At 42.8% G+C, this 243,232-nt stretch overlaps 1 protein-coding gene across 2 annotated transcripts; it reads left to right on the top strand.

Annotated features, from left to right (window-relative positions):
• Nucleotides 1-10,617: 10,617 nt before the first annotated feature.
• Nucleotides 10,618-210,898, top strand: LOC145353057 (amyloid-beta precursor protein-like). Of its 2 annotated transcripts, XM_080203395.1 has the most exons (17): nt 10,619-10,868; nt 63,615-63,785; nt 109,445-109,574; nt 128,401-128,513; nt 135,224-135,414; nt 142,941-143,098; nt 163,700-163,867; nt 186,819-186,952; nt 187,213-187,287; nt 187,605-187,763; nt 190,247-190,375; nt 191,535-191,634; nt 196,624-196,845; nt 202,539-202,592; nt 203,184-203,284; nt 205,937-206,083; nt 209,789-210,898. In XM_080203395.1, the coding sequence occupies exons 1-17, from the start codon at nt 10,785-10,787 to the stop codon at nt 209,888-209,890; spliced, it is 2,238 nt and encodes a 745-aa protein (XP_080059521.1). In that variant the 5' UTR covers nt 10,619-10,784; the 3' UTR covers nt 209,891-210,898. The 2 variants fall into 2 exon arrangements, with proteins under 2 accessions (XP_080059522.1, XP_080059521.1); XM_080203396.1 differs by lacking the exon at nt 163,700-163,867 and having other exon boundaries at nt 10,618-10,868.
• The last annotated feature ends 32,334 nt before the right edge of the window (nt 210,899-243,232 follow it).

Below are 243,232 nucleotides of genomic sequence, written 5' to 3'. Positions count from 1 at the left end.
TATCCTCCACTTCCCACAATAAAAGCCATCATTCCACCTGCCTTTTTAATTACTAGATGTACCCACATGCTTTTTATGTTTCATATGAACATATGGGTTCGGAGCAGGAGTGGACCACTCAGTCCCTCAAGTCTACTCAGCAATTCAATAAGATCATAACTGATCTGATTGTAATCTCAACACCACATTCCCATCTACACTCAACAACCTTTTACCTACTTGCAAAAATCTATCTAGCACTGCCTTAAAAATGTTTAACATCTCTGCTGAGAATCATAGAACCATAAAATCTGCTTCCTTTTGAGAAAATGAGTCCAAAGATACACGACCCTCAGAGAAACAAATTCTCATCTCTGACTGAAGTAAGCAACCCTTTATTTAAAACAGTGACCTCTAGTGTAGTAATTCAGCCAAATGCCAGTTTCCCATCACCAATACTCTTTATTAATCAATAAAGGAAAGAGCTGTTCCTTTGGCTTACAGTCAGGTAGCCTTCACCTCAAGACCTACAACCCTAGTCCAGGTAATGTAACAAACTTAAAAAACCCCTGCTACCTCCCATTGGGCAAGCCTTCATTTGCCCAGTAAGGTAGCTCATACTCCACAAAGCCGACAGGGAGATCTACTGATGATCCCTTGTAGTCTTGTGGCTGTCATAACATCCCTCCTACCACAGGTCTATGTCCCTCCCCACATCACACTGTGAGGAGGTCCTTTCCATCGCTTGCACTTGGACAGAGGTCATTGAAGCCAGGGCTAGATCAGGCAGTGTGAACCGAACAGTGGACCTTCTCTTTCAGAGGGAGCATTGCAGAGTTACTGAAGCAGGTTCCTTCTCAGGTTCCACTTCAGCCTGGAGGCCCATTTCTTCAGTCTCCAGATCCAAGTTCATATCTTCACTATCCAGAAGAGCCAATGGGAAGTCAGTTTTGAGCTAAAGGTGGCACTAACGATGGCTATCTGCATGGCTTCCGGGCAGGCACTCCCTGGTTCTGAGATAGTCTAAATGCTTTTTTAGGGTTTTACCCACAACATTGACCTTGTAAGATATAGGTTGTATTTTCTCCATATCAATCACAGGAACCCATCTGGGACCATCACCAAAGTTTTTTGATTTGATTTGATTTATTATTGTCACATGTATTAGTATACAGTCAAAAGTATTGTTCCTTGCAAAGCATACTGTTCATAGAGAAGGAAACAAGAGAGTGCTGAACGTAGTGTTACATGATGTGGAGATGTCAGCGTTGGACTGGAACAGGCACAGTAAGAAGTCTCACAACAGCAGGTTAAAGTCCAACAGGTTTATTTGGCAGCAGCCAACGTTGTCTACCTGATTTGCTGCAGGAAAGACTGTCCTGAGGCATGGTGCATTGGTGAGACCATGCATACGCTACGACAACAGATGATTGGACACCACTTGACAATCACCAGGCATGAGTGTTCCCTTCCTGTTGGGGAACACTTCAGCAGTCAAGGGCATTCAGCCTCTGATCTTCAGGTAAGCGTTCTCCAAGGTAGCCTTCAAGACACAAGACAACGCAGAATTGCCGAGCAGAAACTGATAGCTAAGTTCCGCACACATGAGGATGGCCTCAACTGGAATCTTGGGTTATCACACTGCCTGTAACCCCAACAACTTGCCTGGGCTGCAAAATCTCACTAACTGCTCTGGCTTGAGACAATTCACACCTCTTTAACCTGTGATTAACCCTCTCTCCACTCACATTGTATGCATCTATAACAACTTGATTACCTGTTTAGACTCACATTCCAACCATTATCTTGTAGTTGAGTCTGTATTTATTTTGCCCTGTTCTCCACTCACCTGATGAAGGGGCAGTGCTCTGAAAGCTCGTACTTACCAAATAAACCTTTTGGACTTTAACCTGGTGTTGTGAGACCTCTTACTGCAATGTTGGTCCTAACTAGGGTGCAGAGAAAGATCAATTTCATGCACTCTGTACAATGATGGATTCCAAGGATGACCCTCCGAAGAAATGAAACCCTACCTCATTAAGAAAGTTGACTTTGTGTTGAGGACGGGATAATTCTTTGGAGACCCAAGTAATTGTTCTGCCCCCAATATTAATGTAACTACATAAAGATCATCCAGGAGTGTCAAAAATGAAGATGCTGGCTAGGATTCTGTCAGTGGAGGTGGTGGAAGCAGATACTATAACAATGTTCAAGAGGCATCTGGATAGATACATGAATAGGCAGGGAATAGAGGAGTATGGATCACATAGAGCCAAGATAATATTAGATTAGAGAGGCATCTATGTCGGCACAGGGCCTGTTCTTGTGCTGTACTCGCCTTTGTTCTTTGGGTTATGTCTTGTGGTCTGCTCTTGACATCATAGATTTGGTGAAGTGATATGACCAATGCCAGGAAAATCAAAAACTCCCCTTCTTAGCCTCCCTACACCCATGGGAGTGGTCTGGCAGGCTAATGGTTTGTGTACATGTGGACTTTGTGTGCCTCTTTATAGATTCTATGTTTTTAATCATGGTGGATGCATACTCCAAGTGGTTGGGGATGCACCACATGGGTTCCATGACTTATTGGGCTATGATCGAGAAATTACAACAAAGGTTCAACATTAATGGAGTACTGGAAGTCCTGATTTCTGATAATGGCACAGCATTCACTAGCAGTTATTTCCAGATTTTCATGCCCTCCAATGGTATCCAACATTTCCAAACTACACCACATCACCCACTGCCAAATAGACAAGGAGAATGGGTGGTTGAAACCTTCAGAAATGATATGAAGAAACATCCATTGAGGCATCTATTGAGACTAAACTGGCATGATTTTTATTGGATTACAAGACCACACTGCACACCACAACAAATGTTGCTCCAGTGAAGCTATTGATTGGAAGACAGATTCATTTAAAATTGACCCTGCTATTCCCAAACCTGGCAGGGAGGGTGGAGTCCCAAGATGAAAACCAAAAAAGAAACTTCCATTCTACAAGGGCAGAAAGAATCTTTGAAGCAGGTGATCTGGTACATGTAAGGCACTCAACCCTGGAACACCTAGATAACAGAGATACCAATGTCAGCCACTTATTTATTGACCACAGCTCAGCCTTCAACACCATTATTCTTATGAATCTCATCTCCAAGTTTCATGGCCTGGGCCTCCACTCCTCCCTCTGTGACTGAATCCTGAACTTCCTAACCCACAGACTACAATCAGTAAGGAAAGGCAACAACACCTTCTCCACGGTCATCCTCAACACTGGTGCCCCACAAGGCTGTGTTCTCAGCCTCCTACTATACTCCATATACACCTATGATTGTGTAGCCAAATTCCCCTCCTCAATTTTCAAGTTTGCTGATACACCACAGTGGTGGGTCAAATCTCAAACAATGATGAGACACAGTACAGCAATGGGATAGAGAATCTGGTGAATTGGTGCGATGACGATAGCCTCTCCCTCAAAGTTAACAAAACGATGGAGATTATCATTGACTTCAGGAAATATCTGCTGCAGCCCAAACTTGACACTGTCATGAATGATGCTCTCATGCAATGAGAAGCAAAATGCACCATGATTGACTCAGTCCTCTAATACTTTGTCAGGCAGGACTCAGACCTCATGTGGCTGTGATCAGTTGGTAATGGTACCCAGCCATGGCTTGCAACTGAACAGTCATGTGATAGCCTCAGATGGTGCCCACTACATTTGCAATCACCATCATCTCCTACAAGTTCCAGAACCAGCACTAACAAATAACAGCACTTCAGTCACCCGGCCCAGGCACAGGCCCCCCGCACCAGTAGATATGCAGACTCCTCCAGAGATCAATGTAGCAAGCCCTGTTTTCTTTAGGCTGGTCAAAACTTGTTGGTAACTTTGTTTCCAGTGCCATTCCTCATCATTTTGTAGAAGTTCTCTGAGAGGCAATGTCTGACCTGACATGTAGGGAATTAATATACCAAGACAGGTCCCTGTTACAATCGCAGTGAATGTTATACTGGATGGTAAGGTCCCAGAAGGGTGGTGAATGTTTGGAATTCACTACCACTGAATGTACTTGAGACCAAAATGTTGTCTGATTGCAAGAAGAAATTAGATATAGCTCTTGGGGTTAAAGGGATCAAAAGATATGGGAGGAAGAGGGTATCAGGATATTGAATTCAATGATCAGCCATCATCAAGGTGAATAGTGGAGCAGGCTTGAAGGACCGAATGGCCTACTCCTACATCTAGTTTCTATGTTTCTACATAACATTTTATGTTATTCAGAGGAATAGAATCACAGGACTGCCAATTATTTTCTAACAACAAGAAAAACGTTTATTAAGCATGAAAATTTAAGGACAGTAGGACTAGGGGGCACAGCCTCAAGATAAAGGGGGGGAGCGGTTTAGAACGGAGTTGAGGAGGAATTTCTTCACTCAAAGGGTGGTGAATCTCTGGAATTCTCTGCCCATTGAAGTGGTGGAGGCTGCCTCGCTAAATATTTTTAAGACGCGGTTTGATGGGTTTTTGATAAGCGAGGGGATTAAGGGTTATGGGGAGAGGGCGGGAATGTGGAACTGAGCCACGACAGATCAGCCATGATCTTATTGAATGGCGGGGCATGCTCGAAGGGCTAAATGGCCTACTCCTGCTCCTGTTTCTTATGTTCTTATGTTCCTTCACTCTTGCGTAGCTTCACAAGGTACATAGATTTCAAGGATAACACCCCATTCTGAAATCCAGTGACACATGCCACTCAATTGATCTCTTGTGGCTTTCTCCTTGAATCCATCTTCCAAAGAATTTGTCCAATGAATGTTTCTAAACTCCACACTCAGAAAGATATTATTTAAAATCTTTGCCAGAATTCTCTGGCCTCCTATCTGCGTCTAGACTGCTGCAGGAGGTGGTGCTTATTTGCTAGTGGTGGGATTCTCTGGTCACGCTGCTGTCAATAGGAATATCCATTGACATCACCCCATGTCAGTGGGAAACCTATGGGCAGGGGAGGCTGCCAGTGGGACTGGTGAATCCCGCCAGTGTGAACAGCCAGAGAATTCCAGTCCTTATTTCAAACAATACCCTGTCTCAGCTATTTTCATCAAGGATCCACCCCAGGTTTTCTAAATATCCTTTCAAACCAGGCTTCCTCTCCACTGTTTTAGCAAGGATCCACCTCCAGACTTTCCAATTCTCCTTTCAAGATTTCATTTGTCTTGAGTTGCTCAAGCATCCAAACTTTTACATAAAACTCAGGCTGCAACAGAACACTAGTTTCCAAATGCTGGAAATAAGGACACCAAACTTCTGAATGCTTCTGATCTCTGTCTTTTCTCTAGCCAATTTCATGATGTTAAGCAGTTCCAACTCTCTACTTAGCTTCAGTGGCCATAGTAGTACCCTGTTGCAATAGCAGTTTCTCTGTTCCTTTAACTTCAGACTTCCTGGAAACTTTTCTTCATTTCTCTAGTTTCCTTAAATAGTTGTTCTTTAGATTTCTGGCGCTTGTTTCTTTGCCCTTTAATCCTTTCTTCTAAAAAAGCTGCAGAAGATATTCTTTCTCTCCCTGCAAAGTTCCTTCTACTCTGCTTCCAATTAAAACTAAACTCAAAAAGGTCTTTTTCCACATAAGTGGCTCCAGATTGCTGAACAATGTTTCCTTCTTTCCCCAATCTCTTATTTGCTTCACACATCTTAAATTCTCTCAGCATAATAAAAACACAGTTTGAGCTGCAACCAAAAACCCACATTCATGCAAACACTTTTGTTTAACTTGAATCTAATTAGAATTATACCCTTTCTCACACAAGGCACCAAATTAAACCCACTTAAATCTATACCTTATTTCTTATATGTAACAATACAAATAATGATTGCTTAACCTGTTTCCTGACAGTCACCACGCCCAAAAACCTGTTCGCGTCTTTCTTCCATTCTGAGGCTGACATGTTCACAACTGCTTCAGTTTTACTCTGATCTGGCTCAGTCCCTCAATTGTGAGCACATGTCCCAAGTACTTGGTATTAGCATGGCTCTTTCAGGAAGGGGAGGAGATAGCATTTCCCAAGGGTCGAATGATTGGCAATGACCCTATGGACCATCCTGGTGGGGAACTGAACTAATTGGCAGGACAGCGCATACCACTGTTGAGAATGAAATTGCAGCTGGGGCTATGATGGGGGTGAGGCCTAAAGTGAGGCAGGAAGCTGCGAATTCTGGAAACAGGGATCAAATGAAGTAGGGATCAAGTGGGCCAAGGGCAGAGGGGATTGTCAGGTGTGGGGAAGGCAATATTTGGTGGGGGCGGGGTGGGGAGGTGAGAGGATTGACAGATCTCTCTGTTCTATTGCACAGAACACTGAGGCTCTGCACATGCATGTTAGCACCCTGTAATGTCAGCAGCCAGCTTTCCAGCAAGAATAGACTTCATCCACACACCCCCCGCTACTGTAAATCACACTTTCCCTCATTTTTGCAATGAGTTGCATAATTTCATGTTTGAAAGCATGCTGAAAAAATGGCCACGATTCTCTCCCACTTTCATACTTGTTCAGCACTTAGAATTTTCTTGGTAAGATCGCACCCCCTTCCATGTCTTGCTTTTAATGTTGCAGGATGACCAACATCATTATGGTATCTCAACTGATATCATTATGTCCTGATTAAGAACAAAATATGTACACAACTGCAGGCTTGCAGCCTGGTTCCAACTTACATTCACATGTGCCACCTGGCCTTTGACACCAGGTCAGGTGACCCAATGAACTACAGAATCTACCATATTATATCTAATATCATAACAACTCTCACAACCAATGATGTTCAATCTAGAAGTGACATACCCCTAGAACAAATATGTGCAGTAATGTATTAGTATTAATGCTTATTGGCTTACTAAGCTCCACTGCATTAATGTACTCAATGGAGGTGATGACAGAAGTTTCTAGCACAGGAAATAGGTGAAGAAGAAGCAGCCATGCAAAAGAAAACACTCCTGTTGGTAGGGTTCAGACCAGAAATCCCAAGGTATATTGTGGAATTAGACGAGACTTCGACTATTTTCTACCTTGGTATTCGTGTAAGGATAAAGTGTTTCATTCCTGTGATCCTACTGATGCATCAGAAAGTTTTTTTTTAAAATAAACTTCAGTTAACAATACAATTTAATTATAACAAATGAATTAGCTTACCTGTTAATAACGGAAATACTTAAATATGCCAGAATACAATTCTTAACTGTGAACCTAACTCTATCAGCTCTAATTTAACCAACATTCCTCATCAACTTAAACTTGTCTTCAAAATCAGTTAGCAAACAACACAGGCTTGCATGCTACTAGGCTTTTTCCCTGTAGGCTTAGCTCTGCCCATTCACTCTGTCTCTTGTCAATCAACATAATTAAACTCTAGGGTGAAAACTATAAATAAATAAAAACACATTAGCTCAGATTATAACAAAAACTCAATTATCTAGGATCAATTATTCGTCAGCATTCTCAGCATTGGGCTGCCTAGTTTTCAGACAGATCAGCAGCAGGTAAACCAGAGCTGAATTTTAAACATGTCCCTTTCACAAGAAACATGATAGAAACACATTTCTTAAAGGCACAGTAGCATCACATTGTTTTAAACATTCCATGCTCCCTCATGTCATTTTCCATTGAACAGCAGGTGTCTACAGTTATATTAGGATATAGTGAAAAGTATTGTTTCTTGCGTGCTATACAGACAAACCATACTGTTTATAGATACATAGGAGAGACGGAAAGGATAGGTTGCAGAATGTAGTGTTACAGTCATAGCTAGGGTGTAGCCAAAGATCAGCTTAATATACGATAGGTCCTTCAAAAGTCTGATGGCAGCAGGGATGAAGCTGTCCTTCAGTCGGCTGGTACATGATCTCAGACTTTTGTACCTTTTTCTTGATGAAAGAAGGTGGAAGAAAGTGTGTCCAGAGTGCATGGGGTCCTTGATTATACTGGCTGCTTTTTTGAGGCAACGGGAAGTGTAGACAGAATCAATGGATAGGAGGCTGGTTTGCTTGATGGTTTAGGCTATGTTCACAGCCCTTCGTAGTTTTTTGTAGTCTTGGTCAGAACAGGAGCCATACCAAGCTGTGATACATCCAGAAAGAATGTTTTCTATCTGTAAAAATTGGTGAGAGTCGCAATGGATATGCCGAATTTCCTTAACCTCCTGAGACTGCAGAGATGTTGGTGGGCTTTCTTAACTATAGCATCAGCATGGAGGGAATAGGACAGGTTGTTGGTGAACTGGACACCTAGAAACTTGAAACTCTTGACCAGTTCTGCTTCATCACTTTGATATAGACAGGGACATGTCCTTCTCTACGCTTCCTGATGTCGATGACTTTCTCCTTCATTTCACTGACCTTGAGGGAGAGATTATTGCTTTAGCACTAATTCACCAGGTTCTCTATCTCTTTCTTGTACTCCGTCTTGTCATTGTTTAAGATCTGACTCACTATGTACCTCTGTAGCCACTCACGATGACATTCAGACCCAAGACATTCAGTCCTGGAGACTTGTCAGCTTTCAATGCTATTGCTTTCTTTTCTGTCTAGTGGTTGGTTTAATTTCCTCCCTTGCTTATGTTCCTGCTTCTCTACTATACTTGAGATGCTTTTTGTATCTTTAAAATCTCTGCCATTTTTTGTTTACTAATTTGACACTCGAGGGGACCAAGACTCAATTTTTGCTACTTCTGTTAGAGAATAGTCACTGCATGGAAGAGGTCATTCAGGCCATCGTGTCTATGCTTGGGTCTCCGAAGGAGTAATTCACCTAGTGCCACTCTCTACCTTTTCTATACATTTTTCCTTTTAAGATATTGATCCAATTTCTTTCTGAATGTCTTGATTGACTCTACCTCCATCACACTCTCAGGCAGTGCATTCCATACCCTCACAACTCACTTCATGAAAATACTTTATTTAAGCAATGTTGCCATTGCATCTTTGCCAATTACCTTAAATTTGTGCCCTCTGGTTACTCTACTAGTGGGAACAGTTTCTCTCTAGCTACTGTGTCCAGACTATCCTCGATTGTGACTGCATCAATTAAATCTTCTCTCAACCTTCTCTTCTCCAATATTCTCATTAATATGCATAACTAAAGTTCCTCATCTCTGGTACCATTCTCATGAAGCTTTTCTGCACCCACATAAATGCATTCACATCCTTCCTAAAGATATTTGGGTGACCCACTCTTCTGAATAAGGAGCACTTCAACTGTGGGGATGATTGGTGGTGGTGGAGGGGCTTTTTGTGCTCTTAACCATAAGAGCAGGGGCAGATGCTGGTGAGGGTGAGAAGAGGAATGGGGGGATTTCTAGTAGGTTTACTAGGCTGATGCCGGAGTTGAGGGGGTTGAGCTATGAGGAGAGGCTGAATAAACTAGGCTTGTACTCGTTAGAGTTTAGAAGAATGAGGGGAGATCTCATTGAGACGTATAAGATGATGAATGGGATGGATAGGATAGAGGTGGAGAGACTCTTCCCGCTCAGAAAGGATAGTAGGACTAGGGGGCACAGCCTCAAGATAAAGGGGGGGGTGGTTTAGAATGGAGTTGAGGAGGAACTTCTTCACTCAAAGGGTGGTGAATCTCTGGAATTCTCTGCCCGTTGAAGTGGTGGAGGCTACCTCGCTAAATATTTTTAAGACGCGGGTTGATGGGTTTTTGATAAGAGAGGGGATTAAGGGTTATGGGGAGAGGGCGGGAATGTGGAACTGTGCCACAACAGATCAGTCATGATCTTATTGAATGGCAGGGCAGGCTCGAAGGGCTAGATGGCCTACTCCTGCTCCTATTTCTTATGTTCTTATGTTCAGTCTCTCCTCCTCCTGGATGATGGGCACTGCAAGTAATGTCATTTCTCCGTATCCTGGCTGAGTGGTGCTGCAGATCCCAGACACCTACACCAGGTTGGGTGGTGTTGTCGGCAATCACAGTCATACTTCCTCCTGGTTGCATGGGGTGGCGCTGCAGATCCCAGATACGCCTCCTCCTGGCTGGGTGGCGCTGCAGATCCCAGATACGCCTCCTCCTGGCTGGGTGGCGCTGCAGATCCCAGATACGCCTCCTCCTGGCTGGGTGGCGCTGCAGATCCCAGATACGCCTCCTCCTGGCTGGGTGGCGCTGCAGATCCCAGATACGCCTCCTCCTGGCTGGGTGGCGCTGCAGATCCCAGATACGCCTCCTCCTGGCTGGGTGGCGCTGCAGATCCCAGATACGCCTCCTCCTGGCTGGGTGGCGCTGCAGATCCCAGATACGCCTCCTCCTGGCTGGGTGGCGCTGCAGATCCCAGATACGCCTCCGCCTGGCTGGGTGGCGCTGCAGATCCCAGATACGCCTCCTCCTGGCTGGGGGCTGGCGCTGCAGATCCCACATACGCTCCTCCTGGTTGGGGGTTGGCGCTGCAAATCCCAGGTCCTCCTCTTGCTGGGTGGCGCTGTTGTCGCGGTTTACTGCGGAATACGGCCAGCTGGCAGGACGGAGACTGCGGGGATGATGCCGGCACTTTTGTAGCGGCTGATCGGGCGGCTTTCTCGCTAGATGGCGGTGCCGAGTCGGCCTGGAGTGGAATGGACTGGGCGGGACCGACTAGGGAGGACGGGACGGGAGGGGGGCGGTGCAGGTGCCGCACAAACAGCAAACCTCACTCACACTTCACTCTCGCCATCAAGTGAGTTTGGTGCTAACAGGAGGGCGTGAGTTTAAATAAAAGAGGCAGCGAGGCAGACTTAACGTCGTGGAATTATAGTCGGGAGACCTAAGCAGAGTGGCCATGATCCCCCACTTACCGGGTCGGCTAAGGATGCTGTGGGTGGTGGCGGTGGTCGTCTTCCCCTCGCTGTGCCAGGCGCTGGAGGTAAAAGCGCTCGCGCATCACTTTACCAACGGACGGCTTTTCAAACCCGGGGAGCTCGAGCGGCTCTAACCGTCACTGCGGGGCTCACCGTCCCCGAGAGCAGGGGGAGGGGGCGCGGGGCTCACCGTCCCCGAGAGCAGGGGGAGGGGGCGCGGGGTTCGCCGTCCCCGAGAGCAGGGGGAGGGGGTGTGGGGGTTCGCCGTCCCCGAGAGCAGGGGGAGGGGGCGCGGGGCTCGCCGTCCCCGAGAGCAGGGGGAGGGGGCGCGGGGTTCGCCGTCCCCGAGAGCAGGGGGAGGGGGTGTGGGGGCTCGCCGTCCCCGAGAGCAGGGGGAGGGGGTGTGGGGGCTCGCCGTCCCCGAGAGCAGGGGGTGTGGGGGCTCACCGTCCCCGAACACAAGGGGGACAGGGGGTGCGGGGCTCGCCGTCCCCGAGCGCAGAGGGGGACAGGGGGCGCGGGGCTCGCCGTCCCCGAGCGCAGAGGGGGACAGGGGGCGCGGGGCTCGCCGTCCCCGAGCGCAGAGGGGGACAGGGGGCGCGGGGCTCGCCGTCCCCGAGCGCAGAGGGGGACAGGGGGCGCGGGGCTCGCCGTCCCCGAGCGCAGAGGGGGACAGGGGGCGCGGGGCTCGCCGTCCCCGAGCGCAGAGGGGGACAGGGGGCGCGGGGCTCGCCGTCCCCGAGCGCAGAGGGGGACAGGGGGCGCGGGGCTCGCCGTCCCCGAGCGCAGAGGGGGACAGGGGGCGCGGGGCTCGCCGTCCCCGAGCGCAGAGGGGGACAGGGGGCGCGGGGCTCGCCGTCCCCGAGCGCAGAGGGGGACAGGGGGCGCGGGGCACGCCGTCCCCGAGCGCAGAGGGGGACAGGGGGCGCGGGGCACGCCGTCCCCGAGCGCAGAGGGGGGAGGGGGCGCGGGGCTCGCCGTCCCCGAGCGCAGAGGGGGAGGGGGGCTCGCCGTCCCCGAGCGCAGAGGGGGGAGGGGGGCTCACCGTCCCCGAGAGGAGGGGGCGCGGGGCTCGCCGTGCCCGAGAGGAGGGGGAGAGGGCGAGGGGTTCATTGTTAGTGGGTGGGGTGAGGGATAGAGGGGAATCACTGAGTGGTGGGGGCGAGGTTCACCGTTCCTGGTTGGGGGGGATGGTGGAATTCGCCGTCCCTGAGTTGGGGCGTGAGGGAGAAATCACTGCCTCCTAAGGGTGGGAGTTGGTGTGGAGGGGGAAATCATTCCCTGAGGGCGTTGGACACGTTTAGCGCTGGGTTCGCTGTTTCTGATGGGGGCAAATGGGGTGGCTGATGTAGGGCGCGGGGTTCACTGTCCCGCTGTGATGTGGGATCAAGATAAACTCTTAACTCTCTCGCTTTTACCCATGATTAATTGCCCATTATTACTGCATGTAAACTCTCGATCATTCTTTCCCCATTCCCGTTTCATTGATGATCCGGTTTGGTTCCTGCATTCTCTTTGTTTAGATTTTGCCGGCTTCCTCACTAAAGTGAGGATGCTGTGCAGCAGGTAACAGAGGCAATTCTTTTTAACCCATTCACACTATTTCTTGATGTTGCCTCCCGCTCCATCCCAGGTTTATATTTTCTCCTTTTTTGAGTTGATGTTTTAAATCTCACATCAGATCGGAACGCCGCTGGCTGGCTGCCCCCAAAAAGATGGCGCCTCTGCAGTGCGCAAACATCCCCTGCCTGGGTTGTGCTCCAGTCTTTAATAACGTTTTTTATTTATATAAATTAATGTAAAATCGTTTTCCAAACTGATTCCTTTGTTTTTCAGTTTGCAGTATGAACGATTTTGTTGCATTAAAGAATGCATGTACTAGACACATTTCTGTGTTCAAGATGTATATTTAAAGACTATATAAATAAAGAAATAGGCTGGGAATAAAGATTGAGCAAGAAAAAACTGCCAGCAAAATGGAATGAGATTCAACCCACCTAAATCCTGACTTGGCTTCAATAGGAATGTCCACATTATAAGTCTTCCATATATGTCTCCTAGTATTTCTGTCTCTGCCCCATGTCGATTTTAAATTTCTATATTTTTAATTTTATGTGGCATTTTTTCAATCTGCCTTTAAATTTATCCGATATTATTTATGTCTGCCTGTTCTGTCCTGCAATTCTGGCTGTTTGCCAGTGTTTTTTAATTTGTCTGATTGGATTTTTGTTCTTGGTCCTTAACCTTCTCAATTTTTCGCCCTTTATTTTCATTTCCCAAATTGCTTTCTGTGTTGCTGTAATCCAAGAAGCTTTCATTTGACAGCCCAGCTAAAAATAGAAGCATGCCATTATAATTGGAGACAAAATTTTGTAAACATTTTGGATTTTGTCTTTGTAGTAGATTGATTCTTCAAATGATGGCTTTTTTTGTGGTATATTTCAATTTGTAGCTCTCATTTCATTATGAAATTTGGCATTGTTATAAATTCAACACCTAGTATTTGTCAAGGTGTCAAGTTCTTCCACGTTATGGCAAATCTTGACACAACACTGAAATAATTCTATTTTGAGTGACTAAAAGGCTTAACCTGCTGTGATGGCATTTTTGATCAGATTTTGCCTTATATGGTCTTGATTAGGGGGAAATAACTTTAGTCATGAAAATTAAAGCTTATGTGAGAATTATCTAAATTAATATGCACTGCAACAGAAAAATCAAACTCAAACTGGCAACGCAAACAAGGTCAGTCGTATGTCTGATTCAAACATCAGAACTGCTTCCAGCATTTTGTATTTTTGAGCTGCTGTAGCATTTACCATCGTAATTTCATAAACATTTCAAAGTGGATTGCATTTTGAAGTGTCCTGAATATTATGTAGGAGTTTGGATATGTAAGCATTGAGTTCAGTATTGGTTATTGGTGTTTTTCTTATGCAATGGATGTGACTTCCGGGCTAATAAAGCCATATAAAATATACTTTCCTTTTGTTGCAGTTTTGTAAGGGTCTTTTTCTTAGATATTCATTATAAAGAGAATGCATGCTGCATCAAAGCTGAGCTATTCTGCATATTTGTACGTACAAATCAAACCAAGTGGATTATCATGGCTCCCATTTTTCAAATGGACTGAGTTATTGTCATAAACCTTGGAAGTGAACTGATTCTAATGAATTTTCTGCATTATATGAATAGGAACAAGTGGAATGTAGGAAACAAAGAGCTGTTGTCACACCCATCTGTTCACAGGCAACAAAGTTGTCAACTTTTAATGAAGCATTCTTGCTGGTGGGTGAGGTGGATGAGGCTACTTGCCAAGATATCCTACCATTTACAAAAAGATGAAAACTCACTGCTCCCCACAAACCACCTGTGTGCAATTTGTAATGTTCTCATCTAGCTCCACGGACCATTACATTAAATCCAAAGCATGGTGCATTCAATCAGGAGGAATTTTCAAGAGTCATTTTTGCTGTTCATAATTTAGAAACTTCAGTAAGTTATTTTCTGACTCTGCCTCATTCAGTTAAAGAATCAGGCCAAAGACAGTTCATAGGTTTGAATTTCTAGTCTATGCTGAGATATATTATCTCAATTAGAATGACCATGGCAAGTTCTGCAATCAACTATCCAACCATGCCTACTGTGCTTGCCAATATTAATTAATATGTGGGTATTTTCCAGTAACTATTAATTATTTTATAGCCTGAATCCTAGCTTGTACTTTTTCCCCTCTGTCCCCACCCAAACTCAGCTGCTGTGACATTTGGTGCACACATCAAATTTCTTGGCCTTCATCTCAGTTTCACACAAGCTGACGGTTAGATGACCCACTTTATGAATATCCAAAGCTATTCATTGAGTCCTTTTTGTCTTTTATTTCTATTGCACAGAAATTGGAATGCACTTGGAGCTTGTGCGGCAAAAATGCTTTGAACGTATTACTAATTGTTTTTTCCTTTCGTGAATTGAAAAAAAAATGAAGTGGCTAGATTGTGGGCCATGTTAAGATTGGAATCAATTGGCCTCTGATTCCATCTTCATAATGCTGTTGCAAAGCACTGATGTCAGCTGATGTAGCTCAGGGCAAAAGGGTTCCCCTCCACGCCACTCACCATCCTAACTTGAAAATAGTTGCTGGGTCAAAATCCTGAATTTCCTCCCTAACTGCATTGTGGGTCAACCCATTGCACGGACTGCAGCGATTCAAGAAGGCAGCTCTCAACACCATCTCGAGCGCAACTAGGAATGGGCAGTAAATGCTAGCCAGCCAGGGATGCCCATGTCCCACAATTGAATAAAAAAAGGTTTTGTTGTTACCATCTTTCACACGCTGCAGAAAATGATTTATATGCTTGTGTTCCTCTTAGCCAATCAGAACAGCAGCAGCAGCACCTTGACTTAACTGTTTATGCTGGGAAATGGTGGGATGGGGAGCATGAAAGATGGGAGAAACTGTTAGAATATTATCCCTTAACATTAAAAACAATGGATTTAACTTGAGAAATTATTACAAATGGCATAATCCAAGTGTCAATTAAACTCCACTATAAACATTAATTTTTTGGTTATTTTGAATATATTTCCGGCAAGACCCAAGCCTGAGTACACAAAGACAGCAAAAAAACTTTTTTTAAAAGGCTAGTTTGATTGAAAAATAAAAAAAACTTCAGAATAATGGTGTGCTCATGCTGCCAGCACGTTTCCTTTCATTATTGAATTATAGGTCATGAGAAGTAATTTATTGTACCTAAATTAACCTTCTATTGCACATGTTGCAAAGGGCTACCATCTATTCTGGTCATAATTCAGAGGAAGTCACCTTGCTGCCACCTTGTGTGGCATAAACCCACCAAAGTAACGTTTATTTATCAGTCACAAATAAGGTTTACATTAACACTGCAATGGCGTTACTGTAAAATTCCTTTAGTCGCCACAATCTGGCATCTGTTCGGGTCAGTGCACCTAACCAGCATGTTTTTCAGAACATGGGAGGAAACCGGAGCACCCGGAGGAAACCCACGAAGACACGGAAAACGTGCAACCTCCACACAGACCCAAGCCAGGAATCAAACCCTGGTCCCTAGCGCTGTAAAGCAGCAGTGCTAACCACTGTACTACCATGCCACCCAAGTGCATTTTTTGAAAGCTATTTAATGCTATACCCACCATGGGTAATAAAAGTTGTGCATCCGGGTTAGTTAAATTCTGTCTTTTACAGGGACTTAAAGCCAGAACTCCATCAAAACAATTGTCTTTTTAACGTAATTAATAATTTCAGTGTCAACAATAGATTTTTTTCCCCTTGCATTTTTTTGAAGATATTTGTTGTCCATTGTTCATTATTTTACAAGCTTTTGCCAACATAATAGTCACCATTCTAGTGGGAATTAAAAAAACAAGTGATAGAGATGGGTGAAATTACTCCCATTCTCTTTTCAAAGCTATGTGGCACACAATGAAAACTTGATGTGTTGTGGTCAAATCTGTTTGAAAGTTATTTGAAAGATTACTTGTGCGGAGATAATTTGTGCAACAACTGTGTTGAGACCACATTTAGATGGAGACAACTTCAAAAAAGGTTGTGTTAAATAAGTGCAGTAGTTTTGATGTATATTTGAAGCATCGTAGAATAATGTCTAATATATCTATATTGGACGGTCATGCGCACCTTAAGTTATTGAACATAAGAAATAGGAGCAGGAGTAGGCCATCTAGCCCTTCGAGCCTGCCCCGCCATTCAATAAGATCATGGCTGATCTGAAGTGGCTCAGTCCCACTTTCCCGCTTTCTCCCCATAACCCTTAATCCCCTTGCCTACAAAAACCTATCTACCCGCGTCTTAAATATATTTAGCAAGGTAGCCTCCACCACTCCAACGGGCAGAGAATTCCAGAGATTCACCACCCTTTGAGTGAAGGAGTTCCTCCTCTTCTCTGTTCTAAACTCCCCCCTCCCCCCCATCTTGAGGCTGTGCCCTCTAGTCCTGCTGTCCTTTCTGAGCGGGAAGAACCTCACCACCTCTACCCTATCCATCCCTTTAGAACATAGAACATTACAGCGCAGAACAGGCCCTTCGGCCCACGATGTTGTGCCGACCAGTTAAAAAACAATGACCCACTAACCTAAACCAATCCCTTTTCGTCCATAAACCTATCCACAGATCTCTTAAACGCCCCCAAACTAGGCGCATTTACAACCTCAGCAGGCAGGGCATTCCAATCCCTCACCACCCTCTGGGTAAAGAACCTACCCCTGACATCCGTCCTATAACTACCCCCCCTTAATTTAAAGCCATGCCCCCTCGTGCTAGCTTTCTCCATCTGAGGAAAAAGGCTATCACTGTCCACCCTATCTAAACCTCTAATCATCTTATATGTTTCAATAAGATCCCCTCTTAGCTGCCTTCTTTCCAGTGAAAACAACCCCAAATCCCTCAGTCTCTCCTCATAGGACCTCCCCTCCATACCAGGCAACATCCTGGTAAACCTCCTCTGCACCCTCTCCAAAGCCTCCACATCCTTCCTGTAATGTGGGGACCAGAACTGCACACAGTACTCCAAGTGCGGCCGCACCAGAGTTGTGTACAGTTTCATCATCTTATACGTCTCAATAAGATCCCCCCTCATCCTTCTAAACTCTAACGATTACAAGCCCAGTCTATTCAGCCTCTCGTCATAGCTCAACCCCCTCAACTCCGGTATCAGCCGAGTGAACCTCCTCTGCACTCCCTCCAAGGCCAAAATATCCTTGCGTAAGTGCGGCGACCAAAACTGCACAAAGTACTCCAGCTGTGGCCTCACCTGTGCCCTGTACAGTTGCAGCAAGACCTCCCTACTTTTATATTCAATCCCCCTCGCTATGAAGGCCAGTATCCCATTTGCCTTCCTGACCACCTGCTACACCTGTAGGCTGGGTTTTTACGACTCATGCACAAGGACCCCCAGGTCCCTCTGCACCATCGCATGCTGCAGCTTTTCGCCCTGTAAGTAGTAGTCCTTCCTACTATTATTCCTGCCAAAGTGGATAACCTCACACTTGCCAACATTGTATTCCATCTGCCAGGTCCTCGCCCACTCGCTGAGCCTATCTAGATCCCTCTGCAGACTTTCCACACGCTCCGCACAATTTGCTGTTCATCTTTGTGTCATCAGCAAATTTTGACACCTTACACTCGGCTCCCTCCTCCAGATCATCTATATAAATGGTAAATAGCTGAGGCCCCAGCACCAATCCCTGGGACACTCCACTAGTCGCCAACCACCAATCCGAATAGCGCCCATTGACACCCACTCTCTGCCTCCTATTTGACAGCCAATCCCCTATCCACGCTAACACCTTACCCCCAACTCCATGCCCCCTAAGTTTCTGTAACAACCTTTTGTGCGGCACCTTATCAAATGCCTTCTGAAAATCGAGAAACACCACATCCACCGGTTCCCCTCTATCCACTGCACTAGACACATCCTCATAGAATTCCAATAAATTCGTCAGACACGACTTTCCCTTAACGACTCCGTGTTGCGTCTGCTCTATCAAACAATTCTTCTCAAGATGCCTCGCTATTTCCTCTTTGATTACGGATTCAAGCATTTTTCCTACAACAGACGTTAAACTAACTGGCCTATAATTCCCTGCCTTTTGCCTGCTACCCTTTTTAAACAGCGGCGTAACATTAGCCGTTTTCCAATCTTCTGGCACTTCCCCGGAATCCAGCGAGGTTTGGAAAATAATCACCAAGGCATCCACTATCACCTCTACCATTTCCTTCAGATCCCTTGGATGCATTCCATCTGGTCCTGGGGACTTGTCCACCATCAGTCCCTCTAGTCTGTCGAGCACTGCCTCTCTAGTAACAATGATCTCATTCAGGCCCTCCACTCCTACCATCTTTCCATCGTTAACACAATGAACATGGGTGAATACTCAAATATCTTTTTTCTCTAACAGTTCACACAATAAAATGGCCTAGGTTTGTCTGGTTACTTGGAATTATATACATTCCGAGACTAGAAAAGGCAGGTAACCATGGTTTGCAATAGGCAGTATTTGTGCGTTCAATGCTGTATAGACTGGTGTATATTTTAGGCTATTGGCTAAAGTCAAGAGTCTTGCCATTTTTGTTTTCATGAGTTTAGCCTAGTGCTGTTAATCAGCCAGGAGTGTTTCCACGTAGTGGACATAAAACACGGGAAGATTACATACATGACAGGCAAGACTGTCCTTTAATCATAGTGTTCATAGCAGTATCCCTATTTAGTCATGTTACGTTTTCTGGCAATATAACATGACTCTTTCTGCATCCCTGTTATAAGATATAGGTAAACCTGGCCAGGTAGCTCTTAATCCCCATCTTAGCTAAGCATCACTTTTGCAGAGGAGAGTCGCGTATTGTGGTGATAGCTGACTGAATTTTGAGCTGTTGCATCAAATTGTTGATATTTTTTACCGAACAGTAATTTGTCCCATCAGGATGAAATTTTGTTTTGGTGTGTTAGAAGGGTCCATGTCTCCAAATAAATTGACTTGAGGAGGAGGAGGAATTTCTTCAGTCACGGTAGTGAATTTTTGGAATACTGCACCCCAGGGTATGTCACTGAAAGTATTCAAGAGTGATTTTGGTAGAATTCTAGATGTGAATAACATCAAGGGACAGCATGGGAAAATGGTATTGGTGCAGGATCAGCCAGAATCAAGTTTGAATGGCTGAGCAGTTTCAAGAGGCCAGATGGCCTACTCCTATTTCCTTTATGTTCAGCTGTCATGTATCTCTTTCACCCTCTTTGGGATTTATGATGAATGCATTAGGACAGTAGCACTTCTGAGTTGGAAATATGATCCTGGGTTAAGGAAGCAAGGCTGGAATTCAGGAATATTATGTGAGGCCTTACTTTCTATATATTATATTAACACAGACCTGTTGCTGTTTGGGGTCAACCTTTTAATCCATGCACGTGAATTAGTGCTGCATTGCTTTGCAGAATGTTTGAATCTTTCAATGAAATGTAGATTTGGAATGCGTCACTTGCTTTATTTGAAGTGCCAATTAATTCTGGTACTATTCAGGCTCCAATCACCACTGTAAATTTAGTGTTGCTTGGGAACTATCGCCATATTGCATTCTGATTTGCAATTTGTGACTTGGAAGCTGCACAAGATGTTTTGTAAATGCTAGCCTAACAAGCAATGTGTAATGTAATTCGCTAGCCACTTACATTGCTGAAAATATCAACTTGTGAGCTTTAATTTTGAGTAACTTTTGTAGTTTGTTTTTTTTTGTTGTGTCCTTAATGTAATTCTGAAATGTACATTAAGAAACTGTCCACATTTGTGGAATAGTGCAATTCTAAAATTTACACTGAGAAACTGTCCACGCTTTGGAAGTTTGTGTGCTGTTGACAATACCACTAGTTCAAAATGGCATCCAGGTAACATGGAAACGCAAAGATGTTAATTTCTTTTCTCAACTTTCTATTTCTCCTTCTCCCATTCCTATCCTCCTCAGAGTAGAGCAGAGGGATGTACTCATTGTGTTATGAACAGTGCCTTAATCTTGATGGCAAGTTATGAAAAATGAGATCACTTGTTGCTAAATAGTCTTGTAGTGACTTTGTTCAAGGTAAATGTCAATTCAAAAGGTTACAGCTCTACAAAATTTATATTTTCATTGATCTCGATCTTTCTTTGGCATGTTTAATTTACTTGTGTTCTGGCACACATCAAATGGGTAAGAGCGCAGTAAGTCTTTTGTATTTGATAAAAAAGATAAGCAGCAGGATTGTTTGAGGCTTGGAAATGGCTCCTTTTAAAGGGGAGCATTTTTTGGTGAATCTTGTGAACAAGGTAAAGTCGTCAAGATTGTATGAAAGAAAACATCTCTCAGAAAATGTTGTAGCCTGATATTTAAAACCAACCTGAGATTAATATCCTGAGACAAATGTAGCATTTTCTTTCAACCAATCTGGTGTTTAATCAGCCTGCAGGCAATATCTTTTACTTTCAAGCATGGCAGGTTTTCAGTGCTGAATCTTGTCATGTACAAAAACGCTCTTGGAGGCAAGATTTTGCACCTGCTGAAAGAATTTTCCATTTTCTTGCCCTTTTCGTGCACCAGTGGTGTTCATATTTCTGATTTGACTTTAGTTGGCATTTAGCTTCAGAATAAATTTAACTTACCAAGATAAGTTGCAGCTTGTTCTGAAGCATGTTGCAGATAAATCATTGGACTGGATAACATAGCACCTATATAGAATGGCAAACTGTTTCCAAATGTACTTTTCTGTAGGAGAAGTAGATGCAGGGTCAAGGATACCACAGAAGGGCACCATCAAGGTTGAGAAGCAGCAGGCAGTCAGAGTGGTGGGTGCCTGGAACACACTGCCAGAGGATGTGGTGGAAGTGGGCAACATTTTAAGTGGCATTTAAATGGGTACATGAATAGGGAAGGAATAGAAGGATATGGATCAAATAAGAGCAAAAGGTTTTTTTTAAAGTTACGGCATCATGATTAGCATAGGCTTGGAGGGCCCAAGGGCTTGTTCCTGTGTTGTACTTTTCTTTGTTCCTTGTTTTAAATCAAGTAGTATTGATAGATAAAGCTAAATTTTATCCACATATTGGTTTAGTGTTGACTGGTTTACACTCCTCAATTACGTTCGGTAAACACTTTTTTTTCCTTCTGTCCATGTGAGCAAACAATTCTTTCAAACTACTAACCGTCAAACATATTCCTTTCCAGTAGAAATTCTTGCTCAGTACCTTCTGCTGCTCATGTCAAGCTAATTTGCAAACAATCAGTTTTGAAAACATGACTTGTTCCTCCAGCATGCAGATTGCACAAAAGAGCTGACAACAAAAACTGGTCACCCTCTGGATGTGCCACAGGATGGTGAATTGGTATTTTTAAAAATCAAATGTATTCTAGCTTGTTCTGATGAGATTTCCCTTGCCAAGCCCTACTCCTCCCACTATTATAAAGACTGTAGAATATTTAGAAGTTTTCTCACATTGTTAGGCCAGTTGCGGCTCTTTCCTACAGCAGTGATATTACTTAGTGTTATAGTCCAGTTTTACTGGGTTGTGAAATTGGACATGTTCTAGTTTTCTTTGTGCCTAATACGTAGTTTGTTTTTTGTTTTACCCAGTAGGAAAACTGGGGTTCTGCGGGTTCTTTTGTTTATTTTCGGACCGAGTATCACTGTGTTTCTAAATACAGGTTGATCTCTGAAATTTTGTTGCTTGAATTTCAAATACAAACACGTCAACTGAGTACATCTTTCAGTATTTTTAGCTCTTTCTGCATCAGAGTTTCAGACCAAATTTAGGTTATGAACGTCTGGATCATATTCTCAACTTTGAGCTAATTTTAAATCCTGTTAAATATAAAAGTGCTGCAGACTGAGCATAGAAAGAAAATGGAGTACTTTTGAATTCTTATACATTGACAAGGATGAAGGAATTCAATTGCAGTTATAAATTATATAATCCCTAAAATGTTATCCTTGATACAGTACCAGTATTGTAACATAATGGGTTGGGATAGCTGCATCCATAAGAGCAATTAGATTGTTGTAAAGCATTTTGCCAGATAGTACATATTAATGTTCTGGGCTGTGTTAGAAGGTGTCGCATGACTGAGCATAGATAAGTGATTCTGAAATGTGAGTTGAGATATTTGCTGGGCTTGCATGCTTTAGAGTTATTGGATTGTCATAAAGCATTCTGTCAAGCCTAGTGTTACTCCAAGTCCTCATTTAAGATTCATTAATTGTGGGGGAGAAAAGCTTTTTAGTGTTATAGTCAGCAGTAGAGAAAATGGAGGAGACAGATCCTTTCGTACTTGGAAGCTGATGGATAGATAATTTGTTGGATTGATACAGGTTTTATCTGAGCTGCCATTTCATGCATTAGTTAATTAAACTTGTCCAAGATTCTGTTCTTGAGTTGACCGCAAGGGAGTAGACAGTAGAGAAGAGAATATTAGTTTTCTTCCCAATCTCAAACTGGGCGATCTAGTTAAGGTTTAGAATCTTGCTTTATGGGAAAGATATGTCCTATTGTTCTACAATGCTGGCTGTTAGATCAATCATGCGTTGTGCTGTCAAGTTATTTGAGGTTTTTTGCAATCACCTGGTGTTTCCATAAACCAAGAATGCATGAACATGGCAGGAATGGAAGCAATGTACCTACAACCACCATTATACCATTGCAAGACTGAAGGATGACAAAGCTGTTTTTCCCCCCAAACAATTTCCCTATATCAGCAATCTGGAAAGCGTGGTGTATGCACAATTTTAGCTAGTATGTACATTATTCCATATTAACTCCTGGCAGAGGTTGCTGTAACCAGGTTTGATTTCTTGGTTCTACTAGTTTCTCAAATTAATTAGGAATAGGAATCACTGCTTGTCTTAGATTACTAAAATTGAATATCTCACTATTTACTACATCTCCTGAATAAACGTTTTCTGTTACAGTTTGGCTCGGGCTTTCACATCACTGTGATTGCTTAAGATTGTTCCTCTTTCCTCCCTGTTATTGTCTGACAATGAGAATGAGTGTATTAGTTTTCACATTTGATTTGCAAGTCTTTGCTTAACTTCCCCCTTGCTCAAAACTGAGATTTTCCCTCATGATGAGCCAGGGAAATGCTTGTGATAATTGTCTTGTGCTAACTAATTTTACATCTAACTGTAACAACACTGAAGCTTTTGTTTGAAGTAGAACTGAAGAAAATACACTTCATTGGGTGACCTCTTCTGTCTTGACCTGCAACTAACAATTGGATGCTTGACAAAGGAGGTACACAAGTATCTCATTACTGTCAGTTTGTTTGCCCAGATCTAAATGACTCTGGGAGTAGTTAGATATATCCATTACAGTACGAAACAAGATTAAAGAAATATACAGTACAGGTTTGGGAAAATTTAATAATTCCTTTATCCATTTTCTGATCCAGCTACAGGACTTCCTTTGAGGGAAGTATTTTGAGGTGCATTAACTTAATTCCAACAGAAAGCTCAATACCTCTCAAACTTCTGGGTACATTATTCAAAAAATTCTTATGTTTCAGACTATATATTAGCTTTTTCAAAAGAAACTCAACCTGAAATTGTCAAGGGTTATGGTTATGAGCAGGAAAGTGGAGTTAAGGCCACGATCAGATAATCCATGATATTATTGAGTAGGGAAGCAGGCTTGAGGGCCAAAAAGCCTGCCTGTGTTCCTATTTCTTCAGATAAGCTGCATCAGCCCACCTACTCTGCAGTAGAAAAATTACAAGGGTGTATAGATTGAAGTAAAAATTATATGGCTTTAACAATGCAAAGTTGTTGATAGAAACCACCAAATAGCCAGGATTGTTTGGGGGGTGGGGGGAAATGCCATGTAGCCTATACACTTTGCACGCCAAATGACATGTATATTTTTATTTGTTCACAGAATGTGAGTGTTGCTGTCTATGCCAGTATTTATTATCATTCCTAATTGCCCTTGAGAAAGTCCATCTGGTGTAGGTAAATCCACTCTGCTGTAGGGCAGAGGTTTGGCAAGGCAGAATTTTGACCTAGCAACCATGAAGGAATGGTGATAGCTTAAGGCTTGGAGGGAAATTTGAAGCTCGCCATATTCTCATATATCTGGTGACTTTGTCCTTCTAGGTAGTAATGGTCATGAGTTTGGAATGTGCAGTTGAAGGAGAGTTAGTGAGTTGCTGCAGTGCACCTTGTAGATGGTCCATAGTGCTGCCACTGTGCATCAGTAATGGAGGAAGTGTTTATTATGGTTGATGCGGAGTGAATTAATTGGGCTACTTTGTCGTGATGGTGCTGAATTTCTTGAAGTTGCACTCATCAAGGCAAGTGGAGATTATTCCATCACATCCCTGATTTGAGCCCTATACAGCAAATATCTGCAGTTTTGATCATGTGATGGAGGGAAAAATCAGTAAACAAGATGTTTAGAACTAGGACACAACACTGAGGAGCTTCTGCAGTGATATGCTGGGACAGAATGATCTCCAACAACCAAAATCATCATCCTTTTGTGCTGGTTATGACTTTAACCAGAGAAGTTTCCTCCAATTCCCATTGGCAAATAAATGAGGCATGCAGAAATGGAACGGCGATAATTATGGGGGATTTCAATCTACATATTGATTGGTTGACCCATGTCGGACGCGGGGGGCTTGGAAGAGTTCTTGGAATGCTGCCGGGATAGTTTCCTTGAACAGTGTGTAATGGAACCGTCGAGGGAGCGAGCTATCTTACATCTGGTGTTGTGTAACAAGGCAGGTAGAATTAGAGACCTTGTTGTGAGGGATCCTCTTGGGAAGAACGATCATTGTATGGTTGAGTTTTTGATGCAGATGGAGGATGAGAAAGTAGGGTCCCGGACCTGTGTCCTCTGTTTGAACAGAGGGGAGTACGATAGGATGAGAGAGGAATTGGCAAATGTAGATTGGGGGTGCAGATTGATCAGTAGGACTGCTGAGGAACAGTGGAGGATCTTTAAGGAGATCTTTTTCGGTGCTCAGAAGAAATTTATTCCGATGGTAAAGAAGAATCGTGGGAGAAGGGATAATCAGCCATGGTTAACGAAGGAGATAAAGGAGAGTATTAAATTAAAAGCTGATGCATTTAGAGTGGCTAAAAGTAGTGGGCGAGTAGAAGATTGGGAGAGGTTTAAAAATCAACAAAGATTGATGAAGACGATAAAGAAAGGAAGGCTAGATTATGAAGCTAAACTAGCACTAAATATAAAAAAGGATAGTAAGAGTTTTTATAAATATATAAAGAGGAGGAGGCTGGCTAGGGATGTTGGACCCTTAGAGGATGAGAGGGGGGATTTAGTGGTGGGGGATGAGAAAATGGCTGAGGCCTTAAATAAGTTTTTTGCCTTGGTCTTCATGGAGGAGGACGTGAATAGTTTGCCGGGTATTAAAGATAGGAGGATGGTGGGAGTTGAGGGCCTGAATGCGATCACAGTCACTAGAGAGGTAGTGCTTGATCGGCTAGCGGGACTGATGGTGGACAAGTCCCCAGGACCGGATGGAATGCATCCCAGGGCTCTGAAGGAAATGGCAGAGGTGATAGTAGATGCCTTAGTGATTATTTTCCAAACCTCGCTGGATTCTGGGGAAGTGCGGGAAGATTGGAAAATGGCTAATGTTACGCCACTGTTTAAAAAGGGTAGCAGGCAAAAGGCAGGGAATTATAGGCTGGTTAGTTTAACGTCTGTTGTGGGAAAAATGCTTGAATCAGTCATCAAAGAAGAAATAGCGAGGCACCTTGAAAAATTGTTTGATAGAGCAGACGCAACACGGATTCGTTAAGGGAAAGTCGTGTCTGATGAATTTTTTGGAATTCTGAGGATGTGACTAGTGCGGTAGACGGAGGGGATCCAGTGGATGTGGTGTTTCTCGATTTTCAGAAGGTGTTTGATAAGGTGCCACACAAAAGGTTGCTTTAGAAGGTTAGGGGGCATGGAGTTGGGGGTAAGGTGTTAGCGTGGATAGAGGATTGGCTGTCTAATAGGCAGAGAGTTGGTATCAATGGGTGCTATTCGGATTGGCGGTTGGTGACTAGTGGAGTGCCCCAGGGATCGGTGCTGGGGCCTCAGCTATTTACCATTTATATAGATGATTTGGAGGAGGGGGCTGAGTGTAGGGTGTCGAAATTTGCTGATGACACAGATAAGTGGAAAAGCAAATTGTGCGGAGGGTGTGGAAAGTCTGCAGAGGGATCTAGATAGGCTAAGCGAGTGGGCGAGGACCTGGCAGATGGAGTACAATGTTAGCAAGTGTGAGGTTATCCACTTTGGCAGGAATAATAGTAGGAAGGACTACTATTTAAAGGGCGAAAAGCTGCAGCATGCTACGGTGCAGAGGGACCTGAGGGTCCTTGTGTATGAGTCGCAAAAACCCAGCCTACAGGTGCAGCAGGTGATCAGGAAGGCAAATGGGATGCTGGCCTTTATAGCGAGGGGGATTGAATATAAAAGCAAGGAGGTCTTGCTGCAACTGTACAGGGCACTGGTGAGGCCGCAGCTGGAGTACTGTGTGCAGTTTTGGTCGCCGTGCTTGCGCAAGGATATTTTGGCCTTGGAGGGAGTGCAGAGGAGGTTCACTAGGCTGATACGGAGATGAGGGGGTTGAACTATGAAGAGAGGCTGAATAGACTGGGTTTGTACTCGTTGGAATTTAGAAGGATGGGGGGGGGGTCTTATAGAGACTTATAATGAAGGGGATTGACAGGGTAGAGGTAGAGAGATTCTTCCCGCCTAGAAAGGACAGCAGGACTAGAGGGCACAGCCTCAAGATAAGTGGGGGGGGGGGGGGGGGGGGGGGGCAGTTTAGAACAGAGATGAGGAGGAACTTCTTCACTCAAAGGGTGGTGAATCTCTGGAATTCTCTGCCCATTGATGTGGTAGAGGCTACCTCGCTAAATATATTTAAGACACGGGTGGATAGGTTTTTGGTAGGCAAGGGAATTAAGGGTTATGGGGAGAAAGCAGGAAAGTGGAACTGAGCCACTTCAGATCAGCCATGATCTTAATGGCGGGGCAGGCACGAAGGGCTAGATGGCCTACTCCTTCTATTTCTTATGTTCCTATGTTATGTTATTATGCTTTAATCTTGTTAGGGCACCTTGATGCCACAGTCTGTCAAATGCCGCTTTGATGTCAAGGACAGTCACTCTAAGCTCATCTTAGTTCAAACTTGGATTCATACTTGGATCAATGCTGTGATTTTTCACATAGTTGGGTGAATGAAGTCCATGGACACCGAGAAGACACTACACCAGAGTAAGCTTAGACATTGTACAGTTGGGAATTTGGTTCAGGTGGAAATAAGTACTGAAGGGGTGCTCCTTTTTCTTATTTTCGTCTTCAGTTAAGTGAGTTTTTTTTTTCCATTGCCTGTAAGCTAGAAGAGTGCAACTTTCTATCAATTTATGTGTAAATTATTAACCAATTGACTCATTAAGTTAGGTTAGACCGAAATTGTAGGGCTGGTGGTGTGCTGCAACTGCAGCATGTGGAAATATTTTTTGTTTGATTTACTGTCATATGTATTAGTATACAGTGAAAAGTATTGTTTCTTGCAAAGCGTGCCATTCATAGAGTACATAGGGGAGAAAGAGAGGATGCAGTGTTACAGTCATAGCTAGGGTGTAGAGAAAGATCAGCTCAATATAAGATTGGTTTGTTCATTGGAAAGAGGTTGTTCCTGAGTGGAAGCAATGTACTACAACCATATCTGTAGTACAAGTCGGGAAGATAATAGAGTAGTGGTACTGTCACTGGACTAATAATCCAGAGGGCCAGCCTAATGCTCTGGAGACATGGTTCAAAATTCCACCAAGGCAGCTGGTGGAATCTGAATTCAACTAATGAAAAAATCTGCAATATAAAGCTCTTTTCATTAAGAAACAATTTTTTAAAAATCTAGTTCACTAATGTCGTTTAGGAAAGGAAACTTGCCATCCTTATCTAATCTGACCTACGTGCAAGAAAAAGGACTGCAGGTTGAATGACCGGGCTGGTCATTGCATCATGGTGGAGAGAGCGAGGAGGAATTATGATAAAGATAGGCAACGATATAGTCAGGGCCATAGATGATATTCTCTGTAGCCATGTTCAGGAGCTCCAAAGCTTGTGTTGCCTGCCTGATACCAGAGTTGAGGATAAAGTGGCACAGTGGTTGGCACTGCTTCCCCTAAGCACCAGAGACCTGGGTTCAGTTCCAGCTTCGTTTTCAATTCTCCCCATGTCTGCATGGGTTTTCTCCCACACTCCAAAGATGTGCAGGTTAGGTTAATTGGCCATGTTAAATTGTCCCTTTTTGTCAGGGGAACTAACAGGGTAGATGTACAGGGTTACAGGGACAGGGCCTGGGTGGGATTGTTGTCAGTGCAGGCTCAAAGGGCGGATTGGCCACCATCTGCACTGTACGGATTCAAGGAGTACTTGATTTGGGAAAGGAGGGATCCAGTTGTTGTGGTCCTCATGGGAACTAATGTCACAGATGCAACCAGAAATGTGTTCCACTAGAGTCCAGACTTAAAAAGCAGAACAGCAAAATATTCACCTCTTGATTGTTAACTGAGCCATATGCCAATTGGCATAGAGTCAAGCAGATTAGGTAATTAAACACGTGGTTTAGAGTGGTGTGCGAAGTAGGGGTTTCATGAGGTACTGACGTCAGTATTCAAGGAAGGGTGAGCCATTCCATTGGGCTTGGCTCCACTTGAACTGGATCGGGACCAGTTTCCTGGCTTATTGTATAATTAAGGCTGTGGAAGGGCTTTAAACTAATGGGAGATGGTTCATGTGACAGGATATTTAGAAATCCAGAGACAGAACAAAGCATCAGAGCTGTATGAACAAAGACCAGCAGAGTGGGACATGAAGGGAGTTTAACAAGAATTGTAATCAGTGAAACAGGCCATGGTTGGGATGAGAAGTAAAATAAAATAAAGATACATTGTCTAAATGCAGAAAGCATCTGCAATAAGATAGATGAACTAGTGGCACAAATAGAGGTAGATGATTTGGATCTAATCACCATTGCAAAGACATGGTTTTATATCCCAGGGTACCAAAATATTTTGGTAAAGCAGACAATGGCAAATGAGGAACATGGCCCTGACAGTAAAGGATGATGTGGCAGATGGAATACAGTGTGGAAAAGTGTGAGGTCATGCATTTTGGAAAAGGAATGGAGGCATAGACCATTTTCTAAATGGGAAAATGCTTAGGAAGTCAGAAACATAAAGGGACTTGAGAGTCATCTTTCAAGATTCTCTTGAGGTTAATGTGCAGGTTCAGTTGGCAATTAGGAAGGCAAATGCAATGTTAGCATTCATGTGAAGAGGGCTAGAATACAAGAGCAGGAATGTACTTCTGAAGCTGTATAACATTCTGGCCAGGCCCCATTTGGAGTATTATGAGCAGTTTTGGGCCCCAGACTTAAGAAAGGATGTGCTGGCCATGGAAAGGGTCTGGAGGAGGTTCACAAGAATCTTCTCTGGAAAGAAGAGCTTGTCATATGAGGAACGGTGGAGGACTCTGGGTCTGTACACATTGGAGTTTAGAAGGATGAGGAGCGATCTTATTGAAACTTACAGGATGCTACAAGGCCTGAGTAGACTGAACGTGGAAAGGATGTTTCCACTAGTAGGAAAACCTAGAGCCAGAGGGCACAACCTCAGGCTAAAGAGACGATCCTTTAAAACAGAGCTGAGGAGGAATTTCTTCAGTCAGAGTGGTGAATCTGTGGAACTCTTGCGTGAGAAGACTGTGGATGCCAGGTCATTGAGTGTCTTTAAGACATAGAGAGGTTCTTGATTAATAAGGAGATCAGGGATTATGGGGAAAAGGCAGGAGAATGGGGATGAGAAAAAAGTCAGCTATGATTGAATAGCAGAGGGGCCGAGTGAGCTAATTCTGCTCTTATGTCTTATGGCCTTATGACAAGGATATTAATAAGAAAGGATCTGGCCTTTGGAGATCATGAAATTGAATCAATGTGAGTGGAAAATAGGAATAGCAAGAATCAGAAGAAACTACTGGGAGTAGTTTATAGGCTTCTAGTGATAGTTGGGCAAAACATTAAACAAGGGAGTTATTGGAGATTCCAACAAAGAAACGTAACAGTTATGGGGGGACTTTAATCTTCTTATAAACTGGGACAATCAAATTAGCAAGAGTGACTCAAGATGAGTTAATGTTTTGTGACATTTTCTTGGAGTAACACATGGAACCAACTAGGGATAAAGCTATTTTAGATTTAGTATTGTATAATTAGGCAGCATTATTTAGTAATGTAGCAAAAGATCCACTGAAAAATTGTGATCATAATACCTTTGAATTCAGTGTTAAGTTTGAAAGTGACAAAGTCCAATTACAAACAAGAATCTTAAACTTAAACAAAGCCATCCACTTGGGTATGAGGGGAGAACTAGCTAAGGTTAATTGGGTAGACTAAAAGATATGAAGATAAATAAACAGTAGGAAACTTATGAAGAAACAATTCAAGACGTGACAAAAATTTTTTCCATTGAAAAACAAAAATTCAGCAAAAAGGTCCATCTGTTGTTCACTCAGTAAGTTAAGGATGGTGTTAAATTATGTAAAAGGGCTGTCTACGAAGTAACAAGTCTGAGGATTGAGTATTTTAGAAACCAGCAGAGACCCAACAAAAAGTTGATGAAAAGGGAAAACAAAGAAAAGACCTTTTATAGAAATATGAAAAGGAAGAGAGTAGCTAAAGTAAAAGTCCCTTAGAAGCAGAGACATAGAACATTACAGCGCAGAACAGGCCCTTCGGCCCACGATGTTGCGCCGACCAGTAAAAAAGCAATGACCCTCTAACCTAAACCAAACCCTTTCCATCCATAAACCTATCCACGGATCTCTTAAACGCCCCCAAACTAGGCGCATTTACAACTGCAGCAGGCAGGGCATTCCAATCCCTCACCACCCTCTGGGTAAAGAACCTACCCCTGACATCCGTCCTATAACTACCACCCCTTAATTTAAAGCTATGCCCCCTCGTGCTAGCTTTCTCCATCCAAGGAAAAAGGCTATCACTGTCCACCCTATCTAAACCTCTAATCATCTTATATGTTTCAATAAGGTCCCCTCTTAGCCGCCTTCTTTCTAACGAAAACAACCCCAAATCCCCAAGTCTCTCCTCATAGGACCTCCCCTCCATACCAGGCAACATCCTGGTAAACCTCCTCTGCACCCTCTCCAAAGCCTCCACATCCTTCCTATAATGTGGGGACCAGAACTGCACACAATACACCAAGTGCAGCCGCACCAGAGTCTTGTACAGTTGCAACATGACGCTGCGGCTCCTAAATTCAATCCCCCTACCAATAAACGCCAAGACACCATATGCCTTCCTAACAACCCTATCTACTTGATTCCTGACTTTCAGGGATCTATGTACACATACACCTAGATCCCTCTGTTCATCCACACTATTCAGAGTCCTACCGTTAGCCCTATACTCTACACATCTGTTATTCCTGCCAAAGTGAATTACCTCACACTTTTCCGCATTAAACTCCATCCGCCACCTCTCGGCCCAGCTCTGCAACTTGTCCAAGTCCCCCTGTAAACTAAAACACCCTTCCTCACTATCTACCACACCTCTGACTTTGGTGTCATCAGCAAATTTACTAATCCACCCAACTATACCCTCATCCAGATCATTTATAAAAATTACAAACAGCAGTGGCCCCAAAACAGATCCCTGAGGCACACCACTCGTAACTGAACTCCATGACGAATACTTACCATCAACCACCACCCTCTGTCTCCTATCCGCCAGCCAATTCCTGATCCAATTACCTAAGTCACCCCCAATCCCATACATCTGCATTTTCTGCAGAAGCCTTCCATGGTGAACCTTATCAAACGCCTTACTAAAGTCCATATATACCATGTCAACTGCCTTACCCCCATCCACCTCTTTGGTCACTTTCTCAAAAAACTCAACATGGTAAATTATAATGGAGTATGAGGAAATGGCAGAGGCATTAAGTCTGCAGAAGGATCTAGATAGGCTGGGCGAATGGGCCAGGAACTGGCAAATGGAATTTAATGTTGGCAAGTGCGAGGTGGTCCACTTTGGTAGGAATAATGGTAGGAAGGACTATTACTTACGTGGCGAAAAACTGCAGCAGGCGACGGTGCAGAGGGACCTCGGGGTCCTTGTGCATGAGTCGCAAAAACCCAGCCTGCAGGAGCAGCAGGTGGTCAGGAAGGCTGATGGGATGCTGGCTTTCATAGCGAGGGGGATTGAATATAAAAGTAGGGAGGTCTTGCTGCAGCTGTATAGGGCATTGGTGAGGCCGCAGCTGGAGTACTGTGTGCAGTTTTGGTCGCCGCACTTACACAAGGATATTTTGGCCTTGGAGGGAGTGCAGAGGAGGTTTACTAGGCTGATACTGGAGTTGAGGAGGTTGAACTATGAGGAGAGGCTGAATAAACTGGGCTTGTACTCGTTAGAGTTTAGAAGAATGAGGGGAGATCTCATTGAGACATATAAGATGATGAATGGGATGGATAGGATAGAGGTGGAGAGTCTCTTCCCGCTCAGAAAGGACAGTAGGACTAGGGGGCACAGCCTCAAGATAAAGGGGGGGGGGGAGCAGTTTAGAACGGAGTTGAGGAACTTCTTCACTCAAAGTGTGGTGAATCTCTGGAATTCTCTGCCTGTTGAAGTGGTGAAGGCTGCCTCGCTAAATATTTTTAAGACGCGGGTTGATGGGTTTTTGATAAGCGAGGGGATTAAGGGTTATGGGGAGAGGGCGGGAATGTGGAACTGAGCCACGACAGATCAGCCATGATCTTATTGAATGGCGGGGCAGGCTCGAAGGGCTAGATGGCCCACTCCTCCTATTTCTTATGTTCTTATTAAACAGATATTTTCTGTCTTCGCTGTAAAAGACACTAGTTTCGTACCAGAAATAAATGGTAACGGGGGGGTAATAAAAAAAGGAATAAATGTCAGCAGAGAAAAGGTGTTGTAGAAACATAAGGAACTAAAGTCCAATAAATCCTCTTGACCCGGAGGCCTACATTGCATAGAGTTCTATAGTACAAAGATGGAGAACTGACTATGATTTTCCAAAATTTCTTATTTGGGAGTCAGCAAATGTTGCACTGCTTTTCGAGAAAACCAGGAAAAAGAGCCAACAGTGAACTGTTGTTAACCTGACACACTGGAAAAATGCTGGAATCGATTATTAAGGAAGTTTTAACAGTGCACTTGGAAAAGCAAAGTAAGATTCGTACAAATTAACACGGCTTTAAAAAAAGGAAAACCTTGTTTGGCAAATTTATTATTGAGGGTGTAACTAGTAGGGTTGTTTTTTGACCCTGCATGTTCTTCCCTACTAACATCTGGGGATGTTTGCCAAATTGGGGAGGGTAACCGTTTAACATAGCATGCAACATATGATTCCCAGGTGCCACCATTACATATATGGGTGTGTTGTATATCACCTGCAAATGTGGTATGATATAATGCATTTCGTACTGTCAAACAAAAGATTCATAAGCAAAATAAGAGTTAAGAGTTCAGGGCAATATTTTGGCATGGATAGAAGATTGCTTGACAGAGAACAGATTGGGCATGAATGAGGCTTCTTCGAGTTGAGAGGCAATGAATAGTGATGTGCTGCAAGGATCAGTGCTGAGGCCTCAGTCTATGTTGAGTTCATCTGCCTCTTCAAGTGTCTTACAGGTGATATACAACACACCCATATATGTAATGGTGGTGCTTGGGAATCATATGTTGCATGCTATGTTAAACAGTTGCTCTCCCAATTTGGCAAATGTCCCCAGATGTTAGTAAGGAAGACCTTGCAGTGTCAAAAAACCAGTTTGTTGTTGCCTTTTTTTTGGTGCTTAGGTCAATGCTAGGTCATCTGTCTGGTTTCTTTTTTAGACTTGAGCAGTTTGAGGCAACTGGGTGGCTTGCTAGGCTGTTTTTAGAGAGCATTCTTTGCATGTATTAAACCATAGGATGGGATTTTTTGGTTTTGGGGTGAGTACGGCTGGAAATGGACCTTTGTACGTTCTGCCCCCCCGTCCCACCTGCTTCAATTCCTGTGGTGGGTGGGGTGGGAAGATTCCCCCCAAAGAATCCCTATAGTGCAGAAGGAAGCTCTTTGGTCCATTGAGTCTGCACTGATTCTCTGAAATGGTATTTTACCCAGGCCTATCTCCTCGCCATAGCCCCGTAACCTGCGCGTTTACCATGACTAATCCAACTAACCTACACATCTTTGGATACTAAAGGGCAATTTAGCATGTCCAATCCACTTAACTCGCGTGGGTATTTTAGCAGTATACTTCAACCACTTGGCATGAAATCAGTTCATAGAGCAAGTCAGGTCTTGAAACTTGATTTCTCTGTTTTGGATATACCACTGAAGGATGGAGTACACCTGTATTCTTACCATTGTTTATCTACTGTTGCCTTTTTCGTTTCCAATCTACCTTCGCTGATTCATCACTGTTATTTATGTAATGACTTTTGTTATGATTTAAGGCTCTAGTTTTGGTCTTGAGTAAGTCACTTTCAAACATGAAATAAAATTTATATTGTGATCGCTCTTTTCCAGAGGCTCTTTTACAACAAGGTTATTAATTAATTTTGAGCACACAAGAATAACATTCACTTGTGTCTGCAGTATTGTGACCTGAATGATGTATAAATGCTGTTGTAATGTAGCAGTAAAATGTGCTTACTGGTGTGTAATTGATTAGATCCTTCATTTGGCTGTATTAATTTGATGTTTTTAGATCTTCCAGCCCTGTCTGTCAAATGGCTAGTATCAGGAAATGTTGCTCCATGTTTACCAAAGTTATTGGTGTTCTTGTATGGTTTCCTGTTTGGAGGAGTTGGATGCGGTAATTAAACCCAAGCCACATTCTCTGCGTGCCTGACACAATACTCCCAAAACGAGCTTTCTACTCCAAGCTTCATCACAGCAAGCGGTTACCAGAAAGACAGGGGAAATGTTTCAGGGATGTCCTCAAAACTTCCCTATGAAATACAACATCCCCCACCAAAATAGAGGCAGTCTTGAGCAAGACACGTCTATATCTCCAAGGTGCCAACCATTTTAAACATCCCAACAGGCCCAAGTAGCAGCCAAGCATAAACAAAATCCGAACTACCCTCTCACCCATCTCATTAAACAATACCTACCTCATCCATGACAGTGTGCGTGGAACTGGCATTGGACTTCTTAGTCACTTCAGGACTTTTAACCCAGTGTAGAAGAAAGTCATCCTCGGTCCCAAGAGACTGTCTAAGATGATTTCGTCAGCCTTTGTCGGAATATGATTAGAAGAAAAGTTCATTTGCAGGAAGAAAGCCTTGTACAGCAGAAGCCCAGTTATCCTCAAATTAAAATGATTGACTTCAGTTAAACTTTATGGCAATGCAGAAGCAGATTTTACACCACATTTAAACTGAGATTTTTGCACGTGCAGTTAACATTGAAATTACTTTAAGGAAACTGCTCTAAAGTCCTTCAGTAACTTTTATTCACCTTTTTATCCCCTCAACTTTAGTGGAATCAACATCCAATTTCAAATTCTGACTCTAGGCAGCAAGGCATCTATGCTGAGTGTTAATCAACAGTATATAATATATATATATATTACAAGATGCACAACATTAGCTCACCAAAACTATTTCAATAGCAACTTTCAAATCACCATTCTCTAAGTCCTCAAAGGACAAGGGCAGAGATACATAGGAACACCGCCCTCTGCAAGTTCCCTCCAAGTCACGCACCCTCTTCACTTGGAACTATATCACCCTTCCTCCACTGATGCTGAATCAAAGTCATGGAGCTCATTCCCGAACACAACTGTGGATGTACCTACACCATCTCATGGACTGCAAAGAACAATACAGAACAGGAACTGGCCCTTTGGCCCTCCCCAGCCTGGACCTATCATGTGTACCTAACTAAACCATCCATTTGTATCCCTCTATTCCTGGTCTGTTCATGTGGCTATCAAGATAAGTCTTAAATGATCCTAGCGTGTCTGCCTCAACCACCTTGCTTGGTAGTGCATTCCAGGCCCCCACCACCCTCTAAAATCCCCCCACATATCTGTATTGAATTCCCCTGCCCCCCCGCCTCCCTTTCCTTGGATTTGTGACCCCTTGTGTTTGTCATTTCCAACCTGGGACAAAGCTTCCAACTGCTCACCCTATCTATGCCCTTCATAATTTTATAAACTTCTATTAAGTCACCCCTCAACCTCCATCTTTCCAGGAAGAACAACCCTAGTTTACACAATCTCACCTAATAGCTAAGACTCCCCATATCAGGCAACATCCTGGTAAACGTTTTCTGCACTCTCTCCAAAGCCTCCATGCCCTTCTGGTAGTGTGGCGACCAAAACTGGATGCATGTTCCAAATGTGGCCTAACCAACGTTCTATATAACTGCAACATCATATGCCAACTTTTATATTCTATGCCCCAACCACTAAAGGCAAGCATGCCATATGCCGCCTTCACCTTTTCCACCTGTGTTGCCACATTGAAGGATCTGTGGACCTGCACACCCAGATCTCTGTGTGTCTATACTCCTGATGGTTCTGCCATTTATTGTATAACTACCCCCTGCATTAGATCTACTAGATGTGGTTCAAGAATTCGGCTTATGATCACCAACATTTTAAAGGGCAAATAAGGATGTGCAATAAATCCTGGGAGGCATTACTATTATTACTAGACTATTAATCCAGAAATTCAGCTAATGTTCCAGGGGACCTGGGTTCAAATCCCACCATGGTAGATGATGGAATTTGAATTCAGTGAAAAATAATCTATAATTAAGAGTCTACTGGCAACCATGAAACTATTGTCGATTGTCAAAAAAACTCATCTGGTTCACTAATGTCCTTTTAGGGAACAAATCTGCCATCCTTATCCAGTCTGTCTTGCATGTGACCCCAGAGCCACAGCAATGTAGTTGACTTTTAACTGCCCTGGGGCAACTAGGAATGGGCAATAAGTGCTTGCCAGGCAGCGATGCCCATGTCCCACAAGCGAAAAAAAACTCTGACCTCCATGGGTGTTTCCACTCTAGTCTTGAAAAAACACACTTGGGAGTTTTCTCCCAAACAACACTTGCTCTTGGATTCCTTCAATAAGGAGCTACTTCCAGAATTTGAATCTCTTCTTTCGCTATGCATCTGCCTTTAAATTGTCACATGCGTTAAAAGCTTTCACAATCTCTCAGGTACCCAGCTATACCAATAAAACATTACTGCTTAACTGGAAGTCATCATGAAACTGTTGATTTACGTCAGGACACCTGGCTTCTCACCTAGCTGACTTTAAATCTATTTCTTGCAGCTGTCTCTAATTCAAAGGGTTTTTTTTTGTTTTCTTACTTATATTCTGAAACAGGACCTTGTTCAACTTGTCTCTTTGACTTAACAGTCTTCCTGAGACATTCCTTTTGTGTCAACTCCCTGGTCTCTGGACTTTCCTTTCCTCTTCTGGGAAGTCTGCTTTCATGATGTGGGTATGCCGGCGTTGGACTGGATTCACCTGACGAAGGGGCTAACCCCAAAAGCTTGTGAGTCTATTATCAAATAAATCGGTTGGACTAAAACCTGGTATTGTCAGACTTTTTACTAAATCTGCTTTCTGCAGCTCCCTGGCCGCCTTCAGCTTTTCCTGGGTGCAGCTTAAACCTAACTCAAATTCTTCCTGTCCTTGCCCATGAGCTGACATATTTGCATCCTAAATACGGAGAAAAGCAGTGCATGCAGTACTCCAGATGTAGGCTCACCAGAGTTTGCTTGGTGAAAATTACCTGTCACTTATCCTACACTGCAGCAGTGATTGCATTTCAAAAGTACTTATTGGCTTTAAAACACTTTGACACGTCTGGTAGCCATGAAAAGTGTTAAATGAGTTTTTTACCATGTAATTTTCAAAATTTTCACAGGTTTACAGCATGTAATGTGGATGGTTTACAAAATGGCTAACTGCTGAGAACACAGCAGTTCAGACAAACAGCAGGCAAGCAATAGAGCTTCACCTAGAAGTTCAGTTATTCCCCTCTTTAGTATGTATATAACTGATCCTCACTGAGCACGTACAAAGTATTAGTTGTTTTTCCGCCTGCTCTTTAGACTTTCAAATGTTTGTTTATCATCGCTGGATGTGATCTATCAATATTATCTGTGGGCAGTTTGGTAGGACAAACTTGAACGTGGATTATAGGGTCAACGGCAGCGTTCTGAAGAATGTGGAGGAACAGAGAGATTTTGGGGTTCGTACCCACAGATCTCCTGAAGGTTGCCACTCAAGTGGATAGAGCTGTGAAGAAGGCTTATAGTGTGTTAGTGTTTATTAACAGGGGGTTTGAGTTTAAGAGCCATGGGGTTGTGCTGCAACTATACAGGACCTTGGTGAGACCACATTTGGAATATTGTGTGCAGTTCTGGCCACTTCACTATAAGAAGAATGCGGAAGAACATAAGAAATAGGAGCAGGAGTAGGCCATCTAGCCCTTCGAGCCTGCCCTGCCATTCAATAAGATCATGGCTGATCTGAAGTGGATCAGTTCCACTTTCCCACTTTCTCCCAATAGCCCTTAATTCCCTTGTCTATCAGAAATCTATCTACCCGTGACTTAAATACATTCAACGAGGTAGCCTCCACCACTTCAATGGGCAGAGAATTCCAGACGTTCACCACCCTTTGAGTGAAGAAGTTCGCCCTCAACTCCATTCTAAACTGTCCCCCCCTTATGTTGAGGCTATGCCCTCTAGTTCTGCTATCCTTTCTAAGTGGGAAGAATCTCTCTACCTCTACCCTATCTAGCCCCTTCATTATTTTGTATGTCTCAATAAGATCCCCCCTCAGCTTTCTAAACTCTAACGAGTACAGACCCACTATCTGTACATTGGAGAGAATGCAGAGGAGATTTACCAGGATGCTGCCTGGTTTGGAGGGTAGGTCTTTGAGAAAAGGTTGAGGGAGCTGGGGCTTTTCTTTTTTGAGTGGAGGAGGATGAGAGGCAACTTAATAGAGATTTGTATGATGATGAGGGGGATTGATAGAGTGGACATACAGAGACTATTTCCTCGGGTGGATGTAGCTGTTACTAGGGGGCATAACTAAGGTTCATGGTGGGAGATAAGGGAGGATGTCAGGTAGATTCTTTACTCAGAGTGGTTGGGGTGTGGAATGCACTGCCTGTTGTGATAGTGGAGTCAGACACTTTAGGAACTTTCAAGTAGTTATTGGATAGGCATATGGAGCACACCAGAATGATAGAGACATGGATAGCTTGATCTTGGGTTTGGACACAGCTTGGCACAACTTCGAGGCCCAAAGGGCCTGTACTGTGCTGTACTGTTCTATGTTCTAATTGAGACTAGCATAATGGTAAAGACTAGGCAGCGTGGACAAGTTGGACCAAAGGGCCTGCTTCCATGCGATAAACCCCAATGACTCTAATACCATGTTTTTTCCAGCTGTTGACACACTAGCAATGACATATCTATGGAGAATCAGAGGACACAACTGCGTATGCTGCAAAGTTAAGTTCCAAAGTGTTTGTCAGTTGGATATATAGTGAAGCTGAATCGTTGCTGTTATTCTATTGGTTGTTGACTTTGATCTAAAATGGGGGAAAACTGATGGTTTACTGGACAGTAACAAGGCCTGCATGACTCCTCTTTAGTCTTGACCCAGGGTGGTGGTTAATCAAGTGAAAGTGGCATTTCTTCCATGTCAACATGAGCCTGCCTTTCTTCCACAATGTCTCCTCCAGTAACCACAGTGATTACAGTCTTCATTTCAGGTGCAAAGGCTTAGTTTACTCCAGTTGTTAAAGTGTTGCCTTTCACTTATCAACTTTTTCCGGTTGCAATTAGCTAGCAATAAATATAGCAAATGTACTTTGAGCTATGCTATAATTTTATAATATAAAAGAATTTATAGCTGGTGTTTCCAGTGAGTGAAGGGAAATGATTTTAGGCCTGCAGGGTTATGAGTCAATGTGTATGTAGAAACAGTGCTTACTGCTATGTGGAGCCAGGTTTGGGATTGTTGTCTGCAGCTGTGGTGGGCTGGGTGGCCACCTCCTGCACTGTAGATTTTATGATATGTTTAATTCTATATGTCTGGTGTCATCGTTATCAATTCAATGAATCAGGATTTCTCCCTTCCTCCTCACATCATCTCTCCTTCAGTTCCTTGTCTGTATTGTCACGTTCATACGTTGCTCCCATGTAAGCAAATGTAAACTTTATCAGTCCAGTTCTTATTGTAAATGTTAATTTGCCCCTCAAATTGCAATCTCTGGGACTATATTGCTTGCTGTTATGAAGAGGAACTTAACAAGCAATTACAATGTCCTTTGATATTCATTTGACAAATGGGCTGCCTTCATCAGCATCCTGCAGATTTTCTGGGACTGTTGGTGCTTATTGGTCACAAATTTATTTTTAACAGGTCCTTCAGGCTCCTTCTTTCCCTCACCCTACAGTATAAGTATTTCTCACTTTCTATGCCTCTTAGCTTTGACAAAGAGTCATCTGGTCTCAAAACATCAGCTCTTTCCTCTCCTTACAGATGCTGCCAGACCTGCTGAGATTTTCCAGCATTTTCTGTCTTGGCTGCAGGTTGTTGAGCTTCTGATGGCTCCCACATGAGTAGTACTTCAGAGATATTCTTCACCTGTCAGTACAGTTCTAGTTTCTGCTGCCTTCTGAACTTCAGAGTAAATCATTGCTGTCATAATTCGACTCAAGTTGATGCAGTTGGAGCCAAATCATTCCTTCCAGGCTTTACCTGGTCTGTCCTCCAATACATTGATCTCCAACTTCTATTTTTAAAGGGCCTTATGATATCATTCAGTGGGAGTGAAGAATTAGGTTGCGAGCTACTTATTGATACATTCCTAATCACACTTGAGTGGTTTAGAAAGTTCGAACTGTACAGCCTGAAGAACTTATGGACAAAAATATGTTTAAAATAGTACTTTCCTCTAATTTTTAGTTTCTTCAGGACACACAACTCCTGTGGTCAAGCAAGTTGTATGCTTCCAAGTCTCTGTTCATTCTTTCTGTCTGCAACGAGGAAGTAAATGACAACAGTCCAACAGCTACATAATGTATTCTTGCTCTGTCTCCTCCTTCATGTCTCTCTCAGTTTGGCTTGCGCTCTGCTTCTCCACAAAGTTGACACTGACTTTGAAAGAACGTAAGGAGTGAATCCTCCATCCTTTCATTTTGTGACTTTGTGCTTGGTATTCCAGTGCATTGTACCATGAAAAAATGTTTACTCACGTTCAGGGCACATTACATATGAGGCTGTCCCAGAAACAAATAAGAACATAAGAAATAGGAGCAGGAGTAGGCCATCTAGCCCTTCGAGCCTGCCCCGCCATTCAATAAGATCATGGCTGATCTGTCGCTGCTCAGTTCCACTTTCCCGCCCTCTCCCCATAACCCTTAATCCCCTCTCTTATCAAAAACCCATCAACCCGCGTCTTAAAAATATTTAGTGAGGCAGCCTCCACCACTTCAACAGGCAGAGAATTCCAGAGATTCACCACCCTTTGAGTGAAGAAGTTCCTCCTCAACTCCGTTCTAAACCGCCCCCCTTTTATCTTGAGGCTGTGCCCCCTAGTCCTACTGTCTTTTTTGAGCGGGAAGAGTCGCTCCACCTCTATCCTATCCATCCCATTCATCTTATACGTCTCAATGAGATCTCCCCTCATTCTTCTAAACTCTAACGAGTACAAGCCCAGTTTATTCAGCCTCTCCTCATAGCTCAACCCCCTCAACTCCAGTATCAGCCTAGTAAACCTCCTCTGCACTCCCTCCAAGGCCAAAATATCTTTGCGCAGGTGCGGCGCCCAAAACTGCACACAGTACTCCAGCTGCGGCCTCACCAATGCCCTATACAGCTGCAGCAAGACCTCCCTACTTTTATATTCAATCCCCCTCGCTATGAAGGCCAGCATCCCATTCGCCTTCCTGACCACCTGCTGCACCTGCAAGCTGGGTTTTTGCGACTCATGCACAAGGACCCCGAGGTCCCTCTGTACCGTCGCCTGCTGCAGTTTTTCGCCCCGTAAGTAATAGTCCTTCCTACCATTCTTCCTACCAAAGTGGACCACCTCACACTTGCCAACATTAAATTCCATTTGCCAAATGAGTTTCTTGAACTTTCACTGCTGTTAATGGGAAGGGTCAATTGGTCATAATTTGCACCATCTTGAACAGTTCATTGATCTGCTTAGGACTCCCACTCACCTGACGAAGGAGCAGCGCTCCGAAAGCTAGTGGCATTTGCTACCAAATAAACCTGTTGGACTTTAATCTGGTGTTGTAAGACTTGTTATTCTGCTTAGAGTTGCCAGTAGGCTATTCACAGTTTATAATGTTATATCACTATGGCCCTTACTATGTTGTAGCATTGGTCTCTAATGCTGTTTATACAACAAATCATACTATTTCAATTTAGCCGAATCTTTCAGTGCTTTGGAAGCTACACCATTTCAGTCCTTTTCAGATTCTGGCATAAATTTTGTATCTAGGAGTAAGTGACTGAGGTCCAGCTAGCATCTGTTCCAAGTTGCTGCAGTTTCTTATGAAGATTGTTTCTAAATGAGGATCTGAAACCAAAGGCTAAAATGCATGGATGATTACCTTAAACCCTATAGACATATAGTAAGCAATTTAGAATTATGTAGAAAATGTTGATGAAAACCCATTCCTGATCTTAAAAAGCAGGGTCACTTTGAAGAAGTTGAATCTGTTGGTCTGTGCTAATCAAAAATTAGATCCACACAATCTTTCTAATGGCATTAATTGTGGGAAGACCAGTAATTTGGATCTCCTTAGCAGGAATGTGGTTCCTACCTAAGTGTATCTTCCAGTCAGGCGATGATGAAGAATTTTCTTGATTATAGTTTGCTCTAATAGAGACTTTATTTGGTTTTCTGCTGCCTGCAGCTAGGCAGGTACGTATTTTACCCATAATAATTTCACTTGTGCAAAGGTAAGGTGGAGGGAAGAAGGGGAGAAGAGAGAGCTTAAAAATGATTGGCACCTTCTCTGAGAACAGAGTTCACTTAAGGAATCAGAGCAAAGGGTTTGTAGAAAATGAGTTTGGATTTCAGGTGAAAATTGAGCTTCACCAGCTGTTTCACTTGAATGTTCTCTAGACACTGGATTCATAATTGACGAATGAATTAGGGATGGAGAAATAAAACGTAGATATCATGCTGTGTGGAAATTCAATTTCTTGTATTGCAAACTATCCACACTGGGACCTGTGTTGCCCTTTAAACCAATGCACTGATGTTACTTTGGATTTGCGAAGTCTGAAGCCAATTCCTGAAAAATCTAATTCCTCCATGTTCTGCAATAAATAGGTGTTATTGGCAGTACAGTATTTGTGTAACTTTGGGCTGTGAAGCAGTTGAACTATTTACAGATTATTTTAATTGTGATTGTTCCCAGTAAAATGGCCAAAACAGCTCACCGTTATCCATTTTATCAGAATGGGCTTAGCAATTTTTAAATTTGTCTTTGTATGTGTTAACATGTTCCTAATAATGGAGTTTTTATAAGTAGATGTTTTAATAAATCATTGACAAGTTACTTCTGCATTTAATTACAAGGCCCATCCTTTTCCTGAAAGGAGTAATGATTTTCAAGGATGAAATAAAGCCATTTCATTTCTAGATGAATTAGTCAGTCTTGATTTTAAACAAAATATTTTTGAAGACATATCTGTAACAGGCAAGGGATTTGGAACAGCACTGAACTTCAGACTTCTTTGACACAAAAACAATCTTTCTTGGTGCAATGGCGGATTGAGTAAATTACTTGGATTAACTTGTAATTTGAAGATAGAGCTACAATTGTCAACCATATTTTTACAGGCTGGTTTAAAGGAATTTTTTATATGCTATGAATCTAATGCAGTGTATCACTGCTAAATGCAACATGGATGAAGAAGTGCAGTAATCAGCAATATATGACAGACACGTGCTAAGAAGGCAACTGTAGAAATGAGCAGGTATGTGGCAGATTAAACTTGATATTGGAAAAGTATGAGGTTTTGAAAGGAAAAGTTAGTCAAGATTATATAAATTTTTTGAGACATTTTAAAAGGGATGGTGCTGAAACAGTGACTTGGAAGTTCCTATACAAATCAGAATAAATTGAGAAAGTTGTATGCAAAATATACAGGATATTTTCTTTATAAAAAGGTTAACTGTAGTCAGACACACCACTCTGCAAAGAAGTGATAGATGTCACGCAGACAAATGTCTGGATTTCTCCAGAAATTCCCCTCAGATGATTATCATTTAAAAACTCCATTCTTAAAAAGAAATGCTTTAAAGTCGTCTTACAAACAATGTTTTCAGCAAGAATCCACCTCCAGATTTTACAACTATTCTTTCTGTATTACTTTGACTTGAATAGGCATGAGCTTTCAAGCTTTCACAACCTCAGCAACTCAGTCCCCAACAGAAAACTGTTCTTTCAAAAACTGGGTATTAAGGACACCAAACCTTATGATTGCTACTGTTTCAAAAATTGGAAATAAGGTCACCAAACCTTACAACTGCTTCAGAGATCTGACATTTTTCTAGGCAATTTCATCAGCTGTGCTCTCTTCAACTTCAGTGAACAATAACCTTTCAAATTCCAGTTCCTATTTTCTTTTTTATTTCAATCTTCATGGAACCCCTTCTTTTCATTACCTAGTTTCTTGAACTAAGTTTCTAGCCCATTGCTCCATCATATGCCTTGTCTGGTTCTAACAGAGATGAGAACTACCTGTTTTCTCATTGTGAAGCTCTAACTGCCAAGAATGCAGCTAAAACTAACTTCAAAATGCCTTCCTACCCTAAAGGTGCCCCTAGTTGCTAAAGAAAAGCCCATTGTTTTTACTTTTCATATCGTAAACTCCCTAAGCACAATACAAAAGTTTGATCGGAAACCAAAAATTCCCATACATATTAACACCTTTGTTTGCCTGTATCTAGTTAGAGTTTTATTCTTCTCGCACATGTACACTAAATTAAATTCACTGAATTCTACACCTTATTCCTACTATCCAACAGCATTGATCACTTAAAACTATCTCTACTTCCTGACAGTATCCATATACATCAATTCAACTTCCAGAAGGTGGACTGATGAGCATTCTAGTGAGGCAAGGCCACTTATAAACCATCAAACTGATTTATTTTATGTGAAATGTGCAACTACCGAACAAGATTTATCTATATCATTGTTCAGAGTCAAAACTAAATGATGCAGCATTTTGCCTTGGCAAGAAATGCCTTTTTTGTCAACAACAGTCACTGACTTTAGAAGAGAGTCTTCACCCACGTTACAGCCGCAGATTCAAAATTAGTTCATCAGGTGCCCCAGCAGATCTAGTCGCCATCGTTAAAATTCACAGTATAGAAAGGGAGCAAGTGAAATTTCACTACCCCCTTCCCCACCTGGCACAGGTGGCTTAACTGACCAGCTGGGACTCCTGCTGCTCTCAATGAATGAAACCCATCCAACATTTGTGTTCAAATGTCTCTGAAATGTGCTAATGAACACCTTCTGTTGTCTGGAATTTTGTACTGAGAACGTACACATTCTGTTAATTAGTTCATCAGGTGCCCCAGCAGATCTAATCACCATTATCATTTAACTTGGTACTTAACCCCTTCATAAGCTGAATGCACCTTTTATAGCAATATCATAAAGTCAGTGAACCTGTGTTCTTTGAGGTCAGATGGGCAGGAATCTTAAAATAGCAATAAATGTGTTTGTGTATCGTACTCAATAGAAATTAGGTGCATTTATTTTAATGGCTAATGTCTGCATTGACTGAGTCACATTCATCAGGTGGATGATGGCTGTATATCCAAGATCTTCTGTATGATGAACTAGCTGCTAAGTCCCAACCTCCTGGATGTGCCTTTGCTGCAAGGCTATCTGCAAATGAGATATGAAAATGGCTGACAATGACAGCTGGAAGACCATCACTGACAGCCATGGTCTCTAGAGGCAGACTGTTTGGAGGGGCATTGGAAGAGGCGAGCAGAAACTAAAAGCTCAGTAGCAGAGAAGAGAGCACAGAGTAAACTCAGGCCAGTGAATTGTGCACCTTCTCAGCCTGTTGATTTACTCTGCAGTGAATATGGCAAAGGCTGCCACGCCCGAGTGGGGTTCCTGAGCCTCACTAGGCAATGCTTAACACCAGAAGATCGGGAGAACAACTGCCTTGTACACAAGGATTTTGATATCAGCACAAATGTCGTAATTGTCAGAATCTCTTTCCTTTGGTGTCCGAAGCTGATGCTCACGGATTGGATACAACATTGAATTTCCACATTGATTTCAGCCTTCGATGAGAGGTGGCTGACCAGTTGTGGAAATGGTCCACGTTTGGGAGGGTTTCTCCAATATTCTTGAGGCAGGAGAAACTGAATTTTAGCTTGGGGTTTGTTGGAAATTCTTGAGGTTGAAGCTGATTCCTTTGATATGCTTTTGTAAAGGGTTGAGCATGGCTTAGAGATTCTCTTCTGAGAGCGGAGATGGCAATATCATCCACATACTGAAGTTCCACAAGCGATGTCAGTATCGCTTAGCGATTGAGGTTGAAAAATTTTCCATCCATTCTGTAGGTGGTGTCCACACCACTGAGAAGCTCGTACTTGATGAGGTGAAGAATGATGGTGATGAAGACGGAGAAAAGGGTGGGGCGATGACACATCCCTGCTTGAGTCCAGCCTTGACCACAAAGGTCTCTGTCGTCTTTCCATTGGTGGGGACTGTTCCTGACATCTTGTGGAGGAGGTTGATGAATTTCTCTGGACAGCTAGCCTTGACAGGCATGATAATGGAGTCAAAAGCCTTGGTCAGATCAATGAAGGCAATGTAGGGTGGTTAATGTTGCTCCTGGCATTTCTCTTCAAATCATTCGGCAGTGAAAATTGTCTACTGTTCCACGGTTTGGTCGGAAGCCACACTAGCTTTCCAGAAGGATTAATTCGGAGACTAGGAGAAGGCAGATGGCGGGCAATGATCTTCCCAGTGACGGAAATAGGGAGATTCCCCAGTAATTTGCACAGTCCACTTTGTCTCCTTTCTTGAAGATGATGGTGATGATGGCATGTGAATTGGCAGGAATTTCTTCTGTCGCAAAATTTTGAAAATCTCCCCTGTGATCTTAATTTAATTTCTTAGTGTCACAAGTAGGCTTACATTAACACTGCAAAATGTTACCGTGAAAATCCCTGAATCACCATACTCCGGCACCTGTTCGGGTACCCTGAGGGAGAATTTAGCATAGCCAATGCACCTAACCAGCACACCTTTCAGACTGTGGGCAGAAACTGAGACATCTGGAGGAAACCCATGCAGACACGGGGAGAACATGCAATCTCATCATAGACTGACCCAAGCCTGGAATCAAACCCAGATCCTGGCATTGAGGCAGTAGTGCTAACCACAGTGCCACCCTGTTCACTCTTATCCTGTCCACTCCTTCCACTTTTCCATTCCTCACATGTTTAATGGTGGCTTCAACTTCATCCTTACTTGATGGGAGTCGAAGATCATCATTTTTGGGAAGTTGGAATTGCCTAAACCATGTCCTCATCTGATTGTATCATGGTTTAGGAGTTCTTCGAAATGTTCACTCCATCAAAGGCTAATATTTTCTCTGTCCTTACTCCACACTGGTTTGAGGTCTATGGTGTTGGATCCATGAATTGTCTTGTGACACTGGAGGCATGAGTATCATGTTTGTTGGCAAGGTGTAGCAGCTCCTTAGCTTTCTCAGTCCACCACTAGTTCTTGATTTTCCCTAGTTCTTTACCTCCGCCTTTACTGACTGGTGAGTTTTCCTCTTTGCCTTGCTGGTTATGTTGTTTTGCCAGGCATAGAAAGCTTTCCTCCTCTTGCTGATTAACTCTTGGATGGTATGGCCATTCTTACTCATTCAGTCTTGGTATTGATTTTGTGGATGATGGTTTCTTCACAGCTTGAGATGATGACTATCTTCAGCTCTTTCCAGTTTTCCTCTACTCAGTGAATACTTCAGAGATTTTGGGGAAGACATTGTTTCAAGTTCACTAATATGAAGCTCTTGGAGCTACTCAGTGTTGATATTTCTTGGCTGTTCCTTCATCTTCTGCTGCTTCTGGTGATGTTTGATAGACATGGAGGAGGGAGTGAGCCAGTAGCCTGTCCAGCAGTCATCTGCACTAATTGTAGTTTTGGTCATGAAGGTATACTTTTGGTCCCTGGATCAGATAATGACAGTCAATCATGTGGCAGTGCTTTAATCCTGGATGTCTCCAGGAAGTCTTGAATTTGTCTTTTTGGCAGAACAGTGTGTTAATGATGCTGGTGTTCCTCACATTTTGACCAGGAGAGCGCTGATGGAGTTGCAATTCCCAAGTCCTATCTTTCCCATGGTTTCTTTCCAGAGTTGGAAGTCCTTTCTGACCCTGGCATTGAAATCCCCAAGGAGGATGATCTTATCTTTCTTGGAAAGTATGGTGTCTAGGGTGGAGTATCAAGAGTTGTGGCATAGGCACTCGCAACTGTTGCCTGCTGGTTCGTGGCAAGTTGTAGACGGAGTGTCATGAGGCACTCATTGTGCTGACAGAGTACTCAAGACTCGGTTGACAAGTTTGTTCACAATGGTGAGCACAGTGCTATGCACCCTGGGCTGATTCTCTGGTTTTCCTCCCCAAAAGAAGGTGCAACCAAGCATCATCCCTCAGCAGCCCTTTGCCTGCTCTTCAGGTCAATGTCAAAGTGCCTGAGTTCACGGGCAACAAGAGCGGTTCTCCGTTTCTGGTAGATTGTTTTGCTCACTATCCATGAGGGTTTGAATACTTTAGTTTACGAGATGGAGTTTAACCTTGATTTTCTCACCCCAGATAGATAAGCCTGCTTGGTGCAGTTTTCCAGCCAGATTGCAGATGGAACAGATTATTTTTAGAGGACTTTTTTGTGCCCTTTCCCTATGCGAGATGAGCAGAGTGGATTCTGAAGAGGGCTACTCAGTTGTGAAGAAAGCTTCCGGAAAAGTGAAACAATTGGATCAAATTCTCTGCCTACAGCCAGTCCAAAGCTGTGAACTTCCAGATTTCTTTGGCGAGGTGACAGGAACTGGACAATTACCACTGGGCTTGTCTGTCGGGGGGGTGGTGTTGATTTCCTCTAGGTACATGCCTGGCACAGGGCATCTTTTAATGTAGGTATGCTGCTGCACATCAGCAGACACGGTCCATGACAGAGGATAGGTTCAGTTCCAGTGGCAAGGGAACCTCGACAACTGGGGATCTCCCCACTGTTGCAGCCTTCATCTGCCATTGCAAATGTTGATAACATTTGAGTGTCCTCCACTTGATCTGCCTGTTTAGGATAGTGTTTTGTCTAGTTCTTCTGACCTTACTATCATAGGTGATCCTGCCAGAATTTTAAGACTCCCGACGACATTACTGTTGGGATCAACAGAACTTTCTAGCCTCTCCAACACAGCAAGGTGGCAATCCAAGGGAAGGATTCCTACCTACTAAGACTTAACTGACCACCAGGGACTATTCCTTTAGGTTCCTAGTTGCAGCCTGTGCTACCAGCATGCTGATGCTATAGTTGCTGGTTTTAAAACAACTGACTAAGGATGTGCCAAGAGCTCAAGATTTAAAATTGCCTGTGCTTCATATTGCAGAGATTCCTTATTTGATCACTACCCAATGTAAAATTGGGCTATCATATTGACATTAAATGTATTACTAAGGAAGACACTTATAAATTATTTTACCCTTTCAGTTGAAAAAACATTGCTTTTCTGTTTTTATCTGGTCTTTTGCATCTAACTGGATTATATTTTACTCCTGAATCCTATGGTTATTTTACTGAAAATTTTCAAATGTATCATACTATGTTTTTCAAGTCATTATTCCATGTTGTTTCATTGTTCAGTCCGTTTGTACGCACAATTCCTTAAACCTCATCCTTATTCACAAGATTATGTTGATAAGTTATAAAATATACAATACAAAATCGAAAGAATTTCACAATTTTCCTCCACTGCTAAGAGTTTTGAAAGAATGAACAGCTTTCATCAATTCAGAGCTAGTTGCCTTATTAAATCCAATGCTGGCCCCTCAGATCTGTTCATTCTCATGAGATTAGTTTAATGCAAACGTTGCAAGACCATTGTGCACAAACAGCAAGGATTGAGTGGATACAGGTTGCTGCTAGTAATGTGCAATCTTTCTAAAAAAAAATTGGGCATGATTACATAATGAGGAAATGGGTACCCGTTGGCAATTACTTGCAGCTGCTGTGACACACTTAATTGCAAATGCTTGAGTGCTCTGCTCATTGGCATTCTATTTTATATCTATGCCATGGTTAGTCAGGATGTGAGCTGCTGCATATGTGATGCAATATTATGACAGCTTTGAAGAAATGCATCCTCCAGTTACTTTTAAAAGGGGTTTTGCTCGTGCACTCTCCCTTATTGGAAGCATTACCTTTTTATTAACCATGTCTGTGGACTGAAATAGTTAACATTTCAGGATGATACCTTTGGCCAGAACTGAAGGAGGTTTGTGTTGAACAGCTTTAAAATCAGTGCAGTCAGTGAAAAGGTGAAAGTATTTTAACAGCTTGTTGCTGTAACCGTTTGGCCTCAATGTAATATTCTGAAATGTAAGTGATAAAGGAGTACATGTGGTTCTTTATGTTGAGATGCAGAGGTTTCACACCACTATTGCCCACTGATGTTTCATATATTAGTTAGCAACTTCTTTTCAATTGTGGTGTTTTTCACATTGCAGTGACAACCATTAGTTTCCAGTCTGTTACTTCCCCCCTAACACTGTCACCCCCATTGTGTTATTCTGGACAAAGCAGAGGCAGACAGTGTTTGTCAGTATGAAGAGAGAATTCATGCTCTTCTGTCAAAGGGGCTCATGAACTTGTGGTTCATGGGTTCACACCTATTTTTGCATATTTAATTCCAAAAATGTACTGGATATTTCTATCTGTCTGGGCAGCATTTGTGATATTATGATCTTAGCTTCACTCTACTTGGGAAGGGACAATATTAGCTAGGATTCCTACTTCTGATTACTTTCTAGTGGTCCCTGCTGGGAAGTGTATTTTTGTATAGGTGCATTGACGTGTGTTGATGGAATTAGACTTGAATTTAATGCCCTCCTAAGTCATCAAATGTAAATCTAATGTTCGTCAATCGGTCATGTGGTTGTGGAACAATATTTGATCGAGGCATTGTGATGGTTATGTATGTCGAAAAGACAACAGAAAATGTGCGATGGAGGTTGAAGACTAGCTCACTCATGGGTCACATTGGAATGTACAAATTAATAGCTTGCACATCTTCGATAACTATTGAGAAAGTGGGAGGAGTGGGATTGCCTCCCAGCCCTCAAGTGAAGAATAGATGTTTACATGTATGCCTCATGTACACGCAAACCGTCATCTACTTTTCAATCATAAGATTTAAATCACAAGCTTAGTAAAGCACTGATTTATTTGCTGAAAATAGCAGTTCACTTGGCTGCGGTTGTGCTATTCTGGATATTGCATTAAAGCTGCAGTGCCCCATAATCCCTTGTAAGTTGCTGACCTACTGGAAAGAACCAATGTGTTTATTTCCATCCTCTTTGAAAAGTTACTTTTTAAAACTCAACTCCCACCAAATGCCCTCTCTCTTGTTTCCACCAACACCAGCTGTCATCTAAATCCTCAACCAAATTATTATTATTTTAATCTAGATTCTCTCTGAGCTCGTCTGTCTATCTACAACTGAACTAAATCCTGCTGTCTATATAAGTACTTCACAGAAGGGTTCTCTGAATAGTTAGATGAAGAGGAAAAAAAATCTCTTGATACTTTTCTCTGGTGTAAGCCATTGCACGTGGCAGTTTTCTCGCTTCTAAATCGCAAGGTTCTCGGTCCAAGTCCCACTCTAGTGCTTGAGTGCACAAATCAAGACTGACACTTCAGTGCAGTACTAATGGAACACTCTCTTGTCAGGGGTGCCGCCTTTCAGATAAGACACACTACGGCCCCATCAGCCACCTCAGGTAGATGTAAAAGATTGCATCACACTATTTGAAAGGGCAGGGGAGCTCTGTGTCCTGACCAATATTTAGCCCTAAATCAACATCACAGGAAACATTATTTGGTCTTTATCACATTGCCGTTGATGGGAGTTTGCTGACACAAATTGGGTGCTGTGTTTCATTACAACAGTGACTACGTTTCAGAAAAAACATCATTCGCTACAAGAGATGTTCAGTCATCATTGCGTTATATAAATGCAAGCTTGTCTTTTATTGTAGTCCAGTAATTGTAGCAACACTACAGGGATTAGACTGGTTTTCTTGGCACAGATTAGGGATCATCTTTTGGCAGTAATATAATTTGTTGCTGGGATAAACCCATAATTAGCAGTTTTGCCTTTTTATCGATTCCTCTGGTTTCTTCCCTGGGTGATAAGAACTATAATTATGCAAAGTTTCCATTTCTCAATTATTTTATTTCTTGCTGCATTAAGAGAAATGAATTTGAAATGTTGGCATGAGAGGCACGCTTGGTATGATGTAGCTGCTTTAACTTCTGTCAGTGGGGAAGACATGAGTCACTGAAGATTTTACCCAAAGCCCCATTGTATTAAGTTGCAGGAACATGTTATTGCTGGTGATTAGAATGTTCCATTGTTTTGATGGTTGAAACAAGACAGCTGACCTACTACCTTATTCGCATAGGTAAATTGGTGCATCTAATTTAGCTAGACCATTCTTCAGCTTGAGCCCAATTTTATTCCTTGTACAGTGTTTTCATATAATTAGGAATCTGCATTATTTCCAGCACTCACCAATGTTATATTTACGCTCTGCTGTTCAGGGATGGCTAGCCTGTAACGTCTGTTCTATATGGCTGTATGGGTGACGAAACATTGCAAACTTGAGCCTACCTCAAGCCTGTGCTTTTACAGAGACTGCAGTTGACCTGGACTCTTGTCACCTCCAGATTCAAGCTATGACTTGTCGCTGGGTATAATTACAAAAACCTGGAACACCCGTAGGGAATATGCCAATAATTGATCGAGAGTGATAATGTGCATTAAAGAAGGAAGGATATGAGACATTTGTTTATTACAGATTTTCCAGATAGGATGAAATTAAAACTTGGACCAAGTCAGGAATAAAAGAATGACTAAGAACATAAGAACATAAGAAATAGGAGCAGGAGTAGGCCATCTGGCCCTTCGAGCCTGCCCCGCCATTCAATAAGATCATGGCTGATCTGTCGTGGCTCAGTTCCACTTTCCCGCCCTCTCCCCATAACCCTTAATCCCCTCTCTTATCAAAAACCCATCAACCCGCTTCTTAAAAATATTTAGCGAGGCAGCCTCCACCACTTCAACGGGCAGAGAATTCCAGAGATTCACCACCCTTTGAGTGAAGAAGTTCCTCCTCAACTCCGTTCTGAACCGCCCCCCCTTTATCTTGAGGCTGTGCCCCCTAGTCCTACTGTCTTTTTTGAGCGGGAAGAGTCTTTCCACCTCTATCCTATCCATCCCATTCATCATCTTATACGTCTCAATGAGATCTCCCCTCATTCTTCTAAACTCTAACGAGTACAAGCCTAGTTTATTCAGCCTCTCCTCATAGCTCAACCCCCTCAACTCCGGTATCAGCCTAGTAAACCTCCTCTGCACTCCCTCCAAGGCCAAAATATCCTTGCGCAGGTGCGGCGCCCAAAACTGCACACAGTACTCCAGCTGCGGCCTCACCAATGCCCTATACAGCTGCAGCAAGACCTCCCTACTTTTATATTCAATCCCCCTCGCTATGAAGGCCAGCATCCCATTCGCCTTCCTGACCACCTGCTGCACCTGCAGGCTGGGTTTTTGCGACTCATGCACAAGGACCCCGAGGTCCCTCTGCACCGTCGCCTGCTGCAGTTTTTCGCCACGTAAGTAATAGTCCTTCCTACCATTCTTCCTACCAAAGTGGACCACCTCACACTTGCCAACATTAAATTCCATTTGCCATTTCCTGGCCCATTCGCCAGGGTAAGATTAGGGCCAGTCAAGGGCAGTAGTGGGAAGTTGTGTGTAGAGTCCAAAGGGGTAGGAGAGCGTTAAATGAATAGTTTTCGTCACATAAGAAAAAGACAATGTTGTCGAGGAGAATACTGAGATTCAGGTTATTAGACTAGACGGGATTGAGGTTCATAAAGAGGAGGTGTTAGCAATTTTGGAAAGTATGAAAATAGATAAGTCCCCTGGGCTGGATGGGATTTATCCTAGGATTGTCTGGAAGGCTAGGGAGGAGATTGCAGAGCCTTTGGTTTTTGATCTTTAGGTCGTCATTGTCTACAGGAATAGTGCCAGAAGACTGGAAGATTGCAAATGATGTCCCCTTATTCAAGAAGGGGAGTAGAGACAACCCTGGTAATTCTAGAGCAATGAGCCTGCCTTCTGTTGTGGGCAAAGTTTTGGAAAGAATTATAAGAGACAGTGTTTATAAACGTCTAGAAAGGAATAATTTGATTACGGATAGTCAATACGGTTTTGTGAAGGGTAGGTAGTGCCTCACAAACCTTAAGTTTTTTTTGAAAAGGTGACCAAAGAGGTCGATGTGGTGTACATGGATTTCAGTAAAGCATTTGACAAGGTTTCCCACGATAAGCTATTACAGAAGATAAAGGCATGGTATTGAAGGTAATTTAGTGGTTTGGATCAGAAATTGGCTAGAAGACAGGGTGGTGGTTGATAGGAAATGTTCATCCTGGAGTTCAGTTACTAGTGGTGTACTGTAAGGATCTGTTTTGGGGCCACTGCTGTTTATCATTTATTATAAATGACCTGGATGAGGGTTTTGAAGGATGGGTTAGTAAATTTGCGAATGACACTGCAGTTGATGGAGTTGTGGACAATGCGGAAGGATGTTGCAGATTACAGAGGGACATAGATAAGCTGCAGAGCTGGGCTGAGAGGTGGCAAATGGAGTTTAATGCAGAAAAGTGTGAAGTGATTTGCTTTGGAAGGAGTAACAGGAATACAGAGCACTGGGTTAATGGTAAGTTGCTTGGTAGTGTGGATGAGCAGAGAGATCTCGGTGTCCATGTGCATAGATCCCTGAAAGTTGGCACCCAGGTTGGTAAGGTTGTTAAGAAAGCGTATGTTGTGTTAGCTTTTATTGGTAGAGGGATTGAGTTTTGGAGCCACGAGGTCATGTTGCATCTGTACAATACTCTGGTGCGGCTGCACTTGCAGTATTGTGTACAGTTCTGGTCGCCACATTATAGGAAGGATGTGGAAGCATTGGAAAGGGTGCAGAAGAGATTTACCTGGATGTTGCCTAGTATGATGGAAAGGCCTTATGTGGAAAGGCTGAGGGATTTGAGGCTGTTTTTGTTAGAAGAAGGATAAGAGGTGACTTAATAGAAGAGTATAAGATGATTCGAGGATAAGAGAGTGGACAGTGAGAGCCTTTTTCCTCAGATGGAGATGGCTAGCACGAAGGGATATAGCTTTAAATTGAGAGGTGATAGATGTAGGACAGATGTCAGAGGGTAGGATCTTTACTCAGAAGTAAGGGGGTGGAATGCCCTGCCTGCAACAGTAATATACTTGCCAACATTAAGGGCATTTAAATGGTCATTGGATAAACATATGATATTGGAATATTGCAGGTTAGATGGGCTTTAGATTGGTTTCACAGGTCGGCGCAATATTGAGGGCCAAGGGGCCTGTACTGCACTGTAATGTTCTATATTCTAAGTTTCAAAATTTACTGTTTTTTAGAGACTTAGAAGTTAAGTGTTATAACTAGATGCATTAAAAATGTATCTGGCCTGAAGATATTTAGCACAATGATGAATTCTTTACATTTTCATGTCTATCAGTGGATAACTACATGTACGTTTTTCTTAAAACTTCAATGGAATCTGTCTTTCCAGAGCAAGAGTTCATCAAAGCACCATAAAACTGTTTAGTTTGCATTTTAACATCCTTTTGAATTGAACTATTAGCTGAGTTTAGTTAACAGTGAAGAGCTTGGATTAAAATAGCCTTTTTATGTTCTCCAGACACTGCAAAGATTTTCACACCAATGAATTACTTCATTGTAATAAAACATAGAACCTACTAGAACAACTTCGAGGTAGCATCTGTGGAGAGCGAAATTAGAATTAACATTTGAGGTTGATGACCTTCCATCAGAATGTTGCTATGATGGTGCTAAATTCAGCTTCCTTTTTGAGTAATTGAATTGTATACCCATGGACAAATGATGATGACACCACTTAATTTAGCAATACAAGAGTGGCGCAATGGTTAGCACTGCTGTTTCACAGCACCAAAGACCCAGGTTTGATTCCTGGCTTGGGTCACTGTCTGCGTGGAGTTTGCATGTTCTCCCATGTCTGTGTCGGTTTCTTCTGGTACCCCGGTTTCCTCCCACATTCTGAAAGACGTGCTGGTTAGGTGCATTGACCCAAACAGGTGCCAGACTGTGGGGACGAGGGAAATTTCACAGTAACTTGGTTGCAGTGTTAATGTAAGCCTTACTTGTGACTAATAAACTATAAACAGTAATCTCCTGAAATAGCAGTATAAAAGATGGCTTATTTCTCATTTTAAGGCTTGGATTGCAGATAACTTCTAGGAAGAAGCTGGATCTTTAACTCTTCATAGACAGATTCTTGTTACTTTTAAGGCAAAGGGCAAAGTGAGTTTTTAATGCACTGTCTGGAAGAGTGGTAGCAGTAGATTCAATACTAACTCCCAAAAGGGAATTGGATCAATATTTATAAAGGAAAAATTTGTGGAGCAGTGAAGACAAGAGTGAATGAGTGAGACTAATTGATAGCTCTTCCAAATAGTAGGCACAGGAATGATGGGGCAAATGACTGCCTTCTGTACCGTATCATTTATCTTCAGTGCTACTATCACCAAGGCTATGAAAAATTTAATTTGACAACACAACCGGACTCACTTGTTGGAATCCAAATTAAATCCAGCTTAAGTTATCAAAATTGTAACATTCAGGTGTCCTTTGAAATTTTTGTGGACCAGCTGTGTCATGGAAACTAGAGGGAGGAGCAATCTTTTAGCCTGAAGTTATTTTCCGAACCAGATTGACAGTCCTGCTGTAGTCATGTTACGTTTGTTCAGAGTGGAAATTAAGTCACATTTCTAATTTCTAATGACCACACTTTAAAAGGACATCATAGAATCCCTGGAGCACCGAAGGAAGCCATTTGGCCCATTAAATCTGCACGACTGTTTGACAGAACATCTTACCCAGACTCTATCCCTGTATTTATTTACCCTGCTAATCACTCTAACCTACACATCTTCAGACGCTAAGGACACCTAACCTGTACATATTTGGACTGTGGAGGAAACCCATGCAGGCGGAGGGAAAAGGTACAAACTTCACATGTTCACACAAGGCAGGAATCAAACTGATGCCTGGTGCTGTGAGGTAGCAGTGCTAACCACTGTGCCATTGGCTGTAAAACATATTGAGCCACGTTAAGATCATGAAGGCTGCTATAAAATGCAAAATCATAGGCAGTATAAGAGCAGATTTGGATGCCCTTGTTCGTAAGACACAAAGTGAACACGCAGGTGCTGCAAGCAATTAGAAAGGAAGATGGTATGTTGGCCTTTATTGCAAGAGGATTTTGGTAAAGGAGTAAAGATACCTTGCAGCAATTGATTAGAGCCTTGGCGAGACTGCACCTGGATTATTGTGTACAGATTTGGCAGCATGGTAGCACGTTGATTAGCACTGCTGCTTCACAGCTCCAGGGACCTGGATTCGATTCCCAGTTTGGGTCACTGTGTGGGGTTTGCACATTCTCCTCATGTCTGTGTGGGTTTCCTCTGGGTGCTCTGGTTTCCTCCCACAGTCCAAAGATGTGCAGGTTAGGTTAATTGGCCATGCTTTAAAAAAAAATTGCCCTTAGAGTTCTGAGTTGCGTAGGTTAGAGGGATTAGTGGGATGAATATGTAGTGATATAGAGGTAGGGCCTGGGTGTGCTTGTGGTTGGTGCAGACTCGATGGGCCAAATGGCCTCTTTCTGCACTGTAGGGGTTCTATGATTCCCTATCTAAGGTAGGTATGCTCCAACAGAGGGAGTGCAACAGTAGTTCACCAGGCTGATTACTGGTATAGCGGGACTGTCCAATGAGAAGAGATTTGAAGAGTTTGGGCTGGTATTTTCTCGAGTTTTAAAGAATGAGAGGGGATCTCATTGAACCTTAAGTCTTAGAGTTCAATAGGATTGGTGCAGGAGGGATATTTCTTCTTCTGAGGGGGAAGGGGTGGTCTAGTACCAAGGGACACAGTCACAGAATGAGAGAGAGGCATTATAAGATTGAGATGAGAAATTTCTTCACTCAAAACATGTATAAATGGAATTCTCTGCCCTGAGGGCTGTGGAAGCTCAGTCTTTGAACATGTTCAAAACAAACTGATAGATTTCTAGGTATTAAAAACAAAAAGGGATATGGCAGTAATACAGAAAAATGGGTTGAGGTAGAAGATCAGCTGTGATGTAGCTGAATGGCAGAGCAGGTTCGAGAAGCAAAATTCCTGCTCCTATATCCCAATAAATGCTGGGCTAGCCAGTAACTCCCCTATACCGTAAATGAATTTTTAAAAACTTCCCGTTGTCTGCTATCCGTTTCCCTAATCAAGACAATATGCTGCCTCCAAATCCTCACATTTTTATTAATAATCTCACATGTTAACCTTGTCGAATACCTTCTGCAAGCTCATTGAAATAATATCCAGAGATGTTCTCTTGCCTCCTTGAGACGACTGGGATAGTTACCTTCGCAAAAAGGACGCATTTGTCTATTAACAAAGTTTAATTAACTAAAGTAGGTATGTAACTCAAGATTGAAAAGGAACTGCTTTAATTCTGATGAGCCTGGCGTTTCTGGCTGTTTCTGTGCAGGACAGATGGTTGCCTAATCACCTATGGTTATAATACAAATGTGCTTCAGTTTCTTACAAAGCTGTTAGCGGGGTTTACAACAAGGTGGCAGTTAAATTCAGGAAACCAATGTCACAGTACAAAAGGTAAAACTTTCATTAAAAACCAAGAATCAGTGGGAGAAATTTATCACGATGGTGATGGATACAGAATAACCTGACCACCTCGACAAATTCTAAAGTTATCGTAAAAACAGAACAGTTATACGTTTTCTTTATCAGATTTCCCGCCCTTCATTAGTTTAAAATTAATTTCATTTAGTATACACACATCAATACAAATCTGTCAAATAGCTCATCCAACTGCATTGTACCTGCCAACATGGTGGTATTTCATTCACCCATGAAACCCGGACGTCAGCTGTCCTCTTGGCTAAAGCTACTTCCCTATTGCCTGGTTATGGTAGATGGTACCGTAAGGGTCAAAATGGATGGGCTCACTGCCAAGCTGAATAGACGTGTTCCTGTGTTCAGGATCATATCCTGTGTCTGGGCAGAGACTGAACCTTTTCATTACTGTTGCAAAATGTTACCTCATAAGAATTTCCTGAAGTGAGTTCTGTTAGCTAAAGGTTTCCAGACCTTTGACTCTATTTTCCCATCACACCTTTCATAACTTGCATTGGACAAAGTGTACAATCACAGTAAAATACTTGAAATACATTTAGAATATTAGCTTATATGTTTTACAATCATAGTTCCTCATTTAATTCTCATTTAACACTAGAGTAGCAAGAATGTGGAATGCCCTGTCTGCAATAGTGATGGATTCGTCAACATTAAGGGCATTTAAATGGTTATTGGATAAACATATGGATGATATTGGAATAGTGTAGGTCTGATGGGCTTTTGATTGGTTTCACAGGTCAGCACAACATTGAGGGCCAAAGAGCCTGTACTGTGCTGTAATGTTCTATATTCTCTAATCTACATGTGAGGAAATTATCATTTAACACTTTACTGTTAGCTCTGCCAGAGCATATATGTTGTCTAAAACCCAAGAGGAATAATTGCTTTCAATACCCTAAGGAACCTTGGGCTAGAGTAAGGTTCTGCCTTCAATCTTATCAAAGAACAACACAGCACGGGAAACCAGGCCCTTCGGCCCAATGAGCCCGCGCCGCTATTTTAACATTTTTGTGCCCTCCTCTACCTATGACTTTTGTCTACGCCTATTGGGGAAGATTGAGGGAAGACTAATTTAGGGATAATTTGTTACACCAGTCAGCCTAAGAGCACGTTTTTGGGGTGTGGGAGGAAACCGGAGCACCCGGAGAAAACCCACGCAATCACGGGGAGAGCATGCAAACTCCTGCAGACACTGGCCCAAATCCACGTATCTGCACAGCAAACAGTGATAGTCACTGAGCTGTCGTGTTACCTGTTAGATGGTCCAGTTTTTAAGCGTACCCTAACAACGTGAAGCACTAGGCAACTCTCGAAGCAACATCCAAGAGCAACAAGGCGGACTGAATCACCTGTGAAGTAAAAGAAAAGACATCAATAAATGTGCAAAACTTTGACAGACATTTATGGAATCCCCAGAAGCTCAGAAGTAAGACAAGTGAGCCATACAATATGTTGGAAGCTCCGTAGGAATCGATTTGATTCCCAGGGATGTCCCAAGGCTCTTGATCTTTATTTAGAACAGTCTCCTGTATCCCTCCATCTCTAGTCCACTCATGTGCCTATCTAAGTAAGCCTTAAACAACTCTAGCGTGCCTGCCTCCACCACCCTACTTGGCGGTGCATTCCAGGCCCCCACCACCCTCTGCGTGAAAAACCTCCCTCTAACATCCGAATTATATCTCTCTCCTCCTCCTCCCCCCCCACGCCCACCCTAAGCCTGTGGCCCCTCGTAATTTATGTTTCCAACCTAGGAAAAAGCTTACGTCTGTTCACTCTATCTATACCCTTCATAATTTTATACACCTCTATTACATCTCCCCTCATTCTCTGCCTTTCTAAGGAGATCAGCCCCAGTTTGCCCAATCTCTCCTCATAGCTCAGTCCTTCCATACCAGGCAGCATCCTGGTAAACCTCCTGTGCACTCTCTCCAGGGTCTCCACGTCCTTCCGGTAGTAAGGCGACCAGAACTGGACACAGTACTCCAAATGCGGGCAAACCAACGTTCTATACAACTGCAACGTGAGATGCCAGCTTTTATACTTTATACCCCTCCCTATAATGGCAAGCATACCATAGGCCGCCTTCGCCGCCTTCTCCACCTGTACTGCCACCTTCAAGGACTTGTGTACTCGCACCCCCAGGTCCCTCTGCGATTCTATACTCTTAATAGGCCTACATTTATCGTGTAACTCTTCCCTACGTTATTTCTTCCAAAATGCCTCACCTCGCATTTATCTGGATTAAATTCCATCTGCCATTTCGCTGCCCAATATACCAGCCTATCTATATCCTGCTGTATTGCCTGACACTGTTCCTCACTATTAGCAAGTCCAGCCATCTTTGTGTCATCTGCAAACTCGCTGATCACATCACGTACCCCCTCTTCCAAGTCATTTATGTATATTACAAATAGCAAAGGTCCCAGTACTGAGCCCTGCGGCACACCACTACTTACAGACCTCCAGCTAGAGAAGGACCCTTCCACTACTACTCTGTCTCCTGTTACCAAGCCAGTTCTCAACCCATCTAGACACCTGTCCTTGCATCCCATGAGCCTTAACCTTTTCCACCAACCTACCATGAGGGACTTTGTCAAACGGCTTACTGAAATCCATGTAGACGACATCCACGGCTCGTCCTTCGACCGTTTTTGTCACCACCTCAAAAAATTTTATCATCCCATTAATTCCTAAGATGAGTTACAAGTTATTTTGAGGATAAAAATCTATGGGTAAACTTGAGTGGCTTTTGCCTTTCATCAAAAGATAACACTGCATGCCAACACAAAATGAGTCATTGGCCAAAAGTGCTTTCATCTTCATGCTTGACGACGTGCCCTGTTTTAGGAAGTACCAGTGCCTATGGGTTTATGCTTCACCGGACAGCCAGTCTTCACCATTTGCTGTTCTCTTATAGAGAACACAGAGCGGCTCTGTTCTAAACCCACTCCATATAGACCCATGTTTTCACAGGTTTACCAAGTAACTGGAATAAGTCATGTTGACATGAGGATGCGCAACTGACAGAGTCCCTTGTATCCATAGTCTTGTAAAACAACAAATTGCCTCCAAGATAGATGAAGGGGATCCAGATTGAATGTAGTTATATAAACCTTTGTGTACCACATCACATTGAGTTTGCAGCTTTGCACTTACATGATTGACTACTTTTTCTGTCTTCAGTTTTGAGCCAGAAGAAATCGGCTTGTAGTAACTCTTTGAAATTAATTTCTAGTTCTTATGCTTCTGTACCAATCAGACCACAACTGTCACTGATATCCTAACACCCCAGCTTGGATAGCTTCCTGGAATATGGTGGCCCTGAGTTATTCAGGTAGTAAAAGTGAGAGGCTGGACTGAAGTGATCAAAGAAGGTGACTTACCACCAACACCTTCTGGAGGGCAGTGAGGAATGTGCGACAAATGTTGGCCCAACCAGAGATGCTCACACCTCATAAACTGTTAATTTAAAAAAGGTTTCAGGTTTTGATTTCAGGTGTTGATTGAATATTTTGTCAGGAAACATTGCCCACTATTTGTAGCTGACTGTCACACTACCTATTCCCACAAAGGTGATCCAAAGTGGAGGAAGAAACGTGTTCTGATTTTATTCAACATGCAGTTCAAATTGGAGAGGCGCAATTTATCAGATTGTTTTCCTCACTTGAAATTAAAACCTCTTGAAGTAAGATTTGACCTTTGGGAACTTGAAAAAGATGCTTTGTGTAGTTTTAGGAACCTGTTCAATAGAATCTGGTGCCACCTTGCACGAGACCTACAGTAAATCTTCTTTAATGTTTGTTTTCAAGTTTTTTTTAACACCATCTTGGATTCAGTCAGCATTCCTCAATGCAAAGATTTAACTGAAGCACTCACCATTTTCCAGCAACTGTTTAAATTCCTTTTGTTGCATCAAAATTTCCCTGAATGTTAAAATGTCAATACTGTTGGCTCTGTTACAAGCTGAGCTTGACTTTTCAATAGTCCTTTTATAAATGTTTGTTTTTATACCACTAGACTGTTTGATGCTTTGATTGTAATTAAGATCATTCTGTTTGCCAGGTGCCCACTGATGGAGGTACTGGACAGTTGGCAGCAGAACCCCAAATTGCCATGTTCTGCGGCAAATTAAACATGCACATGAATGTACAGAGTGGCAAGTGGGTGTCTGATCCTTCTGGAACAAACAGCTGCTTTGGAACTAAAGAAGGAATCCTGCAGTACTGTCAAGAGGTATGTGCATAATTGAAAAATGTTTTTTTTCTGTCTTAATTGCATATCCTAAGATCTATATGTGGCTTGAGGGCTTTCCTGACTTTTGATATATATGACCTGGTTAATCAGATGCTTAGATTTATTGTGGAGATAGGATGTGCCAAGGAAGTTGTGAAATGATACATTCAGAGTATAATTTTGTTTTGGTAAATATTTGATATTTGGACCAAATTAATGCTTTTATAGACTTTGAACAGAAATGAAGTAAAGGAATTGGATGCTGTTTTGCATCTTTTCTTTCAATCTGGGAATATACTAGCAAGGGCACCATTTTATTAACCACCCTAAATGCCCTTCAGGAGGTGATATCGGATCTCCTCTGGAATGATGCAGTGAGGATATTCCCAAAATATTTTTTGTGATCTTGACCTAGCAACGGTGAAAGAATAGCAATGTGTTTCCAATTTGGGATAATGTGTGACTTGGTGTCCCCATGCTCTCATTGACCTTGTCCTTGGTACAGGTCCTGATGCTGTCAAAGGAACCTTGTGATTTGCTGCAGTTCATCTTGTAGATAATACACCTTGTAGTCACTATGAATCTTTAAGCTGACAATGGGGTGCTAATGAAGCAGACTCCTTCGGTCTGGATGGTGCTATTGCCTCCATCTCCTGTTGCGTGCGGAAACAATCCCTGACTGCCTCAACGTATTTGTTTTTGCTTTCCCATTTCTCCCTTAAGGTTTGTACTCATCTGCCTGTTGTACCTGTGGGATGTTCAAATCTCTCATCATTAGTATATTATGATTTTCTACAGCCTTAGCTGACTGAGTAGCTCCTTGTCTGTCTACTCATTTTGTGCTGGTGACTTTATTGCAGTTACTGATTGACCTTTATTGTCTTGATTGCAATCCATATTGCTTCAGTCACGTAATATTCTGAAATATCTACCTTTTATAAGGCACTATTATCATTTTTTAATAATTGTGCCACTTCTTTGTAGGCCTGTTGTGAACATTAATTAGCCTCAACTTTGGTTCCTGGCCATCCTCCGCTGTCCGCCATGTCTTAGAGTTACTAATTATATCAGTATTTCTTGAATACACTTTCAATCATCATCCATTGTTCCTGATGCTGTTTGTATTTGTATAAGAACTGTTCAATGTTTTCTTCAAATATTTATTTCTTTACCTGACTGTTAGGTTAATTTCCTTCTTCATAGTCAGTTTCATTTAATGCTCCCCCCGGCCCCGTCTTAGTAATTTTGAAGTAAGTACTTCGTTGCCATTTTGTCCTCTCAAAGAACAGTGTAAGCTGTGTGGTTTAATTGAAAACCAATGTGCTCAGATCAATTTATACTTGTTACTTGTTGAGGGGACTGCATTGACCAATGGAAGGATTCTGTAGCTATTGGATATTACTACTGAGCATCCAGATTTAGAACTGATACTTAGACCCACAAATCCTTTAATGTTGATCCATGATAAGCTCCATTTGACTTAGAATTTAAGTGCTGTCTCCACCTGTTCCTAGACTCTACACAGGTCTTTGGAGTGGAAACATTTGAACTCTCAAGGCACTGTTAAGATATTTTCTCAGCCCTGTGCTGGGAGCTAGCTAAAAACATCTTAATACTGGCAGATTACTGAGACTTGTTCAATGCATTTTTCCACCTTACTGGGAATGGAATGGTCATTCAAAATAAAATTACTAACACTGAATTTTTATGAACCTTAAACCGGCATTCTGCCCTGACGTCATTTCTTTTTGGAGAAGCTTGAGGCTCAGGACATGGAAGCTACAACTAACTGCAAAGGAGCAGAGAGATTTAGGGGTTTGAGTACAGAAATCAGTAACAGCTTAATAAATAGTTATTTGGTAGTACAGTGTTTCAGCATTGCTTTAAAAATTGGCCATGTCTTTGGAGTGTATTGTGTCGCACTCCTCAGGACAAGCGCAAAATACCAATGTCAGGGGTGACAACTTTATACTATGTGAGAAGAGAGTGCTGATTGACAAATTTTTCAGCAATACTTGGCTTAATATTTATGTGGTGTATTTAATACAATAAAAAAATTAAGGGGCTACATAAGGCAGTGCTACGGCAAATGATCAAAAGCTGGGTCAAAGTGACAGGTTTTAAGAAGCATCTGAAAGGGAGATAGGCAATGAGGTTTAGGGAGAAAATTCCAGACTTTAGGAAACAGGCAGCTAAAGGCACTGCCATTAATGATGGCAACATTTGGATGACTGCAAATATCTGAGGACGGCGGAACTGGAAGAAATTGGAGCGAGGCGGGTGAGACCATGGAGAGATTTGAAATCAAGGACTAAAATTTAAAAAATCAAGTTTTCGCTTAACCAAGACTCCACGTAGGTCAGCAAGCATGTTGACTTGCCAAATAAGCAGGACTTTGGTGCAAGTAAGGATCAGGACAGCAGAAATTTGGATGACCTCAAGTTCACAGAGGAAAGAGCGTGGACACCAGCCAGAAGTGCATTGCAATAGTGAAGGATTTCAAAAGCAGATGAGCTGAAGCAGGGCAAAATCACAATGTCAAAGCTTGAAATAGATGATCATCATGGTGGCATGAGTATGTGGTCAGAAGCTCATCTTGGGCTCATCAAGGTTAAGGACAGTCTGGTTTAGTATCAGACATTTGCCAACACCGTAAGCTAGGAGACAAATGGGGGGTGGAAGTAAAAAGGCTAATGGACTATTGACCTTTATTCTGGGGGAGCTGGGATATAAAGGGGTGGAAGTTACGTAGAGAGCTCTGGTTAGATTCTGATTTACTGTTGTTATGGTTCAGGTCAGAAACTCAAGTGTTTTACAGAGCCTACCTGCATCGTGAATTTTGCATCTTGAATTTGGCTCGGATAAGCATGAAATGTTTCACTTCAGGAATGATTCAAATGACCAACTAGGGAGCTTTTATCAAACAAAATTTAATTAAGAATATAGTTAACATGTATGGAAAGAAAATTAATAACTTTCACCAATGACAAACAAAAATAAAACAACCACAATAATGTATAACCCTTAATAAATATATCTAAGATGCTTCAATCAAACCAAAACCTTCCATAGACAAAACCCTTTAAACAAGTTCAACACAACAAAGTCTAATGCTCATGTGACAGTGGGATTGAGTCCTTTGGTTGGAGAATTGAAAACTCTTGTCCTCTTGACGCACCCAGAACAGTTTGGAATCCAAACAGTTTCCCAGAACCCCAGGTAGACTCTGCTGAAACCACTAACAGCAGGAAGGCAAGACCTTGTTTTCAGATAACCAGCAGAATTGCCAAATAAAGCAGAGAGAGAGAAATATTTCTTTTCAGTTTGAAGTCCCTTCTAAAAAGTAACCTACAGCTCAAACTGGAAAAAAAAAGTTCCTGTCACCTGACCTGCCTAGCAGTTTTTCTCCTAACAATGCAGGGTCATAAAACTTAATCTCAAAGTACCTGAGGCCCCCATTTAAACCACTTGAACAATAAAAGGACTATTGCAGACAGCCCGGCAGCAATGACACCAGCAAAAGCTGTCAGCTACAGATTACATTTTTTTGAAAAACTCTTAAAGATACACTAACATCATGTTGTTAACTTCTGAGCTCTGTCCCTCAGGTAGGATATCTGGGCTTACAGTGCAGTGCATGTTTGCCAGAAAAAAAGTTATATTATGAAGACAGGTTACGTCAGCTAGATTTGTGTTCCACTGAGTGGTGAATAAATTGAGGTATTTAGTGGGGAGTTAGGAATTAATGACAAAGGTAGTGAGAAACTATTTTCTTTAGTGAGGGAAATCCAGAACCTAAAGTCCTAGGCTGCTGTATGGCCATGTTAGAAAATAGATGAGTACAAAAATGTTAGTGAAAATTGGAAAGTCTTCCCCCTAAAAGGTGATGTTGGGACACAATTAAAATTTCAAAACTTATTTTTTTTAGGTAAAGGACAATGGAACTAAGGCAGAGTGTTATGGTACAAATCTGACATCTAATTGAATTGCTGAGTAGTTTGGAGTAGCAAAATTGTCTCCTCCTGTTCAAAGGAAAATGGCCAAGAGGCAGCCAGATGGGTGGGACTGGGTCATTCTAGGCTGTGCCTACTTTGCCTTCAGTGTAAAATCAGCAGTGCAGAGTTTTAAAAGTGCAAAGAAACATGAAATTCAATCTGAGTTTGCAAACATGCTTCAAGAAAGAAGCACAGACTAATTACAGTGCAGAAAAAGGCAATTTGACCCATTGAGCCTGTGCCAACTCTCGGCAAATCCCATTGTCCCACCCTCCCCTTTATCCCTGCAAATTTTTCCTGAGATGATCAGAGGGAACAGGGTATGGTGGCCAGAGGGAACAGGGTATGGTGGCCAGAGGGAAGCAGTTAGATCTAAGCAGAGAAAGTAAAAACAAGAAGAAATAATATAGAAAGATTCTTTTCTAATTAAATTATTAAATTAAAATAAGACTGAAGTAAAATATTTAAGTTAACCTACCTGTAAAATCGAGTGATCTTAGTGTAAGGGAAGGAAGGATTGATAACTAGCTGCTGTTTATTTAAGTTCTAAATTTGTGTCTCTAAATTTAGTCAATAGTCTAATAAATAGAAGCAAGGGCAGAAATCGTATCCTGTGACATGTGGAAACTTCTAAACACTTATGTCCTGGACAATCACATGCAGAAAGTGTCATCAGCCAGAGGAGTTTGAAATTAGGGTTCGAAGTGTGAGCAGCAATTGGAGCTACTGCAGTTCATCTGCAAGGCACGTAGGTAGTACATTCCTGTTGAGGTTCACCCTGTAGCTTAAGGGTGTGAACGCAGAGAGGGAATGAACAACCATCAGACAGTCAAGGTAAAACTGATGAGTGCAAGAGTCCCAACTGTCTTGCTGTCAGCCCATGTGAAGTTTAATATATGAATGAAGGTGATGGTTCTGTGAAGTGCAACCAGAGCAGTAAGGATGGTTCAGTTGTGCAGTGATGTCAGACAATGAAGTTTAGGAAATAAATAGTGATAGGGGATTCTATAGTTGGGGGAACAGGCAGGTTTTCCTGCAGCTGCAAATGTAATTCCAGAATAGTAAGGTGCCAAACTAGTGTCAGAATGTCACTGAATGCCTGCAGTGCACTCAGCAGGGAGGTGTGAACAGCCATATTGGTACCAGCAATAGAGGTAGGAAGAGGATAAAATTTTAGGGCGTTAAGAAAGAGATTATGACTTAAGTCCTCAGTAGTAGTAACCTCTGGATCACCCCTGGTGACAGGTGCTAAGGAATATAGAAATCAAAAGATAGAGTAATTTAATGCAGGGATGGAGGAATGATGTAAGAAGGAAGGCTTTAGTCTCTTGGGACATTGGGACTGATTCTGGGGGAGGTGGGACTTGCATGAGCCAGACAGGTTGCATCTCAACAGAGCTAGGACCAATGTTCTCCCCAGTTTGTTAGTGCTTGGAGAGGTGGGAAAGGGGAAGATGCACGTACTTCAAATTAATTGGGCAAGAGAATGGGAACCATGATGTTGAATTAGAAAGGAAAAACAAGGTGGACAAAGGATTGGGAGAGATGGATACTACTAAGTGAAAAATAGCAAGTTATAAATGGGCGCAGGGGCATCTGATGTGGCAATAATTTGTATTCGGCTTAAAAAAGCACAAGATTACATAGTAAATATTCCTGGATACAAGGTGTTCAGGCAAAGGAGATGGGGTGACAGTATAACATTAAAGTCTGAAGAAATTTGAATAGGACTCAGCTTTTTTCCAGCGGTTGGGTCACCGCTTCAAGATGTGGGCCGATTGTTTAAAACTGAGATTGAGAAATTTCTTCACTTGGTTCTAAGTCTTTGGAATTCTCTCCAGATAGATTTTGGTGCTCTATACTTGAGAATATTTATGGCTGGGGTTGAGGAAATCAAGAGAAATGGAGAGACAGTGGGCAAGTGAAATTGTGACAGAAGATCAGCCGTGTTTGTATTGAATAGAGGAGCAGGTTCAAGCGGATATATGGTCTACTCTTGTTCCTGTTGCTCATGGATTAAGGTGAATATTAGAAACAGGATTTTCTAGAAAGGCAGAAGTCAGAATCTATTTGGTTAGAGTTCAGAAGCAGAAAGGTTCCACTTACAAAAAGCTGGGACCAACATTCTCCCTAGTTTGTTGGCGCTTGAGGGGAAGTTTGTATGGTTTAAACTAATTTGCAAGGGAATTGGAATCATGATTTAGAATTAGAAAGGAGAAGCAGGGTGAATGAAGAATTAGGAGAGATGGCACTAAGTGAAAAATATTAAAGTATTAATAGGTGCATGGGCATCTAGTATTGCGATAACTGATGTATGGCTTAAAGGGCAAGACTGGGTACTAAATATTCCTGGATACAAGCTGTTGTACAGGGAGAAAGGAACTCGGGGAAACCTCAATGAGGGAAGCAATACTGAGCAAACTGGGGGAGTTGCAGGCTCGAAGAACCAAAGATGACGTGAGGAAAAGCTCTTTTAATGCCCTGAATGGTTAAGGTCTAGGATGCACTGACTGAGAGCGTGGTGGAGGCAGATTCAGTGGTGGCCATTAAAGGGGGAAATGAGTACCTTAAGAGTGTGCTGTAATCCCATTGTCATGCCTGAACCAATACCAAGCTTGTGATTGTGGAAAATCATTTCTTCCAGTGATGAGGAATGTCTCTAATGGAGTGAATGTGATGTACCTTGGCAAGAGTGCATTTCCTATGATGTCCACTGTGTTATCTTAATTTGTCAGTTTACCAGAGGCTAGGCTGATGTATAAAATTTGAAAAATGCCTTGAATCTGCAGTGCGATGGGGAGAAGCAGAGAGCAGAGCAATGGTTGGAGGAACAGAGTGGAAAGCTGAGCAGGAATGAGAACATAGCAAGAAAGGGAAACTAGGTGAAGATGATAGGAGGTGCTCGAGAGGTGGGTGGGTGTGAGTGGGGGAGAAGTAAGTATGTGCGTTTGCCTCTGAGGTGACAGCATGTGCATGCACGTTTGTGTGTTCAATATGAAAATCCAGTTGTCCAGCAGCGCATCCCCCCACACCCTGCCCCATTAAAAAAAAGACTAACAAGTTAGGCTTAAAAATTTTTTAATAATACATTGTAATTCTAATGTACATAATTTTTAAAAATTTTTGTATCTATGGACCTTTACGCTAAAACAGCCGATTTTTTTTGTAGTTACGTAGAAACTTAAAGCACAAGGAGGCTATTCGGTGCTTCAAGCCTGCTTCACCATTCATTTTGATCATTGCTGATCATCAAATTCAATATCTTGATCCCTTCTCTCCACATTTCCCCCCCCCCCCCCCCACCCAATATCCCTTAATCTCTTTAGCCCATTGAGCTGCATCTAATTTCTTCTTGAAATCAGGAAACGTTTGGCCTCAACTACATTTCTGTAATGGTGAATTCCACACATTCAGCACCCTCTGGGTGAAGAAATTTCTCCTCACCTTACTTGTAAGATGTTTAACCCATATCCTCAAACTGTAACCCCTGGTTTTGGACTCCCCCACCATTGGGAACGTACTTTTTGAACCTACCATGTGTCTAATCCTGTCAGAATTTTCCAAGTTTTTGTGAGGCCCCCCTCTCACTCTTCTAAACTCCAGTGAATATAATCCTAACCGACTTAGTCGCTCCTCATATGACAGACCTGCCATCTCAGGAATCAGCCTGGTAAACCTTCAGTATACTCTCTCATCTTTCCTCAGATAAGAACACCAAGACTGCACAAGATACTCCGCACCTGGAGTATCACCACACTCAGCAATGCCCTGTCCAATTGCAGCAAAACATACCTATCCCTATACTCAAATCCTCCGCTGTACCTGCGTGCTTACTTTCTGCGACTGATCATGAGAACTCCAAGGTCTCATTGAGTATCCACCTCTCTCATTTTACTTCCATTCTAGTAATAATTTATCTTCCTATTAATGCTACCAAAGTGTTTAACCTCACATCTATCTACATTTGATCTGCCATTCATATGCCCACACACACGAACCTGTCCAAATCATGCTGAAGCATCTCTGCACCCTCTTCACAGCTCACCCTCCCACTCAACTTTGTATCATCTGCAAATTTGGAGATAATATATTCAATTCCCTCTTTCAAATTATTCATGTGTAATATATAATGTGAATATTAAATCTTCGACACAATAAGAATGTTTCTGGGGGTTCAGTCAGTTCTCTTAGGAGCTCAAAAGAGTTCTGTGGCCAGAAAAATTGGAAAACCCTGTAACAGAGCAGCTAGGAGAAGAAGCTTCTGTATCAGCAATTAACATAACCCAGTGTTAGAGCAGATAGGAGAAGGTTCTATACTAGCAATTGGCATAAAGCAAAATTTATATCGGTGTACAAAAAAGCATAAATTGCTTTTTTTTCCCCACTTTTCTGCCAGAAGGTTGACGAGACTGCAATGGGTCTTACCTAATGGGGTTTAAAGAAAGTCAAAGTTGGACTTAAAAAGCTGATCAACAAAATTGAGTCTCATGGAATGGGAGGATCAATATGAGCTAGGATCCAAAACATTTGGTTTGAGGGCAAAGGAAAGAGCATGCAGTGGTCAGTGGTGGTTTTTCAGACTGGAGAAGGGTAGACAGTCATGCTCCTCAAGATTCTTTGCTAGCACCAATGATTTTTTTAATATTTATGATTTTGATATCTGAATGCAGTAAAATTTCAAATTTTGCTGATACCCAACTTTGAATGAGGATGGTACTAGTTGAATGCAACAGGGCACAGGTGAACAGAATGGACAGACAAGTGGCAGATCGAATTTAATACAGAAGTGTGAAGTGATGCATTTTGACAAAAAAATTTAGGAGGGGCATTATGGACTTAATGGCACAAATCTAACGTGCAGGGACAGGGTGACTTGCGGTTTTGTGTGCCTAAATCTTTGAAGGTGTCAAAATATATTGAGACAATCGTTAGCAAATTGGATTTTGGTTTCCTAAATAGGCATTGAGTATGAATGCAGGGAAGTTTGCTGAATCTTGACAAAGCTCTGGTTGGACCACAACTAGTCCTGTTCTGGGTATCCTATTTAAGGAAGGATGTGAGGCGCTTTGAGAAGGTGCAGAGGAGATTTGCCCAAATGGGCTAAAGGCTGAGGGGTTTAAGCTACAAGGTTAGGCTGAAGAAGCTGGATTTGTTGTCATTGGAGCAAAGGAGATTGAGGGGAGATTTCAGAGGTCTACGCGGTCTTGAGAGGAGTAGATGAGGTGGCAGAGAAAATGCTCATTAGTGGATGGCACAAAAGTGAGGGAACACATTTAAGGTTTTGGGAAAGAGATGCAGGGATGTGAGAAAAAACCTTTATGCAGTGGCAAATAATTTGGGAAATGTTCCAATGGCCTGGAACCCATTTCCTCGGAGTGGTAAAAGTGGGGATCATGAAAGATTTCAAAAAGGAATTGGTTTGGTATAATAAAATTTGAAGCTGCCACTCACTTTTCTGGCTCAGCTGCATGACCTGGTTTTTCTGTTGCAGGCCTCTTTACTGCATCAATCCAGTATTGCTGAATAGAGGGAGGGAGAGTTCACAAACCAAATGGGACCTCTGTGACCTCATTGGAGGTGATGATCCACAGTTTGGAATGCCTGCAACAGAATATTTGGCTATATTAGGCACCGGAGCACTATCCATTCTGTTTTCATCCTGCATTAACATGCATGTATTCTTTGCACCAGTTCAGAGCAGAACCATTCAATAATTGTTGTATGTCCCTGCCACCTCAGAAGCTTAGGCAGTTGATGCCAAAATATTATTTATTGGTGTGTGCTTTCTTTGTTTCATTGATAACTGATTTGAGGTACGTCATTTACTCATTGTTGGACTGGGCAATTTGGATCTTGACCAGTTTCTCTTTTGTACTTGGATTGTTCAGATGTTTGTGTAGTCAACAGTATAAGCATTCTTAATTTACTGCACTTTAACTAGTTTCTCTACACTTAACATGCAAAATGGTACCAAAAAATTCTAATCATCACAAATTCAACAACTTCTCATTGATATTTCTTTCAGTAACTAGAGCTTACTGATTGTAAACAATGTTAGCCACTTAGACTTGGTGGATGTTGTATGTTTTATACTGAAATTATGGCCAATGGTCAAGTGTGATCTTAAATATTTTACCATCAACTTACTGTCAAAACGAATGTTCCAGCAGTTAACAATTAAGAATTATGCTGGATATGTGCTCCCAGGATTTTGCCAACTCTTGCAACCAGTAAAATTTACAATGATTCTGTTCTGTATTTGCTGACGATAAAGATGATAGTGATTCAGTGATTAGATGATTTAGTGATAGTAATGGTTCAAGTTAGAGATGTTGCAGACAGGGAATTATTCTTAGACTCTCGCAGTGATCCTGATTGTGTTTAAGATTGCTTGGCTTGATGATTTAGAAGGTTGTTTGTTAGCTAATGATTAACTTAATATCAGTGTTGGTAAAATAAGAACATAAGAAATAGGAGCAGGAGTAGGCCATCCAGCCCTTCGAGCCTGCCCCGCCATTCAATAAGATCATGGCTGATCTGTCGCTGCTCAGTTCCACTTTCCCGCCCTCTCCCCATAACCCTTAATCCCCTCTCCTATCAAAAACCCATCAACCCGCGTCTTAAAAATATTTAGCGAGGCAGCCTCCACCACTTCAACGGGCAGAGAATTCCAGAGATTCACCACCCTTTGAGTGAAGAAGTTCCTCCTCAACTCCGTTCTAAACCGCCCCCCTTTTATCTTGAGGCTGTGCCCCCTAGTCCTACTGTCTTTTTTGAGTGGGAAGAGTCTTTCCACCTCTATCCTATCCATCCCATTCATCATCTTATACGTCTCAATGAGATCTCCCCTCATTCTTCTAAACTCTAATGAGTACAAGCCCAGTTTATTCAGCCTCTCCTCGTAGCTCAACCCCCTCAACTCCGGTATCAGCCTAGTAAACCACCTCTGCACTCCCTCCAAGGCCAAAATATCTTTGCGCAGGTGCGGCACCCAAAAACAAAAGCCTTAATAAAAAACTGACAGGTACTTGTGATTTGAATGAGGTGGAGCTGCCAATGTAGACTTTGGCGACCATGCTATTTGTACAGGAAATCTTTTACAAGTGCTGCTGAGAGGAATGTAGTAACTAAGAAATGCAGAATTTTTGGAAGCTTCTCTCAATTCAAAGCATCTTGGACTATAAATTAGTGAAAAGGAAATGCTTGATTTGCTCTGCAGAGTGCTCCAGTCCATGACAGCTGCTGGCAAGGGGATGCAAACTCATCCTTAACTTTAAAATGCCATGTTGTGGCTTTTGATTTCAAGCATGCCAACGTGATACCATCTTGCACAAGTGCATAGAAGAAAGGGGCAGTAAGACTTTCAAAACTTGTTTGGCAGGCCATGCTCTTGCTATTCATTCATAACGCCCTGATTGAATTGACTGGAAATGAAACAAGGCTTCGCACTGTTGATTGCTTGGTGAACTAACAGCCTTTCCTGATTTTTAGCATTGAACCTTTTGTATTTAGTGTAACTCTTTCTATTACTTTGCAGCATGGACAGATTGTTGATCAGTAGGAATGACAAGTGCAATAATTTATCATTGTGATTTTGAGAACCACCTTGTGATGCCCCAAAGGATTTTTGGATCCCCTTTTGAACACTGCAGTCGTATCATCATCTGACAAAATCAGTGGTGATCTTAAACAATCTGAAGCTGTTTTTTTGGGGAGGATTGTTTCATTCATGGGATGTGAACAATAATTTGCACATTCCTAATTTCCTGTGAGGGTGATGATGGACCCACTTTATAAACTGCTGCAATCCATGTGGTTTAGGAACACCTACTATCGACTACTATGACTACTATCGACACCGCAAACTGCCGGATCCAAGTGGAAAGGATCTTCAAGAAGACTGCGCATATCGACACAGACATCAAGTTTTTAGAGATGCGGACTTAAACCTGGTGTTGTCAGACTTTTTACTGTGTTTAGGAACACCCACAGTGCTGTGAGGAGTGAGATTCCAGAGTTTTGACTTAGTGCAGGTAATTATATATAATACAATGTCAGGATGCTGAGTAGCCAGGAGTAGAACTTGTTCCCATTCATCTGCTTACCCTGCACATCAATCTGGTAGAGATCGTGTATTTAGAAGGCAATGTTGAAAGAGACCTGGCGAGTTGTTGCAGTGCACATTGCAGGTGGTACACTCTACTGTCACTGCACCAGCAACGGAGGAATGGCAGGTGTTGATTGAATGGGCTGCTTTATCCTGGATTGTGTTGAGATTCTTGAATTCTGTTGGAGCTGCACTTACCCAGGCATGTTGAGAATATTCAGCTACAATCCTGACTTGCACCTTGGAGATTGCTGACAGGATTTGGGTTGTCATGGGATAACTTGCACCCTGCAGAATTCTCAACCTCTGATCCATTCTTGCAGCCATTGCATTTATGTGCCTCGCCCAATTAAGGTTTTAATTGATGGTAATCCCACCTCCAGTTCACACCCCCCTCACCCACAAAACATATAGATAGTAAAAGATTCAGCAATGAGTAATGTTATTGAATGTCGAGGGGAGATGATCAGTTTCTCTTGTGTTGGAGGTCGTCATTTCCATAGTCCCAAGTTCACTTAACCCAGCCTGCATGTTATCCAGGTCTTTCAGCATGGAGGCACAGATGACTTCAGTATCTGAGGAATCACGGATACTACTGAATACCAGACAGTTGTTAGCAAATGTCCCCGCTTCTGACCTTATGTTGGAAAGAAAGTCATTGAAGAAGCTGCTGAAGATGGTTGGAGCTGGGGCACGACCCCAAGGAACTCCAGTGATGTTCTGGGTTTGAGACAATTGGCCTTCAATAACTACATCCATTTTCCTTTGTACCAGGTATAATTCCAACCAGTGGCATTATTCCCATTGACTTCAGTTTTAGTTGTGCTCCCTGATACCACATTGAACCAGGAAGCGAAGGAAATGGCAGTGAGCAATATGCAGGGCATGAAGTTGTAAATTATGGTTGTGTACAATTCTGTTATTGCTGGTGACTTAGAGCATGTCATGAATGTTCAGTTTTGAGCTGGCTGATAAGTTCTAAATCTTTCCCATTTAGCATTCTGGCAGTGCTGAACAAGTAGATTATATTTAGTGTGAAGACAGGACTTTGTCTCTGCAATGACTTTGGGGTGTGCACTCCTACCAGTACTGTTATGGACAGATATATCTGTGACAGACTGGTGATATCGAATAGGTTTTTCCCTTGTTGGCCCTCTTGCCACCTTCTCCAGGCCCGGTCTGCTGGGTATGTTCTACAGGGTTGGGTCAGTGGTGGTGTGCTAAGCCATCCTTGATAACCTCAGTGTAGTTTCCAAACGTTCAACATGGAAGAATGCTGATTTATCAGATGGGGGGGATGATAAGTCAAGAATTCGTGGAATCAGGCATCGATGTTGACGACTCCCAGGTCCGTTCTGCCCTGACTGTATAGCCCTATGCTGCTATTTTTGTCCCACCGGTACAACTGACTTAGGCATGGTAATGGAGAAGTCTGTGTTTATAGATATACTATACAATTTATTGAGTATGACTGTCCAGTTGTTCCACGACTAGTCTGTGGGACAACTCTCCCAGTTTTGATGGATGATAGAGGAGGACTTTGCAAGGTCAGCTGGGCAGGGTGCATCTCTGTTGATCCCAATGCCTACCTTGATACCAGGTGGTCTGTTTAGTTTTATTCTTTCAGCTTTCCTGTAATGTTTGATACAACTCAACCAAGCAGGGGCAATTCCTGTACCGACTAAGGTTACTCAGAACGTCCACCTTCTCAAGCTTGCCCCTTTCACCAGAGGTGTGGTGATGCTCAGGTTAAAATCCCAGAAGTCAGCTCTTCCCCCTAAAAAGTGAGAGCAGTCTACAGTCATTTGGAAATATGGCAACTTTATTGATGTAACTGAGTGGCTATTTGTGGATCTGAAGTCATATGTAAGTCAGACTTGGTAAGGATGGCAGATTCCTTTCCCCGAGAGAACATTAATGAACCAGATGTGTTTTTACAACAATCCACCAGCTTTATATTCCAGATTTATTAATGAATTGAATTTAAATTCCACCAGCTGCTATGGTGGGATTTGAACTTGTCTCTGAAGCATCAGTCCAGATCTCTGGATTATGAATCCAGTAACACTAATACTGCATCACCATTTTGGTGTTGGGAGGAGAAACCTTTTAAAGGCTTTAGACCCAGAACGAATGTATTAAATGAAAAAATTGATGGATCTCTGCAGTAGATTGTACTCATTTGACTCCTGTTTGCTTTTTGTATTTGCTTACTTTTATTTTCTGTCTCCTGGTTTCTGCTGCCTTCCCAGACCTATATTTGCAAGAGCTTAGTATACCATAGCTAGCATATAATTGTGTGCTTCATCACACGAAGCAGAATAAACTGCATTCAGGAACTCCATTGCTAAGCAAATGCTGCGATTAGCACTTTACTATTTACCCTGCTGAATAAACAAAAATTTGTGTCTGAGTGCTGTGACTGATTTTAAATGTTTGTGTAAATCGGAATGCCTCCACTTCTTTCATATAAGCATCACCTACCAGAAGTGCAAATGCAGCAATCTTATCTCGTCATCTGCTGGCACAGCCAAAAAGTTGAAAATGGGAATGTGGTTACTGTAATTTCAGTATCATTTTTCTTTTAAGGTTACCACTGGGAGAATAGCCTATTCAACCAAGGAATTCTGAGCCATTGAAACATAGAAGATAGGAACAGGAGAAGGCCATTTGGCCCATCAAGCCTGTTCCACCATTCATTACAATCATGGCTAATTGTCCAACTCAATAACATAATCCTGCTTTTCCCCGTAACCTTTGATCCACGTGGTGTTTTTAGATTTCTAGAAGGCATTTGATAAGGTGCCTCTCAAAAGGTTGCTGCAAAAGGTTAGGGTGCACAGTGTTGGGCGTAAGATGTTCGTGTGGATAGAGGATTGGTTACCTAATAGGAAGCAGAGAGTTGGAATCGATGGGTGCTATTCTGGTTGGCAGTTGGTGACTAGTGGAGTGCCTAAGGGATCAATGCTGGGTCCACTGTTATTTGTCACTTATATTAATGATTTGGATGAGAATATAAGAGGCATGGTTAGTAAGTTTGCAGATGACACCAAGATTGGCATAGTGGACAGTGAAGAAAGTTATTTCCAATTGCAATGGGATCTTGATCATTTGGGCCAGTGGGCTGACGAATGGCAGATGGAGTTTAATTTAGACAACTGCAAGGTGATGCATTTTGCTAGATTGAACCAGGGCAGAACTTAGTTAATTGTAGGGTGTTGGAGAGAGTTACAGAACAAAGATGTAGGGATACATAGCTCCTTGGAAGTGGAGTCACGGGTGGACAGAGTGGTGGAAAAAGGCATTTGGCATGCTTGCATTCATCCGTCAGAACATTGAATACAGGAGTTGGAATGTCTTGTTGAAGTTGTACAGGACATTGGTAAGGCCACACTTGGTATACTGTGTGCAATTCTGGTCACCCTATTATAGAAAGGATATTATTAAACTAGAAAGAGTGCAGAAAAGATTTATTAGAATGCTACCCGGACTTCATAAATTGAGTTATAAGAAGAGGCTGGATAGTCTGGGACTTTTTTCTCTGGATCGTAAAAGACTGAGGGATGATCTTATAGATGTCCATAAAATAATGAGGGGCACAAATCAGCTAGATAGTCAATGTATTTTCTCAAAGGTAGGAGAGTCTAAGACAGAGGGCATAGGTTTAAGGTGAGAGGGGAGAGATACAAAGTGTCCAGAGGGGCAGGTGTTTCAGACAGGGTGGTGAGTGTTTGGAACAAGCTGCCAGAGGTAGTAGTAGAGGTGGGTACAGTTTTGTCTTTTAAAAAGTATTTAGATATTTACATGGGTATGATGGGCATAAAGTGATGTGAGCCAAATGGGATTAGCTTAGAGGCTTTTTTTAAAAAAAAAGGGCCACATGGACAAGTTGGGCCAAAGGGCCTGTTTCCATGCTGTAAATCTAAAACTCTATCCTGTTGACTGCATACACTTCCAGACTTAACATTAGCTTTACATAGAAATATCTTAGAACGTAAAACATTACAGCGCAGAACAGGCCCTTCGGCCCACGATGTTGTGCCGACCAGTTAAAAAAGCAATGACCCTCTAACCTAAACCAACCCCTTTCCATCCATAAACCTATCCACGGATCTCTTAAACACCCCCAAACTAGGCGCATCTACAACTGCAGCAGGCAGGGCATTCCAATCCCTCACCACCCTCTGGGTAAAGAACCTACCTCTGACATCTGTCCTATATCTACCACCCCTTAATTTAAAGCTATGTCCCCTCGTGCTAGCTTTCTCCATCCGAGGAAAAAGGCTATCACTGTCCACCCTATCTAAACCTCTAATCATCTTATATGTTTCAATAAGGTCCCCTCTTAGCCGCCTTCTTTCTAACGAAAACAACCCCAAATCCCTCAGTCTCTCCTCATAGGACCTTCCCTCCATACCAGGCAACATCCTGGTAAACCACCTCTGCACCCTCTCCAATGCCTCCACATCCTTCCTATAATGTGGGGACCAGAACTGCACACAATACTCCCAAGTGCGGATGCACCAGAGTTTTGTACAGTTGCAACATGACGTTGCGGCTCCTAAATTCAATCCCCCTACCAATAAACGCCAAGACACCGTTTGCCTTCCTAACTACCTTATCTACTTGATTCCCAACTTTCAGGGATCTATGTACACATACACCTAGATCCCTCTGTTCATCAACACTATTCAGAGTCCTACCATTAGCCCTATACTCTACACATGTTATTCCTGCCAAAGTGAATTACCTCACTTTTCCGCATTTAAACTCCATCTGCCACCTCTCGGCCCAGCTCTGCAACTTGTCCAAGTCTCTCTGTAGACTATGACACCCCTCTTCACTACCTCCCACTCCTCCGACTTTGGTGTCATCAGCAAATTTACTGATCCACCCAACTATACCCTCATCCAGATCATTTATAAAAATTACGAACAGCAGTGGCCCCAAAACAGATCCCTGAGGCACACCACTTGTAACCGAACTCCATGGCGAATACTTTCCATCAACCACCACCCTCTGTCTCCTATCTGCTAGCCAATTCCTGATCCAATTAACTAAATCGCCCCCAATCCCATACGTCTGCATTTTCTGCAGAAGCCTTCCATGGTGAACCTTATCAAACGCCTTACTAAAGTCCATATATACCACGTCAACTGCCTTACCCCCATCCACCTCTTTGGTCACTTTCTCAAAAAACTCAATAAGGTTAGTAAGGCACGACCTACCCTTCACAAAACCGTGCTGACTATCTCCAATCAATACATTACTCTCTAAATAACTATAAATCCTAACCCTAATAATTTTTTCTAAAACTTTGCCCACAGCAGAAGTAAGACTCACCGGTCTATAATTCCCGGGGAAGTCTCTGTTCCCCTTCTTAAACAATGGGACAACATTCGCTATCCTCCAATCCTCCGGCACTATACCTGTGACCAACGACGACCTGAAGATCAGAGCCAGAGGCTCTGCAATCGCCTCTCTTGCCTCCCAGAGAATCCTAGGGTAAATCCCGTCCAGCCCAGGGGACTTATCTATTTTCAAACCCTCAAGAATATCTAGCACATCGTCCTTATCAACTACAATACTATCTAGTTTACAACCCTGTAACCCAGTGTTCTCCACAGCCTATTCTCGTGATCTTACATTACTGTTGACATAGAATGTCTATTTTGGTTTATTTTGGTCATTTTGGGGCAGCACGATGGCACAGTGGTTAGCACTGCTGCCTCACAACACCAGGGACTCACGTTTGATTCCCGGCTTAGGTCATTGAGCGTGTGGAGTTTGCACGTTCTCCCTGTGTCTGCGTAGATTTCCTCTGGGTGCTCTTGTTTCCCCCCACTGTCTGAAAGACGTGCTGGTTAGGTGGGTTGGTCATGCTAAATTCTCCCTCCTGTGTATCCTAACAGGCGCTGGAGTATGGTGACTAGGGGATTTTCAGTGACTTCGTTGCAGTGTTAATGTAAGCCTACTTGTGATTAATAAATAAATTGTTATTTAACCTTTTTGCATATTTAACATTAACCATTTACACTGCAATCTGCTGATCAGGAGTAATATTGATGAAGTTGACAGTGGTGGTGATATTAAAGATCTAAGGACACAGGCCAGCTTGTGTTTGAAATGGCCATTGCTTAGTACTTGGATAGCATGAATATTATTTGCCAAGTTTGGATTTTGGGCAGACCCTACTTTACGCTTGTATGAGCAGCTTATTAACAGAGAGCTTGTAAATAGTCAACAATTCCAATTCTGAGCTAAATGACACCAGAAAATCATTGAGGCAACTGATTATGGTGACATTAAGAACCCAGAGGAATTCTTCCATCGATGATCTGGAGCGGAAATGATATTAGGTCTGCTTTCACCCAGTACAATTTTCGATGTCCTGTGTGACTAATTATTGAAAAATGATCCCATAGGTCCACATTGACATCAGTTTTGTTTAAGCTCCTCTGTGGCACACTCAGTTCAATTGTTACCTTGATGTCACGTCCCTGTCACAAGTAACATTCCCAAGCCACTGACTCCATCTCATCTCTGGCCTCTGAGGTTGAACCAGATTCGTTCCAAACATTGTGTTATGTTTGACCTCCCAGGTGAGATTCTAACCATGCATCTACTCCATCACCCAAAACAGCTTCCATTTCATCAGCTATTTTGACTGCCACCTCAATTGATCTGTTGTAACTCTGATGCATCCTTTGTTATTTAAAGGCTTAACTATTCCAATGTCATCTTGGCCAAGCTTTCAAAACCAGTGTCCGTTTTCTCCTCCTAAGAACATAAGAAATAGGAGCAGGAGTAGGCCATCTAGCCCTTCGAGCCTGCCCCACCATTCAGTAAGATCATGGCTGATCTGTTGTGGCTCAGTTCCACATTCCCGCCCTCTCCCCATAACCCTTAACCCCCTCGCTTATCAAAAACCCATCAACCCGCGTCTTAAAAATATTTAGCGAGGCAGCCTCCACACCTCAACGGGCAGAGAATTCCAGAGATTCACCACCCTTTGAGTGAAGAAGTTCTTCCTCAACTCCGTTCTAAACCCCCCCCCCCCCCTTTATCTTGAGGCCGTGCCCCCTAGTCCTACTGTCCTTTCTGAGCGGGAAGAGTCTCACCACCTCTATCCTGTCCATCCCATTCATCATCTTATATGTCTCAATGAGATCTCCCCTCATTCTTCTATATGAGAAGATTCTCATTCTCCTGTTTCATTCCTGTCCTCCTGTCAACTCCTGTCCTCATTCTCCTGTTCTCTTGTTTCTTCCTTGCAGTGCTCTCCTCTTAAATCATCGTATACAGTAGTATTTTCATGTTTATCTTTGCCTATGATAAAGGGCTACATAAGAATCATTTGTCCCATAACTATGGATCTGCTTGGAGCAAATAGACTTGTGGCAGAATCCTGCATTTTTGGGAACAAGTCTCACACTGAAGAATTTGTCAATTGAATATGTTAAAACTAAAGCCTAAAGTAAATGCTGATACAAAAATCTTGCTCTTGATTTATCATTGAAGGGAAGTTACGCAGTATGAATAAATCCCCTTGATGGCACAATGGTTAGCACTGCTGCCTCACAATCCCAGGGATCCGGGTTCGATTCCTGGCTTGGGTCACATTCTCCTTGTGTCTGCATGGGTTTCCTCTGGTTGCTCCAGTTTCCTCCCACAGATCAAAGATGTGTGAGTTAGGTGGATTGGCCATGCTAAATTGCCCTTTAGTGTTTGGGGGACTAGTCAGGGTAAAAGAATGGGGTTATAGGGATAGGGTCTGGGTGGGATTGTGGTTGGTGCAGACTCGATGGACCAAATGGCCACCACCTGCATTATAAGATTCTATGACGTGCACCAACCATTTAGGAAAAATTACAGGATAGAATGAGGCCATTTGGCCCATCTGGTCCATGCTAGCCACAGACATCCAGGTGCTCTTTCTAATCACACTTTCCAGCATTTGGTCCATAGCCCTGTAGATTACAGCACTTAAGATGCAGATCCAGGTACTTTTTAACAGTTTAGTGTCTCTGCTTCCACCACCAACTAAGATTTTAATTCCAAACACCCACTGCTCTCTGCATAAAAAAAGTTCTTCCTCGTCACCCCTGTATACTTCCTGCGCTTGTCTTGAATCTGTGCCCACTGGTTCTAGAATTCTCCACCAGGGGAAACTTGTCTACTCTCTTTTCCCATCATAATTTTGTATACTTCAATCAAGTCATCCCTCAGCTTTCTTTGTTCTAAGAAAAATAATCCCAACCTATCCAATCTTGTTTGGTAGCTACACTTTTCTATCCCTGACAGCTCTGTCCAGAGCAATTGCAGCCTTCCTGTAATGTGACCAGAACGAGAGACACTACTTCAGTTGTGGCCTCCTCACCAGTATTTTATACAATTCCAGCATTACATTCTCACTTTTATATTCTATACTTGCCAATGAAGGACAGCATTGCATACGTATTCTTTACAACTTTGCCTATTTGAACTGCTGCCTTTAGGGACCTGTGTACTTGTAGGCCAAGATCTCTCAATTCACCCACCCCTCTTTGTTATTTCCCACTTATTGTGTTTATTAACTGTTTGACCTCCCTAAATGCATGACCTTTCACTTCTGTGTTAAAATCTATCTGCCACCTTACTATCCACTCCAGCCCATCGATATTGTTTTGTAGATTATAGCTGTCTTCTACACCAGTATTTGGCCAATCTTTGTGTCTGCAAATTTCCCAATTGTGCCTCGTTACCTTTTGTTTCCTGTTACTAAGCCAACTTTTGATCTAGTTTGCCACATTACCCAGTATCCCATGGGTTTTTTTTTACATTGACCAATTTGCCATGTTGGACTCTGTCAAACACCTTGCTAAAATCCATGTAAATGACATCCATTGCACTACCTTCATTAACTATTCTTGTTATTTCCTCAAAGAATTCAGTCAAGTTTGAGAGGCAAGACCTTCAACAAATCCATGTTGATCACCCCAGACTAATCCATGCCTTTTTATGTGACTGTTAATCCTATCTCTCGGGTGATCCTACTGATTTGTCTAGTGATATAAGACTAACTGACCTATAATTGGTTGGCATTTCCTTTGATCCCTTTTTGAATAATGGAGCTATGTTTGCATTTCTCAAGTCCTCCGTACCTCCCCTGTATTGAGGTGAGGATTGGAAAATCAATCTCAGACAATCTATCTCCTCCCTGACTCGTTTAGCAGCCTCAGAAGCAATCCATCCGGCCCTGGCAACTTATCAACTTTCAAAGATTCCAAACCTTTAAGTACTTCTGTCTCTTTATGATTATCACGTCCAACATCTGTGTTCCTCCTGAACTACTATGTCCACATCGATCATTTCCTTTGTCAACATGGAGACAAAATATTCATTCAAAATTCTTCTCACAGTCTCTGCATCTACGCACAAGTTCCCTTCTTCACCTCGGATAGGTTCCACTTTTTCCTTAACTTTTTACCATTAGTATATCCGTAAAACATCTTTGGGTTTTCTTTAACTTGCTAATTTTTTTATGCTTTTTGTTTGATTTCTTTATTCCCTTTTTTTACATCATCTCTGAACTTCCTGTATTCATCTAGGCTATCTGCAGTGCTTAGTTCTTTGTGCCTATCGTATGTTTTCTTTTCTTCTGTTTGATCTTCACCTGCATTCTTTCAGACAATCAGAGGGAGACAACATAGCCTTTCAATAAGATTTGCATTTGAATTATAACCAATGTTATGGTGAGTACTGCATGTTCCTTGGAATTTGATTGAAACTTCTCAGGCTCATTTACTGCAGAATCATTGCAGCTGCAAGTGCTAATGTTTTCATCCATCACTAAACTGTATCATGGTTCCAGAAATGGAAAGGTATTGTGTCCTTGTGTGTCACTTAGTTAAATAGTAGCTAATGTAGAAATAACGTATTTTAAATATTAACATCTTACATGTGTAATGGATATTACCCAATTGTCAAAATGGTTGTAGTATGGCTTTACTGAATTTCAATCGCTTGTTGTGCTTAGAAGGATATTAAGTGCCCCAGCATGCAAAGAATGTATCCATGCATGATACTGAAGGGGTGAAACAGTGAGTCAAATCTCTACTTTCCAACTTGTGCTACTTTTCGACATAGCAAGAAATCTCTCAATACCAGGTTAAAGTCCAATAGGTTTATTTGGAATCACTTGCTTTCAGCTTGCTTCTTTATCAGGTACCTCTCAAACTCACCACTCACCTGATGAAGGAGCAATGTTTCGAAAGCTCATGATCTCAAATAAACTTGTTGGACTTTAACCTGGTGTTGAGAGATTTCTTACTGTGCCCACCCCAGTCCAATGCCTCCAGCTCCACGTCATATTTTTGGTGTGAGCAAATATGGAGCAGAAATCAGAAGCACCTCTTCATGAAAAAGTTTTTTGGCTAAGCTTACGCCCCTGTTTATTTAACAAAGAACACAAAATTACAGCACGGGAACAGACCCTTCGGCCCTCCAAGCCTGCACTGACCATGCTGCCCGACTGAATTGGAACCCCCTACTCTTCCAGAACCATATAAGAGTACAAGGACTAGGAGCAGGCCGTCTGATCCTTCAAGCTTGCTCCGTCATTCAATAAGATCATGGCTGATCTTTTCATGGACTCGGCTCCACTTAACCGCCTGTTCACCATAAGCCTTAATTCCTTTACTGTTCAAAAATGTAGCTATCCTTGCCTTAAAAACATGCAATGAGAGCGCCTCAACTGTTTCACTGGGCAGAGAATTCCATAGATTCACAACCCTTTGTGTGAAGAAGTTCCTCAACTCAATCTAAATCTGCTTCCCCTTATTTTGAGGCTGCGCCACCAGTTCTAGTTTCACCCACCAGTGGAAACAACTTCCCTGCTTCTATCTTATCTATTCCCTTCATAATCTTTTATGTTTCTATAAGACGTCCCCTCATTTTTCTGAATTCCAATGAGTACAGTCCCAGTCTACTCAGTCGCTCCTCATAAGCCAACCCTCTCAACTCCATAATCAACCTAGTGAATCTCCTCTGCACATCCTCCAGTGCCAATATATCCCTTCTTAAGGAGACCAAAACTCTGTACAGTACTCCAGGTGTGGCCTCACCAGCACCTTATACAGCGGCAACATAACCTCGCTGTTTTTAAACTCTCTCTCTAGCAATGAAGGACAAAATTCCATTTGCCTTCTTAATTACCTGCTACACCTGCAAACCAACTCCTTTGAGATTCCTGCACAAGGACACCCAGATCCCTCTGTACAGCAGAAAACTGCAATTTTTTAATATTTCATTAATAGTCCATTTTGTTTTTATTCCCACCAAAATGTGAGCTCACACTTATCATCTGCCAGACCTTCGCCCTCTCACTTAGATTATCTATATCCCTTTGCAGACTTTTCCACCCATCTTGGTGTCAAGTGCGAATTTTGACACACTACACTTGGTCCTCAACTCCAAAAGATCTATGTAAATCGTAAACAATTGCGGTCCCAACACTGATCACTGAGGCACATCACTAATCACTGCCAACCAGAAAAACACCTATTTACCCCTGCTGTTTGCTTTCTGTTAGGTAACCAATTCTCTATCTGTTCTAATACATTACCCATAACACTGTGCACCTTTTATCTTATGTATTTATATCCCCCTATTCACATCCTAGTTGTGTATTTGTCAAGACGCCCTTAGAAGTCACTACCGTATCTGCTTCCATGACCTCCCCTGGCAGCGAGTTCCAGGCATCCACTACTCGCTGTGTAAAAAAAAAAACTTGCCTCATACGTCTCCTTTAAACCTTGCCCCTTGCCCCTTGCACCTTAAGCCTATGCCCCCTAGTAATTGACTCTTCCACCCTGGGAAAAGGCTTCTGACTATCCACTCTTCTATGCCCCTCATAATCTTGTAGACTTCTATCAGGTTGGCCCTCCCCCACCCCCACAACCTCTGTCATTCCAGTGAGAACAAACCAAGTTTCTCCAATCTCTCCTCATAGCTAATGTCCTCCATGTCAGGCAACATCCTGGCAAATCTTTTCTGTACCCTCTCCAAAGCCTGCACATCCTTCTGGTAGTGTGGGGACCAGAATTGAAGACTATATTCCAAGTGTGGCCTAAGGTTCTATAAAGCTGCAACATGACTTGCCAGTTTTTAAATTGTGCCCCAGCTGATGAAGGCAAGCATGCCATATGCTGCCTTGGCTCCCTTCTCCACCTGTGTTGCTACTTTCATTGACCTGTGTACCTGTACACCCAGATCCCTCTGCCTATCAATACTCCTAATACTGAATACTCTTAAGGGTTCGGAGAAAGGTCAAAGAGAACTTTGACAAATATCAGGCATCTGCCGTCATCTGAGGCAGAATAAATGTGATATGCGGTGCAGAAGATAGTAATAGACTTTCAGTGGACAGGCTGGTGGAATGGGAGAACATGTGACAGATGACGGTCAATGCAGATAAGTGTCAGGTGATACATTTTGTGTAGAAAGAATAGGGAAGAGAGAATTTATGCCAAATGGTACATTCTTAAAGGAAGTGCAAGAACAGAGGGACCTTTGTCTACAAATCAATGAAGAAGCACGGTAGTCCAACAAAGCAGCTAATAACGCATTTCTGGGTTTTATAAAGAGGTATAGAGAACAAAAGGTCGGAAGTTCTGTTGATGTATCAGGTCTAATTCTGGGAACCACACTTCAAGTATGTATAGTGTTTGGAGGGGGCGGCACAGTGGTTAGCACGGCTGTTTCACAGCACCAGGGACCTGGATTCAATTCTGGCCTTGGGTGACTACATGGAGTTTGCACATTCTCCCCTGCTCCAGTTTCCTCCCAGATGTGCAAGTTAGGTTGATTGGCTATGCTAAATTGTCCCTTAGTGTCATGAGCATTTGAAGGGTAAATATGTGGGGTTACAAGAATAGGGTCTGGGTGGGATTATTGTCGGTGCATGCTCAGTGAGCCGAATGGCCTCCTTCTGCACTGTAGGAATCCTAAGAATAAATGTCAATTATAGACAGGAGGCAACACGGGCAAAGTGGGTGAAGAGTTCCAAAAATCTGTACAGGAGAACTTCCTTTAGATTGACAATCTAAAGAATGAATTAAAATAGTCTACGAAACAGTCAGTGACCGTGGAGGAAAAATTGCAAAAAGAACAATGTCCAGGTGCAACAAAAACAAAAGATTCACATGCTCAAAAAACAGCTGCAAAAGTCATCAACATTTGGCTGAAACTGTGAAACCAATAAGAATGAGAAATTTATTTAGAAGTTTATTTATTGGTCACAAGTGGGCTTACATTAACACTGCAATGAAGTTACTGTGAAAATTCCCAGTTGCCACATTCCAGTGCCTAGTTGGGTATAGTGAGATAGTATTTAACATGGCCAGTGCACTAACCAGCACATCTTTTTGTACTATGGGAGGAAACCAGAGCACCCAGAGGAAACTCTTGCAAACGTGGGGAGAAAGTGCAGACTCCAGACAGTCAGTGACCCAGGCCGGGAATCGAACCCGGGTCCCTGTGAGGCAGCAGTGCTAATTATTGAAATATAAATGTCCATATGTGTCACGGTGAACTGTACAAAGAAGAAAGTGAGCATAGCATTTAGCACCTCAAAGAATGGGATAAAACTACAACTCTATCACGACAACTGCCAAATCATCTGAGTGAATTACTATCAAGGAATGGAAAGCGAGGATAAGAAGATACCCAGATGCCAGAACAACCTTCAAATCAAGAGGGTTTACTTGCAACCACACAGCCTACCACTCCTCTGACAGTTGCACAAACAAGATGCGGTATGTTTATAAGGCCACCAGATCACCTGAACCTACGAACCCAGTGTGGGAAAATGGGATTAGAATTGTTATCTTTGACTAGTGCAGGCTTGTTGGGCCAAAAGGCCTTTTTGTGTACAATAGACTCCATGATTTTAAGGAGGGAGATGAGTGATGTCAGTACAAGTAGTAAACCAGAATAACTTGAAATGCATTGTCTTAAAAACTTGAAGGGATGTGTAGTATAAGACTCCGACACATGGTTAACATGGAACTGAGTACAGTTCCCCACACACAGTGATGTAAGAGAACTATCCACGGGAATCATAGTGAGTCGGACGCAGACCATGCAAAGGTCCGTTGACCTCAGGCAGGATTTTCTAGCTTTGGGTCGAGCACGGCTGGAAGATCCCGCCAGTGATCTGCACCTGTGAGTCACTGTAGTATTGGACAGCTTTGTGTATAAGCAAGCATGGAGACAGCTCCAAACTGGACTCTCTGCTGTCTATATATACATAGTTCTCGTAGTTCATAAACACAGAGGTAACATTCTTAAGACTATGAAGACTTCATCAAGACCCAGTGAACAATAACCAACACCCTACAACAGTGAGAGCACTGGAGGATTGCAAATGTTGCGCCTCCAATCAAGACATGTATTAGAAGAGGAGTAATTTGCAGGGTTATGAAGAAACTAAGTTGGACAGCTCCTTAAAAGTATGGTTAGGTGATTGACCCGAACAGGTGCTGGACTATGGCGACTAGGGGAATTTCACAGTAACTTCATTGCAGTGTTAATGTAAGCCTTACTTGTGACTAATAAATAAACTTTAACTTTTAATTTTGACATAGGCAGAGCCATCTGAATCGCCTCTTTTTATGCTACAATATTCTATATTACTGTTCAACATTTGATATATTGAATGGTTTTGACTTTGCAATTGGAGTCAATATGACGAGCCTTAGTGTGCACAATGCACCAGAGAAAAAGGTTTTCCATGCTATTTTAGTACTGTATACGTCAAATGATGCACAACATATTATCAGGAACACTGACTAGACACATTGAATTAAATGTTGCTTTTTGTTTTGGGTGGAGTTTGTACATTCTTCGTGTCTGCATGGGTTTCCTTCCACAGTCCTCAATTATGCAGCTTAGGTGGATTTGCCATGGTAAATTGCCCATGTGTTAAGGGATTGAGCAGGGTAACGACGTGGGGTTACAGGGATGGGGCCTGAGTGGGATTATTGTTGGCAAAGGCTCGATGGGCCAAATGGCCTCCTGCGCTGTAGGGATTCTATGATTCAATGATACAGAAGAGATACTTCAGAATGAGAAATTTGTGGACAGAGTAGAGCAATTTGGTAATTGTCAGTGGAGCAGAGAAGGCCAGGAAGATTTGATAGAGATCTCAGAATCATGAAGGTTCAGATAGAATAAGTGAAGACACTTAAGTAGCTATAGGTTTAATAACAAGAGGGCACAGATTCAAGGTGGTTAGCAAAATAACTATAAACAAAATGAGGAACGGTATTTGTTAGGATTTGGAATGATAGGGTGTTGGGTACATATTCAATAGTAGTCCCTCCAAAAGGGAAATGTATAAAGGCTTAAAGGGAAAAATGCTGCAAGTGAGATTAACTGGATAGCTGTATCAAGCACATCAGGCATGTGGCCATCTTCTGTACTAAATGATTCCACAATTCTCTCATGGCTGCCTTGTGTCTTGGAACCATAGAAGTTTAATACACAGGAGATTTTTCAGTTGATCATGTTTGTGTTGGTTCTTTCCTGTACTAATCCAATAGCCTCTTTATTCTCCATAGCATTTCATCAGCTTCTGATATTTGTCCACTTCTGTCTGAAAGGAAGAGGCGCGGATTCTGCTTCATCTTGAGTTCTCTGCCTGAAAAAAGACATTGGCACAGTGTCTTGATTTTATGCCATGGGGTAAGGTTTGTTTGCCTAAACCAGAACAGGGATCCAATCCAGTGTCATTTACATTAATCTGATTCACATGCTAGCTGTCTAGCCAGGAAATACAATTTATGGGGGACCATCAAAGATACCACAAGACAGTACCAGACCAAGCTAGGATCCCAGGTTAGCCACACAGACTCCCACCGATTATGGCAAGGTCTGCAAGACATAACAGGCTACAAGATGAAGGCGCGTAGAATCGCTGGCAGCATTGCATCTCTCCCCAGTGAGCTGAACACATTCCATGCCTGTTTTGAACAAGAGATTAGTGAGAGCACGCCTTCTGTTCCGGAAGTCTTGGCTAAATCGGTAACTGAGGTCGCCATTACAGATGTCATCAGCCTTCTTGAAAGGTGACCCATGGAAGGCAACTGGCCCCGGTACCTGGATGAGCACTCAAATCTTGTGCTGACCAGCTGGTGGGCGTATTTGCAGATATCTTTCACCTCCTTATACTGATCTGAGGTCCCTACCTGATTCAAGAAGACGGCCATCATCCCTGTACCAAAAAAACCAGTAAAAAGTCTGACAATACCAGGTTTTAGTCCAACCGATTTATTTGATAGTAAACCCACAAGCTTTCGAGGGGACTCCCTCTTCGTCAGGTGAATGGAGAGTTCTGGCCTCGGACAGAGCATATAAAGCACAGACAGTTTAGAGATTACTGATTAGAATGCGAATCTTTACACCTAACCTGCTGTTCAAGTCCTAAAGTGGCCGACAATGTGTGTGGAAGGAGCACTGATCACGGGTTAAAGAGATGTGTATTGTCTCCAGACAGTACAGTGAGTGAGGTTTTGCAAACCCAGGCAAGTCACGGGGGTTACAGATAGTGCGACATGAACCCAAGATCCCTGTTGAGACCGTCCTCGTGTGGGGAACTTGGCTATCAGTCTCTGCTCAGCGACTCTGCGCTGTCGTGTGTCATGAAGGCTGCCTTGGAGAACGCTTACCCGAAGGTCAGAGGCTGAATGCCCGTGACCACTGAAGTGTTCGCCAACAGGAAGGGAACAGTCTTGCCTGGTGATTGTCGAGCGATGTTCATTCATCCGTTGTCGTAGCATCTGCATGGTCTCCCCAATGTACCATGCCTCGGGACATCCTTTCTTGCAACGTATCAGGTAGACAATGTTGGCCGAGTTGCAAGAGTATTTACCGTGTACCTGGTGGATGGTATTCTCAGGTGTGATGATGGTATCCGTGTCGATGATCCGGCATGTCTTGCAGAGGTTGCTATTGGCAAGGTTGTGTGGTATTGTGGTCACTGTTCTCCTGAAGACTGGGTAGTTTGCTGCAAACAATGGTCTGTTTGAGGTTGTGTGGTTGTCTGAAGGCAAGAAGTGGGGGTGTGGGGATGGCCCTGGCGAGATGTTCGTCTTCATCAACGATATGTTGGAGTCTCCGGAGAAGATGTCGTAGCTTCTCCGCTCCAGGGAAGTACTGGACGACGAAGGGTACTCTGTCCACTGTGTCCCGTGTTTGTCTTCTGAGGAGATTGGTACGGTTTTTCGCTGTGGCGCATCGGAACTGTCGATCTATGAGTCGAGCGCCATATTCTGTTCTTATGAGGGCGTCTTTCAGCGTCTGGAGTTGTCTGTCACGATCCTCCTCATCTGAGCAAATCCTGTGTATACAGAGGGCTTGTCCATAGGGGATGGCACCTTTAACATGTTTAGGGTGGAAGCTGGAGAAGTGGAGCATTGTGAGATTGTCTGTGGGCTTGCGGTGCAGAGAGGTGCTGAGGTGACCGTCCTTAATGGAGATGCATGTGTCCAAGAATGCAACTGATTCTGGGGAATAGTCCATGGTGAGTCTGGTGGGGTGGAATTTGCTGATATCATCATATAGTTGTTTCAGTGATCACCATGAGGCCAAAGGAAGAAAATGTCATCGATGTATCTAGTGTATAGCATCGGTTGAAGATTCTGTGCAGTGAAGAAGTCTTGTTCTAACCTGTGCATGAAGATGTTGGCATATTGAGGTGCAAATTTGGTCCCCATGGCTGTTCCATGTGTCTGGATGAAAAACTGGTCGTTGAAGGTGAAGACATTGTGGTCCAGGATAAAGTGGATGAGTTGTAAAATTGCCTCTAGAAACTGGCAGTTGTCAGCATTGAGTACTGATGCAGTCGCAGCAATGCCATCGTTGTGGGGGGTGTTGGTGTAGAGCGCCGAGACATCCATTGTGACGAGGAATGTCCCTGGTTCAACTGCTCCGTGTGTGCTGAGTTTCTGTAGGAAGTCCGTAGTGTCGCAACAAAAGCTGGGGGTTCTTTGTACAATGGGTTTCAGGATGCCCTCGACATAGCCGGAGAGGTTCTCACACAGAGTCCCATTGCCCGATACGATGGGACGGCCAGGTGTGTTTGCCTTGTGTATCTTTGGGAGGCAGTAGAGATCTCCAATGCGGGGAGTACGTGGAATGAGAGCACGGAGGGTGCTCTGAAGGTCCGGATCAAAGGTCTTGATCAGATTGTTGAGTTGACGAGTGTGTTCTTTGGTTGGATTCCGATGCGCCACAGCGAAAAACCACACCATTCTCCTCAGAAGACAAACACGGGACACTGGACAGAGTACCCTTCGTCGTCCAGTACTTCCCTGGAGCGGAGAAGCTACGACATCTTCTCCGGAGTCTCCAACATATCATTGATGAAGACGAACATCTCGCCACAGCCATCCCCACACCCCTACTTCTTGCCTTCAGACAACCACACAACTTCAAACAGACCATTGTTCGCAGCAAACTACCCAGTCTTCAGGAGAACAGTGACCACAACACCACACAACCTTGCTACAGCAACCTCTGCAAGACATGCCGGATCATCGACACGGATACCATCATCGCACCTGAGAATACCATCCATCAGGTACACAGTAAATACTCTTGCAACTCGGCCAACATTGTCTATTGTCAACATTGTGAGGTGGTCCACTTTGGTAGGAAGAATGGTAGGAAGGACTATTACTTACGGGGCGAAAAACTGCAGCAGGCGACGGTGCAGAGGGACCTTGGGGTCCTTGTGCATGAGTCGCAAAAACCCAGCTTGCAGGTGCAGCAGGTGGTCAAGAAGGCGAATGGGATGCTGGCCTTCATAGCGAGGGGGATTGAATATAAAAGTAGGGAGGTCTTGCTGCAGCTGTATAGGGCATTGGTGAGGCCGCAGCTGGAGTACTGTGTGCAGTTTTGGGCGCCGCACCTGCGCAAGGATATTTTGGCCTTGGAGGGAGTGCAGAGGAGGTTTACTAGGCTGATACCGGAGTTGAGGGGGTTGAGCTATGAGGAGAGGCTGAATAAACTGGCCTTGTACTTGTTAGAGTTTAGAAGAATGAGGGGAGATCTCATTTGAGACGTATAAGATGTTGAATGGGATGGATAGGATAGAGGTGGAGAGACTCTTCCCGCTCAAAAAAGACAGTAGGACTAGGGGGCACAGCCTCAAGATAAAAGGGGGGCAGTTTAGAACGGAGTTGAGGAGGAACTTCTTCACTCAAAGGGTGGTGAATCTCTGGAATTCTCTGCCCGTTGAAGTGGTGGAGGCTGCTTCGCTAAATACTTTTAAGACGCGGGTTGATGGGTTTTTGATAAGAGAGGGGATTAAGGGTTATGGGGAGAAAGCAGGAAAGTGGAACTGAGCAGCGACAGATCAGCCATGATCTTATTGAATGGCAGGGCAGGCTCGAAGGGCTAGATGGCCTACTCCTGCTCCTATTTCTTATGTTCTTATGTCTACCTGATACGTTGCAAGAAAGGATGTCCCGAGGCATGGTACATTGGGGAGACCATGCAGATGCTACGACAACGGATGAATGAACATCACTCGACAATCACCAGGCAAGACTGTTCCCTTCCTGTTGGCGAACACTTCAGTGGTCACGGGCACTCAGCCTCTGACCTTCGGGTAAGCGTTCTCCAAGGCGGCCTTCACGACACACGACAGCGCAGAGCTGCTGAGCAGAGACTGATAGCCAAGTTCCCCACACACGAGGACGGTCTCAACAGGGATCTTGGGTTCATGCCGCACTATCTGTAACCCCCGTGACTTGCCTGAGTTTGCAAAACCTCACTCTCTGTGCTGTCTGGAGACAATACACATCTCTTTAACCTGTGATCAGTGCTCCTTCCACACACGTTGTCGGCCACTTTAGGACTTGAACAGCCGGTTGGGTGTAAAGATTCACATTCTAGTCAGTAATCTCTAAACTGTCTGTGCTTTATGTGCTCTGTCCGAGGCCAGAACTCTCCATTCATCTGACGAAGAGGGAGTCCCCTCGAAAGCTTGTGGGTTTACTATCAAATAAATCGGTTGGACTAAAACCTGGTGTTGTCAGGCTTTTTACTGTGTTTACCCCAGTCCAATACCGGCACATCCACACCAAAAAAAAACAGGCAGTGTACCTTGATGATTGTCGCCAGCTGTTTTGACATCCATCATTATGAAGTGCTTCAAAAGGTTAGTCATGGCACAGATCAACTCTGGCCTCCCAGATCCCTAGATCCAATCAGTTCACCTATAGCTGCAACAGGTCCACAGCAGATGCCATCCCTCTGGCCTGACATGCAACCTGGAACACTCCTATTATCAGACTCCTATTTATTGACTACAGTTTAGCCTCCGACACCATTTATTCCTACAAAATTCATCTCCAAACTCTGTGGCCTAGGTCTCAGCTCCTTGCTCTGCAACTGGATCCTAAACTCCGAACCCACAGACAGCAATCGTTAAGGATATACAATGGAACCTCTTCCGGGGTAATCCTCAACACCAGTGCCACACAAAGCTGTGTCCTCAGCCCCTTACTATGCGCTTCATAGACCTGTGACTGTGTGGCCAAATTCCCCTCCAACTCAATTTTCAAGTTTGCTGATGACACTACTGTAGTGAGTCAATGACCGAGTGGTGTTATCGTAGACTATTAATCCAGATACTCAACTAATGTTCGGGGGAGCCAAGTTTGAATCCTGCCACAGCAGGTGGTGGACTTTGACTTCAATAATAAAATATTTGAAATTAAGAATCTACTAATGATTGTGAAGCCATTGTTGATTGTCGGGGGAAAAAAACCCACCTTGTTCACTAATGTCATTTAGGAAGGAAATCTACCACCTTATCTGGTCTGACCTACATGTGACTCCAGAGCCACAGTAATGAGGTTGACTCTCAACTCGGGCAATAAATGCTGGCCAGCCAGCAATGCCCACATTCTACTGTGTGCAGTTTTGGTCCTCGTATTTGCAAAAGGATATATTAGCCTTGGAGGGAGTACAAAGAAGGTTCACCAAGCTGATACTGGAGGGGATTAGCTTATGAAGAGAGATTGAGTAGACTAGGTCTGTACTCATTAGCGTTTAGAAGGCTGAGGGGGGATCTTATAGAGATTTACAAGATAATGAAGGGGCTAGATAGGGTAGAGGTAGATTCTTCCTGCTTAGAAAGGATAGCAGAACTAGAGGGCACAGCCTCAAAATAAGGGGGGGAGCAGTTTAGAACGGAGTTGAGGAGTAACTTCTTCACTCAAAGGGTGGTGAATCTCTGGAATTCTCTGCCCATTGAAGTGGTGCAGGCTACCTCATTGAATATATTTAAGTCACGGGTGGATAGATTTCTGATAGACAAGGGAATTAAGGGTTATGGGGAGAAAGTGGGAAAGTGCAACTGATTCACTTCAGATAAGCCATGATCTTATTGAATGGCGGGGCAGGCTCAAAGGGCTAGATGGCCTATTCCTGCTCTTATTTCTTAGGTTCTTATGAATGAGTTTTTTTTAAAAATGAGACAAAGTACAAGAAAGAAATAGAGAATCTGGTGAAATGGTGCGATGACAATAATCTTTCCCTCAACATCAGTAAAATGAAGGAGATAGTCATTGACTTCAGGAAGCATAGTGAAGGACCTGCCTCTGTCAACATCAACGGGGATGAAGTGGAAATCAAGTTTTTGTGTGCAGATCACCAACAACTTGTCCTGGTCTTTTCGCACGTACGCTATGGTTAAGCCCACCAACGCCTCCACTTAGGAGGCTAAGGAAATTCAGCGTGTCCATTACAACACGCATCAATCTTTACAGATGCACCACAGAAAGCATCCTTTCTGGATGTATCACAACTTGGTATAGCTCCTGCTCTGACCAAGACTGCAAGAAACTACAAAGTGTTGTGAACGTTGCCCTGTCCATCATGCAAACCAGCCTTCCACCCATCTACACTTGTTGCTGCTCCGGAAAATCAGCCAGCATAATCAAGGACCTCACGCACCCCGCACATACTCTCTTCACTTTCTTCCATTAGGATAAAGATACAAAATTCTGAGGTCAAGTACCAACCGACTCAACAGCTTCTTCCCTGCTACCATCAGACTTTTGAATGGACCTACCTTATATTCAGTTGGCTATGACTGCAGCACTACATTCTGCAACCTCTTCTTTCTGGTATGGACGGTATGCTTTGTATAGAGCATAAACTTTTCACTGTATACCAATACATGTGACAATAATAAATCAAATCAACTGAGCTAAATGACTCCTGCATAGATCATTCAATTCTTGTGGCAAAATGTTCGCTGCCTCAAAAAGCTGCAGGGAAAGATTTTCCCATTCCATTTCCACACGTTAATGACATTCTTAAATTGAGAACTCCAAAATGCTGAATGCCTAACAAAAACCTAATTTTTCTTTGCTTTGTCACAACCATTAATAATTTTAAAATCTTGATTAAATCTCCTGCTCTGATCTATTGGAAATAGTCATGGTGACCTGCATTTGCTCCTGGTCTGGCAGTGCCTCAATTTTGAAATTCTCATCCTTATTTTTGGAACTCTTCCTGACCTCGTGCCTCCCTACCTGTGTAACCCTCTGCAACTCTCAGAATCTCTGCATTCCTTCAGCTCTGGCCTCCCTGGTCTTAACCTATCCACCATTGTTGCCAGTGCCTTCGGCTGCTTAGGCTTAAGCTTTAAATTTCCTCCCTGAATCTGTCTACCAATCTCCTCCTTTTAAGGCACTTCTTAAAATCTCTCTCTTTGACCAAACAATTGGCTCCTGCCACCTTGTGTGACTCGGTGTCAAATTTTCTTTTGATAAGACTTTGGCGCCTGGGGCATTTTATTAAGTTAAAGGCACTAAATCAGTGTAAACTTATGTAGTTTCCCTAGTACTATCCACTTGATTTGATTTGTTGTTGTCACATATATTGGTATATGGTGAAAAGTATTGTTTCTTGCAGGCTGTCCACACAAAGCATTCCATTCATGGAGTACATAGGGGAGAAGAAAATGAGAGAGCGTACAGAATTTAGTGTAATCCTCCTGAATCTGTGTACACTCTGTGGCTTTAATACCCTGTCTTCAAGGGGATGCTCTAGACCGCACTTCATAACTATTGTTGTGCATGAATTTATTGCTATGTTTTTATTCTGACATTCTATATCCATAAACTTACTGGCTTGAAGTTCCTTAGACATTTTCTGTATCCCTTAAATAATGGAGTCTTTACTGAAGGAGTAAATAGAAATATCTCAAAACCAAAGCGTTTGGTCTGAAATATCTCAAACCAAACCAAAACCAAGTGTGGGTGGTACGGTGGCACAATGGTTAGCATTGCTGCCTCACAGCACCAGGGACCCAGGTTCAGTTCCAGCCTTGGGTGACTTCCAAGTTCTGCCTCCGGCTGCGTGGGTTTCCTCTGGGTGCTTTGGTTTCCTCTCTCACTCCAAAGATATGCCTGTTAAGAGGATCAGCCATGCTAAATTGACCCGAGAGTCAAGGGGACAAGCAGGGTAAATACTTGGGGTTGTAGGGATAGTGTCTGGGTGGGATTGTTGTCAGTACAGGTTCAATGGCCAAGTGGCCTCGTTCTGCAACTGCAGGAATTCTATGATTCTACAATTCAAAAACATTATAATGAAGAACAAGTCTTGCTTGACCAAATTCATTATTCCCTATGTTAATCTACAAGGATTGCAGATGAATGTAATTTAGTAGATGTAATGTATCAAGATTTCCATAAAGCTTTCAATGAGGTAAATGACTAATAAGGATTAAGGTCAGACCGTGTGGAGTCAGGAGAAAAGCAGCAGAATGGGTAGGAGTAAAGTGTAGCTATTCAGAATGGCAAATGGTGGGAAGGGTCAGTATTGGGACTGCTAGTCGCTATTTATAATAATGATTGGAAATACATTTCCTGAGTAGGTTGGAGACAGATTCATTTGTGGCTTTCAGGAAGATTTGGCTAGCTGCATGAAAGTAAAGTATGTGCAGGGTGACAGGGAAAAGCTGCGCACCGGGACTGGCTGCTTTTCTCCAACAGGCAGCTGGTTAAAGGGCCAAATGGCAACTTCATTTCGCATTCTGTGCAATCAGAGGGCAGTGAATTTCTACAACTACTGCTCAGGATTTTCCTTTCCCCAAAATATCATCATGTGACACTCATTACATGCTATTCCAAATCTTTTCCCAAACTGTATGGCACTAATTACAAACTCTACAAAGTGTTCCTGATGTCTTGATGGCTAAACTTGGTCTTTGCTGAGTTAGCTGATCTCACTGAATCACGTTTATTTTTCTAGATTAAAAAAAATAGATTTATGTTTCTAATTCCACACATTGACCTTCTCTGTCAAATTTATACGTGGGCATTATTTCTCATGGATGTGATCCATCCCACAGTCACATCGCCAGCTTGGTGCTAAACATTGACAGCATCTGTGCATAACAAATGACCTCTTAAGCGGATGTTGATAGACTCCTGCATCCTGTGGAGGGAGAGACAGGCTCAAAAATCTGTCATGACATTTTATTTTTAATCTGGGTGTATGTATAATCTCCAGTTCTAGTCACAGTGGTTAGCACTGCTGCCTTAAGGCGCCAGGAACCCGGGTTCGATTCCCAGCTTAGGTTGTTGTGCGTGCAGAGTCTGCACACTCTCACCATGTCTGCGTGGGTTTCCTCCAGGTGCTCTGGTTTCCTTCCACAGTCTGAAAGACGTGCTGGTTAGGTGCATTGGCTATGCTAAACTCCCCCTCGGTGTACCCAAACAGACACTGGAGTGTGACAACTCAGGGATTTTCACAGTAACTTCATTGCAGTGTTAATGTAAGCCTACTTGTGACACTAATAAATAAAGTTTAATATATGTTCTCTTAGCCTTGTCATTTGTCGTACTTTACCCTTTTATGTATGTTTGAGATTTTTGCTTGTTAGGCTTATTTACAGTGCCTTGGCAATTATTATTGGAAATGAATAAACTGCAGCGTCAGTATCAAGTGCAGTGGCCCAGTTAATTTGGTTGTATTTAGAAGAACGATCAGGAGGATTTGGTTATTTTTAACTTTAATTGTGACCAGAAGACGTATGCAGGACTGGAAATGTGGGTGTTTTTATTGGGTCAGTTATGCTGCATATTTTACACACATTGGAACCTGTTTCAGCTTTGCCTCGCTCAGCAAATCCTGATGCATTCATCCAAATTCAGTTTAAATAAGCAACGAATAAAATGGTAAGCACTGAAGGATGTAATCTGACTTTATTTGCCTCTTGTAATATATTTTTTCATATGTTTTATTAAAATATTTCATATGTTTGAATGTTGAGATTTCTGCATTGCCCTGAGCTAAGAATGATGCAGTATAATTTGGGTCTGCTGACTTTGGGTCTGTAGTACTGAGCTAACTTTTTTAATGAATGCATCAGCAATTGAGCAGATTCCAAACTATCAGACTCCTATCCATGTGGCAAAATTCCAATCCAAGTCCATCACACTAGGTATATTACCTCAAAAGGGAAAGGTCGGGCTATCAAATCCAGTGCTCCCTCTGGATGACTGAAGAAATAAAAAAGAAAGTGTGCACAGATATAAGCTACAATTGTGAACCAGACAGAATATAGAACATTTAGGGGAGAGATGATTAAGCAAATAAGAGAAGCAAACAGAGTATGAAAAGAACCTGGCAGCTAACATAAAAGGAAATCCCAAAGTCTTCTACAGCATATAAATAGTAAAACGGTGATAAACAGGAGTGAGGTTGAAAGGGGGCCCAAAAGGAATTTACATATGAAGGCAGAAAATCATCATACAATCCCTACAGTGCAGAAAGAGGCCTGTTGAGTCTGCACTGGCTACAATCCCACCCAGGCCCTACCCCCACATCCCTACATATTTGCCCACTAATCCCTTTAACCTAAACATCTCAGGACAGTAAGGGGCAATTTTAGCATGGCCAGTCAACCTAACCTCCACATCTTTGGGCTGTGGGAAGAAACTGGAGCACCAGGAGGAAACCCATGCAGACACGAGGAGAATGTGCAAACTCCACGCAGACTGTGACCCAAGCTGGGAATTGAAGACAGAGGACATAGCTGATGTATTAAATGAATACTTTGCACCTGTTTTTACCAAGGAAGATGATGCTCCTCAGGCCATGGTAAGAGAAGAGGTAATTTAGAAACCTGAAAGGTTGATAATTGGAAAGTTGGTATTGGGTAGCTTATCTATACTTAAAGTCAATAAAGCATCGGGACCAAATGAAATGCACCTACAGACGCAGCAAGAAGTGAGTGGAAATTGCAGAGGCTTTGGCTGTAATGTTTTTAGGCTTCTGCAGACTTGGGGGTGGATGTTACCAGAGGACTGGAGAATTGCAAATTCTCTTGTTGCGCTGTTCAAAATAGAATGGAACACAGCCTTCTGCCCTATAACAAATCTGTGATTCAGCCTCAACTCATTCCATTTCCATTTGAACTTTCCTCCAGGGAGGATACTTCAAATGAGGAGGTCGAGTGGTTTGAGAAAGGGTGGGTTCTTACCTGGTTTTTGTTTAATGCACTGGGTATTGAAGCAGAACAGATTTCTACTTGAATGCTGTATGAGTAAGTACTTCAGGTGGTGAAACAGTGCTCCATTGTGCATTCATTTTATGTTGCTTAAAGATGATGGCCGGAGGGAGTAAATTTTTTGTGTGATAGCTAACTTCATTATGTAATGCAGGTGGAATGCAAGCCCCAGGGCTGCTGATAACTGGATGTAATTCAACTATTATGTATGATAAATATTTTTACATTTCGTGAAAAGGAAAGAGGATGGGGAGTCTCAGGCGTTTTGCAAAAGATGATTTAGCCATAATTTTAAACTATTCTAGTGAAAATGGTTCCGTTGCAAACAGTGGGTATTGATCGAGATTAGTGCTGAGAGATTGTTTTCTGCTGAGTGGAGAATCTAAAACATGGGGGCACACAGTCTGGAGAATGATCTGTGGACAAGGGGCCAATATTCTAACATGTTTAGGGCAAGGTAAGGGAGAATGGCAGCCCCTTATGGAATTGTACTTGAGCGCTTTTGTCAGAGGGAGTTATTACATTTAAAGCATTATGTAAATAGCTGGAGGAGGGGTGAGAAAAATCCTGTTGCAGTGAACAATTAGTACCATGGTGACATTTGACAATCTGGTATTCTACACATGATAGGCTTTATAGCAGCATTAGGGATACAGTAACATAGTGGTTAGATTAGTAGTCTAGTAATCCCAAGGCCTGGACTAATGAGCAGAAAACAAGCTCCAACCATGGATGAAGTTAAATCCAATTATTTGAATAAAATATGGTATAAAAAAAGTAATATCAGTAATAGTAACCCTCTGAGCCTGTTCCGCCATTCATTTTGATCATGGCTGATCATCAAATTTGATATCCTGATCCTGTCGTTTCTGCCCCCCACCCCTCCTCCTGCCCCGCGCCCCCCTCCCTCCCAATTTCCCTAATCCCTTTATTTGGTTTTGGAGCAAGCAAGGAGATGGATTTGGGTTTGCCTGGTCCACTCTGCGCATTGGCTTTGTAACTTTAAGAATGGAGTAACAGTTTTTTTAAAAACAACTTTCTGAAGTGGCCTGGCAGGAAGGTGGCTTGCCACCACTTTCAGAAAGGACAGTATAAGATGGGCAAACAAAGTGCTGGTCTTACCAGCATTATTCACATCCTGTAAATGCATTTTTACAAAGATAGGCATGACAACATGGTCTTGTTACTTCTCAGCTTCCTCAGAATTTATCCCTGTGATCTGCACAAAGGAGGAGTTGGGCAGGTAGGAGTTGACTTAACATACCAAATTTCAATCTTATTTGTTTTTGTCTCAAGTTCTCTAGAACGGCTGGACTTGTTTTACATCTAAACTCTAGCAGTTCTTGACCTTTTCTTTTCATGCGCTCCATTGTGCTTCTAAGTAGAAAACAAAATAATTTGTACTGTACAATGCTGAAGTATCTCTGTGGAGTGTATTTAGCTTACAGGGACTAAATTCATCAGACCAAGCTACAAAGTTTTGAGCATTTGATCTTTTCAGTTCCACGGCTGCATGTATTAAAATATAGTCAACATTGAAAATGTTCAGCTGGATTACACAAGAACACCAGAAATGGGAATAGATCATATGGCCCATCTAGCCTGCTCTGCTATTCAGTATGATCATGACTGATCTTGGGCTTTCATTCTATTTTCCACCTGCTCCCCATATCTTTTAATTCCCTGAGATACTAAAATATCTGTCTGTCCAAGCCTTAAATGTATTCAATGATGGAGCATCCACAGCCCTCGAGGGTAGAGAATTTCAGATAATCACAATACTTCGAGTCAATTAATTTTTCATCATCTCAGTCCTAAATGATTGGCCCCTTCTCCAGAGACTATGCCTCCATGTTTTAGATTCTCCACCCAGCAGAAACAATCTCGCAGCATCATCACTATCAATACCCTTCAGAATTTTGTATCTTGCAATGAGATTGTGTCTCGATCTTCTAGACTGCAGAGAATATAAGCCCAATTTACTCAGCCTGTCTTCATAGAAGAACTCCTCATACCAGTGAGTCTTCTGCACTGCCTCTAATGCAAATATATCCTTAAAAGTGGGGCAAAAACTGCAGACAGAGGGTGCGATCTTGACCCCAGGCTCACCCTGCATGGGCCTGCCAGTGGGGGCACAAAATCCAGAGCAAATGGGAAATCATGAATTTCACCGGGGAGATCGCGATTTCTGGCTTCCCCGCTCATTGCTGGTGACCCGTCCATAATCAGCAAGAACCTTTTATTGCATTATAATAAATTTGAGCCTAATTATCTAGGCCCTTCGCTGCATTATCTACCTCACTAAATATTCAGGGGATTTAATAGTTTGCCGGGTGTTAACGATGGGAAGGTGGTAGGAGTGGAGGGTCTCAATGACATTGTTGTTACTAGAGAGGTGGTGCTCGACAGACTGGAGGGACTGATTGTGGACAAGTCCCCAGGACCGGATGGAATGCATCCGAGGGTTCTGAAAGAAATGGCGGAGGTGATAGTGGATGCCTTGGTGGTTTTTTTCCAGACGTCGCTGGATTCCGGGGAAGTGCTGGAAGATTGGAAAGTGGCTAATGTTACGCCGTTGTTTAAGAAGGGTGCCAGGCAAAAGGCAGGGAATTATAGGCCGGTTAGTTTAACGTCTGTTGTAGGTAAAATGTTAGAATCCATCATCAAGGAGGAAATAGCGAAGCGTCTTGAGGGGAATTGCTTGATAGAGCAGACGCAGCACGGTTTCGTTAAGGGGAAGTCGTGTCTGACAAATTTATTGGAGTTCTATGAGGATGTGTCTAGGGCGGTGGATAGAGGAGAGCCGGTGGATGTGTTCTGTCTTGATTTTCAGAAGGCGTTTGACAAGGTACCTCACAGGTTATTGCAGAAGGTAAGGGGGCATGGAGTTGGGGGTAGGGTGTTAGCGTGGATAGAGGAATGGTTGTCAAATAGGCAGAGAGTGGGGGTTAATGGGTGCTATTCGGATTGGCGGTTGGTGACTAGTGGAGTGCCCCAGGGGTCGGTGCTGGGGCCTCAGCTATTTACCATTTATATAGATGATCTGGAGGAGGGAACCAAGTGTATGGTGTCGAAATTTGCTGATGACACCAAGATTGGGGGAACGGCAAATTGCGCGGAGGGTGTGGAGAGTCTGCAGAAGGATCTAGATAGACTGGGTGAATGGGCCAGGAAACGGCAAATGGAATTTAATGTTGGCAAGTGCGAGGTGGTCCACTTTGGTAGGAATAATGGTAGGAAGGACTATTTCTTACGTGGCGAAAAGCTGCAGCAGGCGACGGTGCAGAGGGACCTCGGGGTCCTTGTGCATGAGTCGCAAAAACCCAGCCTGCAGGTGCAGCAGGTGGTCAGGAAAGCTAATGGGATGCTGGCCTTCATAGCGAGGGGGATTGAATATAAAAGTAGGGAGGTCTTGCTGCGGCTGTATAGGGCATTGGTGAGGCCGCAGCTGGAGTACTGTGTGCAGTTTTGGTCGCCGCACTTACGCAAGGATATTTTGGCCTTGGAGGGAGTGCAGAGGAGGTTTACTAGGCTGATACCAGAGTTGAGGGGGTTGAGCTGTGAGGAGAGGCTGAATAAACCAGGCTTGTACTCTTTAGAGTTTAGAAGAATGAGGGGAGATCTCATTGAGACGTATAAGATGATGAAAGGGATGGATAGGATAGAGGTGGAGAGACTCTTCCCGCTCAAAGGACAGTAGGACTAGGGGGCACAGCCTCAAGATAAAGGGGGGGGGGGGGGTTAGAACGGAGTTGAGGAGGAACTTCTTCACTCAAAGGGTGGTGAATCTCTGGAATTCTCTGCCCATTGAGGTGGTGGAGGCTACTTCTTAAATATTTTTAAGACGCGGGTTGATGGGCTTTTGATAAGTGAGGAGATTAAGGGTTATGGGGAGAGGGCGGGAATGTGGAACTGAGCCACGACAGATCAGCCATGATCTTATTGAATGGCGGGGCAGGCTCGAAGGGCTAGATGGCCGACTCCTGCTCCTATTTCTTATGTTCTTATTTGATAGAATAAACCTGTTCAGGGGATCCCTTCAGGAGCATAGAAGTACGTATAACCCCTGGGAGAGAGTGGCATGGAAACTTCATTCTCCATGGCAGCCTTCACGACACACAGTGCAGAGTCGCTGAGCAGAGACTGATGGCCAAGATCCGCACATATGAGGACAGTCTCAACCGGGATCTTGGGTTCATGTTGCGCTATCTGTAATCCCCAGGACTTGCCTGGGTTTGCAAAACCTCACTTACTGTACTGTCTGGAGACAATACACATCTCTTTAACCTATGCCTAATGCTCTTTCCACTCACAGTCTGCATGTTTAAGAGTTGTATAGCAGGTTAGTTGTGAAGACTCGCATTCTAATCAGTAATCTGTAAACTGTGTGTGCTATTATATGCTCTGTCTGAGGCCAGAACTCTCCATTCACCTGACGAAGGGGCAAACCCCGAAAGCTTGAGTTTACTATCAGACAGATTGGTTGGACTTTAACCTGCTGTTGTGAGACTTCTTACTGAGAGTGCATGATCAAGCAGTGCCCTGACACAGATTGGTACTGGCAGTTTGACAGTGCTGGGGCGGGTCCTAATGGGTGCTCCATGGGAGGGAGCTCATTTATTTGTGGAGGGGTGCGGTCAAAATGTTGACAATGAATGTCTGGGGGGAGGAATGGTGGAAGAGGTTGGGGGAAAGTGTCAGCAATGATTGTCTGGAGGTGGAGGGGGAGGTGGTGGGGTGAGAATGTCGGTGATTGTGGGGGAGAGTGAGGGGGGATGAGGTGCAGCTTATTTATATTCCTGTTTGAGATGACACCCAATATCTGAGGAGCTTGTTGCTGATTGAGACCCCAACTTGCCAGATTGTTAGCGTGAAAAGGGCCCGTTGATTTTTATTCTTTAAGGAGGCTCAAAATCCACAGAAAACACTGAAGGATCATCCAGACTTGAAATGTACACTGTATTCTCTCTTCATAGAAACTGTCTCACCTGCTGAGATTTTCCAGCATTTTCTGTTTGAGTTGACTCATTCTAATCTTCATATGCTTTTGTAAGTATGCATGATTTCAATTGACTTGGAGAAAAGGTGTTTAAAAAAAAAATCAGCCAAACAAACATTATATGCGAACATTGATGTGAAAATGTGTTTTTCCAGATTTTAAATGCAAGTTTTGACAATTGCACTTGCAGGAAGTATTCATAAAACAGCAGTAATGCGATGAAGTAAAATTGACATAAAGGATTGCTTCATTCTGTTCACTTTTTTGAACATGCAGAAAGCGAAGACTTAGTAGAAATGCAGCTTGGACTAATGGAATAAAATCTCTTATCTATAAGCGTACATACTCAATATGAGTAAGCTTTAACCCAGTTTCCATGGGTCCAGAACACTTCTACACATATATCAGAACAAAGTGAATGAGTGCTCAAAACAAAGTACTGGAAAGTGGAAAGACCATTAGCACAGTAAAAATTGCTTTAAGTTGGAGCAAGGTTTTCATGGAATGATGAATCTTCATTTTTATATCAAATTCATGCTATAACGGACCTCATAGCCCTTGATACCACATGACCCAAGGAAACCTGTGAAAGGAATATGTTGAATGGGTAGAGATGGTTACAGGCCGTGAAATACAATGTTAAAGGAAGGTTTCTTAGACCTTAAAGATGGATGTGAATGTTCTACTGGGGTCTGAGAGGCTGTTCTTATTAACGATAGTAGTCAGCGCTATTGCCTTACAGCGCCAGGGACCTGTGGTCAACTCCCAGCTACATGCATAGATTTGCTGGGCACAGAATTGAGGGAAGAATATTGAAAATCAGAGTGGATATTGCAGATCATAATTTTAAAAGGGCATAGATTAGCAAAGTAGGAAAGTGATCAAGTGGTGACCTTAAATTATTAAGTGTTGTGATAAAGTAAATAATTCTTTTCCCTGACAAGATGATAATGAAGGGCGAAACTTAAAGTTGCAAGTAAAATGGCAGTTAAGAGAAAATGCAACACAAACTGCATCTACCACGAAGTATTAAGAGAATTAAACAGTTGCTTTCAAAATAGGACACGAGTAGGAGTTTAAAGTTTATTTATTAGTGTCACAAGTAGGCTTGCAATAACACTGCAGTGAAGTGTTATGAAAATCCCCTAGTCGCCACAGTCCGGCACCTATTCAAGTACACTGAGGGAGAATTTAGCGTGGTCAGTGCACCTTACCAGCACGTCTTTCGGACAATGGGAGGAAACCTGAGCACTCGGAGGAAACCCGTGCACACGAGGGAAGAATGTGCAGATTCCGCATAGACAGTGGCCCAAGCTGGAAATCGAATCCGGGTCCCTGACGCTGTGGGGCAATAGTGCTAACCACTGTGCCACCATACTGCTCTGATTAGGTTAAGAATGAGATTAGGTTAAGTGGTACATGATAGACTAAATAAATGTTTGTCGTTTCCCTCAAAGTTTCTTTACCTGTAACTGACTCCACATTTAATAAAGACTGTACTATAATTCCACGTGCAAAAGCTGATGATCAGGATGGAAATTATTTCTACAGTAATGATTTTCCACTTCAAATTAAATCTAAGATGTCATTATTACTAAGTGATGTGAAACTTTGTTCTAATTGTGATATCAGTGAAATTGAATGCATTTTATTTTCAATCGATTACCCAGAATTCATAATTGTTTCCCTGCAAATCCAGGAATATAGAGTATGTTTAGTTTTATTGATCCTCAGACATATGTAGCCTACCAGATCATTTTTGCCAGGGAGCAGTTGTCACTGACAACTTGCGCTTCAAGAGCAGAGTTGCTTCCGAGTGTTTAAGATCCTGCACTCTGTCAAAGAATCAGTGACAATGAAAATTGCATATTCAACAATTCAAAGATGAACGTTGTGACTAGAATGCTGCCTGAAACAAGGCTACAGAATTCAATGCTGTTACTTTTGGTTTGTGCTTATGATTCTTTTTTCCTCTCCTAGGTTTATCCTGATCTGCAAATAATGAATGTTGTTGAGGCCAATCAACCTGTCACAATACAGAACTGGTGCAAAAAGGGCCGTAAGCAATGTAAAGGTCACCCTCACATTGTGATTCCATACAGATGTTTGGGTATGTGTGTTGTTACCTTTTATTTCAAGGACCTTATTCTAATAATTGTTTATATTTCTCATGTCCTAAGTGTTCCACATTGCATTCTCTGGGAAATTTTTCTCTGAAAATTAATTTATGCTTTGAACGTTCTCTGCTCTAAGTGCTGCTCACAAAATGTAACCTAATTAGCACGTTCATAGCCTCCAGCTACAGTGGAAGCAATCAGTTAAGAATATGGTGCACCACTTCTTGTTAACATCAATTTCATCTCATTCTGCACTAAAGTAATTTTAATACTTTTGCACGAGGCAAGGTATTCTCAAGTCTAGTGCTTCTTGAAGTACTGTTCCATTTTTGTTCAGCCTTTTCTCTCATTTATTGTGCTTAAAATTTTCTCCTGTTTCTTTTAATGAGAATCCTCCAAAGTTTGTCTCTGATGTAGGTGTCACTATTTCTCTCAGCAGCAATTCACCACCTGCTGTGGCTATGTATAAAAAAAGGTCAGTCCTACTGCTTCAAGCACTCAGGACATCTGTTCTTCCCATTCCCCTTTCTGTTTTTTTTCACTGAAATACCCTATCCTAGCACTTCTTTCCTGACCCTTCAAAGACACTTTGGAATTAAAGTTGAAAGTTATAAGTTAAAATTTATTTATTAGTCACAAATAGGTTTATATTAATACTGCAATGAAGTTACTGTGAAATTCCCTTAGGCGCCACATTCCGACACCAGTTTAGGTCAATGCACCTACTCAGCACATCTTTCGGACTGTGGGAGGAAACCGGAGCACCTGGAGGAAACCCGTGCAGACACGGGAGAACATGCAAACTCCACACAGACAGTGACCCAAGCCGGGAGTCAAACCCTGGCGCTGAGAGGCACCAGTGCTAACCATGGAGTTGGGGGTAGGGTGTTAGCATGGATGGAGGATTGGTTGTCAAATAGGAGGCAGAGAGTGGGGGTCAACGGGTGCTATTCGGATTGGCGGATGGTGACTAGTGGAGTGCCCCAGGGGTCGGTGCTGGGGCCTCAGCTATTTACCATTTATATAGATGATCTGGAGGAGGGAACCGAGTGTAGGGTGTCGAAATTTGCTGATGACACCAAGATTGGTGGAACGGCAAATTGTGCGGAGGGTGTGGAGAGTCTACAGAAGGATCTAGATAGGCTGGGCGAATGGGCCAGGAAATGGCAAATGGAATTTAATGTTGGCAAGTGCGAGGTGGTCCACTTTGGTAGGAATAATGGTAGGAAGGATTATTACTTACGTGGAGAAAAACTGCAGCAGGCGACGGTGCAGAGGGACCTTAGGGTCCTTATGCATGAGTCGCAAAAACCCAGCTTGCAGGTGCAGCAGGTGATCAGGAAGGCAAATGGGATGCTGGCCTTCATAGCGAGGGGGATTGAATATAAAAGTAGGGAGGTCTTGCTGCAGCTGTATAGGGCATTGGTGAGGCCGCAGCTGGAGTACTGTGTGCAGTTTTGGTCGCCGTACTTACACAAGGATATTTTGGCCTTGGAGGGAGTGCAGAGGAGGTTTACTAGGCTGATACCGGAGTTGAGGGGGTTGAACTATGAGGAGAGGCTGAATAAACTAGGCTTGTACTCGTTAGAGTTTAGAAGAATGAGGGGAGATCTCATTGAGACGTATAAGATGATGAAAGGGATGGATAGGATAGAGGTGGAGAGACTCTTCCCGCTCAAAGGATAGTAGGACTAGGGGGCACAGCCTCAAGATAAAGGGAGGGGCGGTTTAGAACGGAGTTGAGGAAGAACTTCTTCACTCAAAGGGTGGTGAATCTCTGGAATTCTCTGCCCGTTGAAGTGGTGGAGGCTACCTCGCTAAATATTTTTAAGACGTGGGTTGATGGGTTTTTGATAAGAGAGGGGATTAAGGGTTATGGGGAGAGGGCGGGAATGTGGAACTGAGCCACGACAGATCAGCCATGATCTTGTTGAACGGCGGGGCAGGCTCGAAGGGCTAGATGGCCCACTCCTGTTTCTTATTACACCACTGTGCCACCCCATTATTATACTTGGAACAAATCTTCAGAGTGGCTGTGGTGCTTTTCCTGAGACCACAGTTCCATCAACTGTTTTGTATCACTGAGCTGATTGAGGCGGGAGGCACAGTAGTTAGCACTGATGCCTCACAGCGCCAGGGACCTGGATTCAATTTCTGGCTTGGGTCACTGTCTGTGCGGAATCTGGACGTTCTCCCCATGTCTGCATGGGTTTCCTCTGAGTGCTCTGGTTTCCTCCCACGGTCCAAAGGTGTGCTAGTTAGGTGCATTAGCCACGCTAAATTCTCCTTATGTACCCACAGGTGTCAGAGTGTTGTGACTAGGGGATTTTCACAGTAACTTCATTGTAGTGTTAATGTAAGCCTATTTGTGATACTGATAAGTAAATTTAAACTGAACATCTTGCTTTAGTTACATAAAGAAATTTGCATACTTCATACAGTGAAGCTAGACATTGATCGCTATGCAACTGAAATGACAAGGTATGTTTTTGACCAATTATTACTACAGTTGTGTATTAAGTTAACTTAAGCTGGAGGAAGCCTACTACAAAGCTTTGTAAGGAAGAAATTGAAAGCTTTCTATTTCATCTCGTACAATCGAGATCCCTAACAAATAACCCACCTTCAATGAGAAGCTTGGAAGCTGCATTCAGTCTGTGGGCTGTAATTTAGCATTAGAGCTGGTATCATGACGGTGAAGATACTAAAGTTTGGTGATTTTTTTTCTGGGATGGTGAGAACAGCAAGCGTTGTAAGACAATTCATTCTGACCTCTCTCAGAAGCCTAGTAATATCCTTCTAACCTTCCCCTGTTTAAGCTGAGTGAAACATATTTTAATTTAGAGAGCGGAAGTGCACTCTCCCCTTCTCTTTCCATCCTCATGCCACTAAGATTCAGCACAACTCCATATCTAATCTCAAGGCATTTCGCAATCCCCACAGCCATAGTAATAGCTATGTGTCAGAGATCAAAAGTTCAGGGTAGGGTGAGAAATGACAGCTGGAAAAGCAATATCAAGAGGGAGCAAGCTTTATCAGGTCAAAGGCCAATGACATGTGGCATGCAACAGTTTGCCTTTCTTTCTGTCACCATTGAGAGTCGCACCTTTTTTGTCAACATTACTAATTGCTGCTAGGGCAACAAAATACTTTTGTGAGACGAGAATAAAATGACTGCAAAGATAAGTGAAGTATTACAAATTAAAATCCCCTGCAGTGAAGTAAAGCAAAGATTTTTATATCAAAATGTTCTACTTGCATGTAATTTATAAATTCTAATAACAAAAATACGGATTTAATCTTTTACCAACAGAAGGAAATAAACCAGTCATCACTAGCATTTTTATTATCTCTTCTATTGACCTGTACAGCTTGGCTGAGCTTTTCCCCTCAATTGAACTGTTCTTCAAGGCAAAAGACAAAATTCCATCAAATATTTGAGCGCCGTACTTACGCAAGGATATTTTGGCCTTGGAGGGAGTGCAGAGGAGGTTTACTAGGCTGATACCGGAGTTGAGGGGGTTGAGCTATGAGGAGAGGCTGAATAAACTAGGCTTGTACTCGTTAGAGTTTAGAAGAATGAGGGGAGATCTCATTGAGACGTATAAGATGATGAATGGGATGGATAGGATAGAGGTGGAGAGACTCTTCCCGCTCAGGAAGGATAGTAGGACTAGGGGGCACAGCCTCAAGATAAAGGGGGGGCGGTTTAGAACGGAGTTGAAGAACTTTTTCACTCAAAGGGTGGTGAATCTCTGGAATTCTCTGCCCGTTGAAGTGGTGGAGGCTACCTCGCTAAATATTTTTAAGACGCGGGTTGATGGGTTTTTGATAAGAGAGGGGATTAAGGGTTATGGGGGGAGGGCGGGAATGTGGAACTGAGCCACGACAGATCAGCCATGATCTTATTGAATGGCGGGGCAGGCTCGAAGGGCTAGATGGCCTACTCCTGCTCCTATTTCTTATGTTCTTAATAGAATCAAGTTTCTGCAATCCTTTACATTCATTAAAAACAGAGAATGGCTACAGCACAGAAGGCCAGTACCTGCTGCTCTCTGCAGGGGCAATTCAGTTAGTCCCACTCTCCCACCTTTCTCCAAAGACTTGCAACTTTTTTCACTTCAGATAGTTATTCACTTCTTAAAGACACCGCATTGCTCGGCAGTCCATTTCAGATCCTAAACGTTTTCTATTTAAATATTTTCCCGCACTTCACTGCTGCTATTGTCAATCGTATTAAATCCTTGTACTCTTGATTTATTGATCCTTCTGCCAATGGGAACAGTTTCCCTTTTACCTCTTCAATCCAGAGGACTCATGATTTTGCACACCTCATGACCTTGTTAAGGAATACAGTCCCAGCTTCTCCAGTCTAGCCACGTGACTTGTTGTAGATAGAAGGGATTTCACACTCAGAAAACTTTCCTTCACCTTTTCTTTAATGGTTCACGTCCGTCCTAAAGAGTGATGCCAGTAGGTTGCACTATTGCAGTTGTGGCCAGAGCAGTGCTTTTTAAACGTTTGCCTTAACTTCCTTGTTTTTGTACTCTTGTATCTCATTTATAAATTTAATTGGATTGGTTTTTTGCAAATTTCATCTTTAGTGAAAGACAAATATATTCAAGTGGAAGCTTGGACAAATTTACTGCTCAAAAGTAGGGAATTTTACACCAGAATGCCAATTTGTGCCCAAGGGGGAATCTCTATTCCTGTGTCTTTTTTGAGGTTGTATAAATAATTTTTTCGATAACCAGTGACTGGGAGTATTTTAATGAACCTGGCTAATTAAAAAGCCCACAACGTTGCATTGCTTAACATGGTTGCCTTAGCACACAGCTGTTCATTGAGATGAACTAATGAGGATTTGTGTGCATATACTGTGTATTGCCTGTTTGCTCCATTCTAAAGTTGCCATACGTTGTTAATAGATTAGGTAGTGGATCATCCGTTTTGTTTTATTCATTCAAGTGATGAGTCAAAGGTTTTGCTGACTAGGCTAGCACTAATTGCTCTTGAGAAGGTATCGTGGGCAGCATTCTTGAACTGCTGCAGTCCATGTGCTGTAGGTACACCACAGTAGTTAAGGAGTTCGAGGGTTTTCACCCAGCAGCAGTGAAGGAACAGCAATTATTTTCCAAGTCAGGCTGCCGAATGGCCTTCAGGAGAACTTCAAGGTGATGGTATCCCCATGTATCTGCTGCTTTTGTCCTAAATGGTGGTGGTGATAAGTTTTGAAAATGCTGTCTAAGGAGCCTTTTCCTCATTTTGCTTTTCATCTCCCTACCCTCCACCATCATCCAAAAATATATCATTCATTAGACAATTCCAGGTTGGATGTACAAGTAGAATCCCCACGGTGCAGAAAGAGGCCATTCGACCCATTGAGCCCGCACCGACTCTCTGAAAGAGCATCGCACCATTGGCTGCGTTAATCAACATGTTTGTGCACATGTTATGGGATGTGCCAAAATGGTTACAAATCACATGATATGAAAGTGCAATGGCAAATTCTGTCCACAAATCAAGGTGTAATGTGGTTCTGAGCTACTCTGCCTTCTCCAGCTCTACCATCCAGAGGAACAAAGACAGCATGTGCATGGCAGCATCACTGTTGCAAGTTCCCCTCCAAGTCACAAACCATCCTCACCTGGAAATATATGTAGTTCCTTTAATGCCACCGGTTCAAAATCCTGAAACTCCTTCCCTATTAGCACTGCGGCTAGCACTGCTGCTTTACAGCACCAAACATCTGTGTTCGATTCCTGGCTCTGGTCACTCTGGAGTCTGCACATTCTGCCCGTGTCTGTGTGGACTTCCTCCGGCTGCTCCAGTTTCTTCCCATAGTCTGAAAGACATGCTGATTAGGTGCATTGGCCATGCTAAATTCTCCTTCAGTGTACCTGAACTGGTGCCAGCATGTGGCCACTGGGGGATTATCACAGTAACTTTAATGCATGACACTAATAAATAACCAAAAGAGAAAATACTTGGAATCACACATGAGAATTGGGTCAAGGTGAGGACAAGCCACTCTAAAGAATGCAGCAATCCTGCCTATGAAATGTACTTGCACCCAGTATAGTTAGGTCATTCTGCTTTTTAGCTCCTTACTTCGTCAAAGTATTCTGCTTTGAAAGAGCTTCAACAACAGTATAAGGAGTTCAACCAAGATAAGGTTGAAATGGTCTCATTTAGCTTTCAAAGAATCTACTGCATTTTATTCTTTCTATGCTACCCTTCTCTTGCGTCATTTCGTTACCTGACACCGCATGAACTTTGCAGATATCACAAAGCTCTGCTGTTTAAGCTATGAACAAAGTCTTTATGCCTTTTGACCCTTTCAGAGGTGCAATTTCTCAGTTAAAAGTGTAGCCGTTTGTTAATTGTTCCCTAAACAACGCCAGTCATGTTGAAATCAGAAATTGTCATCCAAGTCTTTGGAACTTATCCATGTCGATTGGACAAAATGGATGTTTGAGGTTCACACTTGCTTCCACAGGTCACTTAACAAATTGCTTCATGTATTAGTTGATTATTGAGACAATTGTCTTCATCTCTACAACATGCAAACATTAATGGTTTTCAATAACTCTCTCTCCTGCCCTTTAATTGTTTGTTAGAAGTTGTCAGATAGTGATAATCAATGGAAATAATGATCGGCAAGTGTTTCTGTTAATATATTCCCAGCACATTATAAGACCAGATCAAAGCTGTTATTAAGAATTAATTATAAAATAAATCACGCTTCATGGAATCAAAGATTTACGGTACAGGAGAAGGCCATTGAGCCTATCATGACTGTGCCAGCTGGAAAAGGGCTTTCAAGCCTAATCCCATGTTCTGCCTCTTAAGCCAAAGCCCTGTAAGCGTCTTGTGTGTTTATTAAAATGTGGTGAAAGCTTCTGCTTCTACCACCCTTTCAAGCAGCTAGTTCCGGAACCCTTCCAGCCCTGGGTTTAAAAAAATACTCTAATTTTCTTCTAATGCTTCTACCAATTACTTTAAATCTAGTTTGTGCATGTCCAGTCTGCCAAAATCTGCAAATTCTTTTCAGGCTGATATGAAAAATGAAACTTGTAGGATGCCCTGTTTTGAAAATCTTTTATAAACAGTATACAGAAATCTGACAGCTGCTGAACTTCACGCTTAACTGAACCTAAACATTTAAGGAAATGTTACACTAATAATGTTATTTTGATAACAGGAATTGGCTACTCCTGCAGCTGACAATTGTAGAACACCTGACCTCAGTACCAACCAAGACCTACCTTGTTTTAAAAGGTTATTCTATAATGCTTTTGTGCAGACTCATTTAGAGTTCTGTGTTTGGACTCGTAGAATGAAGCAAGAAGTCATTAGTTTCAGGTGCCTGTTTGAACATATACTTCCAAGTTTGTTGTTGAACCTTTCTGTGATTTTCAAAGCTTTAACCCAACCTTTTGGTTCTGCAATTTTGAGTCATTTGGCTCCAACAGATCTACAAATTTGAACAGATTTGTGCACTGAGCCAAGTTTGGTGCTGTTCTACTTTCTAAACAGATGCTTCTAAACTGCTTGACTCCTTGTGGATTGCATTTGCACACAAAGTGGGTGTCCTCTGGCCTTGCACACAGTTATTAAGTTTTGTCAGCCTATTGACAGTAATCTAGCTCACCTTTCACAAGGCATCGCCGCCAATTCCAATCTTGACTTCAAATCTTTTGCACTCAGCAAGGAACACGATCTGATCATCAGTGGGAACAGTTGCTGATTCCTCGTTATTTTCCCCACTCGAGTCATTGCATCTCAATCCACACGAGGTTTGCTGACCTGAAATTCAGTACTATTAAATGATTTTACCTGTTGAGTTATCAGGAGCATTTTTTGTCATGTTAATGAATCACCAACAAGTGTAAATGTTTAATGTAGGGATATCAATAACACAATAAATTATCCCTGATCACTGTTAGGTAGACAATATGCTGCAGGAAAGGATGTCTTGAGGCATGGTGTATTGGCAAGACTATGCACATGCTACGACAATGGATGAATGGCCACCGCTCAACAATCACCAGCTAAGAGTGTTCCCTTCCTGTTGGGGAACACTTCAGCAGTCAAGGGCACTCAGCCTCTGATCTTCGGGTGAGCATTCTCCAAGGCGACCTTCAAGACATACAACAAAATTGCCCAGCAGAAACTGATAGCCAAGTTCTGCACATGAGGATGGCCTCAGCCAGGATCTTGGGTTCATGTCACGCACTCTGTAACCCCCACAACTTGCCTGGCCTTGCAAAATCTAATTAACTGTCCCGGCTTGAGACAATTCACACCTGTTTAACCTGTGCTTAACCCCCTCCGCTCACATTGTCTGCACCTGTAAAGTCTTGATTACCTGTAAAAACTCGCATTCCAACCATTATCTTGTAATTGAGTTTGTGCCTTTATATGTCAAGTTTGTCTCTATATATGCCTTGTATGTGAAAGAAATCCTGCATTCACCTGATGAAGGAGCAGTGCTCCAAAAGGTTCATGCTACCAAATAAACCTTTTTTGGACTTTAACCTGGTGGTGTGAGACTCAACTGTTTATTTTCAAAAGTAAGTGAAGTAGTATTAACTTAAATATTGCTGAAAAAGAGGCATGCAGTCTAAGTTTTTCCTCTTACACTTTTCAAAATGGATCATGAGATTGCCACCAGGAATGGGAGCAGCAAATTGTACTGCATGGGAAGAGCGTGCTCATTGGTTAGCAGCTGGACTCTCATTGGTAAAATAACTGCGTTGAGAATGCAGCAACGAGCCATTAATTGCCAAGATATTGGGTGTGATTTTCCTGGGGGGAAAAATATTCAAGTACTGTTGCTAGTAGGAAAGTCTGTGCGTTTCCCATTAGCAGCACAAATGAGATTTGATTCCATAACTTTAAAGTGAACAAAACTGTCCATGTGAATCACACCAGACCAAACTTGCCAGGTGTACGAGGCTCCCAAATCGGTGATAAGCTGTTTAGCTGACATTCAAGAACAGTTCCATCTCTTCCTACTTTGAGAATAACTGAAGGAAGAAAGACAGTCTCACATTAATGGAGGAAGCATTTGATCTTAGATGTTTAATGAAATCGATCTTTGTGATTTATAATGATGAAATTGCTGCAGTTGAGACTGTTGGAAGTAATGTCCCAGAAAAATGCAATGAAATCTGTAACTGAATTGCTACCCAAAAATTTAATTCATTATAAGACTAAGTAGATATTCGACACCATGTACTTTTAAAATATGAAATATCACTGAATCAAACCTGTACTTCCCCATTAGAATTGCATCTCGATTGTTCTATCCTTCATGTATACCCATGATAGAATGAGGTATAGACTAAAATTGTACTGAGCTGCCACGTGGCACTTGGATTTTGAGTTTGAATATTATAAAATAGCACAAGCAATGCCTTATGAGTTACCAGTCTCAGCTAATTATTGGAAGGCAAGCATGCTGCACACAAGGAGGGAGAGCTAACTCAATAGCAACCCATGCATCCCTCCTGGTGACCAGCTGCCCACCATCTCACTCCTAGATGGTGGATGTGATGAGTAAACCATGAAAAAGAAGACTGGCATTCTTGCATAGTGCCTTATCATGTCCTCATAACGTTCCAGAGTGCCAATGAATTACGTTGCAATATTAATAACTTGGGTGAATATTGATGAGAAAGGAAAATCAAGTGGAAAGAATCGATGCTTTAATTAAACAGTCTTCTCGTATAGGATCTGGTATGTTTAAGCGTGGTATTGTCATAATTGGAAGGGCAATTTCAAATCCAGGGTAGTAACAACAGAAGTTGAAACTTCTAAGAACTCATGAATGACCTAATGAACCATTGTTCAAATGGACAAGATTCTATATTCTCACCTTGTATGTCATTGAAGCAATCTTTTGGATGTCATGAATGGTATTTCTGAGGATGTCATTGGATGATGTGAGGAGATTGGCTCTAAATTTGTAGAAATTAATAGCTGAGAAGGCAGCCAATTAGCCCATTAGATGTCTGCCTGTTGAAAGAGATTCCATTTTCAGCCCTTAGCAGTAGCCCCATAGGTCATGGTGCTTCTAAAGCATGGCCATGCATTATATGTTTTAGAAGCTTTCTGTCTTTACTGCACCACCACCCCCACACTCTGGTTAAAACAATTTCCCCTCAGTTCCTCCTCTAATTCTTCAGCCAGTCACTCTTAAACTATGTCTGCTGATGATTCCTCAGCTAATAGGAAGAAGTCCTTCTATATCTACTCATGTCAGGATCCATCACTATTTTATGTACTTGCATTAAATCTTCTTTCAGCCTCCTCTATATCAAGGATGAAAAACCCCTGCCTATCCAGTCTTAAAGCTTGGCAAAGTTAACACAAAATACAATGAGGGGAAAGAAGTGGTACCCTAAAGCTATGGGTTAGGCATGAAACTTTGCAGGAAAAAAAAAGCTAATGGTTTATTTGCAAAGTAGTATTAGAATGCACATCTGCTTTCTAGAAAGAGTCAGAGATTTGTGGTAGGTGAGGGCAGGAGACTGCAGTTAAAGAAAATAGAGTCAGACAGAACAGCTGTGGTGAGAAGAGGAAGTACTGCAGGCTTAATGGAGAACCAGCTGATTGTATCCACAATGCAGGCTTTGATCTCCCCTGGAGCTGTCAATCAAATAGCCTCCGAAAATTCAATTAAGCCTTAGGTGATTGTATTAACATATCCTACTGGCTGTACTGAAATAAACAACTCCTGTCATTCAAAGCAGTTCAGAGGTTTGGCAGTTGGGGCTTATGTAAGCTTGCAAGGGGGATTTCCGGACAGAAAATGACAGCCCCTCAATCAAAGCCGTTCGAAGAGGTTTCAGAGCAGCTAGGGCATATGCAAGCTTGCAAGGAAGATCTTATGAAAACAGACAGCTTCTCAATCAAAACAATTAAAAATGGTCTGTGAGCAGTTGGAACTTCTAAAATATATCAAGGGTGAATCCTACTGTAGAAAGGACTGGAACTGTGATTTTAAAAGCCCCTAGATATTCATGGTGTATGGATTTTAATGAAACCAGGCAATTTCAAAGCTCTTACAGAACACAGATAATGATACAGTTTTATCAGAAAAGTTCTTAAGATCATCATCCTAAGAGTTGTTTGCAAGTTTTCCAAGGCAACGTTGAGAAGTCTAGGCCCCCTATTCTGTGGGATTGCCCAAGACCAGCCCCAGGTCACTTGCAGCAGCTATGGAGCCCACGGGCACAGTGCTTACCTCTTTGCTCCTCCTCAGAGTCCATGGTGTGTGATGATCTCTTACAGGACTGCTTAGAGTTAGTGGACTGATCAGTAATTAAAAACTCAGGCGATCAGCCTGAATGAGTATGCCACTGTGGTAACTGACTTAATTAGTAAGTGTGTAGAAGATTGTGCCAAAGAAGCAAATTTGTATGTTTCCCAACCAGAAACCATAGATGAACAGGGATATCCACTTCTTGCTAAAGTCCAGGTCTGAGGTTTTCAAGTCAGGTTATCCTGATCTATACAAGAAAGCCAGATACAATCTAAAGAGATCCATCAAAGATACCAAAAGATAATACCAGACCAAGCTAGAGTCCCAGGCTAGCCACACGGACCTCCGCTCACTGTGGCAGTGTCTGCAAAACATAACAGGCTGCAAGATGAAAGAATGTAAAATCACTGGCTCCAATACACCCCTCCCTGATGAGCTTAATGCATTCTATGCCCGTTTTGAGCAAGAGGTCAGCAAGAGCATACCCTCCACCCTGGAAGCCTTGGATGAACCTGTATCCGAGGTCACCATTGCAGATGTCAGAGCAGCCTTCTTGAAGGTCAACCCACGGAAAGCAACTGAGCCATATGGGGTACCTGGACAAGCACTCAGATCCTGTGTGGATCAGCTAGCGGAGGTATTCACAGACATCTTCAACCTTTCTTTACAATAATCTGACTCCCTATCTGCTTCAAGAAAACAACCATCATCCTAGTGCCCACGAAGAGGCAAGCAGCATGCCTTAATGACCATCATCCGGTGGTTCTGACATCCATCATTATGAAGAGTTTTTATAAATATATAAAAAGGAAGAGGCTGGCTAGGGTGAACCTTGGTCCTTTAGAGGATGAGAAAGGGGACCTAGTGGTAGGGGATGGGGATATGGCTCAGGTATTGAATAACTTTTTTGTTTCTGTCTTCACGGAGGAGGACATGAATAATTTGCCGGGTGTTAGCGATGGAAAGGTGGTAGGACTGGAGGGTCTTAATGACATTACTGTTACTAGAGAGGCGGTGCTCGACAGACTGGAGGGGCTGATTGTGGACAAGTCCCCAGGACCGGATGGATTGCATCCGAGGGTGCTGAAAGAAATGGCGGAGGTGATAGTGGATGCCTTGGTGGTTATTTTCCAGACGTCGCTGGATTCCGGGGAAGTGCCGGAAGATTGGAAAACGGCTAATGTTACGCCATTGTTTAAGAAGGGTGCCAGGCAAAAGGCGGGGAATTATAGGCTGGTTAGTTTAACGTCTGTGGTAGGTAAAATGTTAGAATCCGTCATTAAGGAGGAAATTGCGAGGCATCTTGAAGGGAATTGCTTGATAGAGCAGACGCAGCACGGTTTCGTTAAAGGGAAGTCGTGTCTGACAAATTTACTGGAGTTCTATGAGGATGTGTCTAGGGCAGTGGATAGAGGAGAGCCGGTGGATGTGGTCTTTCTGGATTTTCAGAAGGCGTTTGACAAAGTACCTCACAAGAGGTTATTGCAGAAGGTCGAGGGACATGGAGTTGGGGGTAGGGTGTTAGCGTGGATAGCGGATTGGTTGTCAAATAGGAGGCAGAGAGTGGGGGTCAACGGGTGCTATTCGGATTGGCGGACGGTGACTAGTGGAGTGCCCCAGGGGTCGGTGCTGGGGCCTCAGCTTTTTACCATTTATATAGATGATCTGGAGGAGGGAACCGAGTGTAGGGTGTTGAAATTTGCTGATGACACCAAGATTGGGGGAACGGCAAATTGTGCGGAGGGTGTGGAGAGTCTGCAGAAGGATCTAGATAGGCTGGGCGAATGGGCCAGGAACTGGCAAATGGAATTTAATGTTGGCAAGTGTGAGGTGGTCCACTTTGGTAGGAATAATGGTAGGAAGGACTGTTACTTACGTGGCGAAAAACTGCAGCAGGCGACGGTGCAGAGGGACCTCGGGGTCCTTGTGCATGAGTCGCAAAAACCCAGCTTGCAGGTGCAGCAGGTGGTCAGGAAGGCGAATGGGATGCTGGCCTTCATAGCGAGGGGGATTGAATATAAAAGTAGAGAGGTCTTGCTGCAGCTGTATAGGGCATTGGTGAGGCCGCAGCTGGAGTACTGTGTGCAGTTTTGGGCGCCGCACCTGCGCAAAGATATTTTGGCCTTGGAGGGAGTGCAGAGGAGGTTTACTAGGCTGATACCGGAGTTGAGGGGGTTGAGCTATGAGGAGAGGCTGAATAAACTGGGCTTGTACTCGTTAGAGTTTAGAAGAATGAGGGGAGATCTCATTGAGACGTATAAGATGATGAATGGGATGGATAGGATAGAGGTGGAGAGACTCTTCCCGCTCAAAAAAGACAGTAGGACTAGGGGGCACAGCCTCAAGATAAAGGGGGGGCGGTTTAGAACGGAGTTGAGGAGGAACTTCTTCACTCAAAGGGTGGTGAATCTCTGGAATTCTCTGCCCGTTGAAGTGGTGGAGGCTGCCTCACTAAATATGTTTAAGACGCGGGTTGATGGGTTATTGATAAGAGAGGGGATTAAGGGTTATGGGGAGAGGGCAGGAAAGTGGAACTGAGCAGTGACAGATCAGCCATGATCTTATTGAATGGCGGGGCAGGCTCGAAGGGCTGGATGGCCTACTCCTGCTCCTATTTCTTGTGTTCTTGTGTTAAGTGCTTCGAAAGATTAGTCATGGCACGAATCAATTCCAGCCTCCCAGACTGCCTGGATCCACCTGTTGCCTACCATTGCAACAGGTCCACAGCAGATACCATTTCCCTGGTTCCTGCACTCAACCCTGGAACATCTAGATAACAAGGCACCATTATCAGACTTCGATTTACTGACTACAGCTCAGCCTTCAACACCATTATTTCTATGAAATGCATCTCCAAACTCAGTGGCCTGGGTTCGGCTCCTCCCTCTGCGACTGGATCCTGAACTTTCTAACCCACAGGCCACAGTCAGTAAAGATAGGCAACAACAACACCTCCGCGATCATCCTCAACACCGTTGACCCACAGGGCTATTTTCTCAGTTCCCTACTGTACTCCTTAGACATCTCTGACTGTACGGCCAAACTCCCCTCCAACTCGATTTTCAAGTTTGCTGACAACACCACCAGATCTCAAAGAGTGACGAGACTGAGTACAGGAATGAGATAGAATCTGGTGTGGCAATAATAATCTGTCCCTCAATGTCAACAAAATGAAGGAGATTGTCATTGATTTCAGGAAGCATAGCAGAGAACATGTCCCTGTCTACATCAATGGGGATGAAGTAGAAATAGTCGAGAGCTTCAAGTTTTTAGGTGTCCAGATCACCAACAACTGTCCTGGTGTCCCCATGTCGCCACTATAAGAAAGCCCACCAACACCTCGTCTTTCTCAGAAGACTAAGAAAATTTGCCTTGTCAGCTACGATTCTCACCAATGTTTACAAATGCACTGTAGAAAGCATTCTTTCTGGCTGTATCACAGCTTGGTATGGCTCTTGCTATGCCCAAGACCGCAAGGAAGTCCAAAAGGTCGTGAATGTAGCCCAATCCATCAGGCAAACCAGCCTCCCATTCATTGATTCTGTCTATACTTCTCACTGCCTCGGCAAAGCAGCTAGCATAATTAAGGACACAAACACGCCGCCGCCACCACCACACCCCCCCCCCCCCCCCCCCCCCCCCCCCGGACATTCTCTCTTCCACCACCTACCTTCGGGAAAAGATACAAAAGTCTGAGGTCATGTACCAACCAACTCGAGAACAGCTTCTTCCCTGCTGCTGTCAGACTTTTGAATGAACTTACCTTGCATTAAGTTGATCCTTCTCTACACCCTACTTATGACTATAACACTACATTCTGCACTCCTTCTCTATGAATGGTATACTTTGTTATAGCATGCAAGAAGCAATACTTTTCACTACTTAATACATATGACAATAAATCAAGTCAAACCCCTGCTTTTTAGGACTACGAGCCCGCCGAGGTTATGGGAGCATCCTGGGAGGCTGAAGCATTCTGCTTCAAACTTATTAATGACATTCAAATGAATTGTGATTAGTTTGGATTATGTTCTCACCCTCTTAGAGATTTGCAACAGGTTTTGACACCCAGCGAGAATCCTATTTGGCCCAGGCCCAATTCAGCAGGCCATCCAGAATCCCACCTGAGGCTAGTGGTCCCAGAGAATTGTCCCCATTGTTCAAATTCAAAGCAGGCAGGTCAACTCTGGTCACGGCATCGCTTTGAGGATTCAGCCAGGGAATGCCTGTCCCCCAAGCTTTTGGTTAGTTGGAGAAAGGTGCATTTCATTTACTTTTACATAAGAACATAAGAAATAGGAGCAGGAGTAGGCCATCTAGCCCTTGGAGCCTGCCCCGCCATTCAATAAGATCATGGCTGATCTGTCGTGGCTCAGTTCCACATTCCCGCCCTCGCCCCATAACCCTTAATCCCCTCTCTTATCAAAAACCCATCAACCCGCGTCTTAAAAATATTTAGCGAGGCAGCCTCCGCCACTTCAACAGGCAGAGAATTCCAGAGATTCACCAGCCTTTGAGTGAAGAAGTTCCTCCTCAACTCCGTTCTAAACCGCCCCCCTTTTATCTTGAGGCTGTGCCCCCTAGTCCTACTGTCTTTTTTGAGCGGGAAGAGTCTCTCCACCTCTATCCTATCCATCCCATTCATCATCTTATACGTCTCAATGAGATCTCCCCTCATTCTTCTAAACTCTAACGAGTACAAGCCTAGTTTATTCAGCCTCTCCTCATAGCTCAACCCCCTCAACTCCGGTATCAGCCTAGTAAACCTCCTCTGCACTCCCTCCAAGGCCAAAATATCTTTGCGCAGGTGCGGCGCCCAAAACTGCACACAGTACTCCAGCTGCGGCCTCACCAATGCCCTATACAGCTGCAGCAAGACCTCCCTACTTTTATATTCAATCCCCCTCACTATGAAGGCCAGCATCCCATTCGCCTTCCTGACCACCTGCTGCACCTGCAAGCTGGGTTTTTGCAACTCATGCACAAGGACCCCGAGGTCCCTCTGCACCGTCGCCTGCTGCAGTTTTTCGCCACGTAAGTAATAGTCCTTCCTACCATTATTCCTACCAAAGTGGACCACCTCACACTTGCCAACATTAAATTCCATTTGCCATTTCCTGGCCCATTCGCCCAGTCTATCTAGATCCTTCTGCAGACTCTCCACACCCTCCGCACAATTTGCCGTTCCCCCAATCTTGGTGTCATCAGCAAATTTCAACACCCTACACTCGGTTCCCTCCTCCAGATCATCTATATAAATGGTAAAAAGCTGAGGCCCCAGCACCGACCCCTGGGGCACTCCACTAGTCACCGTCCGCCAATCCGAATAGCACCCGTTGACCCCCACTCTCTGCCTCCTATTTGACAACCAATCCTCTATCCACGCTAACACCCTACCCCCAACTCCATGTCCCTCGACCTTCTGCAATAACCTCTTGTGAGGTACTTTGTCAAACGCCTTCTGAAAATCCAGAAAGACCACATCCACCGGCTCTCCTCTATCCACCGCCCTAGACACATCCTCATAGAACTCCAGTAAATTTGTCAGACACGACTTCCCTTTAATGAAACCGTGCTGCGTCCGCTCTATCAAGCAATTCCCTTCAAGATGCCTCGCAATTTCCTCCTTAATGACGGATTCTAACATTTTACCTACCACAGACGTTAAACTAACCGGCCTATAATTCCCCGCCTTTTGCCTGGCACCCTTCTTAAACAATGGCGTAACATTAGCCGTTTTCCAATCTTCCGGCACTTCCCCGGAATCCAGCGACGTCTGGAAAATAACCACCAAGGCATCCACTATCACCTCCGCCATTTCTTTCAGAACCCTCGGATGCATTCCATCCGGTCCTGGGGACTTGTCCACAATCAGCCCCTCCAGTCTGTCGAGCACCGCCTCTCTAGTAACAGTAATGTCATTAAGACCCTCCAGTCCTACCACCTTTCCATCGCTAACACCCGGCAAATTATTCATGTCCTCCTCCGTGAAGACAGAAACAAAAAAGTTATTCAATACCTGAGCCATATCCCCATCCCCTACCACTAGGTCCCCTTTCTCATCCTCTAAAGGACCAAGGTTCACCCTAGCCAGCCTCTTCCTTTTTATATATTTATAAAAACTCTTGCTATCCTTTTTTATATTAAGCGCTAGCCCAGCTTCATAGTTTCTCCTACCCTTCTTTATCAACTTCTTTGTCAATCTTTGTTGACATTTAAACCTCTCCCAATCCTCTTCTCGCCCACTACTCTTAGCTACTCTAAATTCCTCCGCTTTTAATTTAACACTTTCCTTCACCTCCTTCGTTATCCACGGCTTATTACCTCTCCTCCTACTGTCCTTTTTGACCATCGGAATAAATTTCCGCTGAGCACCAAGATCTCCTTAAAGATCCTCCACTGCTCCTCAGCAGACCCTCCCTCCAACGCGCTCCCCCAGTCAACATTCGCCAATTCTTCTCTCATCCTACCGTACTCCCCTCTATTCAAACAAAGTACGCGTGTCCGGGAACCCACTTTCTCCTCCTCCATCTGCACCAGAAACTCCACCATACAGTGATCACTCTCCCCAAGAGAATCCTTCACCGCAAGGTCCCTTTTGTCTGCAAAGCACAGGATCCTGTGTGTAAATAAGTGATTTCTAGCATGCTGAGCCTGACTGATCTTGAATTGGGTGACGAATTACACTGAAAACCAATCAGGATTGTTAAGCAAGTGTTGTCCAATCATGGAGTCACATCTAATGTTAAACACTTGAGTTTTGCAAGCACGGTCTGGTTGGGTACAGTCACTGCTTTGCCTGTTGCAAACAGCCAATGGTATGTGCTATTTGATAGGATCCACCAGCCGTGATGTGTAACTACGTTATCACACTGGCACAAATTCATGTGACATATATCCTCATGCTATTGGAAGGATGCACCAATTCTAATAACTTAATAGGTGATTATGAGATTTAATATCTTCATCACTTTTTTCAGAAGGCGGCTGTAAATTTTGTCTGATTACTTCATTAACTAGTTCAGTGCATATATTTGGGAATGCCTGATTTATAACTGTACCTGCTGTTGAGTTTTCAGCCCCTTCAGGTATTTGGACTTGGTTAATTTGGTTTTTTTTTCAGTATCAATATCTGCAGTTAAATATTTTTAAGAGTACATAGCAGAGAGAATGAAAATCTTTAGTTCATCATTATGTGTACAGTTTTGACTTTAATGTAATTGAACTAATTCAGTACAGTACGGTGATCGCCACCTGCTTTCAGCCTTCAAATTGTGAGCGCCAACCCGTTAAACACATGGTCCTACTTGGCACAACCTGAACTAATACATAGCCTTGTGAAATGGATTTAAATTGTATTGGATGATGATGTAAGCATTATGCACACTGGGAAATGAAAAGGGAGAGACTAGTGATTGCAATTTAGTGCCCTTATATTTTATGTTACGTTCCTTAGTTGCAAGAGTCCATGTTAGGCTAATTTTGGAGGGTTGTGTTCTGATATTATACTTGCTTTGTAACTAAAGCTCTCCTTTTCCTCAACACAGTCGGCGAATTCGTAAGTGATGCCCTCCTTGTCCCTGACAAGTGCAAGTTTCTGCATCGGGAGAAGATGGACACTTGTGAGAGCCATTTGTATTGGCACACAGTGGCAAAAGAGGTACAGTACTTTACTGGAAAGTTCTCCGGTGACTTGACAAATGTTTTATCTGCAGCTAATGATCTTAAGTTCCTTATCCCTTTATCAGCCAATTAATCTAAATGTAGCTTTTGTATTGTAAGAAATGCATTTGCGATGGAAATGAAATTTTGGCAGAGCAATCAGATGGAGTGCCAAAATAGTTCTTTATATATTTTTCTGTCTTTAATGAGAAACCTTTTTCCAGGGCCTTGAATTCTGTCATTGTTTGTCAATCTGTTTTTAATGCTCATGTCATTTGTGGGAGCTATGCAGATGGCTGACTGTGCAGCTAACAAGGGAAAAAGCAAGTCTTGTATTTATTGGTCAGACCCTCATCCTTGCTTTGAAACCCCTCCATAGCCAGTTTCACATGTCTCCCTAAATATCTGCAATCATCTAATTTGGGTCCATGGAGCAGACTTGATTTTATTTGCTTCACAGAGGTATATACTCAGGAGAATGTGGCCCTGGGAGTCTTCAACATTTGACTCCAGACCCCATGAAACCTCCTGGTAGCAGCTTACACGTGGACAAGGAGACTGCCTGCTGATTATTACTGAATGCCCTCCCTTAGCTGATAAATTACTATTTCTTCTTGCTGACCACATCACAGTCCTTGTGAAAACAAAGTCCCGTCTTCACAATAAAAGCATCCTCCATGCTGCATGCGATTTGTTCAGAGTAGATGGCAGCTCAAAACTGGTATTCACAAGGCTGTTGTAAGCCATCAATCATAAAATTGTGTTCAACCACAATCTATTACCTCGTGGCCTGTTAAATCCTTCAGTCTACCATTACCATCAAATCCGGAAACCAACTCTGATGCTGGTACCAGATCATATCAGAATGAGGAGCATTCATACCTTAAAAAAAGGTACCAATTTGGTGAAGCTGCAACACAGGATTACATGCATTTTAAGTTTATTTATTAGTCACAAGCAGGCTTACAATAGCACTGAAATGATGTTACTGTGAAATTCACTGCAATGAAGTTATTGTGAAGTTAAACAGTGGAGGCAATATATTGCAGATACAGCTAGCCAACAACACAACCAATAGGTTAGTTCAAAGTTCTGCCATCCTGCCTTATAAAATTTTGAATACTGGTGATTCAAAATTAACTGAAGGAAAAAGCTCCACAGACATCCCTGCTCTCAGCGACGCTGAAATCCAGCACATCAATGCAAGAGGCCAAACTTGAAGTATAGATTAGCCAGAAGTATAAATTGGATGATCCATCCCTTCCTCTTCCTGAGGTCTTCAGGATTACTGATGTCATACTTCTGATTTGCTTCACTCCACATAATATAAAGAAACAGCTGAAGACTCTGATACAGCAAAAGCTTTTGGCCCTGACAACATTCCAGTACAGTAAGAAGTCTCACAACACCAGGCTAAAGTCCAATAGGTTTATTTGGTAGCACAAGCCACAAGCTTTCAGAGTGCTGCCCCTTCGTCAGGTGAGTGGAAGTTCTGTTCACAAGCAGGACATATAAAGAGACAAAATCATGGACCTCGCTTGTAACAGCGCTGTGGGTAAACCTGCACCACGTGGACTTCAGTTCAAAAGGCTATTCACCATTATCTTCTCAAAGGCGGTTGGGATGAGAAATAAATGCTAGTCTTGCAAGCAGTGCTGACCTCCCGGGAACAAATGTTTTTAAAATTATCTGTCCTTAAGTTTCCAGGGAACTGTGGACAAGAATTCCAAGGTCCCTACACCTTTCAGTATCCTATCACTTATTGTGTATTCCCTTGTTTTGTTTACCCTGCCCTATTGCAATTACTCTGTGTCCTCATCCCACTCCACAACTTAGTTACATCTTAGATTCTACAGCTTTCTTCCTCACGATCAATCTCTGCAAACTTCTTAACTTATAAGAAGTTCTTAACTTATATAGAGCAGGGTCAGGAATGGTTGTTGCAGGTTCCGGGGTTCAAATGCTTTAGTCGGAGTAGAGGAGGAGGTAGAAAGGGGGGAGAGGTAGCATTATTAGTCAAGGACTGTGTCACAGTGTCAGAGAGGAAGTTTGATGAGGACTTGTCTGTTGAGGTAGTATGGGCGGAGATTAGAAATAGGAGAGGAGAGGTCACCCTGTTGGGAGTCTTTTATAGACCTCCTAAAAGTTCTAGAGAGGTTGAGGAAAGGATTGCGGAGATGATCCTGGTTAGGAGTGAAAGTAATAGGGTAATTGTTATGGGGGACTTTAACTTTACTAATATTGATTGGAATAGCTATAGCTCTAGCTCGTTAGAGGGGGCAGTTTTTGTACAAAGCGTGCAGGAAGGTTTTTTGACTCAGTATGTTGATAGGCCAACTAGAGGTGAGGCTATATTGGATTTGGTGCTGGGAAATGAGCCAGACCAGGTGCTGGACTTGGAAGTTGGTGTGCATTTTGGTGATAGTGACCACAATTCGGTTACGTTCACCTTAGTGATGGAAAGGGATAGGCATGAACCTCGGGTCAGTAGTTTTAGCTGGGGGAAGGGTAATTATGAGGCTATTAGGAAGCATAGGTTGGACTAGGAGACTACAGGGACTGGGAACGTCCGAAATGTGGAGTTTTTTCAAGGAGCAGCTACTGCGAGTCCTTGATAGGTATGTCCCTGTCAGGCAAGGAGGAATTGGTAGAGCTAGGGAACCATGGTGCACTAAAAAAGTTGATTCATTGGTTAAAAAGAAAAAGGAGGCTTATGTTCGGATGAGACTTGAGGGCTCAGGTAGTGCACTAGAAAGCTTTAGATTGGCTAGGAGGGAGTTGAAGAGTGAATTAAGAAGGGCAAAAAGAGGACATGAGAAGACTTTGGCTGATAGGATTAAGGAGAATCCTAAGGCGTTCTATAGGTATGTTAAGAACAGAAGGTTGGTTAGGGCAAGATTAGGGCCAGTTACAGACAGCAGAGGGAAGTTGTGTGTGGAACCAGAAGAGATTGGTGAGGCATTGAACCAATATTTCTCTTCGGTGTTCACGCAGGGGGACATGAATGTAGCTGAGGAGAACACTGGGTTGCAGGGGTGTAAACTAGACAGTATTGCAGTTGATAAGGGGGATGTGCTGGATATTCTTGAGGGTTTGAAAATAGATAAGTCCCCTGGTCCGGACAGGATTTACCCTAGGATTCTCTGGGAGGCAAGAGAGGTGATTGCAGAGCCTCTGGCTCTGAGCTTCAGGTCATCGTTGGTCTCCGGTATAGTACCGGAAGATTGGAGGATAGCGAATGTTGTCCCATTGTTTAAGAAGGGGAACAGAAACTTCCCCGGGAATTATAGACCGGTGAGTCTTACTTCTGATGTGGGCAAGGTTTTAGAAAAAATTATTAGGGATAAGATTTATAGTTATTTGGAGAGTAATGAATTGATTGGAGATAGTCAGCATGGTTTTGTAGCGGGTAGGTCGTGCCTTACTAACCTTATTGAGTTTTTTGAGAAAGTGACCAAAGAGGTGGATGGGGGAAAGGCAGTTGACGTGGTATATATGGATTTTAGTAAGGCGTTTGATAAGGTTCACCATGGTAGGCTTCTGCAGAAAATGCGGATGTATGGGATTGAGGGTAATCTAGGAAATTGGATCAGGAATTGGCTAGCAGATAGGAGACAGAGGGTGGTGGTTGATGGTAAATATTCGTCATGGAGTTCAGTTACGAGTGGTGTGCCTCAGGGATCTGTTTTGGGGCCACTGCTGTTTGTAATTTTTATAAATGATCTGGATGAGGGTATAGTTGGGTGGATTAGTAAATTTGCTGATGACACCAAAGTCGGAGGTGTGGTAGATTGTGAGGAAGGGTGTCGTAGTCTGCAGGGTGACTTAGGTTGCAGAGCTGGGCCGAGAGGTGGCGGATGGAGTTTAATGCGGAGAAGTGTGAGGTAATTCACTTTGGTAGGAATAACAGATGTGTCGAGTATAGGGCTAACGGGAGGACTCTGAATAGTGTGGATGAACAGAGGGATCTAGGTGTATGTGTACATAGATCCCTGAAAGTAGGGAATCAAGTAGATAAGGTTGTTAAGAAGACATACGGTGTCTTGGCGTTTATTGGTAGGGGGATTGAATTTAGGAGTCGCAGCGTCATGATGCAACTGTACACAACTCTGGTGCGGCCGCACTTGGAGAATTGTGTGCAGTTCTGGTCCCCACATTATAGGAAGGATGTGGAGGCTTTGGAGAGGGTGCAGAGGAGGTTTACCAGGATGTTGCCTGGTATGGAGGGGAGGTCCTATGAGGAGAGACTGAGGGATTTGGGGTTGTTTTCGCTAGGAAGAAGGTGGCTAAGAGGGGATCTTACTGAAACATATAAGATGATTAGAGGTTTAGATAGGGTGGATAGTGATAGCCTTTTTCCTCGGATGGAGAAAGCTAGCACGTGGGGGCATGGCTTTAAATTAAGGGGGGGTAGTTATAGGACGGATGTCAGGGGTAAGTTCTTTACCCAGAGGGTGGTGAGGGATTGGAATGCCCTGCCTGCTGCAGTTGTAAATGCGCCTAGTTTGGGGGCGTTTAAGAGATCCGTGGATAGGTTTATGGATGAAAAGGGATTGGTTTAGGTTAGAGGGTCATTGTTTTTTAACTGGTCGGCGCAACATCATGGGCCGAAGGGCCTGTTCTACTCTGTAATGTTCTATGTTCTATAAATGTCATGCCATAAGTTTAAGTCTAGTTCGTTCATATGTACCTCAAAAACAAGGGACTTAACACTCCAGGTCCCTGCTGGATGTTGCCCTATGATCACAAAAACATCCAACAATCATTCTGCTTTGTTTCCTGCTTTTGATTCATGTGTGGGATTTCAAAGTGCTTTGGGGCATTTAATTGCTTTAAAGGCACTCTATAAATAGAAATTGCTTGAGTGTGTCAAACTTTGCTTTATAAAACTCCTGTGAAGCACTTTGGGGCATTTTATTACATTAAAGGTGCTATATAAATATAAGTTGCTAATTGATTGGGGTTTTTTTTTGTTGCCTTGGTTTCTTTACAAATCATCTTCACTGCATTGCTTTTACAGTGTCATTGTCCTTCTGCAATTTGGGGGTAGCCATTCTGTTCCATGTCTGCTAATGTGACTATAGGTTTTGAAGAATAGTCTGGTGATTTTGCTCATTTTTTCCTTTCCAAAATAGAAGCTGTGCTCTTTGAATTGTCTCAACTTCAGAGGCTAGCCTGAGACTGGAAACATGGAGGTTTGGAGTTTATAGACTTGAGGCACAACATATACTACACAGTATGGTACTTCAATGTGCTCTACTGATGTCCATTCCCATCACCGGTCTTGATGGATATTTCCTCCAAAGAAAGGAGATGTGGATGATTTATACTGATAATACTGCGCAACTCATTACTGGATGATGTAGGCACGCAACTTGGATTCATTTTGGCCATTACTCCTCTTCCTCTATGAAGAATGGGCATTGCATTTCTTCTGTTTCCTGGCACGTACTGCCTGTCCTCTTTTCTCCATCGCCACTCTCCATAGCTGAATGAGAATCAGAGGCTTTGAGAATAACTGACACCACATTCTCCCATTCTTTGTGCTTTAAAATCAGTCCTTCAAGCATTTAAATGGCATTTGTCCAAATTTAGCCTCGGAGCTCCAGGGCTGACTTTTAATAGCCCAATGTCCTGATGCGTTCAGTGATAGAGCTGCTTTCTATGAATAAAATTAGCTGAAGGTTATCATCCCACATCTCCCCCACCCCCCTCAATCTCCCAATACACATTAAAATCTAACCAAATAATTGAGTTTTTTGTATTATCAGTGCATTCAGACCATATGTAACATGATTCAAATATTAATGTTCCGAATGCACCTGCATTAGATTTGAAATTCAGGTTAATACAGTTTAACCTGAGTTAAGTTTAAACTTAAAAAAGACAAATGGATCAGATTGTTAATAAGTTTTTCAGTTAAGCCAGTCACCTCTCCAACCTCCCAAAGATTCTGCTGTCTCAACATCAAGTTTAATTATGTGCAATAAAAATAAAAATGCTGAGTACTTCGAGCATTTTCTATTTTTATTTCCAATTTCCAGAATCCACAGTATTTTATAATATTTATTTATAATATTTGCTGGTGGGAGGGACAGAACAAAGGAAATGAGAGAATGGAGGTGTTAAGATGGCCTTTGCAAATTGTTGAAACTTTCCACTTGCAGTATTATCTGGCATGTGGTTGCTCAGTAGCTTAGGGCTTTCAATATTATTGAAATGTTCTCCTTTAATACTTTATTAATGAGTAATTGGTGCATCATGCTGATACTCCACTGCTATTTCCAACACTTAATGCAGATTGATAGTCCATTTAGTTGAGCTGTTGTAAACTTGGTTTAAGAGTGTCATTCATTTCTCCATCTACCTTTTTAAGACATTTTCTGCCATCCTCCTACTTTCCCCCACCTATTACTTGCCCCTTACAAACGTGTCTCTTTGTTTTTACGTATTTCGCATTCTTGTGCATTGAAAACTTATGTACAAAAAGGAATATGCTTTTCTTGATTAAGCTCCAGAAGATCCCAGAAGTGAGATCAAAAAACATGAATCTGCTGGGGACAACTTTATGAAAGAGATATCTGGCACTTTTTCTTGGGCTAGTTGATTTCACATTTGAGGCTTAAACAGATGAAATATCCAGTGTAGACAAAAAGTCAGGCCCAAGTGAGTTTGTGTGACACTTTATTTTCTTTTCCATTTTCACAGACCTGTGGTGACAAGATCATGAACCTGCATGACTATGGGATGCTGCTGCCTTGTGGAATTGACGAGTTTCGTGGAGTCGAATTCGTTTGCTGTCCCATTCCAGAGGAAAATGATAAGATTGACTCTGACATGGATGAGGAGGATTCAGATGTCTGGTGGGGAGGTGATGATGCAGACTATGCAGATGGCAGGTAATGATGATTGTCCTCCATTTTAATTATTTTTAATTTCTCATGTTCTAGGACAACAAAATGAAATTTACATGAGGCAACACTGGTCAATTCAGTGAGAACATCATGGGGGCGATTTAGAATAATACAGCAGCATTGTAATAATATCTAAGGGTGGACACCATTATAATTTATTAAATATTAAACTTTCCATTCAAGATTATTTTTAAATAAACTTAATTGGTGTTACAAGGAGAGGCTGGATAGACGGGGACTTTATTCTCTGGAGTGCAGAGGGCTGAGGGGTGAACTTATAGAGGTCTATAAAATAATAAAGGGCATAGATCAGCTAGATAGTCAATTTCTTTCCCCAAAGGTAGGAGAGTCTAAAACTAGGGGCATAAGTTTAAGGGGAGAAGTACAAAAGTGTCCAGAGGACAATTTTTTTAACAAAGGGTGGTGAGCGTTTGAACAAGCTACCAGAGGTAGTAGTGGAGGTGACAATTTTGTCTTTTAAAAACCATTTAGATAGTTGCATGGGTAAGATGGTATAGAGAGATATGGACCAGATGCGGGCAATTAGGACTAGCTTCGAGGTTTTAAAAAAAAGCGCAGCATGGGCCGAAGGATTTGTTTCCATACTGTAAACCTCTATGACTATGGCTCTGATATAAAGTGGTTATAAAAGATTGAGGGTGACACACGGGTGCTAGGGTGGACGCTGTTGCTTATGGGAATGCACTGTTGTGTTGTGGAGTGAGATAGCAGTAGTACTTGTCATAATTTTCCAATCTTCCTAAAGGTGCCAGAGAATTGGAAAACGCCAAATGTGGCATCCTTATTCAGGAAATGGTTTCAGATTAATCCTAATAACAACAGGCCAGTTGGTTTTATATCAGTAATAGATAAGGCTTGAGAAACAATAATCGGGGAAAAAAATCAACAGGTACTTTGGGAGATTTGAACTCGAGATTTCTATCCATTGGCACTTGCTTGTGGGTTCATATCTGGTAGAGTTGGGTGTGATTTCACCTTCTGGTTAAGTCCTCAACTGTCCATGTCAAGGTTCACATGAAAATGGTTACTTGTGTAAGCTACTATGCACGTCAAGGAAGGGAGTGAATTAGCCAAAAATTGGACAGTTTTATATTTGTCAACTTAAAAACAAACTGAGACTGTATATAATCTGCAAGTGATGAGAGTTTTGCATCAATTGGATAAACCTTTTAAAAACCTGAGTCTTATCCAAGTGATATTGGTGATCACAAAATGCTGTATTAAAAGTCAAACTGCTTTTGAAATAAGGACCGATATGTTATTAATTTTGTAGTAGTATGTTCATATCCTTCTTGGCAAAGGATTTTGAAATAAGGCCTTTTAGGATCATTGCAGTATAATCTGAGAGATTAAATTTTCATTATGAAACTTCAGTTCAAATACAATACAATGTTTCTTTCAGATTCTACTCATGTGTCCTTTTGTCTAGTCAGCCCTCTGTATTTGGGCATTAGCCTTGAAGGACTTGGATACATTTAGCTAATTTAGTTATGGCTCAGCTTTCTCACTTTGTGGTCAATAGGTTGTGGGCTGAAGACTCACACCAGAGACTTAAACACAATATTTAGGTCTCCTATTTAGGAGTGCTGCACTTTTCAAATGGGTCATAAAATATTAGGCCCCTCTCAGGTGGACGTAAAAGATCCCATGGTGCAGTATTATTTTGGGGCAAAGCAGGAGACCTAATTGGTGTTTCAGTCAAAATGTATCTGTTACCCAGCAACTAAACCACCTCAGTTCGTTATTATAATAGGAAGTTATGTGGGATTTGGCTGTCCATTTCCTACGTTACGACAGTGACTTAAGATGTGAAATATCTCATCAACTGTAAAACACTGAATTCAAGCACTTTCCCGTGTGGTTATCAAGCATAAATAAAATATTGCAGATACTGGAAATCTGGGGAAAAAATCAAAGTGCGGGAAACGCTCCAGCCTGGCAATATTAGTGGAGAGAGGAACAGAGTTAACATTTCAGAAGAAGACATGAAACAAGATTCAACTTGAGATTTCAGCAAACGTATGGAATAACATGAGTTTTCTGCCATTTGCATCACTCATGCACAGATGATTTAACAGATTTTACGTGTGTGTTCAAAAGCAAATAGAATTAGTTTCTATTAAATCATTGGAGTCTGAAATGGTTGCAACAAATATTCCTCTAAGAATTGCTGTATGTAATAAATCTTTGTCTTTCTTTTATTTTGTTCGTGGGATGTGGGCATTGCTGGCTGGGCTAGCATTTATTGCCCATCCCTAATTGCCCTTGAATTGAGTGGTTTGTTGGCCCATTTCAGAGGGCATTTAAGAGTCAACCATATTGCTATGGGTCACATGTAAGCCAGACCAGGTAAGGGCAGTAGATTTCCAACCTTAAAGGAGATTAGCAAACCAGATAGCTTTTTCAGTGTTTCATGTTCATCAACTTAAGTTTTTTATTCAGTTCAAAATACACCATCTGCAGTGGTGGGCCCCTAGAGCATTACCCTCTGGATTACTAGTCCGCCTACGCCATCTCCTTCCCTGTCGACAGTGAAAAAATACATCGGTCTCCAGCAAAATGGAGATCTTATTGGAGTCAAATAATATCTATTTGGAATGCTGAACGCTTTCAGAAGGGGTCAATCCTAGAAGACAGAAAACATTGCACTAGTTACCAATTCTAACTTTTGCTCTTCTCAATTTACTCCTCACTAAGGTACAATTCCATTGGGTACAATCACCCTTCATTATTTCACTTGAGTAACTGACTAGGTGTTGACTGGTAGCTGAATCACGAGCTGTGACAGGCAAATCCGAGCTTGTCACCAGCTGATGCAGACTTCTAGCAGGTGGTGCATTTTTTTTCTCCCCTTTCTAACCCTGAGGTACTGAGGCCTGTTAGAACATTAACACTGCTCCCCTTAGACTTCCTGGTTTATATGACTCATGTAATTGATCCTTTAAACCAAATGAAAAGCTATTGAAGTGGCAGTTGTCTGATGACTTTTAAATTCCTGAATGATATTTTATTGGGGCAGGAGCAAATTTATTGAGTGTTTCTGAACATATGTCATTGTGTATGACATATCAAAGAATATGTGTCCTTGGGGTAAATATTTACCTCTGTCTCGGTTTAAAATTTGCTGTTCAGGTTGCAAGACTAATAATACCAATAGAAGTCATTTATTGATGTAATGTTCTTATAGCATAATGCTGAAATTGATGGAAGTGCTTCGGGAGTCAGTTCTCTTTTGCCCTACCCTGGTCCAGGTTGAAGATCAACACTTGAGTCCAAAACAGCAATCCACAAGCGCATTTTCTACCTGACATTATTGGATAATAATAAGGAATGTGAATTTCACTGATCATTTTGTTTTACTGTTCTCCAGCCTGGGTACATTAGCTAAATATATAATGGATAGACAATCTTGCATATATTATAGAACTCTTCACAATTGTAATGTGTCAAAGCGCATCACTTCAAAAATACTTCATTGGCTGTACAGTCACTGTTGTAGTGTAGAAAAGAAGTATTTCTGATCATCACACTAAAAAAGGAAATTTAAAAATTTCCTCATGTCTTGTCTATATCTTTCCAGTCACTTACTGGTTACTAACCTTTCTGGTTAATGACCAATTTATCTGTTTTAGTTTTGATTAAAGCATTAATATTGTCCAGGGCACGGAAGTGAACTCCCTTTCTCTTCTGTGGTGGTCTTTGGAAAGAACAATATTTATTTTCCATCCCTAAATGCCCTTGAGAGGGTGGTAGTGATAAGTCACTGCTGCTGTTTAAATTTATTAGTGTCACAAGTAGGCTTGCATTAACACTGCAATTTAGTACTGTGAAAATCCCCCAGTTGCCACACTCCAGTACCTGTTTGGGTACACAAAGAAAATTTAGCGTGGCCAGTGCACCGAACCAGCACATCTTTGGACTGTGGGATGAAACCGGAGCATCTGGAGGAAACCCACGCAGACATGGGGAGAACGTGCAGGCTCCACACAGACAGTGACCCAAGCTGGGAATGAAATCCAAGTCCCAGGCGCTAAGAGACAGCAGTGCTAGCTACTGTGCCACCATGCTGGCCCAAATATACCCACAGTGCTGTTAGGGAAGGAGTTTCAGGATTTTGAGCCAGTGACTTGAAGGAACTATATAAATTTCCATGTGAGCATGGTGTGTGACCTGGAGGGGAATTTGCATCAGTGATGTTATTAAACTGGAGAAGATATTGACAAGAATATTGCCAGGACTTGAGGAACTGAGTTATAAGGAGAGATTGGACAGCCGAGGACTTTTTCCTTTGGAGCATAGGAGAGTGAGGGGTGATCTTATAGAGGTGTATAAGATCATGAGAGGTATGGATAAAGTGAATGCACTCAGTCTTTTTCCCGATTTGGAGAAATCGAGAACTAGAGGTCATAGGTTTAAGTTAAGGGGAGAAAAAATTAATGGGAACCTGAGGAGCAACTTTTTTACACAGAGGGTGGTACGTATGTGGAATGAGCTGCCGGGGGAAGTGGGTTGAAGCAGGGATATTGACAACATTTAAAAGGCATTTGGACAGATACGTGAATAGGAAAGGGTTAGAGGGACATGGGCCAAATGTAGGCAGATGGGATTAGTTTATTAGTATTTTGGTCAGCGTGGACCAGCTTGAGCCGAATGGCCTGTCTCCGTGCCGTAGATTCTATGTTACCATGCACATGCTATCCTTGTTCCTCTGGGTGGTAGAGTAGGAAAAGACAGAGTAGCTCAGAACCACATTAGGCACTACTCCTTGATTTATGGACAGAATTTGCCATTGCATTTTCATAGCTTATGATTTGTAACCATTTCGGCAGCATCCCATAATATATGCACAAAAGTGTTTATTAATGCAGCAGCACAGTAAATAGAAATGTGGTGGCAAATAGTAATTTGGTAAATGTGAGTTCAGCCCAGACACGTGGAAACTGACCTTGCATTAGATTGGCATTTGTCCAACTTTGTATTCCGGAATATGTCTGCTGTGAATACACTCATTACGTGGGCAATAAAACAATGCACAGTCATAAGATAATGTGTACTTTTTGTCCTGCATAATTTATTCTACCCTGAAGGAACATTTGAGGTAACCTAGAATGCTATAATTCCTTAAACACAAAAAATTCAGTTAATGTAATGCAATTTATAGAGAATTGTTTCAAAGACACTTACAAATTAATTGAATGCGCATGTATGCGGATATGTATTGAATTTGTAGCAGTGACTGCTTTGTTACTCTCTCCAATTTATTGTATGGCAGTTGGGTAAATCTGAGACGCCATCCAAGATCCATAAACGTTCACAACTCCTGGAAGTATGCAAATTTTTAATTTGGATCTGATGGTGCACTTCAGTTACATTCTAAGATGATAGTTCTGCTGGATTTTACAGTGTAGTTTATCCATAAAAGAGGAAACCATGCATCTCAAAAGCAGACTGCTTGATTTTCAACCCATCCACCAACTTAACAGTTGTTCTCTTCACTGCAGGTGCACAGTGTCTACCAGATGCATTGCAGCAACTCGCCAAGCTATTTTTGATAGAACCTTCCAAAGTGAACCCTAGTACGCTCAGAAAACAATGGCAGCATGCACATTCTGACTTGGAACTATCAATTCTATTTGTCACTGGGTCAGAAACCTAGAACTGCCACCCTACCAGCACTATGGGTGTACCTGCACTGCAGGAACCCGGCTCTTTGTTCCCTCTCATAAATAGCCAGACTAAAGCTGCTGGATGGCAAATGAGATAGCAGTGGGACTGGCCACTTCCTGTCCATCCCCACCACATGTTTGACTGGCTTCCTCACCTCTGTTCTTGTAATTAGCTAGCCACCACATAATTACATGTGGCCAGCTGCTCCATCAGAAATGACATGCGCTTGCTGTGCTGCTGTCATGACCTAAGTGCAAGAAGATGATTCTGCCCAAGACTGCAAGAGGGTTAAATACACCTGAAAATAGATTAGTTCCTTCATTGTTGAAAATAGAATGAGTAGACCCGAACAATTTTCACTTGAGCTATCAATCATACCAGAGCTTCACCCCACTTCCAACTCCATCAGTCAACCCACTGTTACCCCCAACCTGCCTTACTTCAACCTCAACCCTGCTCTATTATCCTTGACCTACCTTCTGATTCCTTATCTGAGCCAAGAATTTGACCAGCTGTGGCTGAATCTGAATTGAGCATCACTGAGCAGCATCTTGGAGAATAGGTGTTAGTCAGTGGTCCTATTGATTACCTTTTCCACAATTTTGCTGCTATGATGGTCTGATAGTGTGCAATTTGGCCTGGTTAATTCATTCTGCTTTTGGTGAATAAGACATAACTAGCAGATTTTGAAAAAGGAACTGTTAAATTGAGGTCACCTTTTGTGATAAATGCAAAAGATCATTTGATAACATTTGAAAAGCAGGAAAGCTCTCTCAATGCCTTGGCCAGTGCCTACCTTAACTGAGAAATGGATTGGCTGGTCATTTATCTCATTGGTAGTTCTGGAACTTTGCTGTGTGCATTAGTTTTTATGTTTGTCTACATAATCTGAAGTGTAGTCATGCTTGTTATTAGATGTGCAGTACTTTAGAATGTCCAAAGGAAAGGAAAAGATGACGTTCAAATAAGTATTTAAATTTTTATTTATTGATGTTGCTGAAAGGAGAACATGATAATGCTTTTCATCTTGCATTCATCAGGATACTTTACAAGAGTACCAATACCAAAAACAAGCATTTTCTTCTCATACAGTATAAATTGTTGTTTGGCCCTTATCGGTATTTTTGCAAAGTGTCCTGATGAGTGCAAAACAAGGTCTCATTGTGTCTCTTTTTTTCAGTAATACTTTGTTGTTTCACACTTGTTCTATCTCTTTCTTTTTTGCTGCTCCTTAGAAATTTAATTGGATGTAATTAGTTATTTTCATGAAAGATTTATGATCTTTTCTCAAATTCATTGAGCAGAATTAGCCTGTGAGGGTATTCAGATTTTGTGAGCAGGGTCAAGAAGGCTTTGGTTCCATCTGCGTAACAATTGATTTATCATTCTAACAAATTATAGAGCTCTACTGTTCCACTCGAAGCACCTGTTGTCTGGCATTTAAACTTCATAGAACTGAATGGGAATGCCATGAAAGTTGAGCATTTAATAGCTTTTGTTTTCTTTACAACTTGACCTCACTGTTTTGAAGTAGCACTCTGAAATATATGAGAACTTGATATGTTGGCTTGCCCCTCATCAAATTATCTTTGGAAAAGGTGTTAACAGGTTTTTGCAATACTTGGATTTCTGGACCTGCTGCTACATCTGACCTAATCTTCACCTTTGTCTACATTCATTGTGTGAGATAATATTCTGTTTCACAAGTTGGGTTCTAATTAATTATCCTGGCAGTTTACTGCTTTAAACATGTTACATTACAGAATGTAAACATGTTCTTAAACTCCCCATTCAATAACAATTATTCTGCATTTACATTTCAGTGATAAAATTATTGAAGAACAACCAATGGAGGAGGAAAGTGACATTGATGATGATGATCTGGATGCTGAAGAAGATGAGGACCAGTATGAGGATCCCACCGAACATACAACCAGTAGCACCACGACCACTACAGAGGCAATTGAAGAAGTTGTGAGAGGTAATGTAAATAAAAGATTTTTATTACTGACACCATTATATCAACACGTAGGCTCACTAGCAGCGGGGGAAAAGATGGTGGCATAGTGCTCAGTCACTGGACTAGAAATCCAGAAGCCCAAGCTAATGCTTTCGTGGCATGGGTTCAATTGGTAGAATTTGAACATAATTGAAATTTGGAATATGAAGCTAGTCTCAGTGATGGTAGTCATGATAGTTCTCATCAGCTGTTGTAAAAGCCCATCTGGTTTACTAATGTGCCATCCTTACACAGTCTGACCTATATGTGACTCCAGACCCACAGTAATGTGGTGCAAGGGCAGTAGAGCAATAAATGCTAGCCTAGCCAGTAACACCTGTATCCCATGTAAGAATCAAAAAAACTCACTGCAGTTTTTCTTTATAGAACACCGTGGAAGTGCAAAATGGTGTGTATGAGGAGTTTTTCTCACTGAAATAAAAAAAAAATCCTGGGATTGTGCAACAGGTTTGAGAGCTCTGTGGGGGGAGAAACTTCACTGAAACTGATCTAAACTCACTAATCTGAGCAGAGAGGTGGCAGGAGTTTTGTTACAGTAAAATGGCCTGCAGTAACATTGCTGTTTGTACCACACTTCATTTCTGGGACTGGGAAAATTTTCTCTTCCCCATTATTCAAGCGATTGGAGAGCGAAAGGGTTGGAAATAACTAGTTCGTTTTTACTGTATTGTCATCCTTCAAGGCCATTGTAACTTTTTGTCCAATTAACATTTGCTATTTCTGCCTTCTAAATGGAGGAGTCTGCAAGAGCAATGCTTGGACCAGACTTGCATCGGTACTTGGTGAAGACCTGGCCAGCACAATTGTGTGTACATATCTTAGAATATCTGCAATCACTGCTGAAGAAGTCTCACTGGTGTGGCATTTTAAGTTTGTATCTGTAGCATACTGCAGATTGAATTAAAGGATGGCTGATTTACAAGGTTCTCCTCCCCCTATGTTATTGTAAGAAGTGTAAAACTGAGAGGTCATAAGCTTTTTCCTGAAACCTTTTCGACATTATCCATGAAAATTCCTGTGCCAATACATATGTAAGAATATAAGAAACTAGGAACTGGAGTAGGCCTTCTCACCCCTCAGGCCTGCTTTGCCATTCAGTAAAATCATGGCTGATCTTTTCATGGACTCAGCTCCACTTACCTGCCCGCTCACCATAATGCTTAATTCCTTTACTGTTCAAAAATGTAGCTATTCTTGCCTTAGAAACATTCAACGAGGTAGCTTCCACTGCTTCGCTGGGCAGGAAATTCCAAAGGTTCACAACCCTTTGGGTGAAGAAGTTCCTTCTCAACTCAGTGCTAAATCTGCTCTCCCTTATCTTGAGGCTATGCCCCCGAATTCTAATTTCACCTTCCTGTGGAAACAACCTCCCTGCTTCTATCTTATCTGTTCCCTTCATAATTTTATATATTTCTAGAAGATCCCCCCGCCCCCATTCTTCTAAATTCCAATGAGTATAGGCCCAATCTACTCTGTCTCTCCTCATAAACCAAACCCCTCAATGCCAGAATCAACCTAATGAACCGCCTCTGCACCGCCTCCAGTGCCAGTGTACCGTTTCTCAAGTAAGGAGACCTAAACAGTACACAGGACTCCAGGTGTGGCCTCATTAGTACCAGCTACAATATAACCTCCATGTTTTTAAACTCCATCCCTCTAGCAATGAAGGGCAAACTTCCATTTGCCTTCACAGTGGTTAGCACTGCTGCCTCACAGGTGCCAGGGACCAGAGTTTGTTTCCTGGGCGACTGTCTGTACAGTGTCTGCACGTTCTCCCATGCCTACGTGGGTTTCCTCTGGGTGTTCCGATTTCCCTCCACAATCCAAATAACTGCTGGTTAGGTTCATTGGCCATGCTAAATTCTCCCTCAGTGCACCCGGACAGGCACCAGAGTGTGGCGACGAGGGGATTTTCACAGTAACTTCATTGCAATGTTAATATAAGTCTACTTGTGACAATAATGAAAAAAACCTGCCACACTTGTAAATCAACTTTTTGTGATTCATGCAGGTTTCTCTGCACAACAGCATGCTGCAATTTTTTACCATTTAAATAATAATCCAATTTGCTGTTATTCCTACCAAAATGGATGTCCTCACATTTACCAACATTATACTCCATCTGCCTGATCCTTACCCGCTCATTTAAACTATCTATATCTCTTGACAGATGTTCCATGTCCTCTACAGACTTTGCTCTACCACTCATCTTAGTGTCATCTGCGAATTTTGACATACTATACTTGGTCCCCAACTCCTAATCATCTATGTAAATTGTTAACGATTGCAGCCCCAACACTGATCCCTGAGGCAACCTTTAGTCACTGATCACCATTCAGAAAAACACCCATTTATCCCCACTCTTTGCTTTCTTTCAGTTAACCAGTCCTCTATCCACGCTAATTCATTACCCATAACACCGTGCACCTTTCTTATGCATAGCCTTTTGTGCGGCACCTTGTCAAGTGCCTTCTGGAAATCCAGTCACACCACATCCACTGGTTCTCGCTGTCCACCACACTCATAATGTCTTCAAAGAATTCCACTAAATTAATTGAACATGATCTGCCCTTCATGAACCCATGCTGTATCTTCCCAATGGGACAATTTCTATCCCGATGTCTCACTATTTCTTCCTTGAGGATAGATTCAAGCATTTTCCCCACTACAGAGGTTAAGTTAACCAGCTTATAATTATCCCAGGGTCCAAGGCGCACCTGAAATTGACCTCTGGCCTCAGCGTTAGGTCTGCACATCCTGCTGAGCTTTCATCTCACCAGTGAAGAACACAGAAAAGGCAGCGGGGCGAGTAGTGATCACAATGGCCCATGGTTTTAAAGTGCAACAAGGAGGACCACTCCTGGGCTCATGTTTAGTACCTTGGGGAGAAAAAATTTGATAGCAAGCTGTAGTGGTCCTTCTAAGGGTTTTCCTGAATTTGAGTGGCCCAACACTGGTTGCAGTCAGAGTTGGCAATTTCGTAAAGATATGCATGCCGGTGCCTCCTTGACACCCATTTTATGCCTATAATTACTGAAAGTTTTTTCTCCCAAAGAAAAGGGGAAATCACCCCAGACTGCTCACATTACTCTTCCACTGCTTTGCCTTGCAATAGCAAACCAAATCCCTCACTTCTTTAAAAATTAATTTTACAGGATGTGGGTGTCGGTGGTTTGGCCAGCATTTATTGCCCTTCACTATTTGCCCTTGAGAACGTGGGTCATGGGCAGCCTTGAACCACTGCAGTCCATATGCTGTAGGGACACTCACAATGCACACAGGGAGGGAATACCTGGGTTTTGATCCAGTCACAGCGAAGAAATGACGATATACTGTCAAGTCAGCATGGTGAGTGACTTGGGGGAGACCCTCTTCGTTGATATGTTCCAAGATATCTGCTGCTCTTGTCCTCCTATATAGTCGTGGGTTTGGAAAGTGCTGCCTAAGGAACCTTGGTGAGTTCCTGTAGTGCATCTTGTAAATGGTACCCTGTTTGTCAGCTTCTGGAAAGGGGAGAGTTTGAGGACCTCAAGTTCTACTTAAGTGAAGCAAATTACTGGAGGAGCCTTGGGACCAACCTGAGATGATTTCTCTGCCCTACAATGATTGATCCAAGATCAGGAATTCTATAACATAAACTACAAGTATGGATACTATAGTTTAATGTAGTTACCAGAGGAGAATCTTTTCACATTCCTTTTCTTTCCCGGAAGCACTGGTTAGTCCTCAATACTGATTTACCTTGCTAGGTGCTCTGCAAATTAACAATATAATTGTCTACACGGAACAGACAATGCAGTAACATTATTGCTCCTTGGTAAATTGCACAGTGAGTCAGGATGACAGCAATGGCATTTATTTTTATGTAGTTGGCACATGTGAGCAAGACCATTCTGAAGCAGTCTCATCTCCAGAATTTGGTAGCATGATTTGATAAGATGATTCAGAAAGCAATGGGATGCTTGGACTTGTAATTAAGGACATAAAATGCAAAAGCAAGTGAGCCTTTTCAAATAAAAACAAATTACTGCTGATGCTGGAATCTGAAACCAAAAGAAAAAATGCTAGTAAATCTCAGCAGGTCTGGCAGCATCTGTAAGCAAAGAAAAGAGCTGACATTTCGAGTCCAGGCAACCCTTTGTCAAAGAAACGTCAGCTCTTTTCTGTCTTTAAAGAGCCTTTTCAAATCTCTGGTTGGGCCTCAGCTGGAATATTGAGTATAATTCTGGGTACCAAACTTTGGGAATCAATACAAGGCACTGAGGAGGTTTACCAGCTGATGAACAGAGATAAGGGGCTGGGATTGTTCTTCATCAAAGGAGGTTAAGGTGAGGCCTATCGGGGCTATTCAAGATTGAGGGTTTGACATAAAAAATTGAAAGAAACTATTTTCTGTGACAAATGAATTGGTAATCAGAAGTCATGGATTCAAGATAGTCGGCAAAAGAGCTAGAGGGGAAATGAGAAATTACTTGGATCTGAAATACACTTCCTGAAGGAGCATTGAAAGCATGTTTCATAGGAGTTTGTAAAAGACAATTTGATACCTTCTTGAAGACTAATTTGCAAAGTAATGTGGAAAAACTGAGATATAGAACTGAATTGGATAGGACTTTCAAAGAATTGGCACAGACATAACAGGTTATACGCCGGCTTGCCTCCACTTGCTGTTTTATTATATGAGAAATCAGACTACCAAATTCAACATCAGATTTAGCTTGTTGAACCATTCACAGGAGCACCTGTACCTTTGTATTCTTTACTCTTTGGACATCATGCACCATTTGTGATGTCAGAAGGTTGCTATCTGGTTCTTAATTTGTGTTACTACGGAGGGTCTAACTTCCTCATTCAGCAATCTACTATAATATCTCTAAGCATATGTGAAACTTGGCAGAGCCTTACATCTATTGACGAGCCACTTTTATATCTTATACTTAGATGCAATCGGTTTTGTTAGCCCTCTTTCATGTTTTAAACATGCTTGATGCATTAACTGCACCTGCCAACCCTTGCACATCCAGTGACTGGAAGCACTGATCGGTATGAATAGAAGCGACAACTACAGGTGTTTTGGCTTGGCTGGTAAAAAAAATTTGTGGAAAAACCTAATCCCGTTACCTCTGCTTAATCGTGCAATTCTGCCACACTTCTGAGGCCTTTGCAGGTTCATGAAACATCAATAATTTAATGCTATTTTACAGTGAAAGGTCTAACTAGTAATAACAGCACAAAAAATGGGATGTGTAAATTGTGGATAATAAAGAAAGAATAATTGTGAAGCAGCAGGATGAGTTATTTGCTTGATTCTGACGTTACCGAGTAGACATCTTCACTGAATTAACCACTTGCCCAACTCAATTGTGTAATTCAGTGCATTTACCTAAACACTTTGCCTGTTGACGAACCTCACAAAAAGTTGATATGGTAAACGTGAACACTATTTTTGTGAGAAAATAGCTTTTGTATGATCTGGCTACATGTTCAGACTTCTGTTGAATTTTTGAATAGTTATCTCACTGTTGTTACTCAAAGTTTTTCAAATAAGCTGTATAACTGTTTGACTCTAGCTAATAGAAAGCCGTTCTAAAATTTATTGAACAAGTTTGATGGACTGTGGTGATTTTGATTTCCCACCCCTGCCTGTTGTATGTGAGCAAAGAGCCAGTGGCAATCAAATTATTGCATAATGCTTTGTTTCATCACATGAAAATTGCCAAAGCAATTGTAACAGGAACTCCAGTCTCTCAATTTTGAATGATGTAATAGCTGAGTTAAGAGAAATTGTTTTTTACAGGAATAAATAGGGAATGGATTATAATTTTAAAAATCTACCTTGGCCCATGCCTGGTTTGGCCTTTATGACACGCAGTCAGACGAATGTCTCTAATCATACAATTGGAAATGCACTGCACAATGTGAAAATAATCCATATAGAAGGTCCTAAGTTCTAGCGTACTGCTGATTTAAAGGATTTGAGTCTGTGTAAAGTTTGTGGTACTAAAATCAGCCTCAGTATTCGGGGCTGTTGACAAACTTCTACTCCTGATTTGATGTCCGCTACTGCTCAGTACACATCTAAGGATGTTTTATAGCCCAGCTGTCTGGGCATGCATACGCAGATAAGATAAAAGCAAATGAACATGTATTTTTAGGAGATAAAAATGGCTGCAGGGGGAGAAAAAGCTATTGAGACAGAAGTGGAACCTGTGTGAAGAGAAATGATGGAATTAAAAAAAGGATCAATCACACCTTTATTCTTTCATGGGATGTAGATGTCACTGGCAACACCAGCATTTGTTGCCCATCTCTAATTGCCCTTGAGCTATGGGATTTACTGGCCGTTTCAGAGTACAGTGAAGAGTCAACCACATTACTGTGGGTTGGGAGTCACATGTAGGACAGATCAAGTAAGGGTGGCAAATTTACTTCCCTAAGGGGAATTTGGTTTTTTAATGACAATCGGTAATATTTTAATGATCCCCATTATAAAGACTGGTTTAAATTCTAGAAATCATTAATTTAAGTTACAAAAGCTGTCACAGTCGCAGGTGGCCATAGGCTGCCCTCCCCTTTGAGGAGGAGAGCTGACTGGTGGTGATTTTTACCTGAGGGTCACCACATCTCAGGCAAAGAGCAAGGTTGAGAAGGCAGGGCCTTCGTAAATAGTCTTAGCTGGTACGGGAATTAAACCCTTGCGTTTGGAGTCACTGTGCATCACAAACCAGCCATCCAGCTAACTGAGTTAACAGACTGAAATTTAAATTATACCAGCTGCCGTGGTGGAATTTGAGTCCATGCCCCCAGAGCATTAGCCTGAGCTTCTGGATTACTGGTCCAATGACACTACCACTGCACTATCATCTCAATACTTGTGGGTTTTTAAATTATCCAAAAGCTAATTCGTGAGAAGAGGTAAGTTAGGGAATTTGTATAGGACTGCTTTCTAACCTAGTGTGTATGAAGCTCAATAAGGTAAGATTCTGTACTCAACCTGGTAATGACGAAAGAACCAGAGAAGGGGGAACATTTAGGCATCATAGTGACCTTACAGTTTAAGATAATAATTGAGAAGGTAAGCATGATAGAGGCCAGACTGGTAAAACAGCTGTTATTGTGAGATGAGCCTAGAAGTTGGGAAGTTAAAATGGACAGCAGTGTTGGGAATAAATTATGTACAATAACAATGGGAAATGTAAAATTTTGCTAAACAGAGTCAAGGAAAAATATTTTTAAAAGCGTGGACGATTACAAGATTTGAGGGCATGATAAAATTCATACAGAAATATGTGTAGATGTTGGGGGAGCGTGATGAAAGAGAATGTGAAGAGATTTGGAGGGGAATCAGAAACAATTGGGAAGACAAAGAACAACTATAAGATAAATTTATCAAGAAACGTGGAACGAAAAGTAAAATATTCTACAGATATATAATGCCAGGTGAAATTAGAACCATTTTTTGATAGGTCAGGATAAAATCACAGACAGCAACAGTGAAATTGCAGAACCATTCAATAATAATTTACTTGAGTATTTATCAGAGAGAAGGATCAGTGGACAGAGTGTCAGAAGACGAGATTAGAAATCATGGGAGTGATTCTCCCAGCTTTTGTGGCACAGCTGGCTGGGAGACTCCAGCAGAGCCTGTTTTCCGGGCTTCACGCTGAATGCCACAATCCGGGACTATCAACTCTGTGCCAGAAATCAGCTCAGAGCTGCGTAATATATGCAGATTCTAATTTAAATGCAATTTAAAACCCATTAACAGGCCCAGGACTAAAATCTCTGGGCCCACTGGCATTTCTTCTGTCACCCCATCCCAACCCCAGAGGAGTGGTTCACTCCAGCGAGATTTAGTATAACTCTGCACTTGCGGGGAGTTGGCAACCTGTTGGCACTGCCCAAGGGGCAAAGTGCCAATATCCAGTGGACACCTTGGCACTTCCCACTGGCATAGGGCAGTGCCAAACAGGCAGAGCCTAATGGGGGCAGAGCCTCTAGGGGCAATTGGTGGGGTTGGGGGGTCCAGCTGCCACTCGGAACTCGGGCAGAATGACAGAGGGAGGGAGACCAGCAGTTGGGGTTGGGGGGGTCTGCTACTGGGGGTGATTGGGGCTGCGGGGAGGGAGGGGTGGAGGCAGGCCCGGACAAATACGAAGGATCAGCAATCAGGGCGTGGAGGTGTCGCAATGGCCAGCAATCGGGAGGTCAGCAGTGTGGGCTACTGCGCATATGCCAATCTCAGCACTGATGTGGATATGCCGGCGTTGGACTGGGGTAAACACAGTAAAAAGTCTGACAACACCAGGTTTCAGTCCAACCGATTTATTTGATAGTAAACTCACAAGCTTTCGGGTTAGCCCCTTCGTCAGGTGAATGGAGAGTTCTGGCCTCAGACAGAGCACATAAAGCACAGACAGTTTACAGATTACTGATTAGGATGCGAATCTTTACACCTAACCTGCTGTTCAAGTCTTAAAGTGGCTAACAATATGAGCGGAAGGAGCACTGATCACAGGTTAAAGAGATGTGTATTGTCTCCAGACAGTACAGTGAGTGAGGTTTTGCAAACCCAGGCAAGTCACGGCGGTTACAGATAGTGCGACATGAACCCAAGATCCCTGTTGAGACCGTCCTCATCTGATAGCCAAGTTCCACACACATGAGGACGGTCTCAACAGGGATCTTGGGTTCATGTCGCACTATCCATAACCCCCGTGACTTGCCTGGGTTTGCAAAACCTCACTCACTGTACTGTCTGGAGACAATACACATCTCTGTAACCTGTGATCAGTGCTCCTTCCACTCACATTGTTAGCCACTTTAAGACTTGAATAGCAGGTTAGGTGTAAAGATCCGCATCCTAATCAGTAATCTGTAAACTGTCTGTGCTTTATATGCTCTGTCTGAGGCCAGAACTCTCCATTCACCCGACGAAGGGGCTAACCCGAAAGCTAGTGAGTTTACTATCAAATAAATCGGTTGGACTGATACCTGGTGTTGTCAGACTTTTTACAATCTCAGCACTGACAGAGAGAGAGATTCATTTTGAAACTCCTAAAAAAAAGCATGATTTACTCCAGTTTTTACACGAATTCAACACTTAGAATCTTATGTTCACATGCCACTCGCTATCTTGATATGGAAATATATCAACTTTCTTCACTGTTGCTGGATCAAGTTCCTGGAACTTCCTCCCTAACATCACTGGGGATGTGCCTACACCACATGGACTGCAGCAGTTCAAGAAGGCAGCTTCATCATCTTCGCCAGGTCAATTTCGGATGGGCAATTGAATGCTGGACTGGCCAGCGAAGCCCACATTCCTTGAATTACTTTTTCTTTGAAAAACATGAAACTAGCCAAACTTGGTAAAACTCCTGGCCTGGATTACATCATGATGTGGGTATGCCGGCGTTGGACTGGCGTAAACACAGTAAAAAGTCTGACAACACCAGGTTTTAGTCCAACCTATTTATTTGATAATATACTCGCAAGCTTTCGAGGGGTTACCCTCATTCACCTGACGAAGAGGGTAACCCCTCGAAAGCTTGCGAGTATATTATCAAATAAATAGGTTGGACTAAAACCTGGTGTTGTCAGACTTTTTACTGGATTACATCCACAGGATCTGTAAGAAACAAGGAAAGAGACTGCAGAAAAACTATTGCAGATATTTAATTAGAAAAAGATAGAAAGATGTGGTGCCAGTGGACTGGTGAATCCATCACATTATACAGTTGACTTTTAAGAAGGAAGATAGAATATCTCCAGAAAACTATGGACCAATCAGCTTTCCATCAATAGGAAAAATAATGGCACCCCTGCTAAAGGAGAATATAGAAAACATCAAGACACGAAGTGCTATAATGAATTATCTCGTCAATGTAGATTTCAAAAAGGAAAATCTTTTTTGACTAACTTCATTGAGTTCCATGAAGAGGTAAACAGTGTCAGCAAAGATGGTGTAGATGTAATGTATCTAAATTTCCAAAAGGTCTTCAGTGAGGTGCAACATAACATTAATAAGATCAGAACATGTGAAGTCAGAGGGGAAGTAACAGAATGACAACTGACTGGAAATCAAAGAGTAGCAGTGAAAGGTGTTCATGTGAAATGTGCTAAGGGCATTCAGATGGTCAGTGGATAGGCAATTCCATTGTTTGCTGGAGCAGACGAGTGAAGGAGCAGAGAGACAGATAAGAAATTACCTGTTAAAAACCTGTTTAAATAAGTTTAAAGCACTTTTGTAGTAAGAACTTACCTGTAGAACTGTTTAAATCATTTAAAAGCATTTTTGCGGGCTTTTTGTATTTACCACTTTAAGAATTCTAAGGGAGTGGATTGCAGGGAGTTGTGGGGGAGGAGGCTTTAAAACAGCGCCAGGTTTAAAAGGAGGCCTGGTGTAGACAGCAGGCAGTGGAGTGAGTGGGAAGCAGAGTGAGATATTAGGGCTTGGGGAAAAAGGGCTAGGTAAGTTCGTGTGGAAATTTTCAGTACTATTACAGTGAATAGTGGAGGGGCATGTGATGTGTTGTTTCTGTATGATATGGGAGCTGGTGGACCCCAGGGTCCTTCCCAGTGACCATGTCTGCAGTAAGTGCAGGTTGCTGGAGGAGCTCCAGCTCAAGGTAGATGAGCTGGCCTCTGAGCTACAGACACTGAGGCTCATCAGGGGGAGAGAAGGTGCCATTGTCAATGGGGTGCAAGTGACATCCACCCCCCCTAGACTGGCTAACTCTAAGGGTCAGGAACAAGAGGGGGCTGCTGAGAGGAGGAAGGAGGGTGGGGAGCGGAGGAAGGGGGCTGCTGAGCGGAGGAAGGGGGGTGGGGAGCGGATGTCTCAGCCTCTCAATCTGCATAACAGGTTTGAGGTTCTTGCTTCCAGTCTGGACAAGAACGAGGGAGGTGAGGTTGGTGAGCAAACTGCACACAGTACAGTGATGCAGCAGGACATAGGCAAAGAGAAGGTGAAAAGGAACGTAGTAGTAATTGGGGATAGTGGGGTGAAGGGTATTGACACTGTCATAAGAAATAGGAGCAGGAGTAGGCCATCTAGCCCTTCGAGCCTGCCCCGCTATTCAATAAGATCATGGCTGATCTGTCGTGGCTCAGTTCCACTTTCCTGCCCTCTCCCCATAACCCTTAATCCCCTCTCTTATCAAAAACCCATCAACCCGTGTCTTAAAAATATTTAGCGAGGCAGCCTCCACCACTTCAACGGGCAGAGAATTCCAGAGATTCACCGCCCTTTGAGTGAAGAAGTTCCTCCTCAACTCCGTTCTAAACCGCCGCCCCCCCCCTTTATCTTGAGGCTGTGCCCCCTAGTCCTACTGTCTTTTTTGAGTGGGAAGAGTCTCTCCACCCCTATCCTATCCATCCCATTCATCATCTTAAACGTCTCAATGAGATCTCCCCTCATTCTTCTAAACTCTAACGAGTACAAGCCTAGTTTATTCAGCCTCTCCTCATAGCTCAATCCCCTCAACTCCGGTATCAGCCTAGTAAACCTCCTCTGCACTCCCTCCAAGGCCAAAATATCTTTGCGCAGGTGCGGCGCCCAAAACTGCACACAGTACTCCAGCTGCGGCCTCACCAATGCCCTATACAGCTGCAGCAAGACCTCCCTACTTTTATATTCAATCCCCCTCGCTATGAAGGCCAGCATCCCATTCGCCTTCCTGACCACCTGCTGCACCTGCAAGCTGGGTTTTTGCGACTCATGCATAAGGACCCCGAGGTCCCTCTGCACCGTCGCCTGCTGCAGTTTTTCGCCCCGTAAGTAATAGTCCTTCCTACCATTATTCCTACCAAAGTGGACCACCTCACACTTGCCAACATTAAATTCCATTTGCCATTTCCTGGCCCATTCGCCCAGCCTATCTAGATCCTTCTGCAGACTCTCCACACCCTCCGCACAATTTGCCGTTCCCCCAATCTTGGTGTCATCAGCAAATTTCGACACCCTACACTCGGTTCCCTCCTCCAGATCATCTATATAAATGGTAAAAAGCTGAGGCCCCAGCACCAACCCCTGGGGCACTCCACTAGTCACCATCTGCCAATCCGAATAGCACCCGTTGACCCCCACTCTCTGCCTCCTATTTGACAACCAATCCTCTATCCACGCTAACACCCTACCCCCAACTCCATGTCCCTCGACCTTCTGCAGTAACCTCTTGTGAGGTACTTTGTCAAACGCCTTCTGAAAATCCAGAAAGACCACATCCACCGGCTCTCCTCTATCCACCGCCCGAGACACATCCTCATAGAACTCCAGTAAATTTGTCCTTTGTCACAATGACAAAGTGCACAGAAGGGTGTGTTGTCTGCCTGGTGCTCAGGTCCGGGATGTCGCATCTGGGCTGCAGAGGAACCTGGAGTGGGAGGGTGAGAATCCGGTCGTTGTGGTACATGTGGGTGCCAACGACGTAGGCAAAATGTGAACTGAGGATCTGGGGAGGGAGTTTGAAAAGCTGGGAATGGAATTAAAAAGTAGAACCGACAAGGTGGTTATCTCTGGGCTACTGCCTGAACTGAGTGCAGACGGGCGTAAGGTTGATAAGATTAAGGAAGTGAATGGGTGGCTCAGGGATTGGTGTGGGAGGAATGGGTTTGAATTTATGGGGCATTGGCATCAGTATTGGGGTAGGTGGGACCTGTTCGGGCGAGATGGGGTTGGTCTGAACCATGCTGGGACCAGAGTCCTGGCGAATTGTGTAAATAGGACTGTAAACGGGGCTTTAAACTAATTTGGGGGGGGAGGGTGCGAGGGTAGGTGACATTACGGGGTCTAAAGTTAAGGAGATGGTACAGGTAAGGGAGGAGGCCGAGGATGTCCCAATAATAAAGGGAGTAGGGGGCGTGAGTATGGTTGGTGGCATTCTGGCAAATAGGGTCCAGGTGAAGGCTGGGATGAAGGCACTTTATCTGAATGCATGAAGCATTCGGAATAAAGTGGATGAGCTGGTGGCGCAGATCGGCACAAATGGATATGATCTGGTGGCCATTACAGAGACGTGGCTGCAAGGTGACAGGGACTGGGAGCTGAATGTCCAGGGGTATCAAGTGTTCAGGAAGGATAAGCGGGAGGAAAAAGGGGGAAGCGTAGCTCTGTTGATTAAGGATAGCGTCAGGGTGGTAGCAAGGGATGATATAGGAACCAAAGAGCAGAACGTGGAATCGTTGTGGGTGGAGATTAGGAACAGCAAAGGGAGGAAGACGCTGGTGGGTGTCGTCTGTAGGCCCCCGAATAATGATCTGGAGGTGGGGCGGGCTGTTAACGCGCAAATAAGTGCGGTGTGCAGGAATGGAACGGCCGTAATTATGGGAGATTTCAATCTGCATACTGATTGGTCGACCCATGTTGGACGCGGTGGGCTCGAGGAGGAGTTCTTGGAATGCTGCCGGGATAGTTTCCTACAACAGTGTGTGTTGGAGCCGACGAGGGAGCGAGCTATCTTGGATCTGGTGTTATGTAATGAGGCGGGTAGAATTAGGGACCTGGTGGTGAAGGATCCTCTTGGGGAGAGTGATCATTGTATGGCAGAGTTTCTGGTGCAGATGGAGGAGGAGAAAGTGGGTTCCCGGACTCGCGTCCTTTGTCTGAACAGAGGGGAGTACGGTAGGATGAGAGAAGAATTGGCGAATATTGACTGGGGGAGCACGTTGGAAGGTAGGTCTGCTGAGGAGCAGTGGAGGATCTTTAAGGAGATCTTTCTTGGTGCTCAGCAGAAATTTATTCCGATGGTTAAAAAGGACCGTAGGAGGAGAGGTAATAAGCCGTGGATAACGAAGGAGGTGAAGGAAAGTGTTAAATTAAAAGCGGAGGCGTTTAGAGTAGCTAAGAGTAGTGGGCAAGAAGAGGATTGGGAGAGGTTTAAATGTCAACAGAGATTGACAAAGAAGTTGATAAAGAAGGGTAGGAGAAACTATGAAGCTGGGCTAGCGCTTAATATAAAAAAGGATAGCAAGAGTTTTTATAAATATATAAAAAGGAAGAGGCTGGCTAGGGTGAACGTTGGACCCTTAGTGGATGAGAGGGAGACTTAGTGGTAGGGGATGGGGAAATGGCTGAGGTCTTGAATATCTTTTTTGTTTCGGTCTTCACGGAGGAAGATGTGAATAATTTGCCGGGTGTTAGCAATGGAAAGGTGGTAGGACTGGAGGGTCTCAATGACATTGTTGTTACTGGAGAGGTGGTGCTCGACAGATTGGAGGGACTGATTGTGGACAAGTCCCCAGGACCGGAAGGAATGCATCCGAGGGTTCGGAAAGACATGGCGGAGGTGATAGTGGATGCCTTGGTGGTTATTTTCCAGACGTCGCTGGATTCCGGGGAAGTGCTGGAAGATTGGAATGCCGTTGTTTAAGAAGGGTGCCAGGCAAAAGGCAGGGAATTATAGGCCAGTTAGTTTAACGTCTGTTGTAGGTAAAATGTTAGAATCCGTCATCAAGGAGGAAATAGCGAGGCATCTTGAGGGGAATTGCTTGATAGAGCAGACGCAGCACGGTTTCATTAAGGGGAAGTCGTGTCTGACAAATTTATTGGAGTTCTATGAAGATGTGTCTAGGGCGGTGGATAGAGGAGAGCAGGTGGATGTGGTCTGTCTTGATTTTCGGAAGGCGTTTGACAAGGTACCTCACAAGAGGTTATTGCAGAAGGTAAGGGGGCATGGAGTTGGGGGTAGTGTGTTAGCGTGAATAGAGGATTGGTTGTCAAATAGGAGGCAGAGAGTGGGGGTTAATGGGTGCTATTTGGATTGACGGTTGGTGACTAGTGGAGTGCCCCAGGGGTCGGTGCTGGGGCCTCAGCTATTTACCATTTATATAGATGATCTGGAGGAGGGAACCGAGTGTATGGTGTCGAAATTTGCTGATGACACCAAGATTGGGGGAACGGCAAATTGCGCGGAGGGTGTGGAGAGTCTGCAGAAGGATCTAGATAGACTGGGCGAATGGGCCAGGAACTGGCAAATGGAATTTAATGTTGGCAAGTGCGAGGTGGTCCACTTTGGTAGGAATAATGGTAGGAAGGACTATTTCTTACGTGGCGAAAAACTGCAGCAGGCGACGGTGCAGAGGAACCTCGGGGTCCTTGTGCATGAGTCGCAAAAACCCAGCCTGCAGGTGGTCAGGAAGGCTAATGGGATGCTGGCCTTCATAGCGAGGGGGATTGAATATAAAAGTAGGGAGGTCTTGCTGCAGCTGTATAGGGCATTGGTGAGGCCGCAGCTGGAGTACTGTGTGCAGTTTTGGTCGCCGCACTTACGCAAGGATATTTTGGCCTTGGAGGGAGTGTGGAGGAGATTTACTAGGCTGATAACGGAGTTGAGGGGGTTGAGCTATGAGGAGAGGCTGAATAAACTAGGCTTGTACTCGTTAGAGTTTATAAGAATGAGGGGAGATCTCATTGAGACGTATAAGATGATGAATGGGATGGATAGGATAGAGGTGGAGAAACTCTTCCCGCTCAGAAAGGACAGTAGGACTAGGGGGCACAGCCTCAAGATAAAGGGGGTGGGGGGGGGGGGGGGGTTGCGGTTTAGAACGGAGTTGAGGAGGAACTTCTTCACTCAAAGGGTGGTGAATCTCTGGAATTCTCTGCCCGTTGAAGTGGTGGAGGCTGCCTCGCTAAATATTTTTAAGACGCGGGTTCATGGGTTTTTGACAAGCAAGGGGATTAAGGGTTATGGGGAGAGGGTGGGAATGTGGAACTGAGCCACGACAGATCAGCCATGATCTTATTGAATGGCGGGGCAGGCTCGAAGGGCTAGATGGCCTACTCCTGCTCCTATTTCTTATGTTCTTATATGGATAACATTGGAATAGTTTAGGTTAGAGGGTCATTAGATTGGTTCCACTGGTCGGCGCAACATCGAGGGCCGAAGGGCCTGTACTGCGCTGTAATGTTCTATGTTCTATGGTGTTGTTGAAGGGAATACTGTGGTATAGGCACATTTGAGAGGCAGTAGAAGATTATGCTAGAGACTGGTGGAAGGAAAATTGGTTGGACTGAATGGCCTGTATCTAAACTATATGTTCCGTATAATTAGCCCATTTTGCAAGCTTTTTAAGTGAGACTTAGATTTCTAAGATCCTTTCACAATTCAGGCCTTCCTAAAATATTTTACAGTGAACAAAGTATTTAGAAGTATTATCATGATGGTCTGAACATTTGGGGCTAAATACCAGTGTGAATAGTTTGCTTAGAGACAATTACAGGAAAAAATTAAATTGAGAAGCATAAGACTAATTTCCATAACCCTAAATTAAAATAATGATTCTGTGAATGAATCAGAAATGGATTCAATTGCTCTATTTGTGTAGCTCTGAAGAGCACATGAAATGAATCATCTTAACATAGTGGCAGACTCAAACCTACTGAATAAACTTGTTCAAGATGGTGCCTGCAGGCTTTACCCTTTGCTTACCTAATCCTTTTCAATTGTGTTTGGTGCTGGTGTGGCTTTGGAGAAGCATAGCTTGCCAAAGACAGACTTTATCTGATGGGAAAGGAACATGACATTCTTGCTGAAACATTTCAGCAAGCTCATTAAATTAGCTTGTTGGCCGAGGCAATTGGAGCATTCAGTTCTGAAACCAGTACCAGCGAGAAACTTGCACTGCTCTGCCAAAAACAATTCATTATAGTTGATTTTAAGGACTTTGTGAAAGCAAATAGACATCTTCAAACAGTTGTCATTGAATCTGTGCAATCAGGTACAACTTAAGAACATAAGAAATAGGAGCAGGAGTAGGCCATCTAGCCCTTCGAGCCTGCCCCGCCATTCAATAAGATCATGGCTGATCTGTCGTGGCTCAGTTCCACATTCCCGCCCTCTCCCCATAACCCTTAATCCCCTCGCTTATCAAAAACCCATCAACCTGCGTCTTAAAAATATTTAGCGAGGCAGCCTCCACCACTTCAATGGGCAGAGAATTCCAGAGATTCACCAGCCTTTGAGTGAAGAAGTTCCTCCTCAACTCTGTTCTAAACTGCCCCCCCTTTATCTTGAGGCTGTGCCCCCTAGTCCTACTGTCCTTTCTGAGCGGGAAGAGTCTCTCCACCTCTATCCTATCCATCCCATTCATCATCTTATATGTCTCAATGAGATCCCCCCTCATTCTTCTAAACTCTAACGAGTACAAGCCTAGTTTATTCAGCCTCTCCTCATAGCTCAACCCCCTCAACTCTGGCATCAGCCTAGTAAACCTCCTCTGCACTCCCTCCAAGGCCAAAATATCCTTGCGTAAGTGCGGCGACCAAAACTGCACACAGTACTCCAGCTGCGGCCTCACCAATGCCCTATACAGCTGCAGCAAGACCTCCCTACTTTTATATTCAATCCCCCTCGCTATGAAGGCCAGCATCCCATTAGCCTTCCTGACCACCTGCTGCACCTGCAGGCTGGGTTTTTGCGACTCATGCACAAGGACCCCGAGGTCCCTCTGCACCGTCGCATGCTGCAGTTTTTCGCCACGTAAGTAATAGTCCTTCCTACCATTATTCCTACCAAAGTGGACCACCTCGCACTTGCCAACATTAAATTCCATTTGCCAGTTCCTGGCCCATTCGCCCAGCCTATCTAGATCCTTCTGCAGACTCCCCACACCTTCCACGCAATTTGCCGTTCCCCCAATCTTGGTGTCATCAGCAAATTTCGACACCATACACTCGGTTCCCTCCTCCAGATCATCTATATAAATGGTAAATAGCTGAGGCCCCAGCACCGTCCCCGGGGCACTCCACTAGTCACCAACCGCCAATCCGAATAGCACCCATTAACCCCCACTCTCTGCCTCCTATTTGACAACCAATCCTCTATCCAACTTCTAATTAGTCAACCCATAAAGGATGAGATTTACATTGAATCTACAAGACCTATGTGTCAATGATGTCCAAGGTGGTTTTTCTTGTAGTTTCAAAAACCCTGGAGAAATGATGGGAATCATCCCCATGAACATTCTTCTGCAAAGTCTTGGTGGCGTCCCAAAGGTCATGTGTGTAAAGCAGCCACTCAGCCTAAAACTGAGAAGTACAAGCAATTCAACTTCAAGTTTGATCCTTGGTGAGGGGTAAGCTCATCTCAACCGCGAAGTAATGCAATGCCTTTCATATCCTGATTCTAAGGAGCAAAATTACAATCAGTCTAGCTTTTAAATTTGATTGTACCTGCTGAAAAGTGCATACCAGATGACACTGAGATTTAGCTCTCCTGTGGAATCATCCACAGTTGAAAATAATTGATTTTATTTTATTATTGTCACATGTATTAACATAGTGAAAAGTACTGTTTCTTGTACACTATGCAGACAAAACATACCATTCATAGAGAAGGAAATGAGAGAGTGCAGAATGTTAGTTCTACAGTCATAGCTAGGGTGTAGAGAAAGATCAAAGATTTAATGCAAGATAAGTCCATTCAAAAGCAGCAGGGAAGAAGCTGTTCTTGAGTCGGTTGGTACGTGACCTCAGACTTTGGCATCTTGTTCCCAAAGGGTTCCTTAATTATGCTGGCTGCTTTGCTGAGGCAGCAGGAAGTGTAGACAGAGTCAGTGGACAGAAGGCTGGTTTGCGTGATGGATTGGGCTACACTTTGATGTTCAGTATCTGGGCTAATACTTGCTGGTAGTCTTTTCAGTAATGCAGTGGATGTCTGATGGAATCCATGCATCCCTGTCCCAGGAAGAGCTGTTAGTTTTGTGCCACATGGGGGAAAAAAAAGGAAAATTTGAAGAGGGGGAGGGTAATTAGATTGAGGGACAGGATATTGCCAGCTGCTAGCAGATGTAGCTTTGTGAACATAGTTTCCCATGCAATGAGTTATTGATCTGCTTTAATAATGCTTTTGCAATGGTCAGGTACATTTATAAAGGAAGGAAATTTTTACATTGCACAACAGGGACCAGGCAGCAAGTTATTTGTATTCAAGTTGTTGGGAAATGGTGCCTAAGAGACTGGAAAGTAAAAGCCTTTGGCTGCTACTGTGTATTTGCAGTTGAAATATTTGTGCGATGCACCCTGAAGCTGTCTGACAGTCTTGCTTTGATAGAAGAACACTGGGAGTTCCAGCTGCATAAAGTAGACTGCAGCTGTGACCAAGTGTGATGCCTCTAGCATCCTAGATTAATACAGCAGAAAAGAAATATTGTAATGCTTGTTTTGATCCTTGTATAACTGTATATAAACTTTCTCTTTTTTACATCCCATTGCTTGAGAATGTTATCCAATCTCTGTATCACCTTTGAGTCAACCATTATATTATTTGGGAGAGTTGTCCAGGGAATTTTACATTGCATTTCCTAAACTGATGTGCAGTGTTGATCCCAAATTCTTAATTCCTAATTTCTTCTGGTTATGGTCTTGTGACATTGTTGGGAACTGGAGAGAAATGTTTGTGATAAAAGATGGAACTGTTTTGTACTTGGAATCAGGATCATGTTTCAAGTTACTTCAATTTGAGCCAAATGCAAGACAAAGGTTGTTCAAAGTGCCCCAACTCTCAGCACTTGATCTGTCAGTTTTCCATAGCAGTTTTGGGTGCTCAGTTAAGCTGCTATTTTAAGATCAATTACTGTTTGTCCTATGGAACCATGTCCATTCATCCAGATGAGAAGTCCAAACTCTCAGTGCAATGCTTGCAATAGGCAAAATAAAGATAATTATATTTTGTTCTAGTAATGAAAGAATTACATGTTCTAATTTTTGGCTTCTAAGTAGATGCTATTTGTGGACACCAATATACTGTCATTTCATTGATCACTGAACCATATCCTTAAAGTAGAAGGGTAGAAGGGGCTGACTTGGGATACCCAACTGGTGGTGGTGGAATTGTCAGTTAGGTTCATTAACGAGCCAACTGACACACAACCTGAGCCCACCACCATTTTAGTGGGGGCTCAAGGATTATATGGGAGCCACGGGATTTTCCCATACCATTGGAAGGCTGCCCATCAAACCTTATCAGGTTTGTAAGCAGTCTTTTGGGTGGGTCCCAAAGGCAAACTGCTGAATTGAGGAAACCACCCATCGGGCAAGAGGGTGGCTGCTAAAGTCACCCTTCTGACTTTGTCTCCAATTTCCACTCTATTTCCTCCCCTTCCAAAACTCCAATGCCATGACCCCATTTCACTTTCACTCAACTTCAGCTTGGGGTCCCAAGTTGATCCTAAACCTCCGGTAGGTACATTTCTGCCAGCAGCCATAGCTCCTGTTTGCACCAGTGGCATGAGCTGTTGGTCTTTGATCACTTGGAGTGGCTGAGGGGCATTTGATTCAGGTCTTCCCCAGGGAGCTGATCAGAGTTCCAACATCAGTTCTCCAAATGGTGGCCAAGACAAAACCCCCATCAACCTGACAATATCGTGGATGTTATTTTCCAAAGGGTTCAATCAAAATAATTGAAAAGACAGCAAAATATTACAGATACGGAAGTGAAATTGATGTCATAGTTTCTAAAGCAAATTCACTTGCGTTGCTATGGTTCTGAGGGGTAATTTTTATTTGTTGTAAATTTGTTTTTCTCCCCTGATTAAAACCCTTGCATCTTTCGTATTCAGAAGTTTGCTCTGAGCAAGCAGAAACTGGGCCTTGTCAAGCTATGATACCTCGATGGTACTTTGACATCAGTGAAGGAAAATGTGCACAGTTCATTTATGGAGGCTGCGGAGGAAACAGAAACAACTTTGCCTCCGAAGAGTACTGTTTGGCCGTCTGTAACAGCGTCAGTAAGTGAACCCTCCAGCTGGTTGCAGCCTTTGTGTGTCGCTCTGCACTGAAAACCTCAACCAGTTTCTCCACTATATACCTGTAGGGCAAGTGCCACAGTTTACCAGCTTAACTCCTGTAGTGATTCTTCACTATCTATTTTCTCCCTAACCCTTGAAATGCTGTGCACTAACTGCCCTCTGTATATTCCTAACTTTGTTTTAAACTTAAGATAAGCTTGTTGCTTCCTCACTTGCGCTTCAGCCTTGTCTTGCGATCTTCGGAATTTACAGTAGCTAAATAAAAGTATCTCCCCAAAGTAATATACAATGAAATATGAGGTAATGTATGTACTCTGGTGGCAGCTTTAAGATGTAATGCAGTAGTTGCCAACATTCCTTCGACAAATCTTCCAAACCCATGCCCTCTACCACTTAGGGCAGGGGAAGTAGATGCTAAGGAGCACCACCTGTATATTCCCCTTCACCATCCTAACATGAACTATTTTGTCATTCCTTCATCGTTGATTGGTCAAAATCTTGGAACTCCCTCCCTAACAGCACTGTGGGAGCACCTATACCACCTGGACTGCAGCAGTTCACAAAGGCCACTTAACACCGCCATCTTAAGAAAAATTAGGGTTGGATAATAAATACTGACCTTGCCAGCAACCCTCACTGCCCAAGAATGATTTTTTTTTTAATGAGAGTTATATATGTGCAGTGGGTGTATTTTATGTAGTTTGAAGGGCAAAGTTGGGTTGCAGTGGCTAGCTTTGGACAGATATTCTACAGATTTCCAAATGGAGGAGCGGTGCTAAAACTTAAAATTGTGTTGTGAAACTAGAGTTCCTATAGAAATTGTCAAGTGATATTTTGACTGTTTAAATCATGTTGAAAAGTTTTATGCTGTATTTAAGCATATGTGTATTATTTTAAAGTACTCTCACTAATTAGTGGGACTTTAGATGGTTTAATTTATGTCATCTGTCTCTCAACACCTACACTGCAACACCATAAAATCTCCTCCTCATTTTCACCCACCCCCTCATTCCGATGCACAAACAGCAGGTCTTACTCAACAGACACCCAAAAGTGTGATATTGCAGCACCTCCGATTCATCTATTTTGCTGAACGCATGACAACCCCAGGCTGAGAGAATTTTTTAGTGCCATATATGAGAGAGAGCAGCCATCAATATCTTGAACAAAACAAAAATTCAACATCTTGGTTTTAACATTTACAGAGCCCAACTAATACAGCTAGAATTTCCTTAAAAGTCATCATATGTTTGAACTCAGAACGAAGATTGTTTTTGTTAGAGTTCCATTCAACTGAAAACTACCACAGATTTATAATAAACAGGAAATTGGGGAAATATGCCAACGTATTCAGACGACTTTTGGTAGATCATGCATTCTATATTAAACAACAGCCTTAAAGTTTTCCATGTTAGACAAATTTCTTGTTCGTTCCTCACTGTCCGTGATTCTAATTATGGTTGATGCTTTTTCCAACACTTCTCTTGGAAACTGTTACTGTCATTTGCACTCAGAAAAGATCACACTTCCTAGGGGCTTAAGAACGCATAGGACTATAAAAGGCCATTTTGATCTATGTAGCTAACCCAGGTCCAAGTTCCTGATCACCACCTTTATGGTCTCCCTATCAAATCTATTCAAAATCTCTATGTGAAATATATTGTCTGCCATTCACTCTTTTTCTCCCTCTCCTAACCTTCTGATAGAAATTGCTGACTTTTACCATTCATTATATTGAATTTATTGTCGGCAGGCATTGAGTATCTAACACTAATAGTTTATCACTCAGTAAATTGCTGACTCAAAGTGATATGGGATGCTCACTACATCTCCTATCTGATTAGAAGGTGGAAAATATTTGCCCTAACTGAACATCTTATCCAGGTTAAATATTTCAAATACAAGTAGCTATAAAATTAGAGGCAAAAACATAATCCGAACTAAACATAAAGCAGAGGTCTAACCTTTTCATTTTCATGCATGGCTCCAAGGGACCACATACAGATATTCTGTTTCGAATACCCATCCCCATTCAAAAGATTTTAACTAGATTCATTTTTCATCATTCTTCGTTGTGCATGTGATAGCCTGAGTAGCCATTTCCTATATCCAACAGGGTGACCATTTATTTTTGTCTCAGTTCTTTTCAATATTAGGAGAGATGAAATGTTTCCATTCTGAAAGCCTGAATGCGTAGGGCCCAATAACTTCAAGGATTGGTCTTTAAATACAATACAATGTTGCCATGTCTTAAAAAAAAAACCTGCCATTTCCCATGAAAACATATTCATAGTAAAAGGAAGGAAAATGTATATTTCATAGGGTGCTGAGATCATGTCTTGATATCCTGTTAACTGGTTTTTGATGAATTTTGAAACTAGGTCAACACAGCATACAGCAAGGAGCAAATAGGGTGTATGCATCCTTCATAGGGATGTAATCAAAAGTTTTGCAATAGGAGAGATGAAATGGTTCCATTCTGTAAGCCTGAATGTGTAGGGTCCAGTAACTTCAAGGATCGATCTTTAAATACAATGCAATGCTGCTATGTCTTAAAAAAAAATCCACTTTTTCCCATGAAAACATATTCATAAACAAGTGAAAGGAAGGAAAATGTATATTTCATCGGGTGCAAAATCTGCAGCAGTTCTGCAATGTGTTGAAGCCAGTGAGGAAATGCCCTTTGGGGAGGTTAATGACACTTGGATTTCAAATTAGGTTGTACCAATGCTATTTAAGTTAATATCATTACTGTTTAACAAAATGTAAACATTTGTGGTTTCCATCTTTGGTGTGCTTTCACTTTTGTTACACAGGAAAAGGTTCTAAGAAATGGTAGAGGAAAGAGAATATTTTACATAAGAGCACTGACCTCCCTTGGATGGTCAAATTCAAACCAGGCAGGTCATCTCTGGTCAAGACATTGGGCTGAAGGAATGAATCAGCGAATAACTATTACTTAAGCTTTGTTTAGGGAGAAAGAAGAGAAGTGTGTAGACATGTTCCTTTTGCCTGCAATGGCCTTTGTGGATCAGGTTGGTGCCAAAAACATGAGGTTCGACCCTGCATTTTGGACTTGCCTCCTTGCATTATCTGCTGTGGAGCAGAGTGGCAAAATCGCGAATAAATATGTGTAACCATGCAGTTATAGATGGCTTTTAAACTGCTTTTGTATTTTTAGGTTACTGTAACAACTTCAGACCTGCTTTAAATATTTCCTCTAGTTCAACAGCTCCACTATACTTGTTATGATTCATTATTGTCACATGGATTAATATGCAGTGAAAAGTATTGTTTCTTGTTCGCTATGCAGACAAGCATACCATTCATGGAGAAGGAAATGAGAGAGTACAGAATGTAGTGCCACAGTCATAGCTAGGGTGTAGAGAAAGATCAACTTAGTGCAAGGTAAGTCCATTCAAAAGTCTGATGGCAGCAGAGAAGAAGCTGTTCTTGAGTCGGTTGGTATGCGAGCTCAGACTTTTATATCTTGTTCCCAACAGAAGAAGGTGAAGAGAGAATGTCCGGATGCGTGGGATCCTTAATTATGCTGGCTGTTTTTCTGAGGCAGCAGAAAGTATAGGCAGAGTCAATGGATAGGAGGCTGGTTTGCGTGATGGATTGGGCTACATTCACGACCTTTTGTGGTTCCTTGCGGGGTTGGGCAGAACAGGAGCAATGCCAAGCTGTAATACAACCAGAAAGAATACTTTCAATGGTAAAAGTTGGTGAGAGACGTAGTTGACATGCCAAATTTCCTTAGTCTTCTGAAAAAGCAGAGGCATTGGTAGGCTTTCTTAACTATAGTATCAACATTGGGGACCAGGACAGGTTATTGATGATCTGGACACCTAAAAACTTGAAGCTCTCATACCTTACAATCAGACTTTCCCTTTAGTGCCTACTAGTTCTAAATGATGGCATAATCTGTGGTTATTACAACAACATAAATTGGATACAACACTCATGCATGTGTCCCCACGTGTTTGCCCTGTTGGCCAAATTAATACTGTTTAATACTTCAGTGTCAGAAAATTGAATGAAACCAATTTGTTTACTTTGCTATCGTTAATATAAGTATGCTGGCAAAGTGAGTGGAGTTTCATGCCTTCCCCTGAGGTATTTATAGACAGAGCATTTAATTGAGCTAGAGTGTGCAGCATGTCCACTTCCTGCATCTGCCTTAATTAAGTGCAAGGTGAAACTGCACATGGACAGTCTTTCAGGCTGAATGAACGCCCGCTAAGGGTCTCATCCCACCATCACTGGTAATCAACAAGCGGTGGTGAGGCTGTTGCCATGCAGGAAACCTGAAAATCAAGCCCCCTCATGTTTGTTTACCACCTTTCAGGAGAGTCCCTCATTCAAAAGCATTCAGTACCAAATCAATGGAATTGAGAAAGGGGGTCGTCTGCTGAGAGCCAACCCCTAGTCAGCAAGCCATCCCCATGAGCTCCATTCTGTCCCCACAAATCTGTGGTCTGAGTCCCTCATTGATCCTAGGCTTCTGGTGGGTGCATTACTGGGAGCTTCCACTTCTTCTTGGTGACACTGTTGGTGACAGTGAATAGCTGGCAACTGTCATCATGGGGAAGGAGGAGGGATGCACAACATTTCTGCTCCTTGGGTCCTTCATCTTTGGAAAGTCCATCACTGGTCATTAAGTGGCACTACATGCAGTAGGCCTGTCCCAAAGGGGTTCTTGCTGGCTCTCCGACGTTACCTGGATTAAACATTTGACTTCTGTTGTGGAAGACAAAACTGCAAGCTATTAGTGAGTTTAATTAACATTTCGGATTCTTATCTTCAAAGGGGCGCCTTGGTCTTTGTCTGTGTGCCTCTACAGACTTTCTAGAGCTGAACTGGACCAAGTGTTTCCTTCCTCTTTGCTTCCTCTTTTCAGCCAAGCTCGCAGTGTGGCTTATTGAAGCATGCTGGAAGCTACATATATTTACACACAAAGTCCTGCCCTTGGCATATTGCTCTTTTTTTTAACTAAACCAAAGCTTAGGGGCTAGTTATTCCCAGTAAGAAGTCTCACAACACCAGGTTAAAGTCCAGTAGGTATATTTGGTAGCAAAAGCCACTAGCTTTCGGAGTGCTGCCTCTTCATAAACAGGGCATATAAAGACATAAACTCAATTATTTTGTAAACTGAGTTTGTGTCTTTATATGCACTGTTTGTGAATAGAACTCCCACTCACTTGAAGAATCATCAAACCTGGGCAGTTAGTTGTGCCATGCTGCATTCTCCATGGCAACCCCTTCAACAGAGTTCACCTACCAACCAATCAGCATTTTCCCCTCATGCAGTATAAGTTAGTGTTCCCCAGTAACAGTTGTCCTGATGAGTGCAAGTCTCTTTTTTTTACAGCAAACAAGAGTTCTGTACTACCAAGTGACTATTAATTATAAAATTCCTGAGTTTAACTAACTTGATGCTGTAGGCTGCATTCTGAGTGGATCTGGTAATCACTTCATTCAAAGGCAGGATGTAATTTAAAATACCTAATCTACACATGCAGCTTAAACTAACTTTCCCTTAAACTGACATTGGAAGACTGTATTCCCAGTTTCATTTCAGAAAGTAGTATCTGACAATGAATGTAAATAAGTAGAACTGAAGGGTACCAAACCATTTCATATCTAAGCCCATTATATTTTGGCTTCTCCCATTTTACTTGGGATCACCACAATGTTGGTTGATCACCCCTCTCCACCTCCACTGTCAGTCACACATCCCTCTTCTAATTCTGTTGTGTTAAGTCTCTCACCACCTTTCCATTTGCTCTTAGACTTTCCTCTTTTTTCTGGCAGTTCCATCTCCATCAGTCCATCTCACTACATTTCCTTTCTGTGTCCACAGTAAATGACCACATCATTTCAGTCTCTTTGTGGCTACTTCAATGGTTCCACAATCTTCACCGGCCCTCTGATGTGCTAGTTCCTGATTTTATCCTATCTTGTTACTTTGCATGTTCATCTCCGCATCCACATGTCATTAGTATCCCATTGTTGTTCTGTCTTTGATTATGCCAAGTTTCTGCACAGCGTAAGTCCAGTCTCAAAATTATCCTGCAGATTTTTCCTTTTAATTGTTCCTTAACTGCACTGCATTTCTGCCAATCACTCCAACCAGAACTAATCCTTTGCTTAATTTCCATTTTCATACTTCTAGTTTTTGCCACCACTGACCCTGGTACTTGAAATGACTCACTTTCTCCAAGTCTTCAGCCGTAATCTTTACACCTTTATTTAAATCTTCTTCACTTGGCTCAAACTGATGGCCTACTGGTCTGCATAACCCTATTTTTGAGAGCAGCTCTCAGATATTCAGTCAGTTTCACATCGTCCCCACTATATAGCATCATTGACCATGACAGTTCAATCTTGTTTGCTTAGTGCCAGTCCTTGGTACAATCCAACTTTTGGCTTTGAAATTCTGTCTCTCCTCTACACTGCTATTTCTAAGCGCTCTTTGTATATGTCCTGTGATAGTCATGCGTACTTCTCAGGGACTGCACAAATTCTAGTTCATCATCAGAAGATTCAAGTTCAGACTCCTTCCTCAATCGATGAATACAATCTTCATGTTGCATTGACCTTGTCAATATTTTTCCATCACTTGTCTCAAAATGGCATCAATGGTGATTCTTCCAGGCATGAGTCCAGTTGAACTTTGTGGATTCCCATTTTCTTTCCAAGATTCTCTGTCATACCTTGAAGATATGTGGGAGGAGTTTAGTTCCTTGGTAGTTTTTGCAATTTTGAAAGTCTCCCTTTAGAGTATTGTCATCAAAATGTTTTGTTTCCTCACCCTTTGAATTTTATCTCATAATAAAACAATAGAGTAGCTTATCAGGACCTGGACCCTGTATTCACCTAGGGAGGTCCTTACTTTCTGTGATATCTCATGGAATCATACAGCACAGAAGAGGCCCATCGAGTCCACACTGACACATCAGAAATTCCTGACCTCCCACCTAATCCCATCTGCCAGCACTTGGCCCATAGCTTGAATATTATGATGTGCCAAGTGTTCATCCCAGACACCTTTTAAAGGATGAGAGTCAACCCACCTCTCCCACATAGAATCACCCCAGGCAACACATCCCAGACTGTCACCACCCTCTGGATAAAAAAGTTTTTTCTTCACATCCCCCCAACCCCCCAAAAACTGCCTTTCCCTCACCTTGAACCTATGTCTCCTCGTGACTGACCCTTCAACTAAGGAAAACAGCAGCACCTTATCCACTCTGCCATGTCTCATCAGGTCGCCTCGCCCCACCACCACCACCCTACCCCGACTTTTCTGCTCCACAAAAACAACCCAAGCCTATGTAACCTCTCTTCCCTCTCTTCATAATTTAAATGTTCCATCCCAAGCAGCATCCTGGTGAATCTCTTCTGCACCTCTTCCAGTACAGTCACGTTCTTCTGATAATGTGGCCGCCAGAACTGCACACAATACTCTAGCTGTGGCCTTACCAAAGTTCTATGCACTCCAACATGACTTCCCTGCTTTTGTAATCAATGCCTTGATAATAAAGGCATGTGCCTTTTTCACCACCCTACTAACATGCCCTTCTGCTTTCAGAGATTTGGGACAAACATGCCCAAGGTCCCTTTGTTCATTAGAACTTCTGAGTGTCCTACCGTTCATTGAGTACTTTTTTGTCAAATTACTCCTTCCAAATTGTATCACCTCACACTTTTCAGGGTTAAATTCCATTTGCCACTTACTTGCCCATTTGACCATTCCATCTATATCTGAAGCCATCGAATTCAGGAAATGTAGTGGAGGATATGCTCTTGTATATATCAATGGGAAGAAGTAGAAATGGTCGAGAACTTCAAGTTTTTAGGTGTCTAGGTCATCAACAACCTGTCCTGTTCAGAAAGCCCACCGTTGCCTTTACTTTCTTAGAAGACTAAGGAAATCTGGCATGACCGCTACAACTCTCACCAACTTCTACAGATGCACCATAGAAAGCATTCTTTCCTGTTGTATCACAGCTTGATATGCCTCCTATCCTGTCCAAGACTGCAATAAATTACAAAGGGTCGTGAATGAAGCCCAGTCCGTCACCCAAACCTGCCTCCCATCCACTGACTCTGTCTACACTTCCTGCTGCCTTGGCAAAGCAGCCAACAGAATCAAAGACCCCATGCACCCTGGCATACTCTCTTCCACCTTTTTTCATCAGGGATAAAGATACAAAAGTCTGAGGTCATGTATCAGCTGACTCAAAATAGCTTCTTACCTGCTGCCATCAGATTTTTGAATGGACCCACCTCGCATTAAATTGATCTATCTATACACCCTAGCTATGACTGTAACATTACATTCTGCACTCTCCTCTCCTTCCCTGTGTACAGTATGCTTTGCATAGCATGCAAGAAACAAAACAATACTTTTCACTGCATGCTAATAATATGTGACAATAATAAATCAAACCTTGTAGCCCAAGATACTCTGCTGCACTGTTAACCACTCGTCCAATCTTTGTGTCATCTGCAAACTTTTGAATTCTACCCCCTACATAGTCATCAATGTCATTTATATAAATTGCAGTAATAGGCAGCCTAACACAGATCCCTGTGGTTTGCCACTGGACAGTGGCTTCCAATTACTAAAGCAGCTTTCTATCATCACCTTCTATCTAAAGGATTTTCAGAGTAATTTCAGTGCAGAGTTAATGTAAGCCTGCTTGTGACATCAACAAATAAATAAACTAAAACTAAAAAAAACTCCTATAACTGAGCCAATTTTGATTGTATTTTATCAAATTACCCTGTATCCCATGTGAATTTACCTTCTTTACAAGTCTTCCAAGTGACGTCTTGTCAAAGGTTTTGCTGAAATCCACATAAACTACATTGACTGCACTACCTTTGTCGAAACACCTGGTCACCACCACAAAAAATTCAATCAAATTTGTTAGGCATGACTTCCCTCTGACAAAGCCATGCTGACTGTCCCTGTTCAGGCTTTGCCTCTCCAAGTGAAGATAGCTGCTCTCCTTCAGATGCTTCTCTAATAGTTTCCTTACCACTGACGTGAGACTCACTGGTCTAAAATTCCCTGGTTTATCTCTACACCTTTTTTAAATAGCGGAACCACATTAGCTGTTCTCCAGTCGTCTGACACCTCCCCCATGGACAGGGAGGAGTTGAAAATTTGGGTCAGAGCCCCAGTCATCTCCTCCCTTATCCCTCACAGCAGCCTGGGGCATAATTCATCCAGACCTGGAGACTTATCCACTTTTAAGGCTGCCGACACTTCCAAAACTTTGCTCTTCCCTCTGTCAATTTGTTCAAGAACCTCACGGTCTCTCTCCCTGAATTCCATACCATCGTCCTCATGCTCTTGGGTGAAGACAGATGTGAAGTATTCACTCAACACTCTAACAATGTCCTCTGGTTCCACCACAGATTGCCCCCTTGGTCCCTAATGGGCCCTAGTCTTTCCCTGGTTATCCTCCTCCCATAAATTCATAGATTTTCCCTGCTTTTACCAGCCAGAGCTTTCATATATCCCCTCTTTGCACCCCTAATTGCTTTCTTGAGCTCCAGCCTGCACTTTCTGTACCTCACTAGTGCGTCCACTGATTAGCTCCCCTTGTATTTTTTAAAAGCCTTTATTTCCCTTCTCATTGTATCCTGAATATCTCGGGTCATCTGTTGTTCTCTGGGCTTGTTATTCCTATCTATCACCCTAGAGGGAACATGCTGGGCTTGCACCCTCACCATTTCCTTTCTGAATGCTCCCCCCTACTCTTCTGTAGATTTTCCCATTCATGCTGTTACCAGTGTACCTTGGCCAGATCCTGTCTTATTTTATTAAAATCTCCTCCCCCCCCCAGTCCAAAAATTTTTTTGCAGCTAGTCTAATTCCTTGTCCGTAGCAAGCTTACATTGTACCATATTCAGATCACTATCACGAAAATGCTCCCCCACCACCACCTCAACCACCTGTCAAGCTTCATTCCCCAGAATCAGTCCAGCACAGCTGGGCCCTCCACATATTGATTTAAAAAGTTCTCCTGTGCACATTTCAAGAAATGTACTCCAGCTAAGCCTTTAACATTGTATATATTCTAATTAATGTTAGGAATGTTGAAATTAACTAATATCACCCTATTGTTGTTTTTACACACCTCCACAAACTGAGCGCATATTTGCTCCTCAATATCCCTCTGACTATCTGAGGGTCTATAATAAAAGCTACAATGTGGCTGCACTTTATTTATTCCTAAGCTCTACCCACAAAGCTTCATTTGATGCCCCCTCCAAGATATCACATCTCCTTACTGCAGTAACTGACTCTTTAACGAATAATGCAATGCTTTCTCTTTTATCTCCTCCCCTGTCTCGTCTGAAGATTCGATACCCTGGAATGTTAAGTTGCCAATCATGTCCTTCCTTCAATTATGTCTCTGTGATGGCTACTATATCATACTTCCACATATCAGTCGTCGTCCTCAACTCATCCGTTCTGCCTACAGTACTCCTGGTGTTAAAGTCGAGGCCATCCTGCCTGGCCTTACTCCCTTGAAACTTAATACAGCTGCACTCCCTCTGACTTGTTTGTTTTGCTGTATGATTCCATGCCCTTATTCTGTTAACAGTCTGTGTCCCCTCCTCCTGCCAAGTTAATTTAAGCTCCTCCCAACAGCATTAGTAAGATGTCCCGCAAGGATGTTAATCCCATTCTGGTTCAGATGTAGACAGTCCCACATGTACAGGTCCCATCTTCCTCAGAAATGGTCCCAGTGATCCAGGAATCTAAATCCCACCCTCCTGCACCAACTCTTAAGCCACGTATTCATCCTTCTATTTCTGTGCTCACTAACACATGGTACTGAGAGTAATCCTAAGGTTACAACCCGAAAGGTCTTGCTTTTTAGTGGACTACCTAACTCCCTGAATTCTTGATGCAAGACCTCATCCCTCTTCTCTATATCATTGATACCAACATGTACCATGACCTCTGCCTTATCACCCTCCCCCTTCAGAAAGCTCACAGCCATTCAGTGACATCCTGGACCGTGTCAACGCGTTCATCAGCTTCTAAAATGGAATGCCCCAAGGGACTTCTGAACTACCTACCTACATCTCTTGGTCTACCTGGTAGTCACCCTTCTTCAAGTCCCTTCAGCTGTGGTGCGGCCACCTCCCTAAATGTGCTATCCTCAATGCCCTCAGACTGGCAGATGCTGCATAGTATTCCCAACCACATTCCGACACTGAAATTCAAGTTTCCAGGAGTTGCAGCTAGACACACTTCCTGCATGCATGCATGCTGGGCCCATGCACTGGAAGTGTTCCTGGCATCCCACATGGAGCTGGAAGAGCAAACACAGCTTCGCACTCTCATGCCATGACTAAACCTTTAGGTTTAAGAACCTCATAAGATTTTTAAAAATAAGAAATAAAGTAAATAATTCCTTACCCTTAACTATACGTCGGTATGGGCAAAGGTACAGGAGCTGTCTCACTGGTTCTATTGCTTTCCCGTTTTTAATTCCTTTTGGTGCTGTTCAGATTTCTCCTAGATTAATGCTTGTTCACATTCCTTGATTTCTAGCTACCTCTTAGGTCTTTATTCTCAGGTTTTCTTTATTCTTAAATCTGTTAAAGTATTAGCCCCATCTCTTTAATTACGTTCTCCTTCACTCAGTTTACTCCAACTTAATCCTTGATTGTATATTTCGCGCTTTTATTTAAGATATCTCTAACAGCCCCGATTCTGAAAATATCTTTGTCTTCCTCTTTGATGTCAAGACTTTCATACATTTCATCAACATCTTCCTCTAGCAATCACTTCTTTTGCATCTCTTTTGCCTTTTTTCTACTGGTCTTTAACATGTTGGAGCCTCTCTCCACTTCAGCAGTTCCTCGTTCTTAATTGCACGTTTCAATCCACTAGATTTCTAACTTTTCTCTTTCTCTCTGATGATCCATACACTTTTGTACCGGTTTTCCCAATCAAGGTTGCAACCAAATTCCACAGTCTTCCACATTGTCTGTCTTAGCAACTTCTATTTCTCTCAGCTGTCTCTCCATCTGCTTCCTGAATTCCCCCTTCACTTGTGGATCTTCGAGCTTCCACCACCTGATGGTATGTCTATCTCTTGTCTGCTGCCAGTTTTGTTTTCTTTACAGCCAGCTATGCCATCAGCACACTGTTTCCTGGATAGTCCTTTGCTTTTGAAAACTTTGCAGTTCCTTGCTTCCTTTTCTAACCATGATGTATTTCTCTACCTCCATTGTTTGGAGAGGTTGATTTCTGCATTTTTGGACCAGATGTTTAATATTACCATTTGATATGACACAGCGAACTCCAGGATCTTATTTCCTTCTTCATATACTTCTCCAAAATGGTATCTATGTTGTGCTTTTTCTCTCCCCACATGTACATTTAGGTCACCTGCTACCACTGGCTTGTCACTGCTTGGTATTGAATTATGTTGTCCATTTGTTGCCAGAATCCTCCTTTCTCCTCTGGTGCACTCTCTGATGCACAACAACCAAATATATTCCAGATTTTGCCCCCATTTTCTAGCAAAATTTTAACGATTTGGTCCACTGCCAATACCTTGGCCTTCGTTTCCTTGCTTAGTATTATTCCAACATCAACATCATTGGTTCTTCCATTTCGTCCACGGTAGTAAAATTTATAACTGCTACCAATTTCTCTTGCTTTGCTGCCCTTCCTCGTTGTTTCCTGGAGACCATGATTTGTATTCCTTTTCTCGCCATCAGGTCAATTATTTAACTGTTTCATTAAGCTACTGACATCTAGCAGCTGTTTTGGGTTTAGTCACCTTTTCATTTCTGTTTTGGACTTTCTTTCTTTAGTCCATTGCTCACAGGGTTCAGGCAGAGATCGGAGACAATGCTTGCAGGGTAACCCAAACATGGGTGCCACTTTGATTCATATAACCCATGATTTGGAATTGGCAAATAGTTTTACAGCTGGGTACTCTCCCCATTTTTCCTAGCTTGGGACTGGTAGCCATACACACTCAGTTTCCCGCACCAGACTGCTCAGGTTGGAGTATTGTGCGCAGTTCTGGTCGCCTCACTATAGGAAAGATGTAGAAGCTATTGAAAGGGTGCAGAGGAGATTTACAAGGATGTTGCCTGGACTGGGAGGCATGCCTTATGAAGTTAGGTTGAGGGAGCTGGGACTCTTTTCCCTGGAGAGACGAAGGTTGAGAGGCGACCTGATAGAAGTTTACAAAATGTTGAGAGGAATAGATAGGGTGGACTCTCAGAGGCTATTTCCCCGGTTTGAAATGGTCGCTACGAGAGGACACAGATTTAAGGTGCGGGGAGGGAGGTTCAGAAGTGATGTTAGGGGTAAGTTTTTCACTCAGAGGGTGGTGAGTGAATGGAATCGGCTGCCGTCAGTGGTGGTGGAGGCGAACTCGCTGGGGTCTTTTAAAAGACTTCTGGATGAGTATATGGGGTTTAATGAGATTGAGGGTTATAGATAGGTCTGTAGGTTGGTAGGTGATGTGGTCGGCGCAACTTGTGGGCCGAAGGGCCTGTTTGTGCTGTAGTGTTCTATGTTCTATGTTAGAGCCCTTCAACAAATAATTCCCTATTTCTGCTTCAACTTTACATCCCTATGTTAAACCTTTTGCTCATTTCTCAAACTACGGAACAAACCCTAATTACAAAGCACACTTGTGTTTAGCCCAATTTTCTTTATACGTATATTAACAACTGGAGACTGAATTCAGATGCTAATTTTAGAGCTCTTAAATTAGTCTGCGCCATTTAATTTAAATAGTGGTGTCATGGACGGCGTGAGAGAACTGGTGAAATCTCTGTTCACCCCATTCCCAATTATCTATAATTACTGATTTTTTGTGTTTTTGTAACCCTCTGAATGTGTGGATAATTTGAATAATCAACAGCAAGCTTTTCATGGGTTTGAAGAAATAAAGATAGGCCAGGATTTTCCACTCTCCCATTTAAGTCGGGCAAGTTGGCAATGACTGGAAAGTATCACGCGAAGACCAAAGTTGCATTTCAAGTGGATGTGATAAAACAAAGGGGGAAGATGTAGTTTATCAAAATATTGCTATGTTTGGGTAAAGAAGCCACAATTATGAAGAGTCACATAGTGGGGCAGTCCTTTGAATCTTCAACTGCAGAAAGAGGCGCACTGGAAAAGGCAGTAACATCTCTGCTGAAGTAGGATCTGAAAGCTACAACATCATAAACTCTCCAAGCCTGTTCTATTTAGGATCTACTAAAACTGACCACCTGGTAATGAGACTATAAGAAATTGACTTGACTTACATGGTGCCTCATTTTGAAAGTCCTGCAAACAATTTTGGCACATTTCTCGTCGTCTCATTACCAGGAGGTCAGTTTGTTGTTTTGGTAGATCCGAAATAGAACAGGCTTGGAAAGTTTATGATGTTGTAGCTTTCAGATCCTACTTCAGCAGAGATGTTACTGCCTTTTCCTGTGTGCGTCTTTCTGCAGACCACATCTGAAGATTGAAAGGGTTGCCCCACCATATTGACTCTTCACAGTTGTGGTTTCTTTACCCAAATAAAGCAATATTTTTCAATTGATAAACTACATCCTCCCCCTTTGTTTTATGACGTCCACTTTGATGATTAAGGGGGTTGTCCATGAATTATAGCCCATAAGTTGAATCCAATTACAAAGCTCTATGCAGTCTCCGGAGATGATTTTAACCGGTTAAACAGATAAGTTGTAATGGAAGATTGTTCAAGGGAAAGCCCCTCCAATGACAGGTTGTTGGTCCCCCACATTGAGCCCATCAGCAACAAATGTGGGAGAGAAACAATCCGTGAACAGTGGAATACAAACAGGAGCAGTGGGAAGTTCAGGCTCGGGGAAATAGTGTCCCAGGAAAACAATGAGCTGGAAAGGGGGAGCAATCGAAGCACGATGCTGAGGAGGAACTGTGAGAGAGAGAGAGAGAGAGAGGTATTTGTGTGTGTGTGTGAAAGGGTTTGTGAGAGTGTGCACACATGAGAGGGCTGGTGAAGACTACATGCACATGCGTGAGAGGGCAAATGTGTGTGCGAGACAGCCTTATACCCAGTCTCAAGTTACTCAGTCTCACCCACATGCTCTCAAAACATACACATGCTCATTTCCCCACCCGCAAAAACTGACCCTCTCACAACCTGGTTCTTCTTTTACTTTTTTAAAAATTTAGCAATTTATTGCTTTTGCTTTGCCTTTTGCTCAGAAATCATTTCTTTCCTTAAAACCCCAACTTGTTTAAAATTTCAGTTTATTGTTCTGCCAAACCTTATTTTTCAAATGTTATCTTTGGCCCCTTGAGTGAGGATAATATGCCAATGTGGCCCCCGAGCAAAAAGGTCGGATGAGCCAGGGTTAAACCACTTGCTATTTGAAAAGACACATTGGGTTCTGGAATGCCTCCTTGATGGTCTCCCAGGATATGTGTAATTAACACCATTTTGTTTGAAATCCCTGTTTGTCTTTAGAGTTCAGCCAGATTGAGTCAATTTCTTGAAAACATAGACCCAGTCAGCTGACCTCTCAAGACTATCTTTGTCAAAGCACATTGTCCAATTTTTAAAACAGCGAGTCAATTCAATACATTCCAGACTGAATAAAGTTTATAATTTTTTTGGAAGTTTTCTGAACATGACACTTGGGAATGATCAAAAGTAGTTCAGCCTATCTAGTAATTTATCTGTTTTTTTTTCAGAGTTGATCTGACTTTTCTTGATTTGAACTGATAAATGTGGCAGATTTCTAATGAGGCACTGAAACAGCCTTAACCAAACTTGCAAACGATGCTGTGATGGTATTAATTTTTGTTTTATTTATATCCAATCAAAGTGTCTACCAGAGACACATTACAGATCCAAGCTGACAAGACAAGATCCCCATTTCCAGTCTTGAGCTCAATCTATGTGATCCAAGCTGATCGGAGCAGGCATTGCACCGCTTCGAGTGCTTGATCTCATTTGTATCTTAGTCAAAAGGCCAAGATGGCATTTTAAAAAATTGCTTCAAACGAAGTCTCAGTGTAACCTCGTTGACTTCTATCAACTGCAGGATCAAAAGTTATACTTGACCTGAAATGGAATTAATTTTTTTTGTTTATATGCAATTCAATCCAATCAAAGTCCAGTTCAAAATCTCAGCAAGTGAGACATTCCAGATCCAAGCTGACAAGACAGAGATGCCGCTTCTTGTCTTGGACTTGATCTTCATGATCCAAGCTGATTGGAGCAGGCATTGCACCTTCTCCAAGGCTTGATCTCATTTGTATCTTAGCCAAAAGGCCAAGATGACATTTTAAAAAATTGCTTCAAATGAAGCCTCAGTGTAACCTCATGACCTCAACCAAGACAACAAAACTACACTTGATCTTAGCCAAAAAGCATGACATTAAATGCTGGCCTTCCCAGTAACATTCATCCCATGAATAAATGGAATCCTCTGCGAACATTTGACATAACTAACGCAACATCCTCTTCCAGTGCTTATTGCCTGTAAACAAAGCAGTGGGACTGGCCTCATTTGACTCCACTCTTTACCGATCACAAGTTTAGGCAGATAATGTTCAGCAGCAACCTCTCTATGTGGTTATTTCCGGGGTCTTGTCAAGAATTCATCTTTGGCCTTCCTGATCTGTATGTAGATTCTTGGGGATGTCATTGGCTGCAGATGGAAATAAATAAATTCTAAGTCAGCACTGAGTCTGCATCGACCACAGTCTTACCCAGGTCCTATCCCCGTAGCATCACGTATTTACCCTGATAGTCCCCCTGCCACTAAGGGGCAATTTAGCATGGCCGATTAACCTAACTCTCATATCTTTGAACTATGGGAGGAAACCGGAACATCCAAAGGAATCTCCTGCCAATGTGAGGAGAATGTGCAAACTCCACACATATAGTGACCTAACCTGGGAATCGAACCCATGTCCCTGGCATTGTGATCCTTTTGTATATTTAATTTCATTTATTTTTAAAAATTTTTTCCTTTTTGAGGTGTGTGCTGTATACAAGATGCACTGAGGGAACTCACCAAGGCTCCTTTAACAGCTCCTATATAACCTGCAAACTGCCACTTACAAAGACAAGGGCAGAAAATGCCTGGGAACACCACCACTTGTAAATTCCTTTCCAAGCCACACACCATCCTGACTTGGAACTGTACCACTGTTTGTTCACTGTCATTGGATTCAACTACTGGAACTCACTTCCTGACAGCTCTGTGGGTTTACCTACACGATGTAGAGTTGCTGGCATTGGACTGGGATAAACACAGTAAGAAGTCTCACAACACCAGGTTAGAGTCTAACCAGTTTACTTGATAGTAATCTCACAAGCTTTCGGAAACAGTGTTCCTTCGTCAGGTGTGTGGAAGGTTCTGATCAGAGAAGGGCATATAAAGTCGCACACAATTTACAGAATACTGATTAGAATGCATTGTCTGCATCTTTAAGACTTGAATAGCAGGTTAGCTGTAAAGACTTGCATTCTAATCAGTATTCTGTAAACCGTGTGTGACTTTATATGCCCTTCTCTGATCAGAACCTTCCACACACCTGACGAAGGAACACTGTTTCCAAAAGCTTGTGAGATTACTATCAAATAAACTGGTTGGACTCTAACCTGGTGTTGTGAGACTTCTTACTGTGTTTACCTATACCTCATGGACTGCAGCAGTTCAAGAAGAAGATGGCTCACCATTACCTTCTCCATACAGCAGTTTGGCGTGGGCAGCAAATGTTGGCCTTGTCAGTAATGCCCACATTCCAAAGAAAAACCTTAAATACAGCTAACAAGTAATGAAATTTTGATACTCGACAGAAGTAAGCTTTCTACAAAATAGTTAGATTTTGATCTGCACTTAAACATGCAAATCAAAATTACCTCAATAGATCTCCCCCTTCAAATCTGGCTTTTTGCTAGTGAGGGAGAGCGCTGGATCAACTTGTTTGAGAGTAGCTCAAGTGATGGTGAAAATTGAAGCCTGCATGCTACTGCTGGAGTATGAGTTGTACAAAATGAAGGACTTTGTGTAATGGTATTTCTGAGTACAGAGCTTGCTATTTATTTATTTAGTGGTGTGAGACGGCTTTGTCTGCAAAGCACAGTGAAAGCACACTGCACAATACCTGTCTCTTTGAGGTGAAATTTGGCTTCCCGTCTTTATTCTAGGAAGAACAAAATCCTCCAGACATTATTCAAAACAACAGTTGTGTTTGATCTGCCACCTCTTAGACTTCTGGCAACCTTGCAAGTTTATAACTAAGTCTGACCTGAGATGATGATGGATTTTCCATTTACAACTTCAAACATTTCTCAGTTTCAAGAGCTCTGAGTGCATTGTTCACGTTAACCTATACTTTGGGAATATGATGTCATTTAAAAAGTTGTCTTGCAATGAGGTATCATTTAAAAATCCTGATGTTAGGATTTGTCGGTTCCATTTTATTTGAAGCAACACAGTTAAGTCTATCTGTTGCCTATTTTGATCCATTTTTCCTACCTCAAGCCTCATTGATTTTTTTATTTTGAATTTTATTTTGCCCGTAAGAAAGAATTTTATGGGCATCAGGATCCCCCCCGATGACTCCCCTGGTGGACCCCTAACATGCCTCCCTGTCACAACCTTGTACCCAACCCAGCACCCTGCACCAACCATGACTGGGCACTGTTTTCTCTTTCTCCCTTGCTAAAGTAGCTTACCTGGTTTCTAGTGAAGGTATTCCAGAAGGTGTTGGGATAAGGACTTGGCACTGACGTTTTTTGTTTCTCTCCCTTAATCCACTTAGTTATATTTTGCAGTCAACTGATTCCCGTGTTCTTGGCTCAGCTGTCTTACTGGAATCAATATTAATGGTAATCTTGTGTCCTTACAAACTACTGGGGCTTCATGATATTTATTCAAGCCTGGCTCATTTGTAAAAGAAATACCCCAGTGGCATTTGTTTTAAAATCATTTAGTACCCAATACCACCACCTGACAATAAAAGAGAAAATGTGGTACTGAGGTACAAATTTTTCATCTGTCATTGATTAAAATTACTGCATCCAGTGCAGAAAATGTGAAGATGTCACACACAGATTATTTGTTTAATGATCAGGAATTAACCATACCACACTTCTAGTAATGGTAGCATTAGATTCATTGACCAGGATTTTCTGGCTGCATCGCGCCCTGCACAGAACACATTAGAGAGAAACGGCTGGCAAATTGTGGGTGAGTGGTTTAGCGCATTCTGGGACAGTGGGAAACCTCATGGTATCTTCCCACCCACCATTCCCAGATGTAAACCAAATCAACACGTTTAAATGAGGAATGCAGTCATGAAGAGAGACACCTTGGGAGGACCCTGGTGTCTACAATCTTTGTTGGGGAGGGGTTGGGTAAACATCCCTTCAATGAGGGGAAGAGAGAGGTCCCGGATATCCCTGGGGGTCCTCAGTTTCAATTTGAAATCGAGGAGCCCTTAAAAATGGTGCCGAATCACTGTGAAGCCTGGCTTGCTGGTGCGTTTAGGCCTCAGCCCCCTCAGATCCAAAGCAAGACTCTGAAAGACGTGCTAGTTGGGTACATTGGCAACCAGGGGATTTTCACAGTAACTTCATTGCAATGTTAATGTAAGCCTACTTTTGACACTAATAAATAAACTTTAAACTTTAAACTCACCACTCTCCCAAAAAACTGACTAAGTGTGGGGAAAAATGCAATCTGATTCACACTGACATATCCAATGCAAATCACACCAGTTTTCTCACCCGAAGTAGCACTTAGTCATTTTTTGGGATAATTCTGCCTGCTCTTTCATGTCCAATGCACTTATTGCTTCATGTCTAATTTCCTTTGGGTGTTTTAAAAATGTATGCGCAATCTGCCTCTCACTCAGATCAATATTTGGCTTTGACTGTTTTGTTTCTGGTCAGGCCATCAGCTGGATTTTTAATCTGACGAGTTTCTGTGGCTTCAGCCAGTCTTTCAATTTGTAACATTTGCATCAACCACAAACAGCCTTCATTGATTTTGGTTTCTTTAAAGTAGAACTTATCCTAAAGCACTGCTCTTCTGACACTAGGCTGTACAGAAGATCTATAAACGCCATGAAAATCAGATGCAAGTGTACTGATCAAGAAGAGTTTATTCAGTTTAGTTTAAGGTAGACTTTGAGTGCTGCAGGTGCTACACCTGCCCTCTCAGCTCCTCCCTGCTCACCATCCTAGGTCCAAAAAACACTTTTCAGGTGAAGCAGCACTTCACATGCACCTCCTTCAATCTGACCTATTGCATTTGCTGCTCCCAATGCAGCCTACTCTACATCAGAAAGACCAAACACAGACTGGGTGACTGCTTTGCAGAACAACTTCAATTTGTTTGCAAGCAGAACGCAGACCTTCCTGTTGCCTTCCATTTCAACACACCAGCCTGCTCTCCTGTCCACATGTCCATCTTTGACCTTTTGCTATATTCAAGTGAAGCCCAAAAAAAGCTGGAGGAACAGCAAGTCATCTTCCAACTGGGCACTTCATAGCCTTCCAGACTGAATATTGAATTCAACGATATCAGAATATGAACTCTGTCCTCCACCTTCACTCCATTTCTGCTCATTTGATTTCTTTTCATCTTATTGATCCATCTTGTAAGATATTTTTGTTTTTACACTATCAAGATTTCAGTCCCCCCTCCCCCTCCCCATGGGCGGCCAACTGGTTGTCCATTGACAATCTAAATCTTTGTTCTGCCATTCACACATTCTGATCTCTTAATAGATGCTCCTTCCTCATCATCATTTGCATTCCCTTTGTCCAAGTACAGCCCTGCCCCACTACCCCAACTCCATAGTATAAATCTTGTTTCATTTTCTTTTTCTTCAGTTCTGACACAGGGTCGTCCCAACTCGAAACATTGACTCTATTCTTTCTACAGATGCCGTCAGATCTGCTGGATTTCTCCAGCATTTTTTGTTTTTGGCTGAATTGTTTATACCACGTAATAGATTATTTACTTGCCTTTCATTTTCTTGCTAGATAGTATACTAATATGATGAAGGAGATCAGGCAGAAAATCTGTTGGTCGTTGATGACTTGTTATGGAAGAATTTCTGTTTTTTGTGATGTTCAACTGGCAATACCTTTTGAAATCCCAGACACTGGAACCTTCAGTGAGATAAAAAAAATTAATGAGAAATTGCTAGTGTGAGTTGAGGAGGAACACCCGATGGACAGACGTTTGGCCTTTGAAAATTATATACACGGTGGAGATTAGCAATCTTGTGATGTAAGTTTTCAGAAAGCCTTTGACTAAGTCTCACACAAAAGACTTCACATTTTGTTAAAGCCATAAGAATCTACAATAAATTGAGCAAATAAAATTGTAGATCAGAAATTATGGGCCAGAATTTTACATTGCTTGTGCGAACACACACCCAATGAAATCAACGAGAAAATTTCAGGCGCACGTTTCAATGTCATTGTGCGTTCACACAATATTTCAGTTAGCAGGCTCACACGGGAGTCTGGAATGCATCCATTGACAATGAAGCGGGCAGTTAGGCCCATTAAGGGACTTCACATGGACTGTCTACTTTTACAGTTAGTGGGCAAGTCAGTTGGCCGGGCGGCCTTCACATTTTAGCCACAATGTTAGTCCAGGCAGAGTGAAATGTCAGGGCTGAAATAAAACTTAAAAAGGAATCTGGGGACTGAGTTTTCAGAGTTTTGCTGTCAAGTATTTGAATGTGCTGCCTGGATGTAATTTGTTGTGTTTTCTCATCGGAATTTCATTTGTAGAAATCTGCAGCTCCGAGACAGCTCCACAGCAATTGTCTGCCTTGAAGGATCTCAGTGGAAGTGTCCGCCTGTACCCTTTTCTTGGTGTACAGCCTCATGCCATACTTCTCGGCAGTAGTTTCAAACTGGCTATCTATTGATTGGCCAGCCAGTGTGAAATCAGGAACCCATGGCAGTGGAAGCATGTTTTGTATCTCCTTCCAGGCCCACTGAGTGTGCACACCCAACACACCCAAATTATGTCCAAGCAGCACATTCAAACACCTGACAGCAAACTCTGAAAACTGCAGTCCCCAGGCTCCTTTTTAAATTTTGTTTCAGCCCTGACATTTCATTCTGCCTGGATCAACAGTGTGGCTAAAACATGAAGGCAAAATTCAAGTCATGAATGATGAGCACACAATGAAGTGTAAAAAGGCACGTAATACAAAGGGGCAACTAACCCTGAGTTAGTTTGCAGATATACATTACATGCAGGATATATGCTGAATACATTTTTAATAGTCAGTAGAACACCAGGAGTTATCTAGAACAGTAGGATGTAAATATACAGGAATTATGTTAATATTTTAAAATACAAGGATTTGAGCAAGTAGTATTTATTTTGACCACCACATCACAATACGGACTGTATGTTAGGTTATAGGGAATGCAACAAATACATGGTCAAGAAGAAACAAGTATTAGGAGTAAACTGTAGGAACGGAGCATGCTAACGAATTCCAGGCTATGTATGTGGTCATAGCGGCAATGCAACAAATCTTTACAACGCAGTGAGGACACTGTGGAGGGATGGTGGGGGGGTGTGTGAATGCTTATGATATATTTGAAATGAGAAAGAACAAGAGGATATTTCACCAACAATAGCTGTTATGATGGAACAAAGACAGTAAAATTACATTGGAGAGGGAGACTGGACATGAGATCAGGGCCAATAACCAAACTTTTTCTTGCATCTCGTCCAGGAAGGTGAGGGATATGACAACCTCCCCAAGATCTTGTACCAATAATAAAGTCTGGATGGAGTTTTACAGACTTGGTTCACTTAGTCTTTTCAAATTTTCTCCTGGGACACTTTGCTTAAGAACTTCTTTTGTCATTTCTATCTTTAGTCCCTACTACAGCTGCTAGTACCCCAGATGCTGTTGACAAATACCTTGAAACACCTGGCGATGAGAATGAGCATGCTTATTTCCAAAAGGCAAAGGAGAGGTTGGAGGCCAAACATAGAGAGCGCATGTCAAAGGTTGGTTTAATTTCCCCTCGCCTTTTTTTTGGTCTTTGCATCTGCAATTAGATAACTGCAACTTTGCTGGTAATGTATGATATCTATTTAATTAATGTTATCACTGACCACTGACCTTAGAACCTATATACTATTCTTATTAAAGCAGATAAACTAAAAACCAATCCAGTGTGTTTGCATGACACTAGTTGCAGCCTGCTTCTCTGGAGTTCCTGGTTTTAATTCTGAGAAATGTTAGTCATGATCTGTGTTATCTTTAGATAATGAGGGAATGGGAAGAAGCTGAGCGTCAAGCTAAAAACCTACCTAAAGCTGACAAGAAGGCTGTCATTCAGGTAAACATAAATGCGATCTTTTTTTAAACCTGCATGCAAAATTCATGAAATGTGGATGCAACATTATTTTTAGCATTGTTGTTGGAAAGGGAAGGGAATGCATGACTAGTTTTAATGTTGTAAATTATTGAGATTTATTCTGCATCCATGTTCCAGCTTTGTAAGTTGGCGTGACACTGTTGTACCTTTTGTATGCTAGATCTTGTCGGCACTGTTATTATAAATCACTGTCTACATTTTACAACCTTCCACTTTTGAACTAAAACTTGGAAGCAAGTACCATTTTGTTTAATGGGTGCCGTTTGTGATCTTTTAAGCGTTTCCAGGAGATGGTAGAATCACTAGAACAGGAAGCAGCAAGTGAGAGGCAGCAGTTGGTAGAGACCCACATGGCAAGGGTGGAGGCCATGCTGAATGATAGACGCCGTATTGCACTGGAAAATTACCTTGCTGCACTGCAGGCTGATCCACCACGGGTAAGTGCAAATCTGGATGGACTAAGCAAAATTATCCATTTAGAATTGACACATTGCTGTGTGAAGACCATCAGGACACTGTTAATTCAAGGGAGTTTAAAGATTTGGTTCGTAATTTGTGTTATGATTTGAAGATTTTGTTTTGAAGATTTTTTAAAAGCAAACACAAATTGCTTCATGCTGCTAGAGGGATTTTTTTTCCTGCTCAGTGACATGAGCTGCCTTGCTCTTTTTCTTAAATGGTATAGTGCATTTGGAATAAAGTTGGTTTTCAGTTACACTGTTATAGATCTGTGGGCTACTCCCTATAGGTTCCTATGTATTCTTGGTCTCTTTCCAATTGCCTTGAGAGAGGTTTGCCAAGAGGAAGCCATGCATTCTGTCCAAAGGAAGGAAGCAAGAGGTCCAGTTACGTTGACTCTAGCTCATTTATTTCCTGGTTGGCAATACAATGACATTGGTAGATGCTGTGGATAAGGTCTCCTGCTCATTGTTCCAGAGATGAGGCATAAAAACTGATGAAAGAGGAGACAGAATAACTTGGCAAGTGGGTGTGGGTCCTTTTTAGTTTAAAACAAAACTTATGTCAATTAAGTTTTATTTTCTTCTGGGCCCACCTTAATTTTTCAGTGTTTCAGGAATTCGAGGCCCGCGTCCTCATGAAGCTACCAGTGGTTCCTTGGAACCTGTATGTATCCGCTAGGTCAAAGAGTGAAATCTACTTACTCGATCTATGCACTCCTGAAACTATTTAATCCTGTTCAGGATGGGGAGTGCTGAGAGTGAAATAGAATTTCAGCTTCTGCTATGTGTCTGTTAAAACATGATGTGGATATGCCGGCGTTGGACTGGGGTACAAAGAACAACAAAGAACAATCCAGCACGGGAAACAGGCCCTTCGGCCCAACAAGCCCGCGCCGCCGCATCACACTACACCTATTCTACCCTGCGTATCTACAATTAGAACCCCTGACTTAGCCAGATTCAGGGGAGAATAGTGTCAATTTGGTAAAACCAATCAGCCTAAGAGCACATCTTTGGGGTGTGGGAGGAAACCGGAGCGCCCGGAGGAAACCCACGCAACCACAGGGAGAATGCACAAACTCCCACAGACACAGGCCCAAATCCATGTATCTGCACAGCTAGCAGTGCTAGTCACCGAGCTGTTGCGGCGCCCGTCTACCGGTCCAGGATCACCTAACCTGCTGTTCAAATCCTAATGTGTGTGGAAGGAGCACTGATCACGGGTTAAAGAGATGTGTATTGTCTCCAGACAGCACAGTGAGTGAGGTTTTGCAAACCCAGGCGAGTCACGGGGGTTACAGATAGTGCGACATGAACCCAAGATCCCTGTTGAGACTGTCCTCATGTGTGTGGACCTTGGCTGTCAGTTTCTGCTCAGCGACTCTGCGCTGTCGTATGTCGTGAAGGCCGCCTTGAAGAACGCTTACCTGAAGGTCAGAGGCTGAATGCCTGTGACCACTGAAGTGTTCGCCAACAGGAAGGGAACAGTCTTGCCTGGTTAGGTGTAAAGATTCGCATTCTAATGAGTAATCTCTAAACTGTGTGTGCTTTATATGCTCTGTCCGAGGCCAGAACTCTCCTTTCGCCTGACGAAGAGGGAGTCCCCTCGAAAGCTTGTGAGTTTACTATCAAATAAATCGGTTGGACTAAAACCTGGTGTTGTCAGACTTTTTACTCTGTTAAAACAGGCAGTTGTGGGGCACTGAAGTTAGAGTTTTCTGAAATCTACCTCATATTCTACTTTATTAATTAGTGAAAAGTCCGCATCAAACTGAGGTATGATTTTATTGATGAGGATGATTTAATTACAGATTAAAATATGTGAAGAATAACATGCTGCTGTTAACGTTCTCTTGGGTATCAGCAACCCAAAGGCATACTTAGTCGACTCCTAACACAAATAGTGCCGGACGCCATGCATCCAATGCAAGGTCTTTAACTTTGCACAAGGAGAACTCGCGAACGGTCAACACTGAGCGGGGCAGTCCTGAGGTTACAGAGAAACAGCTCAGCAGTTAATCAGGAACGAGAGATTTTTAACATCTTTCATTGACATACATATCCACCAATCACAGCATAGCCCTTTTTTATCCAATAGAAAACCAATCCTTCATTAGCATAATATATCCCCATATCTTGCTATTTGGTAGTGCCATGGTAACTTGTTCTTTGTTTTTATCCTGCTGTCCTAACCTGGAATGCCATGTTTATCAAACAAGGTTTTAGATATACTCGCTTATCCTGTGTACACCAGTGTTGGCCTTGCTGAAGGCCGTGTTTGGCTAATAATCATTTTCTATTACTTGACAGAGTTTTTTTTTAGAATTATGGAACTTTAATTTTTGCAATTGTTGCAACCTAACTTCCACACTGCTGTCTGTGGGATTTTCTGGCTTTAATTCATCTGCAAATTAGTGCCATTTTCAGCAGAAAAAAATAACTTGGCTATTTCCTTCCAGCCCCGACATGTTCTCAATGCACTGAAGAAATATATCCGTGCTGAGCAGAAAGACAGACAGCACACCTTGAAACATTTTGAACACGTCCGCATGGTTGACCCCAAGAAGGCGGCCCAGATCAAATCGCAAGTAAGAGCCTGATTGAAATGTGCACCTTCATTTCAGGTTCTGCTCTTAATAGTTTTTAAGTTTTAGTAGTGTACATAATTATGTTGTGCCCAGGTTAATTTGACAATTTGATAATTACTCACACAAGATATGTTATCCCAAGCAAATTCTGGTTACAATGATTGGGTTCAGCTAAGGTTTAAAATTTGTGTGTAGATGTAATTTGGTTCTTTGTAAACCCTCTTCCTACCCTTCTGCCAGTTTAATCTGTTTGTGATTAAAGACTACCACTTATTGAGCAACCCCAGCTACTTCCATGGGTCATTCATTTCTGAATCAGGGATGGTGGAAATAAAGTTGGAAAAATACCTTCTCTGCAAGTTCATTGAAATTTGGTTTTGTGGTCTTAATGACTTGAGCACAAATGCAAAAATAGCAATGAACATTTTTTTCCTGTCTGTACCTGAGACATCTTGGCAAGAATACACTTCCATAAGTTGGTAGCAAGCTGTGAAAACATGTCCTTGCTTTTTGCAAATCTTAACTCTTAAATCAACAATCATTACTAAAGTTATTAGAATAAGTCCTGACAACTTTGAGTGTTTTGGAAGCATAAACAATGAAGGGACTGGTTCGAATACATGGGTCAGGAGGAGTGAGATCATGGAGTGATTTGGAAACAAGGATACAAATTTTAAAATCAAGATGTCACTTTCCCTGGAGCCAACATGATCAGTAAAAACAGAAGTGATGGGCAATAGAACTTGATTTGAATAAGGATTGGAGTAGCAGAGTTGTAGGGCTTCAGGAGATTGCAGAGATGGAGAACCATGGAGACACTTGAAAACCAGGACAAGCATTTTAAACTTGAGACGTTGTTTAACCCAGAGCCAGTCTACATTAGTAAGCATGGAGGTGACTTACGTGGTCCCTGGCGGCAAGTTAGGACACAGGCAGCAGAGTTTTAAATGACCAAGTTTGCATATCATACAAGGACACCCTGTGTGAAGTTAAGGGTGATGCAGCTAGTTTAAAAACATTTTGTTGTCACAAGAGGATGACTGATTTAGGATTTAGTGCTTTTTTTGCCTCTCCCAGTAACAGAAGTCAAGTATTATGAGTGAATGATTCTAATTATTTCACAGTGTATCAGCTTAGTTAAAATTTCTACCTTTTGTAGGTAATGACCCACCTACGTGTGATTGATGAACGTATGAACCAGAGCTTGTCGCTTCTTTACAAGGTCCCATCAGTTGCAGAGGAAATCCAAGACGAAGTTGGTACGTTCCTATAAATGTGTCAGTTCTTGTCTTTTATTATTGTCCGTTTTAACCATGCTACAAGCAAGCCCTAAGGGTCATCAGAATAGGCCAGTAGTCTCTTCTGTCTGATGGGTAAATACAATGGCCGGTATAATCATTTGTACAAGCCAGAAAATCCTAGATTGAATTGACCACGAAACCATAGGCTACAGAGGGGAAGTCCCTTTGCATTTATTTAGTCAGTCGCAGGATTGTTAGACAGTATGTGTATGATTGGATGAGGTTCAATTGTAATAGGTGCTTCAGTTGAATTCACTGCACTCATTGTCAGATTTCTTATTTATAGAATGGCTTCTTGAGTAAAATGCCTAAAACTGCTTCTGACTGGACCTCAAAAAGATCCTGATCACTTGATTAAAAGAAGAAAAAGTTACAGAAAAAGGATTTCAAAATCATAGAATAGAATCATAGAAACCCTACAGCGCAGAAAGAGGCCATCTGGCCCATCAAGTCTGCACCGACCACAATCCCACCCAGGCCCTACCCCCATATCCCCACACATTTACCTACTAATCCCTCTAACCTACGCATCCCAGGACACTAAGGGGAAATTTAACATGGCCAATGAACCTAACCCGCACATGTTTGGACTGTGGGAGGAAACCGGAGCACCTGGAGAAAAAACCCACGCAGACACGAGGAAAATGTGCAGACTCAACACAGGCAGTGACTCAAGCCGGGAATTGAACCCAGCTCCCTGGAGCTATGAAGCTAACCACTGTGCTACTGTGCCACCCAATCCTGTGCACCTTGATAAATAAAAATAGACTCCTGCACTTCATTAATTTAGCACAGCTTCATGTTGATGCCAAAATGGCAACCCTGGCGGATCCAATCAATAAATAAAATCCTTTTAAAAAGGAATACAGTGTAAAATTAATAGTTACTAAATTAACCTCACTGTGATCTGCAGTGCCAGATCTTCAAATCGCTAAACATCTAACCAATTAACATGCCGCAAAAAATGTTGACATGAGCATTTATTAAAGTGCTTTGTCACTTAAAATATAGTCACAGTTCGTGTATAAAAGAACACAAAAGACAGTCAATAATTTAAACTGTGACGAAAACGTGTAGAATGTCAAAAAGACGTAGACGAGAAGGGCAGAGAGGTGGCAGATGAAGTTCATCTAGAGACATGAGTTGATTCATTTTGTTTGGAAGAAAATGGAGAGACAATATAAAACAAGGGATGCAATTCTCTGCAACAAGGTTGATTCACAAATGGCCTCTGAAATGGAGGGCAGTTAGGGATGGGCAATAAATGTAGGTCCAGCCAACAACGCCCACATACCATAAAAATTTGAAAGAAACAATGCATAGTGTTGCAAGGAAAAGACAGGAGAATGGCACTAATTCGTAATTTCGTTTGGAGAGCCAGTGCAGACTTGATAGGCTGAATGGCTGCTTTCTGCACCATAACAATGCTGTAAAATATAAGCGTATGTGTTCTTTCATAAAGCCATTTTGACAATGCAAGTTATAATTTAGTGTTGAATCTGGAGTACTTTTACTCTAGCTTAGTGGTTTAAAACATCCGCTATCGGTTTTGCACTTGTGGCTTTGTGAAAAAACGGAATAATTGTTGCCTGGGGAAGTAACATTGTTATACTCTGTATTTAAGACACACTTATTGAAAAATTTTCAGGCTTTGAATCCCGAGCAGTGCTGCGCAAAGAATCTTGATAGAAATTACTGCAGTGCATTAAATTTCCCTTTGTAATTACAGTATGTTATTGCTGTTATGCCATGAGTGTCTCACATCAGAGGACTATTCAGTTTAAAGTCAAAAAAGCAACAACCTTTGCAGGGGTTACTATTTTTTTAATTTATCATATTGAATAGAGTTCAGCAGGAATGCTCTTCTTAAAAATCAACTTTCTGGTGGCAAAGCAGTTTAATCCTTAACAAAATTAATGATAGTTTTGTCACCTGTTGCAAGTCTTTATATTTCTGGAGACCAATCAATCCTGAGTTCAGATAGACTCAGGGTCTCTTTGCAATCACCATTTGGCAACGATCTGCATTTATTTTTTACCAAATGTTTTAAGGAAGTTGTAATGAACCTTTTTCAGCCTCAACTGGAGTACTGTGTCCATTTCTAGGCTCCGCTCATCAAGAAGGTTGTGAAGGCTTAGAGAGGTTCATGAAAATATTTGTGAGAATAGTGTGGGGGACGACTTTTCCATGGATAGATTGGAGAAGCTGGGGATGTTCTTGGAGAAGATCTAAGGGTTTGAAATCTTGATGAATCTGTACAGAGTAACAGAGGAACTGTTCCATTGGTGGAAGAGTAAAGAACTACCAATTTAAAACAATTGGCAAAATAATGTACACAGACATAAGGTGAAACAATTCTTTACATAATGAGTTCATGTAGTGCCTAAGAGTGTGGTGGAGAGAGATTCAGTCATAGCTTTCAAAAGGGAATTTGATAAGCATCTGAAGAGAGAGAATTTGCAGGTCTATGGGGAAAGAACTAGTTAAATTATTTTTGTGGAATCCAACATGGATACAGCAGGCCAAATGGCCTCCTACTATTTTTCTACCATTCTAACATTCTAAGATGATTTTGACAAATCCAGACAGTTAGCTAAAAGTAATAACTCCTACCCAGAATATTTCATTTATAGTGCTGCCAGATTCGCACTTTTATCTCTGGTTACTCTGAAGGAATTTTTTAAGTTGCATTTATATGACACCTTTTAAATTTCCCACTGAATCCAATAGCCAGTTAATGTATGCAATGTGCCTACCATTTTGTGCACAGCTGATCCAATGAATAATAGTGGAATAAATAGCCAGTTAATCTGGTTTTGTTGATGTTAGTTTGGGGATAAATTTTGGCAAAGGTACTGGGGCAAATGCTTGGTTCACATCTCATCTGAAAGGCTACACCTCAACAACACAACATGCATCATAGAATGATAATCCTAGGTTATATACTGCATTCAGCAGTTTGAACCTTAGCGCTGAGCTAAGCTGGGTGACATTTAATTTGCACAATTTTTCTATGAAATGCTTCATTCTAACTTTTACTATTGTTTAATTTTAATTTCAATTTTCTTCCTGAAGGTTCAAATTGGTATGCAATTACAGCATCCGCAGAGACCATTAAGGCCATTCAAAGAGGTTATAACTGCTGATTCTAATGTGGATTCCATTCTTATGTGGCATGTTCATAGGCATACATTCTAGCAGCCATCTCTAACTAGCGGTTAGGAGCAAAGAGCCTTGCCCCTTGTTCACTTCCTGTTCAGCGGCACTTGGACTTAGGTCTGAGTCCCTACTGCTCCTGTTTGGGATGATCTATCTGGAACCTTATTTTTAAATGAAAACAGACAGTGTTAGGCAATACTCAGCAGGTCAAGCAGCATCTGTGAAGAGAGGAACAGATTTAACATGTCTATGACCTTTTAAATGGCTGGATAGTCAACCAGTGTAGTTTATTGGGACCCTTCTTCCTTTTGCGTTGCTATTGTAGTGTCTGGAGAAGGTTCCCCCTGCAATATTTATCTATATGTGTATATATATATTTCTGATATATGTATATATTAATTACCTGGACCTTGTTATATAGGGCACAATTTCAAAATTTGAAGATGACTCAAAATTTGGAAGTATTGCAAACAATAGGCAGAATACTGTAGGACTTCAAAAGGCCATAGACAGCTGGTGGAATGGGCGAACATGGGGCAGGCAAAATTTAATATCAAGTGTTTGAAGTGATTCATTTTGGTGAGAAGAACACAGAGAGTCAATATGAAGTAATACAATTCTAAAGGGAGTGCAGAAGCAGTTGACCTGGCTATGTACGTACATATAAATCATTGAAGTTGGTAGGACAGGTTGAGAGTGGTTAATAAAGCATGCAGAATTCTGTGCTTTATTAATAGGAATATTGAATACAAAAGCAGGTAAGTTTTATTATAAACGTGTGAAAGACTGGTTTGGCCTCAACTAGAGTATTGCTTCCAGTTCTGGATATCACATTTTAGGAATGATGTGAACCATTGGAGAGAGTGCAAAAAAGATTCACGTAAATGATTTCAGTAATACGGATCTTCAATTCTGTAGATAAATTGGAGAAATTGGGACTTATCTCCTTGGACAGTAGAAGGTTGAGAGGAGATTTGAAAGCAGTGTACAAAATCACGCAGGATCAGATCAGAGCAGATGGGGGAAAACTTCCCATTGGAAAGAATGAAAATTAAAGAGCATAGATTTAAGGAATTGGTAAAAGAAGCTATGGTGAGATGAGGAAAATATTTTTTACGTAGTATTAGGATCTAGGATGCACAGCTCGGGAGTAGTGGAGGCATTCAAGAGGGAATTGGATATTTATCTGATAAGGAAGAATATATGGAAAGCTATGGGGTAATGGCAGTGGTTGAGTTGCTCCTTCAGAGTGCCAGCACAGACATGACAGGCCAAGTGGCTTCTTTCAGTGCTGTAACCATTCTGATTTAATGGATGGGTTCCCAAAATGAAACAAATACCTATCTTGATTCTGATGAGCAGAGACAAATGAAATGAAAGGTGAAAAGATGCACCAAGGTCTTTTTCCCTGCTGCCCTCACCACACCCACACCTTCCTCCCAACTCCTGAAAAAAAACCATATGAACAACAGGTCAGTCACTGATGAAGGGCCTGCATTTCAAAATAAAACTATTTTCACTGATGGAACATTGTTGTCAAAGTGGGTTACAATGAAATGAAGTCTGTAGAGAAAGGGAGCAACAACTTCCAGAAACTAATCAGTAAAGTCAGGATCTCCCAATTAACGACATTATTGCCTTCCAAAGTTTTCCCCTCCACATTCAAACTAGTAACATTCGGGCATTTAGTATTTTGAATCTAAGTGGGTTAATATTGAATTTTAGATGTTATTGCTAATGACCTGTCCACCATTCCAAAAATGTGACCCGAGCCTTGTATTAACACAGATGAACTGCTACAGAAGGAGCAGAGCTACATCGACGATATGGTGGCGAACTCTGTCAGCGACACGCGAATTAGTTATGGAAATGATGCACTGGTCCCATCTCTCTCTGAAACAAAAACAACAATAGAGCTTCTGCCAGACGATGGAGAGTTCAACCTGGATGACCTTCAACCTCTGCACCCATTTGTCATTGACTCCATCCCTGCCAACACGGAGAACGAAGGTAATAGGGTAATGGAAGAGCTAGAACTGAACACCAGGATGCAGGAAGTGAAGAATAGTTGGACACTAAACCCACACTTCAAGCATAGACGTATTCAGATAGTATGTCAAATTATTTAATGTGGAGTGCTGGTGAGAGTAAGGGCAGCTACATCTGACTATGGGCTAATGTGGTTCACATTTTGTTCTGACTTGGAATAAAGTATCAAAGTGACTGTGTAATTGAAATGCTTTACCTATTTAACAGTTAGAAATAATATCAGTAGAAAATAACATCTGTTACCCTCACTAATGATAATTTTATTCCCCCTCTAATTCAGCAGAAGCAGACTGGGTAATATTTTCTTTTATTATGTTTGGTCGAAGTTTCAGTGAATAGTCCTCTCCCCAGCCTATGAGTAAATATGGCAGCAAAGTGCAAGAACAGTACAAAGCCTTTTAGAAAAATATATTCTATAATAGATACCTCCTCACTCAAAAATTATCTGAGCATGGCAGATATTTTCTTATAGTTCAAGTTGGTAATTCAATCTTTTAAAAAATTCTCTAACAACAACAACTACAAACAGCATTTTTTTGGTGGGTAGCCTTGAACATATTTCTCACTTGTCTTCCAGTCCTCCCTCACTCTTTTTGGACCGAGAGAGAAATCCTAGTCAAGCCTGAGACTGTCCTTGCCTAAAGTCCACAGCTGTCCAAAAAAAATCTATTTGACAGTTGGAAATTTTGGCTGGTTTCTTTCTCCTCTTCCTCCCTCTCCCTATTCTACTCTATGAATAATGGGTCTATTAACATTGTCCTCGTTGAGATCAGCTAACTGAGTTCAGATATGAATCTGGGACCTCTTGCTTCATATGATTCTGCTACTGGCAAAGGAATTATTGCCACAAAAAAGGATTTTGGAAATTGTGGGGGCAATTCTCCCAAAAATGCTGAACTGTAGAGAAAACTGATCTAGATCGTGATTGTTTTTTCAGTGCAACTTCAGACCCGAATCTCCCCATTCTGTGCAATGCAGAGGTCACTATCGTGAATATCGTTAAAAACCTGGGGGTGCAGGGCAGGGCCTATTCACACCAGAGTCTGACAGCTCTGGAACTCAGCACATGCACCATGGCCCCGATCTATCAGTCTCCCCGTTCGCTGCCAGTCCGGAGCCCCCACAGTGCTGCCTCTCCTCCTTCCCCCCGCCCTCCCCTTTGTCCAGGAGCACCCTGCTCTGCAGCCCTCCCCGCCACCCAGCAGTGGCGATCCACTGTCCCATCCTCGGGGTGTGGGGGCGGGGGATGTGATTTTCCCCTCCTGTCTTCACTCCGGTGGGGTCTCCCACTAGTTCCCCAAACACAGGGAGCTATCCCACCGGAGTGAAATATTCCTGGCAGGTTGGGAGATGCCGTTGAGCCTGGGAAGTTCCGTCTAGGCCTGATAATGACATTTAAAATAGATTAAAAATACATTTAAAACAAATTACTTACTCTCTTCCTGCCAGTTTCCAGTGAGGTTCCCATTGAGCCTGTTCTCTGGCTCGGGAAAATATACACGAATCCCACGAAATGACTGACACACACACCTCCCAATCTGACCTGGATTTACGGGTCGTGATGAGAGGATCGACCCCTGTGTTTTATCTTTATACTGTTGCACGTTGATAATGCAATCCTGATCGGTGTGGGTTCAAATGTGAGCCCATCATGCCTGGGCTATTCTCTTGTCTTTCACATCACCTCCACTTGGCTCAGAATTAACATCAGCTGTGCAGCCACTTATGTCATTGTTCACACAGGGCCTTCTAGTTCGCAACATTATTAAAAACTGTTTGATAAAGTGCCACATAATAGGCTTTTTGTGAAGCTGAAGCTGAGGCTCATGGGATAAAAGGAACAGTGGTATTATTGATATGAAGTTGAATGATAGGGACCAAATGGTGGTTGTTTTCCAGATTGAAAATATGGAGTGAAGTTTCCCAGGGGTCAGTATTAGACTGCTTTTCTTGATCTATTGATCTAGACTCGGATGAACAGGGTACAATTTCAAGATTTGCACATGACACAAAATTTGAGGAGGACTGTGATTGACCTCAAGAGGATTATGGTGGCTATTGGAATGGACAGACAGATGGCAGAAGAAAGTTAGTCGAGAGTAGTGTGAAGGAGAGACAACATGAAATAGCAGGAATAGAGGGAACTGGGCTGCATGTGTACAAATAATTGAAACTGGTACAACTAATGAAGAAATGATTAATAAGCCATTTGGGATCCTGGGCTTTATAATTAATGTCATAGAAAACAAAAGCAATTAAACTGTGGAGATTTTTTTATAAAGTGCTGGTTTGGCCTCAACTGCAGTAGTGTGTCCAATTCTGGATATCACTGTTTAAGAAAGATAGGTGTAAGAGAAAGAGAAGAAAAAATTCACAGGGTTGAGAGATGTTAGTTACATGGATAGATTGTAGAAATTGCGATTGTTCTCTAAGTTGCAGAATTTGTGTTCCTTCATTGTCATTGGCCACAAGTCTGGATGGTATATGACTTGGAGGAAAATTTATAGAATGGCATTCCAAAATAATTTACTTTCCTACTCTTTTTTTTTCACCTGATGAAGGAGCAATGCTCTGAAAATTCATGCTACCAAATAAACCTGTTGGACTTTAACCTGGTGTTATGAAACAACTTACTATGCCTAGTCTTTTAAGGCAGTAGAGTTGGTAGATTTGGAAGAAAACTTAGCGAGTCAGTGCACTGTAGCTTGGTAGATACTGCAGCAGTAGGTACCACGTTGTAGCTGCCCTGATACAGACAAGTGGAGCATATTCCATCACACCAGATTTTCACATTGTTTTAGAGGCTTTCAGGAATCAAGAGGAGTCACTCACTGTAGAATGTCCAGCCTCTAACCTGCTTTTGCAGCCACAGTATTTATGTGGCAGCTGCAAGCCACTAAGAAGCCAGGTCAAGGACAAATAAGCCTCAGCAAAACTTAATCCTCTAGCTCCTACTGAAATGTTTCCTGACCCAGAGAGGAAGAGAGATAAAGATGGAGGGAATGCAGAAAATTTCCCTCTTCCTCATTGAACCTAAAATCAATTTTTTATTGAATGTGATGCTTTTCTTTCCCTCCACGATTATGCTGTTCTCTTTTATCTCTGTTCGCTAAATGGAAATGATGTTCTGGTTTTCAAGATATATTTGGTTGAAATAAATTGAATAGATCTAATCTGCCTGTGTGCCTCACTGCAACAACCAAAGCTAAAGGAAGACAGCATGCATGGAGGAGAAAGAACCTACATCAAAAAAATACAAAATGCATCTTAAAACTTAAATCTAATTATTATTAACAATGTGATATGCAACACAGCCCTTTCTGCTCTAATGAGCGTAATTAGGTTGTGAAAATTTATGATCGCCTGCGTAGTAGTTAATCTTTTTAATAATGTTCAGCATGCTCAGTTAAACATGCTGCCTCCAAGTGAAATTGATTGTTGAGGAAAAACTGTTCTCTAATTTAGTAAATTTTAAAAGGATGGGAGAAAAAGGTCAAATGGGATACCAGTACGATGGCTGAGACCCTAAACTCTCTCCCCTGGATCCTGGAAGCAAGTCTAGTCCGGACTAATAGGGTGACAGTTCCTTCTATGGTGTCATACATGAACTGATTTTAAGCATTCCGATTCGTAGGAGTTTGGATCTATAATCATTGTCCCCACTCTGCCTCTTATTGATACATTCACCCAAGTAACAGGATGGTGGAAACAATGCCACACTGGTATGGTTAACCCTCATGAGATTGGGACTAGGGCACATTGTAGAGGCAGAGAAGAGGGAGCTTACCTGACTAGGGTATACTTGATGCTAAACTTGAGAGAGAAAATGGTAAGAGCTTTATTTCAAAGCGAATTCCTGCAACATAACCTCAGTAAAACCTAATAACTTAGATGAAATGGAGTTTTGCTCTCACTTCCCTTGTCTGTAAGAAGAGAAGACAGGCAGATCACTTCTAAACCTTTGCCAATGTTGTTTGGTACAAAAGGTCTTTAGCAACTACACCTTGCCAGGTTACATGGCCTTTGACACATATTGTACTTTATACAATCGTGCAACTTAGAACAGGAAACTCTAAGTAGGTGCCTTTTTCCTGAGCTTGTACCCAATGACACATAATTGTTTTTACAGTTTGGATCTTCAAAGAAGGTATTTTATCCTGTTGCCCATATGGAGATCCAGATGTAGTGCCCTGCTCACTGGAGTGACTGTGCTTGCCCTGATAAGCCAGCTTTCCACTCCCATTTGGAACAGGTTGTTGAGCAGTAATGTAGGCCTGCATTCTGTAAGGATAGGCAGCTGGCTTTGATAATGGAAAGTGACTGTGTGAGGCCGTGCCAGCACTCTGCAATCACATGGGAGGCCTACCAAATGCTGATATTCTTAGCAGAATTCTGAACAGATTCCCCTTTGTTTAAAAAAAGACATAATTTAACTTGAGCTCTTTTAAGATTTTGGTTCTGTTTCAGTTAATTTAACTTGTAAAAGCAGATAAAGTGCAATATCTTGCAAGAAATACAACCTTACGACTGTTAATCAGATCTGAGCTATGCAAAAAGCTCAGGCTGTTTCACAAAGTGAAAAATGCACATTTGTTGGTTTATTAATTACAGGATGTGGGTGGCTTACACATGCTCACAGGTACCCTGTGTCCTGTTTCTCAGGTGACTTTCCAAGTCCATAAATGAGATTAGATTATTTACGCAGCCCTATTCAATGACTGTTCAGTGAGGCCAAAAGTTTGTAGCAGAGATGGCAAAGAATGACTCTGAAAGCCCATGTTAATTTTTTAAGCAGTGTTTGAGGAGGGTTTATCTTCAGCATAGCTGGTAGCTTATAAAGCGAGGCAGGGAAACTTGTCTTCACTTAAAATGCAACCTGTAATCCTGAACCCTATCTTCTGTTCTATTTATTTTGTGCTGCGTTGTCCCAATCCCTCCCCCATCACCACCAACACCATCGCTCCCTAATACTTCAAAATATATTCTATTCCCAAATTATTTTCATAGAATCTTGCAGTACACTCAATATCTGTCAGCTGTTCAATTTAGTCCCTTACTTTAGCTTTGTCCCAGTGAACCCAGTAATTAATTATCTTCAGCTAAATGTCCAAATGCTTGATACAAGTTCCTATGCAATCAGATTCCAATAGGCTTCCACTCAATAGCTATAATTTACAACCTATCAATGGGTTTTTCTTCATTGGTTAATTTTTTTCTCCTGCTTTATAACCTAATCTAAAAATTCTGCTGTAGAGCATGTTTACTTTGGGCACCAGTTGCAATTATAAAATTTCAATGCTTAAAAAAAGGAACAAATTAGTGGCAATTTTTTCTTCTCTCAACATTCAAGCTTCTAGTCGCATTAAAGCAAGTGGTTATTGTGTTGTCCATCAGATTTTTGAAGGAGATTAGACAGGGGGGTGATGCAGGGAGTGGTCTTCCAGCTGGAAGATAGCACAGAAGCAATTCAAGGTTCCAGTTTTCTGATTACGTTGAGGCTGGCCGCATTTGTTTGGATTGCTAGTCATTATCCTGTTGTGGTTGATGGCGGGGCCTGTACACGCTGCTCATGCTCCCTTTTGTTGCTCCTAATTTTGTTTCCCAATTGCTGATTTTTTTATTCTTTTGTTTTACTTCTCAATGTAATTGCCCAGTTGAACCAGTTGATGCACGGCCAGCACCAGACAGAGGACTGACCACTCGACCAGGTATCTATTTGCTTGGCTTTTGCCTAATGCTGATTTTTGTGGCTTGAATTAATATTTTTGGTTCCATTTTTACTCTTAAATTGCTTACCTCATTTCAATTTGCACAAATATAATGCCCAAATGAGAGATTGAGGGATGATTAATCTCTCTTTGCTGAGGAATTTGATGGTTTATTTTCTTCTTCTCTCCCCATCTTTTTTTCCCCTTTGTCTCTTTTTTGCCCTCACCTCCCACCTTTATAAGAGCCTGCAGTGTTGGGTTTTCTGTTGATGTCCTATTGTAGTTGAAGGATGAGGGCAGAGAGAGGACAGAATTTATTTTTTCTGGCCCTAATGCAAGGTTTTGCTAAGTTACAACTGCAACAGCAATGCCCCTCATCTCTCTAAGTGCTATTTGTTTATCAGTCCAGAGTGAGTTTCATCTCTCTCTCTCCTTTCCCTAGCCCTGGAATTCAAGTTCAGTTATAGCATTTCTTTCCTTAGCTGAGCACAACTAACTTGACACCGGAAACATTCTTAATTTTGTGGTCAGTTGCACATTCCCATTGCAAAGTTAAGGAAAAAAGCCCTTAACGGTTTTGTATATACACAGGTTCTGGACTCACTGGTATTAAGACAGAGGAAATAGCTGAAGTAAAGATGGAGACTGAATTCCGACAGGACTCTGGGTATGAGGTCCATCATCAGAAGCTGGTGAGTGAATTGCTAGCATGGACTGCGATTAAGTATTTGAAAGGCATTCCTAATAATTTTGGAACGTCAGTTCAATGAGGGGTAACTTAATCTTGAAATAGTACAGTTAATGCAAGGTGGCAGATATGCCTGGATCCCCTTGCTATAACTGACCAAACCACTGTGAATTATCTGGTGATGTGGCCCACAAAAGCTCAAGCAACTTGTTCTATTTGCACTTATTCCTCCCTTTATGCTGTTCGATTTGTGGTTGAAGATTTAGAAAATGGTATTTTTGAGAGTCGTGCTGTTTTAGTAGACAAACACTGAGTTAGATTTCTAAGTCAGTGAGTTTATGATGTTACAGATTAGTGGCAATACATGGTAACCACCAAGTAAGGAGTATGACCACACATACCACTTTGTTGCCTGGGTGCAGCTGTAAAACATTTAAGAAGCTACCATCATTCATGGCATCCATCCTTGACCACTTAATTAGTGCACCTGCCACTGGATTCTGTATTCACCCTGACTATCCAATGCACATGGCTGCTCTATATGCAATCTGCAGGATGCACTGCAGCAACCCAGCAAGGTTACTTCAGTAGCACATTCCTCTCTTGCAACTTCCATCATTGAGAAGGGAACACATCAAATCTCTCATCATCCTGAATTAGAATATTTGGCATTTCAATCTCATTTAATTGGACTGAATGTAACACATCCAAGTTTATTGGTGATACAAAGCTAGATCATCATGCAAGCAATGAGGAGTATGGAAAGAGACTGAAAAGGGACATAAACTGGTTAAGTGGTTAAGCAAGAAGGTTAAAATGGATTGTAATTTCAGGAAGTCTGCAGTAATAGGGGTGATGAGTGAATATAACTTCATTCAAGGTAGGATACAGGCAACAGAATTTTGGATATCCCCAAATTTTGGCGGGTAGAATATGAGAGGCCAGCCAGCATTCTGTTGGAATGGCCAAGAGGTAACAAAGTACTTTGAGTTCATCCAAAACCATACTGCCTGTGTCCTATCAAAATTCATACCAAGTCCACATTACTCCTGGGCTTGTTAATCTACATTGGCTCCCAGTGTGGATCAAATCTCTCATTCTTGTTTCCAGATTCCTCCATGGCCTTGCCCTTCCCTTTCTTTATCATCTCCTCCAGCTCCATCTCATCCCTCCTTCAATTCCAGCTTTCCAGATTTCCATTGATTCACCAGTGACAGATGTTCCTTTACTTGTCAAGGCCCCTGTGCTGGAAATCCCTCCCTAAATCTCTCTGCCACTGTCCTTTTTTGGCCAAAATTTGGGCAAGACAGAAAACCTGATGGACCATTTAAAGGTCTGTTGAGTCGGGTGGGAATTTCCGATCTTAGGGTGCACAATTGGAGAATCTGGTCCTATATCTTCTCCTTTAACATTCTCTTCAAAACTCTTTGATAAAGCTTTTAGTTGTCTGAGATAAAATCTTCATATGTGGCTTGGTATTAAGTTTTATCTAATAACATTGCTGTGAAATATTTTTGGACAATTATCCACTTTGGTAGGAAGACTGAAAGAGTAAATTTTTTTTAATGGGTTACACAGAAGGATTTGGGGGATTCTTGTACACAAAACATAACTCACGTTATCTACCAATTTTTTGCCCACTCAATTAATTTGCCCAATCAATATCCCTTTGCAAAGTCTTTGTATTCTCCTCACAACATGCTTTCCTAACAAAATTGTACTGTTCCAGTTTTCCTACCAAAGTGAATTTAAAGGCATTAAATAAATGCAAGGTTGGTTCGTGACCCTATTGAAAAAAGAACTAAAAAAAGATGCTTTCCTTCCATTTTTGTCAGTCCTGTTAAGCTTTTAAAAATTGCAGAGACAGTGAAGAAAACATTTCTGATATCTGAAGTATAAAATGTTGTTACTCCCTGCATTAGTGCTTACTGTTCCAATTCATTCCAGTTTGAAGCAATAGGGGTTTTTCTTTAAGCTATTTACAGGTACCAGATGGGAACCCTGCAGGCAAATGGTTAAATTGGGTGCCCTAGTGTTAATTTTGATAATTAAACTGGCTGTCAAATTCTGCAGTGAATCCAAAATAGGCATGATCACATGCTTTTTATTTTAAGAAGCAAGTATTCTAAATGCCTTGGCACAGTTGAGAATAATTGCAATCGTGTGTGGTGGGGGGTGCCTGTGTGTGTGTGTCTCTCATTATTCATGTGTCTCTGTTGTGTGCCCTGTGGTGTTGGGGGGTTTGAGGGCATGTGTGTATGTGGGGCGTGTGGGTGTCAAGGGCGTATAGGTGTCTCTGTCTTTCAAAGATTGCCCTTATTTGACAACCAGCCCAAGTAGGGTGAGTAATGAGAATCCTCGCCATTTTAAAAGAATACCTCAGCTTGTGTATACAGTAATTGAATTCCTAGGCAATATGGTAAACATTCAGATCTGCACATGCATAGTACTGTTTAAATAAACTCAAACTGCAATCTTGTGGTTTTGTGAAATTTCACAACAGGTCTCAAAAGATTAAATATCCTGCATGGTTGAGACTTAATGCAACAAAGACAAGCAGCTGTTTTGCTAATATCTGTTGCAATGTGCTATCACATGAATGTTGTGCAGGAAGTGTTAAGTTTGGGTTATATCAATGTGCAATTATTCTCCGTAGGTGTTTTTCCCAGAGGATGTTGGATCAAATAAAGGAGCTATCATTGGTCTCATGGTTGGAGGCGTCGTCATAGCAACAGTGATTGTCATCACTCTGGTGATGCTGAAAAAGAAGCAGTATACATCTATCCATCATGGAGTTGTTGAGGTAGGTAATTATTTACCAACCATTTAAACTCAAGTAATCAGTGGAAGATCTACCTTCGGTACTGCCTGTTTTTACATTGCACTTTGATCCCACTTTTCCAATGTTCTCCCGCCTTTGTCTGAAATTTTTAATTTATTGCTTAACTATCAGTTTCTCTGCTTGTTCTCTGCCCAAATAACAATTAGTCATGTGCAAATGATTTGTGCTGGCAAGCAAAGTCTCATTACTCTGATCAGCTCAGGAGCTCGCATTGTCACTCCCTCCAGGGCTTTTAATGTAAAAATGCAGCCTGAAGATAGAAAATAGCACTAATCGTGGTAAGTGTAAGAATTAGTTGCAGGATGTCACACTCCCAGTTACTTGGCCCATTTCTATGTGAGCCTTAATGGTGAGTGTTGTTTTACTGCAGACATGAGGCTGAGCAAGTAATGTGAATTTGTTTCAACAATTAACTAACTAATCATTGGTCCCTGCAAATGATTGGCTTTGTAAATCTTTTTGTATTCCAAGTTTACACCCTCCTGATACCCTGCTGTGATACAGTATCATCTGCTGTCTCTCCATCTAATGCTTTACATAATTTCTGAAGTGTGAGCCTGAACTATGTGTTAGGAAGCTATCCAACTTTATGATGCTAACATCTTATGATGCTAACATAAACATACTTTCACTATAAAGTGACATTGAATTTACAGCACAAACAGGCCATTCAGCCCAAAAGCTTTACACTCCACACAAGTTACCTCCTCCGGTGGTCCAGTTGGAAAGGAGGCGTGCTACAGGAACCCAGGCTTACTAGTCAGCTTTCTGTTTTTCCTCACTTGCTTGGAGTCCTGTGGTCAGTTATACTGCAACCTTACTGCTCCCTTCCCCCTCAGAACTACTGTCACCCCAACTAATATCAACCATCTGTTAGAGTAAGGAATTAATTTAGGATCTTGCTACTTGGCTAAGTGCCACATCAGGCAATACATTATCATACTATTAACAGGCAGCGTTGGGGATTGTGTAGAAAGCATGAATAAATGAATACAAATGCAATGGATCAATTGGAAAGTTCAGTACTCTAACCCCATACATCAGTGCTGGGCTTTCTCAAATTACAACAGCCCTGCTGACTTCACTCTAGTGAAATCCTGCAGAATGGATGGTAAAACAATGCAGCAGGTTCGCACAGTGGCATTGTTTTAGTACTTTTATATTACGTATAGATCTTAGAGAAATAAAATTGTTTTCTTTGCATTTTCTGTTAGTTCCCAACAATGTTCAATGCAATTGAGACGCTTCAATTTACCAAACACTTCGAAATGTTTTTTCATATTTATCTCAATCCTCTGTGTCTCTGTTTTAATGTTGTTTTTAAGTTGTCAAGCACACAGATGTCTCCATGAAGGCTGCTTATTATCATCAAGCCATGCCCAAGCAATTGGGAAGGGATAACCATGTTAGCATTCTCAAGTGGGTCACCCTTGGAGAGTGCAAACCTTTCCCTTAAGAAAACATGAACATAACTCCATGAAGACCTTGAGTTTGATGTCCAATAATGACCAAGTACTTGAAACTCAAGTGCTATTTCTTAAATTAAATTATTACTAGCTTGGAAGTATTGATTTGCTTCAAGGACCACCAGTTCGCCTGTTACATTTGATCTTCCTTCATCAGCCGTGGCACAGTTAGTAGCAATTAAAAGGCTATAGGCTTGAATTCAGTTCCAACGATTTGAGCACATAATCCAAACTGATGCTCCCAACGTAATACTAAGGGAGTATTGCACCTCCTGAGAAGCTGCCTTTCAGATGAGTCCTTATAACAGCAACCCCTCCAGTGAAGGTGAAAGATCCCAGGCCACTATTTTGAAGAGGTGTTCTCCCTGGTGTTCCAGCCAATGTTTATCCCACAGCTGGAAATAGCTGATATAATTATCATCACATTGCTGCTTGTGGGATTTTCCTGTGTGCAAATTGGCTTTCATGTTTGTTACATTACACCAGTGACTACAATTCATAATGTACTTCATAGGCTGTAAAACATTCTGTAATATTGAAAGTATTGCAAAATAAATGCAAGCCTTTTTTTCTTATTTTAATAGCAGCTCTTTTATCCTTGACTTTCATGATCTTGTGTACCAGGAGTTAACTACCTTGAGTAACGTACTTTGAAGCTAGAAATTCAAAAACATTCTGAAATCGCTGTCTGTGACCCAGTTTGTAAGACCAATAATAAGGTTGGGGTTTAAGTCCTGATTGTTATTAACAATTAAGGCTGTGTTAATGTATCTGCAGCCCCAAAGCAGTTTTCAGCCCCTCCAACACAGATGGGCATGTGTAAGAAGGTACACTTTGCAAGTAGTCATACTGAATAACTTAACCAGAATGCAATTTCCAACCAGCTCCCTTGGCTTGGCTAGTGAGGCAAGATATAATCAGATAATTGTCCGTGAACCCTGTTGGAAAGCAACTGAGGGGGGATCTAATAGAGGTATGTGAGATTATGAAGGGTATAGATAGAGTAAACAGAGGTAAGCTATTTCCTATGTTAGAGACACACAGTACGAGGGGCCATGGGCTTAAGGTGAGGGGGGAGAGGTATAACACGGATATTAGAGGGAGGTTTTTCACACAGAGGGTAGTGGGGGTATGGAATGCTCTGCCAAGTAAGGTGGTGGAGGCAGGCACGCTGGAGTTGTTTAAGAGTACCTTAGACAGGCACATGAGTGGGTTGGAGTTGGGAGGATATAGGAGATTGTTTTAAATAAGGTTCATTAGCATTGGGACGTCCCTGGTAATGTAAAAGGATATGGTATGATAATAATGTTTTTTCTCTTTTAATTCACAGGTTTTAAGTTGGTCCGCTTTGTTGTCCAACGAGGGGCATACGCGCGATGAGTCGTACTTGGGCTGCTCTTGAATGTTTGAGATTGGCCTAGTGCTTCATGTCGTTAGTGTGTGCTTAAACTGGACCAGATGCTGGGCAACACGACAGCTCAGTGACTATCACTTTTTGCTGTGCAGACACATGGATTTGGGCTAGTGTCTGTGGGAGTTTGCGCATTCTCCCCGTGCTTGCGTGGGTTTTCTCCGGGTGCTCCGGTTTCCTCCCACACCCCAAAGATGTGCTATTAGGCTGATTGGCAGTAATAAATTGTCCCTAAATTAGTTTCCCTCAATGTGGATTGCCATAAAACAATAGATAAGGGTCATGGGTGGAGGGGGGGGATCTGGTAATGTTAAAATGGTGGCGTGGGCTCGTTGGGCCGAAAGACCTGTTTCCCAGGCTGTTTTTGTTCTTTGTTCAAGCTTCTGGATGTACCGGCTCAGTTGTACCGTCATTCGTGATCAGTCAACGCTCACAATTGGGGGTATGGCTACTAGGCAGGTCAACTGGATAATGGTTGACAGCAATGGTACGCCAGGACAGTCAGTGTCTTCAGGAAGAGGGAGTGTGGACTAACAAAAGGAAAGAGAGTGGGGTTAGAATCTGCTCAAAATGTTGAACATTTTAACTTCAAAATTACTTTGCTACAGTCTATACATGTGTTACCAACTGTTTATGCAATTTGAATGCATAAAAATTGAATCAACAGCCTATAAGCAAATAGCACAGACCAGAGCTGGGTGCAGTGCAGTTCCTCAATATTGTGTGATGCATTATGCAATCTTTATTAAATATTGGCAAAATTGTACAATTCTTGTCTCTTATCCCCAGGTCGATGCCGCTGTAACCCCAGAGGAACGCCACCTCTCAAAGATGCAGCAAAATGGATACGAGAATCCAACATACAAGTTCTTTGAACAGATGCAAAACTAAAGCGTGCTCGTGCATCCGTTCTAAACAGTAGTATAATCTCCCGAGCTGGACAGCATATGAAAGCTTCTACTGTGTGGTGTTCAGTTTGCCCGAGACACTCCGTGTACCATTATTCTGCTCATTCTCGCCTTTTTTGAACAGCTGTGCTGTAACACAAGTAGATGCCTGAACTGGAAGAAGCGAAAATTAAGAAACAAACACAAATGTATTCTTGATGAGCATTTTAACTGTTTCACTACATGATTATTAATGAATGTTTTTTGTGAATTGTTAGGATTTCTCTGTACTTAGTGCATGATGATGATATTTGTCTCCTACCCAATTGCTATTTATCATGTAGTTTGTTAGCAGGTTGTACTGTAATCTTGTGATTTTGTGCAGATTATGAAGTTCTTCTTAAATTGAGACATGCTTTAACATATTTGTGCTGCAATCGGTGGGGAGGGATTATTGGGTGCTTCTGTCTTGGTTTAAACTGCTTCGCAGGTGAGCGGATACCATGCTGGTTTGGTATTTCTTTTTTGAGGTGGGTGGGTGGGAGGGCTGGAATAGGGCAGTGAGATGAGAAAAAGCAGGCTTACTATGCAGTAAAATTGTAGTGTTAGTGTTGATTATTCCAGGTAACACAACAGAACTTTTTTTTTCTTTGCAAGAGAGCTGCTGTTAAACCGAATCTTCTTTGATGCTGTACAGTGTCTGTGAGCTACAGAATAAAGGAAATGTCTGGTCCCTTGTGCCTGTGTTTTGTGTACCAATTTCAGCGTTGTTTACTTGGGATCTTTTACTCATGTTACTCTTTGATTCTTTTTCTGAATGTAACTGTGTTAGTTGTGTCCCTGTGGCTTGCATACCCCCGTGATAGAGCAAGCAGCTTCATGGGGACATGCTTGAAACAGATGTATATACTGAGATGTGCTCTCAGTGGTAAGATGGGTTGTACAGATGTAGCTTTAAGAATGGCTTTCTACAATGTATTACATAAATAAATTTAACACGATTCTTAATGAACTGTGGTTTGAATACTGTTTTTTTTAAACACTTACAATTTGTGTGCAGTGGAGGATGTTTGTGCTGCGGAATGGCAACGGCAGTAGGTTATTTTTGCTCATTCGTTGCATGAGCTTCACTGGTAAGACCATTTATTACCCATCACTAATCATCATTGAAGCCACTGATGAACCATCTTGAACTGCCACTGCAGTTCATGTGGTGTCGAGAGAGAGTCTCAAGATTTTGAGCCAGTGACAGTGAAGAAGAGTCATTATAGTTCCATGATGGTGTATGACATGGAAACTTGCAGCCAGTGGTTTCCCGTGCTTATGCTGCTCTTGTTCCTCCAAGTTACTGTTTTGGAAGGTGTGTTGAAGGAACCTTGATAAATTGCTGCAATGCAGATTGTAAATGGCACACAATGCTGCCACTTTGTGCTGATAGTAGAGGTGTTTAAGTTAGTTGATGTAGTGCTAATCAAATAAGCTGCTTTGTCTGGATGGTGTTGAATTTCTTGTGTGTTGTTTGAAGTACACTCATCCAGTGGACAGTATTCCATCACCCTCCTGATCAGTTCCTTGTACATGGTGGAAAAGTTTTGGGGTGCCAGGAATGTTTCTCACTGCAGAAACCTCAACCTCTGAGCTCCACTTACTGGCACAGTATTTGCGTAATCAATGGTAAACCCTTCAGAATACTGATATTAAGGGGGATTCAATTTTGGTAATGTCATTGAATGTCAAAGATTAGATTCTCTTCTTGGAAATGATCATTTCCTGGCATTCATTTGGCATGAATGTTACTTTCTACTTACCAGCCCAGTTCTTGAATGTTGCCCTGGTCTTGCTGCACACAGACACAAACTGCTTCACTGTGAGGTGTTGTGAATGGTATTGAACACTGCAATCATTTGCGAGTATCCCCCTTTTGATGTTATGATGGCGGAAAGATTATTATTGAAACAACTGATGAAGATTAGTGTCTAGGACACTCCTCTGAGAAACTCCTGCACTGAAGTCCTGGGCCTAATGTAATAACCATCCAAGAACCACAACCATCTTCCTTTGTACTAGGTATGACTCCTAGCAGTGGAGAGACTCGTTCCTTCCCTCCACTCCCCACCATATCAGCCCTCATTATTTTCTAAGGTTCCTTGATACCACACTCCATCAAAAGCTAATTTGGTGTCACCTCATTTCAGATTCAAGTTCTTTTGTCCTATTTGAACTTTTATGAGATCTGGAGTCGAGCAGAACCCACACGGAGCATTGTTGAGGAGGTTACTGCTGACTAAGTGGTGTTTGGTAACACTGTCGGCGACACCTTACATCATTTTGCTGCTGATTGAGTAGACTAATTGGCCGGATTAAATGTGTCCTGGTTCATTTTTCTGGGGCAGGATGTAACTGGAAAGGTTTCCACATTTTTGGATATATGTTTGTGTTGTAGCTGTAGATATGAAATTTAGGTGGAGAACTGAGCTTGGTATTCATAAAATTCAAGGCTATGGGCCAAGTGCTGGTAAATAGGATTAGGTGGGAGTTCAGGTGTTTCTCACATGCTGATGCAGACTTGATGGGCCAGAGGACCCCTTCTGCACTGTATAATTATAGTTCTTGTCTGGTCTTCCTCTCCACCCACTACACTGCACAATTATCACATCTATTTCTTTTGCCCATGTTAGTGAGCTCTTGTAAATGTTGAATTGGAAGCAGTTTTACGCAATGCAGCCCATGCCGTGTAATCACTGAATTACAAATGGTTGAACTTAACTTTGCTTCAGACTTGTAAAGCCAAAAAAATCCACTTCCACTCCTTCCATTTGGACTGCACTTCAAAGCAGGACAGATTTTAATCTAGCTTCTGCACTGCATTTATTTTCAAAAAGCACCACATGATTTGTATTTTGTGCCCATCAGATTAAGGGATTCCAGAACGGCACTGAGAATTTTTACATTGTGCAGACCTGAATATTGCTAACAGCAAGGACTTATTAACTGTAGTGCTCCTCGTCTAACAAAGTACTTTTATGTTGAGGACAAAACAATAGATAGAGTAATTGAAGGGGAGGTTGCTGCAGGGAGGGGAATAGCAAAGTGCAGGCAGAAAAGGGCTTGGATAGGGGTGGTGCAAGGTAGGGGATCTGGTTAAGCTGCACGGTAGGATCAGAGGGTACGTGCAGATTACTTGGAGAGAATTTTCAATGCATTCTGCTGTCAACTGTTTAGTTGTTCCAGTCTCCCCTCCAAAGTCAGGAGGTAATGGTTTCAACTCCCAATCCAGTGACTTGCACAAAAATTAGTTCTGACATTCCAATACACAAGCAAGGGACCTGTCGTTCAGATGAAATGTAAAACCAAGGCAGTCCAAAGACTTTACTGCCCTTCTGTGATATTATCCCCAAGAGGAGTAAGGAAGTTGTTATTTATTAGTTTCACATGTAGGCTTGCTTTAATACTGCAGTGAAATTACTGTGAAAATCCCCCTGTTGCCACACCAGCACCTGTTCAGGTACATTGAAGGAGAATTTAACATGGCCAATGCACCTAACCACCACATCTTTCAGACTGTGGGAAGAAACTGGGGCACCTGGAGAAAGTTCTTGTTGGCCTGGAGAATGTTTATCCCACAATCAACATGTAAAAGAAAATTATCTAGTTATCACATTGCATCTACAACATTCTAGATAAATTGAAACTGGTGGTGGGGTGGGGGGAAGAGCTCACAATGAAGCTAATCCTTCGGATCATGAAGGGACTGACTGGAATACCATGTAGGTGGCCAGTAATGTTATGAAAGAAAGCAACCTTTGGTAATGGAACCTCATCACAGTCTGATGTAGCAACCAAGGAATTAAATAAAGTCAAAGGCTGGAGGTGTGTAAATGCTGCTAGAGGCCAAAACAGATGGCCAAGTGGCAAGAACACAGATGTGCCAAGTGCATGTGTAACACTGCATTAATGCCCAATCCACCAAAAGGCCTGTCCAGATTCTCTCAGGAGGAATTTGGTTGAGGAGAAGCAGTACCTGTCCCAGATAACTGCATCCCAGAACCATTTATCATTTCATTAAATCCCTTGCATAAGTTTAGAAATGAAGCATTCATGCATTTCTTACTACAAGGAATTGCTTGAGGCAGCGTGAGAAAGGAGTTGATATTGAATTTCCCAGCATTGAAAGCTGTAACTGGTAAATAACCAGAAAGGATTGGATAGTGGTGTAGAACCTTTGGAAAAAGTTTCAACTTTTGCTTTTGATTTTTCTGGTTCATTTGGTAGCACCCTCATCTGAGTCAGAAGATCGTGGATTCAAGTCCTCACTCCAAAGACTTAAGCACATAATCTCGGCCAACACTGCACAGCAGTGCTGAGGGAGTCGACCGTGCTACCTTTTGGTTGTGACTTTATATCAAGGTTTTGTCTTCTCTCTCAGGTGGATATAAAACAATGTTTTGACGAGAATCGGGCATTCTCATATCCTGGCCAATATCTCAACTAACATCATTATCTTGTCATGATCAGATTGCTGTTTGTGAAATCTTGGTGTATGCAATTTGGCTGCAATGTATCCTGCTCTAAAACGGCAGCTATGCTTCAAAATTACTTGATTGGCTGTAAAATGCTTTTGGGATATTACAGGAACAGGTGTAAGCCATTCAAGCCCTGCAAAATTCAATTGAGATAATATCTGCATCTTAACTCCATCTGCCTGCCTTGGTTCCACACCCTTCTAGACCCTTGTCTGGTACAAATCTAACAATCTTTGACTGGTAAATTCCTGAGGTCTTAAATGATAAAATTGCACTTCATCTCTCAGCCTCTCCAAAATGTTCCAAGCCTACTTCTGGATGTAACAGATGATCAATAGAAGCTCACAGTTTCACAGCTGAAGGCATGATGCAAAGCTGTTTCATCTCCAGTGTTGAAGCTGGGTATACCAGCGTGGAATGCTTTCAAAAATCAAGCCTCAGTTCCCAACCTAGGGAATTAAGAGTGTGAATGCTGAAATGGAAAATGCGGAGGAGGTTGATTGGGATCAGAACGAGAAAGATTAATATTGCAGGTGTGTGATCTATCATCTCATAAATTCAAGTATAGTTCTATTATTGTGTCACAAAGGATATACAGCAACTGGACTTTCAACTTGACAGATCCACGCTCCACACACATCTGAGAGTTAATAATGATGCAGAGACTTTCTAAGGAAAATAAGTGTGAAAGATGTTTTTTTTCTTAAAATAACAATTTTGCAAAAATATATTGACTGAGAGCTAAAGGAAATTAAACTGCCCAGCATTCAGATCTGCAATCTCCCATGGACCCAGTTCATCGCTGTGGATTATAAAGAATAATTTATTTTCATCTCTCTCACTTTTCCTAATTTGTTGCTTTTAGAGAGTAAAATATTACAGATCTTTTTGCCATTTCCACTGAATGATGTGTGTGGTGTTTGCTCTGAACTTTTACCTGATACAACTATATAGGCACACTACAACATTGTATACAATCAACAGGGTGCACTGCAGAAGTCAAGGTTTCTCCAGCTGTTAATCGAACATGCAATCTCCCATCGCCTATAAGGACAACAGCAGAAGATGCTCATTGCCTCCAAGATTGCCACCAAGCCACACACTATCCTAAAAGGCACACGTCACCACTCCAGTTCAAAATCCAGGAGCTCCCTACCTTTATTCTGGTAAGGAACACAAAATTAGTATGCAGATCCAGCAAGCAATTAGGAAGGTAAATGGAATGTTGGCCTTTTTTGGAGGGGGGTTAAATAAAACAATAAAGAAACCTTGCCACAATTGTACAGGGCTTAAGTACGACCACATCGAGAGTAATGTTTCCAGTTTTGGTTCCTCATTTAACAAAAGATATACTTGCCTCGGAGATGGTGCAGTGAATGTTCACTAGATTTGTTCCTGGGATAAGAGGATTGCCCTAAGACAGGCTAAGCAAATTGGGCCTGTTATTGTCTTCCGTTGAGAATAATGAGGTGATCAAAATGAGTCATACAAGATTCCAGTGGGATTTGGAAGTCAGACACTGAAAGGTTGTTTCACCTGATTGGGGAATCTACAACATGGGGCCATAAGCGTAGACAAGGGTCATGGGTGGAGAGAGGGCTCATAATGTTGAAATGGCGACGTGGGCTCGTTGGGCCGAAGGGCCTGTTTCCCGTGCTGTGTTGTTCTTTGTTCTTTGTTCTTTATTCTCTAGATACATTCTCTTTGATGCAAATAAATAGCTTCACTCAGAGTTTTGCAATTCTTTGGAATTCTTTACTCCAGCAGGTTGTGGTGCTCCATTGTTGAGTACATTTAAGCGGGGATGGACATTATTTGATCTTTTGGGCGTCTATCGGCATCAGAGCGTAATGCATAGAAAGAAAAACAGAAAAATGCCAGAAAAACACAGCAGCAACTACGGAGAGAGAAACTAAATTAGCATTTCGAGCCCACGTGACACTGCTTCTGATTTGAAACATTAACTCTGATCCTCTCTCCACAGATGCTGCAGGACCGGCTGAGATTTCCAGCATTTTCTGTTTTTGTTTCAGATTTCCAGCATCCGTGGTATTTTGCTTTCGGTGTATGTCCGTTCTGAAGCAAACGGTGCATTAATTATGGATGTCCTTCATTCAGAAAGCGCGCTGGGGTTGCATGAGTCTGGAGTCAGTGGAGAGTGATCCAAGCTGGGAATTTGGACAGAAGCTTATATCAGGCATGTTCTGCCAAATAATTTTGACGCACCCCAGACGTTCTCTCTTCTACCTTCTACTATTGGGTAAAAGATACAAAAGTCTGAGGTCACATACCAACTGAGTCAAGAACAGCTTCTTCCCTGCTGCCATCAGACTTTATGAATGGACCAACCTTATATTAAGTTGATCTTTCTCTACACCCTAGCTATGACCAAAAGGCTACATTCTGCATTCTCTCCTTTCCCTCTCCCCTATGTATTCTATGAATGGTATGTCTTGTCTGTGTAGCAAGCAAAAAACAATATTTTTCACTCTATCACAATACATGTGACTATAACAAATCAAATGAAAATTGTAGAATCTATTTGGCCGGAATCATTGAGTTCTTTAAGACAGAGACAGATAGGTTCTTGATCAATAAGGGGATCAAGTGTTATGGGGAGAAGGCAGGAAAATGGGGATGAGAATCATATCAACCCTAATTGAATGCCGGAGCAGACTCGATGGGCTGAATGGCCTAACTCTGCTCCTATATCTTATCGTGTGGGATGAACTAATTCAGCACATTTGAATCTGAATCAGGTAAAATCTGATGTCAGGTTAATGGTAGCAGAGCGATAATAAATTACACTGGGGCAGTATTGTAAAATAGACTTAAAACACCATGGTGGAAAATTCAGCTGAGTAACAAGTGCAAGTGGAGAGTTGGCAACAGTTCAAAAATTGACACCGAATGTAGCCAAGCAGTAACGACAAGTGGAAAATTCAGCTCCCAGTTTCAGGAGTGGCTGAATTCAAACCGTGTGATTGTGGTTAATGCACCATGAAATTAGTCAAAGCAACTACACCTGCAGGGCCCATCCAGTATTGCCTGAATGAGTCGAGTCCTCCCACTTGGAAATTATTACATACTGCTCCGAATTGAAAAATGTTCAACAGTGGGCCACAGATCTTAGGATGCTGTAACCTTGGATGACCTGAGGTTTTAGAGCACAGTTGTGACTTTGAAATAAATCTGCACTCCCACAGTGGTGTTCTAAGGCAAATATGAGGGGAGCATTGCAGTTTTTCAGTTGCTTCATCCTGCCTCTCCCCTATCCCGCCATCTTCCTTCTTTCCTGTTCATAGGTTACAGTCCTATCAGTGCTGGCTTCCCCGGGTACTAGTCATTATGAGCACATGTACGGCACGGTGGCACAGTGGTTAACACTGCTGCCTCACAGTGCCAGGGACCAAGTTCGATTCAGGCCTTGGATGACTGTCTGCATGGAGTTTGCACATCCTCCCTGTGTCTGAGCGAGTTTCCTCCAGGTGCTCTGGATTCATCCCACAATCCAAACAAGTGCAGGTTAGGTAGATTGGCCATGCTAAGTTGTCTCTTAGGGTCCAAAGATGTGTAGCTTAGGTTAATTAGCCATGGCAAATGTGCAGGATAGGGTGGAGGGAAGGGCCTGATTGGGATTGTCTTTTGGAGATTCAGTGCAGACATGATGGATTGAATGCCTCTTCCGCTCTATAGGGATTCTACGGTTCAGTCTGTTGTAGGAGGCACCTCATTTCTTCATTCGCTATCTTAAGCCACCAATGGAAACTGGATGTCCCATTGTAAGCTTTCCCCATCTTGCCAAAGTTGTAGTAGAATGGGTCAGATTTGAACGGTTTTGTTTGAATATGTGCAAGCTTAGTGAAAAAGAAGAAGGAGGCATACATAATTTTTAGGTCCCCAGAGTCTATCACAGAATACTGAGAAAGGTGAGGGAAGAAATTACTGAGGCCTTGGCCAAAATCTTTGGCCATGAGTGAGGTACCAGAGGATTGGAGAGTAGCTAACATTGTTCCTCTGTTTAAGAAGGACAAAGAGACAGTCCGGGAAATTACATTGTAAGGCCCGTGAACCTTATATCAGTGATGGGGTAATTATTGGAGAAGATTCTTAGGGACAGGATATACTGACATCTGGACGAGAATAGGCTTATTACCGATAGCCAGCATGGTTTTGTGAAGGAGAGTTTGTGTCTCACAAATTTGATTGGGTTCTTTGAGGAAGTGACGAGAAAAATTGAGCAGGGCAGGGCAGTGGACGTTGTATACATGGACTTCAGTAAAACCTTTGATAAGGTTCCTCATGGAAGGCTGATGCAGAAAGTGAAGTCATATGGGACCTGAGGTGAGCTGGTAAGATGGATATAAAACTGGTTTTGGCATCGAAAGCAGAGAGTAGCAGTGGAAGGGTACTTTTCTAACTGGAGGTCTGTGACAAGCGGTGTTCCACAAGGATCAGTGCTGGGGTCTATGTTATTTATATATAAAATGTTTTGGAAGAAAATAAAGGTGGTCTGATTTGTAAATTTGCAGATGATATAAAAATTGGGGGAGTAGTGGATAATGAGGAGGATTGTCAAAGGATATAAATCAGCTGGAGACCTGGGCCGAAAGATGGCAGATGGAATTTAACCCAGACAAATGTGAGGTGATGCAATTTGGAAGATTTACTGCAGAAGGAAAGTATACAATAAATAGTAGTGCCCTTGGAAATATTAGCATACAGAAGGATCTAGACGTGCAGATCCACAGTTCCCTGAAGCTAGCAACTCAGTTGGACAAGGTAGTCAAGAAGGCATATGGCATGCTGACCTTTATCGGTTGGGGCATTGAGTACAGGAATTGAAAAGTCATGTTGCAGCTGTATAAGACTTTGGTTAGACCACATTTGAAGTATTGTGTATAATTCTGGTCATCACACTACCAGAAGGATGTTGATGCATTGGAAAGGGGGCAGAAGAGATTTATCAGGATGTTGCCTGGTTTGGAGGATATGGACTATGAAGAAATGTTGAACAAACCTGGATTGTTTTCACTGGAGCGTCAGAGGGTGAGGAGGACCTGAAAGAGGTTTACAAGATTATGACAGGCTTGGATAGAATGGATAGTCAGAGTCTTTTTCCCAGAGCTGAAGGGTCAATAACTCGGAGGGCATAGGTTGAGAGTGAGAGGGGGAAAGTTTAAAAGAGATGTGAGGGGCAGGTTTTTCACACAGAAGGTGGTGAATGCCTGGAATGCGCTGCTGGAGGAGGTGGTGGAAGCAGATTCAATAACAATGTTCAAGAGGCATCTGGATAGATACATGAATAGGCAGGGAATAGGCACGGGCCACATAGAGGCAAGAAAATATTAGATTAGTGAGGCATCTGCGTTGGCACAGACTTGGTGGGTCAAAGGGCCTGTTCCTGTGCTGCACTGCCCTTTGTTCTTTGCTTTAAGTCTTCAAGTGTGCCTAGCCTAAGAATAACTACTGACAATCTAAGTTTTGAATCTGGTTCAAACTCTTTCTCCGATGTTACACCCAGCTCAAGACAAAAAGAAAAGACTGGGACCAATTGCAGTTCTTCACTCCAGCACACCAATACCCACAAAACCAGCCCCTCCTCTCCTCCACTCTCTACCTCATCCCTTACCACCCCACTCCAGCCCTACACGCAGTGTGTGAGAACTCAGTACAGGCTCCATCCTGCCTGGGATGTTCATGCCTCATTGCATCACCCAGTCTTTTAACCAACTAAGCAACCGAGGAGGAGGGGTGGGTTCAGGGAAATGGGCTAATCAAGTAAAATGCATAGAGCTAGCAATCCATAAGAAATGGTCCCTTTCTTGCGTCAAACCTGAAGTGGTTAACATCAGCCTCAGCTGTCCTGATGTATGAGATTTGTGAGGTATACTGACTGCTCTTCCCTGCTAATTAAGTGTGGATTATCAATTGGTAGCCTTGCTGTGATCACAGTTACTAATCCTCCAGTGTCGACAATCTTAGGCTGCAGCTACACAGAGGAGAGAGGCTTTTGAGACCCCGTGACACCTGATGTAGCCTAAAAACGGTATAAAGCTCGCCCGCCACCCCTCGCAACACAAGGGTGCGAGAGGGTGAACTTACTGGCCCCACAGCCCAGGCAGCACAGACTGAAAAAGTAGACTGAACCTTGGGCTTCTCTCTGATGTTGACTGTCTGTCGCTGCTGCATATTTTTAGCGTTTTCTGTGGCAATTAACAACCTTTTTTCAAAAAGTCCTTTTTATCTTGGGGGAGAGAAATGACTTCGAGGCTGCGTTCTCTCCCTGGGTGGAAGCTGATCTGCAAATTCTGTGTCAGTATCTTTTCACATCCTGAGCCCTTTTAATTAGATTAAACAAAAGCAGAAAATGCTGGAAACAGCTAGCAGGTCAGGCAGCGTCTGTGGAAAGAGAGAGACAAAAAAAACCTTAATTAGATTAATGGAACGTGATTGTATTTCGAATGATGGAATCATGGAATCCCTCCAGCGCAGAAGAGGCCATTCGGTCCATTGAGTCTGCACCAACTCTCTGATTTGGTATTAATTACTCATTTCTTTAAAATAAAATAGTTTTTGCTGATATGGTGCCCAGCCCTCAGTTATCATGAGAAAATAGTGGCTCTTTGTCACAACACTGAATGACTTGTTAGACCATTTTAGGGGGTATTAAGTATCAATAGGTAGTTTTAAGTACCTTAGAGTACCCTCAGCATTTTGAAAGGCATAGAATAATATCATAGAATCCCTACAGTGCAGAAGGAGGCTATTCGGCCATGGAGCCTGCACTGACAACAATCCCATCCAGATCCTATCCCTGTAATCGCACATGTTTATCCCCTTGACACTAACAAGCAATTCAGCATGGCCGATCCACCTAAACTGCACATCTTTGGAGTGTGGGAGGGAACCGGAGCACCCAGAGGAAACCCACGGAGACACGGGGAGAATGTGCAGATTCCACACGGAGAGTAACCCGAGGCAGGAATTGAACCCGGGTCCCTGGCACAGTGAGGCAGCAATGCTAACCACTGTGGCCAGCGTGAACGCAAGATTTTAAGGCAGCATTTTCTGCCATCGCAGTAGATGTGCAGCAGTACTATTTTACTCTGTGAGATGATTGCGAGCTCTAGAGGTCAGAATCAAATCCAAAAATATGTTAAGCCGGCTTCTCAGAATAAAAACAGCAGTTTGACAAAAACAGAGTTCCAGGAAAAAAATACTTGATGCGGAAAGTTAAATGTGAGCCAGGAACATGGAGCGTGGTACCACTTTCCCCTCTGTCTCCAACTCAGTTCAACTTCATCAGGCTTGTCGCAGCGGTTAAGCACACAGCACCCTCTCCCCCCCTTCCCCACCGCCTTTCACTCAGACTTCCTTTCCATCTTCAAGTATATAACTAGGAGGGGAAAACAAAGTTTCTCTGATTTTTATTAAATATTCCCTCCCTTCTATCACAGAGATTTTTTTAATTAAAGACAGTTTTTGCTGGCACTTTCTCCAGCCAACAACATTGTTGGTTTTCTGCGCTTGTGTGCATCTTGTGTTGGCAGGAGTCACTCTGGGCTTTCCAATCGGGAGTGATTTAAATTTTCAGCAATGAGGTAAAATGGGCAACTTTGGGTAGGCCATCCGTTGTGATCATTTCCTGATTTAAACAAGGCAGCTGATTCTATCTGTTATACAAATGTCAAAAGCTAAATTACCCCCTCCCAATCATGCAGTGTGGAACTGCAGTCACACATTGTTCAGACTAGGCAGATGATGATGCTGTGGCAATGTCGCTCGGCTAGTAATCCAAAAGCCAGGCTAACGCCTTTGGGACATCCATTCAAATCCCAGTCCAACAGCTGCCCTTGAACTGAAAGGCTTAAAATGGAACAAAGCGACCTGTGAGCCCTCACTACACGAGGGCGAAATCCCCAACCCACAGAAAAACTGTCAACATGGAAGAATGAATAGCTGGATTAACTTTCCAGCTGTGATATTGGGTATGCTCTGATCCTGCATTAATTCAGATCAAAACAGATCAATTATGCTGCTGCAGTAACAATACAGTGCTGCTGGATCCAGAAGTAATGGCTCCAAGTGCATAGAACAAATCTTGTACAAGAAATATGATTAATATTGTCACAACATTTAGACACACATAAACATGCATGCACATGCATGCACACATACAAATACATACATACATGCATTCCTACACATACACATGCATACAAGCACACAAATATATGCAAATACATTCAAACACACACAAATGCGCACACACACACACACACACACACACACAATCATATATGCACACAACGCATAGATAGACACAAGCACATGCATTGTCTCACAGGCACACACACACGTGCGCACACACATGTGCAAACGTGCAAGCACACATACACGCACATGCATACAGACACAAACATACACACACACAACCATACATGTGCTCACACATGCATACATAGGTACAACCACAGACAAACATTAGCACATACACGCATGCACACACATGCTCACAGACACACTCACAGGGTAGCAATCAGGAGCAGAATTCCCTGTTGTCTAATGCTAATGTTGCTGAGATTATGATGAACACACTTGCTGAGATGGCTGAATTTGCAGTCTAATCACAGTTACAGACTACCGATTAATGTTGGGACTTGCTAGTCAGTGCAGCTTAATACACATACATTGTTGTGAATCAACAGAACAGAAAATAGGATCTGCTAACATCTGCTATAATATTTGGTGTTAGCAAAAAAAAGAAGAAAAGCTGTGTTTTCTCTCCTTTCTCCATTGGAATAATTTGAAGATAATAGTTACAGACGGCATTAAATTTGATCTCCCAGGTAGGACATTATCAGAACCCAGATCAAATCTTCTGAAATTTTAATTTTAATCGCTCCAGGTGCCATCATAAATGCACATTCACAGCAAGCTTCTGGAAGTATTATCTTTAAAAACATTCTGACAATTGCAGAATACACAGCTGAATGACTGTATTTCCTGTTATACCTGAACATTTGGTTATCATTTTAACGGAGTACTGAGCAAGTACCTTTGCAGCATGTGGTGGAAAATTCCTGGCAACAATAACCCTGGAGAAAATTAACTGCCATTTGGACAAGCATGAAGTAGTAAATGAGAGCCAGCAAGGATTTGTTAATAGCTCATTTCTTTTGCCCTTAATTAACTTGGCTGAGCCAAGGCTCCTTGGACAGCACTTTCCAAACCCATGACCTCTACCAAATAGAAGGACAAGGGCAGCAGGCGTATAGATATAGCACCACCTGCAAAGTTCCCTCCAAGCCACCATTTCAAGATTTCTTTGCATTAAAGATATTAACAAGCATCTGGAATTAACAATCTACTGATGACCATGAAACGATTGTCGATTGTCGGAAAAACCCATCTGGTTTGCTAATGTTCTTTAGGCAAGGAAATCTGCCTCCCTTCCCTGGTCTGGCCTCCATGTGACTCCAGAGTCACAACAATGTGATTGACTCCCAACTGCCCTCCAATGGCAACTCAGATTGGGAAATAAATGGTGGCCTTGCAAACAAAGCCCATGTCCCTTTTTTCATTCATTTGAAGGACAAGGTGCCATTCCTGATTTGGTTTAGAACATGGACGAGGGGAAGCATTACTTTGATACAGTTTCTTCATTCATTCATGAGACATGGGCATCACTGGCTGGGCCACCATTTATTTCCCACTCCTAATTGCCACTGGAGGGCAGTTGAGAGTCAACCACATTGCTGTGGCTCTGAAGTCACATGTAGGCCAGACCAGGTAAGGATGGCGGATTTTCTTCCCTAAAGAACGTTAGTGAGCTGGATAGATTTTTCCAACAAACAACAATGGTTTCACGGTCATCAGTAGATTCTTAATTCCAGATTTTTAAAAAATATCTTTAATGCAAAGAAATCTGGCCTGATATCTAAGTGGCTTGATATGAAATGTTCCCTGATAGCATTCCTGTGAAATGCTTTGGGATATTTTAATGCATTAGAGTCACTCTCTAAATGCAGGTTGTCATCTCTTGATGACATAAACATTAGCCAGGCTTTGATTACTGACTTCTTGCCAAGTTACTTAATCATGACCAGAGACATCGCTAGTGCTGGTAGATTTGGCCGTGGTATACCCGAGATAATGAGAGGAGACAGCAGGCTGGGCCATTGCTTCTGATCATTCTGGAAATATGAATTGCTGACACTGACAATGTAGTAGGAACGCTAGTGGTAGCCCTGAATTGGCTGCTCTTTAGAGCTGGGCGTAGAGCTCAATTTTAGTTAATTATCCCCATCACCTCCTGTTGCCAAATGTGAGACACAGAGAAGGCCGGGACAGACATAAGGAATAAATCTCACTGCTTACCGTGTGTGTGTGTAAATCAGTTCTATGGTGTGGGTGGTGATCTACTCTGCAAACCTGTCTGCCTTTAGTGACAGATTTGCTGGCATTGGCATCAGATGACTCTGAATCCTCCAGTGTAACACTGCTGCTGCAGCCTGATTCTTGAGCATGGATGCTGCTAATGCATTCCTTCCTGAGCATAAATTAGATGTTAACATCTTGGTACTTGAGCAACGTTCATGTTGAGGGAGGCAGGGACGTAGGGCACGTTACGAGCTAGTGCTCCCTACGTGGAGTCTCACACAAACAGAGAATCTTTCAGAAATTGGAGCAAGAGAGGGTGCAATGGGTTACATATTCCAGAAAGTATCTGCTCATTAAAGTTATCAGCTAGACCACAAATTGAGCTCCTCATTTCCATATCCTCCTTTCCCAATTATATTCCCATTGACTGAATTCCCATATATATTTCCATGGACCCAATTCCCAAAACATGGTCCCGATGCTCAAATTCAATGTTTAATTTACTTGTTTGGGGGATGTGGGCATCGCTGGCTGAGCCAGCATTTATTGTCCATCCCTAATTGCCCTTGAGAAGGTGGTAGTGAGCTGCTTTCTAGAACTGCTGCAGTCCTTTTGTGCTCGATCTGAATCCGACCAGTAGAGGAATTCAAAGTTTATTTATTATTGTCACAAGTAGGCTTATGTTAACACTGCAACGAAGTTAATATGAAAATCCCTTAGTCGCCTGTTTGGGTACATGAGGGAGAATTTAGCCAATGCACCTAACCAGCACATCTTTCAGACAGAGGGAGGAAACCAGAGCACCCAGAGGAAACCCACACAGACACGGGGAGAATGTACAGACTCTGCACAGACAGTGACCCCAAGCTGGGAATTGAACTCAGATCCCTGGCACTGTGAGGCAGCAGTGCTCACCACTGTGCCACCGTGCCACCCTAAAAGCTGATTCCCAATGGCTTCAATTTTACTTGGGCTCCTTGGCACTTCACTTGGTCAAATGTTGTCTTGATGCCAAAGGCCGTCACTCTCGTCAAGCCTCTTGAGTTCAGCTCTTTTGTCCATGTTTAGATCATAGCCACGATATGATCTGGAGCCGTGGTTCTGGCAGAACCAAAACTGAGCGTTGGCACAGAGGTTATTGTTGAGTAAATGTCACTTCATGGCGCTGTCAATGGAACCTGAAGTTGTTCTATATTTGGACACTCTTCTTCCAATTGTCCCTGTGTTGAGTACAAAGGAAAATGTGGTTGTTGGAGGCCAATTATTCATTCCCAGGGCATCACTGCAGGAGTTCCTCAGGTTAGTGTCCGAGGCCCAACCATCTTCTGCTGCTTCATCAATGATCTTCCTTCCATCATAAGGATAGGAGTGGGGCTGTTTGCAGATGATTGCATAATGTTCAGCACCATTCACAACTCCTTAGTGTAGGAGGGTGCACATAGTTGGGATAAAGACTTGGAGAGAGATGTAGAGTGAAAACAATAGCAGCAGAGACTGATGTAACTGTTGATATGACTGTGATGCACTATTACACTGATATATTCCATCATTTCGCTGATGACCGAGGCAGACTGATGGGTGATAATTGGCCAGATTGGATTGGTAGACAGTGAGGCGTCCGTGTTTTGAAGACACTGAGATCTCTGGGTATAAATGCTTCTTCTGCAGCACTGAATGGGTTAATCTCCAGTAGAACAACCCACTTACACACAATTGGCGATTCAGCAATGATCTCATTGAAAATGAATGATCGAGCCAGAATGAACACTGACTATGACACCTGCACGTCCTTTTTGAAGATATTTTCTGGCAGAATTGTTGCTCAGCCCCAAAAGCAAGTTTCACATTAAATAGTAAGGGATGATCATATTTAATTGTGTTACTAAAAATTTTTCAGAATATTTTCTTGTGTTATAGCCCAAGGGCCCAAAGGATATTTCGAATATAGGAGGGGGAAATCAGAGGTGAAATTGTTGAGAGACCCAGTGCTAATTACACTCATCTGAGAACTCCAAAGTTGTGAAATATTTGCCCCCTCCTCCGCGTCCCCCACTTCCCCCCTCCCCCCACTCCCACCACCCCAGGCTGGAACTACAAATAGAACATAGAACGTTACAGCGCAGTACAGGCCCTTCGGCCCTCAATGTTGTGCCGACCTGTGAACCCAGTCTAAAGCCCATCTAACCTACACTATTCCAATATCATCCTTATGTTTATCTAATGACCCTTTAAATGCCCTTAATGTTGGCGAGTCCACCACTGTGAGTAAGGAATCTACCTATGACATCTGTCCTATATCTATCACCCCTCAATCTAAAGCTTTGTCCCCTTGTGCTAGCTATCACTGTCCGAGGGAAAAGGGTCTCACGTCCACCCTATCTAATCTTCTGATCATCTTATATGCCTCTATTAAATCACTTCTTCCCTCTAACGAAAACAGCCTCAAGTCCCTCAGCCTTTCCTCATAAGACCTTCGCACCATACCAGGCAACATCCTGGTAAACCTCCTCTGCACTCTTTCCAATGCTTCCACATCCTTCCTATAATGCGGCGAACAGAACTGTACACAATACTCCAAGTGCAGCTGCACCAGACTTTTGTACAGCTGCAACATGACCTCATGGCTCCAAAACTCAATCCCTCTACCAATAGGAGCTAACACACTGTACATTTTCTTAACAACCCTATCAACCTGGGTGCTAACTTTCAGGGATCTATGCACATGGACACCGAAATCTTTCTGCTCATCCACTCTACCAAGTATCTTACCACTAGCCCAGTATTCTGTATTCCTGTTACTCCTTCCAAAGTGAATTATTTCACACATTTCCACATTAAACTCCATTTGCTACTTCTCAGCCCAGCTCTGCGGCTTATCTATGTCCCTCTATAACCTGCAACATCCTTCCGCACTGTCCACAACTCCATTGAATTTAGTGCCACAAAAGATTGTGAATGTAGCCCAATTGATCATGCAAACCAGTGTCCCAGCCATTGACTCTGTCTACACTTCCCACTGCCTCGGCAAAGCAGCCAGTATAATTAAGGACCCCACGCGCCACAGACATTCTGTCTTCCACCTTCTTCCATCTGAAAAAAGATACAAAAGTCTGAGGTCACGTACCAACTGATTCAAGGACAGCTGCTTCCCTGCTGCTGTCAGACTTTTGAATGGACCTACCTTGCATTAAGTTGATCTTTCTCTACACCCTAGCTACGACTGTAACACTACATTCTGCACTCTCTCCTTTCCTTTGCTATGAACGGTATGTTTTGTCTGTACCGCACACAAGAAACAATATTTTTCACTGTATGTTAATATATGTGACAATAATAAACCAAATCAACTCAAATCAAATCAGTCTGTAAATTAAAATATCCCAAATTCAAATAAACAGATTAGCAAGTCATTTATTTAATTGTTGAGTTAAAATCAAGTCTTTTGTGGCTATCCCCTCATCATTATTTCTGGATGTTCCTTATCCTCTCAAATACACTTTTGAATTCCTTGAGCTATCCTACCCTATCTGCTTCATAAACCACCACCACCACCTCCACCCCCCCCCACCAAGTTTACTCCATTGAACAAGCGATCAAACTTTGCTTGTTAAATTTGTATCTCTCACTGATAGAGAAGCGAATGTCACTATTCTGCTTTTACAAAATCCATGGAATTTTTTTTCCCCTTTATCATGGCATGTGGGCAACCCTGGAATGGGCAACATTTGTTGCCCATCCCTAATTCTCTTTGACCCAAGTGACTTGCGAGTCCATTTCAGAGGGCCGTTAAGAGCCAACCACATTGCCGTGGGTCTGGGGTCACAGGTAGACCAGGTCAGTAAGGATCGCAGATTCCTTCCATTCATGAACCAGATGGGTTTTTTTTCAACAACAATTAATGATAGTTTTATGGCATCATTGACTGAGACTGGCTTCATACTCCAGACTTATTAATTACTGGCTCTCCCAGGTTACATTTTTCTAGCCTTCTGCTAAAGGAGTTCTTTACAATGCCTGTTTTAAGTTTAAAATCAATTCTCAGTTAGCTCTCTCACACCTTCCACTACAGCTCAGTATTTTGGATTCCCTGGTGTAATACACTTTGGAACATCCTTCATGTTGGAGGCACTTTGCAAGTACAAGTTGGTTCACCAGCTGGCATGGTGGGGTTTGAACACATGTCACTAGAGCATTCGCTTCCTCCTCAGTGCAGTAACATTACTGCTACGCCACCATCTCCCTCTCAAACCTTACAATCTTTCCTTTGTCACTTTAATCTTACTTTTCCTCCCTTAATCCTTCCTCAGTTTGTTCGCTTGCAAATATTTACAATGAGATAATTAAAGGCAAGGAAAATGTCACGTGAAGACAAACTAATTGGCGATAGAGGAGCTAATCTCAGTGATGATAGTTTGTGTCATTCATTTGCCAATTACTGTAATTAGTATGTTATCTATACTGATATTGTTTTCATCAAATAATTGCAGTGTTTTTAATTCCTGCTTGAATTTCCCAGTCATCACACTGGCCTGTTTTGTGTCTCTATTCCTTCCTCGTCTAACCTCTTTATTTCCTATCTTAACGCAGTTTTAATGGTCTAATGTTTCCTCCATTTCAATTAAGAATTCTAAAAATACAACCACATGGGTCTTGGCTGGAATTTTACCTGCCCGCTGGCCATGGGAATCGGAGAAGGCGAAGGGTGGACCATGGGAAGGTCTGTTGACATTGGGCAAGACTTTACAGCTTCGGGATGACCAAGGCCTTAAGATCCCTCCCATTTACTTAATAAGAAAAGTCTAGGATAGAAAGTAGACCCCGTACAAAAAGTTTGACCTCATATTCTAACTCTCCCAGCTTAACTTCAATTGCATTTGGAACCTCTGGCTCTCCCAAGTTACTTCTTTCTCACCTTCTGCTTAAAGAAGTTCTAAAGAAGAATGTCTTTTTAAATTTTAAATCAATCCTTTCAATTCTTAGTTATTTCTTCCACACCTCTCATGACAGCTCAGTATTTTGCGTTCTTCTGGGTAAAACACTCAGAACATCATTATATTGGTGGTGCAAGGACCATATATCCATTGGTACTGAGGTGAGGGTATCTAAGTGAAAGTGGGATGGGGGAGGCATTAACCCAAGTTAAACATAAGAACATAAGAAATAGGAGCAGGAGTAGGCCATCTAGCCCTTCGAGCCTGCCCCGCCATTCAGTAAGATCATGGCTGATCTGAAGTGGATCAGTTCCACTTTCCCGCGTTCTCCCCAAAGCCCTTAATTCCCCTGTCTATCAGAAATCTAAAGTTGTGATCCCAGCACTGACCCCCAAGGCACACCACTGGTAACCGGCTGCCATCCTGAAAAAGACCGCTTTTTTCTCCACTGTCTGTAAGCCAATCCTCTTTCCATGCCACAATCTTACCCTTAACACATTTAACAGTCTCCTATGCGGTACCTTGTCAAAGGCCTTCTGGAAACCTAAATCTAAATAAATCACGTTCACTGGTTCCCCTTTATCTAACTTCCTTGTTACCTCCTCAAAGAACTCTAGCAGATTTGTCAGACATGATCTCTCCTTGACGAAGCTGTGCTGACTCAGTCCTATTTTATCATGCATTTCCGAATACTCCGCAATCTGATCATTATTAATGGACTCTAAATCTTGCCAATGACCGAAATCAGATTAACCGGCCTATAATTACCCGTCTGCTGCTTCCCTCCCTTCTTAAATAACGGGGTTCCATTAACTACTTTCCAGTCCCCTGGAACCCTCCCTGCGTTCAGTGATTCCTGAAAGATCATCGTTAATGCCACCACAATTTCCTCAGCTATCTCTTTTAGAACCCTGGGGTGTAATCCATCTGGTCCAGGTGATTTATCCACCTTCAGACCTTTCAGTTTCCCCAGAACCTTCTCCTCAGTGATGGCCACTGCAGCCACCGGTGCCCCCTGATTCACCTGGATCTCAGGCATCCCACTGGTGTCTTCCTCCGTGAAGACTGTTGCAAAGTAATGATTCAGTTCCTCTGCCATTTCTTTGTTTTCTATTATTACTTCTCCAGCTTCATTTCCCAATGGTCCAATGTCTATTTTTGCATTCCTCTTACTTTTATATATTGACAAACAAAACTCTTCCTATCTTCTTTTATATTACTAGCAAACTTATACTCATATTTCATCTTCTCCTTTTTCAGTTGTCGTCTGTTTGCGTTTAAAGGCTTCCCAGTCCTCTCGCTTCCCACTAATCCTTGTCACTTTGTATGCTTTTTCTTTTGATTTAATGCTGTTTTGGCGTTCCCTCGTCAGCCATGATGCCTCATCCTCTCCTTAGTATGTTTCCTCCTCCTTGGGATGAATTTGTGTTTTGCCTCCTGAATAATCCACAAAAACTTCTGCCATTGCTGTTCCACTGTCTTCCCTACTAGGCTCCCTTTCCAATCAGCTCTAGCCAGTTCCTCCCTCATGTCCTTGTGGTTACTGTTACATCTGATTCCTGCTTCTCCCTCTCAAACTGCAGGGTAAATTTTATTGTATTATGGTCACTGCTCCCTAAGTGTTCGTTCACTTTAAGTTCCCTAATGGAATCTGCCTCATTACACGTCACCAAATCCAGAACTGCCTGTTCCCTAGGAGGCTCTGTCACAAGCTGCTGTCACAAGTTAACACAGCTACTAACACATAGCTGTCATGGTGTTGTGATCAGGGCTAGAGACCCTGATTTAATTTTCCCACTCTCCCCAGGGTCATCTGCTCTTTCACAGCTGAGATTGACTTTACACAGATCACAGATTGGCCTGGGGTCACTCCTGGTTTGTCTTGGGACATGGGAGAGGAGGAACATTAACCTGATCTCTATCAACCGTGATTTCTATCTTTTTATTCATTCACCAGCATTTTGTTGCCCATCCCTAGTTGCCCCTTGGAGGGCAGTTGAGAGTCAACCACATTGCTGTAGTTCTGGAATCACATGTCAGCCACATTTCCTTCCCGAAAGGACATGAGTGAACCAGACGGGTTTTAACGACAATCGACAGTGGTTTCATGGTCATCAGTAGACTCTTAATTCCAGATTTTTTTTTATTGAATTCATAGTCCACCGTCTGCCGTGGCGGGATTCAAACCCAGAACATTAGCTGGGTTTCTGGGTTAATAATCTAGTGATAATACCACTAAGCCATCGCCTCCTCTGAATGGAAGGACATTATGCACAGTTACGTCAAAGAAACTGGAAGGCTTCAGTTCTAAACAAATATTGGCCTTGTGCGGCAGGCTGGAGGATGAGAGGCTGATTATTTTTTCCTGACAGGAAGCTATATTATTCTGCTAGCAGGTTAAACAGATCAAACCATATAACCAAATGGTTGCACGTCTGAAGAAATTGCTGGCTATTTTTGTGAAGCAAGCATGCAATTAAAGATCAGATACTTTAAAGTGAAGGCATATAGCTCCCCCGGTGACACAGTGTGGAACAGAGCTCTATGCAGCCTACTGCACTGAATCACAGAATTTGACACCTAGAAGGAGACTATTCAGCCCATCGTGTCTGTGCCAGCTCTTTGCAATGCAATTAATCTCACCCCTGCTCTTTCTCTGCGCCCCTCTAAATGTTTCCCTTGTCAAATATGTATCCAATTTCCTTTTGAGAGTCATCACTGAGTCTGATTTCACCATCCTCTGAGGCAGTGTGTCCCAATTCGTAAAACTCACTGCATTTTTTTAAAAAAATCACCTCATCCCCACTCTCATTCTTTTACCAAATAATTTCATCCAGATGTGGTTTTTCTGTATTAAATTCCCACTTTCCTAATTATGCTGCTTAATTTGAAGCGCTAAATAACCCGACCTTTTTAAACACACAAGAAGCTGAATTATTGGTAGACTGAAGTCCAGAAATAATCTCGGTCCACTGAGTCTGCTGCTCCACAGACGTTCCTGTCCTACTTACATAGTCTCCCGGGTGAAGTTCCACAATATGTGATTGAGAGAACGTCCCTTTGTTCCGATCCTGCTTTTTGGGGTCAGATGATGAAGTGCGGGAGGAGGGTCCTGTGGAACAAAGGTTCAGATTTGTGGAAGAATGCTCCGTCTGTGCGCTGTAACTGTGCTATTCCATGTCAGCCTCTCTTTATTTTCCATGATGACCACAATGATAATTTGCCCCTTTTATTTCTCCTCCTCTCCCGATGATCCACACCTCTCCACAGCACACTGACAAAATTCCACCATCTGCCCCCCCCACCCACCCCTCCATGCCCTTGCGTGGCACGGTGGCACAGAGATTAGTACGGTTACCTCACAGCTCCAGGGGCCCAGGTTCAATACCCAGCCTGGCTCACTGTCTGTGTGGAGTCTGCACATTCTCCCCATGTCTGCGTGGGTTTCCTCTGGGTGCTCCAGTTTCCCTCCCACAGTCTGAAAGACTGTGCTGATTAGGTGTATTGGCCGTGCTAAATTTTCCCTCAGTGTACCCGAACAGGCGCCGGAGTGTGGCAACTAGGGGATTTTCACAGTAACTTCATTGCAGTGTTAATGTAAGTCTACTTGTGACGCTAATAGATAAACTTTAAAAAATATATATTTTCTAGTCCTCTCCATTCCTTGGAACGTAGGAGAATAAGGGGTGACCTTACTGAGGTGTATAAAATCATGCGGGGCATAGATAGGGTGAACCCACATAGGCCGGAACTCTACTACTTGGGGTGGGAGCAGGGGGGGGGGCGCAGAGAGAATCCAGCCTGAAATTAACTAAGCATATTTAGCATATTCAAATACTAATTTAAATATGCTAATTTGACCCCTGCCCTCAATGGATGGGAACCAGATTACATCCAGGAAGAGAGGCTGAGAGAAACCCAACAGAGGTTGACACTGCCACTGAACGAACTAGATCCTTGCCCACAATTCTCTGATATCATGCCTCCCCAGCGCAGTCTGTGCTCGGTGTGACGTGAGGTCGGAGAATTGTGGCTCTGGAGCATTGCGCTTTAGAGTATTAGTCTCATTATTTAAGGGAGAATGTCAATGCATTGGAAGAAGTTCAGAGATAGCTTACTGGACTAATAGCTAATTCTGGGCAGATTGTCTTGTGAGGAAAGGATGGACAAGTTAATCTTGTATCCACTGGAATTTAGAAACTAAGAGGTCACTTGATTGAAACCTTTCAGACCCTGAGGGGTCTAGACAGGGTGAATACGGAGAGGATGGGTCGCCTTGTGGGAGATCTCAAATTAGGGGTAACTGTTTAAAAATAAGGGATCATCTATTAAAGACAGAGATGAGGAGAATATTTTTCTCTCAGAAGGATTAAGCTTCTGGGGCTCTTTTCCTCAAAATGCAATGGGAGCAGAGTCTTTGTTTTTTCAGGAAGAGCGAGATAGATTCTGGACTGGCAAATATGTGAAAGGGATATACAGAAATGTGGCATTGAAGTTAGAATCAGATCAGCCATGATTTTATAGCATCATAGAATCCCTACAATGCAGAATAAGGCCATTCAGCCCATCATCGAGTCTGCACTGACCACAATCCCACCCAGGCCCTATTCCTTGCACCCCATGTATTTACCCCACTAATCCCCTGACACTAGGGCCATTTTAGCATGGCCAATCCACCTAACCCGCACATCTTTGGACTGTGGCACGGATGCTGAGCACTGAGAGGAAACCCACGCAGACACCGGGAGAACATGCAATCTCCACAATGACAATGACTCGAGATTGGAATTGGACCTGGATCCCTGGCACTGTGAGGCAGCAGTGAATGGTAGAGCAGGATTGAGGGGCCGAGTGGCCTATTCCTAATTTATATGTTTGTGTGTTAGTATGACATCCTGAAACCCTGAAAGGCGCCATATAAATTGCGAGCCTTTTTTTCTCTCCATATCTCATCCTGGTAACATCTCCAGAGAATGTAACTCTCCATCTTTTCCAAGTGTCTGTATTTTTTCCTCTGATATTGTGTCAAGCTGTAATGATTCTTCCAGCTGTAAACCAGCTTATATACAAGTTTGACATCATCTTCCTTTGATTTTGAATTCTCTGCTAATAGATATAAAACACAGGGTCCCAATTTTTACAGCCTTACCCTGTGTTATCACCTTCAACGGTCCATAAATCTGAATGCCAAAGAGCTGCTCTTGAATCCATTCCTATTTAACTAGCTCTTTGACCAACTAATTCATCACCAGCCCTGTTATATCTTTATGCAGTTCTGCATCAAATTCTCTCCGATAATGCTCTTGTGAAGTGCCGCAGGGTGCTTCACTATCTTAAGAAGGTTATGTAAATGCAAGTTGTTGTTGCTAATGAGCTGGGGCCATTCATTTGCCCATTTGTTACAGTTCATCTCTTTCTTCTTTTGAACAATGGTTTCCCAACGGCCAAATGGATTCAGGCTGAGCTGCCTGAATGAAAGGCTGGTCCTCCATTGGTTCATGGTGTTGTCATGCAATGTTAATTCAGCTCCATAACTATGCTGCCTGGAGGAGCGTTTCCAGCCAGCCGCTCTCCCCCCACCACCCCTCCACCTCCCCAAGACACCATTTTAAGGTTTAATGGAACAGAAATCCGCACTGCAGTGCCGGTGATGGAGAGGCCTAGGAAATCTGTGCAAGTCCATCAATTAAACGATGCACATTATACAGAGCGGAGGCTATCAGTCACTGAGCGCTCACTGACTGGGCATCAGCCATACGTGTAACAAGAAGCGGATCAGAGCAGAGATGGAGAATGGCCATCGACCTGAATGGCAGCTTCTTGTTTACACTGCTCTCCACAACAATAATCTGCATTCCCTGGCTGCCTTTGACATATTACCATATTCCCTAATGTGCTACATAAGAGCATTATCAAACAAAACCTGATCTCAAACCACAGGAGGAATCATTAGATAACCGAATGCTTGGGTGTCTCCAGCTAGGCCTGCATTTGTTGCCCATCCCTAATTGCCTACTGAACTGAGTAGCTTACCAAGCCATTTCAGAGAGCATTTAAGAGTCAGCCACATTGCTGTGGCTCTGGAGTTAGGTGTCAGTCAAAACAGGTTCAGACGGCAAATTTCCTTCCCTAAAGGGACGTTGGTGGCACAGTGGTTAGCACTGCTGCCTCACAGCGCCAGGGACTGGGGTTTGATTCCCAGCTTGGGTCACTGTCTGTGTGGAGTCTGCATGTTGTCCCCATATCTGTATGGGTTTCCTCCTGGTGCTCCAGTTTCCTCCCACAGTCCAAAGGTGTGTGGGTTAGGTTGATTGGCCCTGCTAAATTGCCCCTTCGTGTCTGGGGTTAGTAGGGTTATGGGGATAAGGTCTGGGTGGGACTGTGGGCGGTTCAGGCTTGATGGGCCAAATGACCTCCTTCTGTATTGTAAGAATTCTATGATAGTGAACCAGATGGGTTTTTACAACATTTGATGATGGTTTCATGGTCATCGTTATGCTTTGAATTCAAAATTCACTATCTGCCATGATGGGATTCAAACACAGGTTCCCAAAACATAAACCTGGGTCTCCAGATAATAGTCCAATGGCTATATCACTTTGCCACTGCCCTGTAATGTAATCTTTCACAAAGAGTAACCCTCGCTGGCTAGGCCAGCATTTATTGCCCACGCCTATTTGCCCTCGAGAAGGTGGTGGTGAGCTGCCTTCTTGAACCGTTGCAGTCTATGTGGTGCAGGTACACCCACAGTGCTGTTACTGAGGGAGTTCTAGGATTTTAAGAACATAAGAACATAAGAAATAGGAGCAGGAGTAGGCCATCTAGCCCTTCGAGCCTGCCCCGCCATTCAATAAGATCATGGCTGATCTGTCGTGGCTCAGTTCCACTTTCCCGCCCTCTCCCCATAACCCTTAATCCCCTCTCTTATCAAAAACCCATCAACCCGCGTCTTAAAAATATTTAGCGAGGCAGCCTCCACCACTTCAACGGGCAGAGAATTCCAGAGATTCACCACCCTTTGAGTGAAGAAGTTCCTCCTCAACTCCGTTCTAAACTGCCCCCCCCTTTATCTTGAGGCTGTGCCCCCTAGTCCTACTGTCTTTTTTGAGCGGGAAGAGTCTCTCCACCTCTATCCTATCCATCCCATTCATCATCTTATACGTCTCAATGAGATCTCCCCTCATTCTTCTAAACTCTAACGAGTACAAGCCTAGTTTATTCAGCCTCTCCTCATAGCTCAACCCCCTCAACTCCAGTATCAGCCTAGTAAACCTCCTCTGCACTCCCTCCAAGGCCAAAATATCTTTGCGCAGGTGCGGCGCCCAAAACTGCACACAGTACTCCAGCTGCGGCCTCACCAATGCCCTATACAGCTGCAGCAAGACCTCCCTACTTTTATATTCAATCCCCCTCGCTATGAAGGCCAGCATCCCATTCGCCTTCCTGACCACCTGCTGCACCTGCAGGCTGGGTTTTTGCGACTCATGCACAAGGACCCCGAGGTCCCTCTGCACCGTCGCTTGCTGCAGTTTTTCGCCCCGTAAGTAATAGTCCTTCCTACCATTCTTCCTACCAAAGTGGACCACCTCACACTTGCCAACATTAAATTCCATTTGCCATTTCCTGGCCCATTCGCCCAGCCTATCTAGATCCTTCTGCAGACTCTCCACACCCTCCGCACAATTTGCCGTTCCCCCAATCTTGGTGTCATCAGCAAATTTCGACACCCTACACTCGGTTCCCTCCTCCAGATCATCTATATAAATGGTAAAAAGCTGAGGCCCCAGCACCAACCCCTGGGGCACTCCACTAGTCACCATCCACCAATCCGAATGGCACCCGTTGACCCCCACTCTCTGCCTCCTATTTGACAACCAATCCTCTGTCCACGCTAACACCCTACCCCCAACTCCATGTCCCTCGACCTTCTGCAATAACCTCTTGTGAGGTACTTTGTCAAACGCCTTCTGAAAATCTAGAAAGACCACATCCACCGGCTCTCCTCTATCCACCGCCCTAGACACATCCTCATAGAACGCCAGTAAATTTGTCAGACACGACTTCCCTTTAATGAAACTGTGCTGCGTCTGCTCTATCAAGCAATTCCCTTCAAGATGCCTCGCAATTTCCTCCTTAATGACAGATTCTAACATTTTACCTACCACAGACGTTAAACTAACAGGCCTATAATTCCCCGCCTTTTGCCTGGCACCCTTCTTAAACAACGGCGTAACATTAGCCGTTTTCCAATCATCCGGCACTTCCCCGGAATCCAGCGACGTCTGGAAAATAACCACCAAGGCATCCACTATCACCTCTGCCATTTCTTTCAGAACCCTTGGATGCATTCCATCCGGTCCTGGGGACTTGTCCACAATCAGCCCCTCCAGTCTGTCGAGCACCGCCTCTCTAGTAACAGTAATGTCATTAAGACCCTCCAGTCCGACCACCTTTCCATCGCTAACACCCGGCAAATTATTCACGTCCTCCTCTGTGAAGACAGAAACAAAAAAGTTATTCAATACCTGAGCCATATCCCCATCCCCTACCACTAGGTCCCCTTTCTCATCCTCTAAAGGACCAACATTCACCCTAGCCAGCCTCTTCCTTTTTATATATTTATAAAAACTCTTGCTATCCTTTTTTATATTAAGCGCTGTCCCAGCTTCATAGTTTCTCCTACCCTTCTTTATCAACTTCTTTGTCAATCTTTGTTGACATTTAAACCTCTCCCAATCCTCTTCTCGCCCACTACCCTTAGCTACTCTAAATTCCTCCGCTTTTAATTTAACACTTTCCTTCACCTCCTTCGTTATCCACGGCTTATTACCTCTCCTCCTACTATCCTTTTTGACCATTGGAATAAATTTCTGCTGAGCACCAAGAAAGATCTCCTTAAAGATCCTCCACTGCTCCTCAGCAGACCCTCCCTCCAACGCGCTTCCCCGGTCCACATTCGCCAATTCTTCTCTCATCCTACCGTACTCCCCTCTATTCAAACAAAGGACGTGTGTCCGGGAACCCACTTTCTCCTCCTCCATCTGCACCAGAAACTCCACCATACAATGATCACTCTCCCCAAGAGGATCCTTCACCGCAAGGTCCCTAATTCTACCCGCTTCATTACATAGCACCAGATCCAAGATAGCTCGCTCCCTCGTCGGCTCCAACACACACTGTTCGAGGAAACTATCCCGGCAGCATTCCAAGAACTCTTCCTCGAGCCCACCGCGTCCAACATGGGTCGACCAATCAATATGCAGATTGAAATCCCCCATAACTACGGCCGTCCCATTCCTGCACGCCGCACTTATTTGCGCGTTAACAGCCCGCCCCACCTCCAGATCATTATTCGGGGGCCTATAGACGACACCCACCAGCGTCTTCCTCCCTTTGCTGTTCCTAATCTCCACCCACAACGATTCCACGTTCTGCTCCTTGGCTCCAATATCATCCCTTGCTACCACCGTGATGCTATCCTTAATCAGCAGAGTTACGCCCCCTCCTTTTCCCTCCTGCCTATCCTTCCTAAACACTTGATAGCCCTGGACATTCAGCTCCCAGTCCCTGTCACCCTGCAGCCACGTCTCTGTAATGGCCACCAGATCGTATCCATTTGTGTCGATCTGCACCATCAGCTCATCCACTTTATTCCGAATGCTTCGTGCATTCAGATAAAGCGCTTTCATCCCAGCCTTCACCTGGACCCTATTTGCCGTAAAGCCACCAACTATACTCACGCCCCCTACTCCCTCTATTATTGGGACATCCTCAGCCTCTTCCCTTACATGTACACTCTCCTTAACTTTAGACCTCGTAACATCACCTACCCTCGCACCCTCCCCCCCCCTAATTAGTTTAAAGCCCTGTCTACAGTCCTCTTTACTCGATTCGCCAGGACTCTGGTCCCAGCACGGTTCAGACCAACCCCATCCCGCCCGAACAGGTCCCACCTACCCCAATACTGGTGCCAATGCCCCATAAATTCAAACCCATTCCTCCCACACCAATCCCTGAGCCACCCATTCACTTCCTTAATCCTATCAACCCTACGCCCGTCTGCACTCGGTTCAGGCAGTAGCCCAGAGATAACCACCTTGTCGGTTCTACTTCTTAATTCCATTCCCAGCTTTTCATACTCCCTCCCCAGATCCTCAGTCCGCATTTTGCTTACATCGCCGGCACCCACATGTACCACAACGACCGGATTCTCACCCTCCTACTCCAGGTTCCTCTGCAGCCCAGATGCGACATCCCGGACCCGAGCACCAGGCAGACAACACACCCTTCTGTGCATTTTGTCATTGTGACAAAGGACAGTGTCTATACCCTTAACCCCACTATCCCCAATCACTACTACGTTCCTTTTCCCCCTCTCTTTGCCTATGTCCTGCTGCATCACTGTACCGTGTGCAGCTTGCTCACCAACCTCACCTCCCTCGTTCTCGTCCAGCCTGGAAGCAAGAACCTCAAACCTGTTATGCAGATTAAGAGGCTGAGGCCTCCGCTCCTCACCCCCCTTCCTCCTCCCAGCAGCCCCCTCTTGTCCCTGACCCTTAGAGTTAGCCAGTCTAGGGGGGGTGGATGTCACTTGCACCCCATTGACAATGGCACCCTCTCTCCCCCTGATGAGCCTCAGTGTCTGTAGCTCAGAGGCCAGCTCATCCACCTTGAGCTGGAGCTCCTCCAGCAACCTGCACTTACTACAGACATGGTCACTGGGATGGACCCTGGGGTCCACCAGTTCCCACATCATACAGAAACCACACATCACATGCCCCTCCATTATTCACTGTAGTAGTCTTGAAAAAAAATTTTTTTTCCTTGTTTTTTCAAATGAACTCACCTGGCCTTTTTTCCCTCCAGCCCTTTTTGATCTTAAGCCCTAATAACTCACTCTGCTTCCCCCTCACTCCGCTGCCCGCTGTCTACACCAGGCCTCCTTTTAAACCTGGTGCTGATTTAAAGCTGTTGGCCCACAACTGCCTGCTAACCACTCCCTCAGAATTCTTAAAGCAGTAAATACAATAAATAAATGCTTTAAACAGTTCTACAAAGAACAAAGTGCTTTAAACTTATTTTAAACAGGTTTTTAACAGGTAAAATCTTAGCTCTCTCTCTGCTCCTTCACTCGTCTGCACCCAGTGATAATGAAGGAACAGTGATATATTGTGGGGAGGCAATGGCCTGGTGGTATTATTGCTCGGTTATTAATCCAGAAACTCAGCTAATGTCCTGGGGACCCGGGTTCGAATCCCGCCACAGCAGATGGTGGGATTTGAATTCAATAACAAAATAATCTGGAATTAAGAATCTACCGATGACCATGAAACTATTGTCGATTGTTGGAAAAATCCATCTGGATCACTAATGTCCTTTAGGGAAGGAAATCTGCTGTCCTTACCTGGGCTGGCCTACACGTGACTCCAGAACCACAGAATGTGGTTGACTCGCAACTGCCCTCGGGTGACTAGGGATGGGCAATAAATGCCAGCCTGGCAGCGATGCCTGTGCTCAATGAGTGAATACAAATTTCCAAATCGGGATAGTGAGTAGCTTGGAGGGGAACTTGCATGTGGTGGCGTTCCCAGATATTTGCTGTTCTTGTCTTTCTAGATTGTACGTGTTACAGTTCCAGACAGCGCTGTTGAGTTGCTACAATGCAGTTTGTAGGTTTTTTAAAATTCATTCATGGGATTTGGGCATCATTCGAACAATTATGGCCATCCTTAACTCTCCTTGAGAAGGTGTTGTGAGGTGCCTTCTTCAACTGTTGCAGTGCTGTAGGTACACTCATAGTGCAGTTCGGGAGGGAGCTCTAGGATTTTGACCCACCAACAGCGAAGGAACAGTGATATATTTCCAAGTCAGGATGCGGAGTGACTTGGAGAGGAACATCAAGGTAGTGGTTCCCATATATCTGTTGCCCTTGTCCTTCTAGATGATAGTGGTCATGTGGCTGGAAGGTGCTGCCTAAGGACCATTGATCAATTCCTGCAGTGTACCTTGTAGATGGTAATCATGCCTGCCACTGTTTGTTGGTGGTGGACTGCTCTGACCTGGACTCAGATCTTCTGAGTGATGGAGCTGCACTCATTGAGGCAAATAGAGAATATTTCAATACACTCTTGCCATATGCCTTGTAGGTGGGGGACGAGTTTTGGGAAATAAGGAGGTGAGTTAAACTCTGACCTGCTCTAGTAGCCACAGTATTTATATGGTTGGTCCAGTATGGTTTCTGAACCATGGTGACGCCAAGGATATTGGTAATGTAGATATTCTTCCTCTGTGAATCTAGGCAGTGAGTGTTGGGAAGACATTGAACTTCTCTTCTCCCCCATCCTTCTGACTCAGAGTACTTCTGACTGAGCCACGGCTGACACCCTGAGAGGGGAGGCTCCATGTAAAGATATCCAAAATCACAATTGTACCCCTTCCCACTGATGAGTAAGCACATTGCCTCATTTAGCAACGGGACATACACAATGGAAGATTCCAGCTTTTGACAATTCTAATTCCTCCCTGATCGCTCTTGACCCTCAAGGCCACCCAATCCCTGTTGCCCATGTCCTCACTCACACCAATGCTTGTTCAGCCATCATCTCTGTATTCACTGAGCTGCACTGGTTTCCCAGTTAGTAACACCTCAGTTTTAACATTTCTGGTGTTCAAATCCCTCCATAGTCCTGCTACTCCCCCGCTGGAATTTTATTGCCCCGCCCGCCACAGTGAGGGGCAGACAACGGAAATGTCCATTGACCTCAGGTGGGAATTTACTGTCTCACTTGAGCAAAGCCATAAAATCCCGTCAACCTCTGTCACCTCCTGAAGCCCACAACCCTCTGTTATCTCCTCTCTTTCTGCCTCTTGCGCATCCATGATTCTAATTCCTCCACCGTTGGTGCCAATGCCTTCAACTGCCTTGAACTGACTCTTGAATTCCCTCTTAAACCTCTCCGTCTCTTTGCCTCACTTTTCCTCCTTTTAGGATTACTTGGACCAAGCCTCTTTCATCTGTGCCAATGGCCGAAACTTCTCGCGCGTTCCCACTGGTGAGATCTGATGGTTCTGCTGACTTGTCCCCCAACACTGTGCGTTTCCTGACTGCGGAGGCTGCAAACAATGAGAAAACACAGTGACATTGGCGGGACCATGGGATCCTGCTGCTGACTGATGGTGGACCTCCCGCACCTCCACAGATATACCCTGGGTTGTGGGGGGCCGGAGGCAGAGAGCAATCCTGCCCAATGTCTTTTTATGTGCCTTGGTGTCATAGTGTTCTCATTTTCTAACACCTCTATAAAGTGCCTTGGGATGTTTATTTAATAGAAATACAGGTTGCTGTTGATGAGTGTATATGGAGCTCCAACCCCTGTGGCATGTTTAGGTTCCACTGCCAGGCTGTGTGTTGAGTTGACTGCCGCTGTGCGATGCTGTGTGCCAACCTTTCAAGAACATTGTGTGACTAGCATTATTTTATAGTCCTAGGCTTCTCACTGGGTGACA

The sequence above is a fragment of the Carcharhinus amblyrhynchos genome, chromosome 15 (genome assembly GCF_965287045.1).
Source record: "Carcharhinus amblyrhynchos chromosome 15, sCarAmb.v2.hapA, whole genome shotgun sequence".
NCBI classification, from domain to species: Eukaryota; Metazoa; Chordata; class Chondrichthyes; order Carcharhiniformes; family Carcharhinidae; genus Carcharhinus; species Carcharhinus amblyrhynchos.
Note: the sequence above shows the minus strand (reverse complement) of the source record. Positions and strands in the feature narration are given on the sequence as shown.

What these genes read in the sequence shown, in the direction of transcription:
- LOC145353057 (XM_080203395.1), top strand. Translation starts at nt 10,785, where the DNA reads ATGATCCCCCACTTACCGGGTCGGCTAAGGATGCTGTGGGTGGTGGCG. An exon ending in CGCTGTGCCAGGCGCTGGAG is followed by an intron (nt 10,869 to 63,614) that starts GTAAAAGCGCTC and finishes TCTGTTTGCCAG; the next exon opens with GTGCCCACTGATGGAGGTAC. An exon ending in TCCATCATGGAGTTGTTGAG is followed by an intron (nt 206,084 to 209,788) that starts GTAGGTAATTAT and finishes TCTTATCCCCAG; the next exon opens with GTCGATGCCGCTGTAACCCC.